The sequence below is a fragment of the Lissotriton helveticus genome, chromosome 4_1 (genome assembly GCF_964261635.1).
Source record: "Lissotriton helveticus chromosome 4_1, aLisHel1.1, whole genome shotgun sequence".
NCBI classification, from domain to species: Eukaryota; Metazoa; Chordata; class Amphibia; order Caudata; family Salamandridae; genus Lissotriton; species Lissotriton helveticus.
Window position 1 is genome coordinate 724,242,851 of NC_136063.1, and position 288,358 is coordinate 724,531,208.

Consider the following 288,358-nt stretch of genomic DNA (forward strand, 5'->3'; position numbering starts at 1 on the left):
AGCTGGTCAAATTTCTCGGCAAGCCAGAAAGGCATATCATCCTTATCCTGGGGGCGCTTGCCCATCACTGCATTAACCATAACAGGACTAAGCTTCATATCGCTCGGTCCGGCTGGAAGCGCCGCAACACCTGGGGCCCCGCCCGGGAGATTGCGGGTAATGTATTGCACTAACAAACTAATTACACTAATTGCGACTGTATGTAGCAGCCGTAAATCCGCAACGGGAACCGCTCCATGTCGAGGATGCGGTGTAAATCCAGCCAAAACAGGCCAGGTAGCGCCTGGAATGGACAAAGGACCTAACCTTGTGACTAACAAAGTGTGGGGTAGGGCGCCAATAAACCAAACTGGGTGCTGCCAAGCATTAATCGGAACTTCCTGTGTCCTATATGGAACATATGACAACAAAACGGTTCCAGAGGGTCTACATAAAAAGGTGTGAGCCTGCGGTAGCCAGAAAAATAGTCAAAACAAAAGACCCTGGACTGACTTCTACAAAAAATCACTGTGACAACCCAGTGGATGGTCAAAAGTACCCATCAGTCACCACTCGAGGCCGCCCTTCATCATTTGGGATTTTTTAGAACCATCTCTGTAAGTTGGTGATACTCAAAACAAAGGGGAGACTAGATGGTAAATAGTTCTCTCCCGTTGAGTGACAATAGGATGGTATACCACCATCTGTAACTGGTAAGTGGTAGAAGAGCGGTGTGACTGAGGGGGTGCAGTGCAGGATAACAAACGTGAAAAATGAATAGAAAAAAGTGTCTAAAATTGGATAAGGGAGCATAGAGCAAATTTTATTCAGATGATGCTCTCTTTACCAAATCTAAAAAACATTATTATGTGGAGACAGTTTGAAAAATGCGCTGTCTGTAGGAGGAACTAGGTCAACATGTTTCAGCAATTCATCGACATAATAGTCGTTGCTTTCTTCAGGACCTCATAATAATTAATTGCTACTGCAAATCAAAAATAATGAGTGAAATTTGTAAAAGGACAAGTGCATTAAATCACCTGCAATCTCCAGGTGAAGAGTCTTGTCCTAACTCGCAGCTCGTGTCGTTCACTGCAAGATCAGAACAAACAAGGGTCAAGCATCAGACTACTTAAATGCCCCCCACAGCTCACAAAAGACCTAGGTACACAAAGTATAACCCTTAGATCAAGTCAAAAATATGACTACAATATTCCCAAACAGTGGTATGGTATCTTGATCAATATCAGGATATACGATTTATATGCCTAATACAAAAAGGTCACATCTTACCACAGTTTGCGAGACGTGAAGACCTCACCCCACCTGGCAGTGGCTCAGGGAAAGAGTGAAGCACCGCTCTATGAAACATGTAAACAAAGAAAACATGTTTGCCATAGTGTGCAAAAGAACCTTCATCACAGCCCTCCAAAAACTTAACTATGTAGGGGACGAAATAAAAAGTGCTGTTCTAGGAACCCACTTAATAAAGTAAAATAAACTAAAATAAACGACCTATTCAATCTAACCTGTTAGACAAATGATGTCTCCCTGGGGAAAATAGGGAAAATGCTGGAGAATTCCCTTAATGTTACAAATTTATGTTATTGCACCGTTAGTTCCCCACAAAAGTTTATGAGCAAAATAATGGGAACAAAGAGCGTGCAAAACATTGTCTGGAGCGTGCAAACGTTGTCTGGAGCACGTTAAAGAAAACGTTGAAGAAGACGTTAAAAACGTTGAAGAAAAACGTTAAAGAAAAAGAAAAACATTAAAGAAAACTAGCAGGGAACACTCACCTAACCGTGGGTACTCCTTCGCCGGCGTCTGAACCGACTGGGGAGGCACCGGACGGTTAGAGAGTGCAGAATAAAAAGAGGATGCCGATAGGTCTATAAGTCACGTGACCGGCACCTCCTGCACTATGATTGGCTCGACCTGCTAAAGTAATGGCGCTCGCTATTGGTTTGATCAACTCGCCATGGTAACAAATGTCATCACAACAACAGAGGATAGAAGGAATGCGTATTTCGGGTGGACGGAATGTAAACACTCGTTGGAAATTGCGCTCATTGTTAACAGTGATACTCGCTATGGAAGATTTTATCGCCCTGGTACTGGCGCTTGATGCTGGTTAATTTTTCAAGTTTTTTATCGCCCTGATGATAGTTGTATTCACAGATAGGGCGAAGTTAAACGTGCCAGAGTACTGATAGAAATAAGGGCAGATTAGTAGATGGTCAAGAGGCATATCAAAGTTGGCAGTGTATTAATTGGTGAATAAATCTACGTGTAAGACGTACTTCCTGCCATAGATATAAAAGACCAATATAAAAGACACTAGGGTGGTGATAAGTAGATTTCTTGAATGACACCACCTAATGGATAGCTGAAGTGTTAACCACCCTTTGGAGCAAAAGGGCAACATGAGAAGAAATAATACATGATGGGTCCATAAATGCCGCAGGGATGATGTCCCGTGACAGGAGGGAGGTCCCATAATGATCCAACAGCCCTGGGTTGATCTTCAAGGGGTCTAGTGTGTACTAGTCTGTCTCTCAAATTAGAGCCTCTCTTAAATGAGAATAGGGGTTGTTGCAAAGTGAGGTGTCCTGAATTCAAAATAGGCTAGTGTTTCTTGACCAGTTTTTTTATCTTATTTGACATGGTTCCAAAAGTATGAACAAACGTCAATCGTTCCAAAGGCGCTTTTGGGATGGTTGGCTCCAGAAGAGCAAGACGATTGTTATGCATTGCCCGTTTCATTGATTGTTTGACCAGCCTTGGTGGGTATTTGCGTGCAATTAACTGGTCACACAGAGTACTTGAGTGTTCTTTGTAGGCTGCAGACGTAGAGCAACAACCCCTATTCTCATTTAAGAGAGGCTCTAATTTGAGAGACAGACTAGTCATCCCTGCGGCACATGTCAAGCATGTCCACAAACCAAGAAAACATCAGAATTGGACATAGGTACTTCAAGACCTTGGAGGCAATTGAAATTCACCAACTGTAACAGCGACCATTTGGTGTATCTGATTACCTGTCCGTGTGGACTTAAGTATGTAGGGATGACCACTCGAAAGATACGAATAAGAATCTCGGAACATAAAAGCACCATCCGATGCAGAAGACAGGCTACCAAGCTAACTACACATTTCTTGGAAGTCAATCACCAGTCTACTGATTTCCATTGGACAGTTTTAGAAAAACCCTTCATTCCCTCTCACACTGCAGATGTAGCCAAATTCCTTTTGATAAAGGAACAAAAGTGGGTCCTGAAACTTAATACCCACAAGCGGGGACTCAACGATGAAATCCCATGGTCCACTTTATAACTTTGTTTGGTTTTCTGAATGGAGCATTTATGGACCCATCACGTATTATTTCTTCTCATGTTGCCCTTTTGCTCCAAAGGGTGGTTAATACTTCAGCTATCCATTAGGTGGTGTCATTCAAGAAATCTACTTATCACCACCCTAGTGTCTTTTATATTGGTCTTTTATATCTATGGCTGGAAGTACGTCTTACACGTAGATTTATTCGCCAATTAATACACTGCCAACTTTGATATGCCTCTTGACCATCTACTAATCTGCCCTTATTTCTATCAGTACTCTTGCACGTTTAACTTCGCCCTATCTGTGAATACAACTATCATCAGGGCGATAAAAAACTTGAAAAATTAACCAGTATCAAGCGCCAGTACCAGGGCGATAAAATCTTCCATAGCGAGTATCACTGTTAACAATGAGCGCAATTTCCAACGAGTGTTTACATTCCGTCCACCCGAAATACGCATTCCTTCTGTCCTCTGTTGTTGTGATGACATTTGTTACCATGGCGAGTTGATCAAACCAATAGCGAGCGCCATTACTTTAGCAGGTCGAGCCAATCATAGTGCAGGAGGTGCCGGTCACGTGACTTATAGACCTATCGGCATCCTCTTTTTATTCTGCACTCTCTAACCGTCCGGTGCCTCCCCAGTCGGTTCAGACGCCGGCGAAGGAGTACCCACGGTTAGGTGAGTGTTCCCTGCTAGTTTTCTTTAATGTTTTTCTTTTTCTTTAACGTTTTTCTTCAACGTTTTTAACGTCTTCTTCAACGTTTTCTTTAACGTGCTCCAGACAACGTTTGCACGCTCCAGACAATGTTTTGCACGCTCTTTGTTCCCATTATTTTGCTCATAAACTTTTGTGGGGAACTAACGGTGCAATAACATAAATTTGTAACATTAAGGGAATTCTCCAGCATTTTCCCTATTTTCCCCAGGGAGACATCATTTGTCTAACAGGTTAGATTGAATAGGTCGTTTATTTTAGTTTATTTTACTTTATTAAGTGGGTTCCTAGAACAGCACTTTTTATTTCGTCCCCTACATAGTTAAGTTTTTGGAGGGCTGTGATGAAGGTTCTTTTGCACACTATGGCAAACATGTTTTCTTTGTTTACATGTTTCATAGAGCGGTGCTTCACTCTTTCCCTGAGCCACTGCCAGGTGGGGTGAGGTCTTCACGTCTCGCAAACTGTGGTAAGATGTGACCTTTTTGTATTAGGCATATAAATCGTATATCCTGATATTGATCAAGATACCATACCACTGTTTGGGAATATTGTAGTCATATTTTTGACTTGATCTAAGGGTTATACTTTGTGTACCTAGGTCTTTTGTGAGCTGTGGGGGGCATTTAAGTAGTCTGATGCTTGACCCTTGTTTGTTCTGATCTTGCAGTGAACGACACGAGCTGCGAGTTAGGACAAGACTCTTCACCTGGAGATTGCAGGTGATTTAATGCACTTGTCCTTTTACAAATTTCACTCATTATTTTTGATTTGCAGTAGCAATTAATTATTATGAGGTCCTGAAGAAAGCAACGACTATTATGTCGATGAATTGCTGAAACATGTTGACCTAGTTCCTCCTACAGACAGCGCATTTTTCAAACTGTCTCCACATAATAATGTTTTTTAGATTTGGTAAAGAGAGCATCATCTGAATAAAATTTGCTCTATGCTCCCTTATCCAATTTTAGACACTTTTTTCTATTCATTTTTCACGTTTGTTATCCTGCACTGCACCCCCTCAGTCACACCGCTCTTCTACCACTTACCAGTTACAGATAGTGGTATACCATACTATTGTCACTCAACGGGAGAGAACTATTTACCATCTAGTCTCCCCTTTGTTTTGAGTATCACCAACTTACAGAGATGGTTCTAAAAAATCCCAAATGATGAAGGGCGGCCTCGAGTGGTGACTGATGGGTACTTTTGACCATCCACTGGGTTGTCACAGTGATTTTTTTGTAGAAGTCAGTCCAGGGTCTTTTGTTTTGACTATTTTTCTGGCTACCGCAGGCTCACACCTTTTTATGTAGACCCTCTGGAACCGTTTTGTTGTCATATATTCTTGGGGACTGTTCACAGAGTTTGGTCTTTAAATATTCCCCTGGGTCCTATCTTACCGTAGTGTTATTGTTGCTATATGGAACATATTCCTGTGGCACGGCAGTAGGAGCATAACTGTCGAACACACCAGTATTTGCGTTCCCAGCAGGGAAGGTCACCCACGAATAGAAAATTTCATAAGGGTAAGCTGCTTCCGCACTCACTACCATAATAACTGCCATGCCCTCTAACCCGACGTTATAAGCCTGCAAATGATTGCGAACCGCAGTTCGACTATGTTGCGGTATGTCAACGTCAGCCATAGTGACACAGTAAGAAAGAGGTACAACAAAAAACTACGTAGCACAACTGGGTAGTAATTCAAAAGGAAACCGTTTGAAAAGATTCAAGCTTGAAAAGACCTATGTAACTATAGGTAGGTTTGTGCGACACCACTGTCTTCCGGAAACAATAGTGAAGGGGGTAATGGACTGATATAAGCACTACTCAAGTGTCACGTAATAAGACCACCAACGATTGGCGCCATGTCGCAGGGATTCTGCTCCTACACAGAACTGTGCATAGAGACTTCGAACCTCAGTGAATTAGGGTGTACCAAAACTGACCTTAGTATTCAAAATCCCCTACCAGACTAGCAATCGGTGTCTGAATGGTTCTTCCATATCCCCAATGATTAGAAAACCCAAACCATGGACTTAGAACACCTCAGGTAACGTGGAACACATGAACACTCTTTAGTTATACTATCATACCAGTCCAGAACGAGGAGTAAATGAAGACACGTGCAAGTTTGAAATATTTATTTCTAATGCCGTGTTCTCAGGCGCAGTATCTTAGCTAATACAAGCAAACATATTATAAGCAACAAGGTTATCAGCATAATTACTATTCCATAAAATACAAAGGGAGAAGGCATGTTAAAATGCTAAATGGAAGAAGGCTAGAAGGTACCTCAGTCTTACCCTGCCTTGCTAGTATATTATATTATATCTACAGAAGGTCTCTTTGGGTTTTAGAAGGGCGGCCCCATATCTCTGGTCTTAGTAGAAAGGGATCACATAATCTTCTACACCAGCACTCTGCATGCGAATATATATCAAGTGTGTGTGCATGCTCTGCGCAGTGCATTATTAAACGCGCCAAAACCAGAGTTGGCCACAGCTGCATATATGTTATATCTAGGACGTGCGCTGATCAGACCGAACAACAGCCACTGTGTTGAAATAACCTTGAAGGCCTCGGCACTCACTGTTCAGACATAGCTTACCAAGCAAAGCTGATACAATAGGAAAACATATTCTCGTGTGAAGCAACATATTCTACTAGGCTCAAAGCATTAATAACAATATGTGCAGTGTGCAGAAGCAGCAGAAAGGGAAAATGGCGTTTAAACTTCTAATAAGCTCAGGCTAACTTAACACAGTGTGAAGGCAAAGCCTATCTCCATGACATCAGGTCTCGGGTTGGTGCATAGTTCAGTGATATCCAGACAATTAAGCTCAACTTTCCCCTCAACATTTTCATTCTCCGGAAGATGCATTAGGGTGGCAGAATTCAAAGTAGCACATCATTTAATAGTGACATTTTCTGCACTAAGTATAATCTGTTAAAATTTGGTTCGGTGACTATTAGCTAAGTGCTATGTGTGGGTATGTGTCAATATAATTTAAACCAAATGGGGCACAAGAACAGTTAGGGAATGTCCGTCCTATCACAATACTTTCACATTGTTCTATGCTGACACCAGCTGCTGCCAAGGCTTTAAAGCACCCAATCAGCCCCAGTGGCTACAGGATCAAGAGGAGCAGAGAAGTAAGCCACAGGTCATCTCAAATTTCTGTGCATCTGGGTAAGCACTGAGAGTGCACAGCCCTCCCTCTCACTGCAGAAAAGAGGAAAAGCTTCATTGTAATCAGGCAATCCTAATGCTGGGGCACAACTGAAACTTTCTCTCAGTTCTAGGTAGGCAATCAACCAGTTGTTATCCCCTGGTATTGGATCAGACACATCCTTGTATGTCAGTGTGGGAGGGATGGGCAGAAACAGAATCTAGGAGGCCTGATGAGGTTCTCAATCTTGGCTTATTTTATTGGACTGTTATAAATTTGGACAAAATCATAATGTTTGAAATCTGGTTTCCCCTTCGTTACACCCAGTACAATTGGAGTGACTGGTGTGATGGGGGGCCTCCTTGGTGTGGCTCAATATAGTAGACTGTGGGGTCTGGACTGTGACCACGCCTGGTACTTGGTTCCTTTGCATTGGCTGGCCAGGCTCGAGGTTTGAGATGCTTTTTTGCTGTCTAGAGCAATAGGCCAGTGAGTCAGTTGTTTTGCATCATGGGCAAAGACAAGACTATGCCTCCTGTGCAATATACGAAAATGGATCAATACACTGCCCCACATACAAGTAGTGATCAGCTGGCAGCGGAGGGGGCCAATCCCTTAAACGTGCCGGAACCAACGGGGACTCAGATACTGGCAGCAACTGAGGTGTCTGACCTGGCGGTGAGGCTAAGGTGAAGGTGATAGCAATAGATGTGAACCTGTTGGGGCGGAATTACGTAAGGTGGCTGAACGCTCAACGGAGAGCCAGGTGACCGAACTTAAGGAAGAGGCCTCTCAGCGGAAGAAAATGGTAAGCACACTTAAGGCCCGTTTGAACAAAAATTGGAGGCAAGGATGGAGGATGCGGAGATTGTGGAGGTGTAACCTCCGTTTCATAGGCTTCCCAAGGGGGTTGAGAGGGGAGGACCCAAAGTCTTCTTGGAAGATTGGATAAAATCAATGCTTTTGAATGCCAAGCTCTGCAGCTTCTTCGCCATGGAAAGGGTGTATCAGATGCTGGCCCGCCAACGCAGCCTGGAGCCCACCTCCCCAAATAATTTTTTATACCTAAACTAAAGAGATCGGAATGGAATTTTGCAGACGGTACAGAAGCAGGGAGATCCGTAGTTCGGCAATGTAATCATTCGTATATTTCCGGATTACACCAGAGCAGTACAATTGCAAAGACAATCATTCCGTGCAGTCAAGAAAATATTTTGGTCATGGGACTGCAATACATGCTGTTATACCCTGTCAAGCTGACAGTGATTCACGACAGCCGGACATTCTTCTTCACAACACCAGAGGAAACGTGCGATTGGCTTGAGATACTGGGCGGAGACACGACACGACTGGGACTCTGGTGTCACTGGAGATGCAGCTGAGGAAACGAAGCAGATGGAGAAGGAGGACACGATCTGGTGCGAGGGTGGTGGTGAGGACTGATTGCACTATCTCCTTGGAATCACAACAGGAGGAGAGGGCAGAGGCCAGGGCGCTGGTCAGTCACATTGGCAGCATCTTCCAGTGCTGGTTCAGAGATGCAGGAGGAGGCTGAGGGTACACCGTTGGACACTGTGGAGGTCTGAGGGGTGCGATGATGAAGTGGTGTCTCGGGGCTCACCATGATAGGTCCTGCTAGGCTCCAACATTTGAGTGGCATGGCGATATCGACAGGGGGGAGCTAGCTGAGATGTATGGACAGGCACAAATTAAGTTGTGGGGTGTTTACCAGGGGTGTGGGAGGCTGTTATTCTGGTTCAGACACAGTGCTTCCTGTTGTTAGTTGTAGAGATACATTTTAAAGAAATGTGGGGGGTTGGGGTGGAGGGTGGCCGAGCAGGAGAGAGGATGCCTGTGGAGTTGATGTGTAATGGCTGAAGAAATACAAATGCTGTCTTGGAATATATGGGGGCTCACTTCCTTTGTTAAACGGTACCAGACACACACCTATCTTAGACAATTGAGGGTTAGCATTGCCTTCAAGAGATGCACCTCATGGAGGTGGAAGCCCAAAGGCTAAAAAAGTGGTGAGGGCAACTTTACTCTGCTACCTATTCGTCATATGCTAGGGGGTGTCCGTTTGGGTGGCACCAGAGTCCCCTTTCAGTTGAAGGTACAATCTGCAGATGTGGAAGGGCGCCATATACTGCTACATGTATCCTAGATGGCCATGAAGTATGTCTGATGAATTTGTATATGCACCCAATGTTGATGATGGTGAATTTTTTGGTGCTTTGGAGGATGTCCTTCTGCCTTACGTGGGCTCTCCAATTATTTGAGCGGGGGATTTCAATTGCGTGTTTAGATGCCCTACTGGGTAGGCACCCACTGTGACTGGATACGAAACCTCACATGGTAGATGGATTGCGGGAGGTTATGCACTGGCTGCAACTTGTTGATCTGTGGCAAGAGCTTCACCTCACTGCGCAGGAATATTCCTGTAACTCTCCAATGCATGGTACTCACAGTAGACTAGACAGATTCCTTATTGCTGGTGAGGGAGTTCTAGACATCGTGAAAGACTCTTTTTCAGGTGTGGTTTCTTTCTGATCATGCACCCCTACTCTTGGGAGTGTGAGGTTGGTACCCTGCTGTTGCTTGGTGGAGATTGAGAGCTGAGTCTCTGGGAGATCCTGAATATGCCATAGATATGCAAGAAGTACGGGGGGTTTCTTTGAGACCAACTGGGGTATGACAAACATGCACGGGATGGAATGGGAGGCGCTGAAAGTAGTCATTAGAGGGGCAAGCATTGAAAAAAAGCATATGGCATCACCAAAAGTTGGAGCTGGAACTCGAAGAGAAGGATTTACAGCTTGCTGAACTGCAGCAACAAGTGCAGGGAGGGGAGTGGGCTGAGGTAGCACTGACAGAGAGACATAGAGCTGTGGTGACGATCTGGGATAGTTCGGGTGCATGCTCCCATGGTTGGTTAAGTGGGAGCAGACTCTTCCTACAATATTTGCTCTCAGAGCACCTGATAGTGTAATAGTCATGGGACAGTCGGCCAATCCTTGCCCTCAATATTTTTGAATTGCCGCCATTAGGGACGAGTGGATCAGGTAATCCCCCCCGAGGCAGATCATAGCGGTCCCTCAGAGTCTCAAAGGGTAGGAGAACATTCTCCTCGTCCAGATCTCCTATCGCTGTCAGGCCCATGTCAGCCCATTGATGAATCGCCGACCAGGTACCCCCATGTGGGAGAATAGTGCACACGCTGAAGGGAATCTCAGGAGCATAGGGACGTGCAATCTGTGCTCTCCGTTGGCTTCTGTTCCAACTCAATCTATAAGTTTTTACTTAAGGGGATAGTGCCCCAAGGGACATTGGCTGCTGTAAAATGATGCAAGACAATACCTGTCGGGGCACTCGTCCGCCTTCTCGTTCACCCACACCCCGGAACTCCAAAGCCACTTCCTGTGTAAACCATTGCAGCTGGGCCGCAAGGTAATAGGACTCGAAGTCCAGTACTGCTAAACTCACCTCTCCTCTCGGGCGTAATAAGGATTTCTGTGCCACCCGTCGCCTGCCAGTGTGTCAGAGAAAGCCTGTGATCATTGACTGCAATCGTTTAAAAATTATGGCTGGAAGCCAGATGGGGAGGGTCCTAAAAAATATAGAAGTCTAGGCAGTGCCACCATCTTAAGCATAGCTACTCGTCCTGCTACGGACAGCGGGAGCGTTTTCCAGAATGCCATACACCCCTGTAGGCACCTTATGGCTCTGCCCACATTACCCTCTAACAGAACTGCCTACGTATGGTAAATACGAGTCCCTAAGTAAGTCACACAATTATACTCCCAGTGCACCCCCGTTAGTAGTCAGAGGACCCGGTTCCCGCGGGGCAGTGGGGAAGAGACACGACTTCCCCCAGTATACCCTGAGACACGCCACTAATTCAAGGTCCACCAGCAGTCGCCACGCCCCGAGAAGAGCATCCCTGGTATCTGCCAGAATCATAAGCAGATTGTCCGCGTAGAGTGCGATATATTGGATACTCCTGTGCACCTGAAGGCCCTCGTACCTACCTCCCGTCCTGGCTTGTGCGGCTAATGGCTTGACAGCCAAGGCAAACAAGAGCGGGGATAGCTGGCATCCCTGCCGTGTACCCCGGCCTACCGCACAACTATCCGAAATAAAGCCCCCAGTCTTAACTCGCGCCATGGATGATCTATATAACAATGCCGTCCAATTCACAAAGCCATCCCCTATTCCGAAAGCACGCATAACCTGGAATAGATAGGGCCATTCAAGGCTATCTAAAGCCTTTTCGATGTCTACCGAAAAACAGCGGCAGTTGGTCTCGTATATGTGTCAGCTTCCAAGATGCAAGGCAGTCTACGCACATTGATCGCTGTATTTCTTTTCTGAATGAATCCCGCCTGGTCCTCATGAACTAATTGGTTCATGTAGGGGAGTAGACAGGTCGCTAGTATTCGGCTCAGGATCTTATAGTTGGTAGTAAGCATAGACAGAGGCCGATACGTGGTTCTGTCAGAAGGCGTCTTCCCTGGTTTCAACAACGGGACTATTAGAGCTTCTCTAGTAGTTTCCGGCAGATGCCACGTCCTTTTAGCTTCGTTATAGAGGGTTACTAGTTTGGGCGCTAGCAGGTCTATGTAGGTTAGATAGAACTCGATCAGTAGTCCGTCCGCTCCGGGCGTTTTTTTGCGAAGCATATGTTTGATCACCCCTCTAACTTCTGCTAGTGTGTTATCCTGTCCAAACTGTTCAGCCTCTATTCTATCAAGCTCTGGGAGGGCAGCACCCTCCAGAAACCCCCTAAGGATATTCTTATTGAGTCACAGCTTACTCTGATAGAGCTCCGCATAATATGCTAGGAATTGCTCATTGATTCCTGGTTGCGTGCGATGAATGTCTCCTGTCAGGCCAGACAGTTCCAGTATCAAGGATCCCCACCTCTCTGGATTGGCTAACCAAGCCAAAAGGGTGCTAGATTTGTCTTGCTCAACATGAGCACGTGCAAGGTATTTTTTGTAATCGTAGCAAAGTAGTCTCTCAGTTTCCAATGCTACTGCTTATCTCGCTTCCAGCAGATCTTTGTCTCTATGAGGTTGCTCAGGCCGAGCCCGTTCCTGGTCACGAAGACGCTGATCCGTGCCCTCTAAATCTTGGAGCAGATTTTGGCAAACCCCATCCACATTGAATATGCACAGGCCCCTCACCACTACATTGAAGGCATCCCATTCGACAGCGGTCGAGGACGCTGTGTCCTCGTTCTCAAGGAAATACTGTCTCACCCCAGTTTTCACCGCGTCTCGGAACACGGGATCCTCTAGGAGCTCTGGGTTTAGCCGCCAATTTTGAAGCACGGAGCAGACCTGAGTCCACTGGACCCTAATAAGTAGGGAGTAATGGTCTGAGATTGTCCTGGCGAGGTATTCACTGTGTGTGACATTGGTGTGCAATTCTGGGGATTAGAGTATAGCATCCAGCCGTACGTGTAGTTCGTGGAGCACCGAGAAGAATAGTCTTGGTCCATTGCATGATGTGCCCTCCAGGTATCCACCAACCCCCAGAGTCCCTCCTGACTCCAGCTATTTTTGTGAAGTGGCCGTCGGAAGAGGTGGATGGGATCTATCTAAAAGGGCATAGGTGACTGCATTGAAATCTCCACCGATGATTACCTCACCAGTTAAATAAGGCACCAGTTTCACAGATGGTAGGGAAAAAATGTCGTTTGGTCTACATTCGGCACGCATACACTTCCCAACGCCACCTCCCTACCATTAAGTCTACCCAGCACCATCACATACCTGCCCTCCGGGTCTGTAATCTGTTGTACCAGCTGAAAAGGGACCCCCGCTCTAACCCAAATTAAAACTCCACGAGCAAAAGCGGACTAACCTGTGTGATATACCTGGCCTCTCCATCTACGCTGCAGAACCTTTCCCTCTTGCCCCCTGATACAAGTTTCTTGGAGGAAGGCCACTGGAATCCCCCTGCGCACCAAATAAGAGTGTACTTTATATCGGCGATTCATGGTAAGGAGACCCCTGACATGCCATGTTATACATTTTAAATCCAAGAGCGAGCCCATGGTGTCTGTACCCAACCAATAGTGCAAACGCTAGTAATGCCACGTCTGGACCCCCATGAAACAATTCCAACACCCCAACTCCCCCTCCCACGGACAGTAACTGTGGAACAATCTCCCATCCAAACTATTATGGAACTAATACTATAGGAAACCTCCGACTAGGTCAGAGGACTTGTTGGACGCGGCCGACCTAGGGCTTATAGGTCAGTTTGCATTGCACCAGCTGCAACATGACACTAATATCGCTGAGACCATAGTTGGAAGAAAACATTATAAACTGAGCTATTAGAGAGTCACAAACATCATCACCTGCTGACACAATATCATCTACCCTTTGAGGAGTTACCACCGGAGGTTTCATACTGCTCCCATTCGACGTGTCCGAGTCATTTTCATCTGAGTCTCTGGTAGTACCTGCGCCATCATCTGTCTGGGTGGGACTCCTGTTTTGCGATAGGGACACCACAGCCCATAGTGCTGCTGCCCACTCACTTGATGCTTGCATTGTGCTGAGTTTCATCCGAGCTCTCCTCCGTATTCGTCGTGAACCACGTGTCCCTGATGACATGTCCCGTTGTTTCGACTCCTCATGGGCCGCAGCCAATGTCAACCCACTTTTGTAGGCGTCCAGCCAGTCCCACACCTCAGAGGGAGTATCAAAGTAGTGAGTGGTATTATCAAGGGCTATGCTGAATCAGGCTGGGAACATGAGGGAGTATTGGAGCCCTTCTTCTCGTAGTGCTTTCTTGACCTCTAGATAGGGCGTTCCCCTCCGCTGCACCTCCAAGGTGTAATCCGGGAATAGGGTGACATTGCTATTGTCCACTAGGAAGGGACCGTTTGCCCTCGCTCTTTGCAATATTATGTCAATGTCGCGAAAATGAAGCAGGTGGGCCACTATCCGTCTTGGGGGGGTTCCGGAGCCAAGGGTCAGGCAGGTGCTCTATGGGCTCGTTCCAGCGTGTAAAAGGAGGCCAGCCCCTCAGGGGCCACTATTGTTCTGAGCCAATATGCTAGTTATGGCACACCATGTCGGCCCCTTCAATCACTTTCGGCAGCCCTACTACTCGGACATTGTTCCACCTATTGAGGCCTTCTGTATTTTCAGCCCTACGTTCCAGCATGCCAACTCTATCAGTGAGAGCATGCAGCTGCTGCTCCGTTGCCTTTTGTGCTGGCCGCAATTCCGCCAAAGAGGTTTAGTTTCCCTTGACCCTTTCAGCATGTTTCTTGTGCTCGTCACTACCAATCATCATTTTTATGGCTCCTTTCAGGGACATGCTTACCAATATAAGGAGTCTCCCACTTTCCATCGTTTGAATGCTTGTCACTCCATCATCATTGTGGGTTGTGATGAATGGCTGTAATGGGGAAAGGATTTGTTGTCAGTCCTAGGGCAGCGTGAACAATAATGTTCCATGTTTTTATGATTGTGCTTAGAATATCAATAGCATATGAGCTTTAAGGGCTCACCTGTTTTGGTAGTCACAGAAAATGCCACAATGGTCTACCCATGACTACTTTGTCCATAATCACCAATTTTGTATCTGTTTCAAGGTAGGTCCAGGCTTAAGAGCAAACTTTATTTTACAGCAGCAGGCATTTGTTATGCTTTTGTCATAACTAGAGTGTAAACCTGACCCAATATGCCCTCCTAAGAACTTTAAAAAGAAAAAAAGGATAAAATCGTAGCACCACTACTACACCAATACCACACAACCAGAAATGGCGTCAATACAACACAATAATCAATATTACCACGAATGCCACCACCACTACCAGCAACAACACCAAAGTACTAATACGACCATCACCAATACCAGTACAACCAACATGCCTACCATTATGGACTGCATCTAAGCTTCCAAAAGAACACAACCACTGTTACCAATACCGCTAGTACCACCACCAAACACCAAAAACACTATCAACTCAGCAGCAATACTGCTTGACTTCCACCAATACCACAACACCAACAGTACCACCATAAATACCACATCACCAACATTTGCAACCTCCACCACTACTAACAAGCACAGACAAAGCCAATTGATCTGGCTTTAATGTGCTACAGCATGCATGCCTGTGTATGCATGCATAGTCAAATTAAACCCAGACCTATTGGGTTAGCCAACGCTTCCTCTGAGAAGGGACCACCTTGAAAGAAACTGCGCCACACAGTACTTGGCCAGTCAGAAAAGGTCTTGTAGAAAGCTTTCGAATCTATACCCCAGAACTGTCAAATGGCCTCTCCTCGTAAGTCACTACGACTCACCAAGTCAAACAAACCTCCCATAGTTTTGCAGAATGAACATAATGCACAGAACATAGCTCAGATACTGTCCTGACCGCAACTGGAAAAACACAATGCATATGAAACATAATATTAAGGCAATGTACATAACTAATTTCATGGAGGCCATACAAACTAAATATATTACTTTAACTATTTCCTGGTTGCATTGCCTACATTGTTAATTGTGGACACTTTAATATAATTCGAGGTATAAACTGAATTTGAACTGTACTTCGAGGTATTCCATTTGTCTCTTCATTTCAGGTCCTAAGCAATATCATTTTATTGGCTCTACAGCACAGGTGACTTACCACTACATTGTCCTGTTGGCCCTTTCCCTTAAGTATGGTGCAAGACTGTCATTACTTCAGATACAGACAATACCTCGCTTAGAGATGCCCATTATCTCAGTAAGTACAGTTTTATAGGTTGCTTTGTCGACACCAGGTCTACAAACATTTTTACTACCAAAAACAACCTGCATAATCTCTTGGAGGTACCTCCAGTATCCCTGATTCTTAGGTACATTTGAACTGGCAACGTCTGTTAAGATGGATCACATCTAGCTATCCATGTATCTAAATAGATCTACACTGATGAAAACCTGTCCACTTCGTGTTATTATGGGTGGAATAAAAACTAACATCAATATATTTTATTTGAGTTTTACTTAGTATGAACCATGCTGAGACATCAGAATGATATTTTAAATAAGCAACACAAAAATAAAACATGATGTTGACCCTGGACCACAGCCAGTGGCGGCCATAGGCCTGGGAATTAGGGCAAACAAAGGCTGGCGCTCAGCTGTTCCTCATACTTGGGTGAAAGGGAGGCGGGAAGAGCACTGGGTAAGAGACAAGGGTGCTGTACGCCATCATTGGTGTATTCTCGTTTGTAGGTATCTGCCTGGTCTCAGCCGAGACATTTTGGGGCTCTCAGAAATGCTACTTTGCCAGCAATCAACTTGCTAGAACGCGCACAAGAGCGCGTTATAGCAAGATGATCACCAGCAAAGTAGCATTTGCGGTGACGCGCGTGCACACCACTCGTGTTTTTTTTTCTCGCTTTTTTTTTGTTCTTTGTGGCCCGGCCGCGCGGCCAATGCTTGTTCAGTCTACGACCTGGCTCATCCATTGGGTCGCCTATTTCCGCTCTCTTGTGGGTGCTGTTTCTGGCCTCCCGGGCCTCGGCCAATCCAGGCGCAGCTTCCCACCCTCTCTGACCTGCCGCCTTTACAAGAGCCCCAAGTGGCCATCATTAGAGCCGGGGTGGAGGCGAGCGTGTGGGCGCCTTGTCAGGATCCAGGGTTCCCTGGGATGCCTCCTGTTGCCATGGGCACCTGTGACGCGCCAAGGGGGGTCTGTGTCCTCAGCCTCCTAGCGCTCAACAAGGTACCGACCCCCGCTCATCCACGTGCAACTTAGCGCACAGGTGAAGAACGCTACATTATTGTCCTTGCAGAGAACGCTCCTTGTGCACAATAGGTGTTTTAGTGAATGCGTCGTATTATAGCATTTCAAAGCCCCGTCAGGGGTAATAAGCGCTATATAAGTAATTTGCTGCCACAGTTTTCAGCTTCCAGGCGCTGTAAACAACTGGTTCTAAAATAAAGCTCCTGGTCTATCCATACCAGAAGGATGAAAGGCAGCGTGAATCTCTGGCGTGCTACCTTTAACTGGCAGGTTGAAAACACATCTCAGTATCAAACGTTCACCAATCTTTGAAGAAGGACCATTTTTCACAATTCATGGGTGGTGACTTATCTATCACCAAAATTATAAAGTAACGGTCACCTAAGCGCTGCCACTTGAGAGCTTGTTTAAGTACAGCTGAAGCTGACCAAGTGTTAGGATGTTGGACCCCAAGTCCGTGCTCCCCCTGCCTTGCGAACCGTGAGCTGTGCATGTCATCGAAGCTCAGGTACAAAGGTCAGCGGAAATGACGTCATCACTCAGAGGTACTAGTGACCAGGAACAGAGTTCCTCACTTCTTACTGTTTTAGTTCAACGGCCCCTTTAAGTTACAGTCCCACAAATCATTCATTTTTTGTAGTAAAAGCTTGTCTTTTCACATTTTTACTTTTCAAACTGCTCCACGTGTGCTCCGAAATACTCGCCAACACCCTGAGACCAAAAAGTTGCTCGTCATTTCAAGTTTAAAACTTAATATAATGTCGTCCCTAGGAATAGTGTCACATAACTTGTGCTTATTGCAGTGTCAAAAGCAATAAAATCAATAACATTTGTTTTGTTTTTTAAACAAAATACACGATGACCAGTAAAAAAAAAAGTTGAAGTCAAAATACACAACTGAGAAGTAAAACTTTCTTGTGGCAAATATGTTATTATCCTTCTCTATATTTGAACCACTGTGGAGCAGGTATTTATTCTACAGCCAAAGGCAATGTCTGAAGAAGGATACATTTAGCTTTTGTGTTCCTAAATCTGAGCATTTCTAATCAACGCATAGTGAGCTGGAGGATCCTGCATCTCTGTAGAATGTTATCTTTTTTCCCCTGGATGAAGGGTCATCTCTTAGTAACGAAAATATAGTGTAGATAAGGGTCTAGGGGGAATTGATTAAAGACTGAATACACCTCTGCTCCCCAATCACAGATTACACAACTAATAAAGAGATACCCAGTCAAATCTGAAAGATGCTGCAAAAATGTGGAAGCCCAATTCTAATCGTTTGCCCACCACCTGGCTAGATTCAAGAGTCCATCGGCCCACCCTTACTGGCGGAACATCGTTATCTGGAGCTCAAGGAGATTCAGGTCTAGGACCACAGCCCTGAGCCACCTTGCCCCGCTGGGTACCTGACCTCATGCTCCTAAATGACTCATGCCAAGGTGGATGTTCAAACCGTATGTACTCTAGTGAAGTGCAGTGCTCAAGTGTGTGAGGATTTAAAAATGACTACTTGGACAAAAAATATGTTTATTAGGGAGTATCCAAGTGCCATGCTTAAAATAACCTGATAGTATGGAAAATATTGACTATCTCCTGGCTACAAACTAGTGCGGTCGACATGTTTCAGCCGTAATGGTCAACTGACCCGGCTTTCTTCAGGACCTCGATGCTACATAATATAAGCTACTGCAGGAAAGAATTATAACAAGTGCAAAAAAATGTGTTTAAGAATCAAGATATTAAGGTAAAGTTGTGGCCCTCGCCACCCTACCCGACATGCAAAATACGTGTTTGCAGATAAGAGCTACCTCTTCTTTCCTAAAAAACAAATAAAGAAATGTGTGGGTCAAAATGATTAAAAAGGTAATCTAACATATTGCAACATCAGCTATTAACGTTCCGTAGTGCTATTGTGCACCACTCATTAAAAACCCAAATCGTAGTTTTGTGCAAATACAAGCCTCTTTTTTTGTTAAAAAAACAAATTCTCACTTACCCAGCTTTATGTGGGAGGAAAGCCTCACCTCACCCGGCTGACTGCTCGGAGAAGGAAGCCCCGCTCTGTTTACAAACAAAGTAAGACATAGAAGTTGCTTAATGATGCCACTATGTCTAAATACTTTGTATATGTGTTAAACATTCTCAAAAAACCTTGATCAAAAGAAACCTAGAAACACTCAGCTCCTGATAGAATCAAAATACAGGAAAGCTAATCCTTCCCATCTTGCAATAGAACCTCCCTTACGGTGCAGTCCTGATGTGTATATTAAGGGAGGATCTTAGTCTATATGCAACCTCTCTGCTCATGTGTTAGTAAATATACTTAAAAAACAAGTCAAGCGTTTATGAGACAGCAAACCACTCTAGGTATAGGACAAAACAAGAAAAAACAAGAAAAACCACCCTTCCCTGCAAGGTAGAAAACTAAGGGAAAACAGGGGATAAAGGTTCTAGTAAGATACCCAGAAATACACTCAGAGGGACTCTCTCCTTCTTACCGGTCCGTCGGTGCTCCAAAAAAGACTGCGAGCAGTCTGGGAGGTGACGACAGGGAAGGCAGAGCTGCTTAAATACTCGCCCTGATTGGCTATAAATTAGCTAAATGTTAGCAGCTGCTGATTGCGAAATACGGGCTGATCTTGAGCCGATAAAGCAGGCTCACTCGCGGGACACTATACACTGCGCATGCGCATTATCAAGGCCCGATCTTTCGTGCACTACGTACCGTCATGCTCCCAAATGGGCTGCTATTCCACACGCATGCTCAGAAATGAGGGTCAGAACTATGTGTGCCGCGGGGGAACATAGTTAGTGACGCGCACGTGTAATGTTCAAACACTACCTCCATCAAGGATCCGCCTATGTTCAAGGGGCAGAGTCAGCACAAGTGGTAATTGGAACTGTGTGCCACACATCGAAATGTGCGTATAGTGTATGTCTCATTTAGGGAAAACCTCATATTTAAATACATCGCTGTCATGTAGACAAAAAGGGAACTAAAGCATTGTTACAAATCCAAATGACTTACTCTTATGACTGATGTAAAATGGGAGGTGTATGGGTGTAAGTCAAAGCTAGTAACTGATATTTGCTCCTGGCTTCTCCATAATATTGTTGTAGCTCAAACAGAGCCAGGGCTCTTCTATAATATTGTTGCAACTTATTTATAAACTGACAACATATTTATAAACTGACAACAGAACAAGGGTAAATGTAGACTGAAAAAGCAAAAACATTTTCTTTTAGTATCAGATCATGAGTCTCAAGGGGTGGCTAAAGCATATACAATGGTTCCTCAGATCGATACCCATGGTATATGGTCATTAAGGCCTTCTGTATCCGTTTTCAATCGGAAAATCCATCTTTGCTCCTTGATGAACAAAAAGCGAGAAATGTCCGATACATGTTGAGGGATAAAGGGTTTCTCCAACACACACCATCTCAAATCATCAGCCTTGTGTTGTTTGAAAAGGAAATGGTCAGTGAGGCAGGTGGATTGTTTTCTACAATGTATGGTACTTTTGTGCTCACTGATGCGCAACTTCACCTTTCGTGTAGTGTGGCCAATGTATTTAAGAGAGCATGGACATTTAATCATGTATATTACACCCTCCGAATTACAATTGGTATGGTTCTGAAGTATCCAGGGACGGTTGGTACCTATGTCCACCGAGACCATTTTGGTGGTTTGTCAGCAAACGCTGCACGAGCCACACGGATAGTGGCCTCGTACGGGGGGTAGTCACCATAGAGTGTTAGTGTCTTTCACGGGCTGAGTCACCGGGCGTGTGTGAACTAGGCTGTCCCGCAAACTGGGACCCTTTTTAAATGCAAAAAGAGGAGGCGTAATCCTTTCAGTGGCCACGTTAAGGATACGCCAATGCTAACGCACTGTTTTCTGTACTTGGTTAGATAATGTGCAGAAAGTTGTCACAAAAGTTAGCCTGTCCTTGGGAGGTTTGGGAGTGTCAAACTTGAGCATTGCTTCCCGATTGTTATTCCCTGCCCTCTTCCATGCCTGACGTACAAGCCGCGTAGGGTAGGCGTGTGCCCGAAGCTGAGTCCAGTTCATTCGCATGTTTGTCAAAGAGGTCTCTGGTCGAGCAATTCCTTCGGATGCGGCGGAACTGGCCCACTGGGAGATTCTCCCTCAGGGCTCTCGGATGGTGACTGTCGAACAACAACAGAGAGTTTCTGGACATTGGTTTTTTGAACAGTTCACACTGTAGCTTTCCATCATGGGGGAAGATCGAGATGTCGAGAAAAGACAGTCGTTCTTGGCTAACCTCAATAGTGAACTTTAGGAAAGCATTTTGTTGATTGAGCCAAGTGTGAAATGTCTGTATTTCCTCGACAGAGCCCCGCCATACCACCAGCACATCATCTATGTACCTCTTCCACAGCACCAGTTGTCGATGGTATGGGTTGCTGTGGTGAAGTACATAGTTCTGTTCGAAAAGATGGACGTAGAGGTTGGCGAGGCTGGGCGCGAAAACACTGCCCATTGAGGTGCCAGAGACCTGGAGAAAAATCTGATCTTCAAATCTGAAGAAGTTCTCCATCATGGCCATCCTGGCACACTCCATGATAAAAGGTACCGGGGTGATGCTGTCCAGATCTCGCGCTTCCAGAACACCCCTGATGGAATCTAGGGTTTCTTGTTGTGGAATGCACGTGTAAAGTGACTCCACGTCGAAGCTTGCCAGAATGTCAGTAGAGATGTTAAACTCAATCTCAGGCAGGATGCGTAGAACATCCGCTGTATCTTTAAGATACGAAGGCATCGCAGTGACCAAAGGTCGCAGAAAGAAATCCACAAACTTGGACAATGGCTCAAGTAATGAGCCGATCCCGGAGATAATGGGAAGTCCAGGAGGAGGGCGTTGACTCTTATGGATTTTCGGGAGGCAATAGAAGTATTGCATCACGGGTTTGTCGGTCACCCAAAATTTTGCCTCATGTGATGTAATCCACCCCTCTGCTTCACCTTCCTCAACAAGATGTTTTATCTCCATTGTTAATCTAGGTGTGGGGTCGATGTCCAACACCTGGTATGATTTCGTATCATTCAATTGCCGGAGACACTCTGTCCGATATGTAGCAGTGTCTTGAAGGACAGTTGCGCCCCCATTATCTGCTGGCTTGATGGTAATTGATTCATCCCTCATTAAATTCTGAAGAGCCAACCTGTCCTTTTTGGTGAAATTACTGTAGTTCGTGGGCCGAGTCTCACATAGTGCCATGACATCGTGGGTAACTGCTTTCTCAAAGGTGGTAACTTGAGAAGGGTATTCTAGTTCGCACCGTAGAGTAAATGGGTCACCTGAATGGGTAGGTATTATTATTATTATATTATTATTATAATTACACTTGTTAAGCGCGCAGCTACCCGGAGGTTTCCCGGCGCTAAGGCAGACAGAAAGGCATACAAGATGAAACGAGCCTCAGACCAGCGGACTACGTGTTAAAGAGCCAAGTCTTGATTCCTTTACGGAAAGTCAAGAAGCACATTTCAGAACGCAGAGGTAAAGGTAGGGAGTTCCAAAGAGAAGGTGCTAAAAGGGAGAACGAACGGCCTCCCATTTTAGCTCTCTTAACACGCGGTATCTTAAATTTGTTCTGGGTGGATGACCTAAGTGTGCGAGGGGGGACATAGTGCTGCACTAAAACAGATAGGTAGTGCGGGGCTCTTCTAGTCATGATTTTGTGCATGAGACATAAAGCCTTGAATTTGACCCTACTCTCAATTCGCAGCCAATGCAATTTGCGCATATGAGACGTGGCCGATGTTCTAGCAGGGAGGTTACAAATTAGGCGAACAGCCATATTTTGTACCACCTGGTACTTCCTAATTACCTCCTTACAGGCACCCAAGAGTAAGATGTTCCCGTAGTCCAGGCGTGAGATGACAAGAGCCTGGACTACAGTCCTAAGGGTGTCAGCAGGCAGCATCCACGTGATTTTCCTCAGCCACCTGATGATGGTAGTACAGGTGGCGGAAACTTTCACGACGTGTTGCTTGAAGGACAGTTGGTTGTCAAGGAGGACCCCAAGATTACGAGCAGTCGTAGTTGGGGTAGGAAGAGGACCCATCTCCTGCGGCCAATGTTGTGGGCCCCATAGCGAGGTGTCAGAGCCAAATAGGAGCAGTTCTGTTTTGTCCCCATTCAGTTTTAATTTGTGCTCAAGCATCCATGCAGATATTTGTCGAAGTCCCATTCGAAGAGAAGAAGAGGGAGAGTTTTTGTTGGTGGAGAGTGAATAGATGACTTGGGTGTCATCGGCATATGAGTAAATTGTGAGACCTGCCTGTTCCGCCAGAAAAGCAAGAGGTCTCACATACAAATTAAAAAAGAGGGGACTAAGGATAGACCCTTGTGGAACACCGTGTTTAGAGGGAAAGATTGATGAAACAGAAGTAGAGGAAAAAACTTGAAACGTGCGATCAGAAAGGAAATTAGCAATCCAGGCCAGGGCGGAACCACCGACACCCACGGATTTCAAGGTGGACAACAGGATGGAGTGGGAGACGGTGTCGAATGCGGCACTCAAATCAAGTAATATGAGCGCCACTGTCTCCCCATTGTCCACCTTTTGTCTAATGGATTCCGACACACCAAGGAGGGTGGTTTCAGTGGAAAAACCAGCCCTGAACCCGGATTGAGAACCATGAAGAAAATTAGAAGATTCAACGTGAGATTTAAGCAAAGAATTAACGTGTTTCTCTAAGATTTTAGAAAAACATGAAAGCAGAGAAATAGGGCGGAAGTTTGATGGGTTATTGGGATCTGCGTTGACCTTTTTTAATAATGGAACCACCATAGCGTGCTTCCATTCATTAGGAACGATCGCTTCAGTTAGAGACGCGTTCAGGACCTTCAGGATGATATGAAGTAGGGCTGGATCCAAGGAGCTCAAAACTTGTGGAGGTATTGGGTCAAGAGGGGAACCAGATTTAATGTCTCGCAGATACTTTTTTAAAAGTGTAGGAGAGATGAGATCCCAAGCGTGTAGAAAGGGAGTCGCGGAAGTGGAACAGAGAGTAGGAGCCGGAGTAGGATTACATATGGTTGGATCAGAGTTAGTGGACATAACAGAAGTAGAATTAAAAGTGTCGTAAATTTTATCAATCTTCTCAACAAAGAAATTAGCTAACACCTCACACTGGGCAGTGTCCAAACAGGGGTCTTTGGGTAAAGTAGACGCACCTGAAAGCTCTTTGACGATTTTAAACAGGGCCTTGGGTCTATTTTGCGCCATAAGGATAGTAGTATTGGCAAAATTGGCTCTGGCAGTGTCACAAGCCGAATGATATGCTTTGAGAGCAACCTTATATTTTAGTTTCTGATCAGAATTATAATTGGAACGCCAAATGCGTTCCAATTTTTTACAGTTGGATTTTTCTAGGCGAAGGGCATCAGTAAACCATGGTGCTGGTGGGTGATGGATTTGAGGTTTATTTTTTTGAGTCGGGAGACAAGAATCCAAAGCTGTTGTCAACCATCGTCTGACAGTAGGTAGCTCATTAGTAGTTATACTGGAAAACGTAGGTTTTGAGTTAGCAAGAAGAGAGTTAAATGTATCCATGTCTAGACGTTTCCAGTTCCTACTGGCTTTGTGAGGGGGAGCGGGGTTTGAGGATATAGCCAGTGTTGTTTTAATAGAGAAATTAACAATCAAATGGTCCGACCAGATGACCGGCGTTGAAGATTGATAGGAAATGCCAGTGAGGTTGGAAATGATGGGGTCCAAAAGATTACCGGCTTTGTGAGTGGGGTCGAAATTGTGCAAGTGAAGGTCTAAGGCTGCAAGGTCCTGTAAGAGGCGTGTAGAAATAGCACACGACGCAGAGTTAAAATGGATGTTTAAATCACCAACGATGATAAAATTAGTTGATTGTGCCAAGAATGGGGCAATGAGTTCAGGGAGGGAGGAAGCCCAATTGCTAGCAGAGCCCGGAGGGCGATAGATCAGCGTGCCGGTTAAGGTAAAATGAGGAGTGAGTAAGAGTTTAAACAAACCCGCCTCACAATTTGGAAAATCGAGATCTTCCCATTTGCAGGAGAATTCTCTCTTGAAAATGATAGCGATTCCCCCACCATCTTTAAGAACCCGGTTTCGCCCAATGTAGGTGTAATCATTGGGGAGAGCCATGGCGATGTCAGGGCCAGAGCTATCGTTTAACCAGGTTTCGGTGACAAACATGGCAGCTGGGCTAGCTGTCTCCAAAAGGTCGAAAATATCTCTCTTGTGTTTCGCGAGGGATCGACAATTGATACTAATAAACTTCCAAGAGGGACAGGGTTGAGGCGGAATGAGGGGAGGATTGTGACTTTGGGATGGGATATTCCAAAAAGTAGAAGACATGCAGTCTAAACTAGAGACGGAAGATTCCAGAGAAAGGCTGCAGTTTGGGCACAAGATAGGAGCATTGTGGCAATTGAAGACAGTATTCGCGGGGCAAGGAGGCCCCCGCAACCGCAGTAAGGCAGTACGGGAGTAGGTTACATGATTATAAGCAGAAGAACTGGGCCCTGGGCCCGTGCTGGCGCAGACGGGCGCAGACGGGCTTAACTCTGGCGCAACTCCGGCGCGCCTACGTCGCGCCCGCTGCGCTCGTCCGCTGCGCTGACGCATGAGGGCCGTCTATATAGGCTATGACGCCGTGATGGGAGGAGTCAGGAGGGCGGGATAGGGGGAGTGAAGTTAAAAAATGAAAGTTACCGTTCGCCGCTCGTAGTCAGCGGGACGGACAAGGCTTGGAGCTGCTCGCACTCAGCAGCAGTGAACAGGCAAGATTTTAAAATAAAAGTGAAGTTACAGCACTCAGCGCGCAAGTCCTCTGCCCTCTGCCACAGGGCTTCAGTCTACACGCGAGGCGAAAGTGGGCGGAGCCTATATAGGCTATGACGCCGTGATGGGAGGAGTCAGGAGGGCGGGATAGGGGGAGTGAAGTTAAAAAATGAAAGTTACCGTTCGCCGCTCGTAGTCAGCGGGACGGGCAAGGCTTGGAGCTGCTCGCACTCAGCAGCAGTGAAATGGCAAGATTTAAAAATAAAAGTGAAGTTACAGCACTCAGCGCGCAAGTCCTCTGCCCTCTGCCACAGGGCTTCAGTCTACACGCGAGGCGAAAGTGGGCGGAGCCTATATAGGCTATGACGCCGTGATGGGAGGAGTCAGGAGGGCGGGATAGGGGGAGTGAAGTTAAAAAATGAAAGTTACCGTTCGCCGCTCGTAGTCAGCGGGACGGACAAGGCTTGGAGCTGCTCGCACTCAGCAGCAGTGAACAGGCAAGATTTTAAAATAAAAGTGAAGTTACAGCACTCAGCGCGCAAGTCCTCTGCCCTCTGCCACAGGGCTTCAGTCTACACGCGAGGCGAAAGTGGGCGGAGCCTATATAGGCTATGACGCCGTGATGGGAGGAGTCAGGAGGGCGGGATAGGGGGAGTGAAGTTAAAAAATGAAAGTTACCGTTCGTAGTCAGCGGGACGGACAAGGCTTGGAGCTGCTCGCACTCAGCAGCAGTGAACAGGCAAGATTTTAAAATAAAAGTGAAGTTACAGCACTCAGCGCGCAAGTCCTCTGCCCTCTGCCACAGGGCTTCAGTCTACACGCGAGGCGAAAGTGGGCGGAGCCTATATAGGCTATGACGCCGTGATGGGAGGAGTCAGGAGGGCGGGATAGGGGGAGTGAAGTTAAAAAATGAAAGTTACCGTTCGCCGCTCGTAGTCAGCGGGACGGACAAGGCTTGGAGCTGCTCGCACTCAGCAACAGTGAACAGGCAAGATTTTAAAATAAAAGTGAAGTTACAGCACTCAGCGCGCAAGTCCTCTGCCCTCTGCCACAGGGCTTCAGTCTACAAACCCAAGCCCTTTGTTGAGGACCTTGTGTTCGTCTCCTGTTAATGCCCTCGAGCTCAAATTGACTACCAGATCTTTCACTCCCCGGTCGCATTGGGGGTCTGCTGCTGGTTGCCCCTCCTGCTCCGGGTGTTCGGAAATGTCAGATCTGGTTGCCAGTGAACAGTTGTAGTGCCTCTCCGTTTCCCCCTGGCGCTGCCTCGGCCCTGGTCTAAAAAAGATTGGTTAGGGTAGAGCTGTTGCTGTGGAGGAAATGGTTGCATATGTGGTGCAAATGGTGGGTAGCCCCATGGAACTGGAGGCCACCATTGACCCTGATTCTGATAGAATCCTTGTTGGCCCCGCCTCCTGTTAGATCTACGGGATTGACCCCTTCCTCTCATATGTGACGCACCGGTGTTGGAGGAATCGGAGTCAATTGACCCGGTTCCTGATCCAGATGACGAGTAGTTGGACCCGAAGCCTCTACCTCTACTATTATATTCCGGTGCCACATAGGTCTCGCTAGTGTAGGGATAAATCTTCTCCAAGGAAAAGCGGGCCAGATCTTTCTTACACTTGTCTATTTTGTTAATCACGATGTTATCTCTATACTCTTTGGTGGTCTTGTTGGTCTCTTCCATGTGTTTCTTATATAGAGTTGTGGTAATGGTGGTTTTGATTTGCCCCTCAAGGGTCTGTATTTCGATCAGAATTGCATCTGGTAGTCAATTTGAGCTCGAGGGCATTAACAGGAGACGATCACAAGGTCCTCAACAAAGGGCTTGGGTTTGTACCTACCCATTCAGGTGACCCATTTACTCTACGGTGCAAACTAGAATACTTCTTTAGGAAGGTTCGACTCCATTTCTTCTTCCGAGACAAGGAGCCGGACATAAATACTTCTCCCGGTGGTACCATCAACACCGGCCTTCGTCCGAAATCCAGCTTCACTCCTTTGGCACACCAGGTCCCTTCTCAAGTTACCACCTTTGAGAAAGCAGTTACCCACGATGTCATGGCACTATGTGAGACTCGGCTCGCGAACTACAGTAATTTCACCAAAAAGGACAGGTTGGCTCTTCAGAATTTAATGAGGGATGAATCAATTACCATCAAGCCAGCGGATAAAGGGGGCGCAACTGTCCTTCAAGACACTGCTACATATCGGACAGAGTGTCTCCGGCAATTGAATGATACGAGATCACACCAGGTGTTGGACATCGACCCCACACCTAGATTAACAATGGAGATAAAACATCTTGTTGAGGAAGGTGAAGCAGAGGGGTGGATTACATCACATGAGGCTAAATTTTTGGTGACCGACAAACCCGTGATGCCATACTTCTATTGCCTCCCGAAAATCCATAAGAGTCAACGCCCTCCTCCTGGACGACCCATTATCTCCGGGATCGGCTCATTACTTGAGCCATTGTCCAAGTTTGTGGATTTCTTTCTGCGACCTTTGGTCACTGCGATGCCTTCGTATCTTAAAGATACAGCGGATGTTCTACGCATCCTGCCTGAGATTGAGTTAAACATCTCTACTGACATTCTGGCAAGCTTCGACGTCGAGTCACTTTACACGTGCATTCCACAACATGAAACCCTAGATTCCATCAGGGGTCTTCTGGAAGCGCGAGAGCTGGACAGCATCACCCCGGTACCTTTTATCATGGAGTGTGCCAGGATGGCCATGATGGAGAACTTCTTCAGATTTGAAGATCTGATTTTTCTCCAGGTCTCTGGCACCTCAATGGGCAGTATTTTCGCGCCCAGCCTCGCCAACCTCTACGTCCATCTTTTTGAACAGAACTATGTACTTCACCACAGCAACCTATACCATCAACAACTGGTGCTGTGGAAGAGGTACATAGATGATGTGCTGGTGGTATGGCGGGGCTCTGTCGAGGAAATAAAGACATTTCACACTTGGTTTAATCAACAAGATGCTTTCCTAAAGTTCACTATTGAGGTTAGCCAAGAACGACTGTCTTTTCTCGACATCTCGATCTTCCCCCATGATGGGAAGCTACAGTGTGAACTGTTCAAAAAACCAATGTCCAGAAACTCTCTGTTGTCGTTCGACAGTCACCATCCGAGAGCCCTGAGGGAGAATCTCCCAGTGGGCCAGTTCCTCCACATCCGAAGGTATTGCTCGACCAGAGACCTCTTTGACAAACATGCGAATGAACTGGCCTCTCAGCTTCGGGCACGCGCCTACCCTAAGCGGCTTGTACGTCAGACATGGAAGAGGGCAGCGAATAACAATCGGGAAGCAATGCTCGAGTTTGACACTCCCAAACCTCCCAATGACAGGCTAACTTTTGTGACAACTTTCTGCACATTATCTAACCAAGTACAGAAAACAGTGCGTAAGCATTGGCGTATCCTTAACGTGGCCACTGAAAGGATTTCGCCTCCTCTTTTTGCATTTAAAAAGGGTCCCAGTTTGCGGGACATCCTAGTTCACACACGCCCGGTGACTCAGCCCGTGAAAGACACTAACACTCTATGGAGACTACCCCCCGTACGAGGCCACAATCCGTGTGGCTCGTGCAGCGTTTGCCCACAAACCACCAAAATGGTCTCGGTGGACATAGGTACCAACCGTCCCTGGATACTTCAGAACCATACCAATAGTAATTCGGAGGGTGTAATATACATGATTACATGTCCATGCTCTCTTAAATACATTGGCCACACTACACGAAAGGTGAAGTTGCGCATCAGTGAGCACAAAAGTACCATACGTTGTAGAAAACAATCCACCTGCCTCACTGACCATTTCCTTTTCAAACAACACAAGGCTGATGATTTGAGAAGGTGTGTGTTGGAGAAACCCTTTATCCCTCAACATGTATCGGACATTTCTCGTTTTTTGTTCATCAAGGAGCAAAGATGGATTTTCCGATTGAAAACGGATACAGAAGGCCTTAATGACCATATACCATGGGTATCGATCTGAGGAACCACTGTATATGCTATAGCCACCCCTTGAGACTCATGATCTGATACTAAAAGAAAAGGTTTTTGCTTTGTCAGTCTACATTTACCCTTGTTCTGTTGTCAGTTTATAAATATGTTGTCAGTTTATAAATAAGTTGCAACAATATTATAGAAGAGCCCTGGCTCTTTTTGAGCTACAACAATATTATGGAGAAGCCAGGAGCAAATATCAGTTACTAGCTTTGACTTACACCCATACACCTCCCATTTTACATCAGTCATAAGAGTAAGTCAGTTGGATTTGTAACAATGCTTTAGTTCCCTTTTTGTTTACATGACAGCGATGTATTTAAATATGAGGTTTTCCCTAAATGAGACATACACTATACGCACATTTTGATGTGTGGCACACAGTTCCAATTACCACTTGTGCTGACTCTGCCCCTTGAACATAGGCGGATCCTTGATGAAGGTAGTGTTTGAACATTACACGTGCGCGTCACTAACTATGTTCCCCCGCGGCACACATAGTTCTGACCCTCATTTCTGAGCATGCGTGTGGAATAGCAGCCCATTTGGGAGCATGACGGTACGTAGTGCACGAAAGATCGGGCCTTAATAATGCGCATGCGCAGTGTATAGTGTCCCGCGAGTGAGCCTGCTTTATCGGCTCAAGATCAGCCCGTATTTCGCAATCAGCAGCTGCTAACATTTAGCTAATTTATAGCCAATCAGGGCGAGTATTTAAGCAGCTCTGCCTTCCCTGTCGTCACCTCCCAGACTGCTCGCAGTCTTGTTTGGAGCACCGACGGACAGGTAAGAAGGAGAGAGTCCCTCTGAGTGTATTTCTGGGTATCTTACTAGAACCTTTATCCCCCTTTTTCCCTTAGTTTTCTACCTTGCAGGGAAGGGTGGTTTTTCTTGTTTTTTCTTGTTTTGTCCTATACCTATAGTGGTTTGCTGTCTCATAAACGCTTGACTTGTTTTTTAAGTATATTTACTAACAAATGAGCAGAGAGGTTGCATATAGACTAAGATCCTCCCTTAATATACACATCAGGACTGCACCGTAAGGGAGGTTCTATTGCAAGATGGGGAGGATTAGCCTTCCTGTATTTTGATTCTATCAGGAGCTGAGTGTTTCTAGGTTTTTTTTGATCAAGGTTTTTTTGAGAATGTTTAACACATATACAAAGTATTTAGACAGAGTGGCATCATTGAGCAACTTCTATGTCTTACTTTGTTTGTAAACAGAGCGGGGCTTCCTTCTCCGAGCAGTCAGCCGGGTGAGGTGAGGTTTTCCTCCCACATAAAGCTGGGTAAGTGAGAATTAGTCTTTTTAACAAAAAATGAGGCTTGTATTTGCACAAAACTACAATTTGGGTTTTTAATGAGTGGTGCACAATAGCACTACGGAACGTTAATAGCTGATGTTGCAATATGTTAGATTACCTTTTCAATAATTTTGACCCACACATGTCTTTATTTGTTTTTTAGGAAAGAAGAGGTAGCTCTTATCTGCAAACACGTATTTTGCATGTCGGGTAGGGTGGCGAGGGCCACAACTTTACCTTAATATCTTGATTCTTAAACACATTTTTTTGCACTTGTTATAATTCTTTCCTGCAGTAGCTTATATTACGTAGCATCTAGGTCCTGAAGAAAGCCGGGTCAGTTGACCATTACGGCTGAAACATGTCGACCGCACTAGTTTGTAGCTAGGAGATAGTCAATATTTTCCATACTATCAGGTTATTTTAAGCATGGCACTTGGATAGTCCCTAATAAACATATTTTTTGTCCAAGTAGTCATTTTTAAATCCTCACACACTTGAGCACTGCACTTCACTAGAGTACATACGGTTTGAACATCCACCTTGGCATGAGTCATTTATGAGCATGAGGTCAGGTACCCAGCGAGGCAAGGTGGCTCAGGGCTGTGGTCCTAGACCTGAATCTCCTTGAGCTCCAGATGACAATGTTCCGCCAGTAAGGGTGGGCCGATGGACTCTTGAATCTAGCCAGGTGGTGGTCAAACGATTAGAATTGGGCTTCCACATTTTTGCAGCATCTCAGTCGTTTCCAGTTCCTTTCAGATTTGACTGGGCATCTCTTTATTAGTTGTGTCATCTCTCAGTAAACCATGGCAAAATTAAAGTATAGTAGTACCATTGTACCCAGACGCACCGGACAGTGGTGGTCCCTGAAGACAGAGGTCATACAGCGTTGCTTACGAGATTATATTTTATGTGCAACTCTCAAATTTGTTAAAGAACAAGGATCAGTGATGCCAAACCAAATGTAGTCATACTGGTGCAATAAAATCTTATGGACGCCCCAGTCACTTGTATTAAGGAATGTGCTGCGTCAGTCAGTGGTTCTTAACCTTTAGACTTCTGTGGACCGCCACTTAATCATTACTGAAACCTGGGAATCCCCACTGAGTCATTACTGGAAGCTGGGTACCACCACCTAAGCATTTTCGAAGAATTGAACCGCAAAACAATACACTGAATACACAGAAACAAACATTCATCAAACAAATACACAAATATTTAAATATTTTATTTAATTCACAAGCAAATATTTGAAAACTCTAAATGTTATTAGGAAGGTTGGACCTTTTCTAAATTCAATTGAGGCCAATCACCGTGCATATTATATCCTTTTTGATGCACATCTCCCACAAATAAATCTGAGGACACCAACTTAATTTCTAGTCTCCAATTTAAGATTCATAAACATTTGCAGAACCTTTTTAAAATGTTCAAGTGTACAGTTTTGTAAGCAGCCAAGGACCCCCATGAGTAGGCTTCGCAGACCAGCAGCGGTTCCTGGACCAAAGGTTAAGAACCACTGTGCTATGCCATCAATGAGTGTGCTGGGAGGAAACTCAGGTTTTCATAAAAAAGACATGCAGAGCAGATGTGCAAACCAAGAGGCTATGCTCTTAGTACAGTCCCTTTCCAAACAAGTATCTCTGTCCTTTGATTGTAAAGCAGAAGCAAACAGGTAAAAGAAACTGGAAACAAAGGATCGTATTCATGTGAAAACAGCTATATTATCATTTACACCTGTTTATAGTTATGTGTGAGTCCTTCAGTTATGTACAGAAAACAGACCTCATTTTGTTTAAGATGTCGACGGATCTTGAGTTGGATGGAGAAAAGTCTCTAGCATGGGTCTGTGGAACGCGCACTGCTGACTACAATTCATTATACCAAGTGAAAAGGAATGAGACCCACAACCAGGCTCTATGGTGGGAGTGTCACAAAATGCCGCCCCCCTCACCCCCTTTGGAGCAGTGTTACTAGTGATGGCAAAAACAGACAATGGGGCCAGCAATAGGATTTCAGTAGCAGGACAGTTTTTTTTCCTGTTGCCTCCCAATGACAGTGGCCAACCAGCCTCTCCTGCATCATTAAAAATGGTCTACCACAACTTTAGGGATCGAGAAGCTATCCTCCAGGTGGCACGGCAACAGGGACTTACAGTACGAGGGAGCCACTATCCGGTTCTTGTCCGACTTCACCCTGCAGGTCCAGCGGAAGCGGCGCTCGTTCTTGGGAGTCAAAGCGGCGCTACGTGACCGGGGCATCAAATATATGATGTTCTTCCCAGCCAAACTGAAGATCATCGTGGGGGGCCGATCCATGTTCTTCACCACGCCGGCGGCGGTCCAGGAGTGGCTCGACACGGCAGCACCGACCGGGCGCGACAGGAACATGACACGTGGAGGGAGAACCAGGCCCAGTCCCCCGGGTCCGCTGCAGACAAATCAGAAGGGGACGTACGGAGCCAGCGATTGTGGCGCTCAAGATCGGCCAGTCCCCGATGAGACATTATCTTTGCTGTGACTACACGCTGAGGACTCTTGCCACGGGACCATGCCCTACTGAACTGTAAAGTATACTGCACTGTGCTGTGTTAAGTGTTTCTTTATGTCAATGTAGGGATGGGAATGACATTTGCCCAAAGACTCTGGAGGAGCCCTGTGGGCGCTCCGCAAAGGAGAGGGGTATCTAGTCTAGGGTCAGCGCAGTTATGGCAGCTTGAGTTGGGGCCGGTGCACGTTTTCCCTAACAGAGTTCACCCGGGGGGGGGGGGGCAGGGGGGGCTTCCTCTCTCCTGGGCTGGGCCTGGGCGAAGGGCGCTCTGCTAATTGGGGTTGTGGGCAGTTTATAAACCTACAGAGCAGGGAGCAGGGTGGGGGGTTTGTTTCAGGGGCGGGGAATGAATCCAGTTGGGGCACGATGGGAAGATGAAGTGGAGTTGCTTGAGAGTAGGGGAGGGAGGGGGAGGTGTTGCAGGTGGGGGGGGTGGAATGGGGATGGTAGGACTTGCTGGGGGTGGGGTGTTGTGGGGAGTTGGGGAGGGGGAGCACTTGTTGTTTGGGCACACTTGAGAGGCAATGGAGGGATCCGGCGACGTGCAAAGGTTCTAGGGTCTACGCAAGACGATAATTGTGAATATGGCTAAGAAATGGGACAAAAGCCTCAGGATACTGAGTTGGAATGTAAACGGGCTGGGGGACAAGCTAAAACGCACCATGGTACTGCAGTTCCTCAAGCGTCACCAACCTGATGCCGTGCTGCTCCAAGAAACTCATCTGTTGGGCAACAACTGCCACGCCATGTCTAGGTACGGCTATGTGCTGGCAGTCCACTCTGGTTTCACCACGGGATCCCGAGGGGTGGGTGTTCTGCTGCGGCGCGCCTTCCCCTTCCTTCCTGATTACACAGAGGTTGACCCGCAGGTCCGCTTTGCTACAGTCTCGGGTAAATGGGAGGGGCGTAGACTAACCCTAGTGTCCACATACGTTCCGCCAGGCCTACAGTTACAAGCGTACGCGGATCTTGGTAAACTCCTCCTGTCCCTCCCAGACGGGCAGCTATTCATAGGGGGGGGACTTTAATGTAGTAGTCTCCGGGACACTAGACAGGCATCCACCCAGGGATACACCTCGGGGGCAGAGATGGTTGGGGGACTTCCTAGAAACGTTTGGCCTCACAGACATATGGCGCCTAGCACACCCCACGGACACGCAGTACACCTTTTTCTCTGGGCCACACCACTCCTTCTCCCGCCTGGATCACATACTTACTCCTTTGCTCCGAGACACAGTTGTGCGTGAAGCAACGCATCTGGCAAGAGGTATTTCTGACCACTCGCCGGTCATGGCCCACCTTACCGTGGGCGGTAGACCGGAGGGCTGTGTGGCGCCTATCAACGCCTGGTATCTCCACAATGAGGACCACCGCAAGGCACTGATCCTCTCCATAACTAACTACTTCGTCAGCAACGACGGTTCAGTAGATTCGGCAATCACACTATGGGAGGCCTTTAAAACAGTCCTTAGGGGAGAGGCCCTCTCGGGAATCGCTGGTAGACGCAAAGAGAAGGAGGCGCAGCTGGTTGCGATTGAGACTGACCTGGGGACACTGGAGGAGACAGCGCGAATTGAGGACACACCGGCGGCGCGTCATCGATTGTAATTAAAAACTGCAGAATACCAGGCGAAGGTAACGGAGGCAGCAAAGAGGATGACTGTCATCAAGGAGGGTAGGATATACGACCAGGGGGACAAGGCGGGTAGGCTCCTGGCGTGGCTCGACAAGAAGCACCAGGCCAGTAAGGTGGTGGCTGAGATTCGGAAGGCGGACAGCACTGTCCTCACTGAACCGTGAGACATAGTCGCTGAATTTGCTCACCACTTCCAAGCAGTCTATAGTCGGGGGTCTGACCGCCCCGAGGAGGACTCGGTCGCACTGCTTAGGGATCTTAGGATGCCGGCCCTCTCTGATGCGGAGCGGGACCTTTTGGAGGCGCCGCTCACCACTGCAGTGGTAGAGCGTGCGATCGGAGATCTTCGTTCCGGTAAGGCAATTGGACTGAATAGCTTGCCAATCGAGCTCTACAAGCTCAAGCCTGATAGCGTCAGCCCCTATCTTAAACGTATGTTCGATGAAAGCAAGACCAAGGGTGTGTTGCCGCGGGACCAAAGACTAGCAACTATTGTAGCGATTCATAAGGAGGGGAAGCCTAGGGAGCAGTGTGCCTCATACAGACCCATTTCCCTGTTGAACACTGAGCCTAAGATTTTAGCAAAAATCTTGGCTAACAGACTCCAACCGGTCCTCGCTACCCTGGTCCACCCGGACCAATCAGGCTTCATGCCCCACTGCAATACCGCGCTTAATCTCTGCTGGTTGAACGGGGAGTTGGGGAGATGTCACACGATAAGAGAAGATGCAGTGGTAGTGTCACTTGACGCCGCGATGGCCTTCGACACCCTCGAGGGGCCGTACATTATGGCGGTTCTTCGCAAACTGGGTTTCGGTCCCAGCTTCATCTCGTGGATACGACTCCTCTACGCAGAGCCGCTAGCCCAGGTGGTCGTGAACAACAAGGTCTCAGGCATTCACCCTGGAGAGGGGGACACGTCAGGGGTGTCCGCTTTCGCCCCTTCTGTTTGCCCTCTTCCTTGAACCGCTGGCCACCTGGGTCAGGCAGGACGTCTCCTTGAAGGGGCTTCGCTGGACAGATGGCTGGGAGGACAGAATCTCCTTATACGCCGATGACGTCCTCCTATACCTATCGCGGCCCCGGAAATCGATAATCGTAGCTCTTGACATCTTCGCCAGCTTTGGGAAGAACTCCGGGTACAATATTAATTGGAATAAGTCCATTCTTTATGTTCTTCACGGTCCCATCCCCATACTCTCACGTGACTGTCCCATGCAGGTGGCCACTGAAGGGTTTACATACCTAGGGTTTTTTATATCCAAGGACAAGGCCGCCGTGTACGAGAGGAATTTGCTCCCGCCCCTCCAGAGGCTCAAGCGCGATTCCACCGCCTGGCAAAAGCTGCCGATCTCCCTGTTAGGCCGGGCAGCCCTTTTTAAAATGATGGTGCTGCCCCGATTCCTCTATGCCTTACAGAATTACCCTGACCTGGTCCCGTCCTCTTACTTTCATGCTATCGAGGCGACGCTGAGAAACCTCCTGTGGTTTGGTACCCCCCGAATAGCTCTGCAGAAACTAACTCTGGGGTGGTACGATGGAGGTACAGCCTTGCCGAACATCCGCAGATACTACTGGGCCGCACATCTCTCAGCTGTTAATCAAGGTACATATAGCGCTGGTAGCGAACCGGGATATGGCATGGATAGGTGGCTTCTTCCTGGGGGGAACTACGAAGCAGCGCTATATTCGCGACTAAGGGGACACAAACTGACAGGGCCAACTCTTCACACGGTACAACTGTGGCACATCGCCCAACGCAACATGGGCTGGCACAATGTCCTAACTATGGCCACCCCGCTCTGGGTCTCCGAACAACTGGGTCACCTGGGTCGCTCTAATGGATTCCAAAAGTGGGACCTCATCGGTATCTCCCGGATAGGAGACCTCTGGGGTGCTGGCGGAGTTAAGCCCTTCACATCCCTACAATCCACATACGAACTGGCGGACACTGAGTACTTCAGATACCTCCAAGTCAGCCATTCTCTGCAGAAAAACATCCCACATGGGACAGTGCCCCCTCAGGCATCCCCCCTAGAAGATAGACTGTTGAACGGACACATACTGGACCACGTAATCTCACTCACCTATAAGAAACTGATAAATAACCTCCCTGACTAATTCCTGGGCCTCAAAGGGAGGTGGGAGGCGGACAGTCTGGAAATTGATGAAGAGGAGTGGAGGAGCGCGTTGGCCTCCCCTAAGGAGGTGGCTATCTCCTCAAGGCTGCGGCTCATCCAACTTAAAATTCTACATAGGGTGTACATACCAATCACTAGACTGCAAAAGATGGGCAGGAGTGAGGGTGACGGGTGCAGGAGGGTGTGTGGAATGGTTGGTTCCTTCTTCCACATGCTGTGGGAATGCCCATTACTACAGACATACTGGGTAAAGGTGGTGTGATGCATGCAGAAGGTGTGGGAGGTGGAGCTGCGCCCGGATGCAAAGCGCTGCATATTGAACATATGGGAGCCAACTGACCTACCGGCTAGGGGCAGGTTGTGGGTTACACTCGGCCAGATGGTAGCTAAACGCAACATTGCAAGACTATGGGGAGCAGTCACGACTCCACGAATCGCTGAATGGAAACGAGACATGGACTGGTGTATGTTGCGGGAGAAGGTGGTGTTTGTGGCTCGGGGGTGCCCTCAAAAGTGGGAGGAGATATGGGATAAATGGAACGATTACAGAGGAGGTATATGTGAACACCCTCAGCCCCGCCGACCAGTGCCGGAGGTAGAAGTCTGATTGTTTATACAGAATCCAGTCCTATTTCAATGCTTTTGTTCTAAACTGTACCCACTGTGTGACCTAACTGTATGCCTCTGTTGCCCGTTTCTGTGTCCACGATGGCCACTGTTTGGTCTTAACTTCAAATAAAAAGATTTTTTTTAAAAATGGTCTACCACGCCCCTGCAACTGGCTCCTTTGCCCCATCCATGTGGGGCATGGGTGTTGTGTATGTATATTGCTTTATACGTGTAGCGCAGTTGTTCTTAACCTGTGGTCCGAGAACCCCTGTAGGTCCACGACTGTTTTACATAATCAAAAATTAAAATTAATACTTTAAACTTAATAAAGTAAATACAAATAAAGAAGCAAAATGAAATTTAAAAACCTTTTTTATATTTGATAGTGAATTACACAACATATTTCAATATTTGAGCATTTGTTTGGTATATAGTTTTTATCGTTTTGTATTGTTTTGAGGTTCAAATTATAGATTGTGCTTAAGCAGGGTTCCCCGGCTTCCAATAATGACTCAGAAAGGGTTCCTGAATTCCAGTAATGCTTCAGTCAGGGGTCCACAGAAGTCAATAGGTTAAGAACCGCTGGTACAGAGGATTAATATATGGAGCCCCTATGGCAATAGTAACAGAGGGATCAATGTTGCACTTGTTATATTCTTCAGGTACCTAACATGGAGGATTGGAGAGAGAGCCCAAGAAAGAATATGTGGGTTGTTGGACTCCTCCCTGAACATTTCAGGGATTCTTTGCAGTGGGTCAGACTGAGGAGTATTATAGAAAATAGGCAGACATTGTGTTAACTAAGGGGTCCTCCCCTGTCCTTTCTTGACATCTTGTTCTGTGGAAGAACTACCTCCCAGATAATTAAATGAGGCATCTCCCCTTGTCTCTGTGCCCTTATTTTGCATTCCTCCTGCGAGGATACTCCCAGCTCCAACTCACCCATCTGCTTACACTTTATGGCAATGACCTTAGCTGCACCAGTCTGAGTGGAATAAGTAAATGGGCAAAGCTGCCCAGCACCAGGGTCACAGCTGACCGTGGGAAAACACGACTGTCTGCAACTTTAGTATAAAGATGGGACAGAAACTTTCGTCCAGGATAGCAGGGTGTTCTTAAGGATACTGGGGTCCCCACACCAGTGGTGAAAAGAAACTCTCTGTACTGGGATATCCACCTGAACTCCACTTGCCAGGTTGGGGACCAAAAACCTGGAAACTTTGCTTTGAACTGGCAGAATAGCCTGTCTCAACTTTATTTCGAAGAAGAGAGCTGAACAACTACTCATGGGAATAAAGGAGTCAAAGTGTGACGAGCCAAAGTCATCTGCTGTGCACCGATGAAGAAACTGCACTCTGCGAAGGTGAAACAGGGAGTACTGTGTGTCGCTACAGCTTGGCCCTTATGCATACTACCACCGTTGTCAGACATGTGGGAACATAATTTGCTTAAATTCCTCTACAACTTTCAAGTGTTGTGTAGGCCTACGGCACTACACTGGAAACTGAACTGCAACCAGGGGTTTTCACAAGAGACAAACTGTAGTGCTGGAGGAGATCTTTCGTAATGTAGAGGTCAACATCAGGAATAAAGTAATCATGTGGGGTGGGCACCTACCTGCTTGGTTAGTACGTTTCTGTCTGGGTCTAAAGAGGATTCTCAAGCCACAAGTTCCAGTGAGATGTTAGAAAAATAATCTTGCTGCCTGCACTCACCTGCTATCTGCATGGTGCAAAAGATTTCAACCCCATATAATCTGGATGCGAGGGACGAGACCACTGGTGTGGAGAAAACAACACTGGGCGTCGCAGAGCCAAGCAACAACACTAAATGTACAGTGTGCTAGAAAGGGCCTAGATTGGGTGGGAGAGAGTTCTGAACATGAACCACTAGAACAGCGGTCTTCATACAACTACACCCTATCATTCTCCCCCACCCCCCAGCTCCAAGGGGACCCTTCCAATCAAGGGAAGGTGCACACACATTCCACAGCAAGTTGTCCTCTGCCCTGTAATAAGGAAGTACACGTGTTTGATTTATTTCTATTTCCTTGTCCCTTCCCCTGGCACCCAATACTTCTATGTGTAAACCGAAACAACCCTGCCCTGCCATTTCACCTACCAAATTTACACCACCTTCTCACACACAGACACATAGATACAAACTGCCACAAGTGTGAGCGCACACAGACACACACTTACAAAGCCAGAGATGCACGTACACACACACACACACACGCACACATATACACATTAATTGCCGCTCTCGTAAACACAGCTGGCACCAGCACAGGAGGTACTGGTGTGGCAGGAAATCTGAGGGGTAGATGGCCCCCTCGATAACACAGTCATTGCAAGGACTCCACCAGCAAGAGAGGCCACAGACAGGCAGGGCTCTCATAGGAGTCTCTCCATGGGACATGGGTGTTCACATCTATTTTAGCCATCGGTAACTTGAGAAAGAGGTGTGTATCTGTGGTTGGAAGAGAGGTGCTGCAGCACTACACTATGCAACTTTAGGAAATGTGGCTTTACAGGTGCGAACAGGCAATGTGGAGACTGGCAGTTAAACAACCCTGAATGAAAACTATGCTGGAGAGGGCATGTGTCCTATGCTGGGATATGCCCTTGGTGTTTAGTTCTTCCATTAGCCCCTTCCGACGTACACACAGTATAAGATTATGGGGCCGATTTAAAGGGATAGTATTATTTTTCCAAGATCAAAAAATTGGGTAAAGTTGTAGAACCTAGATTGGAATGCAATACTGCGTGTTCCAAAGGCTATTACTATACATGTTGGCAAATCACCCATGAGAGAGGGCACCATCTACATACCGTCGCCTTCAGTAATAGCCAGCCCAGCTTTTTTTGTAACCCCACAAACTTTCTAACAGCTTTAATGCTGATTTTAAATAGTTCCATTCTTGGACAACAACATGGGAATAGAAGAATATGTTAAAATGGTGACTGTCCAAAAGCTCACAATTTAGCCAAATAGGGAGGACAGGATTAACAAGCATTGGCAAATCCAATTGGTTTTGCCTATGAGAGCTATTGGCTTTGGCAATGTTTTGTAGCCATGCCGTGCAGCAGTGTGGAGTCTTTGCAGTGTGGCTAAAACTAATTTTAAAAAAATGCCCTATGACACAGCTAGCACAAATGTGTTTTTTTGTATTTTTTAAAGGACATTAGCACTGTATGCTGAACCTTCATTTTTTAAAATATTATTTTTAGCCATGTTGCACAGCACAGCCTCAATTCATTAGCAGAGTTGGTAAAGCCCATGCTCTCCACATGAACAAATGGAAATGGCTAAAGCTAGACCCATTGGTTTGGCTAATGTTTGTTAGGCCTCAGCACAACATCCCTTCTGTGATTCTGAGCAAATCAGTTCATCTCCTCATGCGTGATAACGAAGAAAAAAATGACATTTGTAAAAAAAAACTTTGCCAGAGGGAAAGCAATTATACCTGTGACCATGCCATGTGAAAATACATTTGGAAGTGGTTAACATCTGTTGTCACAATCATCTATTTTAAAGGAGAAAGGGGCTTTTGTGAAGTTTGTGGCATAGTAAAACATAGCTACAAACGGCAAGAGGTTCAACAAGGATGGAAGGGAAGAAGAAAAAAATATAAGTAGTACATCAATCACAGCGCTATCAGCGGAAGGACAGCAATCAAGCTGAAGCAATCAGTACTTAGTCGATGTTCCACACGAAAGAAGAGGAAGTGAGGACAACACCTGCTGGCCAATTAGAAGGCAGCAAATAAGAGTGAAAATGAGGCCAACAAATGTTAAGCAATGCGCGGGATGCAAACCCCTTCTTGCAAACCCCTTTTTGTATACAATATCTCTCGCAAGCGAAAGTGAATGCTCTCTTGCAGCCAAGACCTAAAAAGGTCTCCTGGGTCCGACTTTTCCATCTAGACTACAACTGGGGTGGCAGTGATTGTGATGGAAAGGTCAAGCATCTACCTTCCTAGCACAGTGTCACTGTATTAGGGACCCTGCCCAGATATTAAATGTAGTGTTCATTTCCAGCATATTTCTGAAAAGTGAGGATTAGAAGTTATGTTAAGTGGTGGTGTCTGTCCTGGTGTGGGTCCTGTCTCTGTGTTTTTTTAATGCACATGCTACATGTATTCTGCCTACTTCCAAGCCCTCTCCAATATTTACAAACAGACACACAGCACCCATAATGTACCTTTTAAGTGTCATTAACAGACGCACAACATTCCTCATTAAATTATCCAATCCAATCCAATCCAAAAATTCTTTATTTCGGTCTTTTTAGACCATAAAAGATACATGCAAAATACATTAAAACAGCACGTTAAAAATTACATTTGTATAATACAATAATTAAAAACAATTGCCAAATTAATGCGGACATAATACAGATAAAAAATAGTTCATGGTTAGGAAAGGAATTTCAAATCCTGATTAAGAGCACAATCCATACTTTTAGGAAACAGATTCATATTGTCAACATTTGTGCCTTTAACAGTTTTTTCCTAATCAACCACATAGCCATAATGCATTTCGCTACTGCAAAAACTATGTGGGGCAGGGTACTGGTTCTCAATACTCTGTACGCATGCATATGGCTCCTGAAACCCAGGTTCCTGCATAGAGGGACCAGCCAGTACTTCCTTGGTCTGTGATATGCAGGACAAAAGAAGAGAAAATGGACTTCATCTTCGTCAAAAGAATTACAACCTGGGCAAATTTTATCGTTGCTCTGGAGCCATTTGCAGGTAAAGGATTTAATGGGCAGAGTGCCATGCCTCCACTGTATGAACAGTTTCCTGGCAAAAATGGGGAAAATTATGTCCATAAAGCATTCAAAATCATATGTGTTTTTGGATTGTAAAAAACGTTCAGTTAATGTGCCGTTGTTGGTTGCGGTCAGGATAAGTTCTAGGCTTTTTTCCTTGTGAATTTGGACCAAGCGTTTACGAGAAAGCCTCAGGCATCCTTGTTCTGGAGCCTCCCAAAGCTCAGGCAAATTTAAGCGATAAAATTCCTTCTTAACAAATGCCAGCCAGGGAATTCTATCCCGCTTGTTCAGGTCCATTACATGGGCAAGTTCACTCCTCTATTGTGCAAGCTCACTGGTGGACCAAAGCCTATGCCAGAATCTTAATGGCTTGGACTCTAGCTCAGCAGCGATGGACGGTAAACCCACGTCCAGTCTTAAGGGAAGCAAAGGAGTACCACGTGGGAGAGCCAGCAGACGTCTAAGAAAGGTGTTTTCCACTAGCGCGAGATCTTGCCCCGCTTTATGTCCCCACAGCTCGCTGCCATAAGATGCTGCCGCTTTTGCTTGTGTCTTATACATTTCCAGTGCAGGACTTATGGGTTTGAAGGTGGAAGTATTTACAACCTTCAAAATTGCACCAGATAGTTGCGACAACTTTAGCCTAGATCTGGCTATTTGGGGGTCCCAAGATAAATTCTCATGCAGTGTTACCCCCAGATATTGGAAAGTTGTAACCCTTTCCAAAGTGGCTGGGCCCAGAGTGGGATTGGGTCTGGTTTTTGGGGATGGATTAAAGATCATGAACTTGGTCTTCTCTTTGTTAATCTCTAGACCATGTTGACTACAGAAAAGACCGAATCCATCTAAGATCCGTTGGATCCCCATTGGGGATTTGGAAAGCAGGAGCGTGTCGTCAGCAAACATAATAGCTGGCACCCTCCTGCCTGCCAAAAACGGGGCGTCATTGTCCTCAACAATATCAAGGTGAGATATAACGCTGTTAATAAAGAGGCAAAACAGGGTCGGCGCCAAAACGCAACCCTGCCTTACCCCTCTAAGGACAGGAAACCTTGAAGACAATGCGCCGTCCCTCCCACACCTGACCTGCGCATAGTTGCCATCATGGAGTCTAATTATGGCATGCAGCAGCTGGGATGGAACACCCAACTCCTTTAGGACCTCCCATAGTTTTTTCCGTGGGACCAAGTCGAAGGCTGACCTCAGATCCACGAACACCATGTATAGTCTCCCGCCCTCAATCCTCACCGTTTTCCAATACAGGAGGATGAGGCGGAAGATCTGGTCCATGGTGGACGTGTTTTTTCTGAAGCCAGCCTGGAGGGGACTCAGGATTTCATTTACCTCCATCCATTCGAGGAGATGGTCCAGAAGGAGCCGAGAGAAGAGTTTTTGGGGGACATCTATGAGGCTGATCGGCCTGTAGTTGGCTGGGAGGAGAGGAGAGCCCTTTTTGAAAATTGGCACTATCTCTGCTCCCAGCCAAGTACAAGGGATCTCCATACCTCCCAGGATGGCATTGAAGATAATAAGGAGGTACGGGCCCCAGATTTCAGGTTGATGTCTGAAAAGGTCACCAGGCAATCTGTCCAATCCCGGGGCCTTCCCCATTGCCAGTCTCTCTAGTGCACTGACCACCTCTCCAAGTGAAAATGAAAATTCCAAACCAGCTGCAGGGATGAATGTATCATCACAGGCCACTACATGGCCGGGCTGATCAATATCCTGATACAGTTTGCCATAGTGGGCTTCCCAGGCAGATGATGCAATATTGGGCTCCACTGCGGGTTTAGCTTCTCCCGTGCCATTATTTACCAGGGACCAGAATTTTTTCGAGTCCCTGGTTTCCAATGCAGAGGAGAGATCCCGCCAGTGGTTCCAATCCCACTCCGACTTTGCCAGAGCCATGGCTTCCTTGTACCTACCTCTAAGATTGGCGACCTTGCCCTTGTCCTTGTCTGTTCCTGCTTTAATTGTGGCAATTAGCTCTGTCTTCACCTTTTTACAGGAAGAATTGTACCATGTTGGAGTTCGAGTCTGTTTTCGCCGAGGTACTACCACCGGATGAAAAACCTCAGCTAGAGATCCCACAAGGTTTGCATGTATATGTCCGAGTTTATCGCCAAAATCAGATGATCTAGGTTGATTAATTAGTTCATCTATTTCTGCAAACCTTGGGAGCGCTATATCAAAGATTTTTCTTATATTTTCCTCTGAGCTAATTATTTTCGCCCATTTTACCCTTCTCCTATTAGAACTGAGGACCAAGTTTCCTGGGTCGTCACTGGGATTGGTAGATGGGGACTCAGGAGCGGGAGCAGGATGTTTCATATCCAACATGAGTACATTGTGGTCGCTATCTGTTCTAGGGGAAACTCTGAAGTCCTGGACCTTTGACCATAAGCTAATATCAAAAAGCAGTAATGATGGGACCCCCTCTATAAATAAAATCGGGCCAGGGAACAGAGGGGAAAAGCAAGATACAATCAAAAGGAAGTTCCCTCGTTGGCCACAACTATTTTGACTACGTGTACATCATAAACTTAATGCAACAGGTGACAAATACACAACAATTTTTTTGGATTTTCCTTAACCAATATATATCTTTTTTATTTTTATCAAGTATAATTTATTCATAGCATTGCTTACATATATAAATTTTCATTGGAGAAAGAATACATGGGTACATGAATACAAGGGACATGATTTGCAATGCAAGGGGTGACCAGGATTTGGGATGGGGAGATGAGCAGGGTGGAACACCCCAGAAATCATCTTCGGAGGTGAGGGCACCCTCCTTTAGACCTTCAAGAGGCTCGAAATGACAATTAAAATCTCCCCCCATCACAATTTTGTATTCGCTTGGCAGTGAGCCCAGAAAGGACGAAAGGTCTTCCACAGTGGGCGATTCCTTAGCTGCACTGACTGGACGGGAGTATACATTTATAATCGCCAATTTAACTGCATTGGGCCAACTAAGAAGTACACATTGAATGTCCCGCGAGAACGTAGAAACGTTTTCCGCAACACATCCAACGTGACTAGCCACCCAAATCGCCAGACCACCCGAAGGTCTCCCCCTTCTGCTCCAACTTGCCTTAATTTCAAAAACTGCGAAACCCACTCTACTCACATGGTCCCTTGACCACGTCTCCTGAAAGAGGCATATGTCGCTGGAGCCTACAAGAAGATCCCATTCTGGCCCATGTATTTTGTTTGAGATGCCTGCCACATTCCAAGAAAGGATCTTTAGGGTTTCAGTCACAGGTTTGGAAGGGGGCCCCTCAGCTATTCCAGATGCAGTGCCCATAGCAAGATGTGCGGGCAACGGTTCTTGTGATTCCATATTGTGATCAGCATTAAATGTTGTAATTGGGACGCCTGGGGAATTAGGATGGTGCCCATTTGGCTCAATGGGAGTGTACCTTCAAGGCCCCTGGGGCTAGAGGATTTCAGACTACCAACTTGGAGTGAGCCCAAGTCTCCGGTAGCGGTGTCAGCTGCCCCGATTCCAATCCCCTGTTCAGCAGATTCAGTTGCGATGACCTGGAGAGACTGAGAGGGAGAACCCCTTCGGAGTCAATCCACCTCATCAAGGCAACCGAATCAGTTGGAATGTGCATAATTGACAGTGGCAGAATGAGCATTATACCTGGGCCTATATCTGGTCCCATCCACAGCAAAACCCACCCGAGTCCAGCCATCGTCCCTCCTCATAGGTGGCTTACATAAATTAGGATAAAAATAAGAGAGAGGGACCAGCTCAATGGATGAGTTACCCGCATTTCCCAGCCAATTACATACATAGGTGACAACCTGGGGGCTCTTGAAGCTAACAATTATACAGTCCCCATCGCTTTTCTTGGCAGTGTAGCCCACCCACGAGACCCTTCTAACCATAAGAACATCGCCTTTTAGGTTGGATGGTAGGGGCCTTTGGATGTTTAGCCAGCTAATTACCTTGTTGCGTAAAGAATCGTAAGTCTCAATCACGCCGCTGGCCAGCTCTGGGACCCCCTTTAATATCACAGTGTAACTCGCCGCCTCGGGGGGCAGGTTAACTGCCTTGTGCCTAAATTTGGGGTTATCCTGCTGATTAGAAGTGAGGACTGGTGCATTTGGTGGTTTACCCTGAGTAGATGAGCTGACCGGGGCTGTTTGTATAGTCCTCCTGGGGGGAGGAATGGGGGGCACTGACCTGGGAAGTGGTATAGGAGCGGTTTGAGGGACAGGAACTGTACTCATGTTGCTATGATCCCCCATAGTGGTAGAAGGAGGTATTGGAGCAAGAACCGTACTAATCTGGGGGCCGTATGGAGGTCCACCAGCACCCCCATATAGTCCCTCATGGCTTACTTCTGTCCCCAGCTGTCCACTATTGCCCACACTTGATTTCTCAATCGCTAGCAGTCTCGATTCTATTGAATCCAGCTTAAGGAAAAGGGGATCCAAAAGAATTTTGAAGGCCGCGGTAAGTGAGGCAGTGAGAAGATCTGTGGAGTTAGGGATAGCCCCTCCAAAAATAAATGGCTGAGTAAGCATAGGTACAGATGTAGTGGATTAAATACTTGACAATACCCTGCCATTTTCCGGACTGTGAGAGTCTGGTACACCCAAGTTTTCCTCCAAAGTTGGTGTGAGGGAATCAATTCTAGCCCTTTTGGCGCCTTTACCTGATCTGGTTATTTTCCTTTTTGCTATAGGGTCCTCTTTGCGACCCGTATGCGCCAAGATATTTTCAGCGCCACCCTGCTTTCCCATCAGTGTAGGCTCCACAACGGGGGAGAGCTCTATATCACTAATAATGAGCGATGTGTCTCTATCCCTTGGCAATGCTACCGGTGTCCGTAGTTGTTGTAGAACAGACTCAATGGTTTGATCTATACTGTCTAATAAGGATATGTGGGTAGCATCAAGCAAGAGCGGTGTACTGGTATTTGTTGATGGACCTGGCGATAACAAGCAAGAATCTCCTGCACCCTCTTCATTCAGGCCATCAAGCACAGACATACCCTTACCCTTACTGGTTACAGAATTAGTTTTCAGGAGAAATTTGTCCAAGGTACCTGACACAGCAGATGCAGCCTTACTTCTAGTTTCCCTGCTGGCCATTGTGTAGCGGCCTGCAATAGTACAAACGGCACAACGATGAGCCTGGCCGGGGAGACGGGGCGGTAGGGAGGTGGCCCGGCCCGGTCTCTGTCGTTCTCTAACGGCCTCAAACGGCCCGCCCTTTGCCCGGGCTTAGCCCGGCGCCCGCCCGCGCGCGTCCCGCGATGCGCGTCTAAGGGTGTAGTTCTATAGCCAATGGTCTGTGGGGGCGTGGCCAGCCGGGAAGAGTCACCAGGTGCGGCGTGTCAACAGCCGCTTGGATTCCTGGGACTCGCAGTCCCGCTGGTGCGCTGCTGGTAGGATTCCGCCCTTTCAGGACCCCCGCAGCCTCCTTAACGGATGAGGGCCAAGTCCAGATCACAACAGCTTGCTCGCAACTTCGAGCGGCTCCCGCGGAGCGGGGGCCGCGAGTCGCGGTTTTAGCCTCCCAGGGCAGGGGGCGCGGCCAGCCGGGAAGAGTCACCAGGTGCGGCGTGTCAACAGCTGCTTGGATTCCTGGGACTCGCAGTCCCGCTGGTGCGCCGCTGGTAGGATTCCGCCCTTTCAGGACCCCCGCAGCCTCCTTAACGGATGAGGGCCAAGTCCAGATCACAACAGCTTGCTCGCAACTTCGAGCGGCACAAATTATCATTTTTAACAAAAGGAGTTTGGGAAGGAGAACAGGGAGGTCATCATTAATATTCACCTTTATTTAATAGAGCTGATACCGCACTTCTGCTTTTTATGTGCTGCAAATTAGAAAGGTTATTGTAATTGTAATTGATACTTGTATAGCGCACTACTCACCCGTAAGGGTCTCAAGGCGCTTGTACGAATACCGCTGTGGAACCCATCCTGGCTTTCCCTGTGAGGTGTCCACTCCTGGGCACCCCCAAGGTGAAGCCAGGCATCCTTAGCGTTGTGGGGGCCGTTGTGGAGATTAAGCAAGCTATTGCCCAGAGTTGCAGAGTGGGACTCCATGATTGGAATTGGCACCGAGGCAAGAATTATCAGGTCCATGGAATTTGGAGCCCAAGACCCGCCGAGGCGGGGAATTGAACCCTGGTCCCGGGCTAGCCCTCTGCATCAGGGTCTGCCGCTCTAACCATTGAGCCACACTTCTCCACATGCTCAATTTAATGGTACTCAATTTACTGCCCTAAGGTTGTATGTGAAAAAAAGACTAGCATTTTTGGACAAGATTTTCTTGAAGAATTTTTGTTGCGGACTAAGCCTCTGCCACTTAACCACAGCCACTCACCAGCATTTAGTTTACTATTCACTGTTATTGTGGTTAATAATATTTTTCGATTGCAAAAATGCTTGATTTGCCCGATACGACAAGGGATATAGGGGTAATTAGGTTTGATGATATACCAACTTCCAAAACTTTTAGTACTTGGGTTCAACATTAAAGTAAAGTTTGAAGACCTCTGCACAACAAACTAACAAAGCTCCGACAGCATAGTACACCCTCTAAATGCCTTCATAAAGCGTTATTCAAATTATCTGAAGAATCTCAAAGACGGTGGAGGGAGGGAGCCTCCAGCACAACATTCTAACATTTTTTATTTGCATTTTATCATAACTCAACAGTACAGTCATGTAATTAGCAGTACTCACCCCCCTACTCCCGCGCCCACCCTTCCACAATCGTACATCGCTGTTACATTTCATATCATACTTGTTCAATGTCCATAAGTTCGACGTGCCGTCATCTCTTAGTGTCCCTCCCAAGGCCTTCCTGGAGGTGCTCACGTAGTCTTGTAGCCTAATACTTAACTCGCCTCCCTCACAACCCCCCATCCAAACCATGACAATGGCGCCACCAGGTCCAGACCCTACGGAATTTCTTCGGGCACCCCCTAGCTTTATAAGTCACTCTCTCAGCTGCCATGTAAAGATCCAACCCTCTTCTCCATTCCTCCATTTCCGGCAGTGCCGGTGACCCTCAGTGCTTCGCTATGTCTCTTTTTGCTACCACCAAAGCCAGAACCAGGAAGGTTAGGAGAGGGCGTGGTAGGTCCACGTCATTAGTCATTCCCAACAGAGCCAGCTTGGGCTCCTGGTTGAGTGGGACCCCCAATACCTCTTTCAATTCCGTGAAGATGTGGGTCCAATAAGCTTGTATCAAGTCGCATGTCCACATAATGTGATAAAAGTCTCCGTCGTCTCGGGGATGCATCAGTACTATGTCCCAGTCTAAGTCATCCAAGTCCCCCACCTCCTCTTCCCATGTCTGTCTGAGTTTCGCCAGGTCCCCAAACATGTTGTTGGTTAAGGTTTTATAGGTGAGTGAGACTGCCTTCCCCTGGATCTGTAGCCTCCAGCACAACAAACACTTTATGAGATTTTCCTAAAGGAGGGAGCAACCTATGCTACCCCTTTAAATAATAGACTGAAGGCTAATATTAATACATACTTTAGGTTATTGCTTCAGAAGGTCGCTACCCAGAGGATCAAGTGCTAGAGGGGTGTATTTGGTACTCGCTTTCAGCTCCATGGTAAGGCAAAGCCCCAGGACAGCCAGTGGTAAAAGTCTCCGATTGGTACAATGTGTGCCTAGTAACCCCCGCCTGCATTGGGACACCTGAAAACGTTTCCATATCTTGTCTCACCTGTTATTCAGTAGGATGCCTGCCTTCCCCTCAGTCACTGTTCATAATGATAGTCTGGAATGTTTAGTGATTATTCAGATCAGGGGAGAACCATAAGGATGAAAAAGGGAGGAGAGAGGGGTTAACTTAGTGAAGGGGTCTCAGTATGATCCACTGCCTCACCCATTTCATAGCTAGCATAGGAAATCTTTTTGAAACAGGATGAGTTCCTTAACATTGACTGGCCATTGTGAGCAGCAGTCACCAGAGTTCCTTTCCCTGTAAACCAGCTCATGAGAAGTTGACTCACAATTCAGACTCGCCTATACTTAGAATTACCTGTTCTGCACAAGCAGTTTCTCCCACCCTGATCTAGGTGGATACTGCTTTCCTTCTTGCTCATAGGCTCTTTGTTCCATCCGCATAATGTCTTTGTTGATGTAGAGTACATGAGATCAGGGCACCATAATCCAGTTGACACAATGACAGACTCGACAATCCCGTTTATCATGACCAAAATGGGGGAACACTTTGTGGATGTTCAGCATGGTGTCAGGAGTTGAAGTACTGCCACTTGTCAATTCTGCTCCTTTTGTGTACATCTTATAGGACTTTGTTCAGAGCCCTCCTAAATCACATTAAATTTCCATATGTAGCAAGCAAGGTATGACCCTTAAGTGTTCAGGGATCAGCTTTGTTAAGTATGCTTTGTACTCTCTTCATTGTAATTGTGTTGTTGGCAGTTTGCAGTTCTTCTGCGATGCAATGTATGCCAAACATCCACTGATGCCTGCTAACTGATAAACACTATTTGCCAAAAATCTAAAATTAACATACAACTTTTGGCATGGCCTTTGACCTCACGCTGGGCAACATACCTAGCTGGATCTTTCTACAAGCTCTGGCACTTTGTTGAACCATGATGTAGAAGGATAAAAAACTCTCCACAATAATATTTATCTAGGGATGCCAAATGTTTTCACCTTAACTGCCTCTTCTTTTGACTACATCTTTGTGATCATAAATGAACCAATTCCATTCATACGGCTGCCTGACACTGAGGGATTCTAAGCTTTGCACACCCTCCTCTGACATAAAGTTCAGTGGCAATTTTCACCAGTGCGATAAGTGTGGATGCGGCATCTGCAGTTATTGCTGTCAACTATAATCACTGTCACTCAGATGTCTTCTAGGCTGCTTTTGTTACTTGGTGAGTCCACCAGTGTTCTGTTAGTTCTTTAGCTGTTTGAAGTCTGTGAAAACCAAAACCTAGGCCGTTTCGAGTAATCTTGGAATTATGGCAACTGTATGGAATGTCAATCCCTTCTATTTTAATATTCTAATCTCTAAATGTATTTCCTGGGTCTGTGAGAGCCATGCTAACAAATAACACAAGACTGTTGCCCCCCGCCAAAATGCAAATGCTCACCACCTCCAACATACTGGCATCCATGGTGCGAGATGTACCTTTCTTCAGAACAAAATATGCAATTGAATATAGGCCCTGAACTCTAAATAAAGCGGCAAAGCACTTGCTACATAATGGAATTATTTTTTAGGAATGAATTGCCTACAGAAAGTCGGCATGCTCAGGAAGCACTTGAGCTCTGAAATAGAGGTTGGTTTGGCTGTCGTGTTAATGTGGCAAACTTTCTTTGGGTCAACCCTTATATCATCAGAACTGAACACAAACTCCTGATGTAAGTAACTCATGCTTGTTCCTGTATAGGATGAATCGAGTATCCAGTAGCCTGCTTGCACTCTGATGTTGTGCCCTTTCATGTTTCTTGTGAAAAAGAGGATGTTATAGCTGTTTTAGTTTGCACTGGTCCTCTGCCAGCTTATTGCTGATGGTTTATTGAGACAAGGTGGAAGATATCTCAAACCTGAGGTGTTTGCACCAAAATTGTCCTGAATATCTACAGTTGAAAATGTGTTGATCTCATAGAATCCTAGGTCTAGCAACAGCCTTTCCGTTTTTCAATGCCATGAAGGAATACATGTTGCTCACCCAGAATTGCCTCCAACCTACTGCTTTGCACCTGGTGCGCAACTTGACCATTCGTAGTTCTTTCACCATTTTGTAGTTGATCTGGAGCTCAAAAATCAACTCGAAGTCATGAAAAGTCTTAGTTTTGTTTCATTCATTCAACACTTCAAAGGAACGAGTGACTCTGAATGTGTAGATTGATCCTTCCCTTCGATTGGTGAAGCTTAGGTCTGGGCAATAGGCTCATGCTCTGGTCCTCTGCAATGTTGCCAAGTGAATTTGGGTGTCAATAAAGGCCTATATTTCTGTTCCTCCAATCAGTAGTTTATGCTTGAGTTGACTTCTGCTGGCCATAGTTGTGGATATGATAACATTTTTATTGCCAGACTTGCTCTGGGCTTCACCAACCTCTTCGGACAATTTATCCATCAGTAATCAGAATGACATTGAGCACTGTTTGGATTGGTGTGGGTCAATGTGAATATACAATTTCCTCCTGGCAAACATTAATTCAAGTTTTAGTTCTATTAAGGACACAGATGAGAATTATGCATTCTCTTTCTGGCTTTACTTTCTCAGCAGCCCATAACACAGCTGTAACAAAAACAGCACCGTCCCAGACATCAACTTCCAACAGTTCCAGGAAAAAAACTACAACACAAACTACAAATTCCAAACCAATAGTGCTTGATCGTCCATAAAATCTACAGCAAGGAGCAGCACTCACCCTTTCTTTGATGTGATACCTTAGCCACCATAATGTAATCTTCCTACTACTGTTTTTGCTCTCTCTCCATTCACAAAACACCCTTATATCATTTCAGTGGCAAGTGAATTTAACAACATTTCTACCAACCAGTAGCTCCATATAAGTTAGAAAACACGTTGATCAATCAAAACAACCAAAGTGACAATGTCCAAAACACTCTTTCCGAGACAACTCCAGATAATTCCTCAATACATAGACTGCAGGTAGACTTCTTCTACTGAGACACCTTACCGGGTGGAATAATCCTCATCTCTGGGTTCTTATTAGAACTGAAGTTCTCCTTCACAACAGCTAGGTAATGTTGTAGTCTATGTCAGGACTGGAGGCAAGGATTATGTGTGTTCAAAGCTTATGTTACACCAAAAAAGCCACATTCTTCACTGACTTAAAGTAAACATTTCTTAAAGGTGGTATACGTGGACCAATCAGCTGCATTCATGATCAACCTATAACCTTCCACCCAGGAAAAAAGCCACAGAGGCCATGCACTCCGGGTAGAAAGACCCCCAAACCTGGCCACATCTACTCCAGACTCTTGCATAACCCATCGTACCACCTATTGATGGGCAGGAATGATGCCCCACTAAATGGCTTCTGCAAAGAGATTCAATTGCTGAGACCTCTGGGGCCTATGATTACTGGTCATTCACTCCTATGTTTACAAGGATCCAGAAGGGCTGGTTAGGATATGGAGTGAGTGTTGATTTAGTCACCTCAGCAATTGCAAGGATTACCCCATCCATGGTAAACATCCTATCCGATAAATCTAAAGATCACACATCTGAGACCCTAGGACAGGTTACAAAGCAAAGCAGCATGGCCAACTTCAATAAAGTCTACCTATGTGAGAGATTCTCTTTTTGAGGCAGTCAAATCTTGTTTGGGGGTCAACGGGGCAAACATGGAATACTGGGCCTCAGCTGTGTGGGCAGGTGTGATTTGCCTCTGATGTCCTGGGATCCGTCCTACTATGGCTCTGCAAACTGAGCCAAGTACAATCCCTTCAACACTTGATTCTCAGTAGTATAGACGGTAAACACTCACAGGATTCTCAGGAAGATAGTGTGGGTGTATGTCAAGCTTATAACTAGGGCTCCCGGATTATGGTTTTTTTTTGCCATTTCCGTCTGTATTTATCCATATTTATTTTTTGCACATTTTATCTGTATTTATCTATATTTATTTTGGGTTTTGTGGAAAACTAAGCTTAAATTAGTATATTTCCACATTTATTTAACCAATAAATATGCACTCATGCTTGAATGTCTGCCAGGTTTGTGAACACCAGCGGAAGATAAATCAGTGCACTTATATGTAAACATGCCAATTTCAGTATCAAACCTTGTGCAAATGTACAGCTGTTAAAGCCCCTTTACTAAAATGTCTTTCTTTTTCAACCACCTTATCTATCAATCCACACATCTACTGACCTGGCAGTCACGGCAGACAGCATTTAGAATTACAAAAAAAGCAACCAATTTCCGCTTTTATCCACATTTAAAATTAAATAAAGACAAGAAAATGAATGTTTTCTGCCTGTATTTATCTGTAAAAACCAGTAAAAATGGAAAACAGGAAGCCTTACTTATAACTCATCAATCTCAGAACTCATGTAGCCGAAGTATCAGAAATATGGCTGATGTCGGGGCCCATAGTGGCAAAAAGAAGTATAGCCCGGGCCTGGGTTGAGACCTGTCCCCCGAATGTGGCAGACTGGAAAACTGAAATGGTTTGGGGCCTATGGGAGGCATACAGGGGTTACTTAATAAGTATTATGGGAGGACTTAGAGTGGTAGTCATCTGGTGCCTTTCTTTGTATTTGTGTATTATGTTAAAAGATAAAAGATTGATTGCTTACCCGTAACCTATGAACAAATGATATATTGTAAGTGTACAATTTTTCTGGTAATCATAGTCACCAATTTCTAATGTCAATCAGTTTCTGTATGCTGAGCAGATTTTAAAACATTTTGTTTTACAAAAACATTCGCAGAACTCAACAATTTTCAGCCATGCAATAATTGATTGCCCAACCCAGTGCTTGTCTTATTTAAAAACTAAGTTCTTTCGTACACTCAAAAACAAAATACTGGAATGGGGGCGTAGCAAGCTATCATGCCGGACGGAAGTGTAGTCTGTGAGCTCCTGGCAGTCTACATTAATTTCAACAATTATCTTGCGCTCCTACACCTCATCTGGGTCCTGTGGCAAGGGCACGGTGTCTGGGGTGCGCTTCCTGAGATGGAGGGGAGGTCCAGAGTCCCCAGCCCGGCAAAGGTTGGCTCCATGGAGCGCCTGATCAAGGGCCATGTGTAGTGGCCTAGCAGGCCGGGCACGGGAGGCCGGGCCCTATATAGGCAGCAGATGGAGGCACTACATGCCCCAACTCGACTGGATAGGCGGCAAAGGAGACAAGGAAGCAGTGTCACATATGGCGCGGCAGGCCCAGGGACAGGAGACGACGCGGGTGCCTGAATTGGGGCCAAGAGATAATGAAGAGGCTCAGTGGTAGTTGGCGGCGTGCTGCAGTTGCCGAGGACGCCCGCTCAGGAGATCTGATGCCTGTACCCTGAGCCGGGGGTTGTGTGGTGAGAGCAGAGTGCCGAGCAGCACAGGGGCGGAGAGCTGTTCCCTGACTGAGCCACAGTATTACCCGGCAATCAGCCGGAGGTGAGAGACCTATAGTGATTCAGCAGGCCCCATGGTAGGTGACGTCGTGGGGCTGCCTACGAAGTGGTGTGAGGGTGGACCCTGTGGGTGGTTGACGGGCCCCCAGCACTACACACTTTGACGGACTGGAAAAGACGCTGGCGGAGCAGATATATACCACAGGTGTGGATCGGACACAAGACTGTGGCAGGAGTGGGGCATGCTGGGTGTCGGAGCTGCAGCGCACAGGGATCATGTCTGGGCCTCATTCATAATTACTGTGTGGCTTGAAGAGGAGAACCATCTGCGGCTTGTGTGGAGGCCTGTGGTGCTCTGCTGCTGCTACGGAATGGCCGACTTTGGTGGAGTAGGTGCCAGTGGTGGGCCGCGCCTTGCAGGGCCCGGGATGGAGGGCCCAGAGAATATATGTGACTGGTGTGGATTGGCACTGGCCCCCGGTAGTAGGCAGTGCTGCGGTTGGTCCCCAGGTCACGGAGGCATCCGGGCTATGTTGTGGTGCGACTTGTGGCTGAGGACTGACTGGGATCTGCGGGCCCGTGCTCTGGGTGGGTCCCCTGGCTGGGCCCTGTTGATATACCCACTAGCTGTGAATATATGACTGTTCTCAAACAGATACATTCTCTGCTTGAGAGTGTATTCAGAAGGATGAAGGAGGGGGACATCATGTGGCTGGTGACAATGATAGTAGCCTCCATTTGAAAATCCATGGTCCCGCTGGGGAAAAGGGCTGTGTAAAATCATCAACACAGCATGATGGATATCAGCGGTGGCGGACAATATATAAATATTGCTGTGTGTGAATTAATGGAAAAGGAAAACTGAGAAACCACATTGGAGGAAACCAAATCATGGAAAACTAATTTCAACGAAAGACAATTTAATGGAAATACAAATTAAAAAAAATTAAATGAAACATTTTGAAGGAAAGATAATTTAGAGCAAAAATCCTCAATTACATTACACTTGAGTGGAGTTTAGGAATAGTGTGGAATTTTTGGGTTCAGGGATGGGTAATGTTTAGGGTGACAAGGGGTTTTTAGGGATCAGGAATAACTGGAGTTTTGGCATAAAAAAGGTTTTTTAGGGATCAGAGATGGGTGGAATGTAGGGGTGGGGAGGGTTTTTTAGGGTTTACAGATGAGTGGTGTTTAGGTGTGTGAAGTGTGTTAAGGTTTCAGATATGGTTGGAGTGTATGGGTGTTGAGTGGTCTTAGGGTTCATGGATGGGTGGAGTTTAGGGCTGGTGGGGGGTTTTAAGGTTCAATTATCAGGCTCAGTACTAACATTTTTGCCTCTTTTCTCAATAACAGACCTCAGAGAGTCTAAACCAATCAAACCCTATCCAATTCCAGTCCTTGCACTCTGGAGTTCCCCAAGGGTCATCTCGGTCACCCACACTTTTCAACCTATTCATAAACCGCTTACTGAAATCCTCAAAGCATCTAACATCCAATATTACATGTATGCGGATGACACCCAGTTGTACATGAAAATCTCTTCTCCTGACGAAATCAAGACACTCAACGTAACCCTGCACAAAACCCAGAACTGGTTAACCTTCAACCATCTTAAACTGAACACCCTCAAAACGGAACTCCTCCTTATCTCTCCGCCCATGCAAGCCCCCATCGTGGAGAAATATTTGAAAAATCTTTCCGCTCTCAACTGCCCACCACACATCATAGACTCTACAAGATCTTTGGGAATAGTGCTGGATAAGAACTTAAACATACAGGATCCCATCAGTGCATCTACCAAAGGAGCGAACTTCCAACTGAGTATTCTAAGGAAACTAAAACCCTTCCCCCCCCCCTGATGACTTCAAATCTGCTGTGCAAGCACTAGTCATCTCACGGCTGGAACACGGCAGTGCAACCCACTGCAGCCTACCGAGGTACAGACTAGGCTCATCACAGGCTCCAAGAAAACCAACCACATCTCCCCGGATTTGAAATCCCTAAATTGTCTTCCTTTTGATGCATGGATTCTTCTAAAACGTGCATGTATGACCCATAAAGCACTTCATTTCAACACTACTCTGTACCTTGCAAATAAGCTACAACTGTCGGGCAGGTTCCGTTCCTCAAGGAGCTCCAGTACCTTGTTGCTTAAACCAAAGAAAATTTTAAAAATGAAAACTTACAATTGCTTCTTCTCAGGTATTGCCCCGAGATTCTGGAAATCCCTACCTGTGAAAACTATATTGATTCCATCAAAAGTGTCCTTCAAAAAGGAAGTGAAAGCTTTACTGATGAGTTATTTTCTGAGCTAGAAGTTTTGCCCCAGCCTTTTGTCATACCAGACCAGATCTGGCGGGCCCTCCGAGCCCAGCGGCAAGATGGTATTGGGAAACAAAGCTAGCAAAGTGACAGACATGAATGCTATAGCTGGGAGCAACAGTTCAACAAGCAGCAACTCTGCTTTGCTAGAAGTCACTAAAATTGTAATTGTGTACTTGATTTTCCTGTTTCTTCCCCCTCTACAATGCAACAGTAATACTTTTTCCAGAGATTGCTTAACTGTCCTTGATTTACAGAAGCCCCAGAAAATCAGGCCTTACAGTATTACTCTGCTACATGATCCAGATGTCACTTTGAAACGTTTATTAGATAATCAAACATTTATAGAGTTATAGTTTCTTGCTATTAAAATACCTTTCTAGTTCATAAACATTTAAAAAAAACAAAATTAAGTACAGCCACAGCTTTAAGGGGTACAGGTCCTAGTGGGTCTTAGATGCATCACTAATTAAAACCCAACTTAGAAACAGGTCCATATCGTGCTCTATATTTATGTTCTGAACTGGTAAGCAGACTGATCAATTTATCAGCAAGGACAGTAAAAAATATCCTTAAGGTATTGCATCTGAGTGGAGCAAGCTTGGATTACATTCCACATTTTACTTCACCTTGCATCCCTGACAGTATTTGTTTTTTTATGGTGGTGTGTTTCATCATATTTTTTATTCAACACTTGACTCTTGTATAGTGCAAACTTTCAATGTAGTCACCTTCAGTTGTGGGTAGGTTTTTGTTAGATTGGCCATCCTTATGGTGGTCTTCCCCCAAAGTTGTTCCTGCTTATACCCTCTTTTTGCTGATAATTTCTTTGGTGCATTAGGACTCTGAGCAATTTACCACTGCTGACCAGTGCTAAAGTGCATATCCTTCTCCCCTAAACATGGGAACACTGGTGTATACGCAATTGAAATATTTAGCTTGCTTATAAGTCCCTTGTAAAGTTTATACCATATACTCAGGGCCCGTAAATTAAAGGCTACTAGTAGGCCTGTAGTGCTGATTGTGCCACCCACACAAGTAGCCTTTCAAACCTGCCTGAGGCCTTCCACTGCAGTGCCTGTGAGCGCAGTTTACTTCCACCTCGACTTGGCATTTAGAACCTTTTGCCAAGCCCTAAACTCACCTTTTACTACACATAAATCACCTTAAGGTGGGCCCTAGGTAGCCCACAGGGTAGGGTGCTGTGTAAGTAAAAGGTAGGACATATACTTTTGTTTTGCATGTCCTGGTAGGGATACACACACAAATTTGTTTTTCAATACTGTGAGGTCTACTCCTCTCATAGGTTAACATTAGGAATTCCTTAATACTCTTATAAGCTGTAATTCTTGATTAGAAAGTAGTAGCTGTATCATGTTTAATATCATTGGAATAGTAATGATAAATCCTCATTACTAGTAAAGTTGCATTTGACATTACTATTTTAGCAATGCCACTTTTAGAAAGTGGATATTTCTCTGCTCTTACTGCTCTGTATGTCTACAACCTGTCTCCAATACACGTCTGAGGTGGGTGCAGCTTTACTTTGTGCATTCTTTCTAGACAGCCACAAACACAGTAAGGGTAGGTATGTCTGAGCACTCGCCTGCATTCTGAAGGCCCTTCTAGGCAGGAAGGGAGGGAGGAGCGGACACTTGCAAGTGAATAGGTAGTGTTCTGTCCGCACACAAAGGGCTGATTACCCACTACCGATAGTCTGGAGCTAGGGCTGGGAAGAAAGGACCTTTGTGCACTTCAAAGACACTTCTTTGAAGTCAAACCACTTCAAAGGCACAGCTGAGCATAAGTTCTGAGTCAATGGCCCTTGCAAACCAGATACTACTGGACCTGTGAAGAACTCTGCTAAGAGGAAAGATTGCTGTGCTGCTACAAGGACTGCTACTCTGATGGGCTGCAGCTCTGGAAGAACTGCTTTTCTTCTCTGCTGTGCCGCCCTGCTTCCTGCTACCCTCCTCCCTGTTGAGGAAAGGACTGGACCCACCTCACTTGAACCAAGAGTGACTCCAAGGGCATACAGGTTTGCCCCCTGTCCTGAAGTCTCAGGAGCATCAAAGACTTCCTGCAACAACACTTGGACTCTGCCATGGTTGAGTCCCCAACCTGCCAAGTGGTGCCAACCCAGTTCTAGGCCTTTGGAAGTATGGTTTTGTGCTGACCCAGTAAAATCGATGCATTGTCTCCACTGCACCGATCGGAACCAACCGCATCCTCTTCCACGCCAAAGCATTTGCTGCTCGAGGACATCGCTTTGATACCTGCACGGCTCGATGGCGACGGACTGCGGGGCTCACCGACGACGCAATGCCTGCATCACAAAGGGGTTCCCCGATGAAACTTCACAGACTGCACAGATCAAAAACCGACACAACGCCTACATCTAAGGGATCGATGAGAACGCATCACCTCCTTAGCTCCTCGCATCAGGTCTTCGACGTCAACTCAGCCTCCATCCAAGGTACTTTTTCAGCTGGCCAAAGCCGGTCCCTGTATCCAACCCGTGCTCCATCGTGGTTGGCATGAACTTTGGATTTTCCCTGGTCAAGTGCGACCAGATATCCTGAGTTGGTGCTTTAAGACTCCAAGCACTATATTTTAAAAAATTCATTGCTCCTGTTCTACTTATTGCATTTTTGTTGTTTTGGTCTTGTTTTAATCATAAAATTGTCATCTATGTTTCTAACCCTGTGTGGAGAATGTTTGTGGTGTTTTCATTGCGGTACTGTAGGTGGGTGTTGCACACATACTTTACACATTGCCTCTTTAGATAATCCTGACTACTCTTTGCTAAGCCACCAGAGGGTGAGCACAGGCTATCTTTTAGTGTGGTTCTGAATTTCCTTGACTAGAGTGGTGGTCCCTACTAGGACAAAAGGTATACCTCTGCCAACTAGAGACCCTGTTTATGACACTATTTACGAAGGGTGTTGATTGAGAGGTCTTAGGCTGAGGTGGAAGGCAGTGCAAGTGTCTCAAAGTGCCAGTCAGTGGCTCATAGATGTGTTCAGATGACATGCACATCCAATCATTGGCCTCTCTGTACAGCATACAGAACTTAATCACAAATGTGCCAATGGTAATTGTGAGAGCGATGAGATATGCAGATAGAGGATTTCAGAAAGTTGTAGTAATTAAAAACTGCAAACCAACAAATTGTGCCCCCTCGCTCAATCACTTAAGTATTTTAAGGACCAGATAAACATAGACGTTAAATTTGGTCCGGTATCTTTATTTATACCTTTTTTTTCTTGAATGATTATTTCAAAAACAATTTTATATGGCAGATGAAAAATACAATATGTACAATTATTTACAATTCACACTAGACTACATTGACACAATACCACTAACCCACTCTGTGAAAAGAAGAATTTCAAATATAACATCCCACAAATAATATGATGCTAAACTATAAACATCACAACTAGACACTTTTGTACAGACAAATCAAGAATACAGACAAATCAAAAATACATGGAAAGAGCCAATTCAATACAAGAGAAAAAGCGTGAGGCAGATATCTTTTTTGATACACATTCAATGTATATAATTAGCTCTTGCTGGATTGCAGACGCGTTTCAAGTTTGGGCATGGAGTTTCCAAACTATCATCAGGGCTCTTGTAATTTTTCTGTTGGAATGTAAAAAACAAACTGTTTTAATACAACCAAATGGCCTCTTCTAAGAACGAAGAACCGTTTGAATAGAATTAAAAGTACCTGAATATTAGTGTTTGGTTGGCCTGTATGTGTCTCTATTATTGGACCAAATCCTTTATTCAGGACACAACCAGGGTAACTTCAATGACAGCACCAACCTAGGAATAGAGGTGATGTCTTATTTAACATGTGGTCTCTTGGGTGTAGAATATCATCCTGCATTATCTTTACGACACGGGGATAATATTAAAGAAATTTTTACCTTTAATGGATCAGATGTGTAGCCAAAAAAGGGGGGTCTGGGGGGCGGAGGATTATCTTTTCTTGGAATCCTGTATGGGAAATATGTACCCATTTGTCATAAAAGGAATACTTCCATGGTTTCATGAAACGAGATATTTTAGCAAATTGTCATACCTTTCGTGCTCTTCTGCTGGTAAGCGGCAGACACTTCTACCCTGTGCCTGTAAGAGCAATGAACTGAATAAATATATGCTTACAATTGTTTTACACGAAGCTAAACTTATCATTCTGACACACTTCAAGAATTATGGTGCGCCGGGATTGAATGTACCTTTCAATTGTTGCTTTCGGCGGCACCCCGCGCTCCCAGTCCGCGGCCCCAGCCGGGGCTGTCGGAAAACACAGTGACTCCGCTCGGCGCTTTGCAGTCACGTACCGTCGTGATCTGGAAAGACGCACAGACGATTAGTCGGCGGGAAGCACTACTAGTGTGGGTCTCTTAGCAGATCGTCAAGGCTGTAAATTGCGCTCACCTCTACAATCTTTTCTTTACGCGGCTTGAAAAACGATGCTTCTCTCTCGCTCACTGTACGCTAGAAGTGGCGGCGGCCATTTCTACAAACTTAAAGAGACACTGCTTGAAAACAGAGGGCGGACGCTCCTCAGACCATGGTGCATTCTGGGATTTGGAGTACCAAAACCATTTTGATGTGCTGTAGCCAATCTGAGATTGATTGTGTGGCAAACAATAATAGGCAAATTTAGTTTTAGACAAGCTGCAGGGTACAAACATTCCCTCATATATTTATTCGTGAATGGAGCAAATTAGTGACAAAACTGCAGTATGGCACGAAGTCTCAGATTCTTGACAGTTCGGACAGGTTATTAAGGCCAGTCATGATACAATTGAATTTCAAAATTAAATATGCTTCTTTTGCAAGTAGCATTTTGTCAATGTCCGCAGGGCGCTGCACGTGGCTCATGGTATGTAGAACAGTCCACTTGAAATCATTTTCATTGTGGGACATTTCAATGAAATGCTCTACCACCGGGGCTGTTAGTATTCTCTTTTTAATTCTTGATCTGTGCTGTCCTATTCGGAAATTCACCTGCTGATTTGTCTTCCCTATATATAACCTGGGACAGGGGCAGATCAGAGCATAAATAACATTTTTGGTTTTACAATTTGAAAACCCCAGATGTTTCCATTTAGTTCCTTGATGCTTGAACTCGCTCCCCTCAATGGTGCTACTGCACGAGACACAGGTCCCGCACCTGTGGTGTCCCTCTATTGGTTTCATGTCCCATAGGGCTCGGAGATCCTGTTTGGGCAGGGGCTTAGGAAGATCTGCTCGCACAATGTGTTGGCCCACACTGCGGTTCTTTCTGTATGCGAAAATTGGGCGTTGGAAGGGGCATTCTAAGTCCTCCAGCAGGTGCCAGTTCTTAAGGACTGCCTGCCTCAACTTATGAGTATCCGGCCCGAAGGTGGTCACGCATACCAACCTGTCCAATTCCTTTTTCTCATTGGTTTGTAATAGGGTTTCACGTGGAGTGCAGCGTGCCCTCTTAAATGAATTCCTAAGGAGCTTCCTAGGGTAGCCTCTATGGATCATTTCATTACAAAATGTTTGTGCATGTTGGTCATAATCGCCAAGCTCCGAGCAGTTCCTTCGGATGCGTAACATTTGCCCGTAGGGCAAATTGGCCTTCAGACTTCTTGGGTGGTAGCTTTTATGGTAGAGGATGGTATTCTTATCCGTCGCTTTTTTGAACAAAGATGTTTTGAGTTTACCTTCCTCACAGGTTACCTCGACGTCCAAAAACGTCATTTTTTTGGTGCTTGTTTCAATGGAGAATTTAATATCCGGGTGTCTGTTATTGATCCATTCGTGGAACTCTAGAAGTTCAATCTGGCTCCCCTGCCACAGGAGCCAGATATCATCAATGTATCGCCACCATTGAAGGATATTCTCCTTGTAAGGGTTGTTGTTGTCTACAAACAGAGTCTCATATTGTGCCTTTCTCCTTTCTGTGTGCTGTTAAGAGCGGATACCATATCCGCGAGAGTGTTAGGGGCATAAAGAGTACTATAATCGTGGAAGGACCTCGAGTCCTTCACATATTATGGCAGAGAAGGAGTTTTGGACAAAAGGGAAAGGCCCCACAGGGTGCCTACTGCAGTTATTCTTAGACTTGCAGCTATTGCTCTACAGAAGAATTTCTTTACATTCAATGGCCAGTTTTATATGCAAATCAAGGGCACTGCCATGGGGTGTCCTTATGCCCCAGAAATGGTCCCGGCTGCATTTGGTGTTAATCTGGCTGAATCCCTTTTTATATTCAATATCATCAACGAAAATGACAGGGGTATTCTTTACCTGGAGACCCCAGGGGATAGTTCCACCTTGTAGGTGTTTTAACAAAAAATATCCATGAAGTTCTGTTCTAACGTGCTTTTTACAAAGACGGGTCAATTTCTCTGACTCGTTTTGTTGTTTTGCATCGGTACTTAAAGCAATGGATCCAAACGGTGAAGAGGCTATGAGAGACTGGATATGACTCTCGCTAAAAGAAAGTGTATCCTTCTCTGCCATAATATGTGAAGGACTCGAGGTCCTTCCACGATTAGAGTACTCTTTATGCCCCTAACACTCTCGCGGATATGGTATCCGCTCTTAACAGCACACAGAAAGGAGAAAGGCACAATATGAGACTCTGTTTGTAGACAACAACAACCCTTACAAGGAGAATATCCTTCAATGGTGGCGATACATTGATGATATCTGGCTCCTGTGGCAGGGGAGCCAGATTGAACTTCTAGAGTTCCACGAATGGATCAATAACAGACACCCGGATATTAAATTCTCCATTGAAACAAGCACCAAAAAAATGACGTTTTTGGACGTCGAGGTAACCTGTGAGGAAGGTAAACTCAAAACATCTTTGTTCAAAAAAGCGACGGATAAGAATACCATCCTCCACCATAAAAGCTACCACCCAAGAAGTCTGAAGGCCAATTTGCCCTACGGGCAAATGTTACGAATCCGAAGGAACTGCTCGGAGCTTGGCGATTATGACCAACATGCACAAACATTTTGTAATGAAATGATCCATAGAGGCTACCCTAGGAAGCTCCTTAGGAATTCATTTAAGAGGGCACGCTGCACTCCACGTGAAACCCTATTACAAACCAATGAGAAAAAGGAATTGGACAGGTTGGTATGCGTGACCACCTTCGGGCCGGATACTCATAAGTTGAGGCAGGCAGTCCTTAAGAACTGGCACCTGCTGGAGGACTTAGAATGCCCCTTCCAACGCCCAATTTTCGCATACAGAAAGAACCGCAGTGTGGGCCAACACATTGTGCGAGCAGATCTTCCTAAGCCCCTGCCCAAACAGGATCTCCGAGCCCTATGGGACATGAAACCAATAGAGGGACACCACAGGTGCGGGACCTGTGTCTCGTGCAGTAGCACCATTGAGGGGAGCGAGTTCGAGCATCAAGGAACTAAATGGAAACATCTGGGGTTTTCAAATTGTAAAACCAAAAATGTTATTTATGCTCTGATCTGCCCCTGTCCCAGGTTATATATAGGGAAGACAAATCAGCAGGTGAATTTCCGAATAGGACATCACAGATCAAGAATTAAAAAGAGAATACTAACAGCCCCGGTGGTAGAGCATTTCATTGAAATGTCCCACAATGAAAATGATTTCAAGTGGACTGTTCTACATACCATGAGCCACGTGCAGCGCCCTGCGGACATTGACAAAATGCTACTTGCAAAAGAAGCATATTTAATTTTGAAATTCAATTGTATCATGACTGGCCTTAATAACATGTCCGAACTGTCAAGAATCTGAGACTTCGTGCCATACTGCAGTTTTGTCACTAATTTGCTCCATTCACGAATAAATATATGAGGGAATGTTTGTACCCTGCAGCTTGTCTAAAACTAAATTTGCCTATTATTGTTTGCCACACAATCAATCTCAGATTGGCTACAGCACATCAAAATGGTTTTGGTACTCCAAATCCCAGAATGCACCATGGTCTGAGGAGCGTCCGCCCTCTGTTTTCAAGCAGTGTCTCTTTGAGTTTGTAGAAATGGCCGCCGCCACTTCTAGCGTACAGTGAGCGAGAGAGAAGCATCGTTTTTCAAGCCGCGTAAAGAAAAGATTGTAGAGGTGAGCACAATTTACAGCCTTGACGATCTGCTAAGAGACCCACACTAGTAGTGCTTCCCGCCGACTAATCGTCTGTGCGTCTTTCCAGATCACGACGGTACGTGACTGCAAAGCGCCGAGCGGAGTCACTGTGTTTTCCGACAGCCCCGGCTGGGGACGCGGACTGGGAGCGCGTGGTGCCGCCGAAAGCAACAATTGAAAGGTACATTCAATCCCGGCGCACCATAATTCTTGAAGTGTGTCAGAATGATAAGTTTAGCTTCGTGTAAAACAATTGTAAGCATATATTTATTCAGTTCATTGCTCTTACAGGCACAGGGTAGAAGTGTCTGCCGCTTACCAGCAGAAGAGCACGAAAGGTATGACAATTTGCTAAAATATCTCGTTTCATGAAACCATGGAAGTATTCCTTTTATGACAAATGGGTACATATTTCCCATACAGGATTCCAAGAAAAGATAATCCTCCGCCCCCCAGACCCCCCTTTTTTGGCTACACATCTGATCCATTAAAGGTAAAAATGTCTTTAATATTATCCCCGTGTCGTAAAGATAATGCAGGATGATATTCTACACCCAAGAGACCACATGTTAAATAAGACATCACCTCTATTCCTAGGTTGGTGCTGTCATTGAAGTTACCCTGGTTGTGTCCTGAATAAAGGATTTGGTCCAATAATAGAGACACATACAGGCCAACCAAACACTAATATTCAGGTACTTTTAATTCTATTCAAACGGTTCTTCGTTCTTAGAAGAGGCCATTTGGTTGTATTAAAACAGTTTGTTTTTTACATTCCAACAGAAAAATTACAAGAGCCCTGATGATAGTTTGGAAACTCCATGCCCAAACTTGAAACGCGTCGGCAATCCAGCAAGAGCTAATTATATACATTGAATGTGTATCAAAAAAGATATCTGCCTCACGCTTTTTCTCTTGTATTGAATTGGCTCTTTCCATGTATTTTTGATTTGTCTGTATTCTTGATTTGTCTGTACAAAAGTGTCTAGTTGTGATGTTTATAGTTTAGCATCATATTATTTGTGGGATGTTATATTTGAAATTCTTCTTTTCACAGAGTGGGTTAGTGGTATTGTGTCAATGTAGTCTAGTGTGAATTGTAAATAATTGTACATATTGTATTTTTCATCTGCCATATAAAATTGTTTTTGAAATAATCATTCAAGAAAAAAAAGGTATAAATAAAGATACCGGACCAAATTTAACGTCTATGTTTATCTGGTCCTTAAAATACTTAAGTGATTGAGCGAGGGGGCACAATTTGTTGGTTTGCAGTATATAGGGTCCAGCCCTCCCTCAGCCCCGCTAAGGACCTTTCTCCTTTCTGTGTGTAGTAATTAAAAAGGCATAAGTGTCTCACAGAGTGAGGCTGCCGATGAAAGATGTGAACTGCAGAATCTGAGAAACTCTGAACACACTACCCCTTCTACAGACCGTAGTAAATTTTAGTTTACAGTCTCCTACTTCAAGAAATGAAAAATGTTCAAATCTAGTTATTTATAACAAAGTATTGATCTTGATTTATCTGCTAGAGCTAGCAAGAGTTGGCAAAACCAATAGGTCAGCCTTGTTTAAGGTACATGTTGGTTGCGGTACCTATCTAGCTTAAATAACAAAACACTAATTGAGAGGCACCCTAATATTAGTCAGCCAGGGGTTGTGTGAGCAAAATAAACAAATGATGGACAGAATGCTAAACAATGCAAACATTCACCCCCCAGTCATTAACATCTGGGTTTAATCCATTGTTCTTTTGCTCACCACCACACCACCCCTGTTTACAGCCAGCCATATGCAAATCAGGCTACGTGAAGCACACTAGTTTATTTTATGTATTTTGAGCCACGTCCCTAAATTCATACACCAAGCTTCTTGGACAGAATTTCTAATTACGCATTTTCGGCAACGCCGAATCCCCACCTTTTTAATCCAATTTAAACCTTAAATGTAACCCTAATAATTATGCTGACTGTATAGCCACACAGGGCTCGCAAAGTCGAAACTCTACTAAGTACGAAAGCGGTAAAGAAAAAAAGGAACGTACACTAGTAATATTGGAAACTTGCACATCTTACGCCTTTACTCAGCAGGCCAGACTAGCGTAAAAAGATGTCAGAAGCGGTCCACTGAAGATTATGAAAAACTCTCCAAACGCGTTACATTGTACGCTGTGAACAGATGCTCCGGACACCACGAGCGACAGAACGCTGCCCCACTCCCACGCGGGCGCGGCGTGGACGCCCCCACCCATGAAGAGCCAGGCGGTGCCGGGGGCCGGGCAGGGCACTCCGCGCCTCACCGGGACACCCCCTCGCCGCTTTTTGCTGTCACAATATGCGTGTCTGCCCTGACGTCACACGCCGACGTGACCGCCCGAACTGCCCCCGGCCCCCGCCTTGTCCTCGCCCTCCTCAGCGCAGAGGAAGCGTTTCAGGAAGTGGAAAGCTTTTCCGGGCTCCGCAGCCATCCCCGCCCACCTGGTCAGTTCCCCTCTCTCGGCCAATCGGTGGCGGGTGGCCGCGGCAGGCGTGGTACGGTTGTCAGGCGCTGCTGCTGCTGCCGCGGGGGGCTGCGGATGGCAGGCACCGAGTGATGGGGAGCGGCGGGCGCCAGCGAGCAGCCAGCAGCAGCACGGAGACCTGCTCCCTAACGTGAGAGCGCCCACAGCCCGCGGCCGCCCCCCTGCTCTTTGTTTCGCCACTGCCGCCCTCGAGACTGTCCCGCCATGGCCGTGAGGATGCTGCTCCTGCGGCGGCTGCTGCGGGTGTCCAATCGCTCCATCTTCGCCTTCATCTTCTTCTTCTCGCTCTCCTCCTCCTGCCTGTATTTCATCTACGTGGCCCCCGGCATAGGTAAGACCGACTGCCCCCGCACCACAGCCCACCTCGCCGGAGGATCCTGCTGTGGCGCGCCTCCCCTTGGCGTACCCATACCTTATGTGTTGCCCCATGTCCAGCACAGAAAGGCCAATTTGTGTTCACTGTCCACATGCAGAACCATTTATGTACCCAGCGTTTCCTCCTCGTGACACCAAATCTTGGCCGATCCTTTTAGCCCTTGCTTATCACACCCACCCTCCTAGAATTTCAGCCCGTATACTCACCCTCTTGCCTCCTTGGATCCGTAATTGTCAGGTTGAACCCTCAATGCAGTGGTTTAGATTTGTCTGTGTATTTTGGGTAGCTGTCACCTTCAGGAATCCTCGCACCGTGGATTCTACCTTTGATATCTGGCTTAATAAGAGAGTCCTATTAAATTAGATGGCAGCATCTATGGCAACACGCTGTAGCAGTGCGGCTTGGCAACATCCATTTCCTGGTGCATTTCCACCAAGGCATGATTTGTGTGTGGTTGGGTCGTCTCTTTGTGTTATGACGAAAACTCGTAATTACACATGACAGCTCGTCGAGTAGCAGCGAGCACCTCTCTAGGAGTAGAACCGGTTTGCACGCTTTGTTTCAGGAATGTTAGTTAAATGACAACCGAGAGTTGATTCACCCGTATTTGAAGCAAAGAGCGCTTTCTCGCATTATTCCAGTCCCATCAAGGGGGTCCGTGTGTGGCATTGCACGGCTTTGAAGGATTTCAGTTTCTATGCCCGCGCCCAGTCAAATAGAGGGCATCTGCCCTACACAACACGCGTTTCTTTTTGATTTAGTGGACCGCATTGGTGTGCAAGAGGACAACTCGGGGCGCAATGAGTCGCCCTTTAGTGACGTCTAGGGAGTATTTTAAAGGGCTAAATGTAATTGAAGTGTGGAAATCGTGTGAAGAAAGCAGGAGTCTAGTTAAGTGCATAATTTCCGTCGCTTTGCAAATACTCTGTTTAGCAGCCTGATACTTAAACTACAAGATTTTTTTTTTATTGACATGCAGACTTGTTCAAATCATACACTTCATCGTGATTCTTGAACTGTTTTGGAAGACTATAAACACAAGTGACTTTATTTCAATTTACTATCCTGGCTGATGCCCAACGTGACTATAATACAGTTCCTAATTTTATCATGCCTAGTCCTTTGTCACATCAAAACATACCTGTTGCCCTTTGAGGTGCTTTTGAGGACACAAGAAGCCCATGGCTCACATAGTTGGATACTGGCGATCCTGCTACGTTCCACCTTAGACAATTAGTATTGCTACCATGAGCCCTTGGAAGATGTAAGGAAGCAAATAGACATTTATACCTCCATACATGCTGAGAGGCTCGGACTAACCTATAGAAAACTTGGCAGTGACAGAAGGGCTGTCTGACAGGTCAGTGTGTGGGCTGTTATTTTATGTCTGTAGCCATGTGTTATGATCTGGTGGTCTGCTTTTTCTGTTGATGTCCATGATATTACCACAAACCTTGCCTGGAGCATCCATAAGTGCATGCACTCGCCTATACCTTGCAAAACACCTATACTGCATCTCTTTGCAAGGTCATAACTACAGTGAAATGGAAATATAGGCTTTTTTTTTTTTGCAATGTGATTCACTAATGCACCAATTTTATTTTGGTGTCCAGGGCATATTTTGCCATAGTCCGACCCTGTATGCAAGCTGACACTCTTTTGTAGTTAAATTATGTTGGAAGTTTATTGATTAGGTAGGGCTAGTTTAAGGATAATCTAGGGATCAGTGGTGAATTCACCGAACAGCTAACACTCATCATGAGAAAGCTAGAGCTGTCCTATTGGTGGCTTCAGCACAGTACACGTATTTTTTTTTTACAGCTCATTAACGTAACATGGTTGCATTTTTTTGTATCTTTCCATGAGTAATCTCTTTACCTATGTCACTCTACCTTATATTGCTTGTCATGCTTCTAGGAGTGTTTAATCCAGATTTATTCATATCTAGCTAAAAAGTCGTACGTAGCCCTTAGATGGTTCAACACAAGACTCTGATCTTCACCAGCTGCCTCATGCTAGAATAAGCTTCAAATGATGATGCAGGGTCATTCACCATAAGCAACTTACCTATCTAGGCCACCCACCTTCTTCAACCGAGAGAAGGCATTAGAGGCCAAAAGACCTTGCAGCTTGAGGTATCAAAATTTAGAACCACATTTGCCCAAATTATTTCTGAAGTGCCTTTATTAGTACTTGAAATTCCTTATCCATTGGCGTAAGAGCAAAACCTTCCCTTTAAAATGTTAAGTGACAGTTAAAAACCCATTAATTATGTAACATTTCCTCAATCAAATGTAGTTTAATTGTGTTCTGTGGTAAGCGCTCTAATAACCTGTAGTGCTGCAGGACTGCTGTAAAAAATCTAATAAAATGATGACGGATCCCGCAATTATGGGGTGTTGAAATTAGGATAAAGGAGCAACAATAGCAAAGGCCACCCAGGAATGTTGTAATTCCCGATTGTTTCTGTCGCTGATAATAGCACATGTTCTCATCGTGTCTTCGGGGATGAACTTACAGTTGTCTTTGTGGATTTGCTAATTTTCCTCATTGTTTGATACCATGGAAAGTGCCTCAAGCAATTTTTTTGTAGGTGTGAGATTTGTTTTTCATGCCAGTACTCTGAGCATGCTGTATGTTTATTTCAAGTGAAGGCACGTTCTGCTCCCTTGGGTGTTACTAACTTATCTTTGGCATCCTTTTGCAAGTGAAAGGTTGGTGCTGCTATCTGCATCGTTTGGCAGGGCTGTCCATAAAAAAACATCCTTATTCTTATTTTGGGTGTCCTTCTTTTTGACATTATCGCACCGATTGCTTATGCCTTTCTGTGTAGATATCAAAGAGCAAACGATATGTGCACAGGCCTCAAAGGCCTAAATCTTCGAAATCCCCAATTTTCTTTTTTACTACAGAAATATAAATTTTCTTGTCCTGGTAAATCGATTTGGGAAATGAGGATATAAATGACCTATCAAGACCAAAATCACGGGACTTTTGTTAAAACATTTTGCCCAGAGATGGTCCCCCAGGGCTCTTGGAAGCTCCTTGCCCGTGTTGTCTGCCCTTAAGTTAGCACTACCTACAGCATATATTTTGTCTGATACTGAAGCACTTAACATTTCTGTCTATGATACATCTCAACAATAGATTGTTGAATGGTTCCTTAATTGTCCTGTTATTTTAGTTTTTTTGTTTTATATGTATTCTCTAATGCTAAAATTTGAGGAATATACATTTTTTCCTAAACTTATTTTAGGGTGTGCTCCTTTGCAATTGGTCCTCTAGTGTTTTGGCAATGGAATAGGACAAAAACATAACTCATTTATTTACACCGTGTTTCCTCTCTGCATTGCTGTGCCTACTTAAGCAGTGCTCTGCTGTTTTAAGAGAATTAATCTTCGCTGCTGTCCAGTGTCTGCTTAACAACAAGTCATTGGTCTCAGTTGGAGGCTTTCCCGCTTTGTAGTATTAGAGCCCATTATATTTTTTTGTTGATATTCTGTTTGAGTTTCCCTGCCATCAATGGGTACCGTGGCACAGGTAAATGGTGAAAATCATTTGTTTTTGTTGGGCATCCTTGATCTTATGTCCAGCCTGTGTTTTTCTCTTATGATATTTGAATACAGTTGGCATTATTGTGTGCACTGACGAACTCGATATTGAAGGAATGAGGAAGCCTTGAGGGGTAAAAGGCAGGGGGATGATGACAAATACCTGGATAGTTGAATTTGGTGAGTTGGATTATCTGAGGCTTTAACAACTATGATACGACAAAACAAATCGGGGGTCTAGGACGACAATATTATGTCGGGCTACCCTTAGCTTGTCTATGGTAAGTTAGTACCCAAGTTACCAGGAACGCCCACGAAAACAAAACTCATAAGAGAAAAAGAACACTAAAGTGATAAGTGGTAAGATCCAAGCTCTTAAGTCTGGATTGCCATATACTTAACCTTGTGATCAGTATTATCATTTGGATATCCAGCTAAAGTAATGGTATGTCTCTTGATCATCGAGACATGCTACCATTCCATCAGTAGTAAGCTGGATCATGCCCACAGTCACTTGAAGACAGCAAATGAGTAACTAACTAGTTGATCTCCAAAGAAATAATAACGTGCAGTGCAATAACACAAAAAGTGTGTGATGAATTAAAGTAGAGTGGTGTGTCCAAACATAATGCACATTTTATTGGGATATAGACACATCCCCTAATTAAAACCAGAACAGTGCAAAAGGCAGTTTGAGCAAATAACAACTATACCAAAGGCATACAGTATTTTCCTATGTTAAGAGGCAAGAGGTGTACCTGGCCTTCGTGCAGGGCATTCATCTGGGAGTATAAAAGCTAGATTCTTTGGCAAGTTGATTCAGGGGCCACCTGTTTGACTCTTGGTTAAAGGTATTCTGAGAGGGGCTGGCAAATTGATTTGTGGGTGGCGTGTCATGTGGTGAGGAAGTGTTGATTAGAGGTTTTGAGGTGAGGTTTGTACTGGTGTCTAGGGCACTGGATTGACCAAACTTGTCTTGCTGAACCTGTATGCTCTGAATGTTGTGGATGTTTTCCGTTTTCCAAAGCTGAGGGAGGTTGTTTTCATGTGTCAAGGCTCTAGTGATATGGTATTCATTTTCTTTACTGTATGATGTTGTAAATATTAGACCCCACCCCTCCAGGCATGGTACCCAATATTGACGTATGAAGAAATAGTAGGAGGTAGCAGCACATCTGCATATGATTCCTGTTTGGCAAACTCACCAACACTGGGATTCAGTCTTCTCATTCTTCTCTCTGCCATGTAGAACATGCAGCAGAATTGATCGTCTTAATTAGTCAGGCCATTAGTGATGGATGTTCTGACATATATTTGAGGAGACCCCTGTGGGATCATTTACCGCTCCAACTCCTCTTACCTTAGATGTAGACCGTGTCTGGAAATCAGTTGAAGGCCTGCCTGATCTAGAGAAGTCAAGTAAGATGCCCTGAAGGTGGTGACGAGGAATGTCTGTTTAAGCAAAGTATATGGGGTTTGAAAGCAAGGATTGTGACATCTCTTGGATTGAGAGGGAGATAGGTTAGAGAAGTAGGTGGTGGTGAGTGCCGAATGAGGTGCTAATATTCCAACACAAACAGAAGTTTGGGACTTCTATGGCTCACTTTACAGGTATTCGTTGACATCAACTGACAACCTCCATAAAGAAGAGTATACATCTGAAAGGATGTTAGCTCTGTTGTTACAGAGGGAGAAATCCGGTGATATTAGCGTGTGGCTCACTGATGAACCAGGTGGGCTGGTGTGCACTCAGGAAGCAATCCATGGGGTTTTCCAGTGTAATTTAGAATCCTTTATACACATCTGCATACCAAGTTTCTGGATTTGATGTAAGACTATTTATATAGGGCCTCTTTACTGCAACTCTAGTTGAAGTTTACTGTTGTATTGAAAACACTAGTGAGCACCGCTCCCACATGCTGAGAGCGGGGAAAGGCTCCAGGTACTTATGTTCTTCTGATGGAGTTAGATTTATGTGCCTCAGATATATATTTAAAAAACAGTTGTGTCTGTGTGAATTCTCAAGACGTTGCATTGATACTGGATTTCTCCAGTGAAGCGCTGATTGTAATGGCTCTGAACCCCAAAGTAGAACCAGCAATTTTTTAATTCTTACTGAGCATTATCTGTGATCAAGGTGTTTGGCAATACACTTGCCAATAAAGTATTGGCCAGGAGAGTGCTGCAGATATTGCTGTTATCCCAATCTGAGTTAGTTACACATAGATAGAATTGTCCAATATGTGTAGATCTGGGGATGAATACGTAGCCTGCCTAGATATTGACAAGGATTTCTATACAGCTGGTGTAAGTCATTAGATAAGGAAGTTGTGTGACCTAAGTCCTCACCCTCTGATGGTAATGGGAGATTTTAATATTCACCCATGTGGTGACACTAAGTCAACAAACATGGGAGATATGGGATGTCATAGAATGGAGGGGTTTCACTACGAACACTCCTTACAGGGGGAAGAATTAAATAACCTAACAAAGGAATTCGACTTGTGCTCATTGATGTCCCTTTCCGCTCCAAATAGTAAAATCACAACCCCCACTTTTAAAGGGAAAGGCGCGGGGTCTTTTATAGATCACATTCTAGTCTCCTCAAATTACCAGTCTCTTTTTCAGAGGTTTACCATCAAAAATATAGGTTACAGCGACCACAACCCCCTCTGTGTACACTTCTGTGACTCGCTTCTTTCTAGTAAGCCCAGGGAGGTAGTAAAGCGCATAATGAGACCCACTGACGGTGGACGCCGGCTAAAGTGGTCCCAGATCGACCCGGATGCTTTTTACAGGGAGGTAAGAGACTCATGCGCAGTTGAACTTGCCTGCTGTGTCCACCCCGAGAGTTCACCAGGGAATGTCATTAATGCTTTTTGCTCCATCCCAAGAAAAGCTGAGGAACTGCTGAGGGCCCCAGCTCATAGGGTTCCTAATTCTAACCCGAGATGGTTTAACTCGTCCTGTTCGAAAGCCGCCCGTAAGCTAAGGGAGGCATTGAAAGTTGTTCCTCGGAATCCCACCCATATTCAGGACTGCTGGAAAGGATATAAACTGGCCGTAGCCAAACGTAAAAGTGAGATTAAGGAGGAGACTTGGAGGGAGTTGGTGGAGGCAAGTACGTTGAGGAATGGTTCACTGTTCTGGGGCTTTGTTAACAGACCATTATTTCCGGAAGACCCTAGTAATACAATTGTCTCCCACATAACCGAAGAGGAATGGGTGGTCCATTTCCAACTAATGTTCAAGGCCCAGAAGGGCAACCCTGTTCAGTTTCCTTATTTGCCAACTACTTCTCCCATGGTATTTGAGAGGGCCGAGATAGAGGCAGGTATTGAAGGCCTAACGAGCAACAATGCCCCGGGTCCAGATGGATTACCGCCAGACCTCTTTAAATCGGATCCCTCATTCTGGGCACCAATCCTTACAGCGGTCTTAAACGCAGCGGCCAGTGATGGCTGCCCTGCTGCCTGGGGAATCTCTACTATCGTCCCAGTATTTAAAAAAGGGGATCGTAACAGCACACATTGTTATCGTCCCATCTCTCTTATCGACTCTGTGGTTAAGGTGATGGGAGGGGCCCTATTGGAAAGACTATCTTTGTGGGCAGAGGAAGGTAACATCATCTCCGATTCCCAATATGGGTTCAGGGCAGGAAAGTCAACGGTGGCCCAATGTCTAAATCTGTACCTGGTCCTCGGTAAGTACACAATGGCCCGCCCGGGTACAATCTACATGGCCTTCATGGACCGATCGTCCGCGTTTGACTGCGTTAATAGGGTCAAGCTGTGGCAGTCCATGAGGGCCATGGGGGTGGATGCCTCTATCGTGGACTTTCTGATGGATGTGCATAGAGAAACCAAAGCAAACGTCAGATATTCGCAGGACCTCCGGGTATCCAGGACTTTTGATGTTGAGTGAGGGGTGAGGCAGGGATGCATCCTTGCACCGTTCCTCTTTAATTTATATATATCAATGACCTGGAAGAAGTACTGGTAGCGACAGGGGCTGACTTTCCGTATGTAGGTAGTCTGGGTCTACCTGTCCTCCTATACTCGGACGACGCTGTCCTGATAGCAAGAACCCCCAGAGGTTTGCAACGCCTACTAGATGCCTTTTTAAACTTCATGGAGTCTCGTGATTTAAAGATTAACAAAGCCAAATCCTACATTATGCAGGTGGGGCCACGACAAAGGGAAAACGTTCTGTTTCTCAGTAGGCCCGAGAAGATCCCCACAACTCCTGTCTTCTCCTATCTAGGGGTATTGCTGGATGAGCGCTTGAAGTGGGGGCCTCTTATTCAAAGGAAAAGGGGGGAATTCACTAGAATAGTGGGTGCAATTTTCAGCTTCGTTGCCAAGATGGGCAAGCGACCAATTGCAGCGATGCTGAAAATTTACAAGGCGAAGGGCGTTTCATCCGTAAGCTATGGCAGTGAATTGTGGGGGTATACCACGGCAGCACCACTGCAGGTGGTAGAAAACACATTTTTAAAACGCCTCTTGGGAATGCCCATTTGCCTACCGAACCTCATAGCCCATGAAGAACTGGGGATCCCCTTTTTGTGTGACATTCTCGCCTTGCGCACTTTAGTTTTTTGGCTTATGTGTTGGCTTAATACAGAACTAAATCTAACCCAGCAAATTATGATGGACTGTATGTTCCTGGACCATATGCCCCTGGACCATATGCCCCGAATCCCCTGGCTATGTTATATTAAAGACCGCCTTTCAGAATTGGGTCGCCCTGACCTCTTTTTTAAACCTTTAACCATTACAAGAAAAGATATTGTATCTGTTAAAGATGTATTTATTTCCAGAAGGAGGTTGGAAAGGGACGCTCAGGAATCATGTAAACCCAGTGTCCGCAAATACCTGACCATAGTAACTAAGCCATCAACAGAGTCTTAGCTCCTGGGTACCCTGACTACCTACGAGCGTTTTTTACTGACTAGGTTCAGATTAAATTATTTCCATCTTCTGATCGCGGTACCCAAGGGGTCCAGAAGAGGACAAGTATTAGCACCCTGTGGATGCGACAATCTGTCTCCACAGGATCTGCTTCACTTCACGCTCTTCTGTAAATATTATGATGTGCCCCGGAGACACTTTTTATTTCCCCTCTTAAGGAGGCTCAATTTTAGTCAGGTGCGTCCAGCTCTCTTGTATCTTCAGATGTTAAATCCGGAGTGCATCATTTTTATTGTAGGGTACCTAAAATCACTGATGAGACCCAGGGCATGCCTACAATATTAGCTAACCATGGGGGGCTGTTGCATCTTTCATCACACATGTGTTTTATGTGCTCGGTGTGATCTTGACATTTAACCTTTTGCACCTGTAGCATTTTATTTACGTTTTGGAATATATGAATTTTAACTTGTAATGTATGTACTGATGTATTTATCTAAGGATTGTTAATTGTTATTATGACTTTTATGGCTTACTTGTTGTAAAACCGAATAAAGTTTTATGAAATGAAATATACAGCTGGTGTTTCCTTTTGTAAGTGCTGTAAAGATCTAACTTTGGACCTTATTTTATAGAGTGAGTAAAACTGACTTGCGTAAGTCCATAGATGAGAGAGGACAGGTACATTTCTGAGGGTTGGATCCTAGGAAGAGGGACAAGGTTGATGTGCCCTTGATGCCATTGCAGGCCGACCTGGTAATAGAACCAATTGCTAATGTAGGATGGGCAAATGTCAATTTGGTGTATTAGTGTAGGTGCTGCAACACATGATGTTCCTTTATTCCAAAAACAAGTTAGTTTATTTGAAAATCCCAGAGCGTTCTCTGTCTCATTGGTTGTAATGATATAACGAGTTTGAAGACCTATCGGGGCTGCACCCAAACCGGAATTATGTACAAATTGGAATAAATGCCACCTCTTCTATGTGGATGTGAATGACTCCTATTTCTTAGGATTATGTAGACCTAAAATTGGTTGAGTTTTGCACCTGACCTGCACCTCTTTCAGGGTCTGATTGGGATCATAGTTCGGCCTGGGCATGACCAAAAAAGTGGCCCACATTCCCGGATCACACACGTTCATGAAACCGCATTTGACTAGTTTAATTGGGCTCATTTTTATAGAAATGTTTGATAAAATATGTAATTTAAAGCTCATAGAGCCAGAAAGATTGGTGAAAACTGGAAGCACTAAGTTTTGGCTGGACGGGCGAGGTGAAATAAGTGACCCAAAAGCCACAACTCCTGATATGGCTATGTTTGTCACCTGGCTGTTTTTTTTTTAACCCAGCACTGCTGGTATTGTAATGGCCTGTCCCGTAAGAAAATCACCTGCCACTGATATTTTCTCCACTGATCACTATATACTTTAAAGTTTAAACAGTTAACATAAGGAGGAAACAGTTTAAAATGTGGTCTAAAGCTACCTTAATGATTGGTGACGGATAGCTAAAACTAAACAATGGAAGAAAAGCCATGTTAAGAAGGAATACAGACTTATTATTATTGTATAAAGAATCCTTTTTCATTTTTTTGTTCCAGCCTTTGCGGACTCTTAAAAAATATAAGCAAACGGACGGTTATTTGTTTTCTGTAGTTTTATATAGTGTGAACTCGGCCCAAGGACAGCGATAATATGAACACAAGTCACAATGCAGAAGATCAAATTCATTGTTATTTTAGGCCGTGGACAATTGTCATTTGTCCAGAATCACAGGATGTTGAGCTGAGGCTGGGACTCTGACCTGTTTCCATAGTTCCACATTCGGCAGCTCTGACCCGAACATTACATTCTCTTAATTTTCCTCACTGAGAAAGGTGTCTTACAGCGAGGCCTATGCAAACATACAACCCCCCTCCATCAAGGCATGAAAGACAGTGGAGCCGCGGAGCCAACAACAGGCCCTCAGCAAGGTCGATACACTTACTCTCCCCATTCCCACCAACTATAGTCTCGGGGCTATTGCCTGGCAGGGGAGGGGCGAAGAAAAGCATGGAGCTGCTGTTGTTCCAGGGGAGCAGAGGTGATGATGGCCCAACTGCCACATTTCCTGCCCCCAGCCAGGCTGCTGCACTCCACACCCTGCATCACTTTGTCAGCACGACTGGGGAATGGGGCACTGCTTTAGGGTGCCTGGGCTGGCCCAATGAGGGGCACAGCTAAAGTCTGCAGTGGCGAGAACAATACTGGCCTAGCGACGCTGCTGCAAGCTACCCCCTCAGAGCCTGCCTCCTTGATACTGCCCCCACAAGACAGTAAGACTCTGTCGGCTGGTTGACAAAAACCTCCCCACACCAGTCGGGCACCAGCTCATCGCCCAATGCCCGACTGCCAGCCTTCCCAATCCGATGCTGCCTCTTCTTTTTTTTCCTTCTTTGTGTAAAATCATTGAAATTGACTTGATTGTATGTGCCCAAACTTAGCAGATGCATGGATTGCTAGAGTGGAGAGAGAGCATCTGTTTTCCAGCTGTCTCCCACATGTGATTTTTCTCCCCACTCGCTCTTGCGCTTCTCCCACCCATAGTTGTGTTGCTCTCTCTTTCGCCATGTGCTTCTCCCTGGCTCCACGTTGTTCTCTTTCCCCCATGCTCTTTCCTGTGGCTGTTTCACCCCTGCCCACTGTGTTGCTTTACCCTCACAACTTGCTCATCCTTAAAAAAATTATTTGCTACTTGTTTTTTTAAATATGTGGATCCAACTCAGATCAGTGAATAACAGTATCATTTTGTAGGCGTGTGCATGCCGGTTGAAAGTATGTGCACACCTACAAAATCTGCTGGCTGTGTTTTTGTTTTTGTGTTTTTTACCATGCATTGCAGCCTTTATGCTGTTAAGCATGGCTAGAAACATTGGCAAAGCCAAAAGCTCTTCTAGCCGAGACATTTTTGGCTTTTTCGTTGCTTGTTTTTTAATTTGCTACCAATTGAAGCATTGGGCTGACAATTGAAGCTTTGCTATAGCCATTTGCATATGGCTGTGGCTCATTTTATTGGAACCTGGGTCCTCAAGCTAACACTGTTCATGGTTAGGCAGTGTTGTGCTTGCTGTGAAAGCAAAGTAACCCCTATCTATTTTCCACAAGTGGGTATTGTGGGTGTGTTGCCATTTCTCTAGCCCACGTGTTCTGCAGTGTTACTCCCTGAGGCAGTTGACCTGCTCCCTTTTCTGCTTGCAGCATGGTGGTTCCTCTCATGGCTTCCTTGTGTCCTCGAGTTCACAATTAAGCTTACGGCCAACTAAGGCTCATTGAGTGATGTTCCCCCCTCTAGCCGCGCTTTGCCATAGTGATTTTGGATCCACATTTCACTTCCATTAAGGGCCATTTTCCGTCAATTGTCCACAATCGCTGTCTTTTCCTGGACACGCTTTTTTCACCATGTGCTTCAGCACATAGAAGTATATGCACCTCAGCTACTTGACCCCCTCATTTGATTTTCAAAGTGCTTTGCCGCCCTTTGGAATATTCATTTCATATCCACAGTGGCTGGAACCTCTGCACCAATGCTGTGTGCGCGATATGAGCCTTTTCGCACCACAGTGCATGATGCGCCCTATTATATGCTGACCACATAAATGGGCTGGTGCATTATTCTCCACTCTACTAGCTTCGTTGGCCACACATCAAGTCGCTTGCATCGCACTGACGAGGCCATAAACTGGGAAACGTGTATGATTGCCAAACAGCATTAGATTTTAATGTTTTAATTGCAATGGTTTTTGTTAATCAAGCAATAACGAATTAATTCAGCATTAATACATTTACTTTATGTCCTTGTCTGATCCTAATCTTTTGCTTTAAAATGTTTAAGGTGTGTAGTGGTTGTTTCGCGTAGAAAAAATATATATCCGCATGTGGCTTGGTTTAAATCCATAACTGCGGAGCTCCACAATGGCTGTTTTGTAGGTAGATGATAGTGGTGAATGGTCGTTTTTTTAGCAGAACACTGAGAAGTGAAACTACAGCCGCACAGACTACGTGTTCCAATGAAAGAATGTTGGGTACAATATTTGACGGAAGAACTAGAAACCTTCTCCGGGTGGTTGCTTATCATGCCAACATTTTTAGAAATCCCACATTAAAAGGTGTTTGTGTGTTGTACTGGAATTACAAGAGCGGCGTTCGGCCTGTAAAGGGTTTAGGTGATTTTTCATAGCATGGACTTTCCTAAGCTTCTTGGCATCTCTACTTGTAGATGGTGGCATTTAATGACACAGCAAATACTTGCTTTATATAGTGTGCTCTTGCTGTCTTTACAAACCCATATTTTCCAGGCACAGTCTGCATAATGTTCTATACAATAAGGAGCTATAAAGGGAACAAACAGATTAGGTCGCCCTCCACTCAAAATTATGAACAACAACAATAAGAACTAATCTGCTGAGGCAAAAATCTTATTCACTTCTTGAGTGGGAGTAGAAGTTTATTTTCTTCCTCAACAACAACCCATTAGTGGTATTGTCCCTACTCCTATTTGCCTTCTATCTTTTCATTAAAAGAACCAACCTAAGAGTCAACAGTCACCGTGTTCAAGAAAAATACCCCATACTTTCACAGGTATATATACCACACCAATGTGAAAAATGTGAACGAACGAGGTAGCACCCCACGTGCGCACCACCAGAGGCAACACATATTGCATTACAAATGCTATAGGTGTCACATTTGCGAAAGTTATAACTATTGGCATTGTAAATGACAAATCTATTAATTTCGCTATTTTCAAAACCAACACATAAATAAAAATATTGTCATTTACAATACCAATAGCTCAAACCTTCCTAATGCGAGACCAATTGCATTGCAAATGCTTGTTTATCTCTTGCTTTCATTTTCCTCGCATCTCTTGCTTTTGAATTTTTCTATCACATACTTTTCATATTCTTTCTGTCGGATGTATTTTTTTTTTTTCAATGTACTCCTTTTTGCTTTCTTTCTGTTTCCTGATTTGTATCCCGTGGATCTCGCTTTTCATCTTGTCCTACACCTCTGTAATGTTCATCTTGGACCTGCCAACTGCAGCGAACAAACAAAATTGCAGAAAAACCCTATGTTGTGCCAAGTAGCTGAATTGCAATTTTATCTTGTGTGTCCTGATGAGGTAACATTCCAATGGCACAGTCCGATTTTTACAACCATTGGAAAAAGAGAATTAGCATTCATCAACCAATGCATAATCTCCGGCCTTTGTCAGTCATCGAAAATGTCGCACTGGTCCGTTGGAGCAAATGTTACCATTGAACTGATTGGTCAGTGAGAATGTCAGTGCACAATTCCACGTCAGAAAGATGCCACGTCTCCTAGTTTCTAATTGCAGAACTTGGGTACCAGTCTTAGTTCCTTCCTTCTCCTGGTCGGCCTCTAACTGTCGTTTCACAAGTGTACCAGGCAGTCACTTTTAACATTTAGATTTTATCTTCTGTCCCACCTGGCCTGCGAGTGACTCTGCCCGACCCTCTATTTCGACTGCTTAAAGCCATGTGCCCGTGATAAATCTCCCAACTACTTTCCTGGTAAGGCTACGTCTGAACAGTGCATGTGCCCCAGCAGTGGGCAAAATGCAGATCACACTTGCCGGTGCCAGCCATGGCCCCCTTTATCTCAGCCAGTCACCCCCAGAACCACAATGCTTCAGTGTACCCCAGACTGGCAGGCCCAGCACCGCGCAGCAGGTCACCTTTGCTGTTTATAAACTGTAACATATACGAAATTCACCACCCCTTCAGCTGCGTGACTGCATGTGTGATCCTGGAAATTTGGCAATTCTTACTGAAGCTTTAAATAGAACTGCTTAATTACACATCTAATTACCATGTTACACAATACTCCAATGGGCAGGAAATACCGTGTCAATAGTGAGTTCCCGGAAGCCAGCCCAGAAGTTTATCCCCGCCCCCACAATGCCCTCCACCCAAACTTTAGATTTGGGCCAACAGGGCCAGCAAGTTGGCTCGGTGAATTAAGCGCTAGAATCAGTCAAATGTATGTCTGTAGGAGCTGCTGATCACGAGTTCACATCCTGACAGGTTCACCTCAGCTGTTCATTCTTCCTAGGTTCATAATGCCAGTGCCATTGAAATGGGGGATAACAACAACCATGATTTATCGCACTTCGAAACTGCAAAACTGCAGTGCTGAGCGCTATATAAATACAAGCATTGGCATAGCCAATAGGTCTCGCCTTTGGGACCTTATAAGTGTTTAGCCATGCGACAGTTGATGTTGTTGCACCAAGGATATTGTGCTGCATAACTAAATACTTATAAGGTCCCAAAAGCGATACCTATTGGCTATGCCAATGCTTGTTCTGGCTGGCGATGAAATTGTGAAAAAAGTTGAGCCATTTTTTTTTCCTGCTGGTGACGATGTTGGTAATGGTTGGCATTTGAGCACCATATGTTCTTTGCTACTCCAGCGGGATTTATTGCCGAATTCAGTGCTTGTGCTCCTGCTGCTGCTACTTAAACATGGCAGAGATTTGGGGAGACTTCTGGATTCCCCCACACGTGCATCGTTGCTGGCTAGCTAATGTGCGCACACGCATGAGAGTTTCTTTGCTGGTCTGATTTTCAAACCTGTGTTACAGCCCGACGTCACGAAGCCACACATGTTGGGTGCGTAGTACTGATTTATAGATGTCAAGGCTCGTGCCACAGCTGGCAGGCACTCTGACAGCCTTGTTTCCACACAGACCGGTTGTGCTGCTTTCGAACCGCTAGGTGACCTCATTTGGTAACTAGACTAGACTGATGCGGATAAATTGTGTAGCAATGTTGCTTACGTTGTTGTTAAGCGGTTGCTAACCATGTTGTCCCCCCCTTGATTATATAGGGCTTCTGGTTTTATTCTACTTAGTTTTTTGTAACATTTACGTGTGTATCAATTTTTCCGTCTGGCCTAGGGACAGCATTACATGTTTTTGCCCACCTCATGGAATAAAATCACAAATAAAAATACATACATATGCAATAGGTATAGTTGCTTTGGTTCCTCCCTTTTCATTGGCCTATTCACAATTTACTTCCTTCCACCACAACCCACAACATAGGGCAGTTCACAACCCTTATATCTCTGGCACCGTGAGTGGCAGAGAGCTTACTCTTGCCCAAGTTCACATCCCCTGAAATGAATGTGCGTATCCGCATAAAAGTTCCCCTCAGTGCTGGTGTAGGCCAATACTTTCTATTTTTCAGTGCTTTTTTTCCTTTCATTCTTCAACCATTCTGTTTTTGTGGGCTGGTGGGCCAGTTTTTTGCTATTGTGTGTTTTAGACTGTCTTCAGGTTGCAGTAATTCAAACGAAATGTATATTTTCTTTACGACAATAACAATCATATGTTCCTGTGATGTACATTATAATTTAAATCGTTTTAAGTTTGCCTGCCTGATAGGAAGCACACATACTGTTTAATTAAAACTATATGGAAAGTAAATTTTTTAATTAATTTGAAATATTTATTGCGCTCACGTGGCTGCCACGTTTAGACAAAGACGTTTCTTTATGTGGAATACATTTGCAATAAAAGATACGAAAAAAACTGTTGGTTCAGCTTGCTAAATAGAATGGTTGGTTTAGCATGTGTTTATAATTTCTTTTTATAATCTTGTGAGTATTTACCCATATTTAATTTCTTTTGTTAAACAAATATGTTGTATCTATTTAACTACGCCTGCCCACAAATGGATCTTTGTTGGGTAGCAATATATAATACAAAACACTCAAGACTTTAGAATTACCGTATAAACGTGAGCACTACAGTTATTTATCGAAACCTCAACCCTTTTTAGGTTTTGCCTTAGCCATGCGTACGAAGTACGCATGCGCTAGCAAAACCTCTTGATTTCTATCTGGGGTGATGACCCGCCTCTGCCTATCATTGGCTAGCTCCATAAATGGAGGCTAGCCATTGGGAGGCAGAGGCTGTCAATCGCGCTTTCTCTCGCAAACGCGATTCGGGGGCGTTTCTGGTGCTTTTTTTAAGCCCCGCCCCTTTGTCCCGGGCCGCGCTGCCATTGGCTGCCGGCCCGGGACACCCCCGTGACGTCATTCCCGGGCCGCGCTGTGATTGGCTGCCGGCCCGGGACACCCCGTGACGTCAGCCAATCACAGCGCGGCCCGGGACCTGACTTGTTTAGTCTGCCCGAGAGGCTTTCCCGCCTCTGCCCACAGCGGATTGTCGGGTCTCGTGTGCCCACGCCAGTCATTAGCAGTGATATCACTTTCTTGGCACACTTAATCTCGATCCCCGGTGGTCCTGTACACCTCTCCCTGCCCACCGGTGCCTAGCAGCTGTGTACTGCTGCGATCAAGCAGAGCGATGTACAGAACGCCCGGCTCTCTGCATTTTCCGCTTGAAGCACTTCTGGCAGAGAGGCAGCCAGCCCCACCCCTCACCTTTATCCAAGCAACCTGTCCAGTTTGTTCTACTGGTTTGACTCGTTTTCCACCTTCCCTCCCCAAATACCGGGCACTTGGTCTCCTCCTCTGAGTAATTTTACTCACCCCCAGCTCTTCCTAAGAGCTAAGACTCCAGAGGGGGGAGCAGCTGAGCAGCTCATCCTTGGCATGCTGAGCTGGGAGCCTCGACCCTATCAACAGATTAAACTTCTCGTGGTGATAACTGGCGCGCCGGGCCCCTGAACTCCTATGGGTGGTGCGTGTGGTGTTAGCAGTGTTTTCAGTGAGAGTGAAACGTGCACATCACCCAGCGATACTGGAGTTGAAATGTTACATGTTCCTGTTTCCGCTGCACATCAGGTTGGGCAGCATGGACGTTTAAGGAACGCACGACAGCTGTCAATTGAGTCACGTCACGGGGACTGCTTTCTGTGGATTTTGTTTTATTACGGCAGCTGTAAGCTTCCTGTGGACTTGTACCCACTACCTGGAAACAATAAACTACAAGTCCCAACATGCTTCTTCTTGTCGGCTAAAACTGGAAGCCAACAAAAGACACGGGACCATTTAACAGTTAGGTGAAATCTGCAGCTGACTATTCGACAGCTCTCAATAAGGACTCAAGTACCCAATCGCGCATGCCTTTAATGCTCCTGTTAAAACGCGACAGGCACATTCATTGTGGGTTGTTAGATGAAGCGCTGAGAAGGTGGCGGAAGAGGCTGCCCGTGACGCCGGTGTGTGCCCCGCAGTACGTCGAACACGAGCTGAGCGGAGGCAGACGGCTCCGCCTCACGAGTACCACACCTCGCGCCAGGGCTCGCAGCCCTTCCCGAACACCTGTTGCTGTGAGCCCAGCAGCGCCACACGTGAGGTAAAACCATCCAGGCGCGCGCACAACATCCATCAGTCGCAGCTGCTTTTGCGCGCGCACTGCCCTCGGTGGGCAGCGGACGGCTGCTAAGAGATCTAGTGAAAGCGTAACTTTTGTATCTTGGATGCAAGCTGTTTTTTGTATAAAACACAAAGCGACTCACCTTCTTTGCGGCACCGGGGACGGACAGGGATCCGGGCGAACTCTAAGCTCGGGTAGGTGTCTGCAGCAGGAGCACTCCCCGGCTCCACCTGCTTCGCACACAGGCAATTAGCCGACGTGTCACCTGTTTGCACTGCGCTGTGTGACTGAGAGCAGATAAAGGTGTGCCTGTCTGGTGTGAGAGCAGAGGAGGGGTGGTGGGGCCGGCGGCAGAGGAGCGCTGCGACTCGGACATCTCCCGAACGCGGCCCCTTCCAGGGACAATCGGAGCCGCAGGCCATCGCAGTTATCACTCCAGACCCTGTTATTTTACTCTCTGCAGCTGGCACGGGCACAAGGAAAGCATCATGGAACAAACGACTCCCTTCCAGGCATCAAGTTCTGCCAAACAAGGCATTAATGCCCAAACCTGCGACGCATTAAAAGGCCACGTGAAACAACATGTGTACAAATGTGGTGGATGCTAGTTTATTTCCATCTAGCTAAAAGCAGCGTTAATTTTATTTACGTATATACCGAGCATTTATTTTTTACATCTACTTGGAAGCACCACTTGCTCGGTCTGTCTGTAAGACATAATATCACCAGTTCTTTAAAATTTACATTGAGTGGGCTTCGGACCCAGCTAGAAGAGTCAACTCTCGCGCCTATTGCTATTGGCTGTTTGGTGTATCATTCTGCCTCCACGGAGTGCTTGCATTGCAGTGTGTAAGGAACTATTCTACATCTCAGAAGTACACAAACAGGACACAACACATTCTTTATCTCATAAGTGTCCGTTATGCAGAAAGTTATGCCTTTGCTTTTCTGTTTTTATTGCAACAGGCATACATGTATTAGTCCGGACTCAAAATATAAACCTGTCCTGTTGGCGTTGCCAATAACTGTTTTAAGAATGGATAGAAGGCCGCTTGGTTTTTAGTTCTGGCTAGAAAGAGCCTTCATTTATTTTGTTACGTTATACATTGAAATCAAAAATACAAACACACATACATAGAGTCAGTCCTTTTCACCCACAGGCCTGTCCACAATGGCATGCTGTCTCAGGCAGTGGGCCAGCCTACTTAAGCCACAGGGTTGCCTGCATTCCAGGGCACTTTCAGTCATCACGTGCACATCCATTTAATGGATAAAAACATACACTTCAGCCCCTTGCTGGTAACCAATTCTTTATTTTCCCGAGGCCCCTTCTTTCCAATTGTTAACCTTTTTTTAATCTTTCCGGAGTATTTATGTAGGTCTTGAGGTTACATTAATTTAAAGCTAATAGTACATCTTCATTGTGCAAATAAGGATGCTGTTTTCCTCTGCGCACCATTCCATGGTCTTTGGGCCAACATTCTACGAATTACATCTACAATTATGTGAAGACGCATTGACCGAGATGCAATGGTTGCTGTCTTGGGTTATGTTAAAAGGCTTTCCAACAGCTTTAAAAGATTTGCTGCAATTGCACTGCCCTTGCCCAGGAGCAGAGTTGCAACCCACTGCTGCAGGGTCCCTGTGCCAGCTGAGGAAGACAGGGCTAAAGATAGGATTACAAGCAATGATGCAGCCACAGCATTGTTACAGCCGTGGGCTTCGCGGCTCACAAAGACACAGGGCCCAGTGAGGGCGTATCTGTTCAATATAATGATGCTGAGATGCCTGGGCAAGATGGTACATCAACAGATCATAGCAAGACATCTCCAAAAGCGAACCAGCAGACTGTCCGCTCTCCCTACATGAGGAGAGACAGGGCAGATGTAAGTTCATGGTCTATACAGACGGAAAAGTGGATAGAAATGCAAATATTGGAGGAGCTGTGTGTTTTGGCAGGAACTTAAGCGGAAATATGAGTTTGATACGACTGAATACTAGTTCATTCATACCTTGTTCCCATATATCACCATCCCCGGCCATGGTGGATTGGACAGACTGCCAGTATATTGCGGACATGATCCCTGATGGCTTGCCATAACTGTATATGTACCTATTGGAAATTGTGTATTGCCAGTAACACTTGTACTCGCCTTTTTTTAGGTTTCGCCTGGGCCGGAGCTCCTAGCTCCGCCCAGGAGAAATCTCATGTTCTTACAGTGTGGGGCTTAGTCCCGCCTTGTCTTTCATTGGCTAGCTCCATAAATGGAGGCTAGCCATTGGAAGGATTGGCCGTCAATCACGTTTTCCAGAGAAAACGCGATTCGGGGGCGTTTCTGGGTCTTTTTTTAAGCCCCGTCCCTTGTTGACGTGTGTCCCGGGCCGCGCTGTGATTGGCTGCAGGCCCGGGACACCCCAGTGACGTCATTTCCCGGGCCGCGCTGTGATTGGCTGCCGGCCCGGGACACCCCGTGACGTCAGCCAATCACAGCACGGCCCGGGACCTGACTTGTTTAGTCTGCCCGAGAGGCTTTCCCGCCTCTGCCCACAGCGGATTGTCGGGTCTCGTGTGTCCGTGTGCCCACGCCAGTCATTAGCAGTGATATCACTTTCTTGGCACACTTAATCTCGTTCTGACTTCCCATAGTGTTCACAAACGCTGATTTATATGGTTGACTTCCACAAACGTATAATGTAAAAAAAATCTGTTTAAGATCGCGCACTTTCGCCCACCACTTAAGTGCAAATCAATATGGTAATTAAATTCCGTCATTTTTATCAAAATCTGTTCAGATTTTGACAGTTGCGAAAATAGTATTTCATCACACGAAAAATATAAAGCAGTGTTTTAAATCCTTAAAGTTTATTTTAACATGCATGGCCTCGCGTTTTCCCATCTCTTTATACCTACGCCAAAGATCTTTCAAGATATGGCACCCTGCAATCTTTTCACTCCAATGTGAGATTCTCAGCATGTAAAGGGTTCTCTAAAACGGCAGTTTAAACAAATGCCTGCAGCTCTACCCCTTTTCTCTTCTGACCGAGACCTGTTTGCTAGTGGAACGAGTTATCACGCGCTGCAGGCTGCGTGAAAACACCAGAGTGGGAATGGTCTTTTGGCCCTTAGGTTCGTCTCTGTTAAGGGGAACCATGCTGGCCTTTTTAGAAGGTTAAGTGAACGTTTAGGCTAGGTTTATTTGCAGATTGACAATTTGGTCTGACAGCCGGGTGTAGGAGAGTGGGGCGGTAGTATTACTTTTGTAGCTATGCTCAACCGGCTACTTTGCATTCTTCGGCATTTTACTAGTTTGGAGGCCTGTCGTCTTTCGTCATGGCGTGTCTGAAATATGACAGTTACTGCAGAGCTCGTGGAGCAGTGGGCGCAGTTGTATGGATTTCACGTTAAAAACGGATGTATTACGAGCCTGCTTTAATTGGGGATTGCAATTCAACAACTGGTGCAGCTGCCTGGTTCCATAGGCTGGTCCATATTTCTGACAAAATCAAATACTTGTTCTAGACGCACAGTTTTACTCGCGGAGTTACTTTAAGCTCCTTTATAGGTGCATGCGAGTGTCGTGGAATCAAAGGAGATGGATAAAAAAAATCCTTTTCTAAACCTCAGTAGGCCTTGGTTACCGTTGGTCACTGGAGCATGTTTCACGTATGGGTTGTTTAGACTTTAAAACATTTGCCTTCTGAGCTGCAGTCAAGCCGAGGAGAAGATGCCTTTCTTGCCTATGTTATCAGAGAATGGAAGGCAAGTGTTTTGAAACGCTGATGGCGCTAAAGCTAAACTGCTGTTCCTCGGTGTCGGTGCTGAAAGTAGTGACCCATCGGCAACGCTAAACCACGTTTAGTTCAGTGGGCCACCCCCATTCTTTAAACAAGCATTTACAATGCAACGGTTTCGCCTTTGGAAAAGTTTGAGCTATTGGCATTGTAAATGACAACATTTGTATTTGTGTTGGTTTTGAAAACAGATAAATAAATGGCATTGTCATTTACATTGCAAATAGCTTTAACATTTCCAAAGGCGAAACCGTTGCATTGTAAATGCTTGTTTAGCAGAGCTCCTCCGATATTAGCCTGACAAAAATAACAGACCGCATCGTACATTAGTCAAATGAAAACCTATTTTTCTGTGGTTGTGTCCGGTTTTAGAATGCGTGCACTTGAGGAAAAATGTTGGTATCACTTGTGTGTGTAAAAATCAGAGTAAAAGGAAAAGGGGGAGACGTATTTATTATTGAGTGGCCCAAAATTCTGTTGTGATCACAATACTAAATGCCAAATGTATAGGCGATTGGTAAAACAGTTACAGTTAGCCATAGAATAAGCATTAGCTAAGCTAAAAGGTTGTGACATTGACTCGAGCACTGACAAAAGCAATACAATATGCCATGTGCAGCGCAAAGCAATTAAACAAAGAAGAAAAAATGATTACTTTGTATATGCAATGCTTGGACGGCCTACAGAATTAGATGTGTCATGGTAGTGTACTTTTCAGATATAAAACAGTCCTCCATGCTTTCCAGTAGAGGTAGAAGGATACCCTAACAACCAGTAGAAGGAAGGTGAAACTGATCTACGATATGGTTGACAATGTCTTAAGTCATGGGTACTCACAAACTTTCTCTCGGGGCCCAAATTTACAGTTTGGTTTGTGGCCGAGGGCCGCACCGGTGGGGGCGGGGTCAGTGGTGGATGGGGGCGGGGCTAGAGCAGAAACAAAAACTGTGACCATGAGGTTGAAAAATATAGAGTACGGAGTTCCTCAGTGGGTAATGGAACACAAAGGAAGGGGATGTGTGATGAAAGTTTGGTCGGAAGTCCTCTATGGAGGGGAATTCCTTCTTTCGGAACTAGGGCACGATCTTACATAAGGAAGGTAGTAGTGTCCAAAATGGAAAAGTCAGCAACATTCAAAAAGGGAAATACGTTTCATAATGATTGCGCGTTGTTAATAAACACAAACAAGTGGTATACAATGGGTGCTTAAGAAACTCAAAGCACCTACTACCTAAAGGTGCTATGTCGGTGCACAGGAATGTACAACCAGAAATACAGCTAGAGAGGTGAGAATCTATTTACAGCACTCCAAAAATTGTTTTGAATTATTTCAATCCCTAGGTACGTATTGTACAGATAAGACATTAAACTATTGTCACCAGTAATGTTTATGGAATATCATAACAATCAAACAGTATAAGGATAAGCAGTGGTCCAATGTGAAATCAAAAAGAGGTCCTCTTCAAAGTAGCAAGAGTTTGATTATTCTTCTTTATTCAAAATTCATAAACAACAGGTTTTTCCCAGCATACAAATCGCCAACACGTGTTTCGTCTCCCACAGAGACTTCATCAAGGCATGGATAGTAGTAGATAGGGGTCTAATGATCCATTGATGCAGTGAGGACTCAACGTTGTGTGTTTTAATAGTGGGATACCACAAAATAAGATAATGAGTGAGGTAAACACGCAACTGGATTCACTCCAAAAAGAGAATGAGTATAATTATCTCAATAATCGTATCGTCATTGTTGATACGAAGATATATCAAAAGCGAGGAAAAGTATAGGCGTAAAGGCTGTTAGAATCCGGGGTTAGGATTGTTGTACAAATCAAACAATAAATAAGTTTGATCGGACTCCCCGAAGAGTTAAAGGAGTCAGAGTTCGCAACCCTGATAAGTTGCAGTCAGATGTCAGCAACCCTAGTATCCCGCCTCGTCGCCTGTGCAGCTCAAATTGAAACTTTTCAGCCGTTGGCTCTGCTGCCTCCCATTGTCCAGTGCTTTATGTGGATGACAGAATCGCAGCAATTTTTAACATAGCATGACCATCTACAGTGTAGATTTCAAAACATTCATATTGTTTTGACCTGACTACTGCATTTTTAGGTCTGGCCCAGATGTATCTTAATGTTTTTTATCAGCCTCATGTAATCAAAACAGAGGTAAAACTATATATGTACGTAATAGAATGGCTTTTGGTCAACCGTCTTCATCCATTGATTTGTTGACCCGCCATCTTACATTTTTCTCCATCCAACACTGTATACAGCATGGGCCCACTTAAACGATTTTCTTTCTTGCACTATGAGTTCTTAATTTTGCCTGATCATGTGCACATTTGCCTAAAAAGAAGTTCTTTTGTATTACCAGGGATGTTGGGCCAATACATTTTTTCTTCTTTCCGCTCTTTAGCCTTTATTGTTTGGCCATCTTTGTGTGTTTAAACTATGTTTTAAGTTTAAAGTGATTTAAAGCCAATAGTACCTTTTTTATGCACAAGTAAGAATCTCTATTTTCCAGTGATGGTCATTAAAACTAAAGACTATACCCGTTTTACGCACATATGGCATTTAAAAGCATCATAGTATTCTACTAAAATTGTATGCTTTTTTGTTGAAAATTTTTACATTTTTAATACGGAAGCTTGTGGCCACAACATTTAGGCGACCTGTTTTTTCTTTTTTTGTTCTTTTTATTTTTGTGACTTATGCTTGCAGTAAAAAACACTGCTTTATCACCAAGGGAGAGTGAGAGGTCCTAAATCATCACACGCCCTCAAACACTAGAACATAAGATCAAAGAAAAATGCAATGGCGCTCAACATTATCCTTTTTGTCATGCAGCTACTGTTCAGTTGAAAAAGAAAGTATAGACTGAATGAGGAAGCCTCTTCCACGCTTTTGTGACCTGTTTTATCGTAGGCAATCTCCTCCCACCCTGATAAGAGGATACTTTCAGGGTGGACTCTTCCTCAGCTTCCCTTCCCAGAACTGGATAACCTTACTACCCCTGGATGCTACTCATCCCCGAACCCTAAAACACACTCCTACCCCTTAAGGCTACCATTCTCTGAATGCTATAATCTCCTTTCTACCCTTTCCCGGACCCTACAAACAACTTGCTACCCTTGAACCTGAAAAAATGCTTACTGCCTTTTATTAGTACCCTTCCTTGAACCTTAAAACCCTTTACTACTACTTAACCATAAATTTCCCTGAACACCCTTGATTAACCATACCCTTCCCTGAATATTAGAAACCCCTTAATGCTACCCTTCCCTGAATGCTATAACCATCCTTACTGTCCCTTAATACCACCCACCCCTGAATTGTAAAAACCTAAATTAACCCTTAACACTACCCTTTCTTTGACATTAAAAACCCATTACAACCCTTTAATGATACCTATCCCTGAACCTTAAAAATCCCTCAGTATTCCTAAACAGTAATCGTTCCTGAACCCTAATAACTTTTTCAACCTTGAACGCTCACTCAAGGACTCTGCCTGCTGAAAGCCAGGGGAGCCGAAGGTTGAAATACTGGGCAGAAATGGCAAAAAAATACTGATGCCCCTGGAAATTCCTCATTTTGTAGGTGGCCACCTGGATCTCACTTTTAATTCCTGTTATTTCTGGCTCCACCCCCTCCTCGCAGTTATCAACGCCCCCAACATCAAAAACTCTGGCTAGGACTAAAGGGTGATATCCGACATGTCATTATAAGAGCTATTATTAACAACACATAAAAGCTTACCTCTTTAAATAGATAACGTTTTTAGGGCATCAGTGGTAGGACATTCCGGACTCTAAAGGAATACATTCTGTTGTTTATGTACAGTGAAGATGTGCTGCATTACTATTTGGGATAAATGCGCACCACCCCTTTAATGAAGACATTTACAGAATATTCACTGTCTTGCCGTTATGTCACAATTCTTTACTACCTTTTCCATGACTATTTATCAGGACATTACAGCAGATTTAGACCTAAATGTGCCAACATTTGTTTCAGTCTCTTTTTTGCAGTTGTTAGTGTAAAACCAGCACCAGCTTTTTGCTTGGACTCTGGTACTTTTAGACACAGAATGCGGTACTTCTTTCGTAATGCAAAAAATAGAATTAATTGCACTGAAAACTACTTTCCACTTATTTCACCATTTTTTACAGCTTCCTAGACACTCTGGATGATCCTTAAATTAGTATATGTGCATGAATGACAAAATACACCAAACATTTGTGCATGACTAGTACATTGTTTTTGTAATAATGTCCTATCTAGCTAAGGTAAGCAACCCTTTTAAGGTTTTGCTTGACAGTGTAGTTGCCTGAATGACATCTTTTTAGCACGTCTTCAAAATATGATTAGAGTGCGCTTTGGCTTGGCTTTACCCAGAGGAGTATTATAGTGTGCATAGTGTAGGTTTTGGCTGGGCTCTTCCCAGAGGAATAATATAATACACATATAGTAGGCTTTGTCTTAACTCTACCTAGACGACTATTACTCTCTCTCTCTTCATGCCATCAGCTAGCGATGTGTTATTCTGCCTTCCAAGAAGAGCTTCTGTGGAAACTAACTGGGGGGCACTACCAACCAGAATATAAGATCCTTAATTATTGCCCGGCGGTGTCGCCTCTTGAACCCACAAAGAAGTTAAACTATTGAAGAGGCAGGCGCTGGAGACTGGAAGGCAGGAAACAAGGTTTTTATTCGCTCCGGAGGAGAACACAACGAAAACGGACAGAAGGTATCGTTCTGAGGTGCTCTAACTGCATCCCTGAGGCCTGGCCTCTTATACACACGTTTATCTGTTTATTGCATGTAACACATTCTCGTTGATACTTTGAAGTACGGAAAGACATCCTCAGAATCCCCCCTTTCCCAGCCCGTTCCCACGCAAGGTTACAGTGGAAGTCCCCGCCCCGTTCACAACAGGTGATGATCATCGCGCAGCTGGGTATTCCGCCGATCCACAGTGTGTGTGGGTTTCGATCGGATCTCGTGGGATGGGGGGGGGCTTTGATCATCTCGGGGGTCCTTTGAGGAGGAAAGCTTTCTATTGTACGGGGAGGGGCAAGGGATTGGTATCGGCAGAGGTGGGTGTCGGCCTGGGAACGGGGAAGACAAACGGGCACACGGGGAAATGGGGTTTGCATCAAAGGGCCGGGGATCATAAATGGGAAGAAGGGAGGTGTCGCGCTGGGAACAGGACGAGGGTCTGGGGCAGAGCAGCGCTGAAGAGGGGTTTTATGATTCGCGGCAGGTGCAGGCAGGGGGGTTGTCAGTATGCGGGGGATGCCGGCGAAGTTAGGAATGGGAGAGAGGCGCGCTGGCTCTCGGCGGGAGCAGGGAAGCCATGGTGTCCAAAATGGCGGCTGTTTTACGCGCAAAAAAGGTCTAAGGAGAGCAAGAGGGCGCCGATAATGTTGACGGTTTTCAGCCTAACTTTCAACAGTCCTCCCTTTTCAACATATCTAGCCAACTTGCTTATTCAATGTCAATTTTCATCAAATTCCTAACTTCGGTATCATACAATGCCTTCATATGTTCGCTTCCAATGTCCACAGTTTTGGGAAAAATACAACTCGCACATAAAGAACACATAGGTGGCAAACATTGAATTCCTAAGCATAGGCCACATATTACAACTACGGGAATCAGGATAATGGTGAGCAGTCTCCAGCCCCAGCTTTTGACGGTGTCCCAGAACCAACCACCAAGCGACCATTCTTCTTGCTCTTGGTGAACTTCCGAAGAGAGTCTGTGAAGATGTTCGATGGCTTTGTACACTGAGGGTGAGTTGTCCGGTATGTATGTACAACAGCTGGCTCCAATAATGCGGCATGCTCCTCCACGGTCCGCCAGAACCACATCTAGAACAAGGCGGTTCTGAAGAGCCACCAAACGGACCGCTTGGAGCTCGGCAGTGTTGTTGGCAAAGATGCACGCTGTGATGTTCATGGTTGTCTCGACTGCCTGAGTCAAATGTCGGATGGCACGGCTGTTTGCCATCGGGCCCCAGAGGGGGACGAGTCCTTTCATAGCATCGAGGAACTGTGCCCCTGTTGAGTCGGCTTGCTCAACGTCTTTGGCTCGTTTTTGTCTGTGGTGATTCGCTGGGGCCACATAAGTTGGAGGAAGGACGAAGGAGATGTAGCAAGTGCCCCCCCAGCCTTTGGGGAGCCAGGTGTAGGCCTTCGTGCCGCAGATGAAATACATGTTTGGAGATGACACAAAGGAAGGTGGATCCGTGGAATCCAGAGTGCTGGTAAAACGGCAAGCGCTGCGACCCACCAGCTGTGTCCCAAGTCCTTCTACACACATGTGGCCTGTGACGTTGATGACCGTCAGGGCCACAGTCAGAGTGGCAGCCGTTCGTTTCCGCAGATAGGAGAAGGTGGGTCTGGTTGGATTGTTGAACACCTGCATTTCGATTCGTTCTTTGGCCGGGATGTCCATTTGGATCGAGTCGCTGGGGGTCAGCGGGCAGAAGTGTGTCTTTGTCTTGTTTCGCCCGGCCCCATGAGAAGAATGTGCTGCAGTTCTGCTGGAGGTGGCATTTCCCGTATAGCTCTCTTGCAGGAGGATCAGCCAGGCAAGGCAGGAGCCGTGGACGGAGAAGGGTGAAGGGATGAATGGTATCGAATGTCCAGTGGCATGGGGTAGCAACCCACAGATCCAGCAGTTGGTGGCGTTGGTGGCAAGATTGTGCTGGTGAAGTAGCTGCACGAAAGAGTTGTTCCAAAACTCCTTTCGCCTCTCTCTTAGTTGAGGAGAGAGCGAAATTAGATAATGTTCCTTCATGGTGGTAGGCTGAGCAGTGGTTAGGAATGTTTCGTGAGCAGGTGCGTGTTCTTCCATAATCCAGAGCGTAGTCATGAGGAGGAAACAGAGGAGGATTACGATGAAGAGTGCAATTGTCTTTGAGCTGTGGAGTCTGTCTATTCTCGGATTTCTGTAGTGGGTATTTCCTGCTGTCTCCGTCGGCTTCTTATTTGGCGCTTCCATCATCTTCTTATCTGGCGCTTCCATCATCTTCGTCTTCAAGGTGCTCGGTAGTGGGCAGGACCACAGACTTAGTTTCAGCCTCTCTCCAGGTAACCCTTGGTAGTTTGGGTCACCGTTCTGAGATCCTTTAACCTAGTCCGTGGCCTACTTAGCCGAAGCTCCCTCCTTTCGACGCAGGAAATACCCTTCTCGAGATGGCACAGTGGGGTCAGGATGTTTTGAAAGTTCAAGTGTCTCTGTGTCAGGATAGCAGTTCAACGATGGTCTGTCCTGGTTCAGGAGCTCTTCTTGGGTGTTGACGGTGTCTGTCGTGGCCAGGGTTGGAGAGACCTTTTTGCAGTGATGGGCGTGCAGCCAGTGTTTCTTCCCCTCCACTCGAAGTGCGGTCCGAGTGGTGATCAGCACTTGCCAGGGGCCCGTCCACCGGGGTTCCAAACTCTTTGATCGCTGAAAATTTCGGATCAGCACGAAGTCCCCCGGCTGGATGGCGTGGCCCGGACCCCTGGAAGCATCGGGGATGGCCTGCTGCACCTGCTGATGAAGGACAGACAAAGTTTCAGTCAATTTGTACAGATAATCAGACATTAGGACATCCGGAACGTCATGAATGGAAGTTGGTTTCGGGGCAGACCAGACGCTCATGGGTCGACCGAAGACAACTTCATAAGGGGTTAAGTGATGTCGGGTGGGGGTGGAGCGCATCGATAGCAATGCCAGTGGGAGGGCGTCTGGCCATTTCAGGCCCGTCGTAGCCACTATTTTGGCCAGTTTAAGCTTTAGTGTGGCATTGTGTCGTTCGACAAGCCCAGCAGATTGAGGGTGGAAGACTGCGTGGAATTTCTGTTTAATACCCAGCCCATTTAGGATGAGCTGGATAACGTTGGCTACAAAGTGGGGGCCATTATCACTCCATAGAACACGACAGAGGCCATAACTGGGGAAAAACTCCTTTAACAGGACCTTTGCAGTGGCCATAGCGGTGTTGTCACGGGTTGGATATGCTTCCACCCATTTGCTAAATGCGCACACCACGACAAGTACATATTTCAGGCCTTGGCATCTGTCTAGCTGGATGTAGTCCATCTGCAGGACTTCAAATGGGTGGTTTGGGACCCCAAATCCCCCCCGGGGTACTACAGTTCCTTTCCCGGGGTTGTGTTGCAGGCATATTAAGCATTGTTGGACCAGGCGTTTGGCGGAATCTGGGATCTTGTCATTGTGCCAAACCCTGGAGACAAGTTCAATCATGGGGGCTGATCCTATGTGGGCAGGGGAGTGTGCCATGGTTAATATGGGAATCAAGTACGAATCAGGTAGCAACCATCTGTTCGTGTCTTTTGTCCGCCAGCAGCCTTCATCGTCTTTCAATCCTACCCGTGTCCATTCAGTCAATTCGTGTTGTGTGCTAGTCGTTTGTATGTCTCTAATTGTGTCCTTGGCGTCAGTCCAGTTTTCTGCTTGTGACCTGGTCACGTACATATGTGTTGTTGTTCTATTTTCAGCTGTCGTTCGGGCGGTGATGTCAGCTAGTGCATTTCCCTGTCCAATAATGTCTGTCACTTTCTTGTGTGCCTGGCATTTGATAACGGCAAGTCTGTTGGGGAGGACAGCTTCGATTAAGGCGGAGACTAAATCTCCGTGCAAAATGGGTGTGCCATGTGAGGTCAAGTATCCTCTCTCCCTCCAGAGGAGCCCAAAATGGTGAACCACCCCGAAGGCATACTGGCTGTCTGTGTAAATGTTCGCTGTGGTTCCTGTTGCCAGGATGCAGGCTCGCGTCAAAGCAATCAGTTCCGCTGCCTGGGCAGATCGCTGGGTGATGCGGGCTGTTTCTACTACAGTTCGAGCCGTGGTGACTGCATAGGCAGCGGAAGTGGTACCATCGGAGAGTTTGATGCAAGAACCGTCCACCCACAACTCCCCGTCGGGGTCAGGGAAAGCTGTGTCTCTGAGATCGACCCTACTCCTGGTCTGTTCGTCCGTAAGAGTCACGCAGTCATGTACGGGGCGCACATTGGGATCGTTCTCTGGCAAGGGTAACAGAGTTGCTGGGTTCAGTGTGGTGCATCTTTTCAGGGTGATATGGGGGGCAAGCAAGGTTAGTTCGTATCCAGTCAGTCGTGCACTCGTCAGATGTTGCGTCTTGGTTTGGTTCAGGAGGGTGTCGACTGCATGGGGTACCAGTACCGTGAGGGAATTCGAGAGTACAATCCCCTCACTCTGTCGGATAGAGACTGCAGCAGCAGCTACAGCTCGAAGGCAGGCAGGCAAGGCTCTGGCGACAGGGTCAAGAGTGGCAGAGAAGTAAGCGCACGGTCGTTGCTTAGGGCCGATGGCCTGGGTCAGGACAGATAAAGCGCACCCCTCCCTTTCGTGAGTGTAAAGGGAGAAGGGCTTTCTGTAATCAGGGGTACCCAGGACAGGGGCTGAGCAAAGGGCATCTCGTAGTTCCGTGAAGGAAGTTTGACACTCAGGAGTCCAAGGGAGTGGGAAAGGGACGTCTTTGTTTAGCAGAGAAAGCAGTGGTTTTACAACGAGGCTGAAGTTTGGCAACCATTGTCGGCAGAAGGAGGTGAGGCCTAATAGGGAGCGAACCTGCTTCTGGGTTTTAGGGACAGGGGTATCTAGAATGGTTTGGATTCGATCAGGGGTGAGTTTCCTTCCATCTTTGGACAGAAGGTGGCCCAGGTAAGTGACCTGGGGTAGGCAGAATTGCAACTTCTTCTTGGAGACCTTGTGGCCATTTTCCGCCAGGAAGTGCAAGAGTTGAATGGTGGCGGTAACCGCTAGAGGGGTGGTGTCGGCTGCCAAAAGGATGTCATCGACATATTGTACCAACACCACCCCGTCGGGTAACCGGACTTGGTCTAGTTGTCTTTTGAGGGCCTGGCTGTAGATGCTAGGGCTCTCCGTGTAGCCTTGAGGAGCTCGGCAAAACCTATATGAGCGGGATTTTAGGGTAAAGCCGAAGAGATATCGGCTGTCTGGGTGGATGGGGATGGAGAAGAATGCGTTCTTGAGGTCGATGACGGAAAAGGTGGTGGCAGTGGATGGAATCAAGGTCAGGATGGTGGTGATGTCTGAGACCACAGGGTACTGGGGTACCACCACTTTGTTGATCTCTCGGAGGTCGATGATGAAACGGTATGCTTTCTCATCTCCCTCTCCCTGCTTCTTGATAATGGGCAAGATAGGGCTGTTGCAAACGTTGCTAACCACTTCCTCTACCACTCCTGCGTCTATCAGTGACTGGATAATCATTACCAATGCCTTCTCGCCCTCTGGCGATATCCGATATTGTGGGAGTTTTGGGAGTGTTGCGTCTGGTCGGACAGTAATGTGCACTGGGTCAATTAACATACGCCCTACGTCCGAATCCGCTTTGGCCCACAGATACGGAGGTAGAGTGTCAAGCAGGGACGCGTCAACGTCGGTGATGGAAAACATGTGCCGGGGGGAACAATGTCTAAGCAGAACGGGGTTGTCGTAAAGAAACACTCGAACTCCATCTTGAGAACACCTAATCGTCGCTCGGAAGTGTTTCAGTAAGTCAAGTCCCATAATGGCGTCAGGGCTATTGGAGGAAAGCAAGAACGTGGTGTCGGTGGTGTTGTTTTCTACGTCAAAGAGAATCGGGGCAGACAAAGGGTTGGTGGAGGGCGTTCCATCGAAACCTGTCGATGTTATGAGTGAGCCAGACAAGGGTGCCCTTGGAATCAGTCGTTTAGATAACGCACTACGTGTTGCGCCAGTGTCTACCAGAAATGGAGACTTGGTACCCAGGACCTTAGCAGTGACATAAGGGCCCTGCTGGTCAACATAGAGCTCGACTGGATCCCTCCCTCGCCCTTGGCTGTCCTATGCAAAGGTGTGAGTGTCGTCATAGTCAGATTGTTGATATTGGTTCTGTCTGGGTCGATCGAACGTATTTGGTCTGCTTGATCTGTCGTTCGTTGCGTCATTTGGGGGCCCTCGTGGTGGTCCCTTAGGTCTCGGTCCGTTTGCTACATCCCTGGGGTCTCTGTTTCTGATCATTTCCAGAAGAACTGGGCACTGGGATTTCCAATGGCCAGTCCCTTTGCAGAAAGCGCACTGGTCTTCTCTAAGGTCTGTGCGTCCACTGTAGGGAGTCAGAGTGCGGTCCTGGGGAAATGCAGTCTTAGGGACGTTTGTCTGGTAGTTCCCCCGGTATTGGTCTCGTCCTATAGTCACCCCTTGTAGTTTGGCAATCATCACCCTCTCTTTTAAGTCTTTCTTCTTTTTCTCTGTCGCCCTATCGTTTTCATTTTTCTGATGCTCATAATATTGGGCCATTTGGAGAATCGCTGTAGGTTTGGAGGCTGCCCAACTACTCTCGCTGGCCTGTAGTTTCTGGGAGATTTCCAATGATAGGCCCTTAACATAATTCTGGACAAACAGATGGTGTCCGGTTGTAGTGGTCATGTCCTGGCCGCTGTAATCGGAGAACACCGTTTCAAACCGGGAGAAGTACTCCGATACGTCCTCCTGGGGTTTTTGGCGACAGGCCGTTACTATCGACCAGTCCACTTTCTTTTCTGGGATTTGGGTTTTTAATTTCTCTACGATTTTATCTGGGAGGTCTAGAATGGATTTCAACGGCTTTTGTCCTGGTCCCCGTTGTTTGTCCAGTTCATCGAGTTGTGACCAGGTATGTCCGAACAGCTCAAGGTGGTCGACTTTCCGGATTTGCTTCCACACATCAGCTGGTAGACATAACCCGAAGAACAAGTCGATGTCAGCCAGGGTCATGATAGTTGAACCCAGGGCTGTCCCCAATTCAGTATAGAAGGCAGTGGGGTTTTTACGTAGGTCGGGTAGAGATTTCCGGAATGTCAGTATCTCTTGCCGGTCCCATGGCTGGTAGACCCAGTTGTATACTACCCTTCCCTTCGCATCTTGGTTGTTTGCATCATCGTGAGTCCCTGTGCCCCGAGGAGGAACCCAGTAAGGGGCAGCCTCACGTATCGGCATCATGGTGTTAGATTGCTCGGTTGGTGGTTCGGTCACTACGGGGGCTGCGGATTTAGCTCCCGGCTTTCGTTCAGTGAGGTGGCGGAAAACCTCAAGCGTACGCGTAAGGAGGTCCGACACATCACACTCGCCCTCATCCCCGATATCGACCTTCCGGTACAGAGTCCTTAGGCTCTCGGGACCTTTTTCTCGATATCGGTCCTCGTATGCATTCAAGACATGATAACACAGTCGTACGGTAAAATGTCGTCTGTGACTCCCTGTATACGAGCTGAACATATCTGTGATGTACTCTTCATCATCCTTCCTTTCTACCAGTGTCCTTGCTATTTTGTCGATCCCCGCTCGCTCATCTTTGTCCAGCCTGTTTGTTCTTGCAGGGCCAGCCCCTCGAGTCTCATGGTCGTCTAACGTCGTTGTTGATGCGGGTTTTAATACAAGGGGTTCGGCCGGCACAGAGGCCATTGGGGCCGACGCTGTGGCGGTACCTTTGTTTGTACCTGGGGGTGGCGCGTGCTGCGCCAAGGGTTGAGAAGGGGCATATGGAGGGGGCATGTAGATGATAGGAGGACCTAACAGCAGGTCCTCATTGGCTTGTCGTTTCGAGGGTAAATCAGGGTAGAGCATGGAGGGGGTTCTAACCGGACACTGGCTTGGCGTTTCCCTTTCTAGTTTCTGTTTAGCTTTCTCTCTTTCCTCTATCTCCTTTTTTAGTTTCTGAGCAGCTAGGTGGGCTGCTTTTTGCAGCTCTTTTTCCAACCTACTCTCAGTTTTCTTTTTACGCTGTTCAGTTTCTTTTCGCCACATGCCGAAGCTATCAAGCATAGTAGGTGTTGTCTTGTTTTTACCCAGGGCAGTTTCTAGCGTTTTTATTTTATCATCATCGAAGGATCCTATCAGGGGCCATTGACTTTCTTGACCCTGTTTTGTATATTTATGCCATAGTTTACTATAGGCAATAGCGGTCAATCCATGCTTCATGAACATGTCCTTATTAGGGGTGCCTTCCAGTGGGGCTGGATGGTCCATCTCTAATAAGCGGTCCGGGCTAAACAGGCTACTAATCAGTGGGGAGAAGACAGACATGACGGCTCGTAACGAGGGACTAAAAAGTCAGCACTGCCTATCTTATCACTAGGTGCAAAGACTGGACAGAATATTTCTATTCTACGTTGTTTGCAGGCAGTGAATACCTCATGGATCAAAAACCAAAGACCAATAAATAACAATGGGGAGAATGAGCAGGTCCGCAAAGATTTGCGTTACCTACCCTTTTCACTATCTGCAAAAAGGGTGGTCTCTTCCCTGTTTGCAGACAGGGAATCTCCAGGAAACAATAGTTTGCGAACAACAGTTCAATTTCAAGTGATTATTGGGCGGGGGAAAAAATAAGCACGGCTGCTGCCCTACCTATCCTCCACTGTTTGCAAAGAGAGAGCCCGTTGTTTCTCCGTTTGCAGACAGTGAATCCCTCATAGATCAAGATAACAAAAGACCGATAAATAACAATGGGGAGAATGAGTAGGTCCGCAAAGATTTGCGTTACCTACCTTTTTCACTATCTGCAAAAAGGGTGGTCTCTTCCCTGTTTGCAGACAGGGAATCTCCAGGAAACAATAGTTTGTGAACAACAGTTCAGTTTCAGGTGATTATTGAGTGGGGGAGAAAATAAGCACGGCTGCTGGCCTACCTATCCTCCACTGCTTGCAAAGAGAGAGACCGTTGCTTCTCCGTTTGCAGACAGTGAATCTCCAAATAAACAAAAAAGAGCAATACTAGTATTTTTTAACAAACAGGCAATCAAACAAATTTCGCGACTTGTCGTGGTTACACGACCTTACCCGGACCGCATGGACAGTTTCCTGTCTTCCGAATCCAGCGCCCGATCGTCCTCTCTTCTCCGTTATCCTCGCGGCACTCCTGATGGTTCCCAGTCAGGACCGTAGATCACTCGAGAGAGGTCTGTTCGGACCCAGTGAAGTTCGGATGATCGGCTGTCAGACGAGGGTCTATCGGACAGACGCGTTCCCGATCGTTGCAGTCGTTCACTTTGTCGTCAGGACCTCTCCCACTGGATCCATGGGTCGCTGATGGGCCCCACGCTTGGGACGCCAATTGTGGAAACTAACTGGGGGGCACTACCAACCAGAATATAAGATCCTTAATTATTGCCCGGCGGTGTCGCCTCTTGAACCCACAAAGAAGTTAAACTATTGAAGAGGCAGGCGCTGGAGACTGGAAGGCAGGAAACAAGGTTTTTATTCGCTCCGGAGGAGAACACAACGAAAACGGACAGAAGGTATCGTTCTGAGGTGCTCTAACTGCATCCCTGAGGCCTGGCCTCTTATACACACGTTTATCTGTTTATTGCATGTAACACATTCTCGTTGATACTTTGAAGTACGGAAAGACATCCTCAGAATCCCCCCTTTCCCAGCCCGTTCCCACGCAAGGTTACAGTGGAAGTCCCCGCCCCGTTCACAACAGGTGATGATCATCGCGCAGCTGGGTATTCCGCCGATCCACAGTGTGTGTGGGTTTCGATCGGATCTCGTGGGATGGGGGGGGGCTTTGATCATCTCGGGGGTCCTTTGAGGAGGAAAGCTTTCTATTGTACGGGGAGGGGCAAGGGATTGGTATCGGCAGAGCTGGGTGTCGGCCTGGGAACGGGGAAGACAAACGGGCACACGGGGAAATGGGGTTTGCATCAAAGGGCCGGGGATCATAAATGGGAAGAAGGGAGGTGTCGCGCTGGGAACAGGACGAGGGTCTGGGGCAGAGCAGCGCTGAAGAGGGGTTTTATGATTCGCGGCAGGTGCAGGCAGGGGGGTTGTCAGTATGCGGGGGATGCCGGCGAAGTTAGGAATGGGAGAGAGGCGCGCTGGCTCTCGGCGGGAGCAGGGAAGCCATGGTGTCCAAAATGGCGGCTGTTTTACGCGCAAAAAAGGTCTAAGGAGAGCAAGAGGGCGCCGATAATGTTGACGGTTTTCAGCCTAACTTTCAACACTTCCATTAAGATACACAAGGGGCTATTCCAAACCTGTAGAATAAACTCAACTATGCTGTTTGTGATATTCAGTTTTTTCTTCAGTATGCATTGTACACTAAAAGCAATATTTTTGCTGTTTTTTCTCACCATTGGCAAAGACAGTAGGCCAGGCGTTCATGTGAGAAAGAGCATTTGTCCATACAGTGCCGGCAAACAGCATTTGTTAATGCCTGTGTCACATTTGGTTGTACATTAAAGCCAGTTTGCTTTTGTTGTTCACCTAAGAACGTATGAACGGCCTATCTCTCTCCTGCCCTCCACGACTCCCCAAAACCTTGTGTTGGTTTGTGTCTGATGCAGCTATCCTTCCTACCAATCCTCTCACAATCTGTCCTGCCTTATTCCATGAGTGCTGTGAATGGGCCTCTTTGTCTGATTCAGCATGGCTTGCTGTTGTTTGGGCAGGTCTGAGGAAAATGGTTTTATATGTTGTAGGAGTGTAGGACCAACAAGGTATTCTAAACACATATTTGCTAGTATTGTATATAGTAGAACTACGGATTGTCAGTCTCTCTTTAGAATCTTAAGACTGAACTTTGTTTACTTACTGCAGAATCACATTGACTGTGCATCTTGCTTGTTATACACTGCTCCTTCATGATGATCTACACTTCAGCCATCTTCTTTCCTTTCTGTTTGAAATTTTACATCACTTACTTTACCTTGATCGGCTTTTGATCATGTGACATTTCCTCTGGTCTAGATCTATTGTGTTTTTGTACGTTTCTTTTGTGAGGGTTTTTATAGAAAGTGTCCCAGTCCCTGGTCTGGTACAAACTTTAAGATGGCAGGTCCAAGCAAAAGCAGCCCTTTAGATGCATCCATAAATTAACTTGTTTCGTTCACAAACACTTAAACGTTGTTTCTCTCACTACCTGGCTAGGAAGGTGAACATTTCAGGGGACGCTTACCCCCTTCTGGGTTAGCTTTGAGCTCCAGCCCCCCTACATGTCTACTTTTTCTTCATTCACTTCCTTTACTCTGTTAAAAACAGATGAACGGCTGAACTCTCCTATGGCTTTCTAATGCACTTGGCTTACTATCTTGATACACTGTGTGGTATTATGTTGATATCCCTGGACAAGTACAATAAAAACATTTTGACAACAAAGAAAAAACTGATGAATCCACTTCAATTCAGTCACACCCTCTCTGCCCACCAATCCATTTTGCCAACTAATTTCTCTCTGCCTCGGTCTCCTGGGCCATCTCTTCCACACCCTCTCTCCTACCCCAACCCCCATGCTTCTTGCTGCACCAGGATTATCTGTAATGTTGTCTGGCACAATTTAGACTGGGTTACTCTTTTTAATGTTTAATATATTCTCTATTTTCGTATTTGACGACAATTCTAGTCCTTTAACCACACCACAATGCATTTCATATTGCATCTAAATCACTCGCCTACTGCAGAACACTTTTCTTTAAGCATCGTGTAACTCATCACTTGTGCAGCCAATGAGCATTGCTTACGTAGGCTCGAACTGGTATATGCTGAGTTCTCCAGCCCATACTGATTGTTATTCTCTTTAACATTTGTTTCCGTGCTGAGTGGATTGGGAGGGGGTAGTTTAGATCCCTTTTCAAACTAGCTTGCTTTGCCTTTCGTGCCCACTCTCGTTCTGCCCCTGTCTATATCACTTCCCTCATTTCTCCCTATGTTCCCAGTCGTACTCTCCGGTCTTCCTCTCTTTCCCTTCTTTACACTCCTCGCTTTCGCAAATCCAGATCCGGGGGCACTCGTCTCTCTGTCTTGGCTCCCCAGTTCTGGAACAGTCTCCCACTCCATCTTCGTTCCATTCCCATCCTTAGCCATTTCCGTAAAGCCTTAAAAACTTTTCTTTTTTCTTTGGCTTTCCCTTCTTAGGTTCCCTTGTGTCCCCCGCTGTGAGCTTTGTTCCAGGTCCCCCAGCGCCAGGAAGCCGCTTGGCAGCAGTGCGCTTTATTAAATATTGTTTCATTTCATAGTTGGAGGCGCTGATTGACAATCACATCCTAAGGTGGCAATAGATTGTACTCCTGGAACTGCAAAATCTAAACCATACCCTATCGCGTCCCAAACCAGCCTTTTAAAAGTTAAAATGGAATGACTGCAGTTGACATATGCGTAGAGAAAAAAACAGACTGTAATAGGGAGTTAGCCCAGAGCTTTGGTGGCAGCTCCTTGCCCCGGCTTCCTACTCCCACCAAACTTGTAGGCAGGGGTAGAGCTTCAGTTAACTTTTTTTCAAATCATGAAATGCTACTCCTTCTGCCCTTACTCTCATATACTTCTCCTCATGGAGCTTCTGGGACGTTCCACTCCTACAGTCATTGTATCCATGATATTTTCTGTTGCCTTAACTTCCAATGTCATTATTTTAGCTACATAATTTCTATATTACCTTCTTACTCTTGGTTAATTCAAACGCATTTTCTCTATCCTTGCTGAGGAACGAAGACCAAGTTGTTAAGGAGTACTTCATAAGGGCACATTTATTAACAACATTCTTTACAATGAGCATCTTTTCTATGTGGGAAGGACGCCTGTTGTGTGTGTGTGTGTGTGTGTGTGTGTGAGAGATCATTCAGTTATTTAGAGGGAACTCTTTCTTTCCCTTCCCCCTACCTGCTATGCATGCACACTATTCTTTTTTTTTTTTTTTTCCAACAAATTTTATTTATAGGATTTGCAGTTCGAGTGTCGGCAAACCGCTTAGATGAGAAAATTGTATGCACGCGTTTGTTTTGAAAATAATCTTTTTATATTTTTTTGGGGCATTTGCACAGGGCATTTATCATATTATTGGGCCCTAGCATCCCATTTGGCTTAGGGCTTCATGTCAATTGGTTCCAAAGTGTTGAGCAGTTGGGCAGTGCCTGGCCGGAGGTGCCGTGAGACCATGGATGTGCGGTTCAATGTCCACTATCGCTATACTCTGACTTTTCTGTGGTGCTTTGCGCATGAGAGTGCTAGAGGTCTAACATGTTCTGTTGTACCACACTGAATTCTAGATCTATCTCTACAGAATTTATTATGATGCAGCAGCACAATGTAGTTAATGTTGCAGTTGTAGCTATTTGGGTAAGTTACAAAATCTTGCAAAATAAACGTGATGTCTACTGAAATAAAATGCAGACGCATTTATTTCTGTTCCAAAAAGCACACCTTAATTAGGGGAAGCTTATGAAATCTTTCCTTGCATTATCACAACACCTCCAAGCTCAGTCACACGTCAATTAAAGTCCCTTGGTGCACATTAAGTGCTACCGAGAACTCTAGTGTTGTGAGCTAGTTGTCTTGGGAGATCTCGCTCCCAAGCTCAAGGATGGAGTTGAAAAGAACAGCTGTACCTGTGAGAGCCTGACGTAACCGTGTGCGCCACACTCCTTAGACGATTAAGCGTAAGAAGTATACCGCTCTACTTTTAGCCTGTTGACACTGTTCACGCCCATTGTAGTTGTGATGCCATGAAATCTTGTGCTCTTGTAGACCAGAAGATCACTTGAATATGTTTCGTTTTTTTAAGTTATTATTCCGAGGAGTATACATTAAGGTGGCTCTAGCCTGTTGTTCAAAGCTCAAAATGCAGGCAATTCACCTTTGCAAAATCTCACTAGCAGCAGGTCTTAGTTGGCTTTTCTGACCTGTGAAATCTAGAGGAACATTGTGGGAATAACAGCAGAGCCTGTTTTTTCTTAGCATCTCATTATCTGTACCTTTGGGAATGGGTTTGTATGGATATGGGTTTACTTTCAACATGAGCTGCATCGTGTAGTTCCTTTTGGGAGTGGATTACAAACCTCACTCCCCTCCTCCCCCCCCCCCCCCCCTGCGTTTCGCTTGACTGCAGTCTGAGGACAATCCTGAAAGACCCAAGGCCTGCCTATCATTTATTTTTCTATATCATTTATTTTTCTGTACATTGTGTGATTTTGCTGTTCTTTTGGATTATGTTATTGTTGCATTTGATTGGCAGTTCCTAGATTGGAGAGTCATGTCTCTGTGCCACAATCTAGTACTGCCAAATTGGTTTCCTGTCACACAGCCCATCCTCTACCCGCCACCCCAACCGTCTCTCCCCTGCCCCACTTTGACATTTTCGGGAGTCTTGCATGTTTTGACAGGCTTGAATGAAGGTAGCAATAATAACCCAGACAGTGGCAGCATACCCGGCAGATAGTTCATTGCAGGGCTGTGTAATGCCCTGTCACGTAGTGAACGAGAGGACTTTGACTGACTTTTCAGTGATGATAAACACAGGATTGCTTCTTATGTTGATTGCTAAACATTTGTTAATTATCTCCAACTTAATTCTGCAATCGTGTTGATTTCTTTTAAGTTTTGGGAGGCTTTGGTTCTAAATTCCTGTGCTTGACATCCAACAAGACTGTTTCAAAGCAACCTTTCTTCAGAATACTTTTTAAAGACGTCTGAGGCCTTTTCTCTTGGCCATGTGCCGGTCAGTGGTTACTAAGTTGTATCTCTGGAGGCGATTGTCCTGGCCTCACTAACCTGGCGAGTCCAGACAGAACAATTATTTTAAACAGAAGTGGTCTTTTTACATATAACACATGTAGGACAGGTAAAGTGATAATCATCAAAACAAACATGAATGGTTTCATCCTGTCTTAAACACTTACCTTTTGATCTTTTTACCTCCTTCCTCACTATTCATTACCCGTTGGAATCCTTTTAGTCTAGACAGTGTTTCATTCCATAGAAACCATCTTCACCCATGTGTCCAACTTCATAACCTCTGCTCACCACAGTCGCCTACCTTGCTCTCATAGGCAGTCTCTCTGTGGCTTTTGGTAATGTTGTTCACTACTCTACTAGCCACACTAACCAACCTTGGGATCACAGGATTTGCTCCTAAGTGGTTTTCATCCTCCCTTTCTTCACCCCTTCCGCTCACTATCCAAAAAGCTGCTTCCCAGGTTCACCCCTCCTCTTTCTCAGCACCTTTTCTGTTTACATTAGCATCATTTTGGCTTCTGTTGTCGTCTCTGTGCAGATGATATGCACATCTTTCTCTGTTTACTACTTTCACGTCTCACTTTAAAGCATAGATCTCAAAATGCCTCATGATCCTCCACTACTGGATGATCACTCATGCTAAATTAATCTAAAATTTTACGAGCACCCCCTCAGCATCTCTCTCTCCCCCATTGCTTAGCTATTTCCTCAAGACACTACCACAGCGACCCCAGCCAAACAAGTGACACTTTTCAGTTCTTCAGTGACCATGAACGCATTCCCTTCCAACTCAACTACAACAACCAGATTTCAATTACTGAGAAAAATTGTAGTAACCTTTCCTTCTGCCCAGCCAAACCCTCATCTCCTTACTAGTACTTAACTTGACTTTTGTACCATTCCAATAATAGCTCTGAACTTTGTACTTTTTATTAATTGTTTTACTGTACAGGATATAGTTTACATTTTGCTACTCTCCCTAGGCACACACTTATCACATAGTTCTGGCCACCACGTCGGTTTGTTATCAGCTAATGGAAAGGCTCTGCAAGTGACTCATCGTGGCCTTCAAATCTATAAAGTGTGTTGATGAATAACCTCGCTGCAATCCTGAGTTGGTGCATGCCTAATCTCTTATAAAAAAATAAAAATAAAATCTTTTTATTTAACAAGCTCCTGAAATTACAGTGACTGCTAGAGAGGTGCATACTACAAAGGTTCACATGTAGAAGCAGGAATATTGTATCACAGAGCCAGTACACCATTAGCATTTAGATCTAGTCAGATAGGCTGTCACACATGTAGGTCTACATCATCTGGGCAGTTCATGCAACGCCCAATTGTCCTCAATCGCTAGTCTCGCTCACTCCCCCCGACTTGCACACTGTAGACTCTTCTTCCCCAATGACTGTATTTCTCCCAGGGGACCATATTTCATCGCATTTTTTTACCGCACCAATCCAGGTCAGTTTCCCATTCCGCCACTGTTGGGAGAATGTGTGACCCCCGCCTTCTTGCTATGTTGTTCTTTGCCACTCCGGATGCTAGGGATAGCCAAGTTCTTGTGTGCCTAGGCTAATCTTCCTCCCCCTTAATTATCAATAAAAGACCCTTGGCATCTATAGGGATCTCTTTTCCCTTGACATTGTCGCCGTCACTTTCTGCCAGAAGCGGCAGATCATCGGGCATTCCCATAAAATACGGAAAAAGGATCCCTCTGCTTGGCAGCCTCTGATGGAGTGTTACGATTGTACTTTCCCCCACTTGTACAGCAGTGTGCGGGGGCAATAGGAGCGATGTAGGATCCTAAGTTGTATTAATCGGAATCACAACCTAATCGTTATATCTCTGGGCTCCTGCAGCGCATCCGTCCATTCATCATCTACTATATTACCTAAATCCACCAGCCAGGTCGCTCATAGGGAGGTCAGGGAGGTCTGGTGCATTATTTATCAGCTTTCTATATATTGTGGAAGTACCTTTGTCTGGTATAAGGTCCTCTAATAATCTGTCTCCCAGAGGGGAGTAGTCCGGGATGGACTCTCCTCGTATGTGCCTACGTAGTGCATGCGCAAAGCGTGCGAAGAGAAAGACGTGCATGCCTACTTTCACCCTATTGCTACAACCTACCCTGCTTGTACAGCATATAAGTTATCTCCGTTTCAGTAACTTGGCCTCTATATTGGAACTCTGCAGCAGGTGAAACACATCTATCCACTCTGCTTGAATCCTTTGACTCTGTCAAAAAACACCTCCTAAGAAATTTGTTACTTCAGAATCTTGTTAATTAACCTACTTGCACACTAATCCGCAACATTCATTTAGTATATGTGATAAATGTGTGTTCTCTGCTCTATTACTTATCATCCGCCATATCCAAGCACCAGCTCTGTGTACTGTCTTAAAACTGTGACCATTTTCTGTGTGCTTTTTCTTGTTGAAATGCGCCATGGTGTGCATAGAAGTAAAGTTATATTCCCTTCTTCTTCCGAGTTATCTTCCCACAGCATAGTGCTTATGCTGTAATTCCATACAGTGAAAATAACATTCGGGCAAGTGGGCGGTGTTGTCTGGTTTTGCCAGGAGCCTGACCTCTGCAGTCTTTGGGCATTTTCGACTGTCCGTTATTTTACTGTAGTAGAGTTTCTCAATAATCCGCAATGTCACATGGAATACTAGAAGTGTATCAAGTTTGGCTCGTGTAGTTTCACAACAGGTTTTGATGCAAATAGGACAAATAAGCTAGTATTCTGCAACATTTCTCTAAAACCTGCTACCTAAAAAGTAATTGGAATGCCAAAACTACAAGTTAATGAGCCTTTGGGCACTGGCATTAAAGCAATGTTGTGTGTTTAAAATGGCCACCAGGGATCCAATCTTTAGGCTCAGGGGACACACATTATTAGAGACCACTTGCAGACTCATCTAGCTTTTCAGGTGCTGAGAACGAATTGGCACCTACAGTTGATTCTTACACTCTTAGAAGCCACAGAGGAAAAAACACCAGGCCGCCTTCCTCTCACAAATTATTCAAACCACAAAAGACCTGGTTGGTAGAGAGTACCTTCAAATATAACTCTTTTTGGGGAACTGCATATAGCGTGGTAATATCAATTTCAACCTGCTATTTTGTCCAACGTCCAATTTTAAGCAGTCCCTATCTCTCTATTATCATCTTGAGCAAGAGGATTAACAGAACCACATTGCTGTAAAAAATGCCCAAAATGCCAAACCACGCAAATCCTTTCTCACTCCAAGAAAATAAAGGAATAACACCAAGGAAAATAAGTGAGAAAGTGAGATGGCACCTCACGTATGCAACACCAGGCAGGCTACCAGCCGGTTCTCGCCCGTTTGCCCACGTTTATTGTGGTATTCTGACTTATGTCATGAATAGAATTGTAGTAGGTCAGATAGAATGTCGTGGGGTTGAGTGGGAGAAGGAGATACGAGTTACTACATTTATAATCATTGGTTACCCACTCACAATAGAAAAGAGAAACAGAAAAAAGCGAACGAAGCACCAACATAATCCTGTGATCGACACAGAACAGACTTGTTGAATGTCAATTAAAATCGAGATAAAGACTCACTCGTAGTATACCCTCTTTATTCTGGAATGTGAGCTTTACTCTAATTAAAAGCACAGCATGTTGCTAACCTTTTCCAGGAAGGTCAACATGTTTCATTGCCAATTACTCATGTTGTGGCAAATTCATCAGGGCGAGGGGTCCAGTCACTCTCCTCACTGTGCACAATTTAGTACAGTGTGGGTTGGCCGGTGAAGGCAGAGGGCTTTCATACCAGCCAACACCAAATCACAGGGGTTGTATACATCAGTCTTTTCCCCCGTACTTTCAAGCACTATCGTTGCTAAGTGTCACCGCCTATGATTGCACAGCAAGCCGTGTCTCTTCCATGTTGGAAGAGACACGGCTTGCTGACAAAATAGCAGGTTGAAACTGATATTACCACGCTATATGCAGTTCTCCGAAAAGAGTTGTACCTACAGTTGGTTCCCTAGAAATACCAAATATTAGAGGTCTGGACCTTTTTTAATGGTTGGTCACAGTTTGGAATCGGCAACCATTGGACCTAGAATGCCGAATCCAAACTGTGTTCGGCACCCATTCGACCTAGGGCTTCCACTAACATCTTGGGAATCTAGTGCAACTTTAAATCACAATGGTTTTTTCTAATCTTTTAATGGTCTGGTAGTTCAATGGACTGCAGAATCAGGACAACCATCCCTATCCTCGGCTATATCTAAAAGTACTTTGTTAAAAGTGGGAACATATGTCCGTCATGGGCTGAGTGGTATGATGTATTCTTCCACAAGGGAAGGGTAGTCAATCGACCGTTCATGCTCCCCATCCTGCTCACTCATTCAAATGACAAAGTTCATCCTTGAAGCTTAGATGAACTTGATTCAATCACAGTAGCTGGCTGCAGTTTCTGTGTTCTCCCAGCAGGCTTAATTCTTCAGTTATCCCTTCCAGACAGTATACTTTCGCTCGCTTGCATTGCTGGGCTCTTTTCTCCATAACTATATGGTGAAAGAATTCTGAGATGTAAAAGGCAGTAGGGATCTTCCAATCCCCTACCTCTATCTACTCTTAACTTTGAGGGAAGTTGGGAGAGACAGTCCCGCAGGGTGCCGTGTACTTACCTGAAAGCTCTCCAGGCTGCACCTTGAGCATTGACAGAGAAACTAGCAATAAGAGATCCATGTTTTAGACCATCTTCCCGACTTTGCATGATTCCATTAAACAAGGGGTGGGTGGGGGGGGGGGTCATACACCTTGTAATCAAAGGAATTGGCAACATAGCACACTACATGACTGGGGTGTCTCAGATTTTCTGGCGGTCGCAAAATTTCTGTCCAGTGAGTAGAGGATCATACGTGCCAAACAGATGTAAGATGATAGCTCTTAAATTCTTCATGGCAGAGCTGGCATGCAGCTAAAAAAAACAATTAACCACTCCTTTTCTTACCATCAGGGGCTAAAACTAGATTATGTAAATCTCTCTTGCAAAGTTTGCAGTGCTCTGCGGAATGAAGTTACATTAAAGATTCCCCAATCTGCTACAACATAGTGGACCTTCTACTTGGCTGCGATCAGAGTCCTCAGTACTGACACACTGATGCATCACATGTGCACTCAAATTTGTAACAAGAGTACAAATGACATAACTCTCGCCATACTACATTCATTAATAAGCAGACATTCTAGTTGTGCTTTGACTGGCATGAGTTTACCAAAAGAGAGCCAGCAGACTCTCCTCTCAAGACTACATGTATAAACGTGTGTTCAAGGAACTAAAATCTCAGGTGCTACCAACTGTTAGTTTCCTTGGCTGGTAAGGGGGACAGTAACCGCCCTCTCTGTCACGTGGTGGTTATCTTTGAGCGCACCATCAGTTGAGCGGAGTTTTGTGAGGCAACACAAACACGCCGCATTTCTCCAGTAGGCGCGCAGGTGTCATGTCTGCTGCACAGTTGTTAGGAAGCCACAGGGTCAGCTAGAAAGTCCAGTGAAAAGGCAGGATGGCACAATTTTGTATAATTCAAGGACTGTCCTCTTTGTAATGAGCAGTAACAAAGTTCGATGTCGAAGTGCATTCGTTCTAGATTTTGATATTGAAATGAGGCACGAAAGTGACTGTGCCCAGCAATCTTCTTTGTAGGACTCACACCTAAAAGTGGAGCACAAATTGTGTGGTTATTCTAGTGTTTGTTCCACGAAGATGAATAATTGCATCACTTTCTTCCTTGGGCTTTGGTGGTTTATGGGTTTGTGTAGTTGAGTAGGTAAGGGACTCGTGCGAAGGAGCGGGTAGGCAAACCCTGTTCTACACAGGTAACACTGGTTTAATAGATTAACCTTCCTCACTAGTTCAGTGAGAAGGTCTGTATATGTGTGTGTATATCTCTTTATCTCTCTCTAGAGCTAGATAGATAGAATAGTATAGATTGATGGAATAGTATAGATAGATGGAATAGTATAGATAGATGGAATAGTATAGATAGATGGAATAGTATAGATAGATGGAATAGTATAGATAGATGGAATAGTATCGATGGATGGTATAGAATAGTATCGATGGATGGTATAGAATAGTATCGATGGATGGTATAGAATAGTATCGATGGATGGAATAGAATAGTATCGATGGATGGAATAGAATAGTATCGATGGATGGAATAGAATAGTATCGATGGATGGAATAGAATAGTATCGATGGATGGAATAGAATAGTATCGATGGATGGAATAGAATAGTATCGATGGATGGAATAGAATAGTATCGATGGATGGAATAGAATAGTATCGATGGATGGAATAGAATAGTATCAATAGATGGAATAGAATAGTATCAATAGATGGAATAGTATCGATAGATGGAATAAATAGTATTGATAGATGGAATAGAATAGTATCGATAGATGGAATAGAATAGTATAGATAGGTTAGGGTAGGTAGGTTAGGGTAGGTAGGTTAGGGTAGATAGGTTAGGGTAGATAGGTTAGGGTAGATAGGTTAGGGTAGGTAGGTTAGGGTAGGAAGGTTAGGGTAGATAGGTTAGGACAGATAGGTTAGGGTAGGTAGGGTAGATAGGTTAGGACAGATAGGTTAGGACAGATAGGTTAGGACAGATAGGTTAGGACAGATAGGTTAGGATGGATAGGTAGGAGATAGATGGATAGGTAGGAGATAGATGGATAGGTAGGAGATAGATGGATAGGTAGGAGATAGATGGATAGGTAGGAGATAGATGGATAGGTAGGAGATAGATGGATAGGTAGGAGATAGACTCGATAGGATAGGTGGATAGGAAAGACAGGATAGATGGATAGAGAGATAGTTAGACGGTTTTACATTGTATAGCCGTGACAGGAATGTTAATTTATGGCGGTACTGTGTGGTCTGTCATTCACCAAAGCAATCTGTGATTCAACAAAACAAATGAGGAGAATTGGATTCTGTGATGGATCGGGCCCTCTGCTTGAAATACAAGTTTGAACATATTCCCCTGAGGAGCACAGAGTGTTACTTGGGGGAGGTAAAAAGGTACGTAGCCTTAAGGGGTCATTAGAGTGCAAATTAACTTGCACGTGTGGAAAGTGGGTGCATGAAAAGGACAGAATATGAATGTGCTGTCTATAAAAGAATGACTCAGTAGGCGAGGAATGCTTTCACAATTTACAGCTGACGGCGTAATTTCAAATGGCATGTGTTTTAAGTTCAAGCTATTGGAGTGGCAGGCGTGTGTGTGTGTTTGAGTGTTTGAGGAAACCTGAATTTAAAAGTAAGATTGGTTAACACATTACGTTGGCTGAGAAAGGTAAACCTTTTGTTTGAGTTGCAAACATTGAATTGCTATAGTGTTACTAGGCCCATAAAATGTTAATACCTTATTATTTACTGCTTTGTTTCCCTGTCAGAGTTTCATATCTCTTCCTCACTTTGCCCTCCGATGGATCTTGTTTTGAGACAAGAGGGGTTGGATATATAGGGTCCTAACAGTTATCCAATGAGGACCAGGATTTGGATAACGGTACTTCAAACTAGAAATCTGACTCATGTAGATTATTCTCATTACAATGATATAAAGATAAAAGATTATCACAGCAAGCCCAAATTTCCTGAAGAAACGTAGGTGAGGCAGAATCGTACACACAAAGAGCTCAGTTAAAGCTGTACAGAATAACTGCCTTAGAATTTGATGCTCTGAGAATTCTCTAATACAATCTCCTCTGGTCATTAGTCCCCAAATTAGGACTGCACACCCACTTAAAGAGAAAAAAATCATGATAGCTAAGTCATTATGGTGATTTACTTTAGTTTATCTGCATTTTAAGGTAAGCAAGTGCATCAATTCATAAAGTTCAAGACAGTTTAGTCAAAATCTAATAAGGAATTTAAATTAAGATACCAAAGCTCAGAAAGGGACATGAAACATGCCAGTTCAAGTTGTCTCCCAACAAAGGGAGAGACCCCTCTGCGCACCCAGAGTATTCGCCAGTTTGTAAAGAAAGCCAGGAATGTCCGCATTAGACAATCAAGATTGCCCAGGAAAGTTCCGCAAAGAAGTTTGTAAGTAAGGAATAGCGAGCAGCCCATCGTCACCATCCAGCTCCAACAGCCTCTGTGCTCAGCGACACACTTGTCTGTTAAATCAAGCAATATTCTATTCTAAAAGTTCCGGGGGGGGTGGGGGGGGGTGTGGGGAACACCTCCTGTAATCTCTTCATTTGGTCAGACCTACGTGCCTCTTTGTACTGCCAGACGCCTGCCAAGAGTAAAACCTGCCTCTTTGTTTGCACTGTGCTGGAAGCATATGGCTTCCAGTGGGGCCAGCCTGCTTTGTTGGGTGGGTGACAGGACGATTTGAAGCCATCCCAAGCAAAGGACCACTGTGGCTGAGGACTGCTCAAAGTCGCCCTTGTCACAGAGGGAGTTAAGTCTTGTTCTTATCTTGTCTTCTTTGCTGTGCATTCAAAGACAGAGGTCAAATGTCAGGCTTTGTATTCAGAGGGAACTTGGTGTTTACTTTTCTTTAGTTGACTTCAAAGTGAGAGAAGTTATGTGACAATCCATCCTGCTGAATACCCTTGCAAGTGGAAGGCTGTAGCATGTTATCTTTTCTAGCGCACTGCAAAAGTGAACAGTGCTGATATTTCAGAACACATCCAAATGAGAATAGTTGAAATAAAGCACTTTTTTTGTAATTCTGAAGTGGGGTGGAAACATTTTTTTTACTATTTATGCCACAATTGCCTTTTACCTCGATAAGAACGCAGATCACGTGAGAATTGAGATTGATTTGTTTCCACTGTGCGTTTGCTGTTTCATTTTTACTATGAAACATAGGGAAATCAGATAACATGTGTGTAAAACATTCAGATCGAAGTGCAAGGTTTCTGATTCCTCTTGTGCCCATTAGGAAATGTTAATTTTTATTTTGTTTGTGTTGGTTGAACGGATGAACAGAAAACGAAACATATTTTTCGGATATGCTTTCCGGTAACTCGAAAGCAATGAAATAAATAAGCTTAATGCAATTAACACACAAAAACTGCTTACAGGAAGCGATAAACTACGTCAGAATTTAGACGCACCTTTATTGTTCTCACAAGTGCGCCCAAAACGAAAGCATGCGTAGTTACCTGAGGCACATTGATTTTTCCGAACTCATCAGGCTGAATTCACAAATTGGGACACACAATGATTTTTACATTCAGCTCAGACCTGCGCACATGATGAAAGCTCTACTTACTTCCTATGTCGATGTAAACCCAGAAATACATACATATAAGCTCTGGTGAACTCCCACACCCCTTTGCTACACGTTTAAAATTACTCCTGCCAACCGTGATCCGTGGAAAAGAACCAGTAGTACATGTTGTATGGATCAGTGCCTGCAAAAAAGATCAGCGCCATGGATTAAGAAAACGTGATAAGTGCGCGTGTGTTCTTACCCATAGCTAAGTTTACTGTAGTGTTATAAAACATAAAATGCAAACAGAACAGCTTGAAGGTGCATATACAAATAACGAAACCACCAATAATGAGATGCACAGAGCAAAACAAAGAATGCGTACAAAATGTAAAATTAACCCTGAAGTCTAAGACAAATAAAGTTTAAATAGGCACAAATATACAAAGCAGCTAATAACGCTTCCCAACTCTCCTAGCCTACCAGGCATCCATCTGGAACTACAAAGAAGCCATGAAGTTCAATAACAGATGCTCACGCCTGGACTTTACTCTGCGCCACCCTACCAGGCTGCACTCAGTGTCACTCTTCTCTGCACACTATGCCACTGTATACCATTGTGCTTTACGTCACTGCACTCTACGCCACTCTTCTCTGCACGCTATGCCACTGTATAACATTGTACTTTGTCACTGCACTCTATGCCACTCTACTCTACTCTGCACCACTGTGCTCTAAACCACTGCTCTTTCTACCACTCTATTCTACTCTGCACCACTGTGCTCTAAACTACTGCTCTTTCCACCACTCTATTCTACTCTGCAACAACTGTGCTCTAAACTACTGCTCTTTCCACCACTCTATTCTACTCTGCAACAACTGTGCTCTAAACCACTGCTCTTTCCACCACTCTATTCTACTCTGCACCACTGTGCTCTAAACCACTGCTCTTCCCACCACTCTATTCTACTCTGCACCACTGTGCTCTAAACCACTGCTCTTTCCACCACTCTATTCTGCGCCACTATACTGCATTCTATGCCTCTCTACTCTACTCCATTCAGCGGTATGCTACTCTATTGCACTCTACTCCAATGCACTCTACGCCACTCCACTCTGCATCACTCCACTCTGCATCATTGCACTACACGCCTCTGCACTCTACAGCACTCTACTGTACTTCACTGCACTCTTCACTGCACTCTACGCTACTCTACAGCTCTCTATCCTGTGCTAAGCTACCCTGCACCACTCCACTCTATGCCACTTCACTCTTCTCTGAAAAAAATCTACTCTATTTAACATATATATCCACCCCCTATCCGAGATTATTGAGAGACACATTGTAAAACTGGTGTTTCATACACTGATGACTGAGTTAATTGTGACACTCTCCCAGGCAGGGGAAGAGCCCGTGAATCAGTTTAAATCCTGCCTGGTGGAACTGGCCATGTGGATGGCTAACAGCTGTCTGACGTTTAATGCTAATAAAACAGATCCTCATCGTTGGTAAATCCCCTTCCATTTGGACATCAGCTTGGTGGCCTTATGCTCTTTGCCAGACTCCCCCATGGGTGTATGGTTCAATTCCAAATTGTCCTTTGAGAATCCGATTAGCAGTGTGGGCGGGTAATATTTTGGAACCCACAAAACCTTGATAAAGATCCTGGACCTGCTTCCGTCGGCATCATGGAAAGCCGTAGTACAGGCCTTGGTAACCTCACAGTTAGATGATTGCAATGCTCTATATCTTGGAGTAGCAAAAGGGAGCTTGAAAAAAACTCCAAAGATGGCAAAACTCGTCCGCACGCTCAGTTTTAAATCTTCCCAGAAGAGCATCCGTATCTTTCCCCACTCCACTGGCTCCCACAGGAGAAAATAATTACTTTTAAAGCCACCTGCTTTTGCCACAAAATTCTGAATCGTAAGGGCCCCAAGTATCTGCTCCCAATGATACAATCCTATCTACCTTCATGCAATCTGAGATTCATGAAAGCCAACCTAGTGCAGCTACCTCGTGTCTTTCGGGCTAGGCTAGGGGCGCCATCTTTCTCCTATCAGACAGCCATGGTCTGGAATTAATTATGGTCCATTTGAGAGCTGAATTAACCAAAATGATGTTCCGGAATAGACTTGGTTGTTTAGTTCACCTTATATTGTTGGGGTGAGCCTCTGCTCTCCATAGTATCCCTGTTGCAGCTTGGGTAGGTCAGGCCCTAGTGCATGGGCACACTGTAAGATGTAACCAGGTACTTTGGAAATAGCTTTATTATTATTATTATTACCCCACTCTATTCTACAACACACTACTCTACTCTACCCCACTCAACTCTGACACTATATGCTACTCTATTCTACTGCCTGACACTCAATTCTACAACACTCTACCCCACTCTATAGCATTCCACTCTCCTACACTACTCCTCTCTATGCCACTGGACTCTGCGTCAACCTACTCCTGTCTGCAGCACTCTACTCCACTCTGCCAACTCCCTCTCTGCCTCTCCACTTTGTTCTACACCACTCTACCACTCCACTCTTACACTACTCCACTCCACGACACTGTACTCATTCCACTACACTCTACATCAGTCCATACCAGTCCTTTACACTCCCCTTTACCCCAGTAACGTTTAGCCATGCTGTACACCAGCCATTCTAGTGTACAAAATGATTAAAATCCAATGGCCAAGATTTGCATAGGTGACACACATTGGCTTTGCCAGTGCTTGTTTTTTTATTTTGATTTGTACCCTGCATCTATGTGATGTTAGTTTTCATTGGGAGGATTTAATTTTTAGTAATCCTGGAGCGCTGTGGAGGCGGTGGCAAACATTTGAGGACTTTTCGATCTTCATTCATGTTGCAGTAGGGATTAGGGTGATATGCGGTGGCCAATGCTGGTGAGAAGGCCGAAAGGCTCTTTAGCCTTGACTGTTTATGGCCCCGTTGGAACAGGGATGCCATCAGAAGAAACATGGTAGTGTGCCAAGGCAGGGAAGTGCCCACTGAAATTGGAGGGAAGGCTCACTGTGCTGCCAATTTATACTGTCCCTTTGACCTCATTGCAGAGCTCTAAATGTCAATTGCAAATAAACTGATGCTACTTAATTGTTAAATCTTCCCATTCGCGTGTTTCGCTCGTCCGGTTTGAGGTCTGAATGCATCTCCACATGCAGTGTACCGCAGATACAAAAATGAAAATATCAGATTGCTTGTATGTAACGTACCATGCTTCATGTGTGACACTTTAATGCAATTACAACTATGCATAAAAATCCCAATGAAAAAAAAATCACAAATGACCTCTCTTGGTGCCATATGAGGCGTTAGAAGTAAGTGCTACTTGTTTAAATCTGCTTTCACTGAGGTAGTGCAGTTCACTGGTGGCATAATGCCTTTTCATTTAAAATTACTTGCATCTGCACAGATCAGGGATCACCCACCATCAGCCTCCCAAAACAGTGCTCACTGTCCCAAGGTTTAACCATGCCAGCTGTAATTCTTTCCTTGACCCCTTATCTGTCCTGGCTGCAAACTCTGGTAGCAGCTAAATGCTGAGTGTGAGTCCTTCTCGGGCCACTGACAAATAGCTTTTCACACTCGCGGTACAAAAAGAATGACTGCTGCTGAGGGCAGAGCAACTCTCCAAATTGGGTGACAAAAGTGCGGGAATGACTAACATTTTGCATTAGTCTGACCCATGATGTGTGGCACTAGGCAGGGCTGCCTGGTGTGTGCCTGTCGTATTTAAGGATGATACAATGTCCACAATGGATATGAATAAAATAGGCTTGTTTATTATAAGCTACTAACTAGAGCTGGTGTCCCTCTCCTGACTAGCAAGCAACTGTCAGTCTCTGTAGGGAGAGAGAACACCAGAGGGAATAAAGATCTAAAAGGGAATGCAAGCATTAAAGGGGCAGAGATCAATATTCATTAGCAAGATACAACATATCCTCATTCCTTCACCCCTTCACGGAATTTTAAAGAGAAAAGGAATGAAGAGAAAAGAAAAAAAACTTGACTAAAGAAAACTAAGAGTCATCACATAAGTAATCTTTCAAATAAGTTGGAGGTTTCCTTGACCTAGTCGAGGAACCACACTCATCACTTCTCGTTCTTCCACACTCACTCTGGGCATTCTCACTTGACTGATTCTCCTCATCAACAACAGTTTCAGAATTCTTCTTGTAAAGTGCAACTCTTCTGAGGTTCCAATGTTCACCATTATCTAAAACAACATACCTCTCATGGACCGTCTTCACTTTGTATGGTCCTCTAAATTTGGACAAACCCCCGCTAATCCGACCCGGTTTTACTTTCACAAGGTCATTAGCTTTGATATTATGAGTATGCTTCTTTGTCGCACTGGTGTCATCATTTGCAGCTATAGGATTACCCACATTCACACACTCCTTCATCCACGCTGGAAGTAACTTAGTGCCAGCACTACGACCTCTCATGACAGTAAACGGAACTATGCCAGAAGAATTATTCACTGTTGTACGGTATGCCCAAACTAACTCTTCCACCATGACTCTCACGGAACTACCTGAAACCATAGCCATCTGAATGGCTCCTTTCACCATGCGGTTCGCTCTCTCAACTATTCCATTGCCTTGTGGGTTGTATAAACTAGTCCTTGAATGTACAATACCACATGCACTCAGAAATTTCCGCATTTCCTCAGAAGTGAGCTGAGTGCCATTATCTGTGATTAGCTTCAAAGGGAACCCTTCTTCTCTAAAAATTTCAGATAATAACTGAATTGTGACTCTAGTGGTTATTTCCTTGCAGAATTTTACTATTAACCACCTTGAATAGACGTCAACTAGGACAAGTGCAAATCTCAAATCTGCATTTAAGCTATTGAAAGGACCGATAAAATCCATGCAAACAGAATACCAGGGAGCAAGAGGATTTTCAATAGACCCACTCAATGTTTGACTACCCAACTTGAGCCTTTTCTCACTCTCTAGACACTCAGAACACCTTTCAACCCACTCTGATATATGTTGGTCCATTGATGGCCACCAAAAACATTCTCTCAACCTTTTCTTTGTAAGAGACTGGCCCAAGTGGCCCTCATGTGCCAACTTAAATAAAGTGAATCGCAAATCTTGTGGAGGGATAAATTTGTCACCCTTCATTATCATATTCCCTTCATGATCTAGAATGGACAGTTCTTCCAACACCTTCAAGAACGGTCTAACCGCTAAATCAAGAGTGCTTTCACGTCTTGGTCCTCCAATAATCAACCTTTTCACTCTCGTTAACACTTCATCAACAGCCATGCTTTCATTCCACTTTTCCTTCCCTATGGCACCAGAACAAAACTCTATAATATCACTTACTGGTGCTACCGAACCCTCATTCAAAGATGACTCAACACCAGTGCGATCAACTTCTTGCCAGGGTAATGGAAGTCTAGACAGGCCATCAGCTAAGTTGTTTCTCCATCCTGGAATATATTCCACCTTGTATAAAAATTCTTGGAGTTTCGCTGCTAATCTAGCTAATCTCGCAGACCCTTTTCCTGCCCCACCAGGGGACAATATCTTAACTAAGGGTTTATGGTCAGTCTGGAGTCTGAAAAGAGAACCCCACAAATACATCCTGAAATAAGCACACCCCCAGGCTGCAGCAAGGGCCTCTTTCTCAATTATTGAGTAATTCCTTTCGGAGACCGTGAGGGACCTGGACGCGAACGCAACTGTTTTAATACCTGAAGGATGAACCTGCGCAAGCACAGCACCCAGGCCTACGCCACTCGCATCTACAGTTAAGACAGACTCTTTTTCAGTATCAAACGGCGTTAAAATACCGGCTTCACATATCTCTCTTTTTATTCCTTCGAAAGCACACTCCTGTTCTTCTCCCCAGTTAAACTTGCAACCCTTCCTAAGTAACAACCTTATTTTCTCCGTCTTATCCGCAAAATTCCTCACAAATTTTGCGTAATATTCAATAAGACCAAGAAATGATCTCAACTGATCTCTATCACTCGGTGCTGGTGCTTTACGTATTGATTCTAATAGATCTCGCTTAGGTCTCACTCCTTCAGCTGACAAGGTATAACCTAGGTACTCTACTTCCTCTACTGCGAACTTACACTTATCCTTCCTCAAAGTCAAACCAGCCATCTCCATCTTTTTGAGGACTGTCATCAATATTACATCATGCTCTTCTTTGGACTTCCCAAACAACAAAACGTCATCTTGAAAGTGCACAACATTATCTACACCACTTAGTATCGAACCCATCATACGTTGGAATACTCCAGCCGCTGATGCCAGTCCAAACGGCATCCTGTTAAATTGATATATACCCTCAGATGTGATAAATGCCGTCAAGTGCTTAGATTCCTCGTGTAGTCTGATTTGGTGGTACGCACTACGTAAGTCCAACTTTGAAAAGAACTTACCACCTTTCAACAACAGCACTAACTCATTTATATTGGGTAGTGGAAACCCATCCACAACTATGTTTCGATTAAGTGTGCGTAAATCCACACAGAACCTGTACCTGCCGTCGGATTTGGTCGTGATAACGACTGGCGAAATCCAGGATGAGGTCTCAATTCGCTCAATTACACCCTGTTCTAACATTTCGTCTAGCATCTTCTTCACCTCAACTCTAGCTATGATTGGTACTTTCCTGACTTTGTGTTGCATGGGAACAGCATCTGGCTTCAACATAATCCTATGCACATATCCCTTCAACTCGCCAATCGTTTCTTTAAACAACTCTGGCATTCCATCAACAATTGAATAAGTCGTCATTTCATTCACCACCATCACTTGATCTGTAGCTCTCGGGTTCAATACAATATGTAGGTCATATTGGTGTCCCCACCCCAATATTGCTGGACCCGACTGTGCTATGTACACTTTTCCCCTTACAGATCTTCCTCTGAATGAAATGGTTGCACACATGAACCCCAAGATCATTATTCTTTCACCTTGAAACCCGCCAGGATTGATATCTTTTGCCTCTAGCACAACCTTTGGCCAATTTACAATGAACAAGCACTTAGGGATGATGGTCCAAAACGACCCTGAATCCACCATCAATTCTACATGCACACCATCGATCTCAAACATTGCTTTCGGTCTTTCTCTTCTTCTAGGATTCATGTCAAGCTCTTCATCGCTCACTACTAAAATCTTGTTTGTACCTTCTATATTGTCAACAGTTGCTACTTCAGTTTGTTCTCGTTGTACAACGGCAAGCCTCCCTTTGCTTACTGACTTGCACATTCTAGAGAAATGCCCACGTTTCCCACATTTCAAACAATCCTTATCTATGGCAAAACATTTTTTATACTCTGAAGTGTGATAGGTGCTGCCACATCTTGAGCACATCTTGTCTCTACTCCTATACGAATCGTTATTAAATGGTTTCCTTCCTATTGACTTTTCTCCCTTCTCATAAGGTTTTTTTCCACCAACTGCTCCCACTTCTTCAGCTATTTCTACACATGACACATTCTCTTTACCCGCATCCTTCCGTTCCATCTCTTTCATACATGCCCCCGATTCTTCGACTATCTTAGCAATGTCAATTGCATTTTGTAAACTAGGATTCTTCGCTGCCCACAGCTTTTCTTGCATCTTCTTATTTCCACATTGGACGATGAGCTGGTCTCTGATCATCTCATCCCTGATGTTTCCAAAGTTGCATTTCAATGACAGTTCACGAAGGCGAGTCACAAACTGATCCACACTCTCTCCTTGACGCTGTGGCTGCGTGTAAAACTTGTGTCTGGCCATTACTATGTTCACTTCCTTAGCATACCTCTTCTTTAAGCGAGCTTTAGCTTCCAAGTACACATTGGAGATAGCCCTTCCATCTGCATTTGTCCCCGGTGACAAAAATTTGAAGGCATGTTGGCCTTCTTTCCCCAAAGTGCTCAATAATAACGCCTTTTTCCTTGCTGCACTGAAGTCTTTCCCATCAATCGCTTCAATATAGTTTTCGAAAACTTCAATCCACTCCTCCCATTCAATGGGAGGGTCTCCAGTCTGTTGTAAAAACAATGGTGGCATTACAACACTATTGCTCTCCATCGCTGTGCCTACTCCTGTTTTAATGCTTGTCTTAATACTCCCAAATTTTTCTCTTTTATTTATTTATTTTTTTTTAAATTTTTTTTTTTTTTTTATAACAGTGAGACTTCCTTCTTCTCCACTGTCCACTGTTTTTCTTTCACAACCTTCTCCTTGTACACCGACCAGTGTTTAATATCCACACGGCTCCAATAGAAATAAATTTACACCACTAAAATACTCTTTTTTTCTGTATTTTCTTGCAAGCACTTCACTAGACTACTTATCATTGGATTCTCATGTACTCACGTTCGTTCGTTATAACGCCGTCTTTCTCAAACCCTTCATAGCCTTTCTTTCTTCGTCTGCGCTTCGGTCTGCTTCGCGCACACTTCTGTTGCCTAGCAACTGCTTGTTGGCACTGGAAGCGGAAACGCGTTTCATGCACGTCACAGCACGGCGTCAATTCACACTGTGCGGCGTGACGTCTCCTCAATTCCAGCGCGCAGCAAAGACAACAATGGCAGGTTCCCTTCTCTCAGTGTTCGCTTGCTGGTTCGTTTGCCACTTTTTAAAAGTCGCATCTGCACTCCCGTGCACACGGTAAGGGTCGCGAGCTGAAGCTCAACATGTTTTCTGTGGGCGACCCACCGAGTGTCTTTTACTGCCTCCTTGAGCAGTGGTGCACACGATACAAGTGTAAATATTTAAAATCAGTACTCACAACGTTTTTTCAGTCTACGATCTCTCCTCCGTTTCCTTTCTTTCAAATGTTGGTTTTGAAAGTCGCATTCATGCTCTGGTGCACTCGGTGATGGTCACAGGCTGGAACCTTATATGTTACTTTAACGCAATTCACTGAGTGTCTATTTTTGTTTCTCTGAGCATTGGTACGTGCTTTTTGAGCTTTATAAAAGCAGTACTCACAACGTTGTCCTCTTCTCTGGTTTCTTTGGTATTTCCTTCTTTTCTTTTCCTTTTGGGTAATTTTCTTAGAGCTTATTCTCTGCTAGTCTCTTTTCCTTTCCAAGGCACAGCAATAAATTTCTTTTCCTGCTTGTTGCACGCGCAGTTCTCTCACCAGCTGCTGGTCACTTCTTAGTAACTTCTTCTTCTTCACTTGCTAGTCTTCATTCGCCAAAATGTCGTATTTAAGGATGATACAATGTCCACAATGGATATGAATAAAATAGGCTTGTTTATTATAAGCTACTAACTAGAGCTGGTGTCCCTCTCCTGACTAGCAAGCAACTGTCAGTCTCTGTAGGGAGAGAGAACACCAGAGGGAATAAAGATCTAAAAGGGAATGCAAGCATTAAAGGGGCAGAGATCAATATTCATTAGCAAGATACAACAGTGCCCTCTCTTTGTGTGCTGCCAGAGAGGGTTACTTGTGCCAGCATGTTTCTTCTCACACCTTCCGTTGCCTGCCTGTGTTGTCTCTTCTTACCTTTCACTTAATATTGGGCGAATAGCTTCTCTTACAGCCACAAAAGCTTTACATATTGAATGCACAGCCTATTAATTATTCCTCTAATCCAAAAACCAGCTGCTTCCTCTGTATACACCCGAATATCTAAAATGAGAACATTACAGAATTATATTCCAATTGTGATTTATTTAGTCAGATCATTAAGATACGGCTAATGATTTAATTATCAAAGACCTTGGTCATACATATGTAACTCTAACCTAATTTGAGTTTGTGGAGTGTAAGTATGGAAACGAAATAATTGTTCTATGCTGCTGTAACCAACCTCTTGTTGGCTAGACTTTTACATGCAACTACACCATCAATAAGCCTCAAATTCAGTTAACAATCTAAGAAATGGAGCCAAGATTATTCTACTGTATGTCATATTAAACTTGCTACTCAAATGTGATATTAGTTGCTTTTTGTTTACAGATCGAAGCAATGGGGTGGTGACCAATTAAGCGTTGCGGGTCTCAGTGCTCCAGCATATAGAAATAGGATGTTGTCGTTTGAAGTTAGTTCGAACCCTTAAATTGTAGCACCTTTACCAAAGAACATCATTTTAGACTTGCTGTTTATTGGCAGTTAAATCATACTCCATATCATGCCTCCGAGGGCCTCGAAGAGTTGCCTTATGGTTGTATTGTTCATCATGACTGGGTTATCTAAGTACTGTAGCTGATATATTCATCATTCACCCATCTGTGGTGGATTACAGTGCACTTCATTCAGTACTATACTGATGTAAGAGTTGGAGTTCTAATATCCTGTCTGCATTAATCCGCTGATAGCTGAAAACATACCAGTATGATATTCCTAAAGGTATGCCTATAAAGGTCAATATATTCCCATGTAACTGATTTATTCCTTGATGGTCCTCTATCTACTCTGTCAAAGGGGCCGAGTAAATATCTTTAATAAAACGACTCGGGGTGATTGACCCACAATAGCTTTGATCTACTCTGTCAGGAAGGGATTTTGAAACATGTTTGTGATTATTTGGTCCCCAGGAATGTACCAAGTCTTTTGTTTATTGTCTAGTTACAAAATGTTTCTTTATTTCTATCAAGAAATTCTTCTATGAACTAGTGTAACGGGAAGTAAATGGATTGTAAGATTTGACATACATGTTATTTCCATCTTGTAGAAGTCTATACACCAAATGTGTTGAGCTTGATGACTGGTGTCCGTTTCTCATTTCTTAATAGGTTTGGTACTTCAATATTTGAGTGGTATTAATTCAACAGAGTCCAAGTGGTGTTTTTCTGACAGGGTATCAAAACCCAGTTCTTATTTAGAACATTTGTTGTAATTATCATGAGACTTTATACTCCTTCAATAACATGGGGTTAACAATGCTCAGAAGTGGCTAATTTCTTGTTTAATAATTACTTTGTACATATTGCATGATTTGTTTTCATAATGGCGTGTTTTTATGCCAAGCATTCCTGTAAGCCCTTTTTATGTGGACAAATGATTCATGCTGAGAAGTAATCCCTGCACCACATGACGTAAAGGCTTACATTCCACTGTGTAAAACTTAAGCAAAACAATCCATAGTAGATGAACTGGCTGTGGTCTGTGATCCTGTGAGGCTGCGTTCCATGAGCGTTAGACGTTCACTAGCCCTGACAGGCAGTAGTAGATGTTTTTTGTAGTTAGAAAATAGAAATCCTCATCCAGTGCCAAAACTTGTGGTTATATGTTAAACATTCTCTACACTTTTTTATAGTTTTTTGTCACAGTTGTGCTTTGTGGCGTAATTGTGCGGACATGGTTATTTAGACCCCATTTGTCAAAGCCTTTAAAAAAAAAAAATCTCAAAATACTTGCGTAGGTTTACCCCAAAGATTGGGAAGATATTTTTGAAGAACTAATGCATATCCCCAGAAATAGTCATGGACATCAGATCTGGGTTGAATCTATCATCGTTTTTTAGCTCACTTTGCCACCCCAGTTCAGACCCAGCCTCATGTAAATCAGTCTTGACCCTGTTCCTAATAGGAACAGTCCAATCCAAACTGCCAAGCCAGGTTTGAGATTGGTTTTAGGGTAACAAACCACATCAGCCAGGCTAGCTTGAATCCAGTGGTAAAGTGAGCAAGGGATTACACATGCACTTATCTTTCCTAAACAGTGAATATATGTAATCTCTGAGGAAACTACTCCTACCAAGCCACTTGGAAATATTGAGGCAAGGGGTGGAGATTTGGGGTGATTTTTCACTTCACTTGCACCAACTATTTCTAAAGCAGTTTAGAAGACCATTTTAGTGGTATCAACGTATGTATGCCTCTCTCATGGAAGCACCTAGGTTCCCACCCCAAACAGACCTACAGCTTTGCAAAATCCACCTTAGTGATGTGATTGCCATCATTGTGAGAGATTCTCAAATTCCGCATATATTTGTAGGTCTTGAATAGACGGGGCATGTGCTGTCATGCAGAGATGTGTTGTGTTCTATCTGTGGGCTTACATGCGCTTCTCTCTTACCATTGGTAAACTTCAGTGTCACTTTAATTTTCTTGGATACCATTCCTCATGGTATGCGGCTGTCTCAGGACTCCTAAAAAACACATGCAAACGTATGTTTTCTGCAGCGCAGCTGCAGTGAGCAGCTGGGCTGGAGAAACCCGACAGACTCCCTGGTATAAGCAGGGCTTCTTTCTGTCCGCTCAGACCAATCAGCGCGCTGCTGCTGGGACAGCAAAATGTACGTTATAAAAAGAAATATTATGGCTCTTCCCCCGCACTCGCGCAACCTGACCCGCCCCACCACCCTTTGTTTATGGCGGCCGCCGCTGGCTACATGTGCACCAGCAGTATCAGTATTACAGAAGGGACCGCACAAGCGCCTGTGACCCCTTCTGTGATACCAATGTGCCCCGGGTGCGCTCAAAGTGGATGCATCTGCCCATTGGCCTACAGGACACTTTCAGTAATACGGCCCTTGGGTTGTACAGTGCGATTCAGTCTCCTTTCAGTCCCCGTGAACTGTATGTGCTTTTTTCCTACCTTGCCTTTAGCGAGCCCAGACATTGTCATGTTTAGTTTTGAATAGAGCATGTGGCATTCATTGCAACATTCTGCGTGTAATAAATAAGAATGGACTTAGGCTGCATAGCTAGCTTTGCGATATGGTGTTAAAGATTTTTTTTGCCATCGTCTCGTCTAAAGAATGAAGCTTAATTTTTATCAAATTCTAATTAAATGTGTTTTTATGGGTGGCCTACTTACTATTTGTGATAATTACGAAGTGCCCTTTTTACAGAGCACTTTGAGATGAGCATTTATTGTGATAGCTTAATGAATCTGATCAGGGCCCACTGGTATCAACACTATTTGAGAGGAGAGCTCTCTGTTACATGAATTACATAAACAAATTCTGGCAACTACACTTAGTAAAGGAAGCACACTACATTTGTTTTTAAGTAAGATTACGCAAATAAGATACTACTAACACCAAAAGATGGTTTAGCATAATAAATAATTCAAAATAATGTCCGACGGCCATGTTCCTTCAGGCATGTTTAGAGTGGACTTTAAGCCTACAACTTTCACCCATTGGCTTTTTTTGACCAGCCTCCTCTAGCCATTGGCCTGAGACTTTGTCAATCACACCTTGACGCTGCCCAGAGTATTTAAAATGTATCTGATGGTAATGACTGCATAGCTGCCAAGGTTATAGATTGCTTATGTTTGACATTTTCATAATTTCAATGTAAATGAGTGACATTCAAAGAATATGAGTGACACTTTCTCGCTAGTAACATAAAGCAATGAAGACGCTGGACCAATGGACCCACATGTTTTGCCACTCGCCTAGCAGCTGCCTTAAGGAGAATGAATTGAAAGGGAGCTGAGGGGATTTCTGTCGCTGGGGTTTCAAAAAAGAATGCAGGGTCTAGAGGCAACCACTCATAATCATAAAAACCTATTTTTTAAATAGCACTTCAGCATTTCTATAAAGAATGGATTTGGGTGTAACACAATGTAACTACTCTCAATATACTGGCCTCCGGAGGAAGGACACTTTAATCTACCTCTTTCGGATTGGAGGTAGTGGTGTTTAAATTACTCCACTCAAGTGTTTACGCGCGAACTGTAACTCACGTAGCTGATGTACAAACACGCCTGTTAAATCGTCACGCTCTGAGTAATATGTAGAATACCTAACTCCCTCTAATGTTTTCTGCAATATTAGACTCATACCTGTTGCTCAGCTTTGAAAAGTTCACACTTTTGGGAGGGGGGAGGGGTTCCATGTTGTACTTGCCAAGTGCGCAGAGGAGTGCGTTACCAACAGTGCCTCCAACCCTAGCCTGCTCTATTGCTTGATGCTGGTCGCCTACTGCTTGTTTCTGATATTCGGGCCTGGGTTTTCTTGCTGCTGGAGCAGCCTTGCAAGGACGACGTGCGAAGAGCCCCGGGTGCCACTCACAAAGACTTACTCACCAGTCATCTCTGCGTGACCAAGGCCGAGCTGGAGCCATTTATGGTGCAGGTGCTGGAGCCTTGTTGGTGTTGGTGGTGTGCATGGCCTCTCCAATTGAATTTGCGGCCCCGGGGTCAGTTACGCATTGGCCTAAGCGGTGGGGATTGGAAGCTTTTACTGTTTATGGAGATCGTGGTGCACGAAGCGTAAGATTTTAAAATCATTAGTGAGTTTAAATATTTACTAAGTATGCAAAGTGCTACAGTGATCAGGAATACTGATGGCTTGACTGAAAATAGATGTCGGCAAACATGGGCGGCACTGTGTTCACATTTGGAGCGTGCACACACACACACACACACACACCTGGGTGGCTGCAGCACTGCACCCATCTGTCTTACTTAACACTGTTGTTGAAGCTCAGGCTGCGAGCCAGCGCCTCAATTACCGTTTGGGTGCCCACCTGCTTACACTCATTGAGTCTTCGAGTCGGCAAAGCCTGTCGTGTGCAATCCAGTGACAGTCAGTTAGTCAAATGTCTCCCTCGCCGTTTTCTTTCCCTATTCCCTTACCACAAAGTATTCTGTGGCCAGTGCTGAGTGGTTACTAGCATGGAACAAAAATCCCTTTAAAAATCAAAATAGAATGAGATCAGTATCTATGTAGATTACCCTGCTCATATGCACGACAATATGATTTATGTCCATGCGTTCGTGGGTGTGTGTGTGTGTGTGTGTCTGTGTTTTTGCACTAGTGGAACCTGTAGTAGTAGTAAAAACAAAGTTTATTTAGACAATAGTCTATAAACCATACACAAGACCATGGATCCACTTAGCAATAGAAATTTTACATCCTAATTCATTTTAACATTCTATACACATTCAAAACCATAAAAACACTAAATTGACATTCTCCGTATTTTAAAATCTTAATGTCTTAAAATTTCCCAACTTCCTTGGATGCCTCCGTTACAGCTTCTCTTGTTGCTTTCAAAAATTTCCCCAACGCAATTGTGATATCTAAAAACGACATTTCTGTAAGGAGAGCAACCGCCTCCGATCGTGAGTTCACCTTGTATTTTAAAAATATTTGATGTAAAAACATTTTATGCACTGTTAAAATCAATGTACAGTCCAATAGAATATGTAAAATATCATTCTTTACACCTACGCCACATTTACAAATACCATTGGGTTGGATCAGGGCTACTTTTAATTTACTATCGATCTTCCTTGGGTTTAAGCCTACCCGAACCTTCATGATTTCGTACCTTAACCATTTACTGGGTAACACATCCAAATATGGAAACCAGACCTCCTTTTCCCATTCATTCCTTACCCAGTTCACTGATTTTTTTTAGCTTCAGGTACTCCAGGTCTTGTGATCTGGAATGTTCGTGCCCTCGGTCACTAAGCATTTTCTTAGTAAAAACTAAATCCAATGATGGTTGTTCGAGGGTCAACTTTAATTGCGCAGTTACTAGCTGAAGGGTTTTCCTCACTTCCCGTGCCCAATATAAGCTACTTGCTTGTATTTCCTTTCTGCACCAAATTGACACCTTCTGTTCATCACCGGGCATCTGGCGGTTCCAAAATCTTAGCAATGACATTTGTGCCTTTACCTCCCATGCTGTCAAGCCTACCTCCAATCTAATGGCTTGCAACATGGAACCGTTGGGTAGGGACAACATCATTTTAATTATCTTTCCTTCCTCCCGGTCCCACCCCCTTTTACCACTCAGATAGAGCACTTCAGCGCCATAGAGAACTGTATCATAGCTTCATATGCTTTTAGTAACGGTCTGTGTGACATGTCACCATAGTCCTTATTACATTTTTTCAATCCACAGACCGATGAGGACGCCTTTGAAGTTTGTGCCGCCACGTGGGTATTCCACTTTAATGCACTGTCAAACCAAAGGCCTAGATATTTATATTCACTTACTACCTCTAATTTGTCTGAACCTAAAAACCATTTAAATTTTTTTACCCTCTTCCCAAAACATAGGACCTTTGTTTTCTACATATTCACCGTTAGAAACTTTTTATCACCATATGTTTTAAAAGCGTTTAATTTCTTTTGGAGGCCCATAGTGGAACCTGGACTTATCTGTGAATATTAAAATCATTTGCATAATATCCTGAGACATGTCAAGGTTGATTGCATAGATAACCAGCCTTTGCAAAGCCTATAGAGTGTATTATGCTAATGCAGGTAAACTCATGCATGCACAAGTGTGCCTTTTAGCATGTTTTAACAACAAGGAGCCAATAGAGGGGTAGGCAGGGATATGCAAAATATGTCTTAATGCATTGCATGCACTCCATTTAAGGTAAAAGGACACACCCAAACAGCTATCAGCATTTTTCAAGAGAAACTCCTTCCCTTGCGAATCAATCCACAATACACATTTTATTGTTCAACCCATAAGGCAGCTCAGACAATTGAGTGCCTTAGTCAGATGTCTTTATGTAACATGCAGTTCATAGCTTAAAATCCTGTCGGGGCTGACTCACTTTCATTCTGCCCTTTTTCATGACCTCGGTGCAATTCGAGTTTTATAATGACCTCCATTAGAAAAACACTAAATTGCAGTCCAGTTTGCAGCCTGTGCTCTCATAAAAGGTCCATATTATTCAAGGTACATCTCCTTTCCAACACGTATGGTATAAAAATAATGAATAGTGCTCAAAGTGGGTGAGGTGTCTGTTTATGAGACCTAGTTTACAACATTATGTGGCAAAGGAAAGGCCAATTATGCAGCTTTATTGTGTGTTTCAAGGCAAGCTATGCTTTCATTTTATTACTGTTTCTTGACGCACTTTCCTCGGGACGTGTTATGTGCATGGATCAGTTACACACTGTCTTGGGTGTTTGGTCTCTATGAGGCCTACATTCTTCTTGGTAGGATCACTCCAGGCAGGAATCGGCTGAAGGATTGAAATGCTTAGGTGCTGTGCCAACTGCCAAATATTTTACCAGTTTTTCATCAGTCAACTCCACCACCGATTTAAGCTGTTACAAAAAGCCACCAGCAAACTATTTTATGTTTGCATTTCCGCCTGCTTTTTATTCTCGGACTGCTCCTCTGCGCTTTAAAAGTATTTTTTTTTGTGTTTACTCCTTTGACATTTCTCAAATTGGGAATGTTTTCGGAACATGTCCTAATAGCATTTTTTGTACGTACCTAAGAAGAGGGTGCAAGAGAATTAAGCAGTTAGGAGGGACCAATGTATGCATCCAAGTTGATAAAATGCGGCAATCAAGGAAAGACATATCCATGCAGTATTATATAAATCTGAAGTAAAATGTGTAGCGTATTCATTTTTTTTTCTTCTATAGTTTTATATAGCGCAAACTGGACCCGAAGGTAGCCGAGCGTTTTACATGAGCACCAGTTGCGTTACACAAGCACATATTCATTTTTGAATCACAGGATGTTGAGCGTAGTTGCGGAGACTCTAACCTGGTTCCCCAGATTTGAGGTCGACCGCCCTAACCTTTGGGCCACATCCTCTCCCCAATATTGTGCTACATCTTCTAACCCTACATGTTCCAATACAACTGCAACGGTTTTCTTATGAATGAAAATGATATTCATTAAATAGATCCTATTCAAATTGTGCCTCACCAACAATAGTTCGGTCTCGCCTAGGTAGCGCTGCCTCTATGAGACATGCTGTAATCAGAATATTGGCTTTAAGCCCCTCCTATCTCCCGCCTATGTTTTTGATTGGCTCCTTTGACTGACTTTTGGCCATGCTTCTTTTTGTTTGGTTAATTTGTTTAGTTGTCACTCCTTAGTCTCTCTTTCTCTACTGTTGTAACCTCTTATGAGGACTTTCCCTGTGACAAGTGATCATACTCTGTTTTATTTGACACTTGGAGAGCGCTCTTTTCTTTTCGTTAGCCTGCATCTGCTCGTGCCTGGTTTCTTTACATTGTGCAGGCTGAAAGGTTCCTGGCCAATTCATTTGGCAGTGTTTGTTTTGTTTCACAGTGCAGTGTTTTCGTGGCTCAGCCGGCGCCACTTCATGGATGCTGTGCTTTCACTTCTACATCTCCGCAGCAACACGCTTCATGGGCGCCGCGCTTTTTAATTTAATGAACTTTGCGTCACTGCCTGCAGCTTGTCGATCACTCCCTCTCTCCCTCAGAACCGCGCTTCTGTTTTCAGCATGATGGATGGTTGACCAAGGTGCACATGCGCTTAGACTGAAGGAGACATAGGGCAGTCATGTTTGTATATGCCTATATTAAACCGGTTTGCAGAATTCTATTAGCCCAAATGTAATCTCTGTATGTCATTACACACAAACACAAAGGTGAAAAGGCCTATTTGCGAACGCACATCTTCGCAATTATTCAGCCGAATAGTAATAATGGTGTATATCACAATGTGGTGCTCTCAAAGCAATAAGTCTCCCTCGAACCCTTCAAGAAACCAGAAAGAAACTCTAAGGAAAAAGATCTCTGAGTTTACAATTGTTAAGCACATATGCTGAGGCACACCAAATTTAGCGCTGCGATGCCTCAGGGTAGTCTATGCGCTATATAAATATAATTTTCATTTCATTCATTTAGTCCATTCCGTAATATAGGTAGTGTCCAATATAATAAGCAGAGGAAGTCCATAAGAAATTCTTTTCTCTTTATTTTCTTCTCAAAATCCAATTACAAAACCCACTGGCAGCTGACACGTGTTTCGTCCAAAGGACTTTTTCAAGGGTGCAAACAATTATAATACAATTAAAAAATCTCAAATACAAAATGTATGTACAGTTAACTCCTTCGGTGCTCATGACGAGCTCAGCAAGTCATGAGTGACAGTGGAGCTGTGCTCATGACGACCTGAGCTCGTCATAACGGCTGTGGCCCGCTCATGCACGAAGAGAGAGAAATATGGAGATAAGTAGTGAATCACGTGAGGCAGAAAGTATCACCGAAACAAACATGACCGTTACCTATTAAAAACCAACCATCACCATGAGCGTGCTGTGCAAACAAACCTTTGTTCACACTATTCCGTACCAAGTTGTTATATTCAGGGACACCCGGCACCTCCAGAAGCAAAGTGTTTGTGGTAAAAGTGTCAATGCGACGGTTTCTATGTGCTGTATGGACCTAACAAAGAAGGTTACGAAGAAAAATGAGTACCTATACCAATATAATAAGCAAACGAAAGGAGCTAGTTTTCAGTCTGGATACTAACCAGACCGATAAGTCATTCATGTCTGGGCTCGGATAAAGAAGTAAAGATGGTCTTATGTGAGCAATGTGACCTCCAGATGTAAAACTAGCAAAAGTCGTTGTAAAGTTACGGCCATAAATGCTCCACTATTGGGTATCCAATTCCCCCACCACCATGGTTTGAGCAATTTGTTGCCAAAAACCATATAGTAAAAAGTCCACTAAGAATCCATTCTGAGAATGACCTGAGTATCTGTGGGCAGAAGACCAATTCCTAGCACAGATCATATAGACATTCCCCTTAGTTCACGTATCCTAAAAATTGGAATGGTTCAAGGTCACCAATAGTAACAGATATGCCTGTGGTCCACTGCTGTCAAAAGGATCTGTACCTATTTGATGAAAAGTACATTTGTTAGGTGGGAGGCTAGAGTATCTAAGTATCATGGCTGTTATATAATAGTCCTATCGTAGCAGGCATGTCAATAAGCTAAACTGTATGCATATGTACTCCACGTAGTAGTTGCAAATTAACAGGATTTTTTGGACAGTGACGTCAACAAGAAACCGTGCCTGTATGATTAAAAATATATCTACAGATCAAAATATACAAGGAGGAGAAACACAAAGGGAAATCCACTAACCAAAATGGATATCTCTGAATAGACCAGTCCTCACATAGTTGGGCTTTACCAAAACTGATGGTTAATATGAGGATATACATCAGGGTCCGGTATTAATTAACATATCTAGCTCATTGGCAGAAATGGCATTCTCTAGCCTTTATAAATCTCATCCATAGGTGGAGAGCCATGTAGGCAAGCAAGACCCAAGGAGAATGATTACTCCTAAATGAAATAGAACCCCTAACTAGCCATGAACAGCAACTGGTGTTACAAAGAATTCGATATTCACTGACCTGTTGAACACAGTTGTATTAGAATGCTGTGTATAATCTGGTACATGTGACAAATGCCGTCTGTTTCAAATATGAAAAAGCACAGCACTGGAAGCGACTCCGCGCCAAGCTCTGAGAAGCCTGACTATACATAAAGATCACAACCATGTAAGCATGAGTCTACTTGTTAAGAAGTTGGTAAGCAGGTCAGCATTCCATATCCATCTCTTACCTGGAGCTACGAGGAACCGGCATACGTCCTGTGTGCAATGTGTTCGAACACGTCCCAAACGGCCGACGTTTTGTATGCACAGACACGTGGTCTTAAAGACTGAAGCGGGACCAACGTTCTCATACTGTTCTGCCTAGCCCTCTATGTGGACTCTATATTGGAACAGTTTTGGATCTCTATATAGCGTTATGCCATCCCAACAGTGGCATAGCGACATGCCCTTTTAGCTTGTAATAATCTGTAGGCACAGTGAGAGACACCTATGTATATTGAAATAATGTGCAATAAACCATCCTCATGGATAATTGTGTATAGTGCATTGGAAAAGACTCAGAGCGAAATTCCCCATACTCTGGGACTTGATAATATGCGCCTTGTTGCAAAGGAATATCCAAAATGAAAGAGCACTATATACAAAAAAGGTTGCAATAGACTTATCGATGTAATAAGTGTTATTAACCCTGGTCTAGGTACGGTGCGTGGGAAAAGCTAAGAAACCCACGACTATTGGTTAAGCAGTTAAAAGGGAAACCAACAAAGTGTTAGTAAAAAGAGCATAATTGTGCCCTCACCATAGGAGAGCCCACAGATATCAAAGTCACGGGGAAATGTAGCTAGTGCACACCACAGCATAGTTCTAAAAAATGATGCTGGATGAACCACGTGATGTAAAGAGATGTGGAATGTGCCAAGCAGGGTAAAACACTCGTATCTTTGGCATAGAGGAAGGCCACTATAACGCCATTGTATTTGTAAGGTCCATTATGCAACACATAACAGGATATTTTACCTGCTGTTGTTGCTATGGGTTATTTAGTGTGTTAATTCTTACTGCCCATGATCCACCTACAGTGAGTTGTGTCTAGGTCGATCATTTTATTCATACTATATCATGTAGCCATCACCACTTGTGTCATACACCACAGCACATTTGGAGAATATTTCAAAGTCACTCCCATTCTTATGATCTGGGGCGAAATGGACTGGGGACTACTAGGGCACTAAGGTACAAACAGTGTCACAGGTGAAATATGGTCTGTGCATACAACTGCATATTTTGCCAGTACCTCCATTGTACTCTAGATATCATAAAATCATATATCGCTGTATATACTGCTCTTTCATTTTGGATATTCCTTTCCAACATGGCGCATATTAACAAGTCCCCGAGAATGGAGAATTTTGCTATGAGTCTTTTCCAGTGCACTATACACAATTATCCATGTTGATGGTTCATTGCACATTCTTTACATATACATAGGTGTCTCTCACTGCGCCTACAGATTATTACAAGCTACATGGGCATGTCTCTATGCCACTGTTGGGAAGGCATAACGCTATATAGAGATCCAAACCAATATGGCGCCCACATAGAGGGCTAGACAGAACAGTATGAGAACTTTGGCCCCTCTTCAGTCTTTACGACCACCCGTCCATGCATACAAAGCGCGGGCCTTTTGGGTCGTGTCCGAACACATAGCACACAGGACGTATGCCGGTTCCTCGTCGCTACAGGTAAGAGATGAATATGGAGTGCTGACCCGCTTGCCAACTTCTCAACAAGTAGACTCATGCTTATATGGTTGTGATCTTAATGTATTTTCAGGCTTCTCAGGGCTTCGCGCTGAGTCTCTTCCAGAGCTGTGCTTTTTCATATTTGAAACGGATGGCATTTGTCACATGTACCAGATTATACACCGCATTCTAATAAAACTGTATTCAACAGGTCAGTGAATATTGAATTATTTGTAACATCAGTTGCTGTTCACAGCTCGTTAGGGGTTCTATTTCATTTAGGAGTAATCTTTCTCCATGGGTCTTGCTTGTCTACATGGCTCTCCGCCTATGGATGAGATTTATATAGGCTGGAGAAAGCCATTTCTGCCAGTGGGCTAGATACGTTCATTAATACTGAACCCTGATGTATATTCTCATATTACCTATCAGTTTTGGTCAAGACCAACTATGTGGGGACTGGTCTATTCAGAGATATCTGTTTTGTTTAGTGGATTTCTTTCTTTAGTTTCCCTCTGTGTTTCTCCTCCTTGTATATTTTGATCTGTAAATATATTTTTTATCATACAGGTACGGTTTCTTGTTATTGACGTACCTGCCTAAAACGTCCTGTTAATTTGCAACTACTACGTGGAGTACCTATGCATGCCGGTTAGCCTACCGACCTGCCTGCTACGATAAGACTATTATATAACAGCCATGATACTTAGATACTCATGGCCTCCCAACTAACAAATGTACTTTGCATCATATAGGCACAGATCCTTTTGATAGCAGTGGACCACAGTCATCTGTTACTATTGTAGACCTTGAACTATTCCCATTTTTTAGCATACGTTAACTAAGGTGAATGGCTATATGATCGGTGCTAGGAATTAGTTGTTTTTGGCAACAAATGGCTCAAACCATGGTGGGGGGAATCGGATACCCAAGAGTGGAGCATTTATGGCCGTAACTTTACCACGACTTTTGCTAGTTTTACATCTGGGCGTCACATTGCTCACATAAGACCATCTTTACTTCTCTATCCGAACCCAGACATTAATGGCTTATCGGCCTGGTTAGTATCCAGACTGAAAACTTTCTCCTTTCGTCTGCTTATTATGTTGGTATGGGTACTCATTTTCTTCTTAACCTTCTTTATTAGGTCCTTTCAGCACAAAGAAACCGTTGCATTGACACTATTACCACCAACACTTTGTCTCTGGAGATGCCGGGTGTCCCTTAATATAAACAACTTGGTAAGGAATAGTGTGAACATAGTTTTGTTTGCACAGCATGCTCATGGTGATGGTTGGTTTTTAATAGGTAACGGTCATGTTTTTTCAGTGATATTTTCTGCCTAATGTGATTCATTACTTATTTCCATATTGCTTTCTCTTCATGGTTTTCTCTTAGGAAACGCTATTCCGTGGTTTCCTTCTTTGTCACTTCCTTTCTTATGGCGCTTTTAGTGGGGTTTTTTGATTAAATTCGGCGATGCCCAAACTTTGATTGTTTTTTCATTTTTGGGCATTCTCCAATGACTATTTTAACTGTACATATATTTTGTATTTGAGAGTTTTTAATTGTATTGTTTGCAGCATTGAAAAGTCCTTTGGATAAATCACGTGTCGGCTGACAGTGTGTTTTGTAATTGGATTTTGAGAAGAAAATAAAGAGAAAAGAATTTCTTACGGACTTCCTCCGCTTATTATATTGGACACTACCTATATTATAGTTGGACTAAATTTGGTGTGCCTCTGCATATGTGCTTAACGTAATCTCTGTATGTGACTGCTATGTTGACTCAGTTATTTATGCATGTTGCAAACATATTTTGATTGCAGTGGTTCTGTGAACCCATCTGTAATCTATATAACTAATTATACCTGTAACACTTCTTATGACATAGGTTAAGTACAGCATTAGCGTTGGCACGCGTCTTTTCTGGTTGGAAGTGCATTAGCAGGCAGGGAATAAATGTGTGCAAGTAAAAATAATATGATTTGCATGATTAGTGTAAACAAGAGTAGCAAATATGTGATTATGCCAAACTGAACATCCGAACTGTGTAACCAACAACATAGTTTTATGAGGCATTTATCCAGTGATTCATTTTTTTAATCATCCTTTCACTACATTGAGTCATTAAACATAGGCATCATTGAGCTTACGCTATCACGTAGTCTGTGATTCTCATCAGACATTACTTTCACATTCCATGTTATCTACCGGCACGCAGCACGTGTTTTTACAAACTCAGAGTATTTGCCGGTACTTATTGTAGATTAGCTCCTGATCTGTTTTTTTATATATACTTCACCACGTCAGCTGATCGCGTAGTATGTCCGTTTCCTCCTTTTGTAGGCTTACAGTGAAGTTTACATGGCTACGGACGCTCACGCATGAAATATGCATGCGGACTCTACACAACCCCTTTATATCACCCATGTCTTCAGCGGGGAGGGGGGGTGGTTCTTTTTGTACATATAGAAAGGACATCTGCTTGTACAGTCATCTGTTGCTTTGGGATACCCTTAAAAAAGGAACTGTTTATGTAAGCACTGTATTTGTGTATATGTCAACTGTGTTTTAAGTCCACAATCTTTATGTACTTCGTTTTTGGTATATATTTCCAGTCCATGTTTATCAATGTTGATCTTATAAGAGTCCTGTGGCTTTATGCAATTCAATATGATTTATTGTTCTGTCTACCAATGTATGATCTATGATTTATAATATACCGTATTTTCAAACTCTTGTGTGTTGATGTCCTACATTTGTGGTCAGTACCAAGACGTGATTGAGTTACTAGACCTACATAAAAAATATTTGTGAATGAGTTAAAGTTTGTGTTAGAGAAATACAACTCCCACAGAACCAATTGTTGTTGCTTACTACTAGATTTCCCATGTTCTGAGGGATACTGGGTTACCCCATTATTATTAACAGACTGAAGGGTCAGCAGACTGCATTATATGCCTCATCTCTGCTGTCCCCTCAGCTACATACTTATAGGTGCACAGAATTGCTTCCGAGCAGCCAGCCGGCTGACAACATGGCTGAAGGTGCATTCCCCCCCCCCCCCCCCCTCTTGTGTGCATGTGTGTGCCCAGTTGCGACCCCATGCCAGGGCGAGAGATGTGGTAGTGATTCGCACTCATCAGGGCACAAGTCCTAAAAAAAATAAGTGGGGGGACGCTGTCACCGGAAATGACGTCACGACAGGAAGTGACGTCACGAAAGGTGTTTTACAAAATTTAGCTAATTGCCTCCCCGTGTGTTTCCAAACCCGATAGAACCACCCCCTCCCCACACCGCCCCACCTCACGCCAATGAGCGCAGCCATGCTGTGCCAGTGATCGCATGAACGTAGGGAGGCGAGATGTCACATCCCTAACTTAAATGCCCTCCGCCCCTTCCCCAGAACACCTTCGCAGCTTCCTTGCACTGAATAGAACGGGACTCTGCCATTCCCCAGTCTTCTGTTTCTGTCTCCCCTAACCCTAGTTCCCCCCGTATTTCTCCACCCCCCCTCCGCTTCTCTCTATTCTTCTAACTTCTCCTGTCCTGTATCTGTTGCTCAGCCGGCGGCTTCTTGCGTCCACCGTCCGCACATCTCACCCCCCACCCTCGATTGTCTAGTTCTTACACACCGCCCCACCTCCTTCAAATGCCCATCTGCTCGTGGAATGTGCCCGCCTTACCGCTGCGTCCTCTCTGGGACGAGATCGGAGCTCACGGTGAGCTCCAATCTCGTCCCAGAGAGAGACCAAACAGTGAAGTCCAGCTGTTTAGCAGGGGGGACGACGTCCACCCGGTAAGACCCCTTAAAATAAGTGGGGGGACGCCGTCCACCCGCGTGGTACCCCGACTCGAGCCCTGGTACTCATGCCTTACTTTAACAGCTGCTTGTCCTGTGTTTCCCAGGAATAACAAGGTAAAGCTGTGCTTTTTCTCTAACTCTTTAAACCAGCATTCTTTAAATCGGCTGCCGAATTACAACAAACAGTGGTACAAAGTGCGAGGCAAATTCCCAGCAGGCTACTCCTGTTAACTGTCCACCCTCCCACTTCAGAAGCCACTGAGTTGTTCGATTGCAGCTCTCTTCTCTCCCTTCCCCGTACATAGCTTTTTAGAAAAAGGACAAAAGAAGCCATCAAACTTAACTAAAAAAATAGCCTGGTTTTCTCAGGAAAATGCAGCTGCTGCTACAGCAGAAAACACATCAGGCTGGTTGATTTATTCTTTGTGCTGTAAGCTTCATCAAGATCTTTATCTTGAATTTATTATTAAAAACTCTTGCACCTTTGTAATTTCCTTAGCTAGCTGGTCGCTCTGACCTGTGTATTACTTTCACTCATGAGAGCTTGCAATAGAACTGTACGCTGACTGCCTTGCACAGATATGAGTAATCACTTTAATATGCCCCAGTTTTTGGAGTTCTAGATAGCCTGTCCGCATTTGCTTCAGTTAATGTGACCGATGCCGAAAAAACGGCTAAGTAATATACAGAAATATCCCCTACCGACTTGTAGCACTTCATGAACAACAGAGTATTCACTGTCCTTCGTGCAGCACAAGGATGAGGCTGTTTTGTATTTGGTAAAATGAAATGCAAGCTTTTAAACTCTTGACAGTCTTGGTTAGTCAAATGTGCTGTTTGATCACACTTGTGGTGTGAAACCTGCTTCAATGAGACATCTGGGGCCTCCAAGGCTAGTGTAACAAGCATTAGAAATGCAATAGGTCTAGCATTTTTTTGAGTTAGTGCTATTGGCATAGCTCAACAGCTACCAGACTGAAATTGCCACTTTGCAGGTGCCGAACAGAGCATTGCTCTGTGAAATGGCCTGAAAGCCTAAAACGATGTTGATAGCCTACAAAATAAAAAGGCAGATCAGGATGACCAAAAGAAACGGCGGACATATTTGGATGGCCAACGCAAGCAAACAATGAGTGAAATTGCATGAGCGTGACCCAAGCAAGCAGCGTGGGGAGAATCAGACCCAATGCACAAATAAAAACCCTGTATTTCTAAATGGCACAACAACGAACAAATGGCAGTTCATGGGCATGCCAAAAGCTGATAGAGGAGATAACAGATCTTGCAGCAGCACATGCACGCTGCCTAGGCTCGACCTAAAGAACAGGAGGGTGACGCTTTGCAGCCAAAACCACTATAATCTTGATAACGGTTGTTACACTCCATGTAATCAACACATGTTTCTGTTCTGCTCCGTCCATTCCTATCCTAGTGAATTTTGGGTACTGTAGTGTAGTGCTTCACTATTTGCAACAGAAAGGCCCAGGTCTAAAACATTGTCCTAGCTGATATTTCGCCTGATTGCGTTTTGCTGCTGTAGGTGGAGCAAGAGCCAGTCCTCCTTAAGGAAGTCAAACACCCATCCATGAACTCATACAGGTACCCATCAATTCAAGCATTCATACAGACATTGATCATTCCACCAAACCATCCATCCTAAAGTACACCTCTGCTTCTTAAATGCTCACATTTAAGAAGCCAGTAGCTCCAATTCTCAATTTCTAAATAATCACTCCACTGCAAACAGAAAAACACCTATAGCTCTAACTTTCACATTGCAAATGCTTGTTTTTATGTCTTGCATGGGAGCAAAGAATTGCCGTTTTATTAACGCTCTCTTTAATTACTAGAAGAATGAAACAGATTATGATAAATCTTAAATATTTCAAACTGCTCTACATCTACCCATTCTTTGTAAGCTACATTCTTAGTATTTTGTGCATTTCAACTGTGCTGTAAAACTTGTTTTCGATTTGGCTTTATTCTGCTCTCGCACGAAACGACTCTTGAAATCACTGGTTTTCAACAAGGAATAGCCCCACAGAACACTATTCTACAATGCGTATTTATTATGCAAGCCTCTCAGTAAGTAGCATTCAGTACTCAAACCTTAAAGTGAAACATATTTGGTATTTTTCAAAGCTGTGTTCCCTTTTAGGAATAACTATATTTTTTCTTCAGGAATCCTGTGGCGTAAACATGAATTTCAGTGATTAATGAAACAGAACATTTTTATGACAAAATAATCATTCATTTTAACTTGTTTGACATATGTATTTGTGAAATATTTTTGTTTTCTGCTAAAGACAGAGCCCAAATACCCTACCCAGTTAATCGTGTGGGCACATAAGCACCTTCTGAGCAATGTCCTCACACTCTTATTGTCATTACAACAATCAGTATGTGAGTTTACCATGGAACTTTTGCAAAATGTCTGTGTGTTTTGCATTTTACATTGTAATTGTATTTATATATAGTTTGCTACCCCTGACCAGGCGTCAAAACAGTTTTTCGGTGAGTAGAACACTACTCCAGAACCCAAAAAGGGTTAGTGGTAAATTAGTATAGGGAGATATGATATTAAATTGAGCAGTGGACATGTGTGTTTTGTTATTTGGATTGAAAAAGCATAGTGGAGGGATAAAAGAGGGAGGGGGTTGCATTTATATAGTTCTTGCTGTCCCCGATGAGGTGTCAAAGTGCTTTTCGGTGGGTAGCACGCTACTCTGGAAACCAAACAGAATTATTGGGGAATTAGTATAGGGAAATATGAAATTAATTTGAGCGGTGGACTGTTGGGCTGTTAGTTGGATGGAGAGTTTTTAGTAGCTTGTGATCCATTTAAATGAGAAATCACATGTTTTTGATAATCTGTGAAGCATACTGAATATAATGGGTAAAGTTTAGTGCCGCAGATGCATAATTGGGTAGAAAATGCAGAGTTTCCGATGTCTGATGAATAGAACTCTGCTGGACTCCATTCCTGCCACATACATGCATGTATATATTAAGCTAGAGTGCAGATTTACTCGGCTCAACAAAGGCGCTAATTGGAGTGATGCATTTCACAAACTACAACACAGTCATTCTGTTGCTGGTAACCTACAACACCTCTTTAAACCGAACAGTCTAGATGCACACTTCACAACATATAGCAATTGTGCAAGTCTGAACCTGCTGCTGTATAATTAGACATGTACACAGATTTGTCTTGGTAATAAACAAACACAAGCTGTGTTTTTCTTTTTCTCTTAAGCTGTACTTCCTGGTCAGTGTTTGGTGAGGTATGGATCATACATTGTTAAATAATGCTGTTTTTCTGCGTGCTACAAACCCTTCCAGTGAAGTATCTGGCCTTGACCTATGATTATACCCTGGCGTCTGCAGGCTGGACGTCATATAGTTTTAACACTTCTTGGGTTACTTCTGACCACCTCCTTTCCTTTCCCTTTCAAATGCGTTTCCTTCTTTGGCATGATTTATAGTTGGCGTAAGATCTGCATTGTCTGTTTTAAAAATATTTTTGAAAAATCTCCCTCAGCCATAATATTGATGGATCTGCTCTTTATCGTCTGTAACTTAATGCTATACTTTTGTAGGTGATTTGCTGCTGTAGAGACCAACAAACACTTTTAAAGTAACAAAACTACCAGTACTTGCTAACCAGGGCATTGTGCAAATGTTCAGCAACCGAAAGTTGGTATCACTATGCATCCTTGACTCTGGATTGATGTAGATGAGCAGTCGAGGCTGTAGTAGATGCTGTTGGGCAAATATAGGTACAGTGCAACACTATTATAACAGGTGCAGTAAAGATATACATATATAGCCAAACTTGCAAGTGTACATCGCTATTGTAACAACTTGAAATACAGGATTATATTTATATTAGAAATGGTAACTCAGATGTTGCAAAACACAATTCACCAGAAACCGCGAAAACAATAGTACTTAAACCAGGGTCAAGTACTTGTGCTGCGCACTCTGCATACTGTTTGAAATTGATTAATGATCAGGAGTATCTGCACAATCCTACCAATATGGGCTTAATACTTTACTAACGCACTTATAAAATAGTTAGTTGGTTAACTTAAGCAATGGTGATAAACAATTAATGATTGTGATTACAAGCTGTCCTTGATCAACATACTAGAAAATGGAGGGTCACAGACCTACCATGGGGATGGAGTTACTGTTTAATATTAATATTTACAGTTTGTGACCCTAGAGTTCACCAATAAGCAAAAGTATATCGATACAAAGCAAAAACAATGGAAAATGGCAGATAGTGTGCTCTGTAAGCAGGGGCAGTGTCTTAGAGTGTGAAGAGTGTGTTTACTAGCTCCAGGATTGTAAGCCTACTCTCAGGGTTTAAGGTTATAGCTGTGTCAGTTGCCCAAAATGGGGATATCAGACCATCTAAGTGCAATTGTGGCTGTAGGTCACTGGCTCTCACTGAGGAAGGGATCAACCTCAACAATGTTAATGGCAGCCCATTGTCTGACCCTCACGAAAGTCTGGAAATTAAAAGGCCCCGTGAGCTTCCTTCAGGCCACGCAGGATCTTGAGAAACGGTTAACTGGCAAGCCAACAAAATGTTGGAGTACCGCAATAGTAGCAGTCAAACAAATGACCAGAACTGATACAATGAGAAAGCATACTTACAAGGGAGTCTCCATAAAGGTTTTCCTATACTTGTAGAAGTAGATTTCTTTCCAATTCAATTCTCCTAAATGGTCATTGACCCGATTTCCCATTATAATGCATGCTTGCAACAAAACACTTCTCTGACGGTGTAACAAATGGGGTATACACACACTAGGCAAACTCTTCCCTATGGCATACTTCCTGGACTGCCCAACTGAGATCAAAGGTGATACACCATCCCCTTTACATATGTTTACATACTGTTGCCTTTCGAGCAGTGTGTGGGGACAAATACCCAACCTTCCCTCAGTAACCCTCAGTCTTAACACGTTGGTGATGTTCTCGATTACACCTACAGTCAAACATTTGGTGACAAACCTATTCTCTTCCATACAGGCAGAGATCCCCTCGAACCCCAGTGCTAGAACACAATGGTATATAGAGCTTGGGATAACCCCTTCATTTAAGGAATGAACATATTGCTGCAATCAAATAGGGAAATTGTCTCCAAATGGCAGATTGCGGCTCATTCACTTTAAATGTGTTCACCAAGTCTACCGCACTGCCCAATAGCTATTCTTGCACAAGCCAAGAGCACACTCGGTGTGCCGGATGTGGCAAACTGAAGGCAGGCTTCCTCCACTTTGCGTTGTGGTACCTGGCTTTAGCTGGGTACTGGCATGAGATGGGTACTGGCATGAGATGGGCTGAGTGCTTTCAGAAATAATTGCAGAGGAGCTTGTGAGGTCCCCTGAAGATTGCTCTTCTGGTATAAACCATATAGGTGCCACACACTGAGACTTTCTTATCATTAGCACTGCTGCTAGTTAAGAGACGGGTGTCCTGCACGTGGGGCGGAAAACACAGACCTAAGGTGCGAGATTGCATAAGGGATACAACATTCTGTAATGATAAGCTAGAAATCTATTACTCTAACACCTCCGACTCATCGCCTCCGGAAACTCCATGCAAACTTACCTGTTAAGCCATGATATTGGGAACATTGTGGCTAACTGGATGGAGTGGGACTGAGGGAATGGAATTATACCTGCACCTTCATGCTATCTATATGTGTAGGCTATAAATGTTGGACAATGGGGGGACTGAATAATCGATGTCACAGCGAGAGATGCTGATCCATGTTAAAGAATATAGGCCTGAATCACGCCAAGGTGGATTTAACAGTGGATATATGGTGGAGCTGTACAGAGATCCTCGCTACGCTGATGTTGCTGAGCACTGTATGCAGCATACTACTTGTGCGTTTTGAGTTGTACGACTAAAACCGATTTAAAAAAAAGTAAGATAATTTCTTGCCCGTTACTTCGGCAAGGGCTGGATAACTGCATCTGTGTTCTATGTTCGCATCTCTAGGCTACTTTGGCTTGCTAGGGAAGCGAGATCAGCCACAGCAGAGCTTTGGCAGGTGCCTTCAGGTGCTCAACAACCTGAAGAGTCGCCCCAGCCTGGTTTCTTGTATTTCAGTGATCCCACTGGCATGTTTTTATATTCCGCTCAGATAGCTGAGGATTTCTTTCTGTTGGCACCATACAGTGGCATCTTGCTATCATTATTATTTTCAACAACAAAAAAAGAAAATGTTTGTAAATAACTACTTGTAACATTAATGATGGGTGTACGGAAAGTGTTTGCGAAACATTTACTGTGTGCACACAGTTTTTAGTGATCGAGACCAGTTATTGCAACAGTTATGCTTATAATGTTTGAGAACATCCCAAACATGCAAACCATATTAAACACAAAGGGGCCCACCATCGGCTCCAAGCCCCTCACCTTGATCTCCATGGAAAAGCCAGTAGGCAGTTCTCATGGAAGTAACTGTGCACCCCAACTGTAATTATGCTTCCACCATCCAGAGCCTCTGCAGTGGGGGTTGAGAGAAGGTACCTTCGTAAGACTTTGCTTGCCTCAACAGTACTTACTGAGGTCTTTAGTACTGCTCAGTCAGGATTCATCTAACTTCAGTTTTGGGTATCTCCTATTGCATCGTGGACAACACCCTCTTCTGAAGTAGAGTGGTAAAGGTGTTTATGAAAACTCTTATCTGAAAGTGCCTTGCAGTGGCAAAACAAGCCCCCTACTGGAAATTAAATTACTGTGTTCAGAGCCTCATCAAGGCCTCCATTCAGTCCTATCCACCAGGCAAAGATTCTGTGCCCGTCTTGGAAAACTTCACTGCCAGCAGTCACCTTGGTGAAGTTATTTGCAAGTACTCCTGACTTTTTCCATAAAGCAGCCATTTTTCAGATGTTTTTACAATAAGTTTTCACTCTGGACTAATCCTCAATTTATTTTAAAGATGCCTTTAATCTGAACCTACAGATCGACCTCCCCATCCATGTTTTTTTAGGTCTCGCCTAGGCAGTGTTTGCGTGGTCTCTCTTTGAGACATGCTGTATTCAGGTATGCACTTGAAGCTCCGCCCATCTTTTCAATTGGCCCCTGTTACTGTCCTTTCTAAATGGCTGCTTTTGATTCGTGAATAGGCTTAGTAGTCCCTCCTTAGTATCGCTTTTTCTCCCTTTCTAACCTCCCATGAGGACTGGCCCTTTTACGTGTGTTGTTACTCAGGAAGTTTTATTTAGTCTGTGAGCACTATTTCACCAATTACTTTATCCTAGCTGCTGTTGCCGGAAGCACAATCTTTCCAGCTTCACCCTGCTCACATAGCGAGGCACGCCTTCATTTTTTCTCTTTTCTCTGGTGAGGCTCGCTAAACTCTATTTTTTCAAACTCGTATACTTCTATTAAGCATGCTTGTACCGCTTTACTTGTTATTGCTCATTCCTCTGCATTCTCCAAGTGCAAAATGAAAGCCTATCATCTCGTATCCCTCTCTCGCCGCCCCACAGAACCTCTTACTCTGCTATCCCCACTTACTGCATTTCAAATGCAAAAAAAATTCAAATCTCTTTCAACTTCATTGGAAGGCAAAGTTTTTACTAAACATGTAACTCGAAACAAAAACTTCTTTGCTACATTATTACCTTACAGTGTTTGATATCTGCGTACATTTAGGAGACTGTGTGCTGTAAGCACACTCTTTCCCTCTCACACACTCAAGGCACCATAGGTTTCCTCTGATCCTCCCAAGCCAGCAGCTGCCTGTGCTTCAGCAGAGGGACACACACAAATAGAGGGGGATTGCGGCGGCAAGGGCAGGCGCAGCTGTATCCGGTCCACTGTATCATTCTGGAAGCCCACCCTCATCCTGTCGGGGTGTGGGGACGTAGGAGGGAGAGGTAAGACCAGATAAGCCACAGGGAGTGCAGAGTACCAAGGATTCCCCATGAGAATCGCTGTCCGCACCACTTTGTCTGCCACCGCCGGACACACAACCCAGTATGCAGGCCTCCACAAATAGGCCAGTGAGGTAAGAGAGCGCCTCACACTTCCTCCCGGGTCTACTCCCCTTAGCCCACCCCACCCCCTTCTCTTCTAGTCCGAGGATCTGCTAGTTTAGCTCCTTGAGTGCAGATCTACGTGAAGGATGACTCCTAGAGCTGTTGCCCAGTTGTTTCATTTTAGATGTTGCTGAACTACAACTCCCAGAGTGCACGGTTGGTTATATGAGAACTCAGCACTTGCAGTCCCCAATGACATGGAATTAACTGTCAGTCTAAGTTAGGTGTGCAGTCTGAGATACTGTACCGGGTCCTTGGGAGAAGCTCCATCATTTTTATGGTTGAATGAATGCTGCCTTTATCTACTTAGCACGCGCCAAGTACTACAAACTAGCAAAGCACGCGTAGGACTCATATCCGCTTACAAAACTTTCTAGGACTGTTCCTGACGCTACGTTGGTAGGTCGCCAGTCCTGGGTTTTCTTTTATTACGTTATTTACAAGGTGTGGTAAATGGCGCGCAACTCGTAACCATGCCCTAAGTGGATGTGTGTTTAAAATTCCAAGCATGTTTTGTGCGCTTGGCTGTGACGCCAGGTTGACTGAGGGTTCACACAGAATTGGGGACATTTACCAGTCAGGCTGTGTTGCTAGTGCAGTTGGCTCAATGTAAAGAAAAAAATGCTCCATATCGAAGAATGTAATAATTAGGGTGTCAAATGAAAGCTCCAACTGGAATGTGCGTGTCCTACAAATATAGGGTGGGGTTGTAACAATGTGTGTTGTGTTTTTGGCCTTTGTATAGCATCACCCATGTTATTGTGTTCCAGCACATTCTGTGGCTTGGCGCTATTTCCTGCGGGCATTGGAATGCCACTGAAATTGACAAACCATTGTTTGAAGATGTATGTCTTTTGCTTGTGTTAAAGTAAAATAAGTGCTGCGATGTGCAACGATGCCACCCTTACTGCAGCGCACAGTGCCCTCAATTTGATTCCTCCAAAATACATGAGCTAAAACATATTTTCTGCACCTGATATTTTAGCTGCCCAATAACGGAGTGGTGCAGATTGGTTAACAAACAGTCGTTCCATATTTAGTGTACAATATTCCTACATAAACACCACAGGACAACGTGCACCTTTTAAATAATAACTACAAAAAAAACACACTGTCATTTACAACTCCAATACCTCTAACTTTAACAACTGCAAGACCTATTGCATTGCAAATGTTTGTTTCCTTTTTGGTGTTGGAGTGGAGATAACACCTTGGATTGTCAAAAGGTGCTTGAAGGTTAATCTGGATGACACCAAAGTTTTCTGACAGTTGGATCAGTTTTTGTGCCTTTAAACAAGGCCTTGCTTGCTCGGTTGCCTCAAGCCTCCCTCTAGCCATCCTGGACCGACCTTAACAGAACAGTCGGAGACCACCCTATCATAGGATGGCTTTTATTTGTCAGACTTATAAGGCAGTGACGTGGAAAATAATCGGAGGTTATCTACCATGTTGAAATAAGGTGAGCGCCTTTCCAACCATCCTCTATTTTATTTGCTGTAACAATGTTTTTGTCGTCATTGAAGCATCTGAATACGAATGATCGATACTGGAGAAGCGGTTACATGGTCTGTAATCTAATTTCTCAGTGTTTTGTATCATTCACAGATTCACGCGATCCTTTATTTTGCACCCTTCCACATATGGCTAGAAGTCTGTGCTGTGGAAGCCCATGGGACCATGGAGCTCAAAGCTTCTAGAACTTACCTTGAAGTCCAGAAACTAACTGGGTCATACAGCGAGATGTATGGACTGCACGTAGTTCGGTGTTAAATGACTGTTTATTATCTTGGCTGTTTTAGCAATTTTCATTGAGGATTCCCAGACAGGTGGTTGAGATTAAAGAATGATAATCTACGAAAGATACCACAACGGGAGAACTATAGTTACAGTTAAGCAGCTTTTTCATCTTGACAATCAATGGAAGAGGCTGCTCTGATCAGCTGTATCAGGTTACTTCCTCCTGCTTTTGAATTTAAGAAAAAATGTGGCTACTGTATACCAAACTTTTTACACTGTAATGGAGATGCAACGCACCACTTGTGATGGATGTCATGTGCTGTGCCTCTGTATACTGAGGATGCTCTTCTGTATGCACATCCTTACCTTCTGTATGCACATCCTTACCTTCTGTATGCACATCCTTGCCTTCTCTTCTGTATGCACATCCTTAGCTTCTCTTCTGTATGCACACCCTTTCCTTCTCTTCTGTATGCACACCCTTTCCTTCTCTTCTGTATGCACAGCCTTCGCTTATCTTCTGTATGAACATCAATCAATCAATCGACACTTGTAAAGCGCGCTACTCACCCGTGAGGGTCTCAAGGCGCTGAGGGAGGTGGGGAGGGGAGGGGGGGAGCAGCTACTGATTGAATATCCAGGTTTGAGGAGTCGCCTGAGGATCAGCAGGTCCTGGGTCTGTCCTTGGTGGATGAGGAGGGTGTTCCATGTCTTGGCGGCGAGGTGGGAGAAGGATCTGCCGCCAGTGGTTGTTTGGTGGATGCGTGGGACGAAGGCAAGGGCTAGGTGAGCGGAGCTGTCGGTGTAGTTGAGGCGCTTGTTGAGGTATGCTGGTCCGGCGTCATGGTGAGCTTTGTGTGCGTGGGTGAGGAGCTTGAAAGTGAACCTCTTGTTGACGGGGAGCCAGTGTAAGTCCCTCAGGTGGACGGTGATGTGGCTATGGCGGGGGATGTCGAGGATAAGGTGTGCAGAGGCATTCCGTATGCGCCGTAGTCTCTTCTGGAGTTTGGCCGTGGTTCCTGCATAGAGGGTTGCTGTAGTCCAGACTGCTAATGACGAGGGCATGGGTGACCGTTCTTCTGGTCCCGGTGGGAATCCATCTGAAGATCTTGCGAAGCGTACGGAGGTTGTTATTGCAGGAGGATGAGATGGCGTTGACTTGTTGGGTCATTGACAGAGAACAGTCCAGGATGAACCCCAGGTTGCGTGCGTGGTCGGTGGGTGTTGGCGCAGTTCCCAGCGAGGTCGGCCACCAGGAGACGTCCCAGGCAGAGGGGGTGGAGCCGAGAATGAGGACCTCCATATTGTCAGAGTACAGTTTCAGGTGACTGTTCTTCATCCACTCGGGGACTGTTCTTCATCCATTCGGCGATGGCCTTCATCCCTTCATGGAAGTTGGATTTGGCGGTGGGTCTTTGGTGAGGGAGAGCTTTTCTTCTGTATTCACATCTTTACCTTCTCTTCTGCATGAGCACCCTTACCTTCTCTTCTGTATGCATACTGTAACCTTCCCTTCTGTATGCACATCCTTACCTTCTCTTCTGTATGCACACCCCTGCCTTCTGAAACCTAGATAGAAATTGATGGTTTCTACATGCCTCTGGCTTCACACTTCTTTTTTTAGGTCGAGCCTAGCAGCGCACATGCGCTGCCTGCGAGGCTTTTTGTATCTACTCTGTGTGGGTCTGACTCCTCCCTCACATTTGATTAGCTTTTCTGCGTGCCTTTCTATAATGAAAGCATGCAAATGGCTAAAGGTGGGTGCATGTCCCACCTCTTTTGAAATGTTCACTCCAACGGCGTTTTCCGTCGGGAGCGAACAGCGGCGCGCAGGCTCCCAGCTCCAGTGACTCCTTGTTTATTTCCTGCTTTGCATTAGGAGCACTACCCCCACCCTCTGAGTATAAACACAGCGGTTCCCTCCCCCCAACCATTCCGTGTGCATCGAGTGAGGCCACACAAGCCCCGGTCTCTCACAGCAGTGTTTATTTTTTATTTGGGTGATGGCTTGTTAAAGAGGTATCGCGTTTGTATGACAGACGGTGCACAGACCGTGGCGATTTCAAAGTACAAAACAACCATTTGAGTCTTGGCGTCACTTTCAGATATGGTGATCTGGGGCAGTTTACAGTGCTTAGGGTCTTTTAACTTTGTCGACTTCAGAATTCTTTATTGCACAAGTTAACATATTTGAGATTAACGCGCCAAGCAGCCTGGCTGATGCATTCTTGCAACAGAGTTTTGTTTCCGTCTTCTCACCTTGAGGTGGTAACTGGGATGTATTAAAACATGAAAGCACTGTGTGATCTTGTGTAAACATGAAAGAAAGGAAAATGTTAAATGCTTTTTAAAAGAAGTATATTTATTTGTTAGTTTTCATTGTCTGTTTTGCGTTTTGGGATCCTAGTATGTGTGTGGTATGCACACATTCTTGGGAGATCTTTAAAAAAGCATTTGCAATAGGTCTCACATTTACGAGACTTTGAGCTACTGATATTGTAAATGAAAAACCTTTTATCTATGTGATGGTTTTGAAAACCGATAAATAAAAAGCATTGTCATTTACAATGCCAATAGCTTAAAATCTCGTAAATGTGAGACCTATTACATTGCAAATGCTTGTTTTCTTTGTTTGCTTCCTTTCTTGCTGTGGAAGCAGAAACTGTATCTCATCTTAAAGCTCCAATAGCAAAACTGCTTGCCATGCTACTCTTTAATTAATATATTTTAATATCTTTCAATAGAGTAAATCTTCTGTTTTGGACTGTTCTTCCCAGCTGTCAATATGAAGAAAGTATCGTTTTTTTCTTGAGTGAATAAAAAACTCTGTCTCCAATTTTAAAACTAGATTTTAGTAATTGCACCCAATTGTATGTGATGGGGAGTGTGAGATTCTTACGTGTCTAGGGTATCTTACAGTCAGTTAATATCATTTGTTTCAGGCAGCATTCCCAAATGCATGCACAGCCAACCGTCATTGTTTCCAAACTTGAGAAATTGAAGTTTTTGTGTAAAGCAAACCTGCAAAAAATAAGTGCCAATTGCTTTTGTCTTTCAGCGAACACCTACCTCTTTATGGTCCAGGCTCAAGGCATCATGCTGAGAGATAATGTAAGGACCATCGGGCACATGATAAGATTGTACACCAACAAGAACAGCACATTGAATGGCACAGGTAAAAAAAATCAAATCTTTTTAAATTTGTTACTTTTCTTTGGAGCACTAGAACCCTCCAGTGCGGTTTATTGAAATGAAGGCAGAAAGTGTTTCTGCCTCCTTGTGAAGTATCTGATGTTTTGAATTGTAGATATCAAAACTTGAATACATGTTCGGTGGGTGGCGGGGATGTATGAGCACTACCAGTATAGAGCAGTCTGCCTTTTAGGCTCGGGAAGTGTGGTAAGTAAATAATTAATTACCGGTACTATTTTTGAATACATTATTAATAACAGATAGCTCAATAAATAAGAGGCAGGATCCGATGTATCCGAGTCGAACGGGCTTTATTCAGGCAAAAGGAAGGGACAGGATCGGGACAGCCTGAAATAAAATAGAGAGGCAGCTGCAACGTTTCATCAACAGTACAAGGTATATATAGTAAAACATCACAATTACATTACATACAGTAGGCGTAACAAGTGACAAGCGTAAGATAAGAACACATGGGCGTGAAAAGAAGGCGTGCACTGGGCGTGCACGTAGACATGTGATGAGAACGTCACAGAAGTGTCATAAAGTGGGTGGAAACATGGAGGGGGCTACCTGAGCAGCTGGGACCTTTAACCTAGTGGTGCGCGCAAACGGACCATGACGTGTTACCGGGGAGAACTGGGGGCTATGACTTCTGCACTAGAAGAGGAGACTAAAGTCTGCGGTGTCAGGACGACATGTACCTATAGCATATCTGGTATCTGGTGTTTGGAGTACATGTTGATAGAATCTAAAAGTTATCAGGGCAAAGGCTACTTGACACTAAGGCTGGTGCATGCATATATTCTACATGTATTGCGTGTGCTATGAATCTTCCATGAATATTAATACAGTAATTCTCTTGCATGGAGACAGAAAGACTAGACTATAGCTGAAAACTGTTTATGCGATTCAGTAGCTTAGGAATGTGAAGACGGGGAGCTGAACTGATAACTAGAGGCATAACATATTCTTGGCAGACAGGCAGGCAGAGCCAGGCCGGGCACCGCGCTGCGCGGCAGGAAATAAGTGAAGGGTCAGGGATGCAGGTGGGGGCTGCATCGCTCCTCAGAGTGGGTTCAGGAGACTGGAGCTTGAATCTGGTGTCAGGGCCCTTTGAGGCCTAGAAACGGGGACAATGCGGGGAATATAACGTGCACACTGTAAAACGTGGCAACATAGGCCTAATACTCGTTGCTTTCACGAGAACTGGAAACTGGCATACTAGAGTTGGACACAACTATAATTGCGTCTTTAATCGATCATAGGGGGATATATGCATATCGATCATGCACATATAACATAGGATGGGGAACACGTAGGCACATATGACAAGGCAAAATTCAATTTTCCTCATTAGCATCATTTAGAAACCGGTAGGTTCTTTAATTAGGACTTTTAAGAGCAACCCTTAGCGATGCAGGGAGACAGTCTACTTAAGCAAATACTGTTTATTTCCATTCACTAAATTCAACACAGCTCAGTTCCTCAATGCGCTTTTTACAATCATGTTTTAATAATAAGGTCAGTCAGATTAACTATAAATTGAAATGAAATGAAATGAAATGAAATTGGGTTTTGTAAAGCGCGTTGCTACCCGGAGGCCTCGTAGCGCTCCGGGTAGCAACGCTCCACTTTGTGGCATCTGTCCCTGTAGCACCCATCCCTTTTCCTAAGTGAGAATCTCAGCTACACACAAAGCACTCTTTTATCTCGTGTACGCTGCTGCCCAGTTCATTGGAGGTCTAAAGAAATACAGATACATCATGCTGACCCTGACGATACTTAACTTTCTTCCTCCAAAATCACATTTTCAGAGCCTCCTAAGTTGTCATGAAAACAATAACAAACAGTACTCTTAAAAACCAAGATCTCACCAAACTAGAATGAAGTGTATCAAAGTAAAAGACAAGGTAGCAAGCCATATCCGGTTATAAACCCATAACAGTATATGCCACCACAAATGGTACTACAAAAAATACTTCCATGTATGTCGTTGAGGGGTTCATCTGCAGTTATTTTATTAATGCGGTCTGACAACCGTATTTTCAGTTCCAGCCTACTTGTCATTGATTCCAAAATACAGAACATAGGTTTCCATTAGTGAATACTGCTGTGTTTCAAATTTTTGGGTGAGTGGATGTTGCTCATTGCCCTTAACCACATCGATGCGGCGGCTATTCTGCCGCAGCGCTGAGGGGGCCGCGCGGCGGGCCCATGCTGGTGACGGAACCGCTCCGTCACCAGCTGCGGTTGAGCTGTGCTCATGACGGAGTGGTTGTGTCATGGCCCCGCCCGCTTAATAGAACGCGCCGCGCAGGTGCGAAATCAGCGCCGCGCCGGGCGGGCCATGACGGAACCGCTCCGTCATCAGCAGAGCGCCACCGCGGCTGATGACTGAGCGGTTCCGTCATCAGCACGGAAAGGGTTAAGCAGTTGTCTTTATTTGGCTCCTTTTATTAAAGGTATTTATAAAGCAGGAAGCTAGTCATGGGACAACACAATGCTATACACATATGCCAGAATGGTGCATTCGCAGTACTGTAATCCACCTATAACACTAGCAAACCCTAAACAGCCACTGAAAGGTTCGCACTTAGGTGTTCTTTTCATTGTCACTTAAAACCCAGTTGTCATGGAGTTTTGGACATGTTCTTTTCTCTTTGTGGAAACATCTATAGCAGCGGGGTTATCACCTGACTCTTAATAAGGTGTAATTTCTCGTAGAAGGAGGTAGAGTGCAGCTCGGTCAACTATGTAATGAGCGAGTGACCTGACTGAGCCAATTGAGTTGCCTAGATTGGTGTAAAGTGAGTGTATGACTAGCCTGTTTCTTTCCTGTTGTCTTAGTATTTCTTTCTGTAGTTGCTCCGTCTTGCCAAGGTTGACTGAATAATATACCAATCTGTTGAGGTAAAAATATGCCTTTGTTTTGTTGCAATATATTAGTGACACGCTGCAATAACGTGCACAGATTGTCACTTCATCTGTGCATCACAAAACACAATTCTTGCTGTTTGAATAAAAACATACTTAATATGTTTGCTTTTTACTCGCAGATTATCCAGAGGGAACCAATACCAGTGATCTTATTGTACAACCAACAATGTATCTGCCAGAAAATTTTTCATACTCCCCTGACCGCCTCTGTCCAGAAAAGCTGCCTTTCATGCGTAAGTTTTCTATTGAAGTTAACTACCATCAAACAAACATGTTCTTTGTAACTGTTAAATTAATTGCTTGGCTTCAGTCACCTGTGTTGAAAGCTTTGCCTGTTTCTACAAATCTTTGAGTGTCTCGAGAAGACAATTGGGAGGTTAGCTTGTGCTGACAGATGGTGGATGTGAATTTTAAATGAATTTTAGATGAAGTTAGATATCTGTGACCATGAGTAGTGGAGATGTCTAAGTGTGGTGGACCTTGATTGTATAAGTTAAGCCTATGCTGTAACAGTATTATGTTTGTGCAGGTCAGGTTTTATGAATCATTTTTTTAAGTATCAAGAGTGTTTACGCCTGTTGACGTTTCATTTCTGAGGAAGCACCCGTATGATGATTAGTTGGTGAACCCAGTAAGAAATTGGATTATCAAGGGAGGGTGACCTCCCACCTCCAGGAATAATCACAACCCTCTTCAGAGTGAACCCTCAAAGTCACTAAATGAACCAGAGCTCGACTTCTTGATGGCCACAGCACCGAGCAGACAGGCTAAATTTAGGACAATGCGTAAAATATTTATACAGTGCCAATACAGTCGAAATGCAAAACCAGTAAAATCCAACACCGAATAGAAAAATATGGTAAAATTTAATAAACAAAATGACAAATTCAAAAAAAGGGAACTGGGATATGTTTTTTTTTTTTAATAAGCCATGTTTATTGAATTTGCAAAAATGATAAAACAGAATAGCATCCAGTATACATGGTATCACTGTTGCCTAAAGTGGCTTCTGATATAATCAATCAGCAAGCAACATTTTATATGAGTCCATATTAGCTCTACCATTGGCCAATTTCTTTTTAAGTAGGAGTAGCACCAAGAAGCATAAAGTGCAAACAGTGGTCAATGGTCATGTTTGTCCAGGGCCTCTGTGCAGTTTGGTGGTGACCACAATGGAGCAGCGATCAAATACACTGACCAGGTTCATCCTAGTCAAAGATTTTACTACCACAGGAGTGTACTTCTGAAACCCTGCATGACTTTCAGGGGAGGCACTTAGAGATTCACAGGATGTCAGTCAATGGCCAACAGCGTGATCTTGTCCAGGTCCAGTGGCCACTGCTCACCAGGCAGTTGCAGGAAAGGCCTCTTGTAGCTTGTTGTATCCATGTAGCTTGAACAAGAGGAGGCAAGCCTACTAAACTTTGGAGTCCCCTTCTTTGTCCTGGGCACAAAGAAAAGCAGATCCAATCTGATAGGGCTCTTCTCAGGTCGCAGACAGCAGGCTCAGTCCTCTTCTGAGCGTCCTCTGGTACAGGAGCATACTATGGTGCATGTTTGCAGATGTTACATTATTGCCTGGTACACGCAGGTGAGAATGACTTCTGAGCAAACCCTAACCAATGGGTTAAAAGTTCAATGGGCCAACCCTGCTGACTTTGGGCATCTTCGAGATGGCAATGTCTTCACACAACTAAACTTGGGCTCGGAGGGATGGGAGTATGGGTGTGTTGAGTGTAGTACTATAATCTTAGTGTACTCTCATAACTAACACTTTAATCTAGTTTAGGGCAGTCATTGTTCTCACAATAAACCCAGAGAAGTCTGGTAGAACAAAAGTGGGGTTTTCCAGGAATCCGACCGATACACAAGAATGCTTTAGCATCTTAGTTCCCTTCCTTTCAAGTAATCCCCTAACAATATATATATATATAAACTCAGCAGGCAGACCTATCAAGCAGGATTTACCATTAAAGCAAGATTTGACACTGTAAGGTAAAAAAAGATGCTTACAGCCGTACCTTGTATTTTCTGTCTGGTTCAGAGGAGTCCTCTCTGCTCACTCAGGTCAGTCTTCTCATTTAACCTACAGCCTCTGGGTACACTTTATACCATATAATAGGTATGTTAGATATACCTTTTAGGAATATGACAATTCAGCAATGTTTGAAAGTGGAGCACATGCACTTTACTACTGGTTAGCAGTGATAAAGTGCCCAGAGTTCTAAACATAGAGAAAATATAGCGTCCAGCAAAAGATGAAAATTCACTCACTGGAAGGCAGAATTATCAAAATAGGGTTATCCAAATCAGTGGCATTAATCCTGTTGGGATTGTAAATGTAGATTTGTCCTATTGATTAGTTGATAAGCTAGCATTGCTCAAGTTTGCGTGCACTATCTTTGAGCATGGCTGCTTTAAGTTTATGCGGCTGCTATTACAGAGAGCTTGCCTTGGAATTGCATGCTCTTTATTCCATTATTCACCCACGGAATTAAGAAACTGCCCGTAATTTATGTTGTTCACATGCCTCGATCTTCCCATAGGCTTTTTGACTTCAGTATAACTGTTGCATTACTGGCTTGACATCGGAATTCTTTGATCTTAGTATCAAGTTCCTTTCTATAATGCATGTTTGGAGTTTTCCTGGTTTTATCCCTATGTTTTATTGCTATATGTGTATTTGCTTTGCCCTTTAAAGCCAATGGCACTAGTGTGAGACTATTTGTAGTCGGAGAAAATTGGCCACAGAGAAAGAAGAAACTCAAAACGTTTATGTTCTTGATCTGCCACCTCTGCTGTGTATGCTTGGCAAGTTGCATGACAATATCAGATTAGTCCAAACATTTTTATCTTTATTGAATTTGCTAGATAAACTTGGGAAACGATTATTTCTTTGTAGTCTGCTTTCAAAGTCACTGGTTAATGCCGCTGTTGAAAACAAAACGGTGCCCCAACTGTGTAGGAAAGTACACTACAAGAAAGACTGCATCTTGGTGTTGGGTGGCTTATCTCCCACTGGCTCTTCCCAGCCTCCCCCACTGCTGCTGTCCTTCCAAATGCCCTGCGGGGAGACTGGTATAGACTTCCCCCCATGTCACCCCCAAACTATGAACATCAAATGATTGGCTCCAAATTCCCTTGTAATGCCCCTTAAGATTGGCTTTTCCCAGAAGTGGTTCTCCTCCTGATATCTTTCTGCCGCTACGATCCCAACCCTTGATCTCCCACGAAATCTTACTCGTTCCTCGACTGGAAGCCTAATGCCTTTTCTCACACGTACCTACCCACTTACACGCAGAGGCAACACCGATTTCCTTGTTCTATATTTTGCAGCACTTACACAGGAGCGAGAGAGATGGCTTCTAGCCCTTTAGTGATATCCTTCACCACCCAGTACTCTCTAACACACATGCACGTAATTTTTGGTCCCCTTCAATCTGGTGACAGGGGCTATAACATGAAGCCCTATCCGGAAGTGAAATGAGCCTAGCCAGGTGGAATGCTGCTGAAACAAGCTTGCTGCTACTTAAAACACACTTAAGGGGGAAGCCATGTGGAGCTGATGGAGCCCGGGTTGTTTTCCGAAGCAGTCCTGTACTCCTGAGAGTGGAGCTTGCACGTTGTTGGTAGTGAGCGGGAGTACTGGCATAAGGAAATCATGTGACTGAGTGCAGTTTGGCAGAGACAGACATGTTGGCCCATCTGCTAGTCTGACACCACCTCTTGGCATGGAGAGTTCTTTGCTTGCAGAACTGCAAACCAGGCTTGAGCTGCTTTTTCACTGGACCCCGCTACCTCCAGCACGGTCACCTTACATGCCCATGTTGGGGAAAGGCGATGTGAGCATTAGCGATTTGTGCTTGTGTGAGTGAGTGTGGCGGGGTGAAAGCTAGATCCCTTACTCCCATCCTATTTCAATCCTACCCATCTAATTCTTCCTGTGCCTCCTTACCTGCGACCCATACTCTTCCTTGCTCCTGCACCTCCTTCCACCTGTTGCGGTCTTGCCTTTGTGCACCCCTGAACATCGAAATACAAATCTCTCTTGCCTCGTTGCGCAGATTCTCCCTACAAAAGCCAAAGTACTTGTGGTGTGAGGATCTCCTTTGAATGTTATAGATCCTTATTGTGAAAGCTTGGGCTGCCCAATGTTTGTGATGTATCATGTGTGCAGCTTTAAAGTTATTGAGAATTGGTTTGCTCACAAGAAATGGAATAGTCAATCAATAGAGGTGTGAGTTTGTAACTTTAATGAAAGGCAACAGCTCTTCACTCTTTTAAACCCCGACTAGAGGCACCTTCAGGTTTTAGTAATACCTCATTCCATCAGAATTGTTCCCTTTCTGCCATCGGCTTTTTTATGGTTTTCGATTGTTCAAAGAGACAGTCAAGTCAGTGTCTCAGCATTTCGTGGATGTTCCATTATTTAATTTGTGTTCCATTAGGTTTTGATGCGGGGCATCACATAGCCCCTTTCTTAGACTGCTGATGTCACTAGGTAGCTTGTATTTGTGAACAAATGCGTGTTCTTTGCTGCATTTTATTTGCTGACACGGCATTTTAATTTATGAATTAATGCTTTTTAAGACGCGTGCGCTATTCACTAATTGGCATTGGCCTTGCTGTTTCATTTGTTTTACTTTATCACGATAACATGTTGCATTTACAACTTTTTCACAAAGTAAGCACCTGTGCAAATGGACTTTCTCAAAGATGCAGCAAAAATACTGCAATGTTGTGAAAAGCATCTGCTCCACAATATTTCGCTGTGCATACATTTCAATCTTCCCACTTTCAAAGTAAACTTTATTTTTTGACTCTTTTATGATGTTCTTTGAGAGGATTGCTTAACTCTGCTAATGCTATCTGTTCAGTTAGGCGGCTCTAGTTTCAACTTCCTCATTGTTGCAGCCATTTTCTTTTAGCTGCAGCGATAAAATGCCCAAAGTCCCAACTATTAATAAACACTGACCCTGCCAAAAAGGCAGATCTGTTGTCTTTGTCAATGCTTTTTTTTTTATTGTAGTATAGTTTTACAAGTTTTCTTCACCCTTTGCTTTCAGCTATTGTGACTCATGTTGGCACAGTGCTGGAGCGTGATTAAAAGATGATTTCCATTATTCGACTCGACTGCGCCTTTGGTGCCTCTAATCAAGAAATCATGCTTGGAGTAATTGTTTCATACTCCTCTCGGCGCTTACGTGCATTTGGAATCGAAACAATGGCGTGTCCATTGCTCAGGTTTCAATTCAAACCTTGCAGCCTGCCTGTGTGGGCCATTCTTTCACAGCACAATACACGCCATCATCTCGTGTTAAAGGAATCCTCAAAGAAAAGAAAATATTCCTTAAAACGCACAGACCAGTATAGTTTAATCTATTTAGTTGAGTGATTTGGAAGCTTAATGTCGGTCATGTTGGAGTTACCACACGTGTGGTTAACCTTAACCAAAAGCTGCAGAGGAGTAGAGAAATCTTGATAGACTATCACGAGTTGTCATCCGTGCAGGGCACAAGTCGTACAAAAAGTGGGGGGACGCTGTCACCGGAAGAGACGTCACAACAGGAAGTGACGTCACGAAAGGTGCCGAGCTCCTCGTCCCAGAGAGGCCAAAGAGTGAAGTCCAGCTGTTTGGCAGGGGGGACGGCGTCCCACCCTGTATAATAAGTGGGGAGACGCCGTCCACCCGCATGGTACCCCGACTCGAGCCCTGCATCCGTGTAAAGGCTCAGTAAATTATATGTTGTCTTTGTCAGTTGTGCAAATATGTATATTTCACGTTTATTTGCTGCAATATTCTGACCTTGAATTCTCCTTTCTCTTTGTGTAGGAGGTCCCATTGATATTAATATGAGTGAAATAAGTTTAGACGAAATTCATCTGTCCTTCGCTAAGAGTATGAACATCAAGCCAGGTGGGCATTGGACGCCGACGGATTGCAAGCCCAGATGGAAGGTGAGCATGTCAACTCCTTTTTTTCCTGTTTTGTTTCTATCGTGTTTGTGTTCTGGAAAGCTCAGCTCTTCGTAGGACTGTTACTTCAAGTTAAGCAGCAGTATCTTGAATTATATCTACCCTAGGTATTTACTTTCTGTAAGATATATCATGGGCATAGGCAGTCTTGGGTGAAGCCTGGCTCTCTAATCCTCTCTTTCATGTTTAAGTAATAGGTTTGCTTTACTAATGTTTTCTCAAACCTTTGATGGCCACGAAAATAACATACAGCTCTTATTACTTCTTGTAATGTTGATTAAAGGGTCTACTATTCAAAAAAATCTGCACTAAATATATGCCAGTCATGATGTGTGAGTAAGACCTCTGTTCTTCAGGTGATGTATGGGATTTTTTTGTTCCACAAATATTCATGCCTACTGCTTTTATGGGGGTAGTGATTGTATTGTATTGTAACTGCATATATATAGCGCTTACTATCCCTGACGAGGTGTTGAAGCAATTTTTCGGCGAGTAGCACGCTATTCCGGAACCTATAAAGGATTAGTGGTGAATTAGTATAGTGAAATATGAAAGTTATTTAAGTGGTGGATATTTTAGTCAGTTATTTAGTTTGAGAAGGATAGTGGAGGGATAGAAAAGGGAGAAAGGTTTGCATTTATATAGCACTTGCTACCCTTGTTTGGGTGTTAAAGCACTTTTTCGGTGATTAGCATGCTACTTCGGAAACCATAAAGGATTAGTGGTGAATTAGTATTGTGAAATATGAAATTTATTTAAGTGGTAGACATGTTAATCTGTTATTTGGATTGAAAAGGATAGTGGGAGGGATAGAAGAGGGAAGGATTAAGAAATATATATTTGTTTGTTTTGGAGCTCATAGCAGTAGGAGGAGGCTTGGGATGAGTAAAAGGGAGGTGGAGGAGGAAGAGTCAGAGGGAGGGTTTAGAAAGGCTTGTTTTGGGGATCGGAATAGTAAAAGAGGTATGAGATGATGCAGGAGGGGTAGAGTAGGGAAGAGCCTTGAAAGGCTTCTTTTGGGGATCATAGTGGAATGGGGTTTGGGATGAATGAGACATTGGAGGTAGAGGATATATTGATAGAGGTATAGGGTGAAAAATAGGGCAGTGCATTGGAAAGAGTAGTAGAAAGAAGTTTGAGAAGAGTCGGAGAATTGAGGTAGAGGATATATTGAGAGCGGTATAGGGTGGAAAATAGGGTAGTTCATTGGATATGCTGAATTAGAAAAAAACTAACTCAATCAACGGGGATTTGGAAAGCGCATTACTCACCAATGAGGCTTTCAAGGCGCTGAGGGTAGGGATTTCGGGCAGCACAGACTCATCCGAAGAGCCTGGTCTTGAGACTCTTCCTCAATGCTTGCACTGTGAAGGTTCATCTGATGCTGAGGGGGAGTTAGTTCCAGGTCTTGGCCGCGATGTAGGAGAAGGATCTTTCTCCCGTTCTGGCTCTGCAGATGCGAGGTATTTCGTCAAAGGTCGGCGGAACGAAGGTTTCTCTTGGGGGCGTAGAAGGAGATTCTTTCGTTGAGGTATTAGGGTTCGATGTTGTGGTGGGATTTGTAGGCGTGTGTGAGCAGCTTGAAAGTCACTCTCTTTTCTACGGGGAGCCAGTGGAGGACTCATAGGTGCTGGGTGATGTGGTCTTGTCGTGGGATGTTGAGGACGAGTCTAACTGCAGCGTTCCGGATGGTCTGGAGTTTGTGAAGTAGAGATTTGTTGATTCCGACATAGAGGATGTTCCTGTAGTTAAGTCTGCTGGTTATGAGTGTGTGGTTGACGGTCTTTCTGGGTTCGGGGGGACCCATTTGGAGGTCTTGCGGAGTATGCGAAGGGTGGTGAAGCAAGTGGAAGATACAGCGTTGATCTGTCAGTTCATGGCGAGGGAGGAGTAGAGTATGATGCTGAGGTTGCGGGCGTTGTCCGTGGGTTTGGGAGGGTTGCTGAGAGCAGGGGGCCACCAGGTGTCGTCCCACGCGGAGTGGGTGGATCCAAGGACGAGGACTTCCGTTTTCTCCGAGTTGAGCTTCACGCAGCTGCTGCTCATCCAGGATGCAAAGTCTTTCATTACTTCCTGGATACTGTTTCTGGTGATGTCTGGTTCCTTGATGAAGGAGAGTGTGAGGTGGGTGTTGTCGGCATAGGATACTATGCTGAGTCTGTGTTTTCTGATGACAGTTGCGAGAGGCGCCCTGTAGATGTTAAAGGGCTTGGGACTAATACATATGTAGATCCATAAGTACATATAGGTATATAAATGCATTAAGTAAGGTAGTGTATGTAGATGAAAGATGCATTAAATACACTCCAGCTTTCAAGTGTTGTTGTACTATAAATTAGTGTTATATATAATATATATATATATATATATATATATATATATATATATATATATTTGTAGATCAATAGTGAAGCAATTGTAGATAAATGGTTATGATAAAAGTTTTAGTTTTTTATGCAGTCACTTATATACATGTTAAAAAGATAAAATAACGTAACTGTAGGTAATATGTAAATTTTTAAGCAGAACTAATGAATATATATATATATATATATATATATTTGTTTTTATAAACATAATTGTTCTACATGTTTATACAGAGCAATACACATATTTCGGTACATATTTATAGTACAAATAAATGCTTCTATACAGAGAGAGATAGGCTGTATATTTCGGTTTGTGTATGGTGGTTATGTGAGTAAAAAACAATTTTTAAGTCGTTTTCTGAAGATAGGGTGGTTATCCATGGATCTTATGTTGGAGCTAAAGAGTTCCATAGTTTGGCTGCTTGAACAGAGAAAGATGGGCCACCCATGTTTTTTTTCTTGTATCTTTGAATTTTGAGGCGAGGAGGTACTCTAGAGCGGAGGATCCTTTTTTGAATGTGTTTGGTGATTTTATACATGATGAAGAGTGGACACGTTCCATGTATTGCTTTGTGAGTAATACATGGCAGCTTGAACGTGGATCTTCTGGCAACCTGTAAACACTGCAGGGCTTTCAAGGTAGGGAAGATGTGGTCTTATGATTTTATATGTAAGAGTGGCCTGGAAGCAGAGTTCTGAATCCATTGTAGTCTTTTGTTGGGCGTTACAGGTGATCCGTTGTAGAGGCTATTGGCGTAATTGAGTTTGGACAGAACAAGGGAGATGGTAGCCTGGACCTTGTGTCGAAATCCCAAATGGGGAAAGATTTGTCGCAGAGTTTTTATAGAAACAAAGCTTGCTCTTACTAGTTTGTCCACTTGGGCATTCATTGATAGCTTGCCGTCCATGGTCATTCAGAGGTTTCTTACTTTCTTCGATACTTTAGGCTGTGTTCCTAGATCATCAGCCATGCAGTGAGCGGGTCATAATGTGTCCAATCGCCACACGTGAGTATTTACGTTTTGGAAGCATTCAATTTAAGATGGCTCCACATCATCCATTGATCCACGACTCGGAGTCATCTGAAAATTGGCAAGTTTCAAAAGTCTTTGGGGCATTCCAGTTAAGGGAATATTTTCGTGTCATTTGCATAGTTCCAGCACGTGAGGTGAAATTGATCAGTGCCAGTAATGATTTCATGAAGATGTTGAAAAGCATGGGCGGGGTAATAGAGCCTTGGGGCGGTCCCTGCTTTTGTGAAGTTCGGTTCGGTTAGGACGAGAAAGGTGGGGTGTGGATGATAGTTCTGTTGCAAAGGTAGGATGTGATCCAATCAAGAACAGTCTCCTCTGACTGCTCCGTAGAGTCTTTGTATCAGAGTGTCATGGTCAACCGTCTCCAAGGCAGCCAAGAGGTCAAAGAGAAGTAGCGCCACAACCCCGTTGCAGTCAGCTGTATTCTTCAGGTCATCCCAGATGGCCAGGAGGGTAGATTGTGTGCCTCTTCCTGGACTGAATCCTGTTTGGAGGCCTGAAAGTATAGCATTCTCTTCAATGAATTGTGACATCTGTGCGAACACTGCTATCAGTTTGCCCAGGAAAGGCCCATTTGAAATCGGTTTGTAGTTTTCAGGGTTCAGCTGGTCCAAATGTGTTTTCTTTAGTAATGGGCCTATGTATGACTTTGAGTTCTTCCGTAAATATTCCGGTAGTTAAAGAATTGATGGTTCTCCTTACTGGAGTGGCAGCAGAGGTTGTTAGAAGAATTGTCTTGAAGGTTTGCGATGGACACGGGGCAGAAGGGTTGCCGGCAGGCCTGCTTGCTTTCACCAGGTCCATAAATTAATCATGTGAAATGTGTCGGAAGAAATGGAGAGGCTGGTTTAGAGTATTCTTGGATTGTAGCTTTGTAAAATGGTTAGTGCTGATGCTTTGTATTTGTTTTAAGTAGGAGTGCAACTTGTCTGTTTGTCCTTGTAATGATTTGTCAGTTTGTCTGTGAACTCTTGAGTAACGGGATTAGCAGCTTCTAGGCAATTTGGTTTACTAAATTCATTGAGAATTTTATACAATTCTGTATTTGCACATTTTGCATTTTGAGTTCTGTCTGAATAGTATTTTTTTCTTCGCTTTTTTGATAGATGATGTATATAATCTGTTAATTTTCTGTAGGGGAAGTTTGTCTTTGTTGGCATTTGTTTTGAGCCAGGCACATTGCAGCTTTTTAATTTGTGGTTATGTCTTTTATCTCTTTAGTTCTCCAAGATGTTTGTTTTCTTTTGTTCTGTGGTGTGGTTTTTAGTGGTATCAGGATATCAAAAGCTTCCTGTAGCCACTCGTATAGTTTTTTAACAGAATGTATTGGTTCTAGAGCTGTACTGGATGTTAGTTGTGTTTCTAAGTGTTCGAAATTGAGTTTGTTCCATGGCCAATAGTTGGATGCACGTATGGTGGTTTTAGGTGCATTGTTTAGTGTTGTATAGTGTTGTTTAGTGTTGGAAGGCAAGCAAATGGTGGTCTGACCATGTGACTGGAGTCCTCGTTTGAAAGGTAACTTGTTCTGTATTAGCAAAAATGACATCTACTAAGGGTCCAGCGATGTGTGTGAGTTTGTGGATGGTCTGATGCAGGTTCAGTGCTTCTCGGACAGCGGTGATTGTTTTGGGAAGGAGCATATTGGGTTTCTCAAACCAAATGTTGAGGTCACCCAGAATACATAGGTTAAAGTGTAGTGTTATAAGTTTTGAAACTGTGTCTAGAAGTGAGTCTGGGAATGTTATGCCTTGATAGGTGGAGGGCTGTAAAGTAGCAGGAAGTTACAGGAGGAAGACGGTGTAGGATTGCATCTGGTGAAAAGGGCCTCAATTATTTATGGAGACGTTGTCAACTTTAGTGATATGTAATGTTTGCCTGAACACAACAGCTAGGCCACCTCCTTTTTTGGCTATACGATTTTGGGTGATCGTTTGATAGCCTAGAGGAATGGCTTCATGCAGGACTGGAACAATATCCTCTCCTAAACATGATTGAGTTATGAATAGTATGTCTGGTTTTGCGTCAGTGAGAAGGCCGTGGATGTGATGTTTGTTTTTAGAGAGCGATCAAGCATTTATTAGTAGATCGTTTAGAGAACGTGTTTTGCAGATAGTGTGACTTTGTTTTGTAGAGGAGTGAGCAGTATTTTCTGTGCTTGCAGCTGGTTTGTCCTTAGTGTTGGTATTAGGTAAATGAGGATCGAATTCGTGTAGCTTTTCTTTATCGTGTTCTTCGGCCAGCATGTTAAGAAGGCATTTTGATGGGTCTGCATGTGCAGATGGTGGAGTTAGTGTTTGAGAGTGAGTTGGTGCACTGGGTTTTTTTTTTGGGTGTAATCTTGTTGTCCAGTAGACATGGAGAAGCAAAGTTGTGAGGTGTGGCATGTTGCTAATTTTGTTTGCGTCTGTCTAGGGCAGAAGGTGTATGAAATAGGGATGGTGGTAAAGCATGTGAGTCATGTAGTAGGGTTCTAAATTGTCCAGTGGATGAGAGGCAGTTTAGAGTTGCTACGATGCTCCAAATGTGTTGGGTGTGGTGGAAGAGAGAAAGTATGGTATTGGAGTAAGTTAATTTGTGTAGTTTTAACGGTGGGTATATGTTTTTAGTTTGTGATGTGAGTATAATGAGGTGTTGTGCTTGAGAGATTTTGTCGTGCTGGTGTGTGTGATATGTTTTGTTTTGTTTTTGAGGAGTTGTGAAAGGAGATGCTAATGTATTTGATTTATGAGATGGATTTGTTAGTATAGTATTGTTTGTGAGTGGAAGTTGGGTGGTGATGTGTTTGTGAGTAGAGTGTATGTTGTGTGTAAGAGGGGATGAAGTAGAGTTAAGAGTGTTTGTCTTAGACCCGATTGCTACAAGAGGTAATAGGCATGGTGCCATGGAGTTTAAGTGTTGTGCGGTTGTGTTATTGTGGTAGAAAGAAGAGGAGGGTGTTTGTTTGTGAAATGATGGAAGGCAGAGTATAGGTTTGTTAGTGACAAAGGGTCTGTTAAGTATAATTAGAGCAGGGAGTGTGTGTCTGGATGGGATGTAGACAAGTGTGGTGTGGAATTGGGTTATGCTAGTCTTGAGTGGATTGGGTAGTGGTACAGGATAGAGTTGTGTACTGTTTGTAAGTGAAGGTGCAAATGTGTTGTAGCTGGGATAGAAAGGTGAATAGGTGTGGTTTGCGTGGTTTTGATGCTGCGCTTCTGTGTGGTGATTAACTCTTCTTCTGCACAGGGATATGGTTGACTTTATTCCAAACCTCAATCTTAATGCGCAATTGACACCACAAGCTGGTAGAGGGACTGGGAGTCTGTCCTTGAGAACTTATGTGTTCTCTGTAAATTAATTAATGTACTTTGAAATATTCTCTTAAAGTCCCTTAACCACACTGCATACCTAAATAATTAAGTATGCACGTTCTCAACCATAAAGAACGTAACTGGTATTTCAGTTCACACAGCGATGAATTTGGTGTACTCTTACTGGTGTATGTGAAGTAGCTAGAGATGGGGAGCTGCGTTTGCACTTATGGTGACCCCTCTGTTGGATTGCTAGCTAAGTATAGTGCCTGGGATTTTTATAATTTCAGAGTTATCTTTCAAATCAGTAAATCCCTGCTGAACCTACCACATCCAGGTTGGGGAGTACTTTAAGTTTGTGCCAATGTCAATTAAATGTTTGGTATTGATGCAGATCATAATGCTGCTTGACTCTCCGGGGGCAAAGACAATCGTATGCCACGTAACAGCTTACACACCAGGGGATGTTTCCCCACCAGAGTACCATGCACAGGGACGTGACCAGACGAAATCGCTGATCGAAAGGAATTTATAGAGCGGTAAGCCAGGCCATCAGAGGCCAGTTGCGCCAAACAATTCCCCGCGGCAACCACGTCGGCGACCAGGGGATCGTAACCCTGTCTCATACATCAACGGGACTATCTGCCCCATTCGGACCGGTATCGCTTAACCGCTCTGTCTGCCCAAGCCTTGGAGATGAGGTCCTCAGCCTCCCTCGAAAGGCCCGGGGTTTCCCATCTACCCTGGAAATCCGCCACGCCATGAGAAATAGAGACCCCGCTAATATCAGCGGGTGAGGGTCCCCCTCGGGATTCGAGAGAAGAGCGGGAAACTGGGGGAGTAGGATTGGAAAATCCCAGGAAAGTTCCAGCAGAACTGGAAACCACACTTGCGACCTCCATAGAGGGGAGATCAGGACTACATTTGCCCCCTGCCGGCGGATCTGAGCCGAGCAGCGTGTTATTGCGAAGGGAGGAAACCCAAATCCCCTTTACAGGCTCCAATCCTGGAGGAACGCATCCGTGGCCGCTGCCAGGGAATCCGGTCTCCAACAGAAAAACCGTGGAACCTGGTGGTCTAGACGGGAGGCAAAGAGGTCCGCCGAGAACGGACCCCAGTGGTCGTTCAGGGTGGAAAAAATGGATCGATCCAGCCTCCACAGGCTGAAATCCCGGAAATGACGAGACTGAAAGTACTCGGCCGTGACCGGGATCTGGCTGTCCAGGCAATATTGCCAGAAGCTCGCCGCCAGGTCCGAGAGGGCCTTGGATCTGGTCCCGCCCAGGTGATTCACGTACCAAACTGCCGAGATGTTGTTCATCTTCAGGAGTACACAAGACCGCACAGCGAACGAGCCGGCTAAAAGCTCCAGACAGTTTATATGTAACTTCTGTTCTGCTGAAGACCACAATCCTCCTGTGGACAAATCTCCGCAGCGGGCGCCCCAGCCCAGTCTGCTGGCGTTGGCCTCGATCACTAGATGCGGGGTAGAACCAAAGATCGCTCGCCCGTTCCAAGCTTCCATGTGGTCCAACCACGACTGAATCTCGGCCGCCACCTCGGGTGTCAGATTCACCTTGTGGGAATAGGGGAACCCCTTCCGTAGGAAGTACGCCTTAAGGCTCTGGAGAGGCCTGTAGTGAAGAGGGCCCGGAAAGATAGCCTGGATGGAGGCCGACAAGAGACCCACCACCCGCGCTATCTGACGGAGAGACACTTGGCCAGCACGCGACGCAACTCGTGACAGATCTTGGAGATCTTCCTTGCCAGAAGACTGAGAGTGGAGGACGTCTAGTCGATGACGAACCCCAAAAAAGTAAGGGTCTGGGTCGGCGGCTGTAAGAGAGATTTCTCTTTGTTGATCACAAACCCAAGATCTTGGAGGAGAACCACTGCTAACTGAAGCTGCGCTCCCAGGTGTTGCGGACAGGAGGCCATTAACAGGAGGTCGTCCAGATAAACGATCATCCTGACCCCCCTGGCTCTCAGAAACTCTACCCCCGGCTTGAGGACCTTGGTAAAACACCATGGTGCCGATGAGAGGCAGAGCGGAAGGGAGGTGAACTCGTAAACGCGGCCTCTCCACAGAAACTGTAGGAACTTCTGGTGCGGGGGAAAGACCAGAATCACCAGATAAGCGTCCTTGAGGTCCAAACGGACCATCCATTCGCCAGGACGAAGAACATCCCACAGGAGGTGAATCCCCTCCATTTTGAAATGGCAGTACACCAGCCATTTGTTGAAAGCGCTTAAATTTATGACTGGCTGCTTGCCGCCATCCGTCTTGTCCACTAAGAAGATATTGCTTTAAAACCCCTCCGGGTGTCGGAAAGACCGGGACATGGCGCCTTTGCGCAAGAGAGAGGCAACCTCTTGGTCCAGCAGAGCGTTGTCTGAATCTAAAAAATGGAGAGGATGCGTGGGAGAAAGCTGCCTTGGGGACCCCAAGAACTCTATGTGGAACCCCCGCACCATCTGGAGAACCCACACATCGCGTGTGATGGACCCCCCAAGCCTGAACACAACAAGCCAACCGCCCTCCAAGCCTTGACTGGGAAAAAAGGTGAACACTCACCGGAGTTTGAACTGGTGGAACCTCCACGGTATCCTCTTCCTTTTCCTCTGCGTCCTCTCGTAGGATAGAAATTTCCAAACCGGGACTGGTCTTGCTGTCGACCGGGGCCTCTCTGGTTACCCTGCTGGTTACCGCAACGGGCACAGCGGCCCCTGCCGGCCCCCCGAAAAACACGGGGAAACACCTTGCGAATCGTGGACTGGGCCCTGTCCAGGGACGTGAAAGTGTTCACAAACTTGCCGAGCTCTCGGACGAAAGGCTTGCCAAAGAGGCCCCCCTGGGCCACCGCTCCGACCTCAGAGTCTGCTAAGTCGCCTAATTTGGGGTCGACCTTGATCAGGAGTGACCTACGACGCTCTGTAGAGAGGGCGCAATTGGCATTGCCCAAGAAGACAATGACCCATTGAGCCCAGTTGGACAAAACCTCAGGAGAAATTGAAGAGCCCGATTCTTTGGCCTCCTCGGCCATGTCCAAGATCTTTGTAGCCGGGCTGAGGACATCCAGTAGCTTGTCCTGGCAAGCTCGCCAGGACCTGTCCATCCCGTTCTTCGGGTCGCGAATGAACTTCTGCAGGAAGGTATGCATCCTGGGGTCGATCTCAGGTGTGAGTGTTACCTTGCCCTCCAAGGACGGGCGGGGGCACTCCGCTCTCTGGCAATTCCGGGCCTCCTCCTCCAAAGGACGACGGATGTGCTCTGGCCACGTAAGCAGCCACTTTGTCCCCCGGAGCCCACTCCGGCGAGTGGGGGTGAACTATATCGTTCGGGTTCAGCATATCCAAAAGGACCGGAGGTGAAGCCAAGGAAGGCCCCGGAATAGAGGCCTTCGGGTCGGGGGCGCCCGTGGGGAAAACCGCAGCGGGTTGAGGTGGAGGAGCAGGAAGCGCAGCCGGCTGGCTAGCTCGGCTATCCAAGAAGGTTTCGCTTAAGCGCATGAAAGCATCCGCGTCCACTCCGGGGGCGCTTGGCTGGAGGGGGTGTCCCTGAAACCGTAGCCGGGGGAGTCACATGGCCAGAGGGCCCAATGCGCTGTTCTAAACGCGAAAACGCATCAGCAATCTGACTGGAAAGTCTATCTTCGAGGGGGGACATTGCTTGACTGACAGCCTGGTAAATGGAAGAATCCACAGCATCATAAAATGCGTCCCCCCCCCCCAGGGAATCCCTGCAAGGGGGTCCTCCTCCTCTGGGAATTTATCGTAATACTCCATAACTCCGCGCCAACTGTGGGGAGCTGACCGTGAAACAGGCTCTGCCTCTGATGAGGACTGTAACGTAAAGCATCAGGTAGTGCTGAAACTCTGCGCTGCACCACACAGGCCTCTGTTGAGGCCCAAGAAATAATAGGCTGGGTGGCAGCTTTAGTTTTGGGCGGCAAAGGCACCGCAATCGGGGAAAGGCCAGAGTCCCGGGGGACACACTTGCTGGCAATTAATCTACAACACACCCACGTGCCAGAGGGGCGCTCACCGATCTGGGCCTGTCCCTTTGGAAGCCTAGTACAAGACCTTGTGTTGTTGATAGACCTCGAGGCGTCAGTAACAAAATACAGACCCTGCCACCGTTTAACTTAATTCCCAGGTGACAAAGCGTTCATCCAAGAAACGTGGGGGAAGCGGCAAATGACCCGATTCCCGCCGCTACAGACCAACGGCGTCTGCCTCAGACCGGGGCCTCAGCAACAGGACGCGCGCGCGACGTATGAAGCCACAGAAGGGACAAACGTCGCGCCGCGCACCCGCCGACCTCCACGCCCTCTAGCGGCGGGAGGTCCGCCGAAGGCAAGCCAGCATCCGCGCCGCGTAGGGCTTAGGAAACCTCAACCCCGCGGCAGTGACGAACACGCGAAAGCGTCTGCACGAACACCCGCAAAGGGGGGGGGGGGGGGGAGAAATCACCCGCGACGCCTCCTAAGGAAGCGATCGTAATCTAAAGCCAAATAAACACAGCGCGAACGCTGAACACCGCAAAAAACAACGCGCCACACAGCGCTAGATCAACAAGCACAGCAATAGCGCTACCATTAAGTCAGGAAACTAAATAAAAGCAATCTCAAGAATAGAAAGCACTAGACAGTAGAAGAAAGAGGAGGAATGGTGACAGAGGACTATATTGGGCTGGTTGCCCCTGATTGGACATGGACTCTCTTTCGATTGGTTGTTGTTTTTGCCTACTTTTTCCCTATGGTTCATCGGAAACGTAGTCTTTGTTTACCTTCTTGCTGCTAATGGAATAAAGTGAAGAAAGACGGCATAATCCTCGCCTCCAGTCCTGACATAGAATTGGTTGAAGTGTATCTGCTTGTAAATAGGTTCCAGGTGATAATCGCATTTAGAGGTTGGGAAGGTAAACCACTTTTACTGCACGATTGAAAGAGCCGCAGATAATAGCATCAGACCTTCATTAGAATCCTGCTTTGCACACAGGCCATCTAGTGCTTTCTACTTATTGAAATTTTCGTTCTTTAAAAATACTTTCAAAAGTATTCTCTTATGCTTTGTCATGGCGAAACAATAGTATTCTTCGAAGTCCCAAAGTTTGTTTTTGCATCCTCCTGTTCCATGTTTTTTTACACACCTGTCATTCAAGGGTCTAGTTAACGTTGCTTAGAATTTTTGTGCAAGCGACGAAAAATCCAGTCTTTTTGTCTCCTCTATCTAATTGTTCTCTTTCTCCCTTGAAACTGACTCTTTCTTTGTACCACCACCTGTACCTTTTAAGTCCGTAGAAAGCTAGTTTCCCTTCTGCATCATTTCTATGATGATGATGATTTAAAAAAAAAAAGAAAGAAAAAAAGTCATGGCAGTTTTGATTGTGACAGGGCTATTTCAACCTACATTCACATTCCAGCTTTGCCTGCTCTCATGTATGGACATCATCTATTATCCTGCTCTCTGTCCCGTTCCTCTCCTACAAACCACTCTTTGCTACATATGAGCTACCTTACCTCTCTCAACTGTCTGCCACTAAACCCAACTAGAAGTGCTTGCTCAACCTATGGCCGACATCCACGAAAACAGCAACAAGCACAGTCTGGCTTGATGCTGCCACATCCAATCACTGCAAGAGTCTACTCCAGTCTGTAATAAACTACCCTGTTTAAACCTTTTCTCCCACAATCCCTCTGCCCTCAGTCTCACCCCTCACATGTGCCTTCAAGACAAAGATGTATACCCACCCCTGAAGATAGAGGGAATCCCGCTCTCTGAGCTCTTGCTGCCCTTGAGGCCAAACTCTGGCACTTGATTCAGCCAAATCATCTTACATCAGTTTCCGCTCTTCGTTCCAACCTCAAGCATGTCAGCTACCCCGCACTTTGTCTAGTGTCACTGCCGGTGAATTCCAAATCTTATGTTTCTTCAGTGATCTTTGCCATTTGAAATATCAGATTGTCCCTTCACTACCCCTCTTGTTGTCTTATTTTCAGGCACTACATTCTGCTGAGCTTAATTGTTTTGTCATTAGTTGCCTATGAAGCATGTTGCACATACTTCAATCTAACAACCCATACTGTCGCCCTGCTTCGCTTGAGGCAATATCTGGAGCCTTCCTGTAATGTTTCAAAATTGCTGTTATTTTATACCTGCTTAAGAAAAGATACTAAGTTGCGTTCTTTTTGTTCAAGTAGTATTGCGTATCTGAACCCCTTTTTCTACAGAATCATGAGGCAACCTCTGTTTAATAACTTAACGGGCTATGTGTATGCCTTTAAACTGATCAACCCAGTGCTATTTGGCTTTTGTCAACTCCGCTTTTTAGAAATGCTCCCTCACGCCTGCCCAGTTTTCTGAGCTGTGACTCCCACACGCTCTCCTTCTTTTCTATTCTCATCTTTCTAACTTTTCTATTCTCATCTTTCTAACTTTCCTTCAGTGTTGGATAGTCAAACATAAAACCATGTTTGCACACTTACTTCCTTAGGCATCGATAGCATAACTCTGAAGTGATATGTATCTCATCTCTCATATCACTCCTTCTGTTTCTTGTTACCCAACAGACTATATCCACATGTCTGCCTACCATATGAAATTATCAGGAGTTCAAGTCTGAGTCGTATTAGCTAGGGACCATGGTGTATAGTTTAGTTCCAGCATATGATTAGAGTCTTAAATCTTCCCAGCCTTACAGAAGTTCCAGGTTCCTGCTTCAAAGTAGGAACATTAGACCGGTCTACTATTGCCCACAATGTAAAGCTGTGTTGGAAGGAGGCCCTTCGACTTATCGGATGAACCCACATGGATGACTCCGCTGTGGTGGGGTAGATAACCAAACCCCCCCCCCCCCCCCCTCCCGACTGGTTGGTTTACAAGGATTTGGGAGGTGGGACAGAACTGGTATCACTCATTTGGGGGATACCTGGCGAGGCCCCCATGTCCTTCCAACCCATGCAGGAACACTAACCGCTCTCCCTCACGCAATTCTAATACCTGCAGCTGCGCCATGCTCTCTGTCCACATCCCACCACATACGCAGCTCACTGAAATCAGCCTCCTGGAGGCCGAGTTCTTGGAGCAGAAATTGGTCAGAGGAGTAATTTCCCCGGTTTACTGCTCCCTCATTCCTAACTCCTCAGACGGCCACCTGGGTAGCAGATGCAATGGGAGGCACGGGTGGGAGACCTTGATGAGGATGACTGGTGCAAAACCAGAATGGTCCTGAGGGAACTGGTCATCTCCTTACGCCTCCGTATGATCCAAGTAAATTATCTCCATATTGCCTACCTGACTTCTTCCATATGAACTGGGCCTTCCCCAGGCTGATTCCCTTTTGGACGAGTGTCTGGGTTTGCTGGAGGAGGTAAGTGGTCTGAGGAGGGAGAGTGTCTTCATTGGGGTTGCAGCGATGTTGGCCAAACGCGACATTGCCTGTAAATGGAAATCCCCGGAACACGCGTAATTGGTGGACTAGAGGAGATGCATCAATTGGTGCTCTCACCGGGAAAGACCAATTTACGAGGCCCGGCGTTGCTCTCTGAAGCATGAAAAGATTTGGGGAAAGTGGTGGGAATATCACGGGCTCGATGTTGCAACAACTTAAGTTTGTGTCTGTCCAATGCATGCGATGTTGAATGATGGAACTGGTTAATGTGTGTTATTACTGTTTGTTGCATCGAAATCGATGACCATTGGTGAGCAAAAAAGAAGGAACCTTAGAAAGATCCATCTATTTTTTCCTGTCCGTACCACTAATTGATTTAATAACGCTGTACTGATGAGTACGTTGAATTACTGCACAGTTTATTAGTGTGTTTGCATAGGGCCTTCTCAAAGGTAAAGCAATATTGCTTTAGGAGTATAAACCAGGGGCACTGGAATTATGTGATGCTGCGGCTATTTACGCATAATTATAGATTTGTCACATAATCTATCATCTACCTCATGAAATTGTTTATTACTCCAACGTTTCAAAAATTACGAAAAACGCAGCCGCTCATGTTGCCACACATTGGAAGGATCTCTGTGAAAGGTTCACTGTTCATCTTTCTGTTGATTATTGCTATATTTGGGAGTTAAACTGGTACTAATGAGGTGCAACCAATTTCTAGACAGTGTTAACAAATGTAAAAATAACAAAATATTGAGGTAATACTATCACAAAATGTGCCACATTATGACACATAATTTACCTTCCCTTGCTACATAATTTACTAAATCCTGCCACATGGTTTATCCCTACAGCATAATTCCAGTGGGCCTTGTATTAACCACCCTGCACTACCAACAGTAATCAGACTGACCGTCGAGAAGCACAGGACTCAGTGCACACTTGTCACACCCTAATGTCCAAAACCATAAATGGTGCATCACCCTCCACCCTTCCTCAGTCATTTATGTACACTGCTCAGCTCTTTCAATGTGTTGTACCATAGAAGGGTTATTGAAAGTATGCCTACTACATTACACCAAAGGTTCATTTCTTTGAATTGCTGGCATCTTTCTTATAGCATGGCCTTTCTGCTCATGTCCATGCAGATCCCTCAGTCTCCGAGTTGAAACTCCTTTATTTCTAAAATACACTAAGCTGCCCACCCAGCTGTTCCTTCCTCTACCCTTTTGGATAGTAATGTGATAACATGTGCCCCTAGTGGTGCATGTTAATAAGTGTACCTGGTGAAAATTCCACTAGGTATAGTGTAGCTTTGTGGCAAAGTTTCACTACTCCCTTTCCATCATCCCTATATTCTTTAAGTAACAAACTTCTGTTAAAAGGGTTTCCTACTCTTTTAAGAAGCAAAGAAACATAACCTAATGATTGATTTTCCGTTGATCCTTGTACCTGTTGGATAATACTTGGACTCTTCAAGGGAATGGGTCGAAGAGACTAACTTTCCGTCGTGAACGAACACACAGTGAGTCTTTCCTATCAATCTTTGGGACCTCTTCTCCGATTTCTTCATTTGGTAAGATAGCTCACTTGTTGTACCCAGATCCTTAACCACTAATAGACCTGACCAAATTGATAGACGTCTCCCTATAGGTCAGATATTCTGGTCAATAGTGTATGGAATTATTGAGTTGGTGTAAATTCTGAAATTTCAGTATATTATTTCTTATTTAATATGGACTCTGCTAAATACTAACTCAGTACTTTTAGCATGTAGAGCCATTTTATGTTTTTGACACTTCCTCGAATCAGTACCTTGCCGGTTGCATTAAGCCCAATCTAAACAACCGGTTTAGACTATTCTGCTGTGTAGCAAAGTACGGAGCAATGATGAGACTGGTGATGGCCAGGTCTCAAGATCAAAGTATGAGTAGTATTAATAAAGGTTGGAATTTGTTTTTGCCTGTGGGAATAAGACAGTCGGAGACAAAAAGATCTTTTTAATGGCAGGGAATGTATTTCTTTTAACTTTCTGCTGCTTAAATGTCATCTTCACTGTGAGTGTGAGTGTTATGCAAGAAATGGAGAGTGACCACTTGATACATGCTTCCCTCACAACACCACAGAAATGAGGAAAATAACAGCAGAAGGCAAATGATATTATTGAGAGAATGGGAGTAGGATTTTTAATTGAGCAGGAATTAAAACAAAAGTTCACTCTAATTTTGAATCACAAATTTTTCTCGCATTCATTGACTTTTTTAGTACAATGTGTAGACTTTGGGTGATGTCTCTTCTCTTGGAGACTGGCTGTCTGTGGTTTGGATCACGTTTATGAGATATGTATCAGTTGTCTAATGCTTAAGAAGCGGTTTGGGTTGGATCTCTTTCAAATGCCATTTTGTGTCCTTTCCTCAGACACAGCTTGTGTGCAGGGTGATGGCTCTCGCAAAAGGTAGCAGTGGGACTGGTTCAAAACAGGAGTATCCAACACAGGGTGCAATGAAGTCTGAAATGCCTGCACCTTGCTGTCATGAGCCTTTCTAAAGCAGCAGTCTGGAACGGACAAAAGGGCAGGCCCTGTATAGAAAGTTCCTCACCATGAACAGGAGAAACTGCAGTACCACTCCTCACACCTACCATCTACTAAACCGTAGTGCTCAGGAAAGAACCAATTAGAAGCCCTTTTTGAACGAGGTCCTCATTGAATTTCTAACAGCAGCCTTGCATTCATAGTACCTCATTCATTTCACTGTCTGATTATCCACCCTCCAGCCACATGAATCCAGGCAATAACTGATACATTGTCTGCCTCATTTAATGAAGCATTTTTTGTAATCCTATGTAGTTCTTACATTTATCACATAAACCCCACCCTCCAACACCTAACCTGCAAACTCCTCTGGCCTTGGAACATTTCAACAGTGACCTCACACTGTGTCAGAGGAAAACTGAAGCTTTCCAGCCCACACAGTCTGTAATTGGACTCATACCAGGCTTACCTGAACTCCAACATTATCATCCAAGGACTTTTCTCTGGGTGCCTTCACAGAGTACACGGTGCTATTGGTTGCAATAATGATAGATGCAACTCCGTAGAGACACTAAAGCTATAGTAAGCTATTCAAAGGATCGTCAAGTAACCAGCAAGTTTCTTATACAGAGAGGGGTCCGTAATGGTAGTATCTTGGACCCTTTTGTCTTTAATTTGTATATTAGCCTTTTCCATGCGTCGGACGGCCGATGGCCGTCCGACGTCACGGTGGGCGTGTGCGGAGGACGGCCGCCGGCGGTCCAAACAGCGCATGCGTAATTTTTTTCCTCACCGCAGCGAAGCGGTTAATAATTTGGAGCAGGTCCTTTTGGAATTAAATACTGACTTCCCCCAGGTGGTCAGGCCAAGCTTGCCTGTTCTCCTGTACGCTGATAATGCTGTCCTGATGGTGAGTACAGCAAGGAGTTTAAAATGCCTACTGACCTCCTTTGAACATTTTATGGAGGACTTGGATTTGTTGGTCAATAATAGCAAATCGATTATTATGCAGATGGGCCAACGTCCTGCTAAGCCCAACATATTTTTTTAGGGGCTACGCCGGTCCTTAAGACAGACGTTTTTTCATAACTAGGGGTGGTGTTTGATGTAGCCTTGAATTGGCACCCCTTGACGAGCTGAAATACAGGAGATTTTGTTAGGGCTATTGCTGCTGTTCTTAACTTTGCCTCCAGACTAGGATATAGACCGATTGGGGCACTCTTGCAGCTCTTAAAAGCTAAATGTATATCGAAGGTCACCTAAGGGAGCGAGATCTAGGGCAATATTGAGTATGATGTATTGCAATCTGTTGAAAATACCTTTTTGAGATGGATTCTCTGCTTACCACATTGCATTCCATCATTCATAGCCCATGAAGAACATGAGATGGCTTTCCTCTCTGATGCTTTGACTTAGCGTCCTCTATCACTGTGGATGAAAACCTGGATGAAGAAGGGAACTGACCTAAGTAAGGGCATTTTAGGGGATTGTCTCTCCCTTGACCACTCTAACCGTATTTGCTGGTTAAAATATGTTAGAGCTTTACCAGCATGGGAAGGGCTGATCTCTTTGAGAACCCAGAGGGAACATGTAGAAGGAATATGTATTGGGTGAAGGAGAACTTCAAAATGTGTACGTGGGCCAGGGAAGACGTGGAGCTGAGGAAGCCCAGCATTTGTGGGTACTCCCTGCTGAAGACGGTGTGTCAACTGAGCCCTATCTTTTATGGTTCAAAAGTTACCACAACCGTTTTTTATTGACTCTATTTTGTCTGGACCTCTCATCTTTTGGCCCATCCCCGTGTTGTATACAGAGGGCTGTGCCTCTTACCCTGTGGCTGCCACAGAAAGTCTCCACAGGATATGATGCACTTCTTAATGTGTTGTAGTTTTTACGAGGTTCCAAGAATTTTATTTATTCTCCCCATTCTCAAGAAAGCTAGCTTTAGGCAGGTTAGACCTACTTTTATCTTTTTACAATTGTTCTTTAAAATTCTGTATTACATGTTCTTCGCTTTTTAAGGGCTGCAATTAGGCTTAAGGCCAACTGCGATTAACTTTTATGGTTAGATTTGTGCCACTGGGGTAATATGAAACTGCTTTTAATATGGATCTGTCAGAAGTGTCTGTTATTTACCTAAGTATCATGAGCTGTTGTTAAATTATTTGATGGTGTTTTTTTAAAGGGGTCTGTGACTTTCTTCGGTTTTCACAAGAAAACCATAAAAGTTGATGACAACTCAAGGTTCTTATTAAAATTTACTAAAGTGACAGGCATATTTTCTTATTGGCGCTGCTCTTTTCTGCCCACTTTATAAAATACATTAGCTTATCACAATGGACAGTAGTGCAGAGAAGGAGTGTTCCGTTATCCTTACTTTTGCAGCCATTACTTGTGAGCAGTTCATAGCAAGGTTTGGCTTCTCAACATATCTTCACACCTTTCAAGGTGTTAATTTTTTTTAATTTTCAGGGATTTTTTATTTTTTTATGTGAGAAGACTAGAACTGGTCATAGTAGTTCTGAAATTAGTTGTCAGTAGCGTTTGTGACTATATATTCACATGCTCTGCTTATTCCTGCCATCTAGTGTTGAGCTGAGTTTTGGAAGTAGTTTTTCTTCAAAGAAGTATTTCGAATCAGAAGAGGTGCTGTGACTGCTCCTGAGTGGGCAACGCATAAGGACACAGACACCATCTTGGATTGCTTTTTCCATCGAGTTTGGATATACACCAAGACAACTCAAAGTTCATTGTGTTTACTTCACATTGTTCAGGTCCACACTGTCCCATTGTGGCTCAGACACATCAGAAAAACCAGCTTATGTTTCGCCAGCAGAAACTTGAAGACTGACGACAAATGCCTGACACCCTGGACCCTCTGTGTCCTCCTTCAGATTTTGGCTTCAGAGAATACAAATCGGAAGTGGGTGATGAAACGGGCACCCTTTCAACATTAGCCCCAGTTCAACTGTAAATGTCAGTGGTCATATCATCACGACGACATCTCCTGCAAGTCCTGCCTCTTTCCACTTGAAGAAGATCCTAAAGTACCAAAGGGAAAAACGCTGAGCATATCACAAGATCACTAACTGGCATCCTCCGATACTCTTGGTCAATGGGCCAATTAGTTGAAGGCAATGATGACTACTAACTTACCAACCATTTAGTAATTAAAAATTATCACAGACTCTCGTTAAAGTCTATAGTGAATGTTTATCTCCAATATCAAGTGTTAATGCTCAGTTGCATTTGGTCACAGATTACAAACACTGAATCTCACGAAAGAAGCAAATATATATATATATATATATATATATATATATATATATATATATATATATATATATATATATATAATTTCAAACTCATCCAAATTAATCAGTAACTTTATGCAATGAAGGAGCAGATAGAGTAAGAGACAAAAGTTTCAGAAAATATTTATGCCAAACATAATATACCTACCGGAGGGGATAGATGAAGAGACAATAGTTTCATATAAATAATACATATCAATATATCATTGACGGAGGGGATAGTCGGAGAGACCAAAGTTTGAGACAAAATACATTAATATTTCAATTCTGAGAATGATTTAGGCTAAATACAAGCCTATTGGTTTGTAGGAGATCCACCCCCAGAGCCTAGGGAATGGGGAGGGTTCCCCGGAACAGAATCAGGAAACAAAGAGTATGAGGACAGGTTGGGAACAGTTAGGGCTCTTTACAAACCGACAGACAGCGACCCATCTCCCCTCTTCTCTCCTGTCAGCCTAAGCTCTAACCACACCACTAAAGATACCTCAATTATACTCTAAAATTGACATGTCCATCCCACAATTGTTGCAAGCTATCATCAAACTTGCACAGGGATTGGTGGGTTTAGAAGGTGGCGTTGTTACACCACCATGATTTCACCTTTAATTCAACAACTCTTTTCTATTATATTAGTTCCCAGGGTTTAAATCTTAGTCCGTTCTCACGTTCCCCACATAAGATACAACATTTTACATTCTTCTTTCATGAACTAACCTCCTCCGCAGTGTGCATCTCCGGTCCCACGCCTGGGTACAACAATTGGCAGTCATCTGACACACTAGCCTTCACCCTTTTCATGTCATCAGTGTTGCACAGCGCGTCTTACTTTGCCTCATGACAGAACGGACTCGCTCCTTGAAGCTCTCCCTCCCACAATAGCCAAATTTACAATAATGGCTGCTTCATTCCGCTCACTAAACTAAATGAAAATGAACATATATTAATTATATGATAATGAAAGCTTCACTGTTTACCACCCACCTTACACTATTCTCCATTAATGTTACCTAGCATAAGCTTAGTGCAAAAGTGGCATTAATTATTACTTTAAAGCAGGATGCAACATGCAGAAATAATGATGCACATGCTGCCTATTCACACAACTTCTTCGTTTGTCAAAGCAAAAAAGTTATTACAATATTAATTATTTACGTGTTAGTTCAGGCATGCGCACAGCAATTCCCTTGTGTTTGTTAGTTTTACTACAATTACTTACTGTTAGTACATATTATGGGGGTATCCATTTGAGCAGGTTTAATTTTTGCGAAACCCTGCTCCATCAATCCCACTGGGGGTTATTTGCTTTGTTTCCATCTACACTACAAATCACCTACAGGCCACTTGCCCTGTCTTGGCGTCTGTATCTGGCTGAGCGGTATCAGGTTGTTAGGGATATACATGGCTGCGTGCAGCCACAGATGTGCGGGAGTTTGACTGTCCTTAGTTTTGCTTTGCAAACTTTCAGCTGTCATTTCAGCTACTACTCTATAGCTGAATCACTCGTACCTTTTACCATGTTTATTGTTCCAAAATAACTTATTCTTGTCTTAACCGTCGTCTTCCAGGTCTTAATCTGTCATTCTGTTGCACATTTTGGTGTAATCAATTTCCCCAAAAGTAGCTTTTTTTAAACCACGTTTCCTTTGCTACTCTTATTACATTTCGTTATTGGATGTTTTTTGTATTTTCACTTTTTCCTCTGTTTCCATCTGATTTTAATGTAGGTGTTGCATCATGTGTTGTATGTGTTGCATCATGTGTTGTATGTTATGCAGAGGGATGTGCTTTTAAGTACAGTTTGCCATCAAAAATGGGAAATCTAGAACCTACTAATTGCACGAGTAGGTGGAAAAAATGGCTTTTTATTTTTTAAAGAGAACCTTCAGTTCGTTTTCCTGCTCCTCATGTTTGCATCCATCTAGACAGGGGGTTTTAAGGCCTTTGCAAAATATTGCATTGTACAAATAATTGTGTCACACTTTTAAGCCTCACGCTTATATTAGTTGGGTGCACGGCTGTTTTCAAAACATTTAACTGGTTTGTACTCGCGCCATTGACCTACATATTCCTTCCTACAAGGTGAAAACGAACTCTGGTTCTACTCACCCACTGTGGTGCCCTTCGGCAAGAAAAAGTAGATTCGTCCGTATTTTCCAGAGAGTAGATTCCTCCAGTCATCATTAGAGCGATTCTAGGCATCTTCCTGAAAAAGGTTTGCCCCAACTCAGACTTAGCAATGCGTGTTATTCCCCAGCATGCAAATACACTATTTGGGTTTTCTCAGCGAATCTGATCATTTTCAAATTGATCATAAGGCGGTGCCTTCATATCATGATTGCCTGAAAATGGTACTGTTAATTAAGTTGGTTGAGTCATTCTTAGTGTGTGTGTAAGGTTTAGCAGTGAGCAGTTGTCTGGATGTGAACCAGGTTCGTCTGTTCTGCTAATCTAAATTGTAGTTTACCACTATGAAAGTTAAATGAAAGAATTTCCCAGCATTTTCTATATGAACACCCTTCAGGGTTTTGACAAGTTGCATCTAAGCCCAATAGTCGATTTCTGAAAGAACCATTGGTCTGGTATAATGCAGTTGACCACTCTCAACATAACATGATATTGATGCTGGTAGGCCACAGGTGTCCGATACTGGTCAACGATGGCTGGTTCCATCTTCCTGATATGAACCCTGCTTTCACCGGTGGGGGAGGATTACATTTTGTTATCCATCAGATGGATGGATTATTGATGGGGGTGGGAGGTGGGATGTTCATTGTAATCACTCTTATAAATTATTTTACAAACTATATTGGAATAAATCCGCTTTCTGTTTTCCCTATATGTCAAAAGTGGCCTGGAGTCTTTTTTGTAGGTTATCCATCAGAGGGATGGATTGTTGATGGGGGGGGGGTGGGAATGTTCATTGTAATCACTTTTATAAATGTTTTACAAACTATATTAGAATAAATCCGCTTTCTGTTTTCCCTATATGTCAGAAGTGGCCTGGAGTTTTTTTTGTAACATATTGATCAAATTCATATTTTCCATTTTGCCCGAAACTGACTTTGCGGTGTAACTAGTATTCTTTAAAAAGATACTGAAGCCCTTATTAATCATTCCCTGTTAAAGTATGGATGTCGATTGCCTTGACATTTGTTTTTGTTATTAAGGTGCGTTGTGTTTTAATAGGTGGCAGTGCTGATCCCATTTCGGAACCGTCATGAGCACCTTCCCATTTTCTTCCGCCACTTGATACCAATGCTACAAAGCCAACGGTTGGAGTTTGCCTTCTACGTTATTGAGCAGGTAAGAAAACTGTCACTTTCATATGCTTGTTGACCATCATTTTGGTAGGCTCACAAAACTGTGATGGTGTCCTGCATTGTGGTTTCTTACTGTGTCTTCTGGAAGCTCTTAAGTGAACAGCAGCGTTGTTACAAAGAATGGGTCTCATTCATACAATCTAGCCGAAGCGATAGCAGTCTAGGGACTCATTACACATGCGGCGCACTTACCTTCATTGCGCCTGGCGCACTTTTTAAAGGGTGCGCTTGGCCTAATGACGGAAAGTGCGCCGCATTCTGGGGAATGCGCTTACCCCTGGGCAGCCACGAACTCGTGCTGCCCTCGGGGCAGCACATTCACGTGAAATATGGAACGGCTGCTTTACAGTCTTACCGTGTATCACTGTGCAGGCGGCACCCACCTGCACTTTTAAAGGGGAATAGAGAGAGGTCCCCTGCCTGCAAGGGGATGTCTGGGGGGGGGGGTCCTTGGGCCCCCCTTTCCCTCCACCAGAGGGCTGTCATCAGGGGGGCGCACTGACAGTGCACCTCCTGAGGGCTTCTTTGCCTTTTTGCCAACGTCAGTAATACGGTGCGGGCGCAAAGGCAAAGGGATTCTCTCCTGTGCATGGGGCACGCCGCCATGCAATTGAGGGAATGCCCCCTTGAAGATATCACTGGCGCTTTGTGCGCCAGCACTATTGATATACAGAAGGGGCCGCACAAGCGGCTTCTGGCCCCTTCTGTCATTCCAAAGTGCCACGGTGGGCACCAACCCCCGTTGCGCCCCCTGTGGCACTTTATGTAATACGGCACTTGATGTGAATATTTGTTTGTATCTTCCTGGGAGTCAAAGTAGTTTCCTTCAGAGGTGTTCTACTTCACTGTTCTACTTGAACTATCGCTTCATGCTGCTATTGCCTCCATATTGCCTGAGTGTTTTTTTATTTCTGCTGACCCCAACAAAACATTTCCATTTAAGACCAGCAAACGCATTCTTGTATGTGAACAATTGTCCACACCGTGCTCTTTTGGTGTTAAACCTTCTTTTTTTTATTTTACTTTTAAACAAGCGGCTGAAATATGCAGGTCGTATTTTGCTGGCCCAGACCGCTTTTCTTCCTTCAAGAGCGGCCCATAATATAACTACATTCGCTTCTAAAGACTAGTTTTGAGTTTGAACTTCATGCATAACTTTTTGAAATAATCTTTTTTCACCCGTACATGGTGATTATAACTGCGTTACCTGTATTTCCTAAGAACTGTGGTTCACCTGTAGATGAATGTACCAACAGGCGTCACCTTGTGTCCCTGCTCGGACATTTGTCGCATTCCTCCCGCAGTAGTCTCACTCACACCTGGCAATTATCTCATATTGCTGCAGGCTGAGGGGAAAGAGTCCATGACGTCAGTGGTGCTCAGAGGTGGGAAACCTGGCAAGCCATGGGTGACACGGTTGAGTCCGCCTCTCATCGGCATCCTTCCGACTAAGACACAAACTGGTTGAGTGAAACTCACCCGAGGGTTTCGGGAATTTTGTGCCTCTCAGGATAAGCCTGAGGGGCCCAGGGCAGCTCTCACTGTGAGTTACCACAAGTGCTTTCTGCATGAAGGCTTTCATCAGGGTTGCCTAATGAAAATGGGGCTCTTGGCTTCTGCCTCTTGCCCCTTCTACGCCTGACTCCGTGCTACTCAATCTCCTGCTCCCAGCTGACGCACATTCTCCTCTCAGCGCCATAAGTCTGTTGATAACATCGCAGGTGCTTCAGTATTGGCTCACTCTCGAACTTTCCGCAGCACGGCAGTCGTCTTTCATACAGACCAGTTCAAAAAAAAGGAAGGAAACACATACAACGCCTATTGGCAAACAACCCCTAACTCTGCAATAAATGCAGTTCAGACGAAACACTGGCACACTAGAACCTTTACCCTAACAAAGGTTACATGCACAGCCAAATTTGTAATTGTGTTTAATGTTAAACTCGTCAATAAAATGGTTTCAGTTCACCCCGAAGCCCTTGCAGTTTTATTATTTTTTTAATTATGAAGTCTCTTCCTTCTGGTGTTTTTTTTATTCAATCACCTCTCCTGTCTTTTGTGCAAGTACAGGTTTACACTTAGAAATATAGTTAATGTGCCTTCAAACGACTCCTTCCAGATTACAGAAGGGCGTCTGTACTGTTAGTGCAACCAACACGTTATTGCCTCTGTTTCGCATGGTTTTCAGTGTGCATGTTGAATAATAACCTCTCCCCGAATGCAGGATATCTTTTCTTTTCCATTTTTTTTAACCTAGGAGATTAATTTCCATAAAACTTCCTGGAAAAGCTCTGGCTCATTCAAAAGGGCCGGGAGCGCTCTACACTTAAATTGTTCGTAGACATGTAATTGCCACTTACAAAGCATAAACTCCGCCCAGCTTCACTTACGCAATTGACACCACTCCTTTCAGTTCCTGGACTACCAGAGAACACACATAGTTCCTCGGTGACTAGTTTTTATGTTGTAATATAAATCTTTTGAGAGTGAAAGTATTAACCACTCTGTGGAGAAATGTCATCCAGGATTTTCTTACGTTTCCTGGCAGACTCTTGTCTCCCATTAGAGGTGTTACCTGTGAACCCACATTAAATGCTCCTCTCATTTTTGTTGCTACTCTCTGACTTGCTTGGCCCCGCCCGCCCTATATTTTTGTATTGGGCTCATACACCATAAATAAAATTATAATAACATTGCTTTATTATCCTTTAATTTATTGTCTTCTGGCACGGGCTGTGGGTCGATGCTCCTCCGACATTACGGAGGAGCCACCCCTGCGTCCTGCACAATGGAATTGTACATTATGTATTTATTGTATACGCCTTTCATCCGTAGACACTCAAGCTAACACTTGACATTTTGAACATTGTAGAAGGTAAGGAAGGAATACGAATGTAGCAATTTATAAAAGTCAAATAACTTCTTTAATCTACCCTAGTATCTGAAAATGAATTATTTTTATCTTTTAGGCTGGAACACAGACATTTAACCGAGCAATGCTCTTTAACGTTGGCTTTAAAGAGGCCATGAAAGATCGAAAGTGGGACTGTGTCATTTTTCATGACGTGGATCACATACCTGAAAATGATCGAAATTACTACGGATGCGGCGAGATGCCCCGTCATTTTGCAGCTAAACTAGACAAATATATGTACATGTAAGTAAAGGGCTTTCATACTCAGCTGTTTTACTCTTAATGATTTTTTAATAAAAAAGTGCATTGTACTCCATTGTAAAGAACTATGGGAGGTAGTGTCATCAGCTGTTTCCCCGCCATATGATGTATTATTGTGCACTATGTGGAAAAAGGGAATAGTTTGCTTCCTTGTCCCAAAAATAATATAGATCCAGAAACTAATTAGCTGGCACTTTGTTGTGTTTACTGATGAAAATTTGTGCAGCAGACCTTTTCAAAGTAATTTTTGTTTGTTAACATTTTTATCACTTGCTTGAATCCGACTGGGATCACCTTGATTCGGCACCTGATAGACAAAATATCACCAGAACGGAATATTTTGTGTATTTTCTTTTTTTTATAACTTTTTTTTGTTTAATAAATCTTTTGTGTATTTATATAATTCCCCATTGTCAGGCTGAGAATCCCTGGTTAACGCAAATAACAGTAAGCGGTATCAGAATGGCCATAGCTCTCAGCAACAGTATTTTAAGTAGCACATCCACCTCGTTTTAAGTAACCCAAACTTCACCAACAGGGTGGAGATGCGTTGCTCCATTACTCCCCCTAGGTGACACCAGTACTCTCATTTCTACTGCATGCCATGTATGCGAAGAGCTCTGCTCCAACCAGTGTTGGACCTTAAAACAGTTTGCTTCTTTACTTTTACTTCACTCTCACTGGATTTCAGCCAGCTCTATCTACAGCTTTCATCATAAATTGTCTTTGGGAAATTTCTGAGATTCTTACCACATCAGTGTCCCAGGGGGACGCTCATCTATCAACTGTCACTAGGACTGTAAAGCAGAAGGTCTTTCTTCAAGCCCCGCTCTGGCTGTGACCAAAATACGTTGTAGACTGATGATCCTTATGCCAGGTATATTATCCAAGTAAAACCAAAGGGGATGATGGATGGAGTGTTGAACACTGCAAGCCCTCACCCCCAGTACACTGATCTGGGTTTAATCCATCCTCATTCTTTAGCTCACTCCACCACCCCAGTTCAGACATGGCCATATGCAAATCAGTCTGACTATGTGCCTCATGGGAACAGTCCAGCCCGAACTGCCAAGCCATGTCTTCCCTGGACTGGAAACAAGCATCCTTGGACCGATTTCTGGCTAATCAGCCGTTATTAACCCGGCTAGCTCGAATCCAGTGGCAAAGTGAGCCAGGGACCCACTTTTGGGCATACCCTGCCAACTTAGGGCGAACAAAGTAAAACCAAAGGGGATGATCGACGGAGTGTTAAACATTGCAAGCACTCGCCCTCAGTCAACTCATCTGGGTTTAATCCCTCATCATTCTTTAGCTCACTCCGCCACCCTAGTTCAGACATCGCCATATTATCTTGCACAGAAAATATCTTAATGTGACATTGGTAAAACATTTCCCTCACACTGTAAGAGGTAGGAATAGGGGTGCAGCTCTTTTGTGACAGAAAGCAAGACAATTTCCCCTCCCTAAGAGTAGCTCACCAGGCATTTCTGTTAAGGCGGTTCAAAAAAGGAGCCCTCTGATACTTTCTGAGCTAGAAACCCACACCGCCTACTAACATTAAGCTACAGTGACTGCTTTTCACGTTACAGCGACAGCCTGGTGCCAGTATCGGACCCGTGCTTCATCATGGTTGGCCTGAACTTGTGATGTTCACCGGTATAGTGCAACAAGATGACCGCAAGTTGCGCTTTGTGCTTTTAGGCGATATTTTCACTATACACTTTGAACTTCAATATCTCCTGTTTTACTGTTTGGGTTTTTGTTGTTATGGTATCATTTTATTTATTAAAATGTACTCTATTCGAGATTGGTTTGGGGATTTTTCTTGTGTTTGGGTTTTTACTTTATTACTATTTGTGTGCTTCATAAATACTTTATACATTGCCTCAAAGTTAAGCCTGACTTCTCTGGTGCCAAGCTACCAGAGGGTTAAGCACAGGTTGATTTAGTGACATTTGTGGTTCACCCTGACAAGGATTGTGGTTTTTACCTGAGTGGGGCTTCCGCCCCTCAACCAATAACCCATCAGTCACATTTAACTTTTTTGTGAAAAAAAAATACAAAACACATTTATGCTTGCATAATTAATGCTTGTAACCAATATATGCCTAGATACAACAAGTAGTTGAGGGTGAGGATAGAGCCTTATAGAGCAAGGGGTCCGCTGCGTAGAATAATTGTATTTTCCAAATAAATTGCTTAACAACATCTATCTCAACACTTCATAACCCCCACTTTCATATAAATTGAATTTTACCAGGATAATACCTAAACAAATGTTGACATTTATTGCACCAGTTCCGGGGGATGCTGTCAACACCAATTAAAATCAGGATGTGAATTTGTATTTTTCTCATGGGTAAGAGTACCCACCTTTGCGCCTAGCGTTGTGAAATTGATCTGCAACCAGAAGCCTTCATTAATTTGCACTATGGCTATGTTTTGCACCTTAACCTCTTGGCCATTCCACTGGATGTTTGGTAATTCCTAAAAACGGCATAATAAATAGTGCTAAGTGTGCGCCAAATTCTCGCTTTCCATGCCAGCAGGGATACTCTATCTTTTATTGGCTAATTTAGCTGATGACCAAATATCTAAATAGCATAAATGCTCTTGGGTGTGAAATACTGGCTTAGATTATTTACAGGTAATCAAAGATGCTGCAACAACCTCCCACTGATTGATGATTGCTCTTACGATAATCCAGCACCTTCAAGTCCTCCGAAAATATCCGACCGTGTGTGTTTATTAAAAAGAAGCCCGTTTCAGGTTATTTCTCGAATGTTTCATTTCACACTGGGCTGCTCTTCATATTTTGTAGTCGAAGATGTCATGAGGACATTGTATGAATTCTTCGTTATAGCCCTATTGTGCATCAGTGTCAAACAGGCCTTAAATTTTCCGTTCACCTGTCAGACTTAAGTGTCATAAAATTAAGTAAATCAACATAGTGACTCCACCTACGGTTCTGTCATTCTTTTCCATACTTCAATAAATGAAGTCTTGTGTTACATGTGTGAGTGATGGGACATTGCTTTTGAAAGAGTTGTAGTCCTATATATCAACTAGAAAAATATAGACCAACAAAAATATTGAGGGCAAAAGATCTAGAAGAATATAGATGTTCAATACATGCTATTGAAAAGACCAAAATAGCCAATATATTATCAACGTAGACAAAGTTTTTAAAAAATCTACCACAAAAAATAGAGTACGATATTGTAAAAAGATTAAATTGGCATTCGAATTATATAAACTATCTGCTACAAAATTGTGCCAAGTATTGATAGTATAATTAAAATATTTATTTAACCTACATGAAACTTACTACTGATTTTCCATTAATCAATAAAATATCTAAAAACTGTTCTTCTCAAACATCATAATATAAATATATTTAATCTTTACATCATTAAAAAATAGAAATGTATTTTTTAAAACTAAATTGGAAACATATTCATCAATTATAAATAAATTGAATTTTAAATCAGTTTAATAATGCAACATAAATGTTACAATTAAAGTGCATTTTAATTAAAAAAATATATTTTAATAAATGGACATTTTTATTTTGTAATGAATGTATGTTAAGAACAAAAATGCATTAACCTCAAAACACACATTTAATATTCGTTCAACCAATAAAAATAATTGTAATTTATTAAATATCAAACCTTTAATTATTTAATAAATAGCAAACATCTAAAAAAGTATTTAAAGTCCAGGATCAACAAAACCCCCAAATAAAGTTTGAACAATCTCTATCATATAAAGTCTGACTTATAATTGTAAAAAATATTTTTGAAACATTTTATATATGAATGTGAGTGGGCCTTTTTTCCACCTTCAGTCCTAACATTGGGAAAAGGTTATATATTGAGCAAGGGCATATTTACACTTCTAACTCCAATCTTACCACCATTCGGGTAAATCTATATATTTGAAGGGTGTCAAATTTTCGGTTGAAAATCCTGTGCTGCTAATATATCTCTAACCTAAGTGTCAGTAGCATTGGGCAAAATGTGTATGTTTGGAGGGTGAACTGGGAGGTCAGATTTACTATTCCAACTCCAACCGTACAATCATTGGAGACCGTGCTTGTATTTAGAGTGATATGACATGGGTGAGGGATTTCTATTGTCTGATCCCTAAGGCACCATTTCACTCAAGGGCAAGAGGCTTTCGTGTCAGTTTTTCTCTGAAGGACAGACAGCCCTGCATTACAGGGAAAGCTTGCCCATGCATTTCCCCAGAGTTTCAGACACACAAGGGCGAGAGCACTGGGGAAGCTTCCCATAATGGAGCAGGACAATGCAGGTCCCCTACAACACTCTTGCTGATCAGTGGCTGGGGGTCTCTTCATTTCCAGCTGTGAATCCTTGGGTCTCCCTGGGCCACTTGTAATTGTCATTTATAATCATCTTCCAGAGCTCTTTTGCTCCCCCTTGGGAAGTACTGAGGCTGTGTTTTTGTGGGCCCATATTGACCTTTGTCGTTCCAAGCAAGCCTGTCCCTGCAACTTACTGCAGATGTGCTGTGCATTGCATTGCACCATTCTGTACACCACCCAGACTATGTTGCACCAGGTGGTGGAGAAGAGGAAAGAGAGATGACCGCACTAGTTCCAGGGAACAGGGTACTCACGACAAATTAAGCCTAAGGGAAAATCCCTGGAAACAAACTATATCAGTCCTCACAGCACTCTCTCATTCTTTCTCCCCAGACTCTTATTTAGTCACCTTCTGTTCCCAATGTATTCCTACTAAAATGTAGCGCTTACAATGTTTTTATTCATCAGTACAACACGTTCTATAATATTTAAAATTTCGGAGATATTCCCGAAAGAGTACACATAAAAGAATTTTTAGTTTAAAAAGTTTTTTCGCAACAAAGCATTTCATTTCATATCAACAGAAGAAACTTCCTGCTACATATACATTTTAAAAAGAAAACATAACATCAAATTATAAACCACTGAAGTTACCTTTACCCCCTCTCACTAATTCAATAAAATACTATTGTTCATCCTTAATTTGATCCAATAGCCCTATATGTTTTATGTGGGACACTCAATACAGGAATTTCCTGTGTATCTACAGCTTCCCATGTTTTTGTTGGGATTCTGTTTGGCAGGTGGTGGAACACTGGGGGGTACGTAAAAGAGCAATGCAGCACTTTTGTGAATATTTTTGGCTCCGATAGTTAGGCCTCATTTTTTCTGCACCATTAAACAAACACTTGTTGATGCTACCGATGGTGTGGCACACATTCATTCCGACCTGCCGGGATAGCTATTAACACACCTCTGTTTTTCACCTACATGCAGCACTGCACACTGGTTCCTGGTGATATAAGGAAGCAGAAGTAATCAATTGATGGTGCTCGGATGATGCAAGCCTGGAGCCAGGTTAAATAACTGTTTCTTGTGGTGCAACAGGCAGACCTGTGAGTGGTAGTAGCCCCCATGATGTCAGCCAGTTAGATAGTTCAGACTGTCAGTGCACCTACTATTGACATCTGACTGCTGTAGCCTCTCCTACTGCCTGTTCACTGTACCTGTACCCCCCCCTCCTTCACTGTTTATCCTTATGACCCGGTCTCTACAGGAAAATTCATGACAACCCAGCAATGATCAACATGTAAGTTTGCTCTGTGAGGTAATGCGCCAACTTCCACCCTGATCGGGTAAACATCCTTTACCACGCAACTTTTACCACGCAGTGCTTTTACAACGCAGGTTTTACAACGAAAACCATTACAACGCATTGCACTGGGGGGCGCTCTAGGATAAGTAATAGTTTAATTTACTGTCCAACACCTTCCCTACTATCCACTGGGACTGGAGTTGGAATAGTAAATTAAACTATTCACTATCCAGCACCCCCCAAAGCAATGCGTTGTAATGGCTTGTGTTGTAAAACTTGCGTTGTAACAGCATGCGTGGTAAAAGCATGCGTTGTAACAACGTACATCCCCCTGAACGTGCCTAGCACTTCCTCCCTCAGCAGTGGGGTTTACAGAATCTCTGTGTATGTTGGAGGGAAATATGTCTGCAGGGGCAAGCTATACAAGAGAAGATCCTTTTAAGTTGTGAGGTTTCTTTGCCTGTGAATGTGCGGTGTGCAAACACCAGCTGTAGAAAGCTGGAGGTTTACTCCGAAATATATCCCTTTTTCTGCCCTTTACTTTGAGATAGCCAGATAGCACAGGCACATGCATGTCTAGCATAATGGAAATGAGAATCTGTTACATGTCTCATTCTTCCCCTGCCCACCCCCATGTCTGCCAAAAATATCTCTGCAGTTGCTATTCACATGCTGCATGCTTAAATGGGGTAGGATATGTTAGATTAGCCTTTTGATGGATGAATGCACCTGCTCCAGATGCCTAGGGCAGATGTGGCCTGCAGCTCATAGCTTTCGCACTCTTCAGCCAAAGCCTCTGAAAAGTTATTCTGGCAGCCGGTACCCAGCATGTGACGCCTCATCATTCTCCTTGGCGCCCACAGGTACCCAGCGGTGATAACGAAACGTTGAATGTGCAATCATCAGCGATGCATGAAAAGATGATTAATGCTCCTTTTAAAATACTTGTGCAGTCTGTAGGTCACAGCCCAGGTTTGAATAGGTTTAATGCCGAGTCATATAATGCTGGTGATTGCATTCAGCACCCAGTAGCCACAAGACTTCCCTCAAGCGATACATTCTTTTTCAAGCCACCTGATTTATTTCTATGTAAATAAAATACTTTTAAGTCCCTTGTATTAGACCGCAGTGAGAACTAAGCCTGTGCAAGCATATGCAGGCAGATCATACAGACCTCAGGGGGCCGTTTATGTTTATGTTTATGGGATTTGTAAAGCGCGTGACTACACTTCGGCATCTCAGCGCTGCATGAATCAAGGTAGAGGGGGTGAGCGCTTAGTCGTGTGGAAAGAGCCATGTCTTAACTGCATGCGCTGCGGTGCATTTTCCATGTTAATCAAGGTGCATCTTTCAAAAGGTGTACCCTGCGCAAACAAGGAGAGTGCGCCGTATTACACTGAATGCGCTGCCCCAGGGCAGCCGCAAACTCGTGCTGCCCTGGAGACAGCACATTCAAGTGAAATATGGAGCAGCTTTGAAGCAGCCGCTCTGTGGTTTACTGTGCAGGCAGCAATCTGCCTGCACTTTTGAGGGGGATTAGAGATACCCTTGCAGGCGGACACAGTGAGTGACTGCACCTGCCTGCAAGGGGGATGTCTGGGGGGGTCCATAGGACCCACTTTCCCCCTTCAAGAGGGCTGCTATCAGGGGGTTCAGTGGTGCACTATCAGTCCTTCACCTTTTAGGTGGCGTACTGTTAGTCCTCCACCTTTTAGGTGACGCACTGTTAGTCCGCCTCCTGACAGCTCCTTTGCCTCTTTGCACGCATCTGTTACATGACGCGAATGCAGAGGCAAAGGGATTCCCTCATTTGCATAGCCCCATGCTCCCATGCAAATGAGGGTGCACCCTCTGGTGCTAGCGCTGGCGCTCTATGTGCGCTCGCACTATCTGTATGACAGAAAAGACCACACAAACATCTGCAGCATCTTCTGTAATACAAAGGTGTCCCGGGGGCGTGCAAAGGGAGCGCACATGCCCGTTGCGCCCCTGGGGCACTTTTTCTATAATTCGTTCCAGAGTACGCAGTTTCCACTGTATTCTTCCCCAGTTACTTAGTAAATATAATGTGCACCAGTAGGGGGTGTATATGTACCCTGCCCTAAACACTGGCTGAAAATCCCTAGCACAGCCACGTGGTTTAATGCATCTTCTACAGTGTTCTGTGCACAACATGTAGTTGAGTAGTTCAAATGATTACTATTCGCCATCTTTATTATTGGAGATAATTTAAGCCTCCGACATAGATTCTTCAGAACTCCCTTGTCGCTGATAATAATCCAGCAGAGTTCAGACTGTACCCAGCTGCATCACCAGCTCTTGCCAACTTTACAGGGAAGTGTTTCTGCTGCATTTTATTCCCAAACCACTTCGAGGCAATGGTATGCTCTCTGTATCTACCATTGGCTTTGCTTCAGTGTGAGCTACTCTGACGGTCTCCATGCTAAGAACCACTTTTTACATTGCTTTATGCTTCAGTTCTTACTGTTGGTGCATAATTTGTTGTGAGAAACAGGTTTGTTGTCCGTGCTTTGTCTATATCCCTTTGTTTTGTGTTCTGCTGCAGAGATTGGGAGGTTTGTGTTGGGATATTGCAGATCTGTGTGCTTCAGTTTTAGGGGTACAGATCGTACCATGCGTAAGGGAGAGCGCATGTAGGGGAGAAGATTTAAAGAGCATTACAAGCCAAATACCGCACGAAGTGGAGGATGCAGAAAATAATGCTGTTATATCAGCGTGCTGGTGCATTTTATTGTACTGGTGACAGTGGCAGTTGATGGATTTTAAAAGTGGTGAGGCACCTCGAAGCCCAAAAGTAGTCTCCAGCACCTGGCCTCTGGCCTTTCCAGCTGCTTCACAGGCTTTCAAATTGAACACGCACTCACTTAACCTCTTGCATGCAGCGCGAATTTTCACGCTGTGCGGGACATTTAAATAGTGGGCGGGATTCGGACGACCCCCTGTCGTCCTCCGTACACGCCCGCCGTGCCGCATGACGGCGGGGGGCCGTTATGAGCATGCAAGGGGTTAAACGCGTTCAGGCATAAAAGCATACATATACACACATTTGTGGCCCAACAGACAGTCACACAGACATACACACGCACTCCCCAGCACACAGCAAAGCACACTCAGGCTGCTAAAAGTACAAACGTACCTGGGTTGGCCCATGAATTCTTACTCACTCATCCATCTACAGCATACCAAAGGCAGGCCCATGAGCTTCCTCCCAATCAGAAGCCAGAATAGGGTTGAAGGAACTGGTGCAGACCTTTTTGTTGCTCTATTTCAGCTTCTGATAGGGCAGAGGGGCATGTAATTGACAAACTTTGAAACTGCACTATCCGACATGCTGCACTGCCTATCGCTAGTTAAAAAAAAAATATATATATATATATATACACTTACTCTTCGACATTCCTTTCACAGTATTTCTGCAGTCGCTATATTTTGTCTAACGTTTGGTGATAATGTTAATATAGACAATTGCATAAGTGATAACCTCCATATTATGCTGATGTACAAATCAGCTGTCAAGATCCCAGGGGCATTAACTCGAAAAGTAATGTACAAAATAAGAACAGTAACCGAAAGAATAAGCCCTTCCTGCTTCCCCCTCCTGATTGAAGAACAATCATCAAGCTATGTTTACAACATCTAGACAGTCATATTACCAGTATATTCCAGGCATAATCTCCCTGTCCTCTAATGCTGACTCTTTTGAAATAATTTACAACAAGGGGTGGTGATGGACAGAGTCTCTGAATTAAGCAGAATACTCTCACCCAGTCAAGAGATCAGGGCTAGATCCAACACCGTTTTTTAGCTCATTGCACCATCCCAGTTTCAGAACCTGGCTGTATGCAAATTAGTCTGTCCCTGGCCCAGTGCATCATGGGAACAGGGCAGACCAGACTACAGAAGCCAATTCTTACACTGGGAAGAAAACAAGCTTCCGGGGACCGGTTTCTGGCATTTCAGCCGTCTTCGGCCCAGCTTGCTTGAATCCTGATGGTGCAATGAGCAAGGGACTCACATCTGAGTATACCCTTCCACGCTTAGGGTGGACAAAATAATTTACAACAAGGGGTGGTGATGGACAGAGTCTCTGAATTAAGCAGAGTACTCTCACCCAGTCAAGAGATCAGGGCTAGATCCAACACCGTTTTTTAGCTCATTGCACCATTCCAGTTTCAGAACCTGGCTGTATGCAAATTAGTCTGTCCCCGGCCCAGTGCATCATGGGAACAGGGCAGACCAGACTACAAAAGCCAATTCTTACACTGGGAAGGAAACAAGCTTCCGGGGACCGGTTTCTGGCATTTCAGCCGTCTTCGGCCCGGCTTGCTTGAATCCTGATGGTGCAATGAGCAAGGGACTCACATCTGAGTATACCCTTCCACGCTTAGGGTGGACAAAATAATTTACAACAAGGTGTGGTGATGGACAGAGTCTCTGAATTAAGCAGAATACTCTCACCCAGTCAAGAGATCAGGGCTAGATCCAACACCGTTTTTTAGCTCATTGCACCATCCCAGTTTCAGAACCTGGCTGTATGCAAATTAGTCTGTCCCTGGCCCAGTGCATCATGGGAACAGGGCAGACCAGACTACAAAAGCCAATTCTTACACTGGGAAGGAAACAAGCTTCCGGGGACCGGTTTCTGGCATTTCAGCCGTCTTCGGCCCGGCTTGCTTGAATCCTGATGGTGCAATGAGCAAGGGACTCACATCTGAGTATACCCTTCCACGCTTAGGGTGGACAAAATAATTTACAACAAGGGGTGGTGATGGACAGAGTCTCTGAATTAAGCAGAATACTCTCACCCAGTCAAGAGATCAGGGCTAGATCCAACACAGTTTTTTAGCTCATTGCACCATCCCAGTTTCAGAACCTGGCTGTATGCAAATTAGTCTGTCCCTGGCCCAGTGCATCATGGGAACAGGGCAGACCAGACTACAAAAGCCAATTCTTACACTGGGAAGGAAACAAGCTTCCGGGGACCGGTTTCTGGCATTTCAGCCGTCTTCGGCCCGGCTTGCTTGAATCCCGATGGTGCAATGAGCAAGGGACTCACATCTGAGTATACCCTTCCACGCTTAGGGTGGACAAAATAATTTACAACAAGGGGTGGTGATGGACAGAGTCTCCCTCACCACCCCTTGTTGTAAATATTTTTTCCACCCTAAGCGTGGAAGGGTATACTCAGACATGAGTCCCTTGCTCATTGCACCATCAGGATTCAAGCAAGCCGGGCCGAAGACGGCTGTAATGCCAGAAACCGGTCCCCGGAAGCTTGTTTCCTTCCCAGTGTAAGAATTGGCTTTTGTAGTCTGGTCTGCCCTGTTCCCATGATGCACTGGGCCAGGGACAGACTAATTTGCATACAGCCAGGTTCTGAAACTGGGATGGTGCAATGAGCTAAAAAACGGTGTTGGATCTAGCCCTGATCTCTTGACTGGGTGAGAGTATTCTGCTTAATTCAGAGACTCTGTCCCTCACCACCCCTTGTTGTAAATATTTTTGTCCACCCTAAGCGTGGAAGGGTATACTCAGACATGAGTCCCTTGCTCATTGCACCATCAGGATTCAAGCAAGCCGAGCTGAAGACGGCTGTAATGCCAGAAACCGGTCCCCGGAAGCTTGTTTCCTTCCCAGTGTAAGAATTGGCTTTTGTAGTCTGGTCTGCCCTGTTCCCATGATGCACTGGGCCAGGGACAGACTAATTTGCATACAGCCAGGTTCTGAAACTGGGATGGTGCAATGAGCTAAAAAACGGTGTTGGATCTAGCCCTGATCTCTTGACTGGGTGAGAGTATTCTGCTTAATTCAGAGACTCTGTCCCTCACCACCCCTTGTTGTAAAGACTCTTTTTAAATAGGCCCATCACCCTGCACCTGGGGAACACAGCATAATAGCTTCTCATACACACAGGAACCTCTAGCAACGGTTTCCACAGCTCCTCAAATTTCATATGTGGGTGATTTAGGTTACTCCATTGCTAACAGAACTCAACATGTTTGATACCAGTGAGTGTGTTAGGTCGGGGGGGGGGGGGGGGCTTCCATCTGTTTTAAATCACAGGCAACAGTTGTCCTAGCCGCCCGAAACATCGCAGCATTATGTACCACTCTTGCTTGAAGAAACCTTTGTACCTTTCAGGGCACAACTCCTGGAGCATTTTTTCTGGAGTCGTTGTGAGTGGTTAACCCCAAAAATTATTCTGAGCTCAATATTATGGTTAGACAGGGTGGTAGAGTCGATATTTAGGATTACCACCCATTGAAAGCAGTTAACTGGAGAAAAAAAGCATTGGCAAAGCCAATAGATCTCGTCTTCTGGGATCTAATAGTTTTGCCAATGATGTTTAGCAATGTTCTGCAGCGTGGCTAAAGAGGAGAAAAAACAAGCCTGTGACACAGACATCTGTCATTTTGTAGGGGCGCAGATCACGTATGCATGCTCCTACAAAATCACGCAGGCTTGTGTTGGTCTTTATTTATAGATCCGAGTTGGATGAATAAATACCAAAAAGTAGCTTGTGTTATATATATATATATATATATATATATATATAGGGCATGTCGCCCGAAACGTTTGGCGTCGTTTGACGGAGGAGGAATGTGTCTGCAGCCCACAATAAAGCAAGGATTTTCCTCAAACTGTGTTGGCGTTTCTGAAATAAGGGCAACCTTCGTGTAAGCAATTGAATTACGGCGAGCCTTCGTCGTGGGAATGCCCCTCCGCTTAAACCTGCGGACCACAGCTTTCAAACTTGGAGGCCAGTGGAGTTTGAGGTCCGATATTGTGGGTAGAACTTATTGCGGGACACTTTGTTTTCCTCCGTTTAACCCACTTGGGGAAAGTATTTTTAATGTGCACGTAACTGACTACAGCTACCACTATGGATTATGCATGAACTGCCTTACCCACAATGCTTTTGATGCGAAGTCCCATCGGGGCCGGATATGAGGCAGAAATTCAGCACAGCTGTGGCAACTCGTGTGCTGAGCCAGTGAGCAAGGGCATGTCGCCCGAAACGTTTGGCGTCGTTTGACGGAGGAGGAATGTGTCTGCAGCCCACAATAAAGCAAGGATTTTCCTCAATTTGTGTTGGCGTTTCTGAAATAAGGGCAACCTTCGTGTAAGCAATATATATATATATATATATATATATATATATATATATATATATATATATATATCCTGTGTGCACCGTTTGTCTCCCAGCTAGCACGCTCGCGCAGACCCAGCAAGCAGACTCCGGACACGGACCTCGAGGTATAAACAGCTTTATTCACGCAGAAAGAGTCACCAACGTTTCGGCTCTAACGGAGCCTTGATCACATGACAGCGTACATTTGACTGGGTACACCTTTTATAGTGAAAGCAAGTGATTAACGTAAAACACCTGTGCAAACTTGCTAATAAACATGGAAAACATACTACAATTCTTTACACTCGGCAATGCAATTTCTAAATAGATGTAAAATACAATAAGATTTCTTAGACATTTCCTAATACATGTAAAATACATTTGGATTCAAATCTTATAAGAGTGACATTCAACAGATTAAATAACAAAAATGACTAAAAAAGTATTAAGGTAAAATACACAGATCTATTATACTGACCCGTTTTAAAACCATGGTTATAAGATATAAACTGATAGAAACCCCGTTCATTATAATTACAAAACTGTGAGGAAAATTTTCACAGTTTTGTTTTCCAATTCAGCAATCCCAGCATATAATACATATAAAGTGCTACGTGCTAACTTGCTAAAGTGCATAAGTGCTTTGAAAGTGCATCAATATGTGCAAAATAGGCAATGTGCAAATACATATACTGCAATATGCTGGGCTCCTGATTCATTCCACTTAGATACAGGAGACATTAGCCTGTATATCGAATGTTGGTGAGGAGACAAAATAATGTATCTCTACTCATACAGGGATCTATAGAGTATATTTTACTAAAACTTCAAATCCTAAACGGGTACATCTTATTTCACAACTGTCACACATTAGTCATACAAGTTCATGCTGAAGATCACTGCTAAAGTGCCAAGGTTTCCATGTTTAAAATATGTATGTGTTAGAACGAGTTAAGACAAATACACCAGGTCCACAAGGGGCCTGTAACCCAACACCAAAGTAATTCAAACCATATATAAATAAATGTACAACCAAATGTTAAAAAACCTATACATTTCATCGTATATCCATGGTAATTAACCTGGTTTAAAGAAAAAAACGTGCACAGTGAAAAAACAATAATAACTAAACATTAATAGTTTTCTTATAGCAGCATTATTATTCTCAGTGTAAATTCTTATGGATTGTGTTTGCTCGCAGCCCCCACGGGATCTGTCCCAGCACTTTCCCAGCCGGGTATGTACCATGGACATTATCCACGTGGGGGAGAGTACACATACCTAATATTCAAAGTCGTTCAGAGCAGGCTAGTGTGGAGATCCTCAGTCACATTCAACCCATGGGGCACCTTGGTGTTGAGCAGGAGGATGTATTTTGTTTCCAGTTTTCTCAGCTTGGTCTCCCTATCCCCGCCTCTTTTGGTGTTAATGACAGAATCAATAACCCAGTATTTGAGACCACCATTATTGCTTTGATGGTGGTCCTTGAAGTGGCGTGCAACAGGGTATGTGCTGTCCATATTTGTTATTGCTCGCAGATGTTGCAAAATGCGTTTATGGACAGCATTCCTGGTACTGCCCACATACTGTAGGCCACAGGGACAGCGCAAAACATATATGGCGTATTCTGTTTTGCATGTGAGCACTTGGGTTATAGGATGTTCCTTGCCTGTGAACCCATCTCTATAGGTTTTGGTGTTTTCACCATGGGTGCACGCTTTACAGATCTTACAGTTATAAAAGCCCTTGTTACTTTGCCACCACTCAGTTCTGATGAAAGGGTCCGGGTTGGTTTTAACTATATGGTCCCTTAGGGAGGGGGCTTTGCTGTAGGTCACAGAGATAGATTTAGGCAAACTCTTGCCTATGACATTATCCCTCAGCACAATGGGCCAGTGTTTATTCACTATACTCTTAATTTGCTGATGTTGTCTAGTGAACCCTGTAATTAATCTGAAGCTTTCAGGCTCACCCATGCCCGGTTTCGATGTGCCTCCGCTGGGGAGCTCCCTATCTGCTTTACTAATAAGGAGCTCATCTCTACTCTTTAATAGGGATTTCTGCACAGCTTTATCTATCACCTTTGCGGAGTAACCTCTTTCAATGAACCTCTTCCTGCTTTCCATTTGTGCTTGTTCCAGTTCCACCGGGTTGCTGCATATGCGTCTTAATCGCAGCATTTCCCCATATGGAATACTGGAAATAAGATGGACCGGGTGCGCACTAGCAGCATGTAAAATGCTGTTACCTGCTGTCTTTTTTCTGTGAACCCTGGACTCCAAACGGCACCCATTAGTATATAGCTCAGCATCCAAAAAGGTAACCATTTCCTGACTGAGTGATGCAGTGAATCTGAGGTTAAGGGGGTTGTCATTGATATCTTCAATGAATTTAAGGGCCTCCTCCTGACTACCTCTCCATATGACGAACAAGTCGTCAATGAAGCGGAACCATGCTACTAGGTTGTTCTTAATGATATGTTGGAAACCAAGTCCCAGGACCAGTTCCTCCCAAGCCCCCATGTGCAGACATGCGTAGCTTGGTGAGAAACTGGCCCCCATAGCCACCCCCTGTTTTTGGCGATACAGTTGAAAGTTGTATAGAAACACATTATTTGAGAGACAGAAATTTAACATGTCTAACAACATTTTGGTGTGCTTTTCATTGCCTGGTTTCCTTCTTGATAGGTAATACCGTATTGCCTCGAGACCATCAGTATGTGATATACTAGTATATAATGATGTAACATCAAGGGCTATCAACCAATCCCCCTCCTGAATTTGTACATCTTTGATTTTCACTAGGAAGTCCCCAGTATCACGTATGTAAGACCCCAATTGCTGAACATAGCCTTGTATAAAGTGATCTATATAAATTGAGGTATGTTCTAGGAGGCTCGCCCTTGCTGATATTATTGGCCTTCCCGGTGGATGGATGGGGTCTTTGTGTATTTTTGGCAAAAAATACAGAATCGGTGTTACTGGGTGTTCAACCTTTAAATATTCAAATTCATTGTCAGTAATGAGTTTGGCTGACCGCCACTTACTTAGTTTGCGATGATAATCTTCCTTGATGGTCAGGAGCTCCCGGTTGTTTATTTTTTCATAACAATCGCTATCATTAAGTTGGTTGTAGGCTTCTTTGTCATAGTTCATTTTAGTCATGAGGACTACATTGCCCCCCTTGTCACTGCTTCTGATAATCACATTCTTTTCCTTATTGAGTTTCTCAGTCAGTGCTTTGTATTGTTGGTGTTGGGCTGAGTATCTCCGTTTAGTGTTCCCCATTTTCATTTGCAACTTTTTCAAATCCGACACCACATTCTCATGGAAGATGTCTATATTGTCTCGTAGAAGGATAGGAAAGAAGGTGGATGGTGCTCTAAAATCTGTAGCTGTGGTCGTTCTATTGCCACTCTCATCCCACCCTTTATTGGCTCCATTGGTATTCTGGGCTATGTCATATCCCATTCCTTCTGTTTCCCAAAGCTCACTTATAATGCGTGTTCCTTGCGAGGCCTCAGGTTGTTGTATTTCCATGTCTGGCGTTGTTACGCCTTATATATATATATAGTTTGGAAAGGAAACCGAGGGCTAGGGTAGAGGAACAAGGGATGGGAGAAATACACAATACAAGAGCAATGGGGAGTTTGGGATGCGAAAAGCACGAGTGATACAGCAACATAGAGCTGGGGCAACGCACACACGTAATATGCACACGAGCGAGCGCATCACAGTGTGGGATTGGGAGGAGAAGCACTCGGGGAAGAAAAGTACATGAGGGAGACAGCTAGAAAACACATGCACTCTCATGTAGTGCTTAACCCAAAAAAACAAACTAGTGGTTAAAAGTAAGCAGTTGAAGGACACAAGTAATGATCTGATGGTGCAGGCTAGGAAACAAATGCAATGAGATGAGAATAGTGACTGAGCCAACCAAATGTAAGCTTAGACTGTCTGATATAAAAGACCTAACCGGTTGGAACTAAGAAAGGCACACAGTCAGGTTGCCGAATATTTATAAATTGAATGTTTTTGTATCAGCAATTTTGAATATTTTGTTGTGGAGCTTGCAGTTTAATTCAGTCTTTTGTTTCCAAACCACAGACTTCCGTACAATGAATTCTTTGGTGGTGTAAGTGGATTGACGGTGGAGCAGTTTCGAAAAATCAATGGGTTTCCCAATGCATTTTGGGGCTGGGGAGGAGAAGATGATGATCTTTGGAACAGGTGAGAAGCTTTCTTGGACAGATTATCTGGGCCTACTGCTTACGCATTTTGAATTTGGGGATGTGTGAAATTAAAATTCCTCTGACTGAATTTCGCAAAGTTCGCAAATTAAGTATTGGTGATGTTAGAAACTTTGCCTACAAAAGTTTCCACAAAAACATTTGCAGATGCTGGTGCCAAAAAATAAAAGATTTCAACTTACTTCGCAAAACCTTGACAAGGTATTTTAAAAAACTTCACAGCATAACTATAAAACCACTGTTTCTATAACCGAGCCCTGATGGGCGCATTTTATTTGGCAAAAAATAATATGGTGGGATTATGCTGTTATACGTTTAAACATTTGTAGCTTCATTCTCAAGTTTGACTTTTTTATTGTTGAACAACTTTTTTATGTGAAATGAACTGATAGTGTTGCACGTCTCTTACTGCCCCCTTTCAACTATGGTGAGATAAAAATGTCCCAAGTCTGGTTTTAGCTGTGAAAGGAGAGATAGTCTGTAAACGCACACCTCTGCATAGTAGGGAGGTAAGCTGCACATTGATATCTACGCAAGTGTTCTCTGGGGACCATTTGGTGTCTCTAATCTACAGAACTATTTCTCTGATTTATTGCTTCATATGTTATGTTCAAATCTACTGCCTTAAATTAAGTTGTGCGTTTAGTGACAGTATTGCAAACGCAAAGAAGCAAAAATGGAGCATTTTCTGACTTATTATATTACTATAAGTTCATGACTCATGCATGCAAACTAAAAATGTGTCGAAATACTTTTCACCACCCAGGTTCTTACATTTCTACGGTGTGAGAATGACTGTCCCTCCTAGACGGTTAAAAAATGTGCCAATGTGAGACTACATTTGTAGGCCCGGCATTTCCGCAAGGCCTATCACCTCTCTCACCATTGCACGCTTTCTTCTCACTTTGTGTTATGTAGGCTTAGAAGGGTGGTAATGTGCAGTAGTCACGTTTTTAAATACGCTGCAAAAAAGTGATGTTTTTATTTAAAAAACAATTCGTTGTTGCAGGAGGGCTCTTAAAACACTCCATCACAGTGGCAAGTCTCCCAAAAGAAGAACAGAAAATTACACCAGATATGTAGGAAGCTGGCTCTTTATTATAGTGGACCAAAAAGAGATACACCATGTAAAGAGTCAAAGCAAACCCCAGAGGAATTACAGAGGCACACAAGACACCCCAAATGCACCCTTTTGTGGTAGTTTGGGTGAGCAGTTTTCAATATCAGAGGGTAGTGCTAAGCATTTATTGCACACTCAAAGGCAGTATGTAAGACCATACTCAATCCAGAAATCCGAGACCAGTTTATAAAAATAACTCATATTGTTATATAAATTTAGATACCAAGATCATCAGAATCGGGTAAGTACTTTCCGAGTTATTACATTTTACAGTTTTCAGTTATGTTATCCTATGGAAGAAAAACATGTATTGTGTTTGGCCACTTGTCAGCGACTTCGGGACTGCTCTTCTGAACTTAGTGATTATGGGGCAAGATCCAATGGCACACCGACAGGTCACCTCGCGGAACTCTGAGGTGTCCGGTTGCAGAGGTGTGTCATGGCGTCGGGTGTCCCATTCACTTCAATGATACAATGGTCCGGTTACAAAGGGGCTTCAAGCTGGGACTGGAGTACCAGTCCGGGGGAACCCACAAGGGGGTCGACCTTTGCGGTCCTTCCGTACACAGGCACACCCTTGGTCCACTTCTCCTTGAGCTGTGGAGCTCGGGGCAGCAGTGTCTTTTGGGGTCGGATTCCGGTGGAGGAGTCTCTTGTGGTTGGAGATGGCCTGCAGAAAAAAGCTGCAGACGGCATCTGGAAGTCCAACCTGGGCAAACCCAAGCATGGGCTTAGCTCTTGTGGGTTTGGGGACCCCGTTGGCACTGGTGCATAGGTGGTTTAAGGCGTTAGGTGGCAGCAGTCTCAGACTCACTTCTTAGTCTTTGTTTTCTGCAGGAGGGGCAATCCGGACAGCTGGGCCACTCACTATGTGAGTCTCACTGTCTCTGAAGTCCCTCGATGTGCAGATCGGTCTTCTATAGCGTTGGAATCCGAACTGGACACAACAAGCCTTGACTGCTGCTCCCGGGTATTGGTCCTGTGCTGCTCCATTTGGGGCTGGTGTCCTCCCACTCGGTGGAGAGACAGATCCGACCTTCAGGGGCACTGGTTCCTCTTCCTGGGAAACTGCTGCATATGACTGTCCGGAGAGTGCAACTCAGTGGACCGCACCTTGTTTGTTTGGCACCTGTTGCTGCAGGGGAGTAGGACCTCTACTCCCAGGCAGGTTGTTCAGGCAATTGGCAAAGCACTGGCAGTCCTTCGTTTTTCTTGGAGACTGCACAGCGGCAGTACAAGTCTTATTCCACGAATGTTGGTTCAGCAGTGAGACTGGAAGGGTTGGCGCCAAGTCAGTTTTTGCTCCTCTGTTCTTGTGACTGGACTCTTCTTTGTCTACTCCTTCTCCTGATCAGTCGAAATCTGAAGTTTTGGTATCAGGGGGTCCCATAAATGCTCAATTTAGGGATGTTAAGGGGAGTGAGTGGGCTACCTACCCCTTGGCTCACTACAGCCCCTTGATGACCACTTCCTGTGGGGATTGGGATTCACCCTGTTCCAGAATTACTAATTCCACCACACACAATATGATGGTAGTTCCAAAGCTGTGTTCATGTCAGACTGGGTTACGCTAGAAGTGTGCCCAGCCTGGCATTGCAACACGCTTCCTGCATAGCTAATTTACCTGCCTGTCCAGGTGCCAAAGGACTCTAAACAAAGAGGACCAGCTTCCTTTCTTGTGAGAGAAGACAGATTCGAATTTCAAAGTCGGTGGGCTCTTTGAAACCCCTTGCTTTGGAATGTTAATTTACAAGCCTTTCAGGGGGAGGCGGTGATAGCAACTCCCACCAAAGCAATCATTGTACCTGAACTCCTGAGAGCGAAGGCTCTCACCCCTTGGGATCAGTAACTAGTCTGTGTAAGCAGACCGGAATGAACCAGTCCGCTAGCACACTAGAGGGCTGGTAGTCTTCTAAGGTACCCTCCAGGTGACAATATTAATAAATCTATGACTGGATCAGTTTGGGTTTATTAATACGAGGTGTTTGATACCAAACACCGTATATTTCAGTGAAGCCATTATGTATCTGGGGAACTTGTTTTGACCTTAAGATGGCTTCCGTGCTCACTTGCAAGAGAACTAAACATCACAGGGGAATATCTGCTTATGCAGTTATGTCATCACTTAAAACATATTGCACCCTTCCTTAGGGCCCAAGGCCTACTGTAGGGATGACTTATATATATTAGATGCATTGACTTTGGCATAACAGACAGGAGTGTGTCATGTCGTGTTTATGCCATGATTTGCACCATGTCATACAGCCTGCTATGGCAGTCTGTGTGGACTGTGCCTGTGGGTCCCTTAGGGTGGCAAAGGTACGCTGCAGCACTTAGGGACCCTCTTTAGTACCCCTGCCCTAGGTACCTGGAGTACCACTTACTAGGTACTTACAGGGGTGCTAAAGTCCTTAGCCAATTGTAACACAATTAGACTTTACCTTGTTTTACGGAAGGAGCACTGGCACGGAGGACTGGTCAGTAGGCCCCAGTGCACTGTCAGTCGAAAATTAGCATCTAGTAGCTAAAAAGAGGGAAAAAAGTGTGTGTGTGTGGGGGAGTGGGGGGAGGGGGGGGGGGGTAAAACTGCAATAAAAGCCCAGTTCTCTACAAGGTACTTCGAGCGAGGTGGTCTAGGAAGCAGACTAGTAGGTTCTGAGCTCCTGTCATTAATGCCATCCTTGTGACGTTTTGGCTTGGAGTTTTGCCGGCGTCAGTTGCGTGGTATGGCAACCACCGCAAAATGCCCAGACTTTACATTTGGAGTTATGAGGAATGTGCTGTGAATTTCCAGGATGGTGAAAATGTCTGTACCCCTTTCTTCTTATTCTTGTAATCCCTTAGTAAAGAAATTGAAATCTGAAACCGGAAAGATTCTGATAACATCATGTGGCTATATCTTTGATGTTACTTAGAAGTAACTCGTTATAAGTGTGACCTCCAATATTTCACACGGTTTGTAGCTCTGTGCTGTGGCATAAATAGGTCGTTCTTGGTATCCCAGATGGCTTACTAAGACTACACACAGCCCTTAATTTAGACACATGTTGATAAGTTATGTTAGACGCACACAAGGAATTGAGGAGTCCGATAACTAAATGTGGCCTTCAGTAGGATGTATGCTAGTGTTCACTTTAGAAAGTAAATACGTTTTGAGACGATTCTAGGAGACCATAAGATTCATACCCTGTTATGTGTTGATAATATCGTTGATCCAACCCGTTTGGACTACAACATGAATTTCAAGCTTTGAAGAATTATTCAAATCACTTTTTTAAGCTAAACATAAACTAATGGTCTTTACTAAATGTAACAAAAAAGAGCACGGTACGTGGTTCATCAGTCCCACCCATTTGGAGGGGTAAAAGTTACAACTTCCTGTGGGTAATAATAAGTGAATAATTAGAAGCTGCCCTATATGAAAAAAAACTATAGTGGAAACATCACTCATGGAGTTGGGATTCAGAGATTCTATAATGCCACTGGGAACGACTTTTAGATATTCTAATGAAGATATGAGCATGAAGTCCCTTCACCTCTATTATATGGAGTAGAGTGTATACTAGATTATAAATTGGACTTTCTGAACATAACTGAAGGGACCATATTAAAATGCATTTTCCCCCAATACAGCTGGAGTCAGGTTTAGCAAATGTGCAAGTCAGAGCTCTTGGGTCAACACTGAGATGAGCCGAACAGATTTAGCAGGCTACTACAAAGGCTTTACAAGAAGTAGTCGTAAAGAAATGATCTTCGATGCAGCAGGCACCTACAGTTGTTATAGAATATGAAACAAGCTACACGCTCTCTAGGTGTCTAAATCTATGAGTACTAGAATTGTTTAACTAAGAGCCATATCAAGAAATGGGTTAAAGATACACTTATGAAATATTATTTCAAGATAATAAGCACTGTGCTTCAGCTAGACCTGTGCAGCATACGGAAGGCTATCTTTGATCAAAAGCAGTCTCCTCTTCTTAACATTAGTAACCACGAACTGATTTGTTTCTTTTTCCTTTTGCAAACAAATACCCTTTCCCTAAGCTATTGAATGGGAGGCTGAGAAGGTCTAAGCTGTTAATGGCGTTTTTCCCCCATTGTGTAGGGCAGTGATTGTAGGATTTGGGTTGCACTGTTTGACCGTCTTTGCTGCCTGAAGGATATTTGTGAGGGAAAAGAAATCCATTTCCACCAGGGCTCCTGAATTTGTTTTATCACACCCAAAGTATAACTAATGCGCATTTTATGCAAACTATTTTAAGAACTTTTTAGGGGATAATATGTAAAGCACCGTTTTAAATGAATTTTATTAGAGAAAAGTAATGTTGTAGGAATTTCATAATGTCTTTATTCTTCAAAAGATTTTTAATTATGGTTTCTTGCAACATGTTTCATTGATTTATAGCCCTCCTTGGAGGGTAGTATTAATTCTGATTAAATTTGATTGGCGGAGCTCAAGTGTTAATCACTGCAGCAATATCTGCAACTTTGAATGGTTATCAAATTGAAGCTTTTACATCGAGTCTTGCATCTGTTTTAATAGAAAATAGGCTGTCTTTCAGGCCTACTCCTGGGAGTGTCTGTCATTTAAACTTGGCAGTGCAAACTTTAGTATTGAGTCAGCTTCTAGGCCATCTTCACTTACTTACTTGATGTTGACTCCCTCTCCGATGTCAAGGCACCCGCTATCAAGAAACATCAATGGGTCTCCTTCGATTAATATATTTTGTGTAACGTTGAGAACTCCTTCAACAACTGGAGCTCAATTTGGATCTTCACCTTTCACAGAAAAAATGCACAAATCTCATACACGCCTCAGTCGTGCCTCTGACTAAAAAAGATCAAACCAGGATGATATCCCTCCTACATCTGGATGGGCATTGATACAGAGGAACTCACTTTTTTAGTGCCTTGGAACCAACATTTGAGGGCAGGCTCCATCTCATATCAGGAGACGGGTCATTTGAGCATTACCAATTTGTTCCTGACTAAAAAGACCTCTGTGTGTAGAAGAATGCCTCAAGAGACTAGATATTCTTACTTATGGCTATGTCTCTAGACTGTCCTTGAAGACTTTCTACTACAGATGATACATTGTTCAGTGATGATTAAAGTAGAGATGATATAAAGCACAGCACTTGTTGCCTTACAGTGCAGATAGGTTTTTGGGGAAATCTCTTTATTTAGATTTATACGGCAATTTACAATTAAGGGTGCAAGCCCACACTTAGAAGAAATTAAAAGAAACGGAGGCGATAAGCGCATAAATTTCACCAAAGGCAAGCCCGTCTGCGCCCTTTGGTGTCCTGGAGTTGTCCGCCGCCGGCCATGCTGCCGAATTTACCCTGGGTGACAGAGTATCCAGTATGACATCGCCACACTCCGCAGCCTCGGGGCGATGAGGAATTGCACTGGTAATGTTGCTGATGTAAGGGGTGACATTGCTTTTAAATGTACATGCTGTAATTGTGATCTAACCCATGGTGATAAGATATCGACCACAAAATCTGCTAATATTAGTGGGGGTTGTGCCAAGGTCTGCCCCATAGGTTATTTTAAGGCTCTGTTACTTAACAAATCCCAGATATTTGATCTATTGCAAGAATATCTTCCTGATTTAATGTTTCTTACGGAGACTTGGCTTACGCAATTTTCAAATCCCACCCTCACCGCAGAGTCCCCCCCCCCCCGCCATAAGGTCCTTAGGTTGGACCGCCTGGTCTGCAAAGGAGGAGGTGTAGCTATTATTTATAAAGAAATATATGTATGCAATCCTATTTCCCTGGGTGAGCTGATGGGTGCCGAATGCCTTGGCTGCCCCTGATGCCTATTTACACAGCAATCTCTTGCAGGATCCCTGATTTATAGGCCTCTGGGCCCTGCAGGCTCCTTTCTCAACTCCTTAAATGAAGTGATTGCAACCCAAGCCCTTGCCATTTTATGATTTTGGCTGATCTTAACATCCATATGGATATATCCACCGAACTGCAAGCCATTTCCTTGACTGAATCTCTGTCCTCAACCTTGCTCCTTTTGTCTCTCATCCTACTCACAATAGGGACCACACCCTTGACCAGATCTTTGCTAACGTAGAGTTTGAGGTAGATAGGCCTTTGACATGGTCTGACCACTATCTTATTAGCTTTAGGGTACCTAAGCTGGGAAAAGGTCATCAGTTTCCTGTAATTAAAAAAGAAAGCAGGAGGAGGAGCTACGCTAGCAAACAAGATGGCCGCGTAAGCTCCCGGCTCCGCCGACCTCCGACTCCTGCCAGAAGATCCTATTATTTATCCTGATTTTGCGCCCTGCCTCCGTGTGTATGAACCAGACTGGAGCTTAATGGTGCAATCCCGAGATTTCTACCAGTTTGGTGGATAAAGATACGTCGTGTGGCAGTTTGCGGCCTAGACCAGCCTGGAAGCCGGGGTCTCAAGTACTGGCCCAGCCAGGTTTCAGTAGAACAACATCGGCTGTAGTTGTGTGACAGGGTCCGGTCTACCGAGGTGGAAAAATGTTGCTGGACCGAAACTGACGATGGTTGGCTGAGTTGGTGAACATCGAAGGAGGGGTTACGACGTGCAATTGGAGTGGTGGACGGGGTCCCTGGCCCGGTGGCCCGGTGGCCCGGTTTGGGCCCCGCCGGTGTTCGCGGGGCTGGGATCTCCGCCTGACGTGGCTGAGTTCGGATTGTTATTGTTCCCAATGATAAGTTCCCCTCTGAAGTCGTCCACTCCACGTCCACCTGTTCCCCCCGGGGAGAACGGGCTCTCTGGGGACGCGAATATGATCGAAACCGAGCGAGGAGTTGTGGAGCGGACTGAGAGTGACAAGTCACTACGAACTGTGTTGGCAGCCATAGGGTCACTTCATGTTTGCGTTGAAGCCCATATTCACAAATTGATAGCGTGTTTGTTTGGAATTGGGCGGATGGGATCGGACCCTGATCCACTGCAAGAAACGAAACTACTTGAGATACCCAAAATGGCCACTTCGATTGAGGAAGCAGGCCCCGTACTATGGGAGGCGTTGGAGCCTCGGACCAGTGTTTTCGGTGATGAGAGCAAGCTTGAAGCTGCAATTGGATTGTCAGACCTACGCTCATTACCGACTATGGAAGGACTATTTGATGCTCCCTTTCCGGAGACTTTTGATGGGAACTGTTGTTGGTTTGAAACTGCGTCACTACCCTATACATCGGCACCACTAAGATGGCGGACGAAACTACCTTGGGAGTCCATGACGGTGTGGGGAGTCTTTAGACTTGGCGAAGTTCTCAGCCATTTCATCTCTCTGCTACGTCTCGGTTTGAACTTTGCTACAGCTTTTTTGTGCATTTACTATCCTGTGGAAGCGGCAGTTCGTCCGGAAGGGGCTCACATGGCTGATCGGAAAGGTCAAGGATGATACTGTGTGATTAAGTTTGACATCGGGTATTGCTGGACACGGGGTTTGCAATCATGATGCTTTCAGGAGGTTGGGCGGTGTTTGAAGTTTCCCCTGTTGCGCTACGTATTTGCAGCTTAATAGATTTCGAGGTATTAGTCCGGGGATTCTTGGTTCTGGCGGGGGGAGGGGAGACCGGGGGCAGGTATGAAGATGCCCTCCTCCATTTTTCTACTTTTAGTACATAGTTAGTTGGGGCGACAGGCACACTGCTAGTTGGGGTTAGGTGATAGCCATATGCAGGGGAGCAGGGTGGGGGGATGGGTTTATTGTTTTGTCCTCATTTTCATTTTTGTTTTTATGGTTTCTTTCTCTTCAGGCTCTCTTTCACTTCTTTTTATAAGTATAGTTGGCGGAACATCCTGACTTTGTTGGTATTCTAGTATCTGGTGCTCATGCTTCTTTTATTATCCTGATTATATTGGTGGGCAGACTCTGAGGGCTTGCGCTTAATGTGAATCGTATATTATATTGTCACATCCGGTTTCTCATACATTAGCATAGGCGTCTTAACCATTTTCATTGCTTAGTATCTATCCTGTATTTACGTCTGTTCGCCTTATTATTATGTCTGGATGTATGACACCTGATATGTCTATTTCCTTTTTTGTTTTGAAACTAATAAAAAGATTTAAGAAAAAGAAAGCAGGTACAGAGCCTTCCACCGAGTTGCATCTTCTACCCTAGAGGAGGCGCTGGAGGCTTCCACCCCACTACTCTCTGGGAATCCAGAGAGAGATGTTCTTCTTTTAGACACTTTGGTGCGCTCCAGCGCTCATGAATTAGCTCCACTTCATACATGTACCACTAAGAAAATTAGATCTTCTGCTCCCTGGTTTAACGAGGCACTCAGATCTAGTAAGGCGTCTGCAAACGCTTAGAAAGGAGATGGAGGAAAAACTTTGACCCAGATGCCAAATGAGAGTATAAACTGGCACTGAAGTCTCACTACACGAATGTTTGAGGCAGAAAATAATTATCTGTCAAAATTGGATCATCCAGCAATCGAAGCATGGAACTATTTAATATCGTTCAAGCTTTCACCGCCCCTTCTTCTGTTGCCAAGGCTCTCCAGCGTTCTCTTGAATGGACGCACCAAATGGCAACTTTCTTTCACGGGAAAATTGTGACCATTCAAGAATCCTTTACCAGGGGGTCCCCCATGAACATGTTCATGAATCTTTGCCAGATGTGACCCCAGAACCTACACCTGGAGCTTCCCCTGCTCTCCTGCAGTTTCCTTGGCTATTATCAACAACCTTAAGTGGAGAAGCGTGGCTCAGTGGTTAGAGGCGGCAGACCCGGAAGCTGAGATCGACCGTGGACCAGGGTGCTTACTCGACTCACGGGGTCACACTCTGCGACTCTGGGCAATAGCTTGCTTAATCTCCACTACGGCCCCTCGCGGCGGGATGCCTGGCTTTCACCTTGTGGACACCCTACCGGGGTTTCTCACAGGGGAATACCAGGACGGGTTCCCTAAGCAAGCGCCGGGACGCTTACGGGCAGCTGTGCGCTTTACAAATCCAGCACATTTACATTTACATTTAAGTCTGGCTCCCCTATGGACCCGTGTCACGCAAAACTCTGGCAACTGGCCACAGCAGTAAATCCGGTGGTAAATAAAATTCTTAATCCCTCACTAGCCACTGGCCATATGCCTTCTATATGGAAGCAGGCCAAAATCTTGCCACTGCTTAAGAAGCATTCGGCTGACCCCAAAGTACCATCAAATTACAGACCTATCTCCCTGCTGCCAGCTTTTTCCATGGTCCTGGAAAAATACGTGAACAAGGTTATTACTGACTATGTGGAAATGAATAACCTCCTACATATCAGCCAGTCTGGCTTCAGAGCCAACTATAGCACGGAGTCCACATTATTAGAGGTCTCCGAGCACATCAAAGAGCGCCTTGATAGGGGAGGGGAAGCTATCCTGATCTTATTAGATCTGTCAGCGGCTTTCAGTAACGTCCTCCATAATAGGCTCTTGGACAGCAGGCAGGCACTCTGTATTGGCAGCTCTGCTTTTAATTGGCTCTCTTCCTTTTTTAAAGACAGAGGTCAGGAGGTATGGACACCTCCCTATGCGGCTCCACTCCCCAGTTTTAATGTTGGGGTCCTACAGTGCTCCATTCTGAGCTCCACACTATTTAATTTGTGTATGTCCCCACTTGCTTCACTGGTGGACACATACAGTGCTAAAATTATCTCTAATGCCGACGACACGCAGCTCCTGTTTACCTGTGCCAAGGGAAAGGACTTTGAGGGTGAGAAGATCAGAATCTGCCTCTCTAATGTGTTTGTGTGGTTTGGGACCAACCAATTAAAATGTAGCCCGGAGAAGTCAGAAATTATTTATTTTGGCACCTCTCCTCCTCGGGATTATTAGAGACAGTGGTGGCCTGAAGATATGTCACCTCCTCTCTGTGCCCAACGTACAGTAAAAAACCTGGGCATTATGATAGATGACTCTCTATCTATGAGAGCCCAAGTCCAATCGGTAATGGGAACCTGATTTGGCCTCTTGCGGATGCTGAGGACATTTTTCCCACTTCTGCCATTGGACTGACAATGGTCCAGGCATTGTGCGCGTCTAGATTAGACTATACCAATATTCTGTATCTAGGCCTGCCTGAATACCTGCCTAGGTGGCCAAAAACGCAGCCGCTAGAGCAGTTCTTATGCTGAAACCGAGGACCCATATTAGACCTCCTCTCAAAGTTCCGCACTAGCTCCCAGTGGAAAAGAGGATCAGGTTTAAGGCTCTGGTGTTATTCGTCAAGGCCATTCATGGGAGTGGTGCGGGCTACCTCAGCAGTAGTGTAGCCCAATATGCACCACCCAGAACCCTGAGATCCTCCTCCCTGAACCTGGCTTCTGTTCCCAGAATATTTTGTGCTCGATCGGGAAGCACCTCCTTCAGGTTCTTGGGAGCACAGGTGTGGAACTCTCTCCCTATATCATTAAGATCTGTGACTGATTTAGCCACATTTAGGAAATCACTTAAATCCTGGTTATTCCATCAATAAATTGCCCTTGTTTTAGCAGCTTTTTTACAGCATTAGTGACAGTGGTCTGTTGAGTTGTTGGGAAGGCTAGTCGGAGCGCCAGGTCACACTAGTTGAGTAGCTGTGCGCAATATAAGTGTCTTCATTCATCGTTCACAAAAAACAAGCATCTGGCAACAAAAGAAAGTGTCAAGACAAATAACCCACAATACGAAATGAGAACGACATCACAGTGTACACCAAGAAGTAGGATCATAGTGAGTGAGTCGGTGCGTCATCCATGGGGGCATAGATAGTAGAATTAATCCATCCTCCCCAAACCTTGAAGAATTTATGATGGCATCCCCTACTTTTGTACATGACCTTTTCAGCAGTCATGTACAGATCCAGCCCCAATTTTCATTCGGTAGTGTGCAGATTTTTATGTTGGAAACTCTGAAACCAAAGCTTCCTGACAACCCTCTGATCCCAAGTGTTTGGCTTCAAGATCACGTTCGGTCCTAATTGCAGATTATCCTTTCTTCATTCTGAAGAAGCGTGTTCATATGACTAAAACCCAAATAACTTGAAATTGAGAGTGTGGGAAAAAAAGCGAAATAAAGAAGAAAGTTGGTGATCAGGAAGTGGAATAGATACATAGATAGATGCTTACTCTCCTCTTCTTAGCATTTCATTACAACATTTTTGGGTGCATGCATTCTCGTATAGAACCCGTGAGCTTTCATGTATGTAAAAATAGTTTTCTCGTCTGCATATACTCAAACAAGTTTTACGCTTAAATGAAATTTTTGTGCTCCTTGTGTCTGTGCTGTGCTTGATGGTAGTTTGTTTCTCAGTATGATGTATTTGTTGAATGAATTTGAATATCATTAAATAGGGTTTAACACTATTGTAAAGTACATATCATTACTCTGCGAAACATTTAGCCCTTGTCATCAAAGAGGACATTAGCAAAGGGGAGAAGAAGTGTATGTCCAAAGCAGATTACTATGCAATATTTCAGAGTCCAACACATTGCTTTTTTCATTTGAGGGATGGGCATATCCATCACGTCTTGCAATATATAACATTTCAAAGTGTTCACCTTTTTCAATACGAAGGACAAATAGGAGCCACAAATGAAGACATGAATAAAATGGGCTTCCATGCCTGTCAAGTATCACGCATCGTGTGTGACACTAACGCATTTCAGTGTGGTGTTCCGCACCACCGCACTGAAATGCATTGTCACGCATTTTTAATCATGCCAGTCTGAAACGGCGCATGTAGCATATTCTGTGTCCTGCTCTGCTGCTTCCTACAGAGGTGCGCAGCGCTGTGGCTCAGTATGTTAATAGTTAAGGAACTAACTGCCCAGCTCTGGAGTCAGTGCTACAATGTTCCAATCTCCCTCCCCTGCTGCCTGGCTGCATTTAATTTCCTGCCGCGCCGGCGCGGCTTTCAGACGCCACTGACTCTGCTACTGGCAACTGTGTGGCACCGTGGGGGCCCAGAGATTGGGACCTCAGAAGAGGAAGTGAGGTATAAGGTGGTTGGCAGTTCAGAAAAACGGCGGGGGATTCAAGAGTCGGCGAGTCCTGGTAGTGGTTTGCGGCTCTCTGCCCAATAAAACCCGCGTTGGACCAGCGGGAGGCGGCCAGCATAGAGTCACTCACTTGACTTGAGTCTTTCATGGACTCAGGCCGCCGGCGCATCATCAAAGGCGCTATCAACATTGGGGTGATAATTGCCGCGGGCGCAAAACTAAGATGTGCGGGGCAGCAACAGTTCAATAAAACTCGTGGAAGGATGCATGCAATGGCAGCGCTGCTCGCAGCATGACACAGTTGTGCAATGGTTATTCTAACAGGCAACAGACCCGACCAGCGGCTCTGCTAAGACCCCCCCCTACACACCGGGGCAGCCATTGGAGTTGCTGAGCCACACCATCTTACCCAGGCCGGTGTTTGAGGCGGCGGGAGTCGTTAGGCAAGGTATGAAGAATCGCGTCGCAAAGTTCCTAAGCAGTGCCTCGTTTGAGTTTGGGTAATGAGTGAATGTTATGCTCCCGCTTCCCTTGCTTTGTAATGCTTGAACTTCAAAAGCCTATATTATCAAACTATGTAATTTGTTAAACGTCTTTCAGTACAGAAGTGTTATGCTCTGCCCACTGCACTGTTTATCAGGACCCCCGCATCGCCCCTTACTCCATGGTGTATGTTCCCTTGAAACAAAATGTATGTATGCCGTGCAAAGAAATGGACGTATAACATGGGTTTTGCTCAGAGTCCTGGCCTGCACTGGTATTTTTTAACTGTTGACAATAAATAAATACATTGGCCGCCATTCAAAATCTAAAGTCTCCGACACACAAAGGCAATGCACTGCTGCACGAAATGTGCTGATAAAGACCTTGGCTGTCTCCATATTTTACTACCAAAGTGAATAGTTCTGTTAGGGTTTCTTACTCAGTGCAAGCTTGCACGTTGGTTGGGGCAACAGAGCTGGATATCCTTTCTCCTATTTTATTATTAATTGATGTAGGTATCTGGTGGAGGGATGGAGGTTGTCTTGTGACCCCTTCACGCTGCTTACCCAATAGGCAAGATGGAAGTTATGGCGTTCATGGATTAACCTGATGAATGGGTAATTCGTTGGTGCGTGCTTCATTGACACTCCAAGGGGAGAGTGAGCAGAAGACAGTCCCTTGCTTTTATTTTCATAATCTGTCAGACTGTTCACTAAAATAGTTAAGAGTGTTGTTTTTTTACTTTTAATAATTGGCGTGATAATCAATATTATTTTGGTGTCGTTGACATGGAGTGCCCTAGCGGTGCAAACGTCATTGCTTAACTACAACTCATCATAGTATTGTATAGCCAGGCCTTAATTGCAGCTGTAGATCTTCCTGTGTCTTCGTCATTGCACAAATATTCACATTCCATTGCTTGTGCTGGATAAAACTGCAAAAATAAACAAATTCCAAACTTTGCAAACTCGTTTCCAGGTGTGTCACCCTCTTCCCAGTGATACAGCATTCCTCCTGTCATGCCAGCTTCTTTGCAATTGTCTGACTTTCTGCCTTCCCCATTCTTTTCATACCATTCTTGATCCCTGTGGCGTCCGTCCGGTAGTTCTCAGATACAGTGAGGTAATAGCCGGGTACCGCCCTGAGGTCCAGCTGCGAGGGTTTCCTTTAAACGTGGGTAAGTGGGAAAAGAGTTGATTTGGGTTTTGTAGAGCGCGGCTTCTGCCCGTGGGCTTCTTGGCGCTGCCATCTGCTTGAAGGTAAGAGAGATGCCTAAAGTCTGCCAATAGTCTGACCTACAAGGGTAGAGTAAACAGCCAGGTTTTAAAGAGTTTTCTGAAAATAAGAAAGTTAGACTGATTTCTCAGAGACCATGGCATTTGATTCCAGAGACGAGAAGTAGCATGGAGAAACTTCTGCCACCCCAAGAAGCTTTGTGAATTAACAGTACGGTCACGTTCCTAGATTGGCTGATCGAGGCGATTTATTAGAGTGTACCGGAATATTTTATTTTTAAGAAAATTAGGGCCAGAGTTATTAAGCGTTTTGTGTGCCATGCAGAGCTCTTTGAAAGCTACTCTTTTTCTGTTTTATTGGGAGCCACTGTAGTTCTGCCATGGCTTTAGAGATTGGTTCATATGTCTTAATATTTTTAACAGCTCTGACTGCGGCATTTTGCAGTCTCTGAAGTTTTTTAAGATGCCCTGCTGAGCACCAACATAAAGGGAATTCTAATAGTCCAACTTTGATAATGCATGATAAGTGACTACTGTTTTCTGCATGTCAAAAGGGAACAAGCATTGGCATAGCCAATAGGTCTTGCATTTGGGACCTTATAAGTGTTGAGCCATGCAACAGTGGATGTTGTTGCACCAAGGATATTCTGCTGCATAACTAAATACTTTTAGGGTCCAAAAAGCAAGACCTATTGGCTATGCCAATGCTTGTTTTCTTGTGCCATAGCCATGATTTTCTTCTGAGCTGCCACCTGAGAACTGACTGTACATCACATAGCAGTCTGTCTTCCCACTGACAGTAAGCTGTGATAGTAGTTGCTCGCACCTGGGTCAGGTGATTGTGAGAGCCGCTGGTGCTTGCCAACGTAACTTCTCAGTGCGCCAAGCATCACTGAGTCAGCAGAGCCTGTAGTGTTTCTCTGTGTGACAAACTGTGAGTGGGGTGATGGTGCCACCAGCAGGGTTTGGCAGGTAGTGGGCGGTATGCAGGACCAGGGCGCACTGCTCAGTAATACAGCTTGTGGATTACGATGTGACTCGTTTTAGAGTTCCTTGTTGCTCAAATGGGTGTAATTTCTGAAATGTATATATTTCTCTTGTCTTCATTGCTATATTTTGCTCGCGAGAAAATGTCACTCATAGTCGTTGAAATGTCACTCATAATTACACTGAAATTAAGAAAATGTCACACATAGCAATCTGAAACCTTGGCAGCTATGGGCTTCTCAAGTTTGCATGAATAAAATCTGAATGTTCACGAGAACAGAGCTGATTGACGTTTGAAATGCAGACGGTGTGTACTGCAGCCAGTGGTGCCCACAAGTAATGTGCCGTAGTGCTCAAATTAGGTTCAAAGGTGCAGTGTGTGTCTTTAATAGGGTGGGCTAACAGAAGATCAGACGTGACATTTTTTTAAATGATAAACTAGTTCAGAAAGAAATAAAAGCGGCATAACATTGCAAAGTAATGTTTAAGTGTTTGGCTCCTACAGGTTAGGTAAAAAAAGAAACTTGTAACTGTGCTTCTCTAGCTTTGTTTGCTCCTTAGTTTTTGATCACATATCTGAGTTTTTTAACTCTTGAAGAATTTTAGGACTACGTTGGATAAATAAACCGAGAGTCTTTGTTTTCCACGAGTTCCCACCTGAATACAGAAAGTAATGTAAATGTTCATTTGCCCTACATCCAGATTAAATTTGGTTGTGTTCCTCACCACTTCCACCTTCAAAACAAACATTCTCCTAGGCCCTTGAGTAAATGTGCGTGTATTTCTAGGATGTAAAGTTGTCTGCATATTCTATGTTGATACCTTCATACGTACAAGTTTGTGGTTGCTCACCAACATTTAAAGGCGCACTCACCCATGCCAGCTCCTACATTCAGAAGAATCGAAATTTGCCTAGCTATCGTAACGGTAAGTTTCAATTCTATTAAGGACACGGAGGCGAGGATTATGCTTTTCTTTCTTCGCAATTTATTATTACCAAAAAACACAGCAGCCTCAGAAAAGCTTCCAATAATGCTTATACGCAACAACCAGAGCATTTTCCATAAAACATAGGAAAAAATCTATAGAAAAACTACAACTCCCATGAGTCCATTAAACAGTCCAATCATAGTCCTTCCACTATGTCCACAGGGTCTAGATAATCAGTCCCTCCTCGCTCTTCCTCCTCTTTCTTCGCGCAGATTACGCACGTCCATCATTGGTCTTGCTTCGAACCGTCATTCCCTAACAGAGAGAAATTACAGCGTAAGCGTTGTAAAAGAAACTCCACTCACAGACATGGAACAGAGGAACAGCATCAGAATCAATCAAAGGCAAGTATGAATCATAAACCTAGTTACTTACTGCCATACGGGGGGGGGGGGTTCGACCCCCGCGAACTCCTGGGAGGGATAATCCTCGCCTCCGTGTCCTTAATAGAATTGAAACTTACCGTTACGATAGCTAGGCAAATTTCGATTCTATGGCAGGACCGGAGGCTCAGATTATGCTAGTTTAAAGCTTACTTACCACCAACTGAGCAACATCCATCACTGGTTTAAAATAAAACCTTTTAAATGTGGAATCCGAGGACCAGTCGGCCGCTCGCATTAAGTCTTCCAAACGAGCCCCTACAGAAAAAGCTTTGGGAGCCATGGCTCCCCTGGCTGAGTGAGCTCCAAAACGCTTAGTATCAATGCCCGCCTCTTGCATGACCCATCGCACCCACCTGGCAATGGTGGGGGAGGAGACTGCCTTTTGTGGTTTCCGCAGGGCAATCAATAATTGTTGCTCGCCCGGGGGGGCGAATGTCTTAAGTCATGTCCTCATATGCTTTCAAACATTGGACTACACACAATTTGGGCACGTCCACAAAGGCCGGGTACGATATAACACGAGACCCGGTCTTTGTGCGACGTCCCACTGTGAAAGTCACTCCGTCTGGGGAGAAAACCCGGGCAGACACATCCAGGACCCGCACATCCGAGACCCTCCGGCAAGACACCAAACACAGAAGCATAGCTAACTTTGCCGAGAGTTCTTTCAGAGACAAATACTTGTTTGGTTGCCAGGATAGAAAAAGGTTCAAAACCACATTAACGTCCCACAGGACCGAATACCGAGGCTCCGGAGGTAACGAGAGACGAATGCCTCGCAGGAGCCTACAAACAAAAGGGTGTTCTCCCACCGGTGATCCTTCCACCGGGTGGTGACCCGCCGAAATAGCAGAACGCATAGCGTTTATAGTCCGGTATGCAAGACCCTTGGTCGCCAATTCAGCAAGAAAATTCAGGACGGGAACGATACCCGCGACCAGGGGATCCATATCCCTTCGAAGACACCAACGCATCCACTTAGTCCAAGCAGATTTGTAACGCTTCGCGGTACTGGCTGCCCAAGCCTTGGACAACAGGCCTTCAGCCGACCTCGAAAGGCCTGGGAGCGACCAACGTCGCCGGAAAGCCTCCATGCCATGAGGCGGAGAGAACCGTGAACGATGAGAGGATGCGGCTCCTGATCCGGATTGAGCAGGAGATGCGGAAGCTGGGGGAGTAGGATTGGAGAATCCCAAGAAAGTTCCAGAAGAACCGGAAACCAGACTTGCGATCTCCAGAGCGGTGTGATCAACGTCCGCTCCACCTCCTGACGGCGAACCTGGGCCGCCGTCCGCACCACCATCGAGAAAGGAGGAAATGCAAAGGGTCTTTCTTGACTCCAATCTTGCAGAAAGGCATCCGTCGCCTCCGCTAGAGGGTCCGGCCTCCAACTGAAAAATCTCGGAAGCTGATGATCCAGCCGAGACGCAAAAAGGTCCACGGAGAACGGCCCCCATTGATCGTTCAACCACTGGAAAACCCGAGTGTCCACTTCCAAAGGCTGCAATCCCGGAGGTGCCTGGAGTGCCAATCTGCCACTTGATTGGCCTGCCCCGGTAAATACTTTGCCATTACCGATATGTGGCGTGTTAGGCAGTAATCCCAGAACTCCTTCGCCAAATTCGCCAGAGCTCTGGAACGTGGACCACCCAGGTGGTTGACGTAACGAACCGCCGAGATATTGTCCATCTTCAGGAGAACGCAGGATTTTGCAGAATCCTTGGTCCAGCATCGCACTGCGAAAGAGCCGGCCAGAAGTTCCAAACAGTTGATGTGTAACTGTTGTTCGTCCGAGGACCACGCTCCGCCTGTGGAGAAGTCCCCGCACCGAGCACCCCAACCCGATCTGCTGGCGTCGGATTCTATGACCAGGTCCGGGACCGATCCGAAGATCGCCCGACCATTCCACGCCTCCATGTGTGACAGCCACCACGACATTTCCTCCTTTACCTCCTCCGTGAGAGGTACCATCTGATCGTAGGGGACGCCCCGTCGAAGATGTTGGGCTTTGAGACGCTGGAGCGCCCTGTAATGCAAGGGCCCCGGAAAAATCGCCTGGATGGAGGACGACAGAAGCCCTACCACCCTGGCTACCTGACGCAGGGAAGTCCGGTCTTTGGCAATCGTTTGGCGTAACGAATGCCGGATCTTGGCCATCTTCCGCGAAGGCAGACTGAGCGACTCTTCGACGGAATCGATGACAAAACCCAGAAAGGTAACTTTCTGACACGGCACCAGAATTGATTTGGAACCGTTGATGATGAAACCCAGACTCTGAAACAGCGAGACCGCCTGTCGGAGCTGAGAGGTCAAGATCTCTGGACACTGAGCCATCAAGAGGATGTCGTCCAAGTAAACGATCATCCGAATGCCCTGACCGCGCAGGTACTCGACCGCCGGATGTAACACTTTTGTGAAACACCACGGGGCTGAAGAGAGCCCGAAAGGAAGGGCGGTAAACTCGAACACACTGTCCCTCCAGCAAAACTGGAGGAAACGGCGGTGAGGGGGGTGTATAGGAACCACCAGATAAGCATCCTTGAGGTCCAACTTCACCATCCAATCCCGAGGAAGGAGCACGTCCCGCAGGAGATGAATCCCTTCCATCTTGAAATGGCGGTAAACCAACCAACCGTTGAACTCCTTGAGGTTGATTACCGGCCGCTTGCCCCCATCCGCCTTGTCCACCAGGAAAACATTGCTTATAAACCCCGAGGGGTAACGCGGTGATCGACGAATGGCTCCTTTGCAAAGCAATTCGGAGACCTCCTCGTCGATCAATCGCGCGTCTGATTCGGAGAAAACGATAGGACGGGGGAACCCCTGCTGAATGGGTACATCGTAAAATTCTATGTGGAATCCCCGAACAGTTTGCAAAACCCAGGCGTCTGCAGTGAGCGAGGCCCACGCCTCGTAAAAGGCCGCTAGACGACCGCCAATGCGCACCTGCTCTGCAGGTATGACACTCACCGTTTGAATTGTTGGGTCCGGAATTCTTCTTGAATCCTCGACCACCGAAGCGCTGGCCTCTTGTGGGGTAGAAGTTAGTGAAGTTTGCGGAGGTTTGGTATTGTCCTCTACCGGAGCCTTGCCCTCTATTGTTGGTATTGAATCCGCCCCGGCCGGTCGAGCGGCCCCTACCACGACCGGCCCCTTGGGAGAAACGTTGCTGGAAAACGCGCTTTATGTTAGACTGGGCTTTGTCCAACGACGTAAAGGCGGCAACAAATTTTCCCAATTCCTTTATAAAGGGTTCCCCGAAGAGCCCCCCTTGGGCGACTGCGCCCGCCTCCGAGGACGCCAAATCCCCCAATTTTGGGTCTAGCTTAATCAACAGGGACCGCCTGCGCTCGGTTGACAGAGCGCAGTTGGCGTTACCTAGGAAAATTATGACGCGCTGGGCCCAGTTCGATAGAACTTCAGGCGAAATGGTCGAGCCCGTGGCCTTCGCCTCCTCCGCCATGTCGAGGATCTTCGTGGCGGGCCCCACCGCATCCAGCAGCTTGTCTTGGCATGACCGCCACGACCGGTCAATGCCCTTGCGTGGATCTTTCATAAATTTCGCCAGGAAGGTGGCCATCTTGGCATCTAACTCCGGTGTTAAGGCCACCTTGCCAGCCAACGTAGGTCTCGGGCACTCCCCCCTCAGGCACCCCCTAGCTTCATTCTCTAAGGGCTTCCTTAGGCGGCTTGCCACAAACTTGGCCACTGCGTCGCCAGGCGTCCAGGCCGCAGACCGCGGATGCATGATCTCGTCTGGGTCCAGCATGCCTGAACTGTCCCTGGGCAACTCCACGGCCGAGCCTGAGGGGCGCCAAGATCGCACCGACTCCTCGTCGTCCTCCGTGTCCGGAGAATCTGCGCCTGGAGACGGGGGAGCCGTTCCAGAGGCCACCGAGGACTCGGGCGCCGGCAGCGGTGCAGGGGGGACAGCTGTCGCCTTAGCTAGGAAAGCGTCGCGCAGACGCTCAAAGGCTCCTCTGTCCACCCCAGGCTCCGCCTCCGGCGCACTTTCCCTACACGGCCTCTTCGGGGCAGGTGGGCCCTCGCCCGAAGGCCCCGGGAGAACCTGGGGCACCCCAGACTGGGCCTGCGCAAGTTCAGCGCACTCCTCAACTATGCGTGCTGAGAGACGGTCCTCCATGGGACCCACCACCTCAGTAACGCAACGATGGATGGAACTGTCGACAGCCTGGTAGAATTCATCATCATTTAAATAGGGGTGAAAGCCCTCATCATAATAATCCCCTTGTTCCATTATAGAAAATGGGAGAGACAGAACTGACCAATTCAACCCTCCTCAATGAAGGGTGTCTGTGAGATATGGGCAGACCCAAGGACTGCAATTATAATTTTGGGCCTGAACACCACAGGCAGTCAGGGTGGCATCAGAACCCTGCAAGCGCGCTGACCCTCCTCTCAGGACCGGGTCACACCGCCCCTGAGCGCGCTACCACACATGTAGTTAATTGTTTTCCTGCCAGAAAAGAACGTGCGGTGGAACTTGCCTGTCGGCAATCTCCGCGGTCAGAAACCGCACTACCGACCCCACAGGGCGTCCAGGGGAGAATGAGGCCAAAATACAGACCCGGGAGACCGGGCGTCCAAGGGCGGTCGAGGGCAAGGCTCCGTCGCAACCGGTACCTCAGCGCGGCTCCTCCGTGTGAGGAGAGCGCGCCGAGGAGCCGGCGAGACGTAAGAGCTCCCTCTAGCGGTCGATTCAGCACCGCAAGCAAAACATGGCCAAAGTCGCGTAAGGGGCGAAAGCGCTCCCGCGACCACGGGACTCTGAAAGGCAAAATTACCTGCAAACACAGAGCCCCCAAACCCGCTCGCCCTGCCGGCGAGAATACACAAGTAACAGTTAAAAAAAATAAATAAAGAAATCTGAGGCACTTAACTGGCTGCGTGAGCAGCGAAGAAAGAGGAGGAAGAGCGAGGAGGGACTGATTATCTAGACCCTGTGGACATAGTGGAAGGACTATGATTGGACTGTTTAATGGACTCATGGGAGTTGTAGTTTTTCTATGGATTTTTTCCTATGTTTTATGGAAAATGCTCTGGTTGTTGCGTATAAGCATTATTGGAAGCTTTTCTGAGGCTGCTGTGTTTTTTGGTAATAATAAATTGCGAAGAAAGAAAAGCATAATCTGAGCCTCCGGTCCTGCCATAGAATTTGTTTCTAAAAGTCAACGCCCTTTAATAATACAAAAGGACTACTTTAATCTATATTACCCCTGTGGCACTATTGCAGTCTGTGTCACACACTTAAGCAATGTTATATAGTTATTACTGTAATAACACTTCACATGTTTGGCTTTGGCTATTAAAACGTAATTACAGGTTGTTATAAAATATCACTGCATAACTAAGCCGAAATATAGGAGTCACCAGCCTGGTGCTTCAATACAGGTTTAAATGCTGTGCCATTTAATGCATTCTTTCACTATAGTCCATTGTTACTGACAAATAATTATAAGGGATAGTTGTGAATGAAAAGGGAAATTTCGTGAAGTTCTGATGATAAATTGAACTTTAATGTGCTGTTTTTCTTCTTTTTGTCCTCAATCAAACTAGAGTTCATTATGCAGGGTATAATGTATCCAGACCAGAGGGGAACACAGGAAAATACAAATCAATTCCACACCATCATCGAGGGGAAGTCCAGTTTTTAGGACGGTAAGTAAAAATGGTGATCTCTAAAATTGCCTCCTTGAGATGTAGCATAAATTAACTCTGGAAAAACTAAATGTGTAAAAGCTATTTGCCTGTCATTTCCAGAAAATGAATTGAAGGAAAGCTGCCATAATAGATCCATCTAAATTCGGAAGTATTAGAGTAAGAAACGTTGGAAATCTATAAATTAGTTCACTGCAATCCAATGTGCTCACTGTGTTTTTAACAACGAACATATGTTCCTAATAAGGCAGAAACAAATAACGCCAATGTTTGCAGGAATGTATAGTGTAAGCACAGTTGAACCTTTTAACAAAGCTGTAGAGATCGTAACTTGTGTACAATAAAACGCAAATGGTGGCCGAAAAGCATAGCAGCTCTTGTGTTCAATTTTATTTATGTGAAAATAAACGTCATCAGATTAGTTTACTTCTGCTTGTTTTCTTGAGTTATTGTTCAGTTTGTCAGCTGTAGGTGCCATTCTCCCCTGCTTGGTGGATTCAGCTGCCTGCAAGAATAGGCTTTCCTTAAACTGTAGAGTTTAGTAGACCACAGGAAAAGAGCACCATCGCCTACTCAGCCACTCCCACCTCATGTGTTTTAAAGGGACATTTTTGGGCCACCCTGACGTCACTCAGTTTGTAAGACACTCCATGTGCAGCTCTAAAACCCCTATTTCAACTATAATATTCATAGAAAAATCAATGAACTCTCTGTTATTTAATCATTATGCAGGTATTGTCCTGACTTTTACCGCCATCAGATTTTGGTCCTTCCAAAATATCCATTCATTTCTTATGCCATGCAGTTTGGTGTTCTTGCTTCACTTCAGAACATGCCAATGCTGGATACGTAATCCGTGTTCAACCCATTTTAGTGTAGACAATTCTATTGTAACCCCAGGAAAAATATAGACACAGAAAAGCATGACTTTTGTGCTGTGTTTCATTTGGTGTGCTAAAATCTAAAAAAAAAAAAACGTTATTTGGGACTGAGAGAAAGTGAAGAACAGGAGTTGCTGTGCCTTTTTCATGGGGAAAGACTCTTTTTATCAACACAACAAGTCTTTGTCTTATTTCTGTTCCCAGATAGCTTGAATAAATGATGAACGTATTTAGTGTGTGGTGCCACATTAGTGAGTAGCTTTTCCAGCTGGTCCTGGTGTATTTGTAATTGGACTAACTGTAGCAGCCAGTTTATACACCATTTCTAAATATGTGGCGTCCAATCCTGATTCTCAGACTGCACATTGGTGGAATTTTGTGTTTGTTCTGTAAATTTTAAACATATGGAAATATTGCGTGTATAGTGGAATTATTGCATTTGCAAGTTTACTGTTACTGACATGTTATGGGGTGATCCTTAATGGTGCAGTAGATAGGATAATTAGTATACTCCTTGGAGATAGTTTCTTACATTGGAAAACAAAGTGAGTGTGTTTCCAGTATCTGAATGCAGAATAAACACTCCCACATTTCATGGAAGTGCAGGAGTCTGTTGCCCCCCACTGTGAACAAAGAAGTTTCAAATCCTAATGCACCTTTATGTCACTGTTACTCCTTCATAACTTTATTGCAGTCATAGATTTCCTGGAATACTCTTTGGATTCTTTGTGATGTAATGACAAGTCCTGAATCTGCTCTAAACAGAAGAGTAAACCAATGAGAGCATATTTCTCAACTCTTGCCTTTGTAAGTCGAGAATGAGTAAGATGTCTGTATTTTGTCCACCATGTCGATTTTGGCTAGCTGGTTGAGAAGTTTAGTGTACTGTCTGCAAAGGGTAATGCTTAGTAAGGGTAGTTAGTGGTTTATATAAAATAGGATAGCCTTTATTTATTTATGTTCTATTTCCCTCGTGTTCTCTGTCCTTCAGAGTGCTTTAGAGCACCATAAGCATATAGAAGTGCTAAAAGTCAAAGGAACTTAGGGCTAGATGTAGGTAATTGTAAATTACCGATTCGAAAATACCGAATTTTACCGATTCGGTATTTTCGAATTGGTAATTGCTATGTAGATAAAAAATCGGTAAAAATTACTGATTCAGTAATTGCTATTCATTCCTATGGGCCGGGAGGCCCATAGGAATGAATGGCAATTACTGAATCGGTAAATACTGATTCGGTAAAATAGGGAAAGAGTAAAGGGTGGCAGAGTGTCACTTTGACACCCTGTTGCACCCCTGATTAGTGCTTGTGTGCACATGTTGCACACATACATGCCCTAAGGGCATGTATGTCTGCCACATGGCACAGTTGAAAATGCATTGATTTGCATTTTCTACGGTATTCCTTATTTACCACCAACCAATAGTTGGTGGTAAATAACGAATCCTTAAAGCACATGGGCACTGTTTAAAGTGCTTCCTACATGTCATTTACCGATTCGGTAAATACCGAATCGGTAAATGATGATTCGGTAAATACCGAATCTGTAAATATCGATTCAGTATTTACCGAATCTGTAAATTGGCCCCCTACATAACAAAAGCCTATTACCGGTCAGTAACGGCCTTCTTACATCTGGCCCTTAGACTCTAAAAAAAAAAATAATAATAAATGGGTGGATGTTATACATTAATTAAGTGAGAAGGTCAGTGAGCTAATTGCATCCTTATACATTCTTGTCAGTGAAGAACACGTCTGTTTTAGAGTGGTTAGTTACGACTGGTAGGAACTCGGATTTCTGCATTTAGGAGCAACCCCAAATACCTGCAGAATGCACTTATGTTGGGACATGAGATCCACTGACTATATTGGGAAACGTCGGTGTTATAAAAATAATTTACTGTCTGTGCTCTTACTTCCACTGCAGGTACAAGCTATTGAGATATTCGAAAGAGCGGCAACACCTTGATGGACTTAACAACTTGATATACGCCCCAAACATACACGTCAACAGATTGTATAAAAATATAACTGTACACCTTGTGCCAGAACTGGCGCCTGTAAGAGACTATTGATGCTGAGCTGCGTCAGCCACGAACTATTTAGCTCGCACGTGAAACAAAATGCACTGGAACAAAGTTCGTCAGAGCCGCGCGCAAACATGTGGGCTGTTCGGACACTTGACTTGAGGTGGGAGGAGACTGTAAATCGAAACGTTGAATGTGTGAACATGCACCCTGTTTTCAGAAGACAAAATGCCAGCAGCTCCCGAGATGTTTACAGCAAGTCACTATGAAATATTTGAGCCTGATTTTGACACATTCTTCAGCCAGACAAGCTGCTCACCCAAACCATAACAACATCAAAACTGGACATGAAGTTTAGAATCTCCAGGAGATAATTTCTCCAAGGACATTTTAAAACTTATCAACTGTAATTTAATTTAAGATGAATGCGTTGTTTCTTTTTTAAATTGAGTTGATGTAAATATATATATATATAAATATATAAAGTAATATATATTATGTAAATCAATGTGCTCCACAGGTTTTTAAGACACATTTTAGGCCTCTGCATGTACTTTATGCCAGTTGTATAATTTCATGGAGATGCGTGCATGTGTGTGTGTGTATGTTCTATGTATTGAATAATGAAGGACCTTCCACAGTTGACGGGCAGCTATGACCAAACTGTCGTTTGAGAGCTTCAGGCCTTACGTACCTCACTCGGACACCATTCGTGAGTTTCATACTTAAGTACTACACAGAGTATGGAACGGTTATAGTTTACATGACTTACCAGTACAATTCTGTGATATTGTCTTCATGTACTGTATTTATGATATTCCCTTCCTATTGTTTATGTGCTGCATATACATTCTGAAAAGCTTACGCTGCGCATCATGACACACGGTACTTGTAATTAAATGTCTCCATACATGTGCCACTAGTGTGAAAATGTTGGAGATGTTATGCCCACATTAGTTTGCTCTTAAACCTTTGTTTATGCTGGTTAATGGGTGTTCTTATTTTGTTTGTTTTGCATTTGGCCAAATTTAAAGTGATAATGCCAAAAAGTTAATTTCCATAAAAGACGACCCAAATATTTCCAGGGTATGAGCATAGCTCGTTTTAATTTGCACTTTTCACATTGAGGTTGTTTTTTCTGACTTTTTTCGTTGTTGGTATAGTACCTTGCATGCCAACTTGTGTATACAGCACTTTTGCTACGGATTTTAGTTGCAAGGTATCCCTTTTGTTTTTGTGGTGGGAAATAGTGTGTTGTGTCCACGTAGTTGCCATCTTGGCTTATAAACAAGACACTTTGATTACGTAAGTAAGGAAAGTGCGATTATTTTACCTTGTTTTAATGTTTAGCTGACCCAGACAGTAACATTTTGATCTCCTGGTAAAGGATACAAGTTCTTTAAATCGAGGTGATTAGTAGGCTCACCTACCATTCCATTTGCTGCTGTAGGAAGATCAAAGAGCATTAATGATGCGCAATAGAATCCTGTAGAGATTTGAAAGCTAATTTGTCTTTCAAGGTCTGCACTATTCAGGGTAGAGAACCTCTTATTTGATGTACCAAACTTTTGAGTATCGGGTGAGCCAAAGAATATTTATTATTGTTCGCAGAACATTTCGCTTTTAGAAGGCATTTGCCTCCTTCCCCAAAAAGTACAGTTCTGTTGGGCACATTGAAATGTTCGGTTACGGCTCAACCAGAGGCCTTTCTGTAGTATGCACATGTGCGTATCATAATCTTTCGTCTTTTTTGAACAGGCATGCCAGTGGATTCATGGCGTTGTGCCTTTACACTTGACGTTTTTTCATTTTGACTGTTTCCATTTTAAATAATCTTCAACAATAGGGAATCCCACTCAGTTTGCGCATAACATATCTAATTGGATATATACAAAAGACAGTGCACTGAGCATTACGGTTTTATTTGTTCACACAAACTAATTCTACTAAATAAAGTTGTCAAAAATAAATGTTGATTGGTCACTACATAATGATTTAATTGAGTAGTTATAATTGTTATGTGGCAAATGACTGCTTCACCCTTCACCCAGAAGCCCCATCTAACAATGGTGACCTCCCTTTTCTGAAGGACTTGCCTTTAAATATTGGAAATATAAGTGATGTGGTAATTTGGTTATAGCTTTTTTCCTCATGTTTAGTTTAGAACTGACTTTGTTTAAAATAAATATTTGGAATTGGTATCACACCTAGGCTTTGGGGAAGGCAAATGTAGTTATCTAATTTTAGCGTAATTTTAATATTTTCTAAGGCAACAATTGCGGATTCCAGAGCATTTATGTGAAAACTTTATTTTAATAATTATGACAGGCTCTTTAATTGGTGTCAGTACCTCAGCACCACAGTTACAATGATATCCCCTTGTTGTGACATCTTCAGTAACATAGCAACTTCCCTATAAGTTTGAAATCTTGTAAAATATAAACAGACAAAAAAGCTCTTAAATTATTTTCAAAGTGGGCCTCTTTACAGGGGAGAACTTTCTTAGCTCTCTCCTGAGTCAACGCATGAGCTGCCTCTTGCGAGATCTATTATTTTCTAACAGTGGGCTTAAAGATAACCCATTGCATGCCATTGGTTGGCTTCATTGTCTTTCTCGTTTGCTTGCTTTTTACTCATCAGCTGATGTAGTCTTCCTCCTCCCTCTTCAATGTTTGTCCCTCACCTGGAGCCTTAATGCATCACTCGTGTCATTACTCTGCTTCTTTTTTAGGCGCAACTTTTATTTTTTGTGTTTAAACACTGAGACTGCGTGTTTTTCAGCTGTTTCTCTTATGTGCTTCTTCTCCCTCTGTGCTCCTCCTGCCCAAAGACCCTCTGCTGTCCATCTGTTTGGCCCCAGGACCTCCCTCCCTCTCTTTTCTTAGTGCTTGCTTACAGACCTTCCTTCTCAGCCTCCATTGTTTGTCTGCTTGGTCCCATCTCACTACCCTCCGATGGCCCTCTTAAGTCCCCCAACCAGCCCTCCTTCTGCTACAACATGGCTAAAAATCAAAGACAAAGTCATTACCTCATATAGGCTAGACATATTGGTTTTGCCAATGCTTATCCTTGCAATGGTATCATAGGGGCATCACCACATTTGGCTCCACGGAAACCGTTTTTATGTGCTGCCACACCCTGGTGATGTGTGTCTGGCCTGCAAAGTAAAACACATTATTTTCCTAAATATTTGCAACATTTTATTGCTCCGTGGGTTGTTCAAAAGGGGCACCATCGTGGTGCACGATTAGCCTTTACTTCTTGCACCATTGTGGTGCATAATTAGACTTTACTTCTCGCTCAGGCCTTTCTCTTTGAATCTCAAGAGAAATTGTCGAAGAAAAGACTTAGCATTTTTCACCAGGGTTCTACTCATTGGGTGTGTGACTAGGACTACATCATCACCTTTCAGAGCGTCCAATAATGATTATTGATTAATCCGTGTGAAAGTTCCAAACAGTAAGTGGAGGTTAGGGGCAGATATTTCTAGTACCCCATCACAATGTTACATGGAGTTCCTCTTTAACACTAAAGTTAACTATTTACACCGAAAACACTGTAAAGTCACTATGAACACAGTTCATAAATGTACAGTATACATATAGCACATGTGCCCAGTGGCAGAGCAGTAAAGTAACTATTCTCTTCACTAGTTTTAAGTTTCATTTTGCTAGTGATACAAGCTTCCAGTGAGTCATGTGCACTGCCCCCGTTTTCAGCAAGTGCAGAATATTGGCCACTGCAGTATATCATGTAGCTAGAACATTGTATATTAAAGCATATTTGTGATTACCACCCAAATATAGCAAATTCATCTGTCATACCTTTTCATGTCTTTCAACCTGGCAGCGTTATGATTATTTTAAAAAAAAATATGAACACCTACTATTCACACACATAATTAGCAGCTTATAGTTGGCTCATTTTAATGTCTTCGTTATCTTTACAGAAAATATTAGGACATTGGATCTAACACTGCGTTTAACAATTGTTGTTATATTTAAAAAACAAAATGAATGGAATTTTCATGCAAAAGCAGACTTTTTGAAAGATGTGTATGAAACTGTCTTTGGGGGTGGGGATACATAAATCTTAAGTAGGCAGATTAAAGGGCGATATATTACTAAAAAACGGAATGTTTCCTTAAAAACCTTGTTGTGTCGAAATGTGGTCCTGACCCCACATATCCCTCTTTCTTTTCTCGTCCATGTTGAAATCTGTGTGAAAGTGCTAGTGCTTTGCTTTAAAACTTGTGTAATCAGATTAATGTTGGTGGTCTATTCTAGAAAATTGAGCATATGGATTTTACATGGTACTAGCATTGTAAGAAGTAACACAATAAGCGGTTTCCTCTGAATTAAGGATTGACCGTATTACCTAGTTTTCCAAATCTCGTTTTCTCATGTACCGAATAGGCATCAGAACAAACTACATTTGAAGCAAACCAATTACCCAGTTCCCCATTGTAAAATCTGTGCAGCGTTATTCTAATCCACATTTATCTAGTGAAATCTTTATGTAACATACATGACTGTTAGTGTTTACTGTAAAAAGACAATCTGTCTTTCCATGTGAGGAAGAACTTTGAGCAGTCTTAAAAAGTAAATGAATGCAATCAGAACCACAACAATGCTCCGTCGAACTGCCCACATGCTCAGTCGAACTGCCCACATGCTGTATTTATTCACTTGGATTTAGGGAGATTTAACTATGACACACAAAAATTTAAAAGGCACAAGGAGAAGTGTGAATTGTGAGCTTCCTTCCAGTTACATTTGTACTATCTGCAAACATTAAGCGTTTCACACTACAATGACGACTACAGGAAGTGGAGCAAAACAGTTGAGGAGGTCAGCCTGGTGCTTTCTCTTGACAATGCTTTCTGTTATCTGTGTGCGTGAAACTCCTTAACCTTGTTACAGTATTTAAAATCACCCAAATTAGTACAGAATAGGCTGAGATGATGTGGAATTCATGTTAAAAGTAATGCAGGAGATAGTGCCTGACCTAGATTTGTATTTAAAGGTTGAGCAACAGTGTATAGACTGGCCACCTTTGATACATCAGATTAACGCTCATGTGCTTGAAACATGTATATCCTAGTAGCACTTACAATTACTACGCCTTTTTTCAATAATTGTCAGTTATTGAATCAGTTGGTGAAATATCTATTTTGTGTGTCAAATTTAGTTCTACCATTGTGGCATAAATATTTACTGATCATTCACATAAAGTGTGTTTGCCTACTGTGGGACTGGTGATTGCTCAACTAACCAAGAGTGAAGCTAACCAGAGATAGTCATCAAGGATAAGGGTTGGCATTTCTTTATTCCCAATTAGAATTATACCCAGTAAGCCATATTGTTCGAATTTTAAAGGGATCCTCTGAGAGGCTGGCATCCGCATCCCTAGTTTTCCACGTGTGGCGTGGCCAGCTCATGCTGAAGTGTACTTTTCGAGAGATTGACATCAATGTCATAAACATATAATGTGGCTCAAAGTTAATTGGTATTCTGCTAAAATGAATCTGGAATTTCTGCTAACATTCTTAGTCTTTCTGCCTTTTTAATAACCCATTTGTTTGGCCTTCTCATTGTGATGCAGCCTCTATGAAGAACATTTGCAGTATTTATTGTTCTGTGCCTTGTTTCTCAATCTTGTTTTTTTTTAACATTGCCATTATTTTTATGTGAATGTGAGATCATATACTGTGGAATTCTTTTGTGCACTTTTTGTAAAAAAAACAACAAAAACACACAAACTTCTCAATATTGTGAACCTCAATTTGGTTCATCAGAAATGTTTGTTTTAGCTAGAGTAGTATTAATGTTTATGGTCGTATGCATATTTAGAAGAGAATGTTGCATTTTTATCCATTAGCAATATTTTGATGAACTAAAATGCACGCCTATTGTAAATTCACATGCCAAATCAAAATTGATAGTACTTACTTGAGATGTTCCTTCCTTCTTAAATCTGTAACATATCTGGTAAATAATTAAATGATTATTTAGCTGATTTTGCAGCTAAATAAATCCCAAGAAATAAACCCAACAACAACCCCTGTGTTCAACATGAACAATAATGTAATCATTCCTACTTGCCCTTTTACTTTATCTATCTATTTCGTGTGCCACAATGATGCCGGTCAGACAAAATTTGGTGCATATCAAAATTTGAAAGAAAAGTGTACTTAATGTTTTATTTATAGATGATGAAACTCACTGGAAAATGCACTGAAATTACTACTGCGGATTTGTGTTGTCATTCTATAGTTTTGTTTCTTTTCATGCATTGAAATGTTTGTACTTTTTTTATCATCTTTTATGAAATATACTGATCGAAATGTTTTTGCGTTGTTGTGTTATTGCTGCTTTCACGATAAATGCATATTAGAAGGTACCTGAAAACTTTAATTCCTATGCACGTTTTCACAGTGTCGTTAATATTAATATTACATTTTGAATTTATCTGCAACTGAATTCTATGTATTGCGTTTTTTTATACCCCATACTAGTCCATTATAATTAAGATCAAAGAAAACATTCAGAAATGAACACTTACTTTAATGTCTGATAGCCATTGTACCCTTGTTGAAAGAATTTAACTACACACCCATAAATATTAAATGTATTTTTCCCACCACTGTATTACAGTGAAAGAAGGAAAAAATGTATTTATATATCAAAACTGTCACTAATATTTTTTCTTCACATCCAAAAAATTGACGATGTCTGACTGAATATAATTGTGCATATCTTGATCATTTTTGTGTTTTATTTTTTATACACTGTAGCATGCTGGCTCTTTATATGATCTACCACTAGGTGCTTATATCGTGCAAAGAGTCCAGAGATTTCCCAGAAGTGTGCAGGGTTCACTGTAAACCCAAAGTGCTCTATTTTGGGTTTACAGTCAGCCTTGCACACTTCTGGGAAATCTCTGGACTCGTTGCACGATATAAGCACCTAGTGGTAGATCATATAAAGATCTGGAATTAGGGGACCTTAATATTCACCTAGACAACACCTCTGATCACACCACAAATGAGCTGATTATGAGCCTCTCTGCACTTAAGCTAAAGCAGAAACTATTTGAACCCACCCACACTAAAGGCCACTTACTTGACCACGTTTTCAGCAACTGCACTTAACTTACAACAGGGGCACCGTCCCCGCTCCCCTGGCCTGATCACTTCCTGATCCCCTGTCCTGGGAAATCCCTGACCCATCCTCCCTTCCAACTCTACCTCCCGGCAAGAACGTAATTGGTCAAAGCTTCCCAGAGAACAATGGATCTCTGCCCTCGAAGCTATCAGACCTGACAAAGACCCTAACCCTATCTCAGCCAATGAGAAATGTAATTATTGGACCAAGAGCTCCCAAGATGACGTGCTCCCCATGAGGCACGCTCACAAAAAATGTAGAGCAAAGATGTCTCCATGGTACTCCCCAAAGCTACGGGAACTTAAACAACACTGCAAAAGGTTAGAGAGGAAATGGAGACTGAACTATGCAGTCCCCAGCAAATGGGAATATAGGAAGGCAATAAAAACCTATATAGGCGAAATCAAGGCAGCTCAAGCTGCCTTCTACAAGGAAAAAATTAATGCAGCTTCTAATTCTCCTAAGGAAATCTTTCGGATTGCCAAAACCCTTTCGAAACTGCCCCAGAAACTACCAAACCCGGACGTTGCCCAGTCTTGCTGTAACAACCTGGCGGAGTTCTTCCACCAGAAAATACAAAAAATATACTTATCTTTTCTCCTATCCGGTCTAAACTTACTCCGGCCCCCACCACTTGCTTAGGCTATGGAGTGCAAGCTACATTGGGGCTCTTCCCCCCTCTGGACCTCGTAACCTTAGACCCCAAAACGCACCGGGTGAAATCATGCTCCCCTCAGACCATGCATCCCCCACCCAAGCCCTGTCACCAGTCATAGTAAACATCCTACCAATAGTCCTCGACCTGCTGAGCGCCTCCATCTCCTCTGGAGTGGCCCCCCTGCATGGAAATGTGCTATGGTAAAGGCTCTCTTAAAAAAGCCTAACTTGGACCAAGACAATCTGAGAAACTACTGCCCTATCTCCCTCCTTCCTTGGCTGACTAAGATTTTAGAAAAACACGTCAACTCAGTGCTGGTAGAGTTTCTAGAAACCAACAATCTACTCCATCTTTCACAGGCCGGCTTCTGTCCCCCAACATGGGATGGAAACCGCCCTCCTTGCAGTAACTGAGGAGGCTAGGAGTATCCTGGATCAAGGCGGTTCTGCGGCAATCATCTTTCTTGACCTCCGTTCCGCATTGCACACTGTAAACCAAGACACGCTGATTCGTAGACTTGGGAACCTGGGAGTGTCAGACAGTGCCATCGCCTAGATACAATCCTTCCTAGGTGAACGATCTTTTCAGGTCTTTGAAGGCGATGTTGTCTCCAAGCGTATGCCCTTCAGCTGTTGTGTGCCTCAGGGCTCCTCCCTGCGCCCCACAATGTTTAATATCTACATGAGTCCCCAGTCAGAAATTGTCCGTCCATTTGGCATAAAAATCATTACATACGCTGATGACACTCCGCTCGTGGTGGCCTTAAACCACCCCGAAAAGTCACCAAGCAACCTAGGAAGTTGCCTAGATGAGGTAGCCAAAAGGATGAAACTATATTGCCTAAAGCTCAATGGGGACAAAACCGAGCTTATGCTTCTCGGGAACTCCCCATCTTTTAACGCTGAGCTACTTTAGCCGAAATGCCTTGGCCCTGCCCCAGTCCCCAAAGACCAGATCAAAAGCCTTGGTATCTGGCTGGACCACTTCCTTAGTTTCAACTACCAAGCAGCAAAACTTTCGGCCACCTGCTTCGGCATGCCGAGGATGTTACGTAAAATACTTCCCCCTTCTCCCATTTCAGGCAACAAAAAATCATGGTCCAAGGTCTTATTCTATCCCACCTGGATTATGGGAATGCCCTGTATCTAGGGGCCCCTCAATCCACCACTCGCAAGCTCCAGATAATTCAAAACTGTGCAGCTTGCACGCTTTTCCAGACCCCTCATCGACAATCTGCAATCCCTGCACTGAGGAGCCTTCACTGGCTGCCGGTTAGGGAGAGAATCCAATTCAAAGCTATGTGCATTGCCCACAAGGCCTTCTGTAGGAATGGCAGTTAGCCGATAGATGATAACTCATTACCAACCTAGTAGATCCCTCCGATCAGCATCCTCCTCCCTCGCCCTACTCCCTAGAATAAAGAGAGGGAGATGCAGCGGACACTCCTTCTCCTATAACTCTGCCAAGCTATGGAAGGCCCATCCCCCACGCATGCGGACAGAGCTCAATCTCCTACCCTTTCGCAAACTCTTAGAAAACTCTGCTTTTTAACAACTGCTTCTAAACCGCTGAGTTCTTTTATTTCTATTTGTGGTAGTGTGGTCGAGCAGCCTTAGGCCTAATACAGAGGAGTGTCAGACATTTGTTATACGCTCATTGGCAAGTGCCTCAAAAAGGAAATCCACATCAATTTTACAAAAAAGAAGCTTCTGTAAAGTCTTATTTTAGGACCAGGGTGTACGCAAAATGGTAAGTAAGTTTTTAAGGAAAAATACTTTACACTTTAAAAAAGTGGACACTGCAATTTTCAGGCTTTGCAATGTTAACCAATGGGAGGAAAATGCAGTTTTGCAGGTAAGTACTTGACTTAAAATCCGGTTCAACACCAGACAAGGTTCAAATCCGCACCAAAATTGCAACACCAGCGGCACAGGCGCAACCGGGTGCAGAGTTAAAATTCGGGGTGAGGTGCCCAATGTTAATCAATGGAGACCGGGGGTAATCGAAGTCACGCTGTTCACAAGTGAGGAAAGCAGTATTAAGGTCGATCTCCTGGAGTTAAGGTAAGTACGGGTGGGGGGCACAATGCAGCACCAAACTTACACCCTCAGCGGCACAGGGGTGGCCAGGTGCAGAGTGCCAACACTGCACCCGGGCGCCCATTCAGATCAATGGGGGTAGATCGATCTTGAAGGAAGGCTAGGCCAGGAGGCTGGCGGAAGAAAACCCACAGCGGCCTAGGTAAGTAGAGATGCTAGGGCACATAGGTACAATGTTGGTCAAGCTCCCCAAGGCCAAGGGGCTTCGAGTACAGGGGTGTCCCTAGTTATCAGAGAAGTCTTACCAGGCAGGTCGCGGTCAGGGGGAGTCTTTCGAGTTAAGGCTACAAGCATTGATGTGGAGTCCAGCAGGAGGTCAGTCCATGGTAGACTCTTGCTCAGAAGTGCTGGGGAACATTCACAGGACCAGTAGGCCACATGGGGCGTTGGGTGCAGAAGTGGGTCTGGCGGTAGTTTCACAGTTCATCAGTGCAGAGGTCTTTGTTCTTTAAAGTTGGTTTCTTCTTCGCAGGACCACTGTCCATGAGAGATCTTAAACTTTGAATTTCCTGCCAATGTTTTGGACTTTGCTGGGCAGCAGAACAGATCTTCTTTTGGCGAAGGATCGTCGAGGGCTGCAGACAGGCCAGTAGGGCTGGGACCAAGTCAGGTGTTGTCTGTAGTCTTTGATGGTGGTGCGACGCTGTAGTGTCAGGCAATTCTTAGGTCATCACGAATCAGATTTCAGGGTCTGGAGGTGCCACCTAAATACTAGATTTTGGGGTGTTACAGGGGAGTGACGGGTAGGGACCATTGGGTCCCTACCTGTCACTCCCCTGATCCGATCAGAAGCGGTCGCTCCTCACGCTGCTCCCAGCTCCCAGCTCTCTGATTGGTATCGTAGCGCCAGAGTGCAAAAAGACTGCTAAATTAATAGCTGCTAAGCTCGCATTGCTCACGTAACCAGTAGTGCCTGACTGCACTTTAGAGTTGTATAATAGCAATATAGTGCGAAAGTGCGCTTTGTATATCATTGTACTGTGCTGCGCTGCCTTTGCCAAACTATTTGTCTTGTGCCTGATTGTGCCGGTGCCATTGCCAAATTGTTCGCGTTTTCATTGCTTGTGACCCAATCCTCTTTCGCTTTTGGCTCGCAGCCATCCATTTTGTAGTTTGTTTTTGTGCCTCCCTGCCCGACTATCCACTCCGCCCACGCCTCCCAGCTGCTCCTCCCCTCCCACTATCCACATATGTCAGATGCCTACGCGCGTAGCGTTCACGCGCAGCGGTCGCGCCCCATGTGCGCCGGAGGTGCGCCAAAGGTAAGCCCGTCTACGCCCGTCCGCGCCTGGATCGCGCCCAGCGCCAGACCCCCTGGCCCCCGCAATACCCATTTCGCCCGCATAACGTATGACACCACAACCCTCTCTGCCCTTAACCCCGGCCGACCACCTAATTGCTACCAAGCTGTCCCAGGACACACTCATGGACCTTTCTCCTGCCACTCCTGCAAATTCGACTGCATCAGGACCCACCCCAAATCCTCTAACTCCAAACATAACTCTGACCCTAACCACCTGAAATGCATCCTGTTGAACACCCGCTCGGTCCACAGACACGCCATTGAACTCTGGAACCTACTCGACACTACATCGCCGGACGTCGCCTTCCTTACAGAAACCTGGATGAACGCCTCTTCAGCACGCAACATCGCCATAGCCATCCCGGAGGGCTACAAGATCATCCGTAAGGACCGCATCAACCAAACAGGAGGAGGCATCGCCATCTTCCATAAGAACACCATCCGCATCACAACCAGCTCCGACGATTACCTCGCTAACGCCGAACACCTTCACTTTCAGATCCACACCAACCCCAAGACCACACTCAGAGGTACCCTCATCTACAGACCACCAGGACCCCGCTCACAATTCTGTGAAGACATCACTGACTTCATCAGACCACATGCCCTCACCTCCGAGAACTACATTCTACTAGGAGACCTCAACTTCCATCTGGAAAAGAAAAACGACAGCAACACCACCTCCCTTGTGGACAACCTGATCAATCTCGGACTCAAACAACTTGTTGACACCCCCACCCACCTTGCCGGACACACGCTCGATCCTATCTTCACCTCCAGCAAGCACATCTCCTTCGAACACACCACAGCCCTCCACTCGACGGACCACAGCTGCGTTCACTTCAGTTACAAAAAGACCACGACCCACAACCCCCCACATCCGATCCCTCGAAGAAACTGGAACAAAATCACCACCGACCAGCTCTTCACTTCGCTCCACCAAAACCCCCCTGTCATCGGACCCAAACCATGCAGCCACCAACCTCACACAATGGATCACCCACAGCGCCAACGAACTAGCACCCTTGAAGAACCATCCTTTCAAGCAAAGTAGCAAAAAAGCCCCCTGGTTCAACGATGACCTTAAGAAATCCAAGAAGACCTGTCGGACGCACGAGAAAGCCTGGAGAAAAAACCCAACCTTTGACAACTTGGCCACCTTCAAGAACGCCACCCGCAAACACCACCAACTGATCCGATCCACCAAGAAATCAGCATTCAAGGACCGACTTGACAACAATGCCCATAACAGCAAGGAACTATTCAACATCGTCAAAGAATTTACCAACCCCACCGCTGGCTCCAACGACATCACTCCCTCCCAGGAACTCTGCGACTCTCTATCCTCATTCTTCTACAACAAAATCGCCGATATACATAACAGCTTTGAATACCAATCCGAAGACCAGCCCACCCCACCCACCTCCGTACCAAAACCGCACTCTAACAACATGTGCGCCTGGAACCCAATCACCACCGAAGACACCATCCGCCTTATGAACTCCATCCACTCCGGATCGCCAACCGACCCATGCCCCCACCACATTTTCAACAAAGCAGACTCCATCATCGCACCCCATCTCCGCGATGTCATCAACTGCTCCTTCAACTCCGCTACTTTCCCGGAAAGCTGGAAACATGCCAAACTAAGCGCCCGTCTGAAGAAACCCACAGCAGATCCCACCGAACTTAAGAACTACAGCCCCATCTCGCTCCTCCCATTCCCTGCCAAAGTCATTGAGAAAGCCGTCAACAGTCAACTCGCCGCCTTCCTCGAATCCAACAAATCCCTCGACCCTTCACAGTCCGGCTTCCGAGCCAAACACAGCACCGAAACCGCCCTCATCGCAGCAACAGACGACATTCGAACTCTACTGGACAATGGAGAAACAGTTGCCCTCATCCTACTCGACCTCTCCGCAGCCTTCGACACAGTCTGTCACAGCACCCTCATACAACGCCTCAGCAACATCGGAATACAAGGGAAAGCATTGGACTGGATCACCTCGTTCCTCGCCGGAAGAACCCAGAGAGTCCGCCTCCCCCTTTTAGATCAGAGGCCACCGAAGTCCTCTGCGGCGTACCACAAGGTTCTTCACTCAGTCCCACCCTCTTCAACGTATACATGAGTCCCCTCGCATCCATCGCATGCCTACACAACCTCAACATCATCTCCTACGCAGACGACACTCAGCTGATCCTATCCCTCACCAAAGACCCAAACACCGCCAAAACTAACCTACACGAAGGGATGAAAGTCGCTGCCGGGTGGATGAAGAACAGCCGCCTAAAACTGAACTCGGACAAAACGGAAGTCCTAATCTTGGGATCATCCCCCTCTGCTTGGGACAACCCATGGTGGCCACCGGCCCTGGGAACAGCACCCATACCAACGGACCACGCACACAACTTGGGCTTCATCCTGGACTCCTCCCTCTCAATGACCAGACAAGCCAACGCCGTCTCATCATCTTGCTTCAACATCCTCCGCATGCTCAAAAAAATCTTCCGTTGGATCCCCACCAAAACAAGAAAGACGGTCACCCACGCACTGGTCACCAGCCGACTGGACTACGGAAACACCCTCTACGCCGGAACCACAGCCAAACTACAGAAAAAACAACAACGAATCCAAAACGCCTCAGCCAGACTCATATTGGACATCCCTCGGCAAGCTCACATTTCTGACCACCTCAAAGACCTCCATTGGCTCCCCGTCAACAAGAGAATAACATTCCGCCTCCTCACCCACGCACACAAAGCCCTCTACGACCAAGGACCCGACTGCCTCAACACCCGACTGTCCTTCTACTCCCCCTCCCGCCAACTTAGATCGTCCAATCAAGCCCTCGCCGCCATCCCGTGCATCCATAAATCCACCATGGGGGGTAGATCCTTCTCCTACTTAGCAGCCAAAACCTGGAATTCTCTCCCCACCCACCTCCGCCTCACACAGAACCACCTCGCCTTCAGAAAGCAACTAAATACTTGGTTATTCGACAAGTAAAGCACCCCCCCTCCCTCTAGCGCCTTGAGACCCTCTGGGCGAGTAGTGCGCTATACAAATACCCGAACTTGAACTTGGGTCTCTCACCCGGGGTGTCTGCACCCACTATTATGCCACCCTCCTGTGGGAGTGGGGGATAGCCCTAGCCCTGATTGGATACGTCCCACCATCTTCATGATGATGGGCTCAGAAAAAATTGCTTTACTTTGGCTCCTGTACCTGGGAGGTGGAGTTGACAAAGGGGGGGGGGGGGACACCACTTCTCACTTGGGTTCTCCCGCCAAGAGTGGTGATTTAAACAGGGTGCAGACATATGCTGCTAGCAGCAGAGGCTGGGGGTCACATTACAAAGCGGCAAAGCCTTAGAAGCTTCCCTCTCGAGCATTGTGCTCCTCCTGGGGGAGGAGGTGTGACACCTCCACCCAGGGTGGGCTTTGTTTCTGGCCTCGCAGAGCTGGTCTCTTGACCCAGTGGTCCGGACACATATCTGGTGATGGCAGGCTGCCTAAAGCCAGTCTGAGACCACACCACGGTTGGTAGGTTTTCAGGGGGCACTTCTTTGTTGTTTGGTACCAAACATGCCTGGGTTCAGTAAAGCCATCATGGTGCTGGGAACCCGGGTTGTCGAGTTTCCAGCCCATGTACCCTCAATGGCTTCAATGGCAGTTACAATATTAAGAATATACTTGAATATTTTAGGAGCATATCTTCTCTTGCAGATATGCTCATATCTGATATATTGTGCATCCGGTCTTAGGGCTTGTAAGGCCTGCTGGAGGGGTGGCTTCCCTATGCTAAAGGCAGTGCAGCTTGGCATGGCACACAGGCAGTGTGCCATGTCGACTTTGTTGTTCTCTGCCCCAAGGCACACAGACTGCAGTGGCAGTTTGCATGACATTTGTGAGGGGTCCCTTTTCAGTACCAATGGTACCATCACTAGGGGCATAGAGCGCGTGGGGGGCTCTGCAGTTGTACCAATTGTGATGCAGTTTTAGGGAAAGAACACTGGTATTGGGAACCTGGTTAGCAGGAAGCCCAGCACTCCACAGTCAACGTTGTATTTAAAGCCTGTCAAAAAGTGTGTGTGGGGAGGTTGCGGGGGGTTACTGCACAGAAAGTTGTTTCCCCCCACCCGCCTTTAAAATAATCCATGTAGCATGTTTCCTTATTTCTCTCTGTCCCTGCCTACCTCGGTTTCTCTTTTCCAGTGGGTTTGAAGAACACAAACCTCTGGCGTGTTTTCTGAAGCTTATATCTTAGCAGACTCTTTGGTTGCCTTTTTTGTATCTTGACATGGTGAGTGTTGCTGATAAAATTCAAATATGTGGGATTGGGGTTTGGCTGCAGACCATTACAAATTATCTTCTATTTTCCACTGTGAGCTGTTCTGTGAAATGCTGGATGTGATCTACATAATTCTATGGAGTAGATGTGTAACTAGTATTGACAAAGCCAGTAGGTTCTGCTGCAATTGCTATTTTTAAGCTAATGCAAAAAAAATAAAACTGAAAAACTAAGAATACGTGTCACCACTCATCATCATTGAGACCAAATGCTTGCAATAAAAATGCCATATATTTATGTTTTTATATAACCATGCTGGCTGCTTTTTGACTGACAGTCAGGCGTACTTAAAACATGTATTGAACCCATTTCAGATTTAATGAACATCCCAGGAAAATATAATTCTCGTTGGCACAAAGAAAAGGTTCTTTGGAATAAGTAGGATGATTTCAAACACACAAAGATGACTAAAAAATTAAATATGAAAAAAAAGCATTTGCAAAGTGAAATATTGGCCCTTTTCCTCTGATTCCGACATATATTTCTTTTAAAAGGATGTGATCATATAATGAAGCCAAGCGGTGTCCCTGTGCAAGAGAGCCTATAGCTAAAGTGGGTCAGTCGAAACAAAATATGAATAACAGTTGTGTAGACCAAAAGGTAAAGAGGGTTCTAGTACAGTGCCTCTTTAAACCTGGTTAGCCCCCACTTTTTGCCCAATGTGATTTCGAACTGGTAAATGCACCATGTCCCTGCAGACTAGGTTCCCAGTGCCAAATCTCTTTCTAAAAACACTGTACCGGGATTGGTACAACATCAGCTACCCCTGTAAGTCCCTACTAAGTGGTACCCCAGGTGCTTAAGGTTAAGGCTTGGGTACTGAAGATGGCCCTCTGGGGCTGCAGCACTGATTGTGCCACCCCAGGGTACCCTCACTAAGGGCCAGATGCATCAAAGGGTTTTGCCCATTCTGTGTCTATGGGAACATGTGTTCATGCATATGGCCATAAGTATATGCACTCTGCCATTGTAGGCTGCATATATTGCTGCAGGTTAATCCAAAGAAGTGACATGGCATACAGCCCAAATATCAGAGATACAACAAATTTTTTTAATCAACTCAATTCCTTAGAAACCACAAATTGTGAACAATGGATACTCTGTACCATCGACGTAACTTCACTATACACGTCCATTCCCCTAAAAGAAGGGATCAAAGCTGTATAGTGGGCTTTATTAAGAATAGAGGAAATTGGAGCAAACACATTTTCTTGCTAGAATTGTTGCTGTTTTGTTTACAGCACAGTTACTTTAGATTCAAAGATGAATACTTTCTACAAATCAGTGGCACCAGCATGGGATTCGGAGGAGCACCGACGTACGCCAACATTTTCATGGCGGCATTCGAAGAGGAACACATATTGTCCAAAAGGGAATGAAACGAACAACTGGTGATTTACCGTCGATTTATCGATGAAATATTCTTAATATGGTCCGGACCTCTAGGGGAGTTGGAAGATAACATCAGAGCCTTGAACACAAAGAATGCTATAATAAAATTCACCCACATGGTGAGTCTCACTGAAATATCATTTTTGGATATGAAGATAACCAAAGAAAAATACCACTATACAAACGGAGACGTATATTAAACCCACGGACCGCAACACTTTGTTATTATACCATAGCTTTCACTCACCACAATTAATAAATAACCTTGCATTCTCGCAAATGTTGCGGATTAAAATAATTTATTCTACCACTGAAGCATAGCAAAAAGATCCCGACTTGCCCGACTGAGAACAAGATTCCTAGATAGAGGTTATCCTTTAAAATGTTTAAACCAAGCTGAATCACGAGCAGCAGCTATAGATCGGAAAGATCTTTTAACAATAAAACCGAAACAACAAGCAACCAACCGAAATGTCTTTGTATCTAAATACTCGACTAGATCTGCGAACATCAAAAAGACAATCTTAAAAAGATGGGATCTACTCCAAAAAGATGAAGATTTGAATAACATCTTTAAAGAAAAACCTATCTTTGCATATACGAGAAATTCAAATCTAAAGGAGCAACTAACCCCGTTCAAAATCAATGAAAATGTTTCAAACAAAGGCATGAGGGAAGTGCAACAACTGCACTCATTGCAATAATGTGATGCAGCAAAATTGGATAACCCATCCGAGAACAGGAGAAAAAACAATCTTACAATTCACAGCAGACTGCAATTCAAGTTTCGTCATCTACAGTATAAAATGTCCCCGTGGACTCATGTACATAGAAAAAACGGAAAGAAAAGTGAAAGTAAGAATAGGAGAACCTAAAAGTATGATACGAAACAAAAACATGAATTCGAATCTTGTAGTTCATTGGATAAATCACAAACACAATATTTCCCAAGTCCGATACATGGTGATAGAAAAGATTGCAATACAAGAAGGGAGGAATAAAAGGCAGTTTTTATCACAATGTGAAGTGATGGTTATTAAAAAATACCAAACAACGGAACTCTGTAATGTCAGGCCCTAGGCCCGCATTATGTAAATGAATGAGACACGGACACCAGGATAGTTGGCTAGTGAATGGCCCCGAGCACATGCGCCCGGCCCCTTCTATTGACCGGGTCACCTGACTCGTGACACCGGTGGTGGATGGGTGTATCGTGTGGGTACAGTTACAAAGAAGACTAGAACGTGTCCAGCAGGACACTACATTCCTCCCAAACTTTAATGAAAATTAAAGGAACAAAGTCCGAACCTGCGGGAGGGAATAAACACACAATATACTGTTGTCACAATTTTACCAAAGTCTCTTCAGCTGCTTGATGCATGACGACGGTGGAAACTTGCAGCTGAAACTACTAGTTCATATGGGCACGACGTCCTGGTGCTCCGGGGATGTGCCCTTCTGGACTCTCAGCCTCGCTCTTGTGGTGGTGACAAAGATGACAAAATGATATATTTGATGGATGTTGTTTTCTACCACTCAGTCCTGGTTTCTTTAGTGTAGGCAGCGTGGCTTCTCTTTGCAAAGGACGCCCCTCTTGCGGGTATTCTTCTGCCACAAGATATTCCGGTGGCCCTCTTCATCAGGTTTCCACTGGGCCGGGTGTTCTCCACAGTCTGCGTGTGACTGGAGGAGGCGATGAGTGTCACCACAAAGTCCGTAGCTCCACCTGGAGGGTGGTTGTTGACTCCTGCCTTTACGCACAAGTTCCTCTTCTTCCCGGGACGTGCAGGGTAGACTGCGATGAATCCATCTCTCTTGTCGGGACCCGCTGCCACCGGTGTCCCCGAGACCTTTGCCCCTTGGATATCCACGGGCTGGTGTGAAGTGGTCGTTCTCCTTCTGCCGGACGTCTGAGCGCTCTCCCCATCCAGACTTCCGCTTAATCCCAAAGGTAGGTGTTGCCAATGGTCCGGCCTGTTCATTCCTGCAGCCGACAGGTTGTCAGAGGACTTGTAAGTAGATGCCTGTTCTTCCTCGTGACGCCGATATTCTCCTGGACATGTATGTCACTGTGCTCGATGTTGTGGCGCCTGTCACCTCTTCTTCTGGTGTGTGGGTTAACCTGCCACACCTCTCCTCATCTTCCTGGACGTTGTTGTTTCTGATGTTGTTATGCCACTTGACTCCTTTCTTCTTTCCACTTCTTCTTCGAGGCGTTGTGCCACTCGTTTTTCATCTTCCTGGATGTTGTTGTTTCTGGTGGCACTATGCCCTTCGATTCCTTTCTTCTTTTCTTTTCTTCCTCGCGACGTGGTCTGGTCATATTGCTGCTCTTGCCCTCCTGACCAGGCTTCTCCGAGCTGCATGCACTCAGTCCGTTTCCTTCTGGTCTTGTCCTTGCTCTAGGACACTGTCTTCTTTCCACTCTGTGATTGGACCGGTCGCCGCAACCTTCTTTCTTTGACTGTTTTACTTCTGGTTCTTGACGGGTGTCGTGTCCGTCTTCTTCTGGTCCTCCTCGTGGATCTCTTGTGGGTCCTCTTCCAGACATCCGCTCCACGGACTTCTACTTCCCTCTGATCAGACCTCCTGCTGGGTCTCATCATAAGCGACCATCGTGCTGGTCGGATCTTCTTTTCTTCCTGGGCGATCATCTGGCTTTATCTTCCTTGCGACCAGCCTGGGTGGTCTGCTTTCTCTTCTTTGCGACCAGCCTGGGTGGTCTGCTTTCTCTTCTTTGCGACCAGACCGGTGGTCGGCTTTACCTTCTTTGCGACCAGACTGGGTGGTCTGCTTTCTTTCTTTGCGACCAGACCGGGTGGTCGGCTTCCTATTCTTTGCGACCAGACTGGGTGGTCTGCTTTCTTTCTTTGCGACCAGACCGGGTGGTTGGCCTCCTCTTCTTCTTTGCGACTAGACTGGGTGGTCGGCGTCCTCCTGGTGTGTCTTTATGCTTCCGGTGATCTGCGTGAACACAGTTCTTTCTGCTGCAATGCCTTTGCTTTGGCGTGCTTGTGTCTGCGCTCTTCGTGTGCTTCGCTGGCTTCGGAGGGTTACGTCACCGCTCCTTGGACCTTCTCTTGGGCACGCCGTCATGCGTGCTGATGATGGCGATCTTGTCGCTTTGAAACGTCGCTGCCTCACTCTGGCACTTTTGTGCGCTGTCCTGTGGTGTTGGCGTGTCGCTGTGCAGCGCCACTCTGGCTGTTCAGTGACCGCGCGTCACTCTATCACTGACTGTCCGTGGCGGGGAGTTCTGGCGCTCCTGGCACGTTCCGGCGCAGTGCTGTGCTGTCCTGGTGTGTGGGTGTGTCGCTGTGTCATATATTTACAGACAGAAAGAACACCTGCAAGGATCGTCGTTCATAACACCGGTATTTTAGCATCCCGCAGTTTCGCCATATAGACGCGCAAAAACAATTTTGTGGCAAGAGATAACAGTAAACCAAGTCCCACACAAACAGTTACTTTCTACATCGATCCCACAGGTTAGTTGACGTTGATATTTATATGCACTAAAGCATGTTCACCCCACTCGTGCACATTCATTTTGAGACACCAAGTAATGCACAGCGTTCATTTATATGTTCCTCGTGTTTCAAGGGGGAATATAGCCAAAAGCTAATTTCTAAGAATAAGCGTTACACAGTCACTTCGCACAGCACCTCGGCATCCTCGTGTTTTAGTCTCTCGTTCTCAAAACAATTCACACTAGAAACAACACGTGTAGAAGGTAATACGTGATGTTCATCATGAAGTGGTTAAGTATAGCCATGCATGCTTGAGAGCATGTAACCAGTCCTTTTTTAAATAATGGAGCACTACAGATGTACAACAGTCAATAGCATCATTTAGTTATTTTGTAAATCTTGCATGTCTCGAAAGGAAGGGAAAAGTGGCAACTATCAGTTAAAGAAAAACTATGTTTAACTTATGATTTAATGTATAACCGAACATATGTATGGTTTCTTTAACAGTGGCCTCCGAGGAAACAACAGGTGTCCCGAAATGCATTGGGCCAACCATCATCAATCGTAGTTTGTTGTAGTATTATGTTAATCAAATACCAATATGATTACTATGTATTGTAAATCAATGGAGTGAATATGTAAATCATGAAGAAATGATTCTCATATACATTGTAAAAATATGGAAATTAATGTAAAAATGAATTAACAGTAAACAATAACACTGAGAAATTCATTATTAGTGGACTTAGCATTATTAATATGATTTAGAAAAAGTTTTTGTTTTGGTTAAAAAAGAATTCAAAAAAGTGAAAAGGGGGGCATGGCCAAGATGGCGGCGTAGTCGGACGCGAGTCTCTAGAGCTCCCCGGCCCGTCGCCCCTGTAATTGCCTTTCCGCACAGTCTCCCCCCCCAAACAAGGGCCACTTTTGGTGGCTGGGCAATCCTGGGAGCCTCCGGGACACAGCGGCGGCGCCCGGAGCGCATCCGACATTGAGAGCGAGGCACAGCTCGCTGGCCGCAATCTCGAGGCGGCCACCGGAAAGTTGCGCAGGGAGGAGCCTGCGGCGAAATCGGGGCGCCCGGCCTGGACTGGCGCCGAGGAGGTGACCGGGGGCGCCAGAGACTGAGACAGATCATCGGAACGGCCTGAGCGCGGCCGCGGCGGGCCGGGAGAAGTGGGTCTGCCCCCCCCTCCCCCTCCGGCTCCGGAGCCCTGGAGGAGCCGAACCTTCTGGAAGCCCGTCGAGAATACCGCAGATCCGGGCTCCGGCTGTCGAGGTGAGGAGACGGGGGAGCGGGGGTAGGGAGGAGAAGGCCGTACCAGGCGTAGACCCCCGGTCAATAACAGGAGCACGGTCGGTCTTGGCCTGCGACGCCGGAAGAGAGAAAGGCGCCAAGGCCACAGAACTGCGAACGGGCCCCATCGGCCCCCGGGCCTGGCACAAACACCGCACTGGGTCGCCCCCACTCAGCACATGAACTCCTGGCACAGGGGATCCGGGAGGCAGGGCGCCCCTAGGCCAAGATCCACGAGGGAAGGCCTGCTCCAGCGGCGGACACAGGTCATAGAGAGCTGCAGCCGCGGGGCCTGGTGACACTGACTCCCGCTCCCGGGACCCTGGACTTCTTGGGGACGCCGGGCCCTGGACTCCCTGATCGGCGAAGGCTCCAGGCGGATGGTCGGGCCCCCGCCGCATGCCCAGGGAATTTATAGACTAGACACGACAGAAGGCTCGCTCATTGCCGCGCACATAGGCCCCAAAGCACAGGACCCGCATTGAGCACGCGCCGGGGCCTGGGTCAACATGGCGGGCCAACGCAAGAGAGGAGACCGCACGCTCCCCGAGATGCTGGCGAAGGGCCAAACAAAGACGGAAAAGGGGCCACCATCACCAGAGACTGCGAAACAACAGCCTAGTCCCTCCAGGACGGACGTCCCGATCACTAAATCCTTCCTGGAAGCTCTCTTCAACTCGCTCAGGGACGATTTTAAGACGCTTAAACAAGAAGTGGCGGGAGAAGTCAAGGAGATCAGACGGGAGGTAGACGGCCTGGGAGAACGGGTAGGGGCTATTGAAGAGGCGGACCAGGACAGGAGCGAGGAGGTAGAACAATTGCAACAAGAGGTCATCCGCTTGAAAGACCAGCAGCTAGACCTCCAAGCATACACGGAGGACTTGGAAAACCGGTCCCGCCGGAATAACATACGGGTCCGAGGGGTCCCATCGAAGGAAAAGGGGACTGACATCACCGGCTATTTACAAGCTCTCTTTCGCGATATCCATGGGGAACCTTCAGACTTTTTATGTGTATAACCCTAGGCATTCAATAATGACCAGAAGGAAAAATTGGGATCACCATAAGGGAGAACAAACAAGGCACAAAGTTAATTAAAAATGTAGTTATTTTTAATTTATACATATATAAAAAAGAAGAAACAATTCATATCATACATATATAATCAAAATCATAAATACATAATAGATCATATAAAAACTCGAAAACAATTTTAAGCTAAACATAAGATCTAAAATCAAATAGTGGCATTAATGGGTCTCTACGCGCGTTTCGGCGTCAAACAAAACGCCTTCTTCAGGAGCCACGATTATTTCTGTGAAAAAACATAAAATTAATGACTATTAATTTACTAGTTATACAACACTACACACAGTAAATTACACAATTTAGACATTTGCTTTATTAGTTAAACATTTGTTCTCCTCTTTTTATAGTGTTTCCTTTTTCCCTTTTTAATCAAACAGTCATCCTCTATACTTTTTACAATATATACTTAGGACAAGATCACAGCCAGTGTAATGAGCATTTGCATTTGTACTATTTGTTTTAATTCCATAATCTTGGTGCTAATGTAAAAGCAAATACCAGTTGCCTGTATTAAAATTACAACAACGATGAGGCAACTACAAAATTTCAATGCCCAATATATACCGGGGATTAATTTTTCTAAAGAGATTCCTAGTTCTTATCTCTAAGGAGTACTTACTTTAAAAATTGACAGATGTTGCCTTTCCTGACCAGTCAAAGATATGTTGACAGGTTAACGTTATAGTGTGCAGTTACACTGTCTTGATACAACTATTGCACCCCTGCATAAAATAGGCAAAGTTTATAGTTATTATATTTTATAAAATTGAAACAGTGAAATTCTTATCTGTTTTAATCAGTTTTAATTTTTCACAGAAGGGTTCTAAAAAGTGGTCTGTTATATAACACTCACCAATTAAAAACTTTATCGCCTGTTTATACATCATTTTGTAGTAAATAACTGCTTCAAAAGTGGATTAATTCTTCCTTATATTAATACCTCCTCTTCATGTTTTATCTGAGGGACAGATAAATTACAAGTGTTTTTATTAATTATGTCCTACGTAGTCAGTAGTCAGCGTAGGTATCGAAGGGATATTTATTCAATTTTACCTTACCATTAATGTATATAATAATAAGGTGGTAATTCTTACGTTCACATCAGAGACGTCCAGCTAATATTCTATTCTGCGAAGTAGTGGTATCCTTCAAATCAGGCACCTAAAGATAATAACATACGTTTAAAAAGGTTGTTTTGTCAATCTGTCAAACTGACCTAATGCATAGTAGCCAACCGTAGTTGCAACCACAAGCGACATTTCCTCACCTTAAAAATACAAGCGCCTCAAACGTTCCATTGATAGGGACGTAGGACAAAATTGGACGATTCTCTCTCGAAGCTGTCTTACTAATAGGCAAGTTCTAAGCAGTCAAGTCTACATGGTAAACAGAAAAAATAAGCGGAAAATCAAATCTGCCTTTCAATGATATGTTCGCACCCTTTCCTCCCTAAAGGTCGGAACTTCTCATTCTAGCATCGCACTTACCGAGATAAGACTTTCTGCGAGTCTGACCAACGGGTAACCGTCAGCGTCTTCTTGGCGGTTGAAGATGACGACAACCGCCTCAAGCTCACTCCTTATAATTATATCCCTTTCAGTGATCACATGTTCCGCTACACTTTAAATTTTAAAGAAACAGAGTGGAGTTTGGGCTTTCAGTCAATTAATTATATTCAGCTGTGTTTTCCTATCACGGGGTCTAATTGTATTCAATGGGCCGGGTTATATGATTTAATAGCGTTTAGATTTCAGTGATTATGAAACCGCTCTATCTTAGTCTGGGGGAACCGGCACTGCACAACCATGCTTAAATCAAGTGGTGTCCGGCAGGGGTTCGATACCACCATGGTTCTAACCATGTTTTACTTGATGTAAAAATTATTATAATAGTATTTTGTTGTTATGCGTCCTATTCTTTATAAAAATTCTATTTTGCATTTCTGACATCTTATTATTATTCAATGATGCATCAATGACTCTACTCAGACACAAAAACTCTCAGCAAGCTCACTCACTGTAAACGTATCCTTTTCGGTGATCACATGTTCCGCTATATTTTGAATTTTAAAGAGGCAGAGTGGAGTTTAGGCCTTCAGTCAATTAATTATATTCGGCTACGTTTTCTTATCACAAGATCTAATTATTTAAATGAGCCGAGTTTTAATATTTAATAGCGATCAAATTCCAGTAGTTATGAAGCCGCTCTGTGTTGGCCTGGGGGAACCGGCACAGAGCAACCATGCTCAAATCATTCAGTGTCCGGCAGGGGTTCGATACCCATGCTTTACAATAATACAAAAATTATTATAATTATAATATTTTATGGTTATGCCCCTATTGTTTCGTAAAAAATGTATTTTACATTTTTTACATCTTAATGTGATTCATTGATATTACAATGATTCTACTCAGACATCAAACTCTGTAAATATAAATTGATGCAACATTTCAGAATTTTAGCAAATTTGACATCATTAAGTCAAATTGCCAATATAACACAATAAGACACCATAGTTAAAATATTGCATTTTCCCAGGCAATCTCACCGTTCAGACCCTGTTTAAAGGTGTTCAGAACAAAAATCCAATAGACTTCTTTCTTTTTTCGAATTGCGCATCCACCCTTACTGTCTGGTGTTCTAATTCTTTCAAGGATGCGCCAATTGAAGTCCTCTGCTTTATGATTATTCTCCAAAAAATGTTTTACTAATGGAGCTGCAAGTTTTTTAGTTCTAATTGCAGATCGGTGCTCTGTGAGTCTTACCTGGATTGGTCTACAAGTTTCTCCCACGTAGCCCAACCCACAAGAGCATTTTAGAAAATATACAACATTAGCTGTTTTGCAGTTCCATATCTTACATGCTTTGGTTTCAAAGCCATTATGTGAAAAATGTTCACCTGTAAGTATGTTGGCACATGACTTACATGTCGAGCATTTAACAGTGCCACGCACTGGGAGATTGTCAGTTAAGGATCGTTGATTAGATCCAAGCATGGTAGATTTTTTACCAAACTTGGAGTGGACAATATAATCCTTGATGTTTTTATTTCTTTTATGTGCGAACAAAGGCTTAGCTAAATTTTCTTTAGATGTTGCGGGTCCCTCGCCCTTGGCACGTTGGCGGCCATCTTAAGTGAGGGGTCATCCATTCCGCGGTCTAGTCCTCATTTAGGAGGCTCGGCCATTATAAATTCCAGGTAAAATCAAGGGGAGCCCTTACACCAGCCTCGGCGCATTTCTGTGCAGCGCTCGATCATTGTGCAGCCTATGCTGTTTTTAAACTCCCGTCTTTTGTATTTTGGTTAATTTGTGTTGTTATATTCTCCCCTGTTTTTAGATTGGTGGCGACGTTTACCTGCACTGCTGTCCTCATAACTTGCACCATAATTGGAATATTTCACCGCATTTTGCGGGTCCCTCGCCCTTGGCACGTTGGCGGCCATCTTAAGTGAGGGGTCATCCATTCCGCGGTCTAGTCCTCACTTAGGAGGCTCGGCCAGTATAAATTCCAGTCATGCCTACGCGCAGCGAGATCGCCGGACTTCCGCCGGAGTCACGCCAGAGTTCAGCCCGTCTGCGCCCGTCCGTGCTGAGGACGGGCTGCAGGTCGGGCTGGACTCGGCTTTTACACCTTCATTACTCTCCGAGGTAAATAGGCGTTACTCCATGTCGGAAATCCTTTCTTTTAAACCAAAATTTCAATCTTGTTCACATCGGTTCTCGCCTGAAGGTATACTGCACTCCTATTGCTGTAGGACTTGCTTAGTCTCTTTCCAATGTCCATCTATTGACCCTATCAAGCCCTTTCTTCCTCAAAAACAGTCTGCTACTTCCCTGAGATCTGGCTTCCTTATCAACGCACGCTCACTCATCAAGCATAATGTGGCCTTTCACGATTTCGTGGATGAACGTCAGCCGGACTGGGTGTTTATTACGCACATTGGTAGCTTCAAAATCAGAAGACACACGCAAGTAATATCTGTTCACGAAGTTTCTTTTAACATTTAACGAGCCCAGTTCAGCGCTAACAGTCGGGCGCACGCCATAAGGAATAGTGTCTCCCGCTTTGGTCATGCGCGTGAACTTATAGGCAGATATCAGACCGAATACAAAATAATATTCTGATAGCAGGTATACAAGGTTGCTTTATCATCAGTGACTAAGCATAGAAACATCTCTAACTAACGACGTAATTTGTTTAAATGTTTAATTTTTAACAAACAACCATCTGCGCGTTGTGACTAATTGCGCAAGCGCTTTGGAGAAGTGTTTCTCTTCGCGCATGGTTTGAGAGTTTCTTTGAACGCCCCGGAGGCGGCGCCATCCATTGAGCGGCGGTTATTTTAGGGCAAAAGGCGGCCTTACAATCTCCTCCACTTCCGCTTGGCTCATGGACAGGGGTACAGACGGACAGGTGAGTGTCCGTTTGGACTCCCCTCCTCTCAACCAGCTCCTGTAGATGAGATAAGACCAGTCAGTTCCTGCTGTTGAAACTAGATCAGAAACAGCCTGGATTGTCCTTATTATTTGATAACTATGCTACAAAGGGGAATTTTGTCGCTCTACACTCCTTGATATTGAAGGAACTTCTAACTGAGAACAACCCCCTTGTTTGGCATCTTTTCGCTATTTTTAAATTCCTCCTACCTATGTCATTTGACAAGGTTTTATAGCAAGCTCATAGTTTGTATAATTGAATGAGGAGCTCTTTAACTATCAGAAAATGGTCTAGAGACACTCATAAGTGTCTACATTATATCTTGGGAGATAAGGTATATCGCAGCAAATGCGTTTTCCAATGTGTCATTTGAGATGGGATGTGGGTTCTGGTTTGGCAGATCCGCCTCAATCACACGTTTGTTGGGTTATGTGTGTAGAGCAATTGGCTAGGGCACTGGGAAGTTGTATGCTTATTGTGTCCTTTTTTCTACACCGCAGAGCGGGGCCTCATTCTCCCGAGCGGTTGCCGGGCGAGGTGAGGTCTTCACCCACACAAGGCTGGGTGAGTATCACTGTGAGGAAATGCCTCTTAGTGATGAAGCTATTGTGCTTTTTTCAATTTTATGCAGAATGTCAATAATTCATGCAGGAGCTCTTTCTATACGGTTTCTTTGTATTCAGGTGGTTGTGTACGTGTAATTTAGTGTTGTTGTACAATTATTTTTGTTTGTTGATAGGAAGAAGACATGCTTCTTTCCCGCCAGTGGACGTCTAAGCACTAAAGTTACTGGTAGATATGTATCTGTCTATTGGTAAACGTTTTATTACTTTTTCACCTAACCTATCACTTGGAGTGACAGTTGCAGTAGCTATTCTATATCTAAGGTCCTGAAAAAAGCCGGGGCAACGCCCCATAGGCTGAAACATGTCGACCGTTCTGCAAAGCGCCATAGGGTAGTCTTACTACCAGGCGTGTTTTTAACCCTTGACACACGGACTTCTATATGTACACTCTTTCGGGGTCTGCGTAGTCAATTTTATTCACCATCACTAGAGCACTGCACTTTATTTAGTCCACTTCATGGTAAACATCATGGCTAGATTTCTGATATCCACTTCCACACCGGCACTACATGGCCGAAGGTGGTATGGATTAATCCGCAATTCCCACGTGACGTAAACTCCGCCGCAATGGCGGGCTGATGGGTCTTGTTCTAGTTTTTGTTACCAATAACTCTTAACAGCATTGGTTCACATATACATCTCTTTGTTTCATAGTCACTGGTTTAGTTACACACCATCCCTTGACCTGTTCTGCTCTGTAATGTGTTGTGCATTGTTTATTACGGAGACCTGGGCCTCTGACACCTCCGGTCACGATTTGCTTATGGCCATACCTGATGGCTATTCCCTGCATAGGCAGGATAGACTGTTGCGCAGAGGAGGAGGAATTGCTATTCTTTCAAAATCCTCTCTTCCCTGCACGATTAAATCACTATCCATGCCTCAAGACCGGTTTGAAGCTCTTTATTTTTGTATCACGTGTGCCCCATCGGCCTCCTTCACAGGGATCCTGATCTATAGGCCGCCGGGTTCTAGGTCTGGCTTCTCTTCGGACTTACTAAGCATTCTTGAACCCTACTTTGGTAAGTCCTGCCTCACCATTTTAGGTGATTTTAATTTTCACCTTGATGAGACCAATTCAAAAGACACTTCATCATTGGTTGAGTCTCTTGGAGCCTGTGACTTTCTTCAACTTGTAAATAGTCCCACTCATAAGGCTGGCCATATACTTGACGGGGTATTCTCTAATGACCGGAGACTTTCTACTGGTCCCCCTCTGCCACTGGTCTGGACAGACCATCTTGCAGTACCGTTGGAATTTGCTCTTCCTGCCCCTTGTTCCGGCCTTCAGGCTACCTCTTCACTCACTCTTAGGAGAAATTTCAGGGGCATCACGGATGAGGCCCTTGCCTCTCTGGTCCCCTCTACTGAATCTCTCTCTCGGGGAGATGCTGCTGAGGTAGCTCAAGTTCTGATGGATTCCATTTCCAATGCAGTGGAAAAGCTTGCCCCTGCATCACTGCGCTATGTAGCCCGGCGTAAGCCTACGGCACCTTGGTTCTCTGACCAGCTGAGACTTTTGAGGCAGGGATGTAGGAGCAGTGAGAGAAGGTGGAGAAAATCTTGGGACCTTAAGGATCGAGAGGCTCACAAGTCTGCTCTACGGGAGTATAAACAGAGAGTGGTAATGGAGAAGCAGGAGTACTTCTCCAATCTTACCAGCTCTCTTACATCCTCTAGGGAGCTGTTTAAAATCGCTGACTCCTTATGCTCCCTTCAACTCCCGGATCCTGTAGTTAGTTCGCAGGAACTTTGTAATGACATCTCAGACTTTTTTCATAAAAAAATCTTCGATATTCATGTCTCTTTGGAAGCCCACTGCCACTCTTTGGATCAGAACATCTCTCCTGTCATATCAAATTTCGAGTCTCTAGGCAAAGACCCGCCTAAATCACTTATGGAGTTTCCTCCCTTGTCTTTGGGGGGACTTAACCTTTTACTTGACAGGATTAAATCCGCTTCCCCCATGGATCCTCTACCTCTTAAACAAGCATTGGCATAGCCAATAGGTCTCGCTTGTGGGACCTTATAAGTATTTAGTTACAAGGATATTGTGCTGCAAAACAAAATACTTATAAGGTCCCACAAGCGAGACCTATTGGCTATGCCAATGCTTGTTGCTTTATGCCTGCGTCTGTATCTCTCCTGTGTGTCTGTCTGCTGTGGGGGGTGTGTGTGTGTGTGTGTGTGTGTGTGTGTGTGTGTGTGTGTCTGTTTGCCATGTGTGGGGTCTATCGGCTGCGTGTGGTGCTATGTCTTATCTGCTGGGTGCGTGCGTGCGTGTCTGTCTGCAGTGTGTGCATGGCGGCACTCTTTCAGTGTCGGGGCTGCCTCTGCTCGTCTCCGTTGGATTGATGGCCGTGTTTAAGGTCAGCGGGGTGAATGGCCGCTCGCCCGCCGCGGCCCTGTCTGCTCTCGGTGTATCCCGGCCAGAAGGGACTGTTCTTTGCCTGGGGAGACGCTCCCCCGCGGGAGCAGTGGTGAGCCCAGCCCTTCCTCGGAAGCCTGGGCTCGTCTGTTAAGTAAATACCGGAGAAGTCATTATCCCGTGACTACAATGTTTTCATCATATTTATAATTCTACAAATGTATTTTTAAATGCACTGATGTGGTGTTTGCATGCTATGCAAGACGGCACATCATGGAATGTTTATAAGGAGCATCGAATAGGATTGTGATATTTGCACCTGGAAGAGTCGGACATGCAGATCCTGAAAAGAAGTAAAGACTCTCTAGCAAGGGGACAGTAAGACAGGGACAGGCATAGATAGGTGTTTGCGGGGAGAGAGAGGGGAGGTGCTGGTGTGGGAGGGGGGAGGTGCTGGTGTGGGAGGAGTGCTGCTACGGGCTGGGGAGGGGGAGGAGAAATGAAAGGAAACGCTGTGTTTGCGTGGAGAGAGAGGGGAGGTGCTGGTGTGGGAGGGGGGAGGTGCTGGTGTGGGAGGAGTGCTGCTACGGCAAGGCTGTATTTGCGGGGAGAGAGAGGGGAGGTGCTGGTGTGGGAGGGGGGAGTTGCTGGTGTGGGAGGAGTGCTGCTAGGGGAGGAGAAAGGGAGCAGAGAGTGATGCACCCCAAGTCTTTGCAATGTGGGGTGCCACAGGGGTCGGCATTGAGCCCGACCCTGTTTAACATCTATGTGGCCCCCCTTGCTAGACTGGTAAGATCGCAGGGGATGGAGGTGGTGTCCTACGCCGATGACACTCAGATCATGGTGTCTCTGGCTCACTCCTCTGTCATGACATCCGCCTCTAGCTTCAGAGTTTGCATGCAGTATGTGGCAGACTGGATGACCATCAATTCCCTTAAGCTTAACGGCGAAAAGACAGAGGTATTGGTTTTTGGGAAGGACCAGGATGTTTGGTCGAGCGAGTGGTGGCCTTCTTCTCTTGGCATCTGCCCCACTCCATCCCAATCAGCCAGAAATCTTGGCGTGATTTTCGACACCTCACTCTCCTTGTCCCTACAAGTCAACAGGACCGTGGCCACATGCTGGGGTGTGATTAGGATACTTAATAGAATCCGTGGTTATCTCTCTCCCCAGGCGCGCAAACAGGTTGCAGTCGCTCTTGTTGGCTCCAGATTGGACTATTGTAACTCTTTGTACATGGAGTCTAACAAGAGCCTTATCCATCGGCTGGAAATTGTGCAGAATGCTGCTGCACGCTTTGTTTTGGCTCTGCCTAAAACATCATCTGCCACTAAGGCCAGGAAAGACCTTCACTGGCTTCCTGTGCAGCACAGAATTTCTTTTAAAATTCTCTGTTTGGTGTATAGAGCAATGGCGGAGGGACCAACGAATGCGATTGGTTCTTTACTCACTCGCTACGCTCCAACAAGATGTCTTCGGTCTGCTGGACTTTTCCAACTGGTTGTGCCCCGTTTTAGGCTGATGAGATGGGGAGCCAGAGCTTTTTCAGTTGTTGCTCCGCAGCTTTGGAACTCCATCCCAATTGAGATAAAAACGCTACCCTCAATTGACCTGTTCAAAAAGGAACTTAAAACCTGGTTCTTCAGGAGGGCCTACTCATGATAGAATGCTACATGTAGTGACGAGCTGTTATTTTGATATAGGCGCCTTGACGCCCATTGGGCAAAGTTTGCGCACAATAAGAATCCTTTCATTCATTCATTCATGTTGGATTACAATTCAGAATATGCCAATTGGCATTGATGAGCTGTCTAACGCGATCATCTAGGGTGGAATGTCTCGTAACACAGACAAGTTGGTCTTTTTTAACTGGCTCTTTTGCTCTCAGCAGGGCGTCGCGATCATAAAATCGCGCTCTTTTATAAGAGTTTCTCACAAGCCTATGTGGATAGCCACGATCTAGGAACTTCTTTCTCATAATTGACGCTTGTCTATCATAATCAGCAAGATTAGTACAATTCCTACGGACCCTCAAAAATTGAGAGAACGGAATACTTTCCCGCTGGCATTTCGGATGAAAGCTTTGAAAATGTAAAAGCGTGTTGCGTGCCGTAGGCTTTACATATAAATCGACTTCTAGGCCATCAGACTTTGACGTGCGGATTGATAGAGCGTACCGTGTGGGTCTTCCTAGGCGCTCACCGGCTCCTCCGCCAGACATCCTAGCTTTTTTGCCGGACTTCCCTCTCAAGGAACGGATCCTAAAGGAAGCAAGACAGAAACAACCCCTACGATTTTGCAACTGCCCGATAGCCCTATATCAGGTTCTATCGAACATTACCCTCCAGAAGAGGAAATCTTTCAGGGTAGCTACAGACTTCTTGCACAAGGAAGGAATACCTTACTCCTGGGGCCACCCTTTTAGGTTGATTCTCAAATGGAAAGGAGAGCTGCGACAATTGCGATCACTGCAGGACACTTGTGCACTTTTGGGGGTTGAACAACCGGAAGACCAACCACCTACACAGCGACCACGTGGGCAAGCCTCAGGAGGATGGCAGACTGTCGGGCGGAGGCGAGCACCCAAATATCAATCGAAACCTGAAGCCCATATCATCTCGCAAGAAAGGGCCACTGCCATCCAGGAGGTGGCCAAAGAAACGGCGGCCTCTGAATAAGCATCAACGGGGGGGGGGACCATTCAATTCATCCACATTGCCCACGCGGGGGCGACGTTGGCCGTCACTTGGCTCCGTTCCACACAGTAGAGACACCACAGCCCTGCGATGGTCTGGAAGGTCTGGGACATTGACTATTCATTGTTGGGGATGGGGGGCTGTTGTTTGGGGGTTTTAAGGGAGGGTGGGGGGACGGGTTGGGACGAGGAGGGGTGTTTCCGGGTGAAGGCAGGGGTACACCAAGCTGGGGTTCAGGGTGGCGGGGGGGTGTTCGGGGGGGGGGCTCTGGTGGGTTCGGTTCAAACAGGCAGCAGGCATTGTAGCGCAGGGTAGATAAGGACCTCGCCACAGAGGGTCGAGACGCACATCCACTCATGGCTGACGAGATCATCCAGGTTCTTACTCTAAATGTTAACGGGCTCAACAACCCAATCAAGAGACGGGCAGTCCTTTCCTATTTAGAACACTCTGGGGCGGCTATATGCCTTCTCCAAGAGACCCATTTGCTGGCCAAGGATTGGCATCGTATGAAGTCCAGGGCTTTCCTGACTCAATTCTACTCCTCCACCACAGAGAAGAAAGCGGGGGTGGCCCTTCTATTCTCCAAACACTTTAAAGGGCGAGTAGGTGATAAAATGGCGGAAATCAAAGGCAGACTCTTGGCCTACACTGTCCTGGTTGGAAACCTGTCGATCATAGTGGGGTCCATTTAAGCTCCGAACACAAAACAGGAGGCCTTCCTTAAGGGGGCGTTGTCAGAGGTTCTGAGCACTGAGTCGAGGGACATTATTGTTGGCGGTGACTTAAACCTGGTTATGGACAATTAGAGATAGGTCAGGCAGGAGGTTCGGAGACTCAGGGTCACTCTCCACTGAAGGGAAACGCTGGCTCACCACTAGGGGGTTCCTGGACACATGGCGGGAGATACACCAAACATCTCCGGGGTACACCTTTTACTCACACGTGCATCGCACTTACGCCAGAATAGATCATTTTCTAGGCTCCACAGATTTGGCCCCCTTGGTTCGAGACTTGGAGGTCGCCCCTGCGGCTCTCTCGGACCATGAAGCGGTGGTGCTTCACCTGGGGGTCCCGCATATACGGCCCACTAGGGGTAAATGGCGCCTTAGAGAGAACTTGCTTTCTCGCAAGGGGGTCACGCAGCAACTTTCCCAAAGCATCAAGGACTATATACGCCAAAATGATATGGGTGAGGTGGCTATGCCGGCGGTTTGGGGGGCGCTTAAAGTGGTAGTTAGAGGGGAACTCATAGCGATCTCGGCAGCGGCAATAGGGAACGGAAGGAACGCCGACGGGAGTTGGCGGAACAAGTGCTAGAGCTTGAAAGAGTTCACTGCCGGACGGGGGCCCCCAGAATCTGGCGCAAGTTGAAGGCAGCCAGAGCGCAGCTGGCGAGCCTCGATTTAGATTGAGCGGAATACGCAGCATTGCGCCTCCGACACACTTACTATGTGGGGGGGGAATAAGACCGGCCGCCTCCTGGCTAGCAAACTTAAAGCTAAAATCGACCGCTCCAAGATCCAGGTCATCCGTGAGGAAGATGGCAGGGAGCTCCGCGAAGACAACCACATAGCCGAAGCGTTCCGGGCATTTTATGCCAAGCTTTATGCGGCTGATCCTGCCCTAGATGTCGAAGCAGGGATGACCTACCTGGCTGAAGCAAATGTAACAGCCCTTAACGAGGTGAATGCCCTGGCGTTAGATGCCCCCATACGTCCAGACGAAGTGATTTCCGCAACAGCGCGTCTTAAGTCGCTAAAGGCGCCGGGCCCGGACGGCTTTTCCGCTGGCTTTTATAGAACATTCTGCCCACTATTGGCCCCAATACTAACAAAATTATTCAATTCCTTTCAGGGCCCGGGCTCAATCCCACAGGATATGCTCGAAGCAGACATTATAGTCCTGCCAAAACCGGGCAAGGACACGTCCCTCTGTGCGGCATACAGACCGATCTCGTTCCTCAACCTAGACGTGAAGCTCTTTACGACCATTCTGGCCGCGAGGCTAGGCCCATGTCTCCCAGGTATCATTGAACCAGACCAGGCGGGCTTCATCCCTTCCCGTCAAAGTGCAGATAACACCAAGCGCCTGATGCATGTAATTGATAAAGCACATTTTAACGCTACTGACGCAGCCCTTTTATCCGTCGACGCCGAAAAAGCGTTCGACAGGGTGGACTGGATGCATCTAGACAGGACGCTGGCGAGATTTGGCATGGGAGACCGATTCCGGGCCTGGGTGGCTAGCTGTGATGCGTCACCCCGGCCAACTATCAAAGTGAACGGGATAAGCTCCAAACCATTTGACATTCGGCGCGGCACGAGGCAGGGATGCCCGCTCTCGTCGCTGCTGTTCGCCCTCTATATTGAGCCATTCGCCCAACACATACGGGACAACCAAGCCATCACAGGCGTCACGTTTGGGGGCGAAGAGCAAACGATCAGCCTCTACGCGGACGACATTCTTGTCGCCGTGGACAACCCTAGGGCTTCGATACCGGCATTTTGGGAGGAAATGGAGCGGTTCGGGAGGGTGTCGGGCTTTAAAATGAACGTCGGGAAGTCGGTGGTTCTACCTTTGGGGATCAACACCTGCCAGGCCCACAGCGGTTCGCTAATTATGGGGGGGGGGGGGTTGGCCACACAAATGGCAATGTCGTACCAGGGGATTGACCTGACGCCCACAACGGCCCAGACGGTCGAGCTCAACTACTCTGAACTCCTAACACGCATTCGGGGGGACATTCAGAGATGGAGACAGATGCCGCTCTCTTGGCTTGGACGGGTGGCTGCAGTAAAAATGTCTCTACTACCGAAGGTGCTCTATCTCTTCCAGACCATCCCGGTCACCCCCCTATCGGCATGCTTAAAAAGCTGCAAGACACCATACAGCATTACATCTGGGCCGGTAAACGCCCCCGGCTGAGGCGCGACCTAACCACGCGAGTACCGGCGGAAGGAGGGCTCGGCGTGCCTGATATGCAGCGATACTTTCAGGCATCACAACTGCGATACCTCTTGGAATGGTCCTGGCCAACCTCCGAGAAACGCTGGTTATTCCAAGATAGAGCCATGGCGGGCATGCCACTTGGGAGAGTCCCCTTTCTGGCGCGTCCAGATAGGCTCGTCTACATCAAAAAGTCACCCATCACTAGAACACTCCTCCAGGTGTGGGACGCAGGGCCGGTCTCGAGGGGCCTCACGTCCTTTCCGTCGCCGATGACGCCTCTGCTGGATAACCCAGCATTCCCGCCGGGTACGGCCCCAGGCTCCTTCCCACAATGGCGGCAGACGGAGTGCGACTCGGCGGGGCATCTATTTGATTTACAGGGCTTCATGACTCTAGACGTAATAAAGGAAAAGTATGGGATTGACAAGCCACACACCTACCAATACTTTCAGCTAAGACACTGGCTTACACATAAAGACACTATTCCTCAGGTGGGCCGCGTGCTTACGCCTTACGAAAAATGGCTCCTTTCCAAGTCCTCAGACAAGCGGGCAATCACGGAACTGTACAAGCTCCTTAACCCCCCGTACCTCCCCACCCCCGGTGTCTAGATCTGCAGGGCAGAAACGATGGGAGCATGAACTGAGGCACACGCTCTCTGACATGGAATGGCAGGACATCTACCATAGGGCGCACCACACGGCCCGAAACATGGCCAGCCGAGAATCGGCAGTCAAGGTAGCCTATTACTGGCACCTGACACCAGAGCGGCTCCACCAAGGTAACCCTAGATGAGATTCCACTTGCTGGAGGGGATGCGGGCACAAGGGGACCATGCTTCACCTGCTATGGGAATGCACAGAGGTACAGGAATACTGGGAGGTGGTGCTCCGAGACATAGACCAGTATTTTGACATGGAGATCCCCCGCTTCCCAGCCTACACGATCCTGGGCCTCCCTAACAAACTCACATTCCCGCTCAAATCCTTAAGGGGGAGGCAGATGGGGCTGGCGATGGGGGCGGCGACTCAACACATCCTCTCACTATGGGGCACCACTAGGAAACCCACACATACGGGGTGACTCCACCGGCTATGGTACATAATGGGGATGGAAAGGATTCAAGCCTCCCTCACGCAAATGTCAGACACCTTTAGGGAAACGTGGTTGCCACTGCTCTCTCTGCTAACCCAGGAATTTAATGAGCTTACTTGCCCAAAATATCTAAAAGTCCTTAGACTAGCGGACGAGTTCCACAAGATGCCAGGAGACGAGCGAGAAACAGTATAAATCTGATCCATTGGACTACTCTGCGGCCAATCAGCGGACTACACCAGAGAGGGGGGGAGGAGGGGGGGTTGGGGGGGACTATCAGGGGTCAGGGGCGGTCGGGGTTAGGGTGGGCTCTGGGGGGGGGGGGGGGGGTTAGACGTAAGAGTTCCAATTTGCACCACCTTGACGGGTATTACCCGCACCAGCATTCATGGACACACGACACTGGGGACCAGGGCTATACTGCGGGTGCCAGGAAGGGGATAAAATTGTGCCTACTATGCTGTGTTTGTCTAATTGTTACAATGTTCTGTCTCAACAAAATAAAAATAAATTTGATCCAAAAAAAAAAGTGCATAAAATTGAGGTAGAAGTTTGATAAGTTCACCCCAACTGTGCACTAGGTTAGGTCTTGACAGAGCGTCTTGTACCTTTACCAGCTTATACAGCACTGTGTGCCATGCCTCCCATGTACTGCATAAGATATATGTAAGTCACCCCCTACTGCAGGCCTTTATCTCTAAGGCAGGGTTCACTATATCCTATGTGTGAGCACATCAGCATGAGCTGATATGCCTCTTCAATGTCCAGTACATTCTGTGATGTAAATGGACAGGGAAGCCATAAAGCGTACATGGGCTGGACACTTGTCAACATGAGTTTTCTTGCTCCATGATGGCTTCACTGATTTCTGATGTTTAGTACAAAACATCTTGTCTTAATACATTTTCACTGATGCCAGTGTTGAATTTATTAATAAGTTCACAGAACAGACCCTTTTACAGGGTCCCTTGAAACTCAACCAAACACTAGTGGGGTCTCTGGCCGGTTTTCACCAGACATGTCATGACTTGATTTGGTGAGAGCCAACTCTCTCAGAGGACAGAAACCGTAAATGCTCTGGACAGGATGGCCTTCCCAGGCAGGAAGCTTCAGAGGCAATGCCGTCTTTGAAATGCAGCCCAGGAACCCACAGATAGTGGGGGAGGCCAAGCCCCCTTTCTTGCTCCACATTTGGTGGGAGGAAAGGTGAGAATATGTTAGATGAGAAGGAGGCTGCCCTTAGCTCGTACCACACCTAGGGCGGTGCAGGCGAGGTGAGCCCCTCTCCTGAAATTCATCATCTTGAAATGATGGGAGAACCTCTATTCACAGCAAGGGTACTGCTCCTTCCCACAGGAAGTGGTCACTAAAGGGTGTAGGCACCCTAAAGGTAGAGAGCCCATTGGCCTTTAAGTATCTTACATTGTAATGTCCCAAAATTCAGTATTTAGGTGGCTCCCCGAAACAAGAACCTCAGGTTCATCAGACCAAAGAAGACAAGGACAAAGAAGACCCGTTGCAGGAGAATTGAAGACCTGCTGCAGAAGAAAACTGAGCCAAGTCCTGCCAGCTGCACCAAGGACTCAACAATTGCTGCCTTCCATGTCTTCCTGAACCTGCAATGATTCCAAGAACCCCAGAGCACCTACATCCTTCGAGAAATCGGAGAGAAGCTCCCTTGGAGTGAAGGTATCCCTCCCCTGCATACCGCAGGTACTGATCCCATGAAGGCCAGTTTATCGACTTGCTGCTCCCCTACGATCTCGACGCAGCACCGGAGCAAGAAGACGTATAACTGCTCCGGAGGGACGCATCTGCCTCACTACCTAGTTTGGAGGCACCAGGACCTACCAGAGCGGCGGCGTACCAATACCCTATGTATCAGAACCACCAACGGTAAAACACAAAGAAGACGACTCCAGTATTACATTTTTGAAACAAAGAGAAAGAAATCAATTACAGAAAAAGAGAAATTAAAACCGATCACATACATAAGTATCACATTTGTTAGATTACATATAGGGCTGTGGTTTCGCTATCCAGCAAGAATCGAACCAGTACACAACAATAATACAATGCACAAGGCATCAGCGAGCAGAAATGCATACAGTGAAGCAAAGTTGCACAGTCGGGGTACCATAGCAGTCTCGCACAGTACCTCGATTCAACGTCCTTTGCAGAGGGAGATGTTGCATAATCACGTAGTCAGACAGTACCCCCAGCTTCCCAAGCAACCCACTCCTGTCACAATTAGTCAGCTGTTAGTCTTGACTCTCATTGCTATCTTGCTGCGTTACTTGGTATTTTGAATACAAACCCCAGAAACTTTTCAGCTAACTGCAGGGGATAACAATTTGTTATAAACTTCCGATTGGGTAATACAATACATCATGTCTTTTTCCCCACTCAGTAACCGTCGAGACTGGGCCCCTCATCCAGTGCATTGGCAGCCTAGGTTTCGCTAGGAGCTGACCCATTGCAACCAATTTGCGAATGTTTTTCCTCAGTGATTTTGTTTAGCCCAGAAGTGCCATTAGGGGGTCAGGAGGAGTAAGGGGCAGCCCCACAATATCAGTTAGCACTTGAAAAATGCTTCTCCAATAGCCTTTCACATGGGAGCATTGCTAGGCATGATGGAAAACACCACCCACGGCATGTCACATCTCTCACAGCAGTCAGTGTCTTGCAGCCCATAGCTACATAATCGTTGTGGAGTGTACTGGACCTAATGTAAGAATTTAAAATGGGCCAACCTGTGGCGGCCATTCAAGGAGACTTTGCGAGTGGTCTCACAGCAATAAAGCAAAATATATGTGATTGGGGCCCCAATGTCCACCTGCCGTGCCAGTCGCGTCTTAGTGTCTTAGCAAGCTGTAACGAGGCATATAGGCGCGAGACTAACTTCACAGGTGATTTGGAGCGCAACAGTATACATAGGGCCGGAATTTCTAAAGGCTCCAAGAGTTCGTCTCCTAGTATCACGCGCAGAGCATGGCGAGCCCTGAAGAAATAAAATTGTGTGAACAATGAGGGCCCGCTAGCCCAGCGATCGCCTCCTCCCATGAACATACCCTTCCGTCTTTAAACAGATCGCCTATATCATGTACTGGGCCCTGGGTTACTTGTTTTCCAGTTCAGGGAGGGCCAGGCAGTTCGGGTTGGACTGTTTCCATTGGAGCGGGGTCTAGACTGATTTGCACATTGCTGGACCCAAACTCAGGTGGCATGGCAGGCAAAATAACCATTGACTAAGATGCTGCCTGAGTAATTACTAGTTGCTGAAATAAATTCCAACATTCCATCCATCCCTTTTTTTTTGTATACTTCTGTGTTTTTTCCACTGGGTGTAGGCTGAAACCTTTGAAGACTTATTTTTTAGGTTGAGCCTAGGCAGTTCATGGGCGCTCTCTTCAAGACAGTTGTATCCACTCTGTGGGCTTACAGCCCACCCATTTCTTCATTCCTTTGATTGTCCTTCTAAAATACTTGCTTGCTATTGATTTATCCTTCCTCTTCTGTCCCTCTTTTTTATGTTTTGTTTACTCCCACAGAGCACTGCCCAACCTCTGGTAACTTTCCACTTTAGTGCTTGTTCCTGTTTGGGACTATTTTTTATTCCTTTCTTGCTCATCTTTGTCGGAGCAGCTTAAAGGCTTCCAGCTGATACCGCGCCCCCTCATCTCTGCAGCATAGAATATTTCTAAAAAGTCAGCATTGATTGAGACGAGTGTGCATTTCATGGTGTTGCTTCATATTACAAAACTCGCGTTGACTGCTTTGGTTCAGACGAAGCCATTCTCTAAAAAAAAAACAAGGAAATATAACTGCGGCTCTCCCCAGCACAGTGGGAGAGCTGCTACTCTAAAATTCCCTGCTTGCTGGAAACGCTCTTTAATGCTTTGTGGGGGCCTTGTCTTTAAAATGCCTTTTCCTCCATATTTCAGCCTGTGGAGGTCCCCGGGCAATGGGTTATATCAAAGAAAAGATTCCTTTCTGGGTACTTATTTCACAAGGTGACCATGAGGCCTATCCGTAGCAATTGGCTGTATTTGACATTTACAATTGACAAATTCAAGAGGTCAAAATTTAAGTCTCCACACTAGGTTATTTGTACTTTTTACTCAAAGTTTATTTTATAGAAATTCATATTTTGGCATTCATTTTAAATACACTTTATAATTTAACACTGTGGTCCTCTGGTACAAATATATATCTAATGGCTAACAATTCCGTATTACGGTTATCTAACACAGAGTCACCACTTTATAGTATGCATTCAAAATTTAAAATACAATAATACAACAAATTAATAAAAGAACATTTTATCACAGTTTAAAATGGTCCAAAGAGTCGACGCGTTTCGGTGCGTTTATTATACTGAATGCACCTTCATCAGGACAGAATGAGTTAAAAACAGGTTTACATCTTCTTTCTGAAAAAATGAATAGAATGCATATTATTAGTGCGAAATTTCTAATTTGAGTTTTTGTCCTAGTTTGTGGGCTTAATATTTTAAATTTGCGACAAATTTCCTTACTTTAATTTAAGAAAAAGATCGTCCTTCAAGTAATTTTCTGGGACGTATTGTTCTTTGGTTGGTCTGGTAGCACGTGTTTATCAATTCACGGCCGTCAGTGATCTATAAACATAATTTCCTTATTAATAATGTTTTACATTGTTTGTATTTTCAATTTACAAGTTGGTTACGATTTGGTCGGCTGCACTTACTTATATTTGATTATTAAGAACATGTGATCACTAAAACGAGATAAATGGTGTCTTCTCCAGGTGGCGTATTTTTCTTAAGGTATATACTCCCCTCTTATGTGGTCTCCCGACAATACTCTTAAATGGAGGAAATATAACATATCTTTTAGGGCCTTAGACATGTTTACAAAAACTAGATATCCGGCATGCTAGTTTTCTACCTACCGATTATATGAATCCTGTCAGTTTTAAAGGCTTTTTGCTCATTAAGTTGATGGTCTTGACGGTTCTAGAGATTGTTGTCGCTGCCCTCGCTTGCCAGCCTCGCTCCTTTTATTTGGTTCTTAAGAGCTATTCGTGGGGCATAACAGAGGTGTAGATGTTAATATAATGTGGGCAGTTTGGATGCTGTCTTTACAACACATACAATCTTAAAAGTATATATATAGACACAGGCCATTATTCCCTGATAGTCTACTGTAGTCTTACTTTACGTTTATTTCGACCCTTTAAAACAGGATAATGCGTGAACAACAACTTATTCTCCTAAGTCCCCGTTTAGATTAAGAGTGACCTCATTTCAGTTATAAGGGCGCTCCTTAAGTTATTTACCATTAAAGTTACCCCTGCCATTCCGCTAAAACTGCGAGCTCTCTCCTCTCTATACTGAGCATGCGAGTTATCGAGAGCGTTCTTACCTTTAATCTGGCTAGTGCTTCCTTCGTGTGGCTGGCGTCCGCTTCACTGGAGATGACAGCCACACGAAGGCTGCCGGGTACTATTTATACCGGTGGTAATTGAATTATTGTACCGTCGGCTGCATTTAATTGAGTATTAAATGTACTTAATTTCATCCATTCCGGCCATTATTGTAGTTTTTTAGTCATTGTCGCTTCATCTGACCCGGGCAATATCTGACAAAGCACCGGAAGTGCTGAGTGTTCACAGTGCAAGGCGGCCATATTTGTAGTTTGTCGACAGTGCACAAACAACTACAGGGCCAAAATTACTGGAAACGAGGCCAGTCGTTACGGTGGCCATTATTGTATTTTATGGTCAATGCGCGACAAAATGGATAAAACTTTCGGAGGCACGATCGATGACTATGTAAGCCGCAACTTTGTTTGATAAGTGCGGCTCGTTGAGATATATCTATGTGCCTACGCAAAAAACTTTTTTGCGTGCTCATCTTTTAAACTGAACTACTATTGGAAACTCTCCACTATTTTCATTGATTATATTTCCTACATGTTCCTGCATCTAGTGCAATGGGACCACCGCCAGATTGTTCAGCACAACATGGCCTGGCTTTTCTTGTTAACGTCCAGGTCCTCACCCTAAGTTGGGGAGAGGGGCCTCAAAATCATCACCTTCGATGCCTTCCAATACATTTTGAAACTCTCCTCTGGCTGGAGATTTTGTTCCACAATTGAGTGATTTGCACTCTATGGGCCTTGTGCACTTGTACCTGGTAGCATTGTAGAAGGCCTTGGAAAGCCGAAAAATGTATAATGCATTGTTCATGTGGATACGCCCTCTAGGGGCTGGTTGTGTGGTTGCAATTCAATGCTCTTTCGCAATCTAGTTTAACTGTGATGTTTTGCCTCCCTTGACCTTTCTTAATTGTTTTGATCCTATCTTTAGTAATCCACTCCCCAAAATTAAAGATGCAGTACAGTTATTTCTGCAGAACACAATACTTACACAGTGAGGTAAAACATAATTACTCGTGTTTCAAGACAGCAGATACTGTTAGATCTTGTTTTGTCTTCAACATAAGAGCCTTCGTCCACATTGTTTCATTCTGCTATCCTTTCCAGCTGAGAGGGAACGTTGTTTCACTGATATCACATTAAGCTTAGCGTACTAACAAACTTAAGCTGAATGCATCCAAAACGGAGGTATTATTTTTTGGAAAAAATACGCATCCTCCACCAGACCTATGGTGGCCCCCGAAATGGGTCCAGCACCAGTCCCTGGAACCAATGCGAAGGACTTGGGAGTAAGATGGGACGTGAATCTCTCTTTCTCCTCGCACGTGCAGCAGGTTACCACGGATGTCTTCACAAACTTAGGAACCTTCGTAAATTTCTGTCTCTTCTACCTGCTGAGTGCCGCAAAATGGTAGTCCATGCGACAGTCCCATCCAGACTAGACTACTCGAACGGCCTCTACCTTGGTCTGCCCAAATATCTGGTGCAGCGTCTGCAGATCGTGCAGAATGCGGCTGCGAGACTAATGAAACCAATTCCTTTCAGACATCATGTCTCTCCGCATCTGCGCGAACTGCACTGGCTCCCAGTAGCGAGCAGAATTAAATTCAAAGTTCTCACCCTGGCGTTTAGAGCATTAAAAGGTACTTGCCCTACCTATTTAAAACTCAGACTCCCCCGTTACCATCAAGAGAGACATCTACGCTCCAATTCCCTGCTTCAGCTAACCATTCCATGAGTTAGGAAGGCCAGACTTGGGGGCAGATCCTTCTCTGCTGGCACGGCGAAACTCTGGAACGCCCTGCCACTGGCCATTCAATCTACCTCGACCGAAGCAAGTTTTAAGAAGCTCCTAAAGACCTGGCTTTTTATGCAAAAAACCTAAGCAATTCACCAAGCTTCCTGCTCAGCTGAAAGCCCTCTCTTAGCGCCGGGACACCTCCTTGCGAGGTAGCTGTTCGCGCTTTATAAGCATCAGTATTATTATTATTTATTATTATTTACAGAGCTTCAGCAAGAAAAGTTTGTTTCTAGGGATGCACATTAAGCTTGCCTTTCTACTGTGAATCATTCTCTGTTTTGACGTCTAAATGCCTATTGCTCAAAAGCCAGCATCACCGGATCATGGTCTTTCAGTGGAAGCAGAGTGGGCTTACTTTATGTCATGAGATACACGCTTAGCACACGTACAGTAAGGGCCTGATTACAACTTTGGTGATGTGGTGCCGGGCCCGTCCTGCCGCGATACACATCGCCAAAGCCGTGTTCAGACCGCCTGCCAGATTAGGAGTTTCCTCTTGTCTGGCAAACTTTTGTTTTGCCGTTCCCACGGCAGTGCTCTGAAAATGGGCACCGCAATAGGAACAACAAAAACAGTTCCTGCACGGCATGGACTGTTAAGTCCATGTTGTGCAGGAACTGGTGTGCACACACACAGGGGGGCACATAATGTTAATAGTAATAATAATATAACTTGTAGAGCGCTTGGTTACACCACAACTGTGTGTCCCCACACTCGACCAAGATCAATCCAGGAGATAGGAGCAATTAATAGGAATCGAAACAGGTGGCAGATGGACCTGATTAGAATTGTATGTTAATTCTTAAGAGCCATCTTTTCAATTACTTCCAGAAGTCCGTTTCCGATGGGGAATTCCTGAGGACCTTGGGAAGGGATTCCATAATTTATCAGCTATATGGAAGAAAGATTTAGCTCCCATTCTAGCCTTCCTAATCTTCGCCATGATTGCCAGATTGGCATCAGAGGATCGAAGGTTACGAGTAGTGACATGGGTATGAACTAGAGAGTGAAGGTAGGTGGGTTCTTGTTTTTTTTTTTTAGAAGATGCCAATGGCCGTTGGTCTAAGGGCAAAATATGACCTGGAAACTGGTCCAAATTAACAGCCGATCCCTCCTGAAACTTGTCTGCTGTTAGAGGAGTCAGATCTCAACATATTTTTAATCACTGAAAGCTGGAATAAGGATAGCTCCACCCCAGATATCGTAATGCCCTACCCCCTCCGTTTCAAATTCTTATACAGGTTTGCATAGGAAAGGTGGCAGGGTGACTGGCCATTTGCTAAAAGCGGAATATAAATGTGTCATCACCCCCTTCCCATTCCGGATTTTAAAGCTGCCAATTCTCCTTTAAACCTCTAACCTACACATACATTCTCCTGGTGAAGAAAGCACATATTCCGATCGTAGGAGACCTACATTTTCACCTCGAGGACCAGAATCTCCTGAATGTTAAAAGGTTGATGCATGATCTTGAGAGGTTACAACTAACCCAGTTGATATCATCCGACACACATATTAAGGGACACCTACATGATACATTCATTTCTAATGACCTCAAAATTGTAGCATCCTACCCAGTACATATGCCGTGGTCAGACCACTTCTTCATTCCTTTCACACTTAGCATGAGGGGAGTTGGAAAAAAAAATCCTCAACCCTCAGTGACTACCCAGATGAGGAATTGTTCAAAGCTTAAACCAGAGACATGGGGGGAATGCTTAATCTCCTCTGCTCCCAGGATACAGGGAAAGGTGAAGAAGCATACTTGTGCTGGAAAAGCTGGGTTACTAGTTCATTGGATAGGAGGAATCCAAAAACAACACCCAAACCAAAAACCTTAGCTAAAAAGGAACCGTGATTTAACACACAACTGGCATCACTAAAGAACAACTGGAAAGGGAATGGAGGAAGAACTAAGATGCCAAATTCAAAGCTTCCTATAAGGCAGCCATTAGACTTTACCATAATAATATTAAAGATGCCCAGGTGAAATTTATTGAGCTAAAGATTAACCAAGCACAGAACTCATCTAAGGAACTCTTTAAGGTAGTCCTAGCTCTAACCTCCCTAACACACAACAACCCTTCATATCAGGCCTCAAAAGAGAAATGCAATGACTTAGCCTCCTTCTTTTCCCAAGAACTTATGGATATTTACAGTTGAAGCAGTTGTTCATCATCCAGGATGTGACGTCAGATAAGCATGTCTGCATACAACACCACTTGGACATTATGACTTTTAAAGATGTCGGCCAGGGTTTCATATATACGTTGAATAAGGTGGGGCTTAAGAGAGACCCCTGTGGGACCCCTTTCGTGGAGTGAAACAGGTCCGAAACACAGGATTTAAGTGTATCTTGAAAGTACCATAAGAAAGAACTGAACCATTTCAAGGCATTACCTCTAATTCAATCGATCAATCAATCAGACATTTGTGGAGCGTGCTACTCACCCGTGAGGGTCTCAAGGTGCTGGGAGGGAGCAGCTACTGATCGAACAGCCAGGTCTTGAGGAGTCGCCAGTAGGCCCTGGGTCTGCCGTAGGTGGATGGGAAGGGTGTTCCATGTCTTGGTGTCAGTGTGGGAGAAGGATCTGCCGCTGGTGGTAGTTCGGTAGATGCGTTAGACGGTGGTGAGGGTGAGGTCAGCGTAGCGGAGCTGGCGGTTCGGAGTGTAGAAGTTGAGTTGCTTGTTAAGGTATGCTGGTCCGGCGTTGTGGAGTGCTTTGTGAGCGTGGGTGAGGAGCTTGAAGGTGATCCTTTTGTTGATGGGGAGCCAGTGCAGGTTCTCAAGGTGGGCGGTGATGTGGCCGTGGCAAGGGATGATGAGGATGAGGCGTGCGCAGGCGTTTTGTATAAGTTGGAGTCTATTCTGGAGTTTGGCCGTGGTTCCCGCATAGAGGGCGTTGCCGTAGTCCAGCCTGCTGTTGACGAGGGCCTGGGTGACCGTCCTGGTTTCGGTGGGGATCCATCTGTAGATCTTCCAAAGCATACGGAGGGTGTTGAAGCAAGAGGAGGAGACAGCGTTGACTTGTTGGGTCATAGAGAGAGAGGAGTTCAGGATGAATCCCAGGTTGCATGCATGGGTGGTGAGTGTCGGCGCAGTTCCCAGTGAGGCAGGCAACCAGGAGTCGTCCCAAGTGAAAGGGGTGGAGCCGAGGATGAGGACCTCCGTCTTGTCCGAGTTCAGTTTCAGGCGGCTGCTCTTCAGCCACTCGGCGACGGCCTTCATCCCTGCGTGGAAGTTGGTTTTGGCAGTTCCCGGAGAGGATCAGTTCGGTGTCGTGAGCGTAGGAGACTATGATGAGGTCGTGCGAGCGGACGATGTTGGCGAGCGGTGTCATGTCGACGTTAAAGAGGGTCGGGCTGAGGGATGGTCCTTGGGGTACGCCATAAGTGATTTTGGTGGCTTCAGAACGGAATGGGGGAGGTGGACCCTCTGGGTTCTGTCGGTAAGGAAGGAGGTGATCCCGTCCAGGGCTTTGTTACGGATACCGCATTGTAGAAGCATGTGCGCAAGGTGCGGCGGCAGACGGTGTCGAAGGCGGCCAAGAGGTCCAGGCGGATGAGGGCCGCAGTTTCGCCGTTGTCCAGCAGGGCCCTGATGTCGGTGGTGGAATGAGGGCGGTTTTGGTGCTGTGGTTGCTGCGGAATCCGGATTGGGATGAGTCCAGGGTGTGGTTCTCTTGAGGAATTGGGTCAGTTGTCTGTTGACTATCTTCACAATGACTTTCGCCGGGAATGGGAGCAGGGAGATGGGCCGGAAGTTCTTGAGGTCTTTTGGGTCGGCCTTGGGTTTCTTGAGCAGCGTGTTGATCTCTGCGTGTTTCCAGCTTTCCGGGAAGGTGGCGTCTCAAATGAGCTGTGTAGATCTTAGGAAGTTGGGGTGCGATGATGGAGCTTGCTTTGTTGAAGATGTGGTGGGGGCAGGGGTCTGATGGTTAGCCGGAGTGGATGGTGTTCATGGTCTTGATGGTGTCTTTGTCATTGACGTGGGTCCAGGAAATCAAGCAGCCGGTGTGACTGGGAGGCGGTGCGTCTGCTGTGTCGTCAGCTGTCGGAGGGGTCTGGGTGAATCTGTTGTGGATGTCTGCGATCTTGCGGTGGAAGAAGGTGGCTAGAGAGTGGCATAGGTCTTGTGATGGCGGGAAGTCGTTGGAACTGGAGCTGGGGTTGGCGAGTTCCTTCATGATGTTGATGAGCTCTTTGCTATTGTGTGCGTTATTGTCAATGCGATTCTTGAAGGAGGTCCTTTTGACTGTTCAAATGAGTTGGTGGTGTCTGCGGCTGGTGTTCTTGAGGGCTTTATCGTTGTCCGGAGTTCGCTCGTGGCGCCATATCTTCTCTAGTCTCCGACAGGTCTGCTTGGATGTCTAATTCCAGAATCCTGAAGCCTTTGGGTCAGTATGTCATGTGAAATTGTGTGAAGGCTGCGCTGAGGTCAAGTAGTATCAAGGCCAAAGTCTGGCCCATGTTGGCATTCTGCCTTAGTATTTCTTCCGATAGGAGAAGGGCAGATTCAGTGGAATATGTGCCCTAAAACCTGATTGAGTAGGGTCTAACAACTAGTCAGGCAGTTATTGATGTGCTTCTCTAATTGACAGGTTCATCCTGATGGGAATTACCATAACATGTTTCCAGTGTTTGAGTACAGTGCCAGATCTTATGGATAACTTCAACAGCTCTTGCAGTGAAGGGGCTATTACTGTGATCCCCAACAGCAAGATTGCGGGTGGTGCTGGATCGAGGGGAGAGCCTGATTTGATAGATGCAAAGATAGTGCTAACTTCAGCTATAGACGAATAGGGAAATCTATTAGGTCCCAGGTTGTTCTCTGCACCCATCTATGCCTTCCTTTCTGAAAGAGTTTGGGAAGTTTTCATAATTTTTAGATACTTTATTAGAAAAGATGGTTGCAATATCGTTACACAATTTGTGCAAAGGAAAGAGATTAGCCGAGGTATGTTCCGCCTTTGTCAGAGATTTGAACAGGGAAAATAATTCCTTGTTTGGGTTACGAGCTGAATCAATCATCTGGGCACAGTACTCCTTGCGTTCTAGACTTATGCATAGATTTTCAGGGCCTCTTTAAGGCGAGTGCGGCCAGTGGAGCTGTAGTCCTTCCGCCAATCGCGCTCAAGGTGTTTGCATTGTTTTTCAATGCAGCGAGTTGTTCATTATACCAGGGCGCTGAGGGTGATGCCCTCTTATTGTGTCTCAGGGCTAGGGGGGCAAGGTATCAATAGTTTTGGTTAGCCATGCCTCATATCTTAATGTGGCATTGGCCATCTGATCTTCCTGTTCAATGTTAGGTGTTTTTTCCAGGGCGGTTTTAAATTTCTCAGATATAACTTTGGCACAGTTTCTTCTGCAGACAAGTGGGGCTAAGACCTTGTCCCGAATGCTATGGATTGGGAACGAGAAAGGAATTGGTAAGTGGTCCATCCAGGGTAGTTTCACATGGCCCATCCAGGGAGTCAACCACCAGCCTAGAGGGGGTCATTAGAGAAAATAGGATCTAATGTATGGCCTGTCTCGTGCATGGTACCCATGACTAGTTGACATAGCTGAAGCGTTTGTAAGTCTTTAATAAGAGCTAGAACTGTGTGACAGTCTTGAGAATCAAAATGGATATTAAGATCCCCCTAATATGACCCTTTTGTATGCCTCAAAGCCAGCACAGTGGAAAATTCCATTAGCTTTGAGAGACAATTTTCTGCAGGACCTTGAAAACAGTACAGCAGTAGACCTGTAAGAGATTGATTGTTGGACACATTAATTGAAAATTGCACCGCCTCACTGTCCAGAGAGTCTATTTTATTGAAGGAGCCGTTCCAGAACTGTTTAAAGATAATTGCAATTCCACCCCCTTTTTGCTCTATGCGGTCACATCTCACAATGCTGTAACCCAAAGCAAGTGCATCCAGGACATCCGGTTCAGAACAATCAGACAGCTTTGTTTCTGCTAAGAAGAGCGCATCCAGGGCTTGCTCACTTAGTATGCTAAAAAATGTGCCCTATATTTTGGAAGGGAGCGGCAGTTTAGCAGGAGACCTTTAAAAGAGCTGTTATGAGAACTTAATTTTGCTCTCTGTCTAGTATTACAAATCCCACTCAACTCGATAGAGAAGGTACAGTGGCTACGTAGTCTTTTATCTTAACTTACCTGAATGGAGCCTTTACACGCTCTTGAATTGGAGGGACCAAGTTCCTGAGAGTATATGAGGAAAACTACAACTGACATCTATTCAAACGGGCAGCGGGACTGGCCCCTGGCCGGCCACAGACCATCGCAGACGGGCTTGCTTTTGTCACACCCGCTGTTCATCTGTGCATCGGCCATGAGCGAATAGCCTTGTCAGAGGAGGAGGCCAATCAGAGGAAGGCGGGGCGGGCCGACCACCAAGGCTGGCACCTTCCAGCCATTAGGAGAGCAGGTCTCTCAGAGGCAGAGCTTGTCGCGAGCGGTAAGGCAAAAAACAAGGGGAACAAAAAGAGGGGAGGAAGGAACCTCCTGAACACCGTAGGGAATGGCGGTTCCCTGGTGGCAGGGCACTGGCAGTTCGACCGCCCTTATTGTAGTAAAGCAATAGGGAGACCACCACTGCTGTACCTCCACGAGTCTGGCAGTTTGTGCACTGACAAACTCGTAACTAAGCCCAAAATGTTTTTTGTTTTGTTGCTCTTGCTACACAGTATCTAGGAAATGCTGAAGAGCAATGCCAAAGGCACTTCCAGACCAGCAGATCCCAAAAGCAAGACCTATTGGCTATGCCAATTCTTGTTGGGCAGGGGGTTCCTGCTGGCTCCTCTGTAACTTTCTCCAGGATTTTATTTTTGCAGTTTATATAACGCGAACACGACCAGGAGCACTTTTACATGAGCACCAGTTACATTACACAAGGACCCATTCAACTTTTTTTTTTTGTTAGGCATGGGGAGATTGTGATTTGCCCAGAATCAAAGACTTTTTAGCCGACGCTAGGCTCAAACCTCGTTCCCCAGCTCTAAGGTAGAAAGCTTGGGTTGTTCTGCCACAACTTATGCCATTTCAGACAAGGGGAGGAGAGAGAGAGAGAGAGAGAGAGAGAGAGAGAGAGAGAGAGAGAGAGAGAGAAAAAGAAAAAACAAGCATTGGCATAGCCAATGGGTCTCGCTTTTGGGACCTTATACGTATTTAGTTATGCAGCACAATATCCTTGGTGCAACAACATCAACTGTTGCATGGCTAAACACTTATAAGGTCCCAAAGGCAAGACCGATTGGCTATGCCAATGCTTGTTTTTATATAGCGCTCAGCACTGCAGTTTTGCGGTTTCCATGTGCTGTAAATCATGGTTGTTGTTATCCCCCATTTCAATGGCACTGGCATTATGAACCCTGGAAGGATGAACAGCTGAGGTGAACCTGTCAGGATATAAACTTGTGATCAGCAGCTCCTACAGACATACATCCGACTGATTCTAGCGCTTAACTCACTGAGCCAACTTGCTGGCCCTGTTGGCCCAGATCTTAAGTTTGGGTGGAGGTCATTGTGGGGGCAGGGATAAACTTCTGGGCTGGCTTCTGGGAACTCACTGTTGACACGTTTTTTTCTTGCCCATTGGAGTATTGTGCAACATGGTAATTAGCTGTGTAATTAAGCAGTTCTATCAGTGGTCGAAGTGGGGAAAAAAAGTTGGGGAACTGTGGGCGGAGAATCAGAGGGTGGGAATAACCTGAGGATTGGATCAGTGGGCAGAGTTAGAGGTGTGGCCAGGATGCGCAAAACATCCCAAT

The 288,358-nt window shown here is 44.9% G+C and overlaps 1 protein-coding gene across 2 annotated transcripts; it reads left to right on the forward strand.

Annotated features, from left to right (window-relative positions):
• The first annotated feature begins 68,799 nt into the window (after positions 1-68,799).
• LOC144828838 (beta-1,4-galactosyltransferase 6) lies at positions 68,800-236,682 on the forward strand. 2 transcript variants are annotated; one of them, XM_078687371.1, is made up of 9 exons: positions 68,800-69,208; positions 158,060-158,176; positions 161,250-161,363; positions 166,964-167,088; positions 190,232-190,348; positions 193,335-193,522; positions 210,448-210,570; positions 233,348-233,449; positions 236,260-236,682. In XM_078687371.1, the coding sequence occupies exons 1-9, from the start codon at positions 69,082-69,084 to the stop codon at positions 236,405-236,407; spliced, it is 1,161 nt and encodes a 386-aa protein (XP_078543497.1). In that variant the 5' UTR covers positions 68,800-69,081; the 3' UTR covers positions 236,408-236,682. The 2 variants fall into 2 exon arrangements, with proteins under 2 accessions (XP_078543497.1, XP_078543499.1); XM_078687373.1 differs by lacking the exon at positions 68,800-69,208 and adding an exon at positions 70,529-70,613 and having other exon boundaries at positions 236,260-236,553.
• The last annotated feature ends 51,676 nt before the right edge of the window (positions 236,683-288,358 follow it).

What these genes read in the sequence shown, in the direction of transcription:
- LOC144828838 (XM_078687371.1), top strand. Translation starts at nt 69,082, where the DNA reads ATGGCCGTGAGGATGCTGCTCCTGCGGCGGCTGCTGCGGGTGTCCAAT. An exon ending in CTACGTGGCCCCCGGCATAG is followed by an intron (nt 69,209 to 158,059) that starts GTAAGACCGACT and finishes TTTGTCTTTCAG; the next exon opens with CGAACACCTACCTCTTTATG. An exon ending in CTAGACAAATATATGTACAT is followed by an intron (nt 193,523 to 210,447) that starts GTAAGTAAAGGG and finishes TCCAAACCACAG; the next exon opens with ACTTCCGTACAATGAATTCT.